This window comes from Podarcis liolepis, assembly GCF_965112155.1.
Source record: "Podarcis liolepis genome assembly, chromosome: 8".
Classification (NCBI taxonomy): Eukaryota; Metazoa; Chordata; class Lepidosauria; order Squamata; family Lacertidae; genus Podarcis; species Podarcis liolepis.
The window spans coordinates 14,026,231-14,314,588 of NC_139560.1; the positions used below are offsets into that span (position 1 = coordinate 14,026,231).

At 44.7% G+C, this 288,358-nt stretch overlaps 6 protein-coding genes and 1 long non-coding RNA gene across 31 annotated transcripts; 4 read left to right on the forward strand and 3 right to left on the reverse strand.

Annotated features, from left to right (window-relative positions):
- Positions 1–1,316: 1,316 nt before the first annotated feature.
- Positions 1,317–150,817, forward strand: MTSS1 (MTSS I-BAR domain containing 1). Of its 21 annotated transcripts, none has more exons than XM_083516680.1 (15): positions 1,341–2,486; positions 23,025–23,086; positions 30,025–30,098; positions 115,533–115,617; positions 116,372–116,463; positions 119,663–119,737; positions 130,605–130,762; positions 131,587–131,694; positions 132,419–132,516; positions 135,174–135,381; positions 140,410–140,532; positions 142,113–142,313; positions 144,921–145,085; positions 146,345–146,516; positions 147,348–150,817. In XM_083516680.1, the coding sequence occupies exons 1-15, from the start codon at positions 2,415–2,417 to the stop codon at positions 148,031–148,033; spliced, it is 2,379 nt and encodes a 792-aa protein (XP_083372806.1). In that variant the 5' UTR covers positions 1,341–2,414; the 3' UTR covers positions 148,034–150,817. The 21 variants fall into 21 exon arrangements, with proteins under 21 accessions (XP_083372812.1, XP_083372801.1, XP_083372806.1 ...); XM_083516683.1 differs by having other exon boundaries at positions 135,255–135,381; XM_083516684.1 differs by having other exon boundaries at positions 135,255–135,381; positions 140,413–140,532.
- Positions 150,818–152,327: 1,510 nt separating this feature from the next.
- On the reverse strand, positions 152,328–159,640 carry NDUFB9 (NADH:ubiquinone oxidoreductase subunit B9). The gene is made up of 5 exons (XM_083517057.1): positions 159,593–159,640; positions 158,601–158,770; positions 155,102–155,294; positions 153,051–153,164; positions 152,328–152,583 (listed from the first exon to the last, which is right to left on the reverse strand). The coding sequence occupies exons 1-5, from the start codon at positions 159,623–159,625 to the stop codon at positions 152,452–152,454; spliced, it is 642 nt and encodes a 213-aa protein (XP_083373183.1). The 5' UTR covers positions 159,626–159,640; the 3' UTR covers positions 152,328–152,451.
- LOC310713280 lies at positions 157,232–158,586 on the reverse strand. Its single transcript, XR_014529181.1, has 2 exons — positions 157,945–158,586; positions 157,232–157,606 (listed from the first exon to the last, which is right to left on the reverse strand). It is a non-coding gene; the product is annotated as an uncharacterized lncRNA (long non-coding RNA).
- Positions 159,641–160,913: 1,273 nt separating the features above from the next.
- Positions 160,914–174,020, forward strand: TATDN1 (TatD DNase domain containing 1). 3 transcript variants are annotated; one of them, XM_083517007.1, is made up of 12 exons: positions 160,914–161,041; positions 162,292–162,357; positions 163,570–163,619; positions 163,772–163,835; positions 164,554–164,697; positions 164,785–164,827; positions 168,251–168,336; positions 168,431–168,471; positions 170,142–170,218; positions 171,007–171,077; positions 171,768–171,894; positions 173,849–174,020. In XM_083517007.1, the coding sequence occupies exons 1-12, from the start codon at positions 161,020–161,022 to the stop codon at positions 173,949–173,951; spliced, it is 894 nt and encodes a 297-aa protein (XP_083373133.1). In that variant the 5' UTR covers positions 160,914–161,019; the 3' UTR covers positions 173,952–174,020. The 3 variants fall into 3 exon arrangements, with proteins under 3 accessions (XP_083373133.1, XP_083373134.1, XP_083373135.1); XM_083517008.1 differs by lacking the exon at positions 160,914–161,041 and adding an exon at positions 161,072–162,184; XM_083517009.1 differs by lacking the exons at positions 160,914–161,041; positions 162,292–162,357; positions 163,570–163,619; positions 163,772–163,835; positions 164,554–164,697 and adding an exon at positions 166,390–166,453.
- Positions 174,021–174,598: 578 nt separating this feature from the next.
- RNF139 (ring finger protein 139) lies at positions 174,599–190,775 on the reverse strand. Its single transcript, XM_083516728.1, has 2 exons — positions 190,319–190,775; positions 174,599–176,688 (listed from the first exon to the last, which is right to left on the reverse strand). The coding sequence occupies exons 1-2, from the start codon at positions 190,500–190,502 to the stop codon at positions 174,866–174,868; spliced, it is 2,007 nt and encodes a 668-aa protein (XP_083372854.1). The 5' UTR covers positions 190,503–190,775; the 3' UTR covers positions 174,599–174,865.
- LOC310713221 (uncharacterized protein) lies at positions 190,574–201,396 on the forward strand (the record flags this gene model as incomplete). Its single annotated transcript, XM_083517111.1, has 2 exons — positions 190,574–190,978; positions 199,829–201,396. One exon carries the CDS (start codon positions 190,574–190,576, stop codon positions 190,934–190,936), a length of 363 nt encoding a protein of 120 aa, XP_083373237.1. The 3' UTR covers positions 190,937–190,978; positions 199,829–201,396.
- An 11,140-nt stretch (positions 201,397–212,536) lies between these two features.
- Positions 212,537–236,763, forward strand: TMEM65 (transmembrane protein 65). 3 transcript variants are annotated; one of them, XM_083517010.1, is made up of 8 exons: positions 212,538–213,390; positions 220,751–220,831; positions 229,280–229,324; positions 229,987–230,054; positions 230,368–230,422; positions 232,766–232,808; positions 233,436–233,541; positions 234,158–236,763. In XM_083517010.1, exons 1-8 carry the CDS (start codon positions 213,003–213,005, stop codon positions 234,254–234,256), a joined length of 885 nt encoding a protein of 294 aa, XP_083373136.1. In that variant the 5' UTR covers positions 212,538–213,002; the 3' UTR covers positions 234,257–236,763. The 3 variants fall into 3 exon arrangements, with proteins under 3 accessions (XP_083373138.1, XP_083373136.1, XP_083373137.1); XM_083517011.1 differs by lacking the exon at positions 220,751–220,831 and adding an exon at positions 228,249–228,269 and having other exon boundaries at positions 212,539–213,390; XM_083517012.1 differs by lacking the exon at positions 220,751–220,831 and having other exon boundaries at positions 212,537–213,390.
- Positions 236,764–288,358: the final 51,595 nt, after the last annotated feature.

The window sequence follows — 288,358 nt, forward strand, 5'->3', positions numbered from 1 at the left end:
CGCTGCTCTGGTTCGCCAGAAGCGGCTTAGTCATGCTGGCCACATGACCTGTACGCCGGCTCGCTTGGCCAATAAAGTGAGATGAGCGCCGCAACCCCAGAGTCGGCCACGACTGGACCTAATGGTCAGGGGTCCCTTTACCTTTTTACTTCCTACATAGGGAATATGAGAATACCAGACTATCTATTTATCTATATGTACACACACACATCCCCTTCATGGATCACTGCCTTGTCTTGGCGAAGGGGCTTGAATAACTCAGAGAAACTATGAGCTATGCCATACAGGGCCACCCAAGATGGACAGGTCATAGCCGAGAGTTTAGACTAAATGTGATCCACCTGGAGAAGGAGCTGGCAAACCGCTCCAGTATTTTGCCAAGAAAACTCCATGGACATAAAAAAGGAGAAGCTTTGAGAAGAGTTTCCAAGGCATGCTCTGGTTCATGGGGTCACGGAGAGTCGAACACGACTGAGATGACTAAACAACGAGTACACACACATACACCAGACCCTCCAAGCGCCCATATTTTCCAGGGACAGTACCGGATTTAAAGAAGCCATCCTGGTCTCTGATTTGATCATGGAATGTCTGGGTTTCCTAAGGACATCCCTATTTTCATCAGGGAAATGTTGGAGGGTAAGGAGTTATGGGCTGCCAAGCCAAGGAGATAAGTAGCTATACACCCTGAAGACATCTGAAGGCAGCCCTGTAAAGGGAAGCATTTTAATGTGTAATTTTTTATTCTGTTAAATATACATATATATGTTAGAAGCTGTCAGGATTGGCTGGGGCAACCCAGTCAGATAGATGGAGTATACATAAAATATTTTTTTTAAAAAATGGAATAGGTCATAGCTATTTTCATTGGAGAAATGTTGGGTGGTATGTATGCATACATACACATATGTAGTGTATGCCTCTGTTATGCTATGTTCATAGCTGCCAACTTCTCCTTTTTCTTGCGAGGAATCCTATTTGGAATAAGCGGATTTCCCTTAAAAAAAGGGAAACTTTGACAGCTATGGTTATGTTATATGTATATGTTAAGTCTAATTACCTGAAATATTTTTAAACGCTTTTTTATTGAGTTAATGAAAATCTGAGCGGAAAGCGTTTTTAAAAATACTATTTACAGTATTGCAGAAACTCCTTAGGAGGTTTGGCACTGCAGAGACGGGCCCCGGAGCTGCCACGGACCAGCGCGCGACCCTAAGGCGGCGCTAGAGAGGCAGCGAGAGAGCGCCTTAACCCTTCCCCGCCCGCTCCTTCCCCTCTTCGGCCAATCAGCGGCCGAGGCCCGGGCATTCTGCGCTCGTGACGCGCCTTCCCGGGGAAGCAAGGTTCCAAGGGCTCTGCGCTGAGGCTCGAGCCGCCGCTGGAGCGCGCGCCTGGGTGCAGCCTTGCCGCGGTGTGGGGAGCACGGCCAGGGGACGGAGAGAGAGAGAGAGCCCGGTCGTCGTCGGAGGCAGGGAGGCTGGGTGGATTTTTATTTTTATTTTTTTTGCAAGCCGAGGAATCGGCACGCGGCTAGGCATTTGGGAAGGGGGCTTTTCTTTGTTTTGATTCGCTAGCTGCCGCAGATTCCGACCTTTATTATTATTATTATTTGCGTTTAATCCAAAACGCAGCAGCAGCAGCTCTGGTGCCTGCGAATACCAGCGCCGGTGTTCCCTTCCCTCTCTTTCTATTGATGCATTCCATGCAATAAATAGGCTTTTTTTTAGGCGGGGTTGTTTAATTCTGAATTTCGCAGGGTTTTTGAACGGCGTTTACTTTTTTTTTTGAAAAGCAGATTTAGTGGTTTTCTTAAAAAAAAAATTCTTTTTTGCATCACCCCCCCCGCAAAATCGGGTCTGCAGCTGTTCCAAGAGTACTTGCTTGCGAGGGAGGGGGTCTGTTGTCGGAGGCAGCTGAGTGAAGCCTCCTTTGCTGCAGCCGAGGCATTTTGCAAGCCGCCAGCTGCCCGGCTTTGCTCCTCTCCCCAGCCTCCATCGCGCAACCTACCTACTTGTTGTGTGGGGGGCATGAGCAAGAATGGAGAACGATGGACCTTGTTGCTATCTTTGTGTGCGGGGGATAGAGATGTCTTGATTTCGTCCAGCCGTGGGACTTTTTTCTCCAGGGCAGGGTTGCTGTAGGCGCTGCAAGAGACAAACCGAATAACATTGGTGGGCAGCGTTAGAGAAAAGCTCAGAAGCGAAAGAGAAGTGGCTCCGCTGCTTTTGAGATTGAAGTCTTTATTTTTATTTTATTTGCATGCAGAGAAATCTCTGATTTTGACTGCTCCCTCCCCGAAGGGTAGGAATTGAAATAAGTAGGGGTGGGTCGCGTGTGTGCTTTTTTATTTTTTGGGGGGTTTGCGAAACCGCAGCAGTTTCTTCGGCGTCCACCTTGATCCGGGCGAGGAAAAAATGGAGGCTGTGATAGAAAAGGAATGTAGCGCGCTCGGAGGACTCTTCCAGACCACCATCAGTGACATGAAGGTAAGGGAGCCTCGAGTATTGGGGGCGCAAGGTGCAAAAACCACCCCCCCGACGCCCCCCCAATAAAAGCCCCGCCACGTTTGACAAATCCCTCGCCTGAGCATTGCTGCTCCCTTGTATTGCATTCATTGCCACCTGCATTGAAAAACAGGGTGGTTGTGGAAGGAAAGCTTGCCTCAGCGAGGACACCCCCTTCCATGCAGATGGAGGAGCTCTGCCTAGTATTGACAGCATTCTCCCCCCCTCCAAAAAAAACCGAATTGCTGCTTGCTTTTACTATGGAGGCAGAAAAAACGCTCTGCAAGACGCTGAGTTGTGCATTGCTAGCCTCCTTTTCTGAGATTTCCCAGAGTCCCCTGGGAATTCTTCTAATTAAGACGAAATGGAACCATTTAATTACAATAATAACGCTGGAAAAGAGAGGGAGCCTCGCGCTGTGCGGAGCCCCAAACTGCGCAGCGGAAAGCCTCCCCAAGGTGGGGTTCAAATGCCAATGGGGAGCATATGTGTATAGACTGTGATGATGATAAACTGGGACCATTAATGCTCCCTTTGTTGAGTTCTGCACCTTCTCTCCAGCGCTGCGTGTTCTGAAGGCCCAGGGGAGGTTATCAAGCAGATATGGTTCACAGAACACCATGGTTTGCTCTTATTTATCCCTTCTGCTTGGGAAAGGAGAAAGAGCGTTTTTACCTTTGAATATTGGGTGTTTGGGACAAGCTGCAAAAAGGCCGTACCAGCTCAATGTGTCTCTCCTAATCTCCCAGAGGCATTGAGCAGCTGTTGGGAAACAAGAAACTAGATCAGGTGGATCTCAGTGTGATCCATTAAATGAGGCCCGAAGTTCAATAAGTCAGCAGTTTTCTGTACTTGGTGTTTCATATAGCCGTTTTGTGTATATACAGCCTGTAGACTTTCAAACCATCTTGTTATTTTTACACTAGTGGAAACAAGATTCTTAGCAGGCTGGTAAAGAAATATGCTGCCTTCTGCCACGAGGGCTGGCAAAGGAGGATTATATCTTTCCCATCTCTCCTCTTGAGTCTGTTGCTCTTCCAGGGCTGGCCAGAGGGAAGGGGTTGTGTTTTCTTTGTACCACTAGCAAGCAGTGTTCTGTTTTTTTCTTGCAGCAAAGCTTATGGTCAAGATCTGTGTGTATAATATAAATTCCAAAATGGGAAGGGTTGTAACTCTGTGGTTTGAGCGTGCACATTCCCTCTGGAAGCGGACCCAGGTTCAATTCTCCACTTCACGGGATCTCTTGGGTAGGGTGGCTGGAATGGATCCCATGTCTGTCCCTTTGCAGAGCTGCTGCCTGTCAGAATTGACACTGCTGGGCTAGATGGGCACTTGGGGAGCAGCCCTGTAGCCAGATCTTCCGGAATGAGCAGGTTAGGATCCAGCAGATCTCTGGGTGAGCTGGGAGTGTCCCGGGGCAGCCAGGCTATGCCATGCAAACTCTTTAACTATCATATCAGCCAGAGATAGGCCCATGTGTCTCCCTCGTCGTGGTGGATCTGAAAAGGGGGCATTTTGGAGGGGGCAGCTGCTGCGGGCAGGACCAGAGGGAGGACTTGGGTAGGATCCTATGCCTGCTCAGCTCAGTCATGGCCTGGCATGAGATAACCCAACAACAGGGTGGTGTACCTCAAAACACTGTCTTAAAAGCTTGTCTTAACCTCTGCCATGCTTAGGCCAGCCATAGCCCCACCAAGTTTGAGCCTGGTGTAACTTCACTCCAGCTTAATTTACGCCAGCCTTCTTTACGTCCGTGTTTGCGCTTGTCCCATGTTTCCTAGGCATGGATCTGAGAAGATTTTCTCTTGCTCCACTGCATTCCACGGGAAAACACGCCGTTTATCGCTGGATCGGAACAAGTGTAAATCAGGGGTTCTGCGGATTGACTTTCTTCTGATCCCAACAGCGGGTTTTCCCGGGGAATGCAGTGGGGTGAGAGGAAATCCTCTTGGACCCATGCCTAGGAGGCCTAGGACCAGCGGATGAAGATGTGGGATAAGCGGAAGTGTGGATGAGAGTTCAGTAATATTGTTTTATGTGTGTGCCTGTGCATGATTGCGCCTATTCAGTGGAATATGACGCTCCCTTTGATGCACAAATCTCTGAGGCTCGAAGGATGGCTCACAACATTTTCTCCTCCAGTGTTTGAACCACTGGTCTCTGTTGTTGTTGTTGTTGACGCAAGTAATCTCTAGTCACTTCAGCCATGTTGGTGTCCCTGTTGGTGGACGAGGTTGTTCCTGGAGAAGATTGCAGCATTCTCTTTCAGAAGAGGGCAGAACGTCTTTTTGAAATTCAGCTGGCGGTGGTGTTTTGTGCGCTCTCAGATATATGTACAAGAGGCTTCGCTGCATCTCTTAATAGCATGCAATTTCCCCATCCCCTTCCCTCCAAAGAAATGGGGAAGGAAGAGTACTTAAATCTGAAAGACTTGAGATTTGGGGAGTGGTAGGCGACCACAAGGAACTGTCAATGAAGGTTTGCTGAATGGCGACTTAAGCCAATGGCTTGGGTTGAGGCTTGCTCCTTTGTTTCCTTAAAAAAAAAATAATAATACAGTAGTGCCTCGGGTTACATACGCTTCAGGTTACATACGCTTCAGGTTACAGACTCCGCTAACCCAGAAATATTACCTCAGGTTAAGAACATTGCTTCAGGATGAGAACAGAAATCATGCTCCGGTGGTGCAGCAGCAGCAGGAGGCCCCATTAGCTAAAGTGGTGCTTCAGGTTAAGAACAGTTTCAGGTTAAGAACGGACCTCCAGAACGAATTAAGTTCTTAACCCGAGGTACCACTGTATATTAAAAGTGAAGCTTGTTTAGACGTGGGTGAGAGGAGCGTTGTGCGTCAACTTTGTCATAATGAACTCTTTTGTGATGTGATTGGGTTCCCGATCTTCCTTTGCCAAGTCTCTCGGGAGGGAATGAGCAGGGGTCCGAAACAAAACCTGCAATCATTTTCATCAAGTCCACTTCAGCAGTGTGAATATTTTAGCAGATGTTTTCTTCCGCCAGATGGAATGTTGATGTGAATTGTTAGAAGCAGGGGCGGAATGGGGGGGTGGGCGGGTGGCCTCTATCCTTCAGTTCTCTCCAACAGGAAGCAGATAAACCTTGAAAAACTATGCCGGGCTGATACCTGCAGCTGAAAGAGTGCTCATCTGGAACACACCAAAGCTTTATGGGACCGGGCAAAGCTGCGGCTGTGTTTTAAAGGAAATGATCCTTCCTTTGGAGTAGTGGAAACAAGATTTTTTTATAGTGAACACTGCAGAGCAACATGGTGGAAAAAGGAGTGGGGAATCCATCAATTTTGCATTTTACCTGGTTCAGTGAGCCAAAACTTTGCTGACAAATGCCAGAGGGAGGTGTGTTTTAAGCTGTTAACAGCAAACACAATGAAGAGCGCTGTAGCATCTTAAAAGGCTAACAGATTTGTTGTGGCTTATGCCTTTGTGGCTAGGAGCTGGGGATTTGTCAATTTCATTTTCTTGGGAGTTCCTCATTTTTCACCTCTTCAGTTCTCCACATTAGCGCATGTGTTTGCAGACATATATTTTTTCCAAGTCCTCATGAAAATGCACCAGCATTTTAGTGTGAATTTCTCTTGGTGTATGCAATTTTGCCAAATTCACTTATTTTTGCAGAACAGTTTTCCCCAATACAGTGGTACCTCGGGTTACATACGCTTCAGGTTACAGACTCCGCTAACCCAGAAATAGTGCTTCAGGTTAAGAACTTTGCTTCAGGATGAGAACAGAAATCGTGCTCCAGTGGCGCGGCGGCAGCAGGAGGCCCCATAGGCTAAAGTGGTGCTTCGGGTTAAGAACAGTTTCAGGTTAAGTATGGACCTCTGGAACGAATTAAGTGCCGTATTTTTCGCTCTATAACACGCACCCGACCATAACACGCACGTAGTTTCCATGACCTCCTCCTCCCATCTCTTGTATCTTGATTAATAATTGTCACAGCAAATCCTTTCCATAATTCATAATATTCTGTCATTACATTACCTTACTCTGTTTTCATCTTATCTTATAAAAAACCTTAAATCTTAAGACTTAAATCTTATTTTTACCAACTTCTCATAACCATAACCTTTTTACCTAATGTACTATGCATTTTCTATGGTGTTTTCACTAACGTATGCAGTTATAGGTACAATTTTCCCCAGGATTTGCATTTTTGTATGTTACTTGGCTGGAAAACAGCATTGCAGAATTTGGAGAACTGAGAATTTTGAAGGTTGTGTTTCAGTTTCCTTATTGTTCCAGAAAGTGCAAATTAGCTAGGTTCATCTTCACATGCAAATTTAACCAGGTTTCTCCTGCATGCCTGGAGTCCACTTCACCCGATAACTGAACTTGTTTGACTCAACTTGCTGCATCCAAAGTCCGTGCCTGACCCCCTAAATGAAAGTTGCTGCTGTTAATCAATGCCAGTTTAAGCTGTAATCCTTTGCATACATGAGAGCTACCATATTTTTTGCCCTATAGGACGCACCGGCCCATAGGACACACCTAGTTTTTTTTGGGGGGGGGGGAAATAAAGGGGAAAAATTATTCCCCCCCCCCAGGCACGGGGCTGGGGCGGGGGAAACCCGAGCTTCCCCAGCCCCCAGAATGGGTCCGAGAGCGAGGGCGAAGCTGTGCGCAGCTTTGGCCTCGCTCTGGGAGCTTGCCGGGCTGGGGGGATAGCTTCCTGAAACCTGGAGAGCAAGAGGGGTCGGTGCGCACCGACCCCTCTTGCTCTCCAGGCTTCAGCGAAAGCCTGCATTCGCCCCATAGGACGCACACACATTTCCCCTTCATTTTTGGAGGGGAAAAAGTGAGTCCTATAGGGCGAAAAATACGGTAAGTGCTATTGAATTCAGTGGGGCTTCCTTCTAAGTAAATGTGTCACTAGACCGGCTTGATTTCACTTTTCATATAACAGCTTCTTTTGACAAAAACTTGCAAATAGGAGCATGTTTTGAACATGCATACAGATAGCCAGAGAGGGACGCGGGTGGCGCTGTGGGTTAAACCACAGAGCCTAGGACATGCCGATCATAAGGTCGGCGGGTCGAATCCCCGCCACAGGATGAGCTCCCATTGCTCGGTCCCAGCTCCTGCCAACCTAGCAGTTCGAAAGCACTTCAAAGTGCAAGTAGATAAATAGGTACCACTCCGGAGGGAAGGTAAACGGCGTTTCCGTGCGCTGCTCTGGTTTGCCAGAAGCGGCTTTGTCATGCTGGCCACATGACCCGGAAGCTGTACGCCGACTCCCTCGGTCAATAAAGCGAGATAAGCGCCGCAACCCCAGAATTGTCCATGACTGGACTGGTCCCTTTACCTTTACAGATAGCCAACCAGGGTAGTTTAAGCAAAATTATAAAAGTATCACTAAGATTGCAGTCCCCTGTAGGCCAGAGTAAACCCCATGAAAGCAGTGGGACTAAATATCCTCAAAAACAGTGGATTTAAAACACTTGGAAACTTTCTTTGTGGAATTAAAGAAGCAAAAATGCATTCCACCCTAAGGGTCGAAGGAAGACAACATAATCAAAAGATGCAGACTTTTAAAAAAGTTTTCTTAAAAATCCAGCATATAAACATTTTGTCTTATCGGTAGATAACTGGAGATTATCTGCCAATCACCCATTCCCACCACCCTTCTGAGTAATACCCCTCCCCACCTTCTCACTATATAGAAGGATCTGGCAACTTCTGTTTCAGTGTATCTGAAGAAGGGTGCATGCACACGAAAGCTCATACCAAGAACTAACTTAGTTGGTCTTTAAGGTGCTACTGGAAGGAATTTTTTTATTTTGGAGGAGTGGAGTTTAACTTGTAAAAAAAACCACCTGGGAAATATGCTGGAAATTGCTCTTGCAAACTCAACTTAAGGGAAGGTTTTAAAATCATTGCTATTGCTAGCACCTATATAAATATTTCTGTGTTTAGCAGATGTCCTGGAGGGAAGACCACGTGTTCCCGTTTTTATTTGCTGGCTTTTAAAGGAAGCTTAATTGGTTTTCTGCACCCTTGGACTGTGTACTCCTTTTTCCTTTTGATTATCTGGATTGTGGGCCCCCATCCAAAGCCACAGCAAAGAGGTTTTCCTTCCCCCAAAGCACATCTACTTGGCTTGTTGTGTTCCTGCAGCGGGTGGAGCAGGGGCACTGTAGAGACACATGGGGCGTAGTTCTAAACATGTTAAGAGAGTTTTGGTTTTGTGGGGACGAAGTTCCGGATGACGAATTTAGAAACCCCCAAATAAGTTACAGGATTACACGCCTCGGGTGTTGGCTGTGGGCGTATCTCTGACTTCTGGTTCAGCTGCAGGCTTTGAAGCAAGGGCAAATCCTATTGAACGGCTCGTCCTTTTTTTTCCACGCTTCTTGGACACGGTTTTCAAATTGCTCCGGTTTATCCGCCACCTGTTTGCTTCTTGGGAAATAATGGGCAACTTTGCTTTTGTGCAATCGACGTTTCCAGGGCTTTGGGCAACCCATGTGTCAAGAGAGTCCCGGACAGCTTGAACTGCCCATTTGTTGCAATGGCATGTTAAGTCGGGACATTAAGGATCTCAAGATCCTAAAAAAAAGGGGGGGCTGACGTTGTTAACCTGTCACTCCCAAGTTGGAACATTGATTTGCTAATCTCAGAAAACCCCTTGTGTTTTCCCAGATGCCACTGCCCACCAGCTGTCCAAAGCATTGGCCTTCTGTGGCTGCTTTTGGCGCTAAATCTTAAACGTCACCAAATTGCAATTTCAGACATAAGCTAGGGTGGGTCTGCGTTCTGCACCTTAATTCCCTCCTCCCCTGAAATAGTGACATCTGTTGTTCTGTATGCAGGTGTGATATTAAAAGGGGGGGGAGAGACAAAACCAAGGAGCCCCCCCCCCAAGCCTTTCCCGGTCTGGTTCCCGTCTGCTGTTTTGGACTACAGCTCCCATCAGCCCCCGTCAGTGTTAGCTGGGGCTGATGGGAGTTGTAGTCCAGAACGGCAGAAGGGAACGAGCCCGCCTTCAAACAAAGTCCGGAAGCCGTAGTTCTCCTTTTAATGGGCTCGGTATGATTTAAATGCAGTAGTCCTGCTCATTTTAAATTACAGTGGTACCTCGGGTTACATACGCTTCAGGTTACTTACGCTTCAGGTTACAGACTCCGCTAACCCAGAAATAGTACCTCGGGTTAATAACTTTGCTTCAGGATGAGAACAGAAATCGTGCTCCTGCGGCGCGGCGACAGCAGGAGGCCCCATTAGCTAATGTGGTGCTTCAGGTTAAGAACAGTTTCAGGTTAAGTACAGACCTCCGGAACGAATTAAGTACTTAACCCGAGGTGCCACTGTACAGTGGTACCTCTGGATACAAACGGGATCCGTTCCGGAGCTCCGTTCGCATCCAGAAGCAAACGTAACTAGCGATGGCACGTCTGCGCACGCATGCGTCACTTTTCGCTGCTCCTGCTCCTGCGCGTGATGTCATTTTGAGCGTGTGCGCATGCGCAGGCAGTGAAACCTGGAAGTAACCCGCTCCGTTACTTCCGGGTTGCCGCAGAGCGCAACTCGAATGCACTCAACGTGAGGCATATTCAACCCGAGGTATGATTGTAGAGGTTAGCTGTTTTTTCCTGGGGAATCGTGATGGCTGCGCGTTCTCCTAGGCTCTGGGGCAGCTTTTTTTTACTTCATTTGTTTCATAAACATTTCTATACTGATTGATTGTTTTAAAAAAACAAAAACACCTCAAAGCGCACCATTGGATACCAGTTTTGGGGGAACAAGAGCAGGAGAGGAGCTCTTGTCCTCATGCCAAAATTCCATTCCCAGAGGAATTTTGTTGTGGAATCGGGATACTGGACTAGATAAGACCTTTCTTCTGATCCAGCAGGGCTCTTCTTTGTGTTCTTTTGCCTGTTAATAATAATAATAATAATAATAATAATAATAATAATAATAATAGGTGAAATGTTAGTAGAAGTTCCTGGAGAATCCCAGCCCACAGGAAGCGAAGTTTCTGTAGATTGCGTCAAGGGTGGCGCATGACTGACGGATGTCCGTCAGGCTCCCTGGTGGGTCCATGCACAGGGAGTTGTGTGTGTGTGTGCTTATTTGTGAAATGGAGCAAATAACTGCTCCTTTTTTCTTTTTGCAAAGTTGACATTGGCTCCGAGTAAGGAAAGCCCGTCACTTGCAAAAATCACTGAACAGGGGAAGTTAGCTGCTTGATGTGCTGTAACAATCCTTTTGTTTAGTAGGCGTTTTCCTTTCTCCCAAAGGATGTTTAAAGGGCGGAGAGATGATTTTAAGATGAAGGTGTGGCTGCTAATCCAGGATAAGGCTCTGATAAGCATAGGTTTGCGAGCGTATTTTGTAAGGATGAATGAGCGAGGCAGAGAAAGCCACACTCTGCTTAATTGCGTGTGGGCGAAAGAGCAGTTCAAAAGTGTGTTGGCAACAAGTCATTTGCTTAAAACGATTTTGGGGGAGGACCCCAGGATTGTAGTAGTGCTGACTCCGTCCTGAGTGTTTGTGGCTTCATACTCGCTCTTAAATACTGTGGTACCTCGGAAGTCGAATGGAATCCGTTCTGGAACTCTGTTCGACTTCTAAAAGTTTCAAAACCAAGGTGCAGCTTCCGATTGGCTGCAGGAAGCTCCTGCAGCCAATTGGAAGCCGCAGAAGCTGCGTCGGATGTTCGGGTTCCAAAGAGTGTTTGCAAACTGGAACACTCACTTCCGAGTTTGCAGTGTTGGGGAGCCAAAATGTTTGACTTGCAAGGCGTTCAGGATCCAAGGTACAACTGTATTGTTCCTATCTAAAGATGCTTGCTAGGGACGCGGGTGGCACTGTGGGTTAAACCACAGAGCCTAGGACTTGCCGATCAGAAGATCGGTGGTTCGAACCCCCGCGACAGGGTGAGCTCCTGTTGCTTGGTTCCTGCTCCTCCTGCCAACCTAGCAGTTTGAAAGCAGGTCAAAGTGCAAGTAGATAAATAGGTACTGCTCCGGCGGGAAGGTGAATGGCGTTTCCATGCGCTGCTCTGGTTTGCCAGAAGCGGCTTAGTCATGCTGGCCACATGACCCAGAAGCTGTACGCCGGCTCTCTCGGCCTATAGAACGAGATGAGCACGCAACCCCAGAGTCGGTTACGACTGGACCTAGTGGTCAGGGATCCCTTTACCTTTACCTTAAAGATGCTTGCAATTCTGGTGCATGTAGATAGACTATATGGCTATTGAGAGGGGAGTGGGCCAGTAACAATGGAAGTGTGTTCCTCCCAGGGTTGGAGAGTTACAGCACCTGTTGTGGCTGTAGAGACCAATATGGGAGAGAGACATGTTTTGCTGCAGCTGGGGCAGATGAAGGCATCCGGAGTTGGCCACAGGTGAATCTTGTCCCAGAATTGGAACCTTTCAACCTTGATGAGTGGGTTTTTGTTTTCCTTGTACTGTACTGCTAACCGGCCTTTGCGCATGCTGGTTGCAATGGTATGGAGCCTCTCTGTATTAGACCACCTCTTGCAAGTGTGCAGCGAAATGTGAATCTTGCTCTTAGGTTGGCTCTGATCATTGAAAGTTTTCACGAATACTAAGTAGAACTAGAGCAAGAGCAAGTATTCTGCACGAGTATTTATCCACTCTGCAGTTCCTTCCTTTCCCCCCTCCTCTCTCTCTCTCTCTCTCCCTTCCACATGCTTTTTAAGTAGAAGATATTTTTGCCAGCGCATTGTGTTGAGCCCAAATACAGCTGATTGTTCACTTGTTTGAAGACCAACTGGTCTTCTTTGCTCTGCTGTTCTTTGCCATTACAAACAGCTGCACTGTGTTCCTTCTCGGACTTGCAAAGAGGGGAGGTGGGGGAAGAAAGAAAGAAAGAAAAACCCCTCCTGATTTTTATCCTCTGATCTTGAGTGTTGATCTTGGAAACAATCAACCCAGCAGCTGTCAGCACATTGGGGTTTCTTTAAACCTATGGCAGGACTGTGTAAATGGGTAGCTATTTTTAGATTTTAAAGCAGTTGCTCTGAAGGTGGGAGGCAGGCTCCCTAAGGAGGGGGAGACAGCTTCCAGGGGCTGATCTCCACCCCCCACCCCTTCACACACTCTTACTGGCCATTTGCATGATCCAGGAGTGTTCCCTTGTGTTCATCCTTAGAGGTATGGACCAGGAGACAGCTGTTGGGGAACTTTGTACCCCTCAAAGTTTTTGCTCTGATACCTTTTGAAGGTAACGCTTAAAAGAACATGTCACCATCCTCCAGTCTCGGAGACAAGTTCACAAAATCCTTTTGCTACCTGGCACATGAATTGAGCTGTGAGGTGCTGATGATCTGCAAAAGGGACAAAGGGAACAGGAAAGACAGAGAATACAATAATCGGTAGGTTTTCTCTGCTGGTTACCTGGAGGTCACCTTGACTGCAAGGAAAGTGGTTAACTGCAAGCCATTTTGTTTATTTGTCTCAACCAATGGCTTGCTGAGTCTCCCATTGAATCTCTCTCTTCCTGGTGTCTCTCCTATCTGCTGCTCTTGTAGTACCTGCAGTTTTCCCTTTACCTGACCATGTCTGCTACTTCCCCGTTTCCAACCACCCTGTTTTCTTACGGTGAAGCAGCTCTGTGAATCTCCTCCAGGTAACCAGGTGTGTCCCCAACTGAGCTTACATGTGCCCAGGCACCTGAGTGCTGCCTTTTGATGGGACTTGTCATCCAAAAGAGTTGGAGGCTGCCAGGGTCCCATCTGCACTATATGTTTACGATATCTTTATTGTCATTGTCCCATGCAGAACAATGAAATTGAAACACTACATAAAACATTCAAAACCCCCTAAAAACTCTGAAACCCCATTTTAAAACACACTATACTATAGAGACCCCTTATGCTGCGTTTAGAACCAGAATTGCATTTGCGTAGAAACTGTTTCTCAGGCGGCTAGTCCTGGCCTTTATAACCCTATACCTTCTTCCAGAAGGCAGAAGCTGAAAGAGATAATTTCCGGGGTGCGTACTATCTTGTGCTATCTCTGCCGCTATCTTATGGTACCTGACAGCATAGATACTGCTCTAAACATCTATGGCTTCTCCTAAAGAATGCTGGGAAGTGTAGTTCGCTAACAGCACTGGGGGTTGTTGGGAGACCGGTACAGTCATACCTCGAGTTGAATGCGCTTCGGGTTGAGCGTGTTCGAGTTGCGCTCCGCGGCAACCTGGAAGTAACGGAGCGTGTTACTTCCGGGTTTTGCCGCTCACGCATGTGCAGACGCTCAAAATTACGTCACGCGCATGCACGGAAGCAGCGAAACGCGACCTGCACACACACAGACATGACGGTGTGTCTTGCGTTCTGTTCGGGATGCGAATAGGGCTCCGGAACGGATCCCGTTCGCATCCCGAGGTACCACTGTATTTCTCTCAAGGAACCACACTTCCAGAGTTGGGTTAACGGTCGGTCTCTCTTCCCAAGGAATTATGGGAATTCTAGCGCTGTGAGGAGAATCGGGGCCTCCTAACAATTTTCAGCACCCTTAGCAAACCACAGTTCCCAGGATTCTTTGCAGGAGACTGGCATGAGCATGTTTTAACCGTACGGTGCAGATTGGAACTCAGCTGGGCGAAGACGGCTGTGAAATTAGGGTGGAGGCCTTCTGAATCCCTGGAGCTGAGGTGTTGAGTTTGCGCAATATGGCTCGGCTCCTAGAACCAGTCAGGCCCTCAAGATAGCTTCATTGCAAGGGTCATGCAGGGCGACACTATGGGAGATGGTGTAAAGGAGGAGCAATACAGCAGGTTACCCGTTGCTTAGTAGCTGTGTGCAAGAGTCTGACAGCAGACCTATGGAGCTGCCTTAGACCATTAGACATCGTCAATATAGGACCTCCCTACTGCAGACTTGCAGGAGCAGACCCTGGTCTCATGCAGTGGTCTTTCTTGGCCCTGAAATCCTTTTAACTGGAGATTTTGGGGGTTGCCTGCAGCTTTCCTTAGGTGGCGCATGTGCTATGGGCCCTTGCATTTGCCACATGCTTACGCTCAGTGTCGCGAGAGCACATGGCATCAGAACTTAGGAGCCGTGGTGAGTGGCAGGTGTGCAGCGCAGGTGGCAGATCAAGGGGTGGTCTGGCACGCCCAACAATGAGAACCCAGAGCACACATGACACAGCCTTGGAAAGTCACATTGTCATTTGGGAGCCTGTTTGGGCAGTGCTGTTTTAAAAGCTTCCCCCTCTTTCCAGTCAGGCGTGACGCCACAGGTATCGCAGAAAGGTTTTGCGGCGGCGTAGCTCAGCAGGAAATTTGTGCATCGCCGCGGAACAACATTACCAGCTGAGTCAATGTTTAAGGACGAAATGTGTGTATAATTGTGCACTGAATACCATGTAATACAGAACATGCGTTCTTCATTCAGTTCACTCATTCTTCAACTCATTTCTTAGGACGTGGTGCTTCGGAGTAATAAAACCAACAGTGCAAAATAGGCTTGTGTATATAAAAAAAAAATCCTATCTGTTAATTGCAAGTTGGCTGTTGCAAAACGATAGAAACCTTTTGGGCATTTCACAAGTTGGAAAAGTGAACTGAGTGTTCAGATATTAATGAAATAATGGTCTAGCCATTTTAAAGTATTCACTTTATTGCTAGAACCACCCAGGACGTTGGCTTTCCTTGACTTTTCATTATTTAGGCTGCAGTCCTGTGCACACATACCGGGGGTGTAAGTTGCATTGAACACAGCAAGGTTTACTTCTGAGTTAATTATGTATAGAATTGCACCATTAGTGTCTTGCTCACAGCAGTATTCGGGTTTTTAAAATACCTCCGACTGTTTCTTTATGTTACTTTCACAGCCATTCCTTTTCTAGACCCGTCTAATCCCAACAGGAGCTTCACAGAGCAGACAACCAGATTATAGGGCAGAGAACTTCCTGATTCCTGCCGCCAACAAGAAATCTTCATGGGCATTCCTAGGACATGGCTGTCGCAGCTGATGTCTGCTTTGTGTTCATGTTCTATGGTTGCCTTCCATTACAGCAGGTGGCTGGTGGGACAGGAGAGCTTTGCTGTGCTCCAAACTCCTTGCTGGCAAACGACACCACCATGAATTAAAAGCAGTAAGTGGACACCTGCCTAGTGACTTTCTTGGCTGCATGGAACATCTGGCGATTCACTCATGGCCAGTTAATACAAAACAGTGAATGCAACTACCTTTTGGTCCACGTAAACTTGCCTTCAACTTGCCATTTGGAACCTGGAATTTGAGTGGTTGTCCCCACGACTGCTGCACTCGAAGAGTCTTCTCTTGGACATAGGAGGGTTCCATGTGAGATTTGATTCTTAAAGAAGGTCACAAGCAGTTCCTCCAGAGCCACAGCCCAGTGTAAAAGGTAAAGGGACCCCTGACCATTAGGTCCAGTCGTGGCTGACTCTGGGGTTGCAGCTCTCATCTCGCTTTATTGGCCGAGGGAGCTGGCATACAGCTTCCGGGTCATGTGGCCAGCGTGACTAAGCCGCTTCTGGCGAACCAGAGCAGCGCACAGAAACGCCGTTTACCTTCCCGCTGGAGCGGTACCTATTTATCTACTTGCACTTTGATGTGCTTTCGAACTGCTAGGTGGGCAGGAGCAGGGACCGAGCAACGGGAGCTCACCCCGTCACGGGGATTCGAACCGCCGACCTTCTGATCGGCAAGTCCTAGGCTCTGTGGGTTAACCCACAGCGCCACCCGCGTCCCTTACAGCCCAGTGTGCAACCCACTTAGTATGCAGAAGGTCCTAAGTTCAATTGCTGGTGTCTCCAGGTTGGGCTGGTTCTCTGCCTGACACCTTGGAGAGCTTCTCCCTGCCAGAGTCATCATTTCTGAGCTAGGTGGATCATTGGTCTGACTCAGTTTAACGCCGTTCCTTGTGTTCTTTTTTGGGGGGTAATTTTTAGGTGATGCACTCTTCCCTGAGATTGTCCTAGTTGGCCGTGGTATCTTTATTTACACCCAACCTTTCTTCCAGCATGGAACTCTTGGTGGTATACACCAGGCAATTTCTTATCCAGACACTGACTAAACTCACACTTGCTTAGCAAGGTAGCTGCATTGTATATCCCTCAGACCATGGCTTATGCCGTCCGCTGGCAAGGTTAAGTGGAAAGGATGCACCTTGGATTTTCTGAAAACAGGTGTTTAATGAGTATAGTTGGGGTTGGGACATCAGAAATGACTTTCTCATAGCTCTTGCATCCAGTAGAACCTAGGTACAGTGGTACCTCGGGTTAAATACTTAATTCGTTCCGGAGGTCCATTCTTAACCTGAAGCACCACTTTAGCTAATGGGGCCTCCTGCTGCTCCTGCAAGATTTCTGTTCTCATCCTGAAGCAAAGTTCTTAACCCGAGGTACTATTTCTGGGTTAGCAGAGTCTGTAATCTGAAGTGTATGTAACCTGAAGTGTATGTAACCCGAGGTACCACTGTACTTGAGCTGAAATTCAAATTTATTTCAGGCACGCGACCCTGTGCATGTTTACTCAGAAGCAACTGTGCTCAGTGGGGCTTATTCCAAACATTAAGAATACAGCTTAGATTTAGGATCTGAATCTTTCTCAAATTACTCTCTCTGTGTTTTCAGCTGTGGTTATCTCCCTGGAAAAGGCAGATGCGATTTTCGCATTGAACTGCTCATCCAAGAGAAAGGAACATAGTGTTTTGCAAGGGTTGTGGGTTGTGTGCTCAGAGCTGCAGCTCTTTCTACAGATTGGGCAGGGGAATGCTGTGGCGTTTGCCCTTTGTAGCTGCGGACCTCTGGCTTGCCAACTGGCCTTTCCCCTTATCGACTGAAATGTTTGTGCAACAGATGTCACTCTGGTTCATTGAACCATCCTGTTGGCCACTGGAGCGGAGCATACCCTGACATGTCACTGGTCAAGGTTCCTTCTTAGCACATCATTCAGGTTATGCTGCCGATGGGCCCATGAGTTTCAGTTTTGTGCAGCAGAATTTCGCATCTGATCAGTGCGCTTGGGCAGTACAGCTGGAAACTGAATCCTGGAAGTTTGGCTGCAAATAACAAATGAATGCCCCAAAAGGGCATTTGTGAAGAGTGAGGATGGTACAGAGAGAAGCATTGCTAATTAGCCAGATCTTAACGATCTAGACTTGTGCCCTTTGGTTACTTTCCTGACTTGGAGGATGCAAAGTCAAAAAATAAATAAACTCACTGGGTTTGATCACATGCATGCTAGTGAAGACCTTGTAGTGCGTATGGGTGTGAATGGAACCACATGTGCTTCTTAAAAGGGGGTTCACAGCCATAAATGGTGCTGTTTCGCAGGATGCACATTCATTGAGATGATATAAATATGTTGATATTGCAGCTGCTGCAGAGAGTTATCCAGCTGAGGGTGGAGTCTCAGTCTCTTTCCTCCTTCGGTTGTGTACCACCTGTTAGCTTTGCTGCGAGGGTGTGATGCTCTGTTGACAACCCAATGGGGCAGAGGAGTCTTAGTAGACCACAGGCTTAACACAAGTCCACAGTGCGATACGGCAGCTAATAAAAGCTAATGCTATTCTAGGCTGCATCAACAGAAGTATAGTGTCCCAAGTAATAGTCCCACTGTGTTCCGCCTTGGTCAAACCACACCTGGAATACTGTGTCCAGTTCTGGACCCAACAATTTAAGAAGGGTGTTAAAAACCTTGAACGTGTGCAGAGGAAGGCAACCAAGATAAGGAGACCAAAGGGTTGGAAACCAAGTCTTACGAGGAATGGGTTGGATATGTTTAACCTGAAGAAGAGGAGTTATGATAGCCATCTTCAAATATCGCTTGGAAGTGACTCCAAGTTCTAAGTAGGGAGATTCCAACTGAACATCAGGAAGAACTTATGGATAGTAAGAGCTGTTCGACAGTGGAATGGTCTCCCTTGGCAGGTTGTGGACTCTCCTCCTTTGGAGGTTTTTAAGCAGAGGTTGGATGGCCATCAGCCATGGATGCTTCAGTTGAGATGACAGCATTGCTGGGGGTTGAGGTGAAAGACACTTGGGGTCCCTTCCAACTTTTAAGATTCTATGAACTCTGTATGGGCCCTGTGTTCGTGTGTGTATATGTATCCGTAAGGGAGGCACATAAAAAACTTTGTTCTATGAAGGTAACCAGATAGACAGGAAATCTGAGGATGACTGAATGAATTGCTGTTTTGTTTGGATGCTATGTTATAAGAGGTGGGGTAGAGGCTGGGAGCGAAGTCTCTTGCGACTTGCATACTTCATTGGCATTGCAAAATCATCAAGAGTTGACAGATCTCTTGCTGAGCCTGGAGCTTTCTTGGACCAGTTTCACGATCACCTAAATGTGATTGGTCTTTGACAAAATGGTGTCTGTTTTAATAGGTCCCCGGGCTGGCGTCTCTTGGGAAGTGTGGAGTGATGCAAATTGCCCCAGAGCACTCTATAAGTGGTTTACAAAAAGAAAGAAACAATAAAATTATTAGTCTAAAAAAACCCAGGGGAAAACAAGTATTAAAAACATTCAGCAATACTAAAGGTAAGCTAAAATAGGCTAAAAAAACCAGATGAAAAATGCAATTCGGCATTCTGTGTGTTTCGGTAGGCTGTGAGGCAGTGTGGTGTAGTGGTTAGAGTGCCTACCTCACAGGGTTCTTGTGAGGATAAAACGTAGAGGTGGCACTCCTTGGAGGAAAGGTGCGAGGTAAATGAAATAATAAAAATATAATAATGGTGGCAGGGAGTTTTGAATTGTGGGTGCAGCCTGCCACACTAAAAGAGAGATTTATTTATTTTTTAAAAGTGCAGAATGAGTGTTAAACCATGCCAGTTCCACATACCAAAGTTGTTTTGGGTAAGGCAATCTTTCAAATTAACTGGTTGATAATCCCACACAGGCCTCTTCCTTTACGTAAAAAACTGTACTAAGGGTCCTTTCCATGTGGTTTTCAAACTTGGAGGTGACATTCTCACCAGTAGGCTAATGGTTTGTGAACTTCATTAGTGCAAAGGTGACAAAAGCACAGCTTCAGCTAGCCAAAATTAAATTAAATAATGGGACACTCTGCTGCTGGGGCAGTTCGTCCAGTCACAGCGAGTACCAGAAAGCAGCGTCTGGGTGCTCTTGACAAAACGAGCACATTTAATTCCGACTTAAAATGACATGTCTGTACAGGGCAGTGTTCAGCGGCTGCACCCCATCAGTGCAGAGATCTCGGCTTGCACAGTACAAATTTTCCCTCTCTTCCTTCCCCACCCTGTGTGTATCCCACGCTCTCTGCAAATCTGCTCTAGGGGGTTGGGAGAACCCCTAAAAACGGGGGGGGGGTGCATGGCGTGAGGAGCAGGGAAGAGTGTTCCATTGCATAAGTGGGAAATACTTGCGCCGATGGAATGAGAGACTTGGTGCTACGTTGAAACCCACCCATGGTATCAGCCTCCCATCTTAAAATGCTCTTTCTCAGACAGGTGAACTAAGGCTTTAGTCTACACTCCTTACCTGGGAGCAAATCCTGTTGAACTGAAATGGGGGTTGCATCTGAGTAGACACTTTCTGATGGTGAGGGCTCTTTGAACTGTGGAACGGACTCCCTTGGTCAGCTCTCCTTCCGGGGGGGGGGGGGTTTGAAGCAGAGGTTGGATGGACACCTGTCAGAGATACTTTAGTTGAGATTCCTGCATTGCATGGGGTTGTTAATCCTTGTGGTCCCTTCCAACTCCACGTTTCTGTGCACACGATTGCACTGTGACGCATCTTCAGAGCAGCAGCCGGGTTTTGTTTTTACATTTCAAAGTACAGTCATGCTTCGGGTTACAGACGCTTCGGGTTGTGTGATTTCGGGTTGCGCACCGCGCTGAACCCGGAAGTACCGGAACGGGTTACTACTGGGTTTCGGCACATCTGCAGAAGCACCAAATTGCACTTTGCGCATGCGCAGAAGTGCCGAATCGCGACCCACGCGTGTGCCTCCCGCACGGATCACGTTCACAACTCGAACGTCCACTGTATCTAATACTTCGCTTTCCTACAAAATATTGGCTCCCGAAGCAGCTTAAAAGTACCAGTGGCCTGTGTTGCACCCAGCGGTGGGCAGGCTGAGAGAGAATCCTACCTGCCTCTTACTCTGCCTTTCTCAGCAATGGCAAAAGGGATTTAAAAAAATAAGAATTATTATTGCATGATATGCTCAGTCTCGGTTGCCTTGCGTTTGGCAGCGTGATTTCCCCCAGCCGAAATGGATCACGTCATCGGCAGTAGCCCTGCATTTGAACGCATGCATGAGAGCATTTGAACGATGATATATCTGCTTCACAAGCTGGGATTTGAATGAGTCTTTTGCCTGTGCACTCACAGCTCCCTTTGTGCGAGTCAGCAAGCCAACCAGGAAGTCTTCAGGTAACTCTAGTTCCTGTTCCATCCAAACCAGGAAGCTATGGTTAGCAGGCTTTGCAAGAAGCCAGGGTAGTGTTCCTAAGCTGTTCATCATATTTTTTTGCAGTTCAGTTCTATTTCGTCCAAAGCTACGGAAGACTTCCTGGTGGATTTGCCCCTTCGCATAAAGGTGCCAAAGACTGGTTCATACCTCTGCTCATTAAGCAGGGAGCAGATAATCTGCGTGTATGATGCTGCCACAGCGGTGGGCAATGTGCGGCCCTCTGCATAAGTTTACGCGGCCCTTGGCTTCTTTGGCCCCGCCCATTTCGGATCCTGGCCCTGCCCTCGACTGGCTTCAACCTTGGCCTGCGGTTAACTGAGGCTGTGTAGGTCTGGATAGGTTTGGGGGCCTGGGGAATCACCTCATGTAGGCCGCCTTGGGTTTCATGACGGAAGAAAGGAAACGAATAAAGCGAAATAGCTGCGGCCTTCAACAAATTACCCTCGAGGGAAGGTGGCCCTCAACCAAAAATCACCCCCCTGTCCTGAACTATATAGCCAATGTTATGAAAATCTTGGCCTATACAAATGGACTGAAACCACTGTATTGCCCTTTGGTATGTACAGTGGGACCTCTGGTTGTGAACGGGATCCGTTCCGGAGCCCCATTCGCATCGCGAACAGAACGCAAGACGCGCCATCGCATCTGTGCGTGCGCGGGTTGCGGGTCGCCGCTTCTGCACATGCGCGTGACATCATTTTGCATGTCTGCGCATGTGCGAGTGGCGAAACCCGGAAGTAACCCTTTCCAGTACTTCCGGGTCGTCGACCTGAAGAAATGTAACATGAAGCAAACGTAACATGAGGTATTTGAGCTCTCTTGTGGAAAATTCCATGGCTGAAATGATTCCTGTTAATCAGTAACTGTTATTTATGTTGTTGAGAAATCAGCTACTTTTCCATTCCAGCCAGTCAAGAGTTTTTTATGCTGCTTGGAAGTTTTTATTTTTAAAACTGCCATCACCTGGTGCGATGTGGGCCGCCAGTGGCGACTTATTTCTCCCATTTGACCAACCTGAATCAACACAGGGTGCAGTGTTAGAAATTAGCCAGGTGCCAGGTGCGTTTTTCTACTAGCGTGGGTGCAGTTGCAGCTACATGGAGATGACTGGGTGCAGGGTTGGCGGCCGCAGTTTAAAAACCTCCGCCTTAGTAAAGGTAAAGGGACCCCTGACCATTAGGTCCAGTTATGACCGACTCTAGAGTTGCGGCGCTCATCTCGCTTTATTGGCCGAGGGAGCCGGCATACAGCTGCCTTAGTCCATAGTTAATACCATTTCCATTTCCGCTGTGTGTGTTTCTCCTCCTTGCATGCTGGGACCAGTGAATTGTTGTTAGAGCAAGCAACAGTCGATCATAGAATCGCGGAATTGTAGCGTTGGAAGGGAACCCCAAGGGTCATCTAGTCCAACCCCCTGGCGAATAGACATTCCGTCGTGGCGACCGTAAACCTAGGTTTAAGGTGCCACTTGGCACCTAGCTTATACATGCTAGCGAGACTGAATGTCCTACGGGGAGATCGTAGAAAAGACAAAACGGTATCTGAATTTTGCTGAGTGATTTTATTGCACCAAACCTTACTGGAATTGTGTCTGTATGCCAATAAGGGTTTGAGAATTGAGAATACTGCCGTCACCGTAGTTGAACCTTAAAGTCTTTGTGTGAGCACAGAGCTCGTTTTCACTAAGCACCTTGCGACATTATGAGAAATGGTGTGTTTTTTAAAGGATTGCTTAGCTCGCAAACCAGCCCTAGGTTTGAATTAGAACCAGCATGGGGCTGTTGGTTTACTCTCTCCTGCCTTCCATTCCCAAGGGCTCTGAGGAATTTACATTGCAAAACTTCTGAAGACCTCACTGAGGTTCCTGTCTGATGCCAAATGGGCAATGGCACTTTGTTTTCACTGCAACTCTGTGCTTTCCCTTGTTGACAGCTGCATTGAGTCTTTGCGAGGAGGAGGGGGGGTATAAATGTTTTAAATAAATGCATGGTTAAGAGTGTGGCTGAGCTTGTAGCTTCTGCCACACCCAATTAGCTTTTTACAAAGCTTTTAAAAAACCTGATCAAATTGAAGTTATTTCATTCTGCATTTTTGTTTTCTCTCTTCCAGGGAAGCTATCCGGTTTGGGAAGATTTCATAAACAAAGCTGGGAAGTTGCAGTCTCAGCTTAGGTAAGCTAAACCCTCGTTCCTCTCTTTCTGTTAGAGTTGCTCCTTTAATCTACTAAGATGTCTGCACTTCAAATAAGCTTGGACTTGGAGTGCAGATAGTTTGCTGGCTCTCTGCAAATGATGGTTTGCAAATCTGGAGACAGTTCCCATAACACACACTCATTTCCCCCTTTCTCCTCCCCATTTGCCGAGCAAATTCCCCTTGCCTTGTTCCGTAATTTGGAGTCAAACCTTCAGAGCCTTGGACCATGAATGAAAATTTGAACCCTTGGTTTGATGTAAATTAGGAAGCGATAGTTACTCGGGAAGCTTGTGTTAACCGTGGTAAATATTGTGCACAAGAGAGAGGAACCTGCGGCTCTCCAGGGGGTGTTGGACTCCAACTCCTATCAGCCCCAACCAGCATGGCCAATGGTCTGGGAAGATGGGAGTTGGAGTCCCAGCAACATTTGTAGGACCACGGCTTCCCCAGCCCTGATGTACAATTTTGAACCATGGGCATAGGCAAAGTGAAAGGAGAGTTCGCCTGAGATCGTAAATGGGGAAGTAACATCCATTCCCATGGCTAGCTTTATGATTTGCAAACTGTTGTTTCCAGAGAACCAGTGTGAAGTCTGCAATGTGCACATAGCAATTAGAATCATAGAATCATAGAGCTGGAAGAGACCACAAGGGCCATCGAGTCCAACCCCCTGCCAAGCAGGAAACACCATCAGAGCACTCCTGACATATGGTTGTCAAGCCTCTGCTTAAAGACCTCCAAAGTAGGAGACTCCACCACACTCCTTGGCAGCAAATCCCACTGTCAAACAGCTCTTACTGTCAGGAAGTTCTTCCTAATGTTTAGGTGGAATCTTCTTTCTTGTAGTTTGGATCCATTGCTCCGTGTCCGCTTCTCTGGAGCAGCAGAAAACAACCTTTCTCCCTCCTCTATGTGACATCCTTTTATATATTTGAACATGGCTATCATATCACCCCTTAACCTCCTCTTCTCCAGGCTAAACATGCCCAGCTCCCTTAGCCGTTCCTCATAAGGCATCGTTTCCAGGCCTTTGACCATTTTGGTTGCCCTCCTCTGGACACGTTCCAGTTTGTCAGTGTCCTTCTTGAACTGTGGTGCCCAGAACTGGACACAGTACTCCAGGTGAGGTCTGACCAGAGCAGAATACAGTGGCACTATTACTTCCCTTGATCTAGATGCTATACTCCTATTGATGCAGCCCAGAATTGCATTGGCTTTTTTAGCTGCCGCGTCACACTGTTGGCTCATGTCAAGTTTGTGGTCAACCAAGACTCCTAGATCCTTTTCACATGTACTGCTCTCAAGCCAGGTGTTAGATTCATTTCAGTATTCTAGAGTCACTGTGCACGGCCCTCCCTGTGCCACAGCAAATGCTCTCCAAAATACAGATGTCATCTGGGTGTGGTCTTTTCAGAAACCCAGTCCTCCCATTGTCTGTTAGTATAATTTGGAGGAAATGTCAAGCAGACATTTCAAACTCTTCTTACTGGCAGGTACTAAAAGTGAGTAGCATATTCCTCTTATTCTGCACTTCCTTCCTCCAGTGGCTTTGCTTCAGGCCCCACCCTCGATCTGGATTTTGCATTTTTGATCTGGATATTATTTATTTATTTATTTATTTTTATTTTTTTGCAAATCCTCATCTAGACATTTTCTCCATAGCCTGCTTGGAAGAGAGGAAACCGAAAGCATTTTGCAGAGACGGTGCAGGTAGACCCCGCAAATTGGTGCTTGCATTCTGTTTGCAAGTTGGTGCAGCAGTTCAGGTTTAGTAAAGCTGTCCTTATTTACATGCAGATTTGTTGAAGTTTCCGCAGGGAGGAACAGTGTTGTTCTGTTCTGTTCTTGTTTGATACAGGAAGCTTAGATTGGGCAGTTTATCTTTGACAATAAAATTACTCAGGAGCTCAGCTTTCTACTTGCTCGTGTCTCTGCAAAGTTGGGAGTGCGGTTAGCCTAAGAATCGGCCGAATTCTGTTTATTTAACAAGTGAATAACAATCTGGTTTGTCTTGTTTTCTGCTTCGCCGTTGTTGATAATGCCTAAATAACCAGAAATGAGTATGCTAAATCTAGAGGGTATTTGGTTAACTGACTTCATTCCGCACATCTCACTTAGCCTTTCTTGAAGCAGAAGGATAGTGTTGACATTCATTCTTCTCTCTTTCCCTTTGTTAAGGGCTCCCATCTCTGTACGGTTCATACCTATACTATTGATCAGCTGCTGGAGGAGAAGATGGGGAGGGGGCTGCAGTTTCCTTGCAGCTGAGCTGCACTCTGTCCTTTTATACCCTTGTTTCTTCGGCAGTGTGCCGTGAACAGTGGATGAAAACCTTCCCCACGAGAGCAACTTGCTTGGCATTCCGAGTCCTCTCTTGCTGTGAACCATTTTCCCTACAGCAGATCTTGGCTAACGATTTCTTGATTCTCCAGTGGCTGCAAACGGAGGGGGTTTTATGTGTGTCTTAAAAGTCTTCAGCTGACCTATGAAACACTGTGCATCTTAACCTTTCTATGTGGCTGTTTAGTGCCCAGGAGTGCTGGTGGTCTGAGGCTGTAACTTTGCTTTTAGTAGTAAATAAGAGATTTTTCATCCCTGCGATTCTCTGCTGCGCAAAGTGATTTTGGAAGGAGGGAGGGGGTGTTTTTGCAGGGGAGAAACAACAGGCAGGGCAGGAGGTGCTTAACCCTTGGTCGTCGCCCCTGCTGCTTTCCCCCGCGCAACACCTTTTCCTGGCTGTGTTTTGTCTTTAGGGTGGGATTCTGGGGTGTGTTTGCAAGCTCTGGGGGGAAATTGTGTGTGCATACGTGTGGAAGGGGCAGAAATTGCAACAGAAAACTCCTGGATAGAGAAGACCTTCCCTTCTGCAGGTTGATTCTCCATTGCAGATGTCAAGGCCTCTACACCATTAACTGATGTTGGCAAGCATGGGGTTGCCCGCCACAGACAGGTTCCATCTTGAAGAATTCTTCATTTTGAACCTGTGTTTAGTTCATTTCTCTCCTGCTGCTGTGCCCTTGTTTTTAGTTTCTCCCCAAAGTCATGTCCCAGATTCCTTTTTAAAATTTAAATCTGAATATGCAATTAATTTAGAGAAGGAAGCACTTCAGCACAAGTTTTTGAGGTGAGCAGGGTCCTTAAGACCTACTTATTCATGAAGTGCCGGCTATATTTAGGAAGCTCGGATTTACATTTTGTTTCTTGCTGAGAGTAAGAATCTGGGGACCTGCTGCTACTGGATGCATGCTTGGAAAAGGGAATAAAAAGGCCATTGTGTTTGCAAGCCAAGGCAGCTTCCTAGGCGTTTTGTGTGGAAGGAATGCTTGGCCAAGCTACATCATCCTCAGACTTCTGTGATGAATCTGTACATCTTAAGACTGAAAGTGATGGGGGTGTGTGACTGTTTGAATGCTCCTCCAGCTGTTGTCCCTGTGCATTGAACTATCATGTCAGGCTAGAACATTCTCCCCAGGCTAGTTATGAATATATATAACGAGGGAGTCATATTTTTTGAGCAGGCTTCCTCAACCTCTGCCCTCCAGATGTTTTTGGCCTACAACTCCCATGACCCCTAGCTAGCAGGACCAGTGGTCAGGGATGATGGGAATTGTAGTCTCAAAACATCTGGAGGGCCGAGGTTGAGGAAGCCTGTTTTTGAGGGTTATCTTATCTGAATTTTGAAGTGGTCCAGCCCAGCAACAGATGTATCCTTGTGTGATACTGCTGATCGTGTTTTTTTGGTTAGAAGAACCACTGATACGACATGCCCTTTTTTTAAAAAAAAAAAAAGCAGGGAGGAGAGGAAGTCCAGCTGAACTCTCTTCCCCCTTCCATTTTTTAGTTGGAACATTCAAAGCTAAGCCTGCATTATTTTCCAGTGTGGTGTAGTGGTTAAGAGCGGTAGACTCGTAATCTGGTGAACCGGGTTCGCGTCTCCGCTCCTCCACATGCAGCTGCTGGGTGACCTTGGGCCAGTCTCACTTCTTTGAAGTCTCTCAGCCCCACTCACCTCACAGAGTGTTTGTTGTGGGGGAGGAAGGGAAAGGAGAATGTTGGCCGCTTTGAGACTCCTTAAAGGGAGTGAAAGGCGGGATATCAAATCCAAACTCCTTCTTCTTCTTCTTCTTCCCTGTTGAGGTGCACATGGTCTCCGAATGCAAACACACGCACATCAGCTTCTTAGAAGTGTAGAGTTGGAAGGGACACCCAGGGTAATTAGTCCAAACCCCTGAAATGCAGGAACGGAGAAACTGTGTGCAGGCCATCCAGTGTCGGGTGATCTAGGGTGGACTCAAGCTATACTTGTGCTCTTACGAAATGGTGCCCTTCTAGAGATGTGGAGAGGTGGTGAATCCATAGGAAAAAATGGGAGAAAAGGACCCTCAAAAATATTTTCCCCACAGGCCTTCACATCTCTCGTACCCCCCTCCTCCTGCAAATTAATATGAGTGCAATAAAGCAGGAAGTTTCCCAGTGCAAGCACCATTGAAGGCTTGTGCATTTCTTCCAACAGGGCTTGCATTGGAGAATGACCTTGCAGGTGGCATTGCATGGGCTAGAATGCTCTGGCATTCCATGTTGATGCGCCCAGATTCACCTGCATGAAGCAGCTGTTGCCCCTTGCCCCATGGTAGGGCCACCTCCTGGGATACTCTAAATGTAAAGTGGAGGCCCTATAAGCTTTAGAATACCTGAAGCCGGTCTATAGGGATGCGGGTGGCGCTGTGGGTTAAACCACAGAGCCTAGGACTTGCCGATCAGAAGGTCGGCGGTTCGAATCCCCGTGACGGGGTGAGCTCCCGTTGCTCGGTCCCTGCTCCTGCCAACCTAGCAGTTCGAAAGCACGTGAAAGTGCAAGTAGATAAATAGGTACCGCTCCGGCGGGAAGGTAAAGGGCGTTTCCATGCACTACTCTGGTTCACCAGAAGCAGCTTAGTCATGCTGGCCACATGACCCAGAAGCTGTATGCCGGCTCCCTTGGCCAATAAAGCGAGATGAGCGCCGCAGCCCCAGAGTTGGCCACGACTCGACCTAATGGTCAGGGGTCCCTTTACCTGAAGCCGCTCTGCAGTGTGAGCAAACAGATCTTTCCCTGCCAGGGATTTGCGCCAGGCTCATAGGCTCCTGAAGGGCTAGTCTGCTCCCTGTCTGTACCCAGCACTGTGCCACTGCTTTGCCTGACGTGAGACTAGTGGGCTTTTGCATACATTTTGCTAGATACCGCTTCACCTGTGGTGTGAGAGATAAGCCAGCATTGATCAAACGAGTACTGGGCCCATTGTGCAGGAGTCTGGTCAGAATGCTGCCCTTTCCTGTTGTTGTATTGCTTAATGCACAGCACTCAGCTTGTTCTTTTTATCCTCAGAAGAGATCTACGAGGTCTAAGCCTTATCCTCAAAGGCTGTTTTTTCCAGCTTTGCTAGACTGACCATTTATTTCTGGGAGTAGTAGTGTCAATAGCCTTCCTTTCTGTTTTAAGAGACAGAAACTTGCTCCGTAACTTTGCGCCTGGAACATCCATAGATGGCCGAGAAGCAGGTGCTGGAGATAGTATAGTAATTTCGCCTTTAGGTCAGGAATTTACGAACCAACAGCATTGGGAGAGGATCGCGTTGAGTCTTCAGGGTACAGCTTAAAGCAGTGCCTAGCCATTGCGGTGCCTCCTGCACAATGTTGAACTACAGTTCCCAGCACCAGCACCCTGCTGACTGATGGGAGTTGGAGTCAGGCAACATCTGGAGGGCACAGGTTGGCTATCTATGGCTCCAAGTATCATTTACAGTAACCCCTTCCCTGCACCATTTAAAAGCTTGAGAATTGTTTCTCTCCCTCTGTGTATTAAAGCACACATTCAAACATGATAAAATATGGTTTAGTTGTCAAACATGCCACTCAAATCCAGTAATTGCTTGGATTTGTAATTCTGTGTTCTTCCTTCTCTCTTCTGTCCAACGACTGTTTCATACTCTACATGAGTTTTTTAATTCAAGTGTAGACTTGGCTGGAAGTTGGGCTGATGTCGCCGCAAAACTCACATGATTCTTGCATTCATGCCAAGATTTTAGGTGCTGCTCTTCTTAGATGTACACCTCCCAAAAACTAACATGTGCAGAGGATGCTGTTGATAATAGTTCTTCACTGCATATCAGAATAATTATTTACCTTCCTTCATTCTTCAGAGCAGAAACGTTGAACCTGTAGCCCTCTAGATTTGTTCTTGGATTCCGAACTCTCCACCAGCTCCTGACAAGATGGCCGGTGTTCAGGGATGATGGGAGACTGCCTTTCCAGATGAACTACATATCCCATCATCCCTGCCCATTGGCTGTGCTGGCTGGGATGAATAGGAGATGTAGTTCAGCAACAGATTAGAAGGTTTAGAGGTCCTCCCTCTCTCCTTTAGAAGCACCACGTGTCTTTTTGTTGTTGTTCAAGTAAACTCTGTAAGAAAATAGGAGAAAAGCAAGTTTTCTGTGGTGCCATCAAAAGCAAGAAAGTGATTTAGGGTACAGTCATACCTCATGTTACCTTTTTTTCAGGTTGCGTCCCGTGGTGACCCGGAAGTAACGGAAAGGGTTACTTCCGGTTTTCGCTGCTCGCACATGTGCAATAGTGCTAAATCGCGCTTGGCGCTTGCGCACAAGCGCCAAATCACGCTGTGCACCTGCGCAGATATGCCACTTCAGGTTGCAGGCTTTTCATGTTGCGAACGGGCCTCCGGAACGGATCCTGCTCACAACCAGAGGTACCACTGTGAGCTGTGAGAGTCCTTTTTGTATTTTGTAGGAGCTCAAATGAGGAGGTTGTTTTTCTTTTCTCTTTGCAATGCTAATGCATTTTCCTTCTCGGTGCGCAGAGTTCTAAATAAGCTGTGTCTTGCGGTTTCTAACATCACATTATCTGCCTTGTATTTTAGGACAACGGTGGTAGCAGCAGCGGCGTTCTTAGATGCCTTTCAGAAAGTGGCCGACATGGCGACCAACACCCGTGGTAAGCCGATGTTTCTCTTAACAGCCTTTGCTAACCTGATGCCCTCCAAATGTTTTCGGCTATGGCTAGTGGGCGCCAGATTGTCAAAGGAAGTTTGGCGAAGGCTGAGTTGCATTTTATTCTGTTGAGCGAAATATTATGTGATTTTAACATTAGCAGGCTCTCCCTGTCTCTCTCTCTCTCTCTCTCTCTCTCTCTCTCTCTCTCTCTCTCTCTCTCTGAAACCCTGCCAACAGCCAAATCTGTTAGACATCTGTGAAATAGTCCCCCGTTCCCTCGAAAGTGTGAATATGTACTACATGAGCAGAAATAATAAATAAATAAAATTAATAGACGGCTTGGAAAAAAGCCGAAAAGCCAGAAACCTGTCATTGAAGTTTGACTGGTGTAAATAACAGGCACGCTGCTGTATTTCGCCATCTGAACGGTATCTCAGTCCAAAATGAAAAGAGTGGGTTAGTTCCCCCCCCCAAAAAAACGGTGGATTTACTGAAATATATTGGAGCGTGTTATGAGAGCTGAATGCAAATGTGTTTTGCAGCTTTGCGAGGTAAGTCTGCGATTCATTTTACTCAGCTATGCTGCTCACGACCACCTGAAAGGAGGAGTAAAATACTGTTTCCAGTTTACAAAGACTTCCGTGCCCAGAGCTAATTACTTACTCACCATAGACGAGCAGCATCTTAGAAGCCTGGTGTTTTTGGCAGTCTCACACTTGAAAACCGAAGCCAATTCTGTATAGTTTGGCAAAGGTGACAGTCTTCCAGGGACCTTTCCTTTCCAGTTTGCCGTCTTTACTTATACTGTGAGGCTTCTGCTGTGTATGTATTCTGAATTTGCTCCAGAGGAATATATCTTGGCTCTGTTAGAATCATGAAATTGATAGCCCAGTCTGTGGAGGAAGAGACTCTTAATCACAAGGTCAGGGGTTCGAGCGCCACATTGGGCAAAAGATATCCCTTCATTGCAGGGGGTAGGTAGGCGTAGATGGCCCTCACGGTCCTTTCCAACTCTGATTCTCGTATTCGAAAGGTCTAGTTCAATCTCCTGCAGTGCTGCGCGGATTTTCATCATCATTTGATTACGCCAGTGTCTGTTTCCTGCTTTTCAGTGGGTAGGTAATATCCCCGATTTGGGGTGCCCGGCGCAGTGCTACAGAAGGCCACTTGGGAAAAATTATAGATTCCGCATCCCCTGCGTTAAGCGTCTTAAAAAAATGTATGTGTCAGCCATGCGTAATTATTGGCAACGCAACTTTCTGCTATTCTAATATTCCTAACTAAGTGACATGTGTGGCTGTGGCTGCAAAAGTGTGTAAAAAATAAATTTATTTTGCCCGCCACAATACCTCAAGGAGTAGGGCCCTTCCTGATGTTATTGGACTACAATTCCCATCATCCCTGACCATTTCTCTGTCTCAGAGCTATGGGTGATATTGCAGCGCCATGCCTCCAGAGGTGGGAAAGGGACGTTGCGATGTCCAAAGGCATTTCGTGGTGATCAAAGTGGTGGTTGCCGGTGCTGCCTTAATGTCGCATCTTGGTGGGGCCGTCAGAAGAAGGGGCTGGAGGTGGAGGAGAGATAGACGGGCCTCGCTGCTTGCTCTCTTGCACATGTTTCTGCCTCATGGTGTGTCCTGAGCAGTCAAGTTTAGCAAGGCCCCTGGAGTACCCTGGGCAAAGTAGCCCCTGCCAAATCATGCCTCAGGTTCGCTGTTGTGGCCTGACACTGTGCTTTTCTGCTTACATTTGGGAACAATATCCGCTGGACAGTGTTTTGGTGCTTTGCTGTAGAGTAATCCCAACAGATTTAGTGCATGTATTCCAAAGCTGGTGGCTTGGGACCAGGCATAGGCAAACTCGGCCCTCCAGACTTTTTGGGACTACAGCTCCCATCACCCCTGACCACTGGTCCTGTTAGCTGGGGATGATGGGTGCTGTAGTCCCAAAACATCTGGAGGGCCGAGTTTGCCTATGCCTGCTTTAGACTTCCTACTACATTACCTGTTTCCCCACCTTAACTTGTAAGATGCCCTCTTGCCAAAAGGTGCCCTTTAGAGATTTGGCAGGCATCTCTCCCTCCACCCCCGAGAGCCAGTGTGGTGTAGTGGTTAAGAGTGGTAGTCTCGTAATCTGGGGAACCGGGTTCGCGTCTCCGCTCCTCCACATGCAGCTGCTGGGTGACCTTGGGCTAGTCACACTTCTTTGAAGTCTCTCAGCCCCACTCACCTCACAGAGTGTTTGTTGTGGGGGAGGAAGGGAAAGGAGAATGCTAGCCGCTTTGAGACTCCTTCGGATAGTGATAAAGCGGGATATCAAATCCAAACTCTTCTTCTCTTCTTCTACGCTGCCCCCAAACAAACCAGACTGGGGAAGGGGAGTCCAGGCACACTCCTAGAACAAAATACAAAAGCATATTCTGGGCAAACCCTCAGAATGCAAAGTTTCTGGTTTATTGTCGTCTACAAAATACTGGTTTCTAGGAAGCAGCCTTTGCTGCTGTGTTGTTCTCGGAATAAACTTAACACCTGCGGGGGTGGAAGAGGGGCGAGGATCCTTGAATTAGGCCTTCATTTAGCCTCTGCATAAAATGGGTGAAATACGCCCTTCTTGTGATCTGAAAAGGCCCCATTTGGCGCTGCGACTTGCTTTCAAAGTCTAGCGAACGCTGGGTAAAAATAGAGCAATTAATTAAGAGCCGAGTTATTTAATACTGCTCTAATGGTTGAGCCAGCTGTTCGGTTGTAGCGCTGATGAGGAGAACTGCTATTTTAAAAGCATGTAGTATCGCACAGCCAATGTTCACATGCAGCAGAATTGTGTGATGCGGATGGGGGTTTGTGTATGCACGTTTGTGTGCACTGCAGGTGAAAGGAATCCATATTGGAATGTTTTCCAACACACAAAGTAAATAACTTTCTACTTGCAGAAGAGTAGCTCATCTGAAAAGCAGCTAGTTTAGAATCTTTCTCTACGATACGCTAGCTCAAGGGCAGCCAACACAGCTGTTTCAAACTATAAATCTCACGAGCCCCATCCAGCATGGCCAAGGGTTCAATGCTAATTGTAGGCTACAACATCTGCAGGGCACCACATTGGTTTCCCTTGTACTAAGCTGATATTTGTGGAGAAGCACCCTGGTGTATAGAGGAGTAGCTGGAAAAAAACCCCAAATCTGCCAACTACTTTGGTTTAAGTTGATAGTACATAGGTCAGGCATCCCCAAACTCGGCCCTCCAGATGCTATGGGACTACAATTCCCATCATCCCTGACCACTGGCCCTGTTAGCTAGGGATGATGGGAGTTGTAGTCCCAAAACAACTGGAGGGCTGAGTTCGTAGATGCCTGACATAGGCAGACGCGTTTATGAAGCCTGGGACACAAATTTTCACGGCCCTCTAGTGCCTATGGTGACTCATTTACCGTAAATAATGTATTTAGCATCAATTCTGGAAGTGTGAACTCAATTTTGGCCAAACTTAAGCCTCTGGGAGAATCGAGTGTACAATTTTAACTACTTCACATCTCAGTGGAACCAGAACTTTGAATAATGGCTCCAGATAGCTCTGTGCTCCGGCTGTTAGTGTGTGTCTGATTCCACATGTCTGTAGTTCTCTGGCGAATCTCTCACTCAGAAAGGATTGCTTCACACGCAGGTAGCTGGGCTCGGTGATTCTCTGCACATTGGTGTCTTGCTGGGTGCAAATTGCTTCCCTGAAGCGGTACTTAGCATGAGGTTGCAATAGTGCTAAGGTGATGAGGATGCCCTGAGTGGACATAGACCACATGCTGCTTTTATTTCAAACTGACTCCCAATTTACCCAGCACGTACATCTGCCTTCAGGCAGGGCTATTCCCCAGGTTGCATGCTCTGCATGCGTGTGGTAACGTGCTACCTTAACGTATGCGTTGCTCCTATTCGCCTCCCTTCCCATTCTTGCGTAGCATAAAGGAAAATGTAACGGCCCAGCAAGTGTATCATAGGAACCTAGGAAGCTGCCTCATACAGAGTGAAACCTCTAGTCCATTTGGGTCAGTATTGCCTGCACGGACTGGCAGTTGCTCTTCCAAGATTTTAGATGGGATCTTCTCTAGCAGGATATATTGGGGACCATCTTCAAGCAGAGCAGATACCTTACCACTGTTCTGTGGCCCTTCCAGCGGGGAAGAGGAAATGCGCCGGTGTGCGCGCATGTACGGCTGTGTTAAAAGTGTCTTGTTTCGTGGCACAACGCAAAATGCTGACTCGTGTGCCTAATTGCAGAAAAGGAAGGGAGGGGGCTTTCTTTTTAAATAATTTTTAACAAACCTAATGGAAAACTGCCTGGCTAAAATGTTTAATGCCTCACAGCATTATTGTTTACGGGAAGTTTGCAATCTATTTTAAGGCCTGGCCATTCTAGCTGAGGGAAGCATTTTATCCCTGTCAGTCCGCAGCAGCCCTCGTCAGCCTCCTTTTTATCAGTGCTCACTTTGCAGGAAGAAAACTGCTTCGTGTATAATACTTCCATGTACACATACTGTATTATTAAAAAGGTAACACGCCTAAATGGAAAGCTAGAGTTACTTTCAGTGTCCTGTGGCCTTTGTCTACTCTTGTCTTTCCCTCCTGCCCCTCTTCCAAGTGCATACAGTATTAGTATGAAGCAGAATGCTCCTATTCAACAGGAATTATAAGCTTTATCTTGTTGCCGCTTCAACATTTAACCAAAACAGAGACTGTCTTAGATAAACGGAAGCCTGTTGAGTTCCTTGGTCAACATGTGACTTTGCTTTGTGTGCGTATATCAGCTACAGCTTTGTGAAATGATGAGTGTTTGGAAGATTTTATCCCTCCCAGTTCTACAATCCAGTGATCCTGTGATTTATTTCTTGATTTATTGACTGCCTTTTAGAACACAGTTGCCCCTCCAAGGTGGTGTACGAGTCGTCATAAAAATTCAGCGATCCTCCTCATTAAACATAATGCAATCTTCAATTAAAATCACATTAAGCCTCTTAAAAATAGAGCAGTAGCGAGGTTGCATTTTGCTTTTGTGTGCCTTGCGTTCCCCCCGCCTGCCCTATATGCTTGCCTTGTTCTTACATCACTACCTGAAAAGCATTGTTTGTCTTTAAAATAAGAAATTATGGGATTGTTGGGTAGAATCCCACCCAGTGCTGAGACAGTTGTCCTTCCAGCGCAAGGTTCTCTGCTTGCGCAGTGGAACATTCTCCCCTCGCACGCCCCCTAAGTCTGTTCTCGGGGTTCCCTCAAACCTCTGGAGTAGATTTTGGGAAGATATGGGGCACATATAGCAAAGAGGGATGGCAAACCTTGCGCTGGCAGGACATGTTAGTACAGGGGTAGGCAAACTAAGGCCCGGGGGGCCGGATGCGGCCCAATCGCCTTCTCAATCCAGCTCGTGGATGGTCCAGGAATCAGCATGTTTTTATATGAGTAGAATGTGCCCTTTTATTTAAAATGCATCTCTGGGTTATTTGTAGGGCCTGCCTGGTATGTTTACATGAGTAGAATGTGTGCTTTTATTTAAAATGTATCTCTGGGTTATTTGTGGGGCATAGGAATTCATTCATTCCCCCCCCCCAAAAAAAAATATAGTCCAGCCCACCACATGGTCTGAGGGACGGTGGACCGGCCCATGGCTGAAAAAGGTTGCTGACCTCTGTGTTAGTACCATCCTTCCACAGGTGGGTCTAGCGCAGGGGTCTGCAACCTTTAAGACAAAAAGAGCCACTTGGACCCGTTTCTGAAGAAAAAAAAACTGGGAGCCGCAAAACTCGTCATTATAAAAATAACTTTTTTGTCACTTTTTTATTATTTCTTTGTTTGACCCCTCAGAATTACTCCTCCTCATAGAAATAAACGTTAAACTAACAAGTTACCTTTTTGTGTGTGCATGTGTTCTTCACTCCCCTTCAAAACAGTGACCAGCGCACATGCCCCTTACAATGTAGCGGGCGGGCGGGCGGGAAGGTGACGTTGGGACGGTGCGTGACTAACACATGCACCGGCCCCATGCAACGTCACAGCCAGTACAGCGCCCGTCACAGTGGGGAGTGTCAGGGCGCACAATGCGCCTCCTCCCCTCGCTAGTATCCGCCCCGGAGCCGCGGCAAAGGTGTAAAAGAGCCACATGCGGCTCCGGAGCCGCGGGTTGCAGACCCCTGGTCTAGCGCCACCGTTGCATGCTTTTTGTTAGTAGCTCAAGAAGATTCACATGCTTTGGTTGGAATGATGTTGTAAGAACTGGTCACCCCTGCAGAGAAAGTAGAAAGTGAATGCATTTTGATGGCTTAATTGCAATGTTGTTTTATTGCATTGAGTGGTTGTACCCCTGCCCTGGGAGCCTAGGATGAAGGGGTGGGTAAGAAATGTATGTAATTATTATTTTTTTTAAAAAAAATGTTTTGCACATCTTTTTTAAAGAGGGGCTGCATGCAGTAGGTGGTGATGCTTAATCCCCTGCGGTTGTTGCAATGCTTTGCTTCCATGTGTACTGCATTCTGATTCCTCATTGTCTTAAAGGGGGTCCTGTACCACTGAATTTAAGAAGACCTGATAAAATTGTCTTCCCTCCCCTCCCAAAAAAGGGGAGAGATATCATGTTGACTCATTGTTTGGGAGCTCCTGAGATAAAGTTGGCGTTCTTTCAACGGACTGCATTAAACATTCATAGGGGAGCCTGAGAAGAGTATTAAATAGCATTGCCTCTTCTTTATGCTTCCTCTCCCCCTTCCTTTCTTGCATTTTCAGGTATCTAAATTTAGGAGATATATAGAATTATAATTTGAGAGCTGCTGCTTACCCTGGAGCAAACAATTGATCTTCAAAGTACAATTGTTAACGAACCTTTCAACACCCCCTTTAGTATTTTGATTTTTTTTCATTTCCTCTTTTCAATTGAAGTAGGTCTTTAAACCCCCCCTTCCTTTTTATATGTGTGCCGCTGATTGATAAGCATAGAATTAGAATGGTCCTTAATCACACAGTGAATCACAAAGCACAATGCCTGGGTGGGCAGTCACCAGGCGATGAGTAAGTGGGCTTCCTTCTTGTTGACATGCCTTCAAGAAGCTCTCCTGCTTCTTGCCTACAACCACCCTTGAATCCTTTAGCACAGTGGTGTCCAAACTTTTTTCAAAGAGGGCCAGATTTGATGAAGTGAAGGGCCGTAAGGGCCGGCCAAAGTTGTCAACCTTTTTTTAGGTTTGAAGTTTTTTTGGGATTGAAGTTGTTGAGGTTTTTCTTGGGATTTTACACCAGGAAATAAACTGCTGCAGGGGCCAAATTGGGCCCCTGAAACAGACTTTGGACATGCCTGCTTTAGCAGATGTCAGGCTTTGAACCAGGCATAGGTCAAAGGCCCAGGAGATGTAAACAAGATGTAGTGATTGCCGTCAACTTCATTGGCTTTCAAAGATGATCAGAGGCTTCATGGAGGAGGACTATCAATTGGTACTAGTCACGGTGGCTGCATTCTTCCACCAATGGCGGGAAACAGTGTGCCTCTGAAGACCAGCTGCTGGAAACCACAGGAGGAGAGAATTGTTGTTGAGCTCATGTCTCGCTTGCAGGCTTCCCACAATCATCTGGTTGGCATTATTTGAAATTAACAACCAAGTGAAGATGTCCTGGGCACCAGGATGGTGCCTGAGATCTCCACCATCTGAAGGTGCATGCCTGAGGATCACTGGATCTTGACTGTTTTCACAGATTTAATACCCCACCCTGTTAGAATTTTATCAGTTATATTTTATCTGCACAATCAGAATGATGTTCTGGAACCAGATTACTTTTTCTGTGCAGGAGCAGTGGCCATTAAGAAAAAGAGGTCGTAATAGGCCAATATACATGTGGACTGTTCATGGATCTTGTTGAAGTTCTCAAAGTTCTTAACCTAGGTCAAGATCATCATCTGAACTAGCCAGATGTTAAACTGAGAATCAGTCAAAGTCAGCCCATCATTTGTAAAAGAAGACTTCAGTCTTGCTCAAAAATGGCAACTAGACATTCCGTTTTGGCGACTGCAATCCTGCCTTAAGGAGCCATTTGGCACCTAGCTTATACTGTATATCTGAGTTTCCAACATGGCTGGTTGGCCACTGTAGGACCAGGATGCCAGACTAGGTGGGCCACTGGCTTGATCCAGAAATGTTCTTCGGTGTTCTCTCTCTCTTCTGCAGGCATTTGAAGGCCAAACTCTGTATCACTGCCAGGATACAGTGTGCTTCTGAATGCTGTGGAAACAAAGAGCTATTGCTCTCATGCCTTGCATATGGGCTTCCTATAATTGCGGGAATCGGGATGTTGGAACAGCCACAGAAGTGTGTTGGCAGAGACTTTGCCCTTTCTGTGCACCTTGGTTTGCCCTGTCGTATGGCAAGTGAGCACCTGAGAATTGTAGGGGAAGAACCTTAGCTGCAGCCCTCTTCTGCCTCAGGAGAAAACAATTTGTCCAAGCGAGTACTTGAGGCCCATAATAAATTGGATGGGTATGCGGTGACAGGTGAATCTTTAGGGCTGGGCTGAGTCTCTGGGCTTCAGTTGCCTATCCCTACAAGGCCAAAGTGAAGCCTTTGATTGGGATTGACCAACTTGGCAACCGGGAAAGTCTCCTATGCTTAGTCCTGTGACAGTTATGGTTCTCCTAGTCACTCCTGTGTCATGGTGTCACGCATCTCCTGTGTGACTGCTTACTAATAACTGGAATACTGAAATAGATTTTAAAGATGCATATAGCTGAAGTGGGAGGAATTGTTAGTATTCCGGGGTGTTGCTGTTTAATCCAGAGCTGAGTTGCTTATAACCTGCAGCCTGCTTTTGCGGTTTGTCAATCCTCCCCCCCCCCCCCCGTTTCATTTTGTGGTGGTGTTTTTACAGCCGTGTTTGCTTATTCCCTTTTAAATTAGAATTCTCTACAGAGCGGAGAAAGCTTAAGAATGAAAGGAAACTGGGGTGTTTTATTTTAAACCGAGACTCTCAGGGAAAACTGAGAAACTGAATTCTGGTATATTTATATCTTCTTGGCTAAGAGATGGCAGTGTTGTGTGTATTAAACATAATTAGCGTGGGAAGAGGCAACTGACAAAGGCACAGGCCTATACTTTCTCAGTGATGCTTGTGTTGTGTTTTGCTTAAGAATTAATATAGTTCCAATGGGAATTAATACAGTTCCAATTACCGCTGCTGTGGAGTCCTTTTTCTGTGGAGGTATTTCTAGCTTGGTAGATAGAATTGCTATGGCAACCAACATGGCTGCTGTGGTGCATGGGCCTTGTAAAATACTGTATGTAGGCTGCGCATGGTCGTCGTTTGCCTTTGTCTTGTACATACATTTTGCGGAAAGGAACTATTAACTGAAGTTCTGTTGTGTTCAGATTACGGGAAAGAGGAAGTCAGATGAATTTGTTGTTGTGGGAATTCACTAGTCTGAAACACATATAGAGGAACCTGCCTTGAGACAGGTGATACCATTGGTTCATCTAGCAGTATGTGCATATGGTGATGGGGTCAGATGCGTTCCCACCAGTGATCAGCTGGTTGGCACATCTGACAAAGGGCAGATGGATGCGGCTTGGGGAAAACAAGCCCAATTAAACCCCCGGGTTGGAGGTTCCCCACAGTTGATGTAATGTGTTATCCGGGGTAGAGGGCCTTGATCGCAACGGCTCAAAAAAGGTCACTGTTATTGCAGTGCATTTTCTGGAATGGTGTCTAGTGTCTAGTGCTCAAGCGTCTCTCATTTGGAGTAGAATGTGTGAAGAATTGAAAATGGTTGTCACTTTCTGCTTGCACCCAATACCTGGTAATTGCATTAGGTAATTGCTTTTTTGGTGTCTGGTGAAGGCCCTAAAGCTTCCAGAACCTTCCCACGGGCAGATATTTTAAAAAACTTATGTGGCTGCCTTCGTTGACTGTTTGTAAGGCTTCTCAGCTAGGCTAATTTCCTGGTTCCATAAAACTAGCTGTATCAAGGGATGAAAATGGACGTTCAAAGTGGGGGTAGATTCGACTTTTTTGAAGGTACGAAATTGCTACCTATTTCAAACATTTACTCTCTTCATTTTAGAAGATGGGGTGAGGGGGGACTGTAATGGTGAAATCTTTATCATCAGAGCTTTTCCTTGTTAGAAAGCAGGGCATCCTCAAGCCTATTTTCAGTGTTGATTATTTTTTCCTGTTAGAAGCCAGGTAATTGATGCTATGGCAACAGCAGTGGAGTAACCAAAACATCAGAGGGTTTTCTTTTCACGAATCTGACGCACTGGGTAGCAACCGTTTCCAAAGACACACGTCGTCTGCTATTTATTGATACGCATCAATCAATATTTGTTCTGATTTACTTCATTTCCCACAAGACGCGAGGGAGAAGAGGAATGAAAAAGTCTTAGGGGGGGTATAGTAGGCACCCCGGAATTGGTCCTACAACATCCTTCCCCAACCCGGTGCCCTCCACATGTTGTTGCTCTACAATACCCATCATGTCTGATGGTTGGGCTTGCTGGTTAGTGAATCCAATGACATCTGGAGGGCTTTTGGTTAGAGTAGGGCAGGCATAGGCAAACTCCGGCCCTTCAGATGTTTGGGACTACAATTCCCATCACCCCAGCTAACAGGACCAGTGGTCAGGGATGATGGGAATTGTGGTCCCAAACATCTGGAGGGCCAGAGTTTGCCTGTGCTGGGAGTAGGGTGTCATTTCAAGATTGGGAATATTATGGGACTCTCAGGCTGTTCGAGGGGGCAGCATCTAGGTTGGCTTCCAGGAGAAGGTGCTTTGGAGGTGAACAAAACCAGGGGAGTAGCAGTATTTGCAGGAGGATTACGACTCGGGAAGATGATCAGGGTAGCAGATTGGTAAGGGGAGCACATCCCAAGTGGAAGCAGTAGCTATTTAGAGGGAAGTAGTGGGAAAAGCCACAAAGGTAGCTTGGTGGGGAACGGGCTGAAGTTGGGTAGGAGGATTGTGTTTGGGGAGGGGGGGGAGGAGACTTGCTGTGGCTTCTGCTGTCCACGTAGTTGCATTGGGTGCTTAGGAGTTGTTTTGGACATTAAGTGATTTGGTGTGAAACAGGAAGCACAACCGCCATTGCCTCCTCCTTCGTTGCCCCTCTACTATCTGAAATGGAATTTAGCATCTCCTCCTACCTGCAGGAGATTTGCAAGCAAAAAAAGCTCTGCAGTTGGGTCTCAATAGAATACCTGCTCTGTTCTCTTCCCATTGTTGCTTTCCTCCTCCTTTATCAGCACCTTTTAAAAATTTAATAATGCACTGAATGTGTGCCTTTGTATTCGTTTTCCCATTCACCGTAGGCATCTTTCTAATTTTATCTGCTGAATGTGTGTGTGTGTGAGAGAGGGGGGGGGGCAGCTTTGATTTGCTTTTAGCAGAAAATCATCCCATCTTCTTTACAATCCCATCTCCAGGCATTCTTCTTTTCCTCCCCCCTCCTTTCTCTCTTGCACCCTGCATCCGTTTTGTTGTTGTGGTGAGCAAGGATGCAGGACTGTACATTCAGCATTGTTTTAGAGGGGAAGTAAAATCCCTGAGCCCACAATTCCGTGAGGCCGAAGGCGGCATGTTGAGGCAACCTGCAGAGATTTAGTATTGAAAGACAGCAAAGGCCACAACAAAAAGAAGCGCAGTGGAGTCTTAATTCAGTTTTTAAAATGTTCAAAATAATATTTTATTTTATTTTTGTGCCCTGTTGGGTCAGATTTTGTGTAATAAAGCAAAATGGTTCACTTCAACACAGATTCTTGATATATCCTTTGGTTTGCAGAGTAAAGGTACTAGGATTTAATTTGACAGGCAAAACCCACTGAGGAGGTGGGTGGAGGGGAAAGAGAGCGAGGCAGAGGCAAGGTCAAGGACGCAGACAGCCATGAGATTATAATGACTTTTGGGGACCTCACTTGCACATCAAAACAGAGCTCTGTTTAATCCTTAAACACAATGGCCGGTGGCGTTTTGCGTTCCTGCTTAGGCATTTCCCTCCTCTTGTGATGGACTCTTCCTCCCAGAGAGATCCCTGAGCTGCACGATCTGATATTCCAATTATCCCTGGAGGCTGAAGCTCTTCTGTGTTGCCTCTCTGAACACATTGCAGAAGTGTTTTCTGGCTCATTAGCACAGCTCTCACTCCTGCATGCAAGGCCAGAGGTTTTTGGTTGTTGTTTTTTTGTCGCTGTGGAGCGGTTTAGTCAGGGTTGTCACAATACCCCTTAGTGGTGTACATTTTGTTCGACTGTTTTATGTGCTCTAGCTGTGACGGTAAGTCAACTCCATTTTTCCGTTCAGCGGAATCTGTGATGCATGTTCAAAAGAAGTCTGGCCCTCACTTCTTCCATATTTTTTTTTTAAATGGATGGTTGTCCTGTCTCTATAAAGCAATTTCCAAATGCCAATATTGGTTAATAAAATGGTTAATTAATGGTTAATGGAAAATGGTTAATGGAAAAGACTCTGTTCCCAAGAACTGAGGGAGGTAAGCAAATGCCATTATTTCTGCTGTTCCATACAACAACCTGATAAGATAGGTAAGTATTGTTAGGATCTTCAAATATCTTTAGATATCTGAAGGGCTGTCACATGGATGATGGAGCAAGCTTGTAGGTAGGCCTGAACCAGAGGATGAGAAAGGAGATTTTGACTAAACATTAAGAACTTTCAGACAGTAAGAGCTGTTCGACTGTGGGACGGTCTCCCTCTGAAGGTGGTGAATTCTCCTTCATTGGAGGTTTTTAAGCAGAGGTTGGGTGTAGGGTTGGGCTTTACAATGGTACCTCGGGTTAAGTACTTAATTTGTTCTGGAGGTCCGTTTTTAACCTGAAACTGTTCTTAACCTGAAGCACCACTTTAGCTAATGGGGCCTCCCGCTGCTGCCGCACCACCGGAGCACGATTTCTGTTTTCATCCTGAAGCAAAGTTCTTAACCCGAGGTACTATTTTCTGGGTTAGCGGAGTTTGTAACCTGAGGCGTATGTAACCTGAAGTGTATGTAACCCGAGGTACCACTGTACCTGGTTTTCAACATTGTGATGGATCAGCAGCTGAATATCACAATATGCTGATATATCACGATGTCTGGAACGTATCTCGGCTGCGTCTTCCTCTCCACCGTAGCGAAGGAAGAGGTAGCCAAGATACATCGACCAGTATGAGGAAGCCCCCATACTTTCCTGGCTCGTGTGAGCTGGAAGGGGGCACAGGGGCTTCCTCAAAGGGGCTTCTGGGCGAGCACCTTCTTGGCCTGCTGGCCTGCGCCTTTGCCGTTTGTAGGCAGTTTGAGCTGGGAGTACATCATGGTTCCCTGGCCACCGTGATTTATTGCCAGCTCAAAATGTCTGAAATCGGTATCCTGATCTGAACGCCATACCGGTTTCAGACGATTTACCAATATATCACCCAGCTCTAGTTGATGTCTGTTTTTTCAGGAATTCTTTTGCTATGATTCTTGCACTGCAGGGGGTTGGTTGGACCAGATGGACCTTGGTTTCCCTTCCAACACTACAGTTCTATAAATCTGAGTCAAAGATGCATGGAAAACCCCAAAGCTTTTAGAAAAACCGTGCTGGATCAGACCGGTAGCATATCTAGTCCATTATCCTGTTCTCACATTGGCCAACCAGATGTCTCTGGGAAGCCCCAAAGCAGAACTGGAGAGCAACAGCACTCTCCCCTCCTATGGTTTCCAGTAGCAAGCATTTGTGGTGATTTCAGGGCTATATCTGAGCAGAATATTAAGCCAAAGTCATGCACGTTAAAGTCTTGAAACTCTACACATGGATTATTATGTTTGTCTTAAACATTTGCCTTGGGCAAATGTTTGTTCCTTAAACAGTCTCGTTAAGGACTTGTCTACAAAACTATTTACCATCCAAGGTAACAAATAGCACCAGTGGCCCCTCTTCCCACTGAATAGTTAACTTAAAATCGAAGTACTAGTTATAACTTCAGTTGAGTTGCATTTGAGCAGTTTTGCATGGTAAACTCAGTACTGTATAAACATTGCAGCCTTCCATGTGGAGCGTGACCACATAACCACATTTTTTGGTGACCTCTACCTTGGCCAAGTGGCAGAAATGGACTTCCAGTTAGCCTACCATTGGTAGTTCATTGCCTGTGGTGTAAGGCACTGGTTTTGGGCTTCTTCCTTACAGGAATCCATATTTTTCACAGCGTTAAATACCCCAAACCTGAGAGCTGAACTGCATGATCAGTACATCAACACAGTGTATTTCTTGGCCGGACTGTACAGCTGAGTACCAATGTTGTTTCGGACTGGAAACATGCTTATTAACTCTGCCAAATTTAGAAGAAAAGCATTCTCGTAACTTTCTAGGCTAGAATTCTCCCTGATTTGGTATATGTTGAGGAAGTGGTTCTTTCTTTCTTTTTTTAATTTGGGAAAGAGGAACCAATCCTCTTTCTGCTGCTTAAAGCATTACACAGCAGCAACAGATGCACATTTACGTCTGACTATAGAAGCCCATTTATTTAGGTTAACAGCAAGTCCATCAACCCTGAATTTCCTTCTTACGGGAACCAGAGCATGTGGGGTGTGTTGTGTTATTATTTTAAAAATGCAATTAATCAGCTAACGCCTATCGAAGGCAGTGCATGCCTTCAACTTGTACAGCCAACACCCTTTAAAAAATAAATGAAAGGGCACTAATCTGCAGCCAGTTGGCATCGCCTTGGGTAATTGGCAAAGGGCAGGAGGAGAAGTATCTCTCCGCAACGCTGGTGTTTGGAATGGTTTCACACTGCTCCTCTCGCAGCATTTACTTCTAAGCAAAATTGAAAAAAATTTGCATTATTCCCTGCTGTGAGTGCCAGGGCTTAGGGACCGGTTACTATAGAAACTAATATGAAGGGAGCTGCCTGGGAGTTTGGCGCTGGAGCTGCCCGGGCTTATTTCACAGTACGGCGCAATCCAGTGTGCAAGTAATCTCCCCCCCCCCGCCCTCCCCGCTTTTCCTCCAAGAAGGGAACGCAACACAATTTTCTCTGCAGAGGCTCTGCATGCGCCTCCTCAGAAACAGGCAGAGAGTCTGTTTGGGGGAGTGAGTTGGCAGCAGAAAACCGCGCAAATGTGCCCGTCGCGATAGCTGTACGTTTGGGAGGGGGGCATGAAGCGCAATGGTGCAAACTCCCCCCCCCCCCAAATACAAAGATGCCTTTCTGAAATCTTTCTGGCACGAATTGAAATGCAAGTCCAGAGAACGGGTGCTCCCCTCGCCATATAACACAAAAGGACGGCAGATGGATTGCAAAGGCAGTATTCCCAGTTGGCAGCGGGTTTCAGGTTCCCTCTTGTTTTACCAAACCGCCCCCCCCCCCAGTGCTGCCAATAGAGTAGCAGTTGGAGGGGCCCGAATTCTTCCCTCTGCCCACAACGATCTCAATAAACAGTGCGGGGTCTGAGAGGGAGAGATCAGAATAGAGTGAACTGTCAGTTCTCCCTCTAAAAAAGGAAGTAATATCTGACCCAGACAATGCTGTCATTGATATCTGTGTGCTGGATATCTTGCTTATCTGTGTCTCTTGTAATAGCACAAAAAAGTCAGTGTCTTGTCTCTGCTCAGCTTAGAGGCCCTGGGCTGTAGCACGGTGTCGTTTTTCCAAAGGTTATTTTTACATAACTTCACTCGCTGGTAGCTTATGAATGAACTATAAATAAATTAAAGCATTAAAAGATGCAATTGGCTCCGTAAAAAAAATATGAGTTAGTTAGGGGGATCTCGGCATTTAATTTTTTGGACGCTCCGTTTATCTGCCCAAAATTGGCTTGGAGTGCAACAAATCATCTCCCTGTTCACGCACTCGCATTCTGGTGCGGCTCGGGCTTAATCCGCGAGCAGCGATGGAAACCCACACTGATTTTAAAGTTGAAGAGTTCATGCATTTGTCTTCCCCCAGCTGCTGCTGTTCAGTTGGGAGTTTTGGGTAGTAACCTAGTTATGGGAATGTGTGCGCTGCTGCGAACGTTTCCGAAAGGTGGTTGTGATACTTGCAAGCTAAAATAAAATGCAGAAGGTGTGATACTAGTTTCTGATTGGCGTAGTAGAAGACAATCAGTCGGTTTTCCAGTTCGTTCAGTCTTCACCGATCGGTTTTTGCATTTAGACTTGTCTGCCCAGAAAACTGAACATCTACTGCAGAACACAGTCAGTTGCAGAGGCTTCTGGGGTGCAAACGTGGTCCGTGTGAGGCTCTCTGTTGGCCCCATGGGTATCACCTTTGATGTGTGAGGATGCATTCTGAAAACACCACGCAGAGGCCACAGGCAAGAGAGCACACACGAAGCAGGTGCACACCTGGTTGAGCTGACAACATCTGTGATGGCCGGGTGCAGGTTAAGGGTGGATTTTCCAGCTGCACATTTTAGGTAGCACTTCGAAGGGGTCTCATGTTAAAAATGCGCCAACAGGGCTGCTGTCAGTTATGATATTAATGTGGTGGTCCTTTCAGAAGTGGTTGGGTGAAAGGGCAAGGTGGGATCATCACCCACTGTTCAGGGTGGTGCTTCCAGAAGCAAGCTCTGCTCTTATTTCCATGCACCTTTGCTTTATAAGATGTCCCAAAGCATTGACATCTTGTGTTGCTATAACCAGCCCATACTTTAATTGGGTCTTGATGCTAAGAGCCCTGTTTGTCCACAGGGCAGGTAGTTGTGGCCTGTGAAAGGTTTGGTGGGTGGTATATGATGCCTGGTCCTTCCATCTTCCCCCATTTTGACATGAAGATTGGCATACAGTGGTACCTTGGTACTCAAACGCCTTGGTTCTCAAATGCCGAAAACCCGGAAGCAAGTGTTCCGGTTTTTGAACATTTTTCGTAAGCCGAATGTTGGCTATTGTTTCCAGGGCACCTGCACCAATCAGAAGCTGTGCCTTAGTTTTCAGACATTTCAGAAGTCAAACGGACTTCCGGAATGGATTAGGCTTGGCGCCATTGTTTTTGCTATTTATTTTGTGTTTTGGAGGCTTTTTCGGTTAATTTGTTTTTGTGACTGTGTGGAACTCAGTTCAGCCACTGATTGATTGATTGATTGTGTGACTGTGGAAATGGAGAAAAGCCCCCCATCCAAACAATGGCTATCATCAGTGCAGGGAAGAAAAAATAATTATTTTACACCTACAATACTGTCTTATTTATTTTATAGTACAGTGCATTGATTATTGCTTTCATTTTATGGATCAATAGTCTCGTTAGATAGTACAGTTCATGTTAAATTGCTGTTTTGGGGGTTGTTTTTAAAAGTCTGGAACTGATTAATCCGTTTTGCATTATTTTCTATGGGAAAGTGCCCCTTGGTTTTGGAACGCTTTGGTTTTGGAACAGACTTCCGGAACGGATTAAGTTTGAGAACCAAGATACCACTGTAATTTCTTAGGTTCACTTCATGCACGGGCTCCTTAATGCGACCCTGCGGGGAAATGCCCAATAAGGTTTTGCCGAGATGGGATAGCTCAGTTGGTAGAGTATGAGACTCTTAATCGATCCCCATGCTGGGCAGAAGATTGCTGCATTGCAATTTACTATTCTGTTGGACTCTACTATTCTGTGATAACTTGACTATTGCTGTATGGAGAGCATTACAAGGACTCCTAGTCTGGGATGAGGTTCTGCGTTGGGTTTCTGCATGACAGAGGCAGGCTGTGATAGCCGATGCTTCATAGCATATGAAGAGCCTTACTGGGCCAGTCTAAAGACTTACCAGTGGGAGCCAGTGTGGTGTAGTGGTTAAGAGCGATAGACCCGTAATCTGGGGAACCGGGTTCGCGTCTCCGCTCCTCCACATGCAGCTGCTGGGTGACCTTGGGCTAGTCACACTTCTTTGAAGTCTCTCAGCCCCACTCACCTCACAGAGTGTTTGTTGTGGGGAAGGAAGGGAAAGGAGATTGTTAGCCGCTTCGAGACTCCTTCGGGTAGTGATAAAGCGGGATATAAAATCCAGACTCTTCTTCCCATATTTTTCTTACCATATTTCAAGACGCTCCCGACCATAAGATGCACCTAGTTTTAGAGGAGGAGAACAAGAAAAAAAAATGTTCTCTCCCTCTCTGCACAGCGCCTCTTCAGCGAAGCGAAGTCAGAACAGCAAGAGGGATCGCTGTGCAGCGAAAGCAGTGATCCCTCTTGCTGTTCTGGCTTCTGGGATAGCTTCTTCAGGGCAGGGGGAGCGTTCCTCCCGTTGCCCTGAAGAAGCTTCGCGCAGCTCTCGCTGAAGCCAGGAGAGCGAGAGGGATCGGTGCGCACCGATCCTTCTCGCTCTCCTGGCTTCAGCGATAGCTGCGCAGCCTGCATTCGCGCCATAAGACGCACACACGTTTCCCCTTACTTTTTAGGAGGGGGAAAGTGTGTCTTACAGAGCGAAAAATACAGTATATAGCATCCTGTTTCAAACAGCAGCCAACCAATTGCCTGTAAGAAGCCACCAAGCAGGACATGAGAGCAGTAGCGTGCACCCTGCTTTTAGCAACTGGAGAGTGTGTGTAAGAGAGATGGGGAACTTACGGCCCTACAAATGTGGTTGGAAGGCAGTTCCCATCATCGCTAACCACTGGTCACACTGACTAGCACTGATGGGAATGGGAGTCAGCAACATCTTGCAGACCACAGTTTCCTTACCCCGGCTTTACAAGTGTGCAGTGCTCTCCTCTTAAACTTTTTCCTTTCTTTCTTTAAAAAAAGCTGCGTAAGTGTGACAAGGAGATTTTCTTAAACTCTTGCAGCTTGGGTCCACCTCACCGTTTCTCCATCTCCCAGTCAATATATATGTGCTGCAGCTTGTTCTCCGGCGGGGCTATTAAGGGAAAGGAATTGTGATTTGTTGTACTTTCCCCTCCAATAAATGTGGCTAAAGTGAAGCAAAAATGGAAGAGCAGTATTGATGTCAACTGTCAGGAGACGTGAATTTCGAAATACATTGTAAATAAAGGATGACTTGCTTTTAAGGGAGGGCAGGGCAGCGCTGATGAGAAAATTGCTTTATCAAGCAGTAGTCTGCTTGGGCATATAAGGGTTGGGTTCTTTTTGCTTATAACTGCTTTTCTACCTGCAAGTCTCTTGGTCTCTTGGAGAGAGAGAGTAGATACGATCTTCTTAATGGGGCGATGATGGTATGGAAATGCTGAAGGATGAGAACTACTGGGGAACCACATTTCCCCAAAGGGACAGCTAGTTCTGGTGCCACCATATTTGCCTTGATGAACACATAGATCCTTAACTCGCCGTTTCCCAAACTTGGGTCTCCAGCTGTTCTTGGACTACAATGCCCATCATCTGTAGCTGGCAGGACCAGCAGTCGGGGATGATGGAAACTGTAGTCCCCAAACAGCCTTTCCATGCATTCAAGGGATAAGGTATAGAACAGGCTTCCCTCAACCTGGTATTCTCCCGATATTTTGTATGGCAACTCCAGACATGCCTAGCCAGCAAGGCTGATAATCAGAGGTGATGGGAGTTGTAGTCCAGCAACATCTGGAGGGTGCCAGTTTCAGGATGGCTGGTGTATTTGCAACTCCATCTCAGGAGCCTGTGAATGCTGTCTCTGAGTGGGGCAGGCGCAGTGTTTTTGAGTCAGTAGGGGTCAACTTCTCTGGCTCTCCCAGTGGCGTCTGTCCCCCCTTCCTTGCTATGAAAGAAGAGGTGGTTTCTGTTTGGCACGAAGTTTCGGTTGAGCTCATATCTCCCACCAGCCATCTGCTCTGCTTTCCTCTTCGCTTGCAAAAATGGCGCGTTGGCAGCAGGGCAAATTCACTCCTGTCCCTGCCAGCCGCGCAGGGGCAGGCAGTCGGTTGTTATTTAATGATGCCTGTCGGATGAAGCCATCTCAGCGTTGAAATGGTAAGGTGTAGGGGTAGGATTCTGCCCATCCTTGGAAGTGCCCATTTTGGGACAGTTTACCTTGCCCGAAGTTTGCGAACAGTGCTTTCATTTAACTACATTTCACTTCTTAAAAATACAAGATTTTGCATGATGATTCCTGAGATCAAGGAACAGGTTTTCGTGTGTGTTTGGATGCAGTTGGATGCCACCTTGAATCAAGATGGCAGAGGGAACCTTGCAAAACTGCACTGATGGTAACCACTGATTTGAAAACTTCAATGATTTTGGGATTTCTTAGAATTCTCAGACAACGCTGGGTATGAGGTTTCTGACACATAGAAGGAGCCAGTATTTGATAGGGTCTCTTATTGAGGTTAATTACCCCTCTGCATCCCGGATAAATTCTAGCTTTCCAACTCATACCTCAAAACTGTGCAAGTGGATACAGTGGTGCCTCGCAAGACGAAAATAATTCGTTCCGCGAGTCTTTTCGTCTTGCGATGTTTTTCGTCTTGCGAAGCAAGCCCATAGGGAAATCCGTCTGGCGAAGCAACGCAAAACCGAAAAACCCTTTCGTCTAGCCAGTTTTTCATCTTGCGAAGCATTCGTCTTGCGGGGCACCACTGTATAACATTTGATTTAAGTAGGGCAGGATCCTACCCCCTGCCTTCCTCCCTGGCCCCCACCCTCTCGTTTTACAAGCCTGGACTTAGGATGTTAGAACTCCCAACTGGGGGCAACATTATTGTTTTAAATACGGCTTCCTACCCATGGGGGGGGGGAAGAATGCTTCTAATAAATTATCTCTAGCAGGTGGAATGTTCCTCTTAATTTTTTAAATTATTTCTCCCCCTATAAAGTGCCCTTCCACGTTGAAAGCTTTCCCTTAGCAACAGGGAAGAAACATTAAACATTAACGGAGTGTTTCTAAGTCGGATGGCATGAAATGGGAGCAAGTCAGTTCGGTTTACCTTTGATTCACTGCATCTCAGAGAACTGTAAAAGGGAAAGGTTGAAAGGACAGCAGGTGAATACCAACCATTTCCCTGTCCTACTTCTCTTTTTTCAGTCGTGGCTTCCAGATAACTTGCCTTGCGGCATCGAAGCACATTCCAGGCATGACTTCTCTGTTCCTGGATTATTATTTTTTTATTTAAAGTGTGCATGCAACACGATGCTACAGATGTACGCGATTGCAGTTCTGGTTCACAAAGGATGGCTTATTGGACCTGATGCATTTTGACTTTTTCCCTCCGGGGCAATTTGAGAGCTGTACTGGATCAGGCCAAAGAGACCATTGAGTCCATCTTTCTGCTCTCACAGTAGCCAGCCAGATGCCCTCGTGAAGTCCGTAAGCACAACTGGAGTGCAACCAGTACGTTTCCGAGCACAATTCAAAGTGTTGGTGTTGACCTTTAAAGCCCTAAATGACCTTGGTCCAGTAGACCTGAAGGAGCGTCTCCACCCCCATCATTCTACCCAGACACTGAGGTCCAGCGCCAAGGGCCTTCTGGCGGTTCCCTCATTGCAAAGCTACAGGGAACCAGGCAGAGGGCCTTCTCGGTAGTGGCACCCACCCTGTGGAACGCCCTCCCATCAGATGTCAAAGACAACAACTACTACCAGACTTTTAGAAGACATCTGAAGGCAGCCCTGTTCAGGGAAGTTTTTAGTATATAACATATTAGTGTATTTTTGGTATTTGTGGAAGCCGCCCAGAGTGGCTGGGGAAACCCAGCCAGATGGGCGGGATACAAATAATAATAATGATGATAATAATAATTTTTTATTATTATTATTATTATTATTATTATTATTATTATTATTATTATTATTACTACTACTACTACTACTACTACTACTACTATTATTATTATTACAGTGCTCTCTCCGCTGTTGGTTTCCTGCAGTTTGTATTCAGAGGCATTTTTGAAAACTTTGGTGATCTAAACTGCCCCTTTGCAACACCTATTCAGTCAAGTCCCTTGTTCAATTTACCACTGCATGATGATGATGATGATGATAATAATAATAATTTTATTTATATCCCACTCTCCCCAGCCGAAGCGGGGCTCAGAGCGGCTAACAACAATAAAAGTAACACAGCATTCTAAAATCACTTCAAAATCAAATTAATGGCAACCATTGGGCTAGAGTTCTGTGAGGATTACCAAAGGAAAGGGTCAGGCTGTGCCTTGGCCAAAGGCCTGGCGGAACAGCTCTGTCTTGCAGGCCCTGCGGAAGGATGTCAAGTCCTCAGTTTTGGAGAAATGGTCTAGTCTGTAAGGTTTTGTGGTGATTTTGAATGTTTTAGCGGATACTTAATAGGAAGAGCCAAAATTGCAATAAGTCATCTTTTCATCTCTGCTCCCCTGTGAAACTTTCTGTTCTGAACAAATCTTTTTTTTTCTGATGAGAAGATAAAAAGAAAGCTCTCAGAACTGCCATAGTACTACATCATTCACTAGCTTCTTGTAACCAGGTTTTTAAAAAATTATTATTATAAAAACCCCCACTGTGTTATTAACTGGTTTTTGGCAATTATTCTTGGATTTTTGTGTAATCTTTTTCTCTGATAATGTCCTTTTTAGTACTCTGGTTGCTGAAACAAAACCTGAAAATATAAACTAATGATATCCTTAATTAAATACTTTGTTAAATATGGGAAAACAAAAGCCCTTTAACTTCTCCAGCAGGTAGGTTGCATAAGAGATTTTGCTTGTTTGTTAAATTCTCTTATTACATTAGTATTAAAACTCCTTTTGTTTTATGAATCCTGGGCCTGAGGACAGTGGCTTATTGAGGCAGGAGCTGGACATGAGAGCCACTTCTGCTTAAATGCTTTAGGCAGGCATGCTTCATGTTCTTCTATTAATTAAGCCTATGCCTTGGCAGGCCTTGATGGAAATGGAAAGAGAAATAATTCGATTATCTGAATATCAGTGGCCGCTAATTCATTCCTAAATGACGGCGGCAAGGATCTGGGCCCGGGATTGCTGCTTTGCGGAATGCTGCCTAAGCCATCTTCCCGTGTGAATATTCTGCAGTCCTGTGGATGAAGTCATGGTGTAGCTGTAATGCGCTCAATAAGTGCAGAAGGGGCAAGCAGCTTTAGTGATCTTGAGGCATAGACATTCACGTAGCGGCAGAAATACTGCACCTGGATCCCAGGTGCTAACGAATTTTATGCTGGCATCCAGGGGCAATCTAGTCCACTTTGAGAACCCCCACCATCTGCCAGGGACTGGTTGGACGCAGAAGGAACCAGCTGGGGAACCCCCAAGGGAAGACGGCTCACAGCCCGGGGAGTGGTGATGGGATGACGACGACGAGTGGTCAGAGGGAGAAGCCTGGGAGGTGTTGGAAACTGAAGATGTAACAAGGCTTAGTGAGCAGGGAGAGTCTGTGGCAGAGAGAAGTTCAGAATCGGGCAGAAGCCGAAGTAGGAGAGTGGGATGAGGGAGGCCAAGAGGCACAGATGAGTCCGACTGGTGAAGAGGCACGGGTGTCTCCCCCTCCTGCTGTGACAAGCTTCCTTCCTCCTGGTCTCCCAGAATCAGTAGAGGCATGAAGAGGGTGGAGGAGATGTTAGCTTCACACAGGCGCAGTCTCAGATTGCTTGGGTAATACCCTGGAGAGGAGGGGACTTAGGCAGCTATGCGGAGGTGTGGACCTTCAGTCTCTGCAACTGCTTCATAGGGGCAAGCCCTACTGAAGATTTGCTGTGCTCATTAGGCCTGACACTCCTGCGCAGATCGGGTTCTTGCTAACAGAGAGCTAAGTCCAACTTGCTTGGCGCAATTCACCCCTGTTTCTTTTTCTGATAGAGAGTTAATTCTACTTACTTCCCACGAATAATGCTAGAACTCTCCTGTCAGGTTTCAAGAAGGGATGTAGAACTTCTGTATGTTGCTAGATTGCAACTCCCTTCCGTACAAGCCAGTGATGATGGGGAGCAGGTTCCCCAACCATTGTGTGTTAGTATATATGGTGATGATTCTATTGCTAGGATGTGTACTGTTTGGAAGAACTGTTGGGGGCTGTCATCTAAAACACTTCTGAAGGGCAGCTAACGGGGTAAGACTCCTTTAAGCCATGCACTTAACCACTGCTCTACACTGTCTTAAAAAAAGGAAAAAAGAACATGCGGTGAGTGCCGAGAACTGAGCAGTATTTTTTGTGTAACTATAGTATTGAGATTCTGTGTATGCTTAAAATTAATTTGAGCCCTACCCCTTAAGGTACAGAACAAGCTGCACACTTGAGTAGAACGTCACCACTACTTTGCATTGTAATATGCAGTTGGAAGATGCCCTCAAACCCTTACTGCTTATAATCCAAACTCTGCCGAGACTTGACTATCAGCTTGATCTGGCTCAGCCAGAATAACCTAATTTTCTCAAATTGCAATTTTTTTCCTTCATAGGACTTGAATTTGCTGGGCACGGGGTATGCAGAACACCTTTGTGTTGAAAGGGCATGGGCACTATAGGAGTGCAATCCTATAGGTGCTTACTGAGAAGATGGAAGTCATAGAATTGTAGTGTTGGAAGGGAAACCAAAGGCCATCTAGTCCAAACCCCTCCCAGGTTACTGGGTATTTGACTTAGTTTTGCTTGGGCCTGGATTGCCACCAACTCCCTGTTGTAAGACAAGGGACTCAGACGGCACTGTGGGTTAAACCACAGAGCCTAGGACTTGCCGATCAGAAGGTCGGTGGTTCGAATCCCCACAATGGGGTGAGCTCCCGTTGCTCGGTCCCTGCTCCTGCCAACCTAGCAGTTCGAAAACACGTCAAAGTGCAAGTAGATAAATAGGTACCACTCCGGCGGGAAGGTAAACTGCGTTTCCATGTGCTTCTCTGGTTCGCCAGAAGCGGCTTAGTCATGCTGGCCACATGACCTGGAAGCTGTACGTCGGCTCCCTTGGCCAGTAAAGCGAGATGAGCGTCGCAACCCCAGAGTCGGCCATGACTGGACCTAATGGTCAGGGGTCCCTTTACCTTTACCCTGTGGTAAGACACTCTCTTCCCATGACTCTTCCATTGCTACCGGGCTGGGCAGATGGTGGGTGATACTCTTGAATATGTTCACCCATATAATGGTCCCATCTTGTTTCTGCATTTTTTTAAAAAAAAAGCATGCAAATTTGCGCGTGTGTGCGCACACACACCTGCTCTCTGCTCATTTTGAGCTGAGAATTGTGTTGGGAAATGTGAAGCGTTTGAAAAGCCGTGGATAATTCAGATTTGCATATTAGGCCAGGATGTGTGGCTCAGGGCGGAATTGGCGAACGCCAGATTCCTCACGCATCCCTTGGCATTCAGCACGTCTTTGCCTAGGAGAGAGAAAACAAACAAAGATGTTAACTGCACCACCCATATTAATTGAAAAATATTTACTCAATAGCATTTCGCTGTGCAAACAAATGCAACATACATAGAGGATACCCCATACCCCATCCTCGCTGAAAATACAATTGTCGTATAATATGCCAACAAGGTTGCCTTACTTGGCTTTTTAATTTTGATGCATTTATTTCATTTCATTTAATGTAAAACGGTGCAGAATTGGGCCCTCTGGGCAGTTTACAAACCTTTGACCTTTAATGTAGTCTTGGCTACTAGTTGGATGAGATATGGCTTCCTCGATGCCATTCATCTCCTCCAGGAAGTCCCAGAAGGATTAACAGATCATTTGGCCACAAGCACCTGGCAACTTGTAATAAGTTATTTCAAATGTCAACATAGAACATGGAACGTGTCCACCATATGGCTTCAATAGTCCCTCTGTTGTCAGTTTCTGGAACGCTGAACATAGATCAAGCTGTAGAAGACGGGGAACAGGCTTATAGCAGCTGAGAGCTGAAAAGCAATGTGGTTGTGATTTGTGAACGAAAACAGTAAGTGGAATGGGTGTGCATGTTGTGTGTGACCAGCCATGCTTCTTTCATGTCACCTTGAGTTCAAACCGTCCACCGTCTCCTGGCTTTATGTGATCTGTGGGTCAATGTAAAGCTAACCTCTCTTATTTTCATTTTCAGACAGTGAGCCAATTCTTTATATATCCAAAATGGCAACCCACGGTTTGCAGAAGCTAAAAAAAGATGGGTTAGAACAGGCATTCCCAGCCTACGGCCCTCCAGATGTTTTGGCCTACAACTCCCACGATCCCTAGCTAACAGGACCAGTGGTCAGGGATGATGGGACTTGTAGTCCAAAACATCTGGAGGGCTGAAGGTTGGGGATGCTTGGGTTAGAACCTCAAAATCAAGCCAGTGACAGCTAAGCACGCTGTCTATCAGTTGACTCATAGAAGTGTAGAGTTGGGAGAGACCCCAAGAGTCATCTGCTCTAACCCCCTGCAATGCAGGAAACTGAACTAGCTCATAATGGATAACCAAGCGGGATGGAATGGAGTGTCGGGAATCTGGAACAGGAATACTCCACACGGCAACATTTAGTTGCAGGTACCACTTGTAGGTAGGGACACGGGTGGCGCTGTGGGTTAAACCACAGAGCCTAGGACTTGCCAATCAGAAGGTCGGCGGTTCGAATCCCCGCAACGGGGTGAGCTCCCGTCGCTCGGTCCCTGCTCCTGCCCACCTAGCAGTTCGAAAGCACCACTTTATAGCGGGAAGGTAAACGGCGTTTCCGTGCACTGCGCTGATGCTGGCTCGCCAGAGCAGCTTCGGACAGTGCTGGCCCCTGGCCTCTTAAGTGAGATGGGCGCGCAACCCCAGAGTCGGTCACGACTGGACCTAATGGTCAGGGGTCCCTTTACCTTTACCACTTGTAGGTGGTGTTCTTAGTGTATGGAACTCAAACAGTCCTTATGAAAAGGATAGAATGATTATTCTGAAATGTTAGGAGGTTTTTTTGTGTGTGTGCATCTAAGCAGCTAGGCTTTAAATGCATTACTATTTCATGAAACATGGTCCATTCCTCCTTAGCTTCCGGGAGGTGTTCTTTGGATTCCACCGTTCTCCAGATGGGGAGGCAGCTGGTTGTCAGACAGGCCTAGACTCCCACACCCCTCCACTGGTGCAGGCTTGAGACCTGTCTATGATAATTGGGGATAAACCTGTGGTAGGGGCACATGGGAAAGAGCAGGCTGTGCAAATAAGACACGGTGCAAGCAACTACAAGCAGCAGAGCTAGCATCTATTCCCTGGGACTAAAGATGCTGCCTTCAATATCGCTTGCCTAATTTGCAGCAGGAAAAAATATATACAGTACATATCTTTATTTCTAAGCAGTGACTAGCCTTGGTGAAATCAAGCTGTTGCTTATTAGGCAGATGACTACATTTCTTAAAAGTGTGGCCGTAAAACTGTTAGGGAATATTTATGGAAATGCCATACAAGTTGAATCACTGACTCTGCGCTCCTGTTGCTAGAAGGGGGAATATTGGGAAACACACGTTTATGTGTGTTCTTGGTTCCTTTTTACAGCATCATCTGTGAATCTGAGAACTAAGACTTGCTGCTGCTGCTGCTGCTGCTGCTGCAGTATAGCTGCTTGTCTCTATAAGAAATCAATTCTTGTTGTCCCTTGAACCCAGGATTTTGGCAATCCGTGCTCTTTTTTACGTATACGCTTTGAGCATATTTTTGAGAAACCGCCGTTGAACCTCGCCCCAGCCCTCCTTATTTTTAGTGCTGCAAAGCTCTTGGCTGAAAAGGAGCTCTCCAAATAGAACTACTATTCTGGCATTTGGCTCAGGGTTGTTTTTCTGTTGCGGCGTCGTAAAACCTCTTAATTAACTACCCACTTGAAGAAGTCTGACATGGCTTGGCCTGTGCCATTTTCCTGGCTTTAGGTGCCTGTGTGCAGAATGTCTTGCAGTGTATTTAACACTTCAGATGCAATCAGTTTGGTATGAATTAAACTGCTGTGCCTTCCCTGGGAACTGAGTGCCGATGCTGAGACCTCACTGTTGGAAGGTTCCTAGCCTCCCTTGCAAAATTGCAGAGTTTGCTGGGGTTCCTTTGGAGAAACTGTTTGAAAGCCTGCAGCATATATGTACCCTTATAATTACAGTGTTACCTTGGTTCTCAAAACTTAATCCATTCCGGAAGTCCGTTCCAAAACCAAAGCGTTCCAAAACTGAGGTGTGCTTTCCCATAGAAAGTAATGCAAAATGGATTAATCCGTTCCCGTCTTTTAAAAACAACCCCTAAAACAGCAATTTAACATGAATTTTACTATCTAACAAGACTATTGCTCCATAAAATGAAAGCAATAATCAAAATAAAAATGACAGTATTGTAGATGATAAAAATGAAAAGAAAAAAAATATTCTTCCCTGCACTGATGATAGTCATTGTTTGGATGGGGGGGGGGGGCTTTTATCCATTTCCACAGCCACACAGTCAATCAAGTCAATCAATCAGTAGCTGAACTGGGTTCCACACAGTCACAAAAACAAATTAACTGAAAAAGCCTCAAAGGCAAAAATGCAAAATAAATAGCAAAAACAAAAGCACCAAACTTAACCCATTCCAGAAGTCCGTTTGACTTCCAAAATGTTCGAAAACCAAGGCGCAGCTTCTGATTGGTGCAGGTGCCCCGGAAACAATAGCCGACAACCGCATCGGACGTTCAGCTTCCAAAAATTGTTCGAAAACCGGAACACTTGCTTCCGGGTTTTTGGAGTTTGAGGACCAAGGTACCACTGTATTTATTTATAAAATGTATATTCTGCTTAATACAAAAATAAATTGCTGGCTGCCAGTTGGCTGCTGGCCCATGTTCAAGATCTTTTTGTTACTATACAAGGGACCAGGTGTGACCTGAAAAGTTGCTCGCCCCTGTGTAGAATTGTAAGATCACTTGGATCTTCTGGGGGAAATCTACTCATGGCCCTGCTCACTACAGAATAGGGTGATGATCTGAAAATGGGCATTTTCTGCTTTCCCCCTATACTATGGAACACCCTTTGCTCTGTCATATGTGAAGCATCCATCAGCATCATTTTTGCCCAGGATTGCTCTGAAACCATAAGACAAGACCCTGTTTTTATATGAATTTCCCAAATTCTTGTTTTCGTACATTTCTGTACTGCTATATTTACTAATCATATGTTGCATTTATATGTTGATGATACTGTTCTTACGTTCTGCCCCGTTCAGAGATTGTTTAAAAATATCAAGTGGTTTGTAAATGCTTTTCAATCCGTACGTAAAGTTATAACCAAGGGGAGAAAGCCCATCCAACATGAATTCATCTGAAAAGACAACTTCCATATCAAAATAAGAAACTTAGTCAAATCCATATAGCAGCTTTTGCCAACTTGGCATGCCCCAGACGTTGAGCTACAACTCACATCAGAGGCCTGTTGGAGTTTTAGTTCAGCATTTGGCAGGTGCCAGCTTGGCAAAACCTGCTATATGCCATAGATAAAACTGAGCAGTGCACAAAAAGAAAACAAATAGGAAGTGGTGTCCAGGAAAACTTGGTTAAATATATATGTCTTTAAGAGGTGTTTTTAAGCTGGCTACTGTCTTCACCACTCAGAGTATCTGGGGAAGAGCACTCCAAATTAAAACTGCTAGCTTCAGTTTAATACTAGTGTCGCAGGTCAGTTGCACGTGTCCGTAGATGTGCGGGGTTTTTATTTATTTACTTCTTTAAGTCACGGTTCTGCTTTCTGGGATACTTTTAAAGCAGGGTGTTCCAGCAAGGGGGGGGGTGTCTTCAGCAGCAAAAAGCTGTGGTTCCTGCAGCCTCAGAGCGCAGAAGAAATAACAGCTTTTAAAGACAGGGTCTAGTTATTGATATTCTGCTAATAGAAACCAATAAACCTACCTGCATTCTTGAATACTTTTGAGCAAGCAAGCATGAAGCTTGTTAAAAGAGAAATGATGGAGATGCTGAAAATGGTTTAACTGGGGGTGGGGTGCATGGAGAGTCCTTTCTGTGCCAAAACCATTAGCTCTGGTGAAGCTGTTCTGCAATCAGCTGGAATGTACCGTATTTTTCGCTCCATAAGACACACTTTTTTCCCTCCTAAAAAGTAAGGGGAAATGTGAGTGCATCTTATGGAGCGAATGGCGCTGCGCAGAGAGGGAGAGCTGTGCAGCGCCCCTTCAGCGACGTGCCAGTCCTGAAAAGTGGGAGGAGGAACAGAAGGGGCTCCTTCTGTTCCTCCTCCTGCTTCGCAGGAGAGGCGCTGCGCAGAGCCCCTTCAGCGAAGCGCCTCTCCTGGCTTCTGCCTTAGTCGCGCGCAGCCTCTTTGGGCAGGGGGAGCCTTCATCCCGCTGCCCTGAAGAGGCTTGGCGCGGCTGTCCCAGAAGCCAGAACAGCCAGAGGCTATCCCAGAAGCCAGATCCCTCTTGCTGTTCTGGCTTCTGGGATTCAGAATATTTTTTTTTCTTGTTTTCCTCCTCCAAAAACTAGGTGCGCCTTATGGTCTGGTGCATCTTATAGAGTGAAAAATACGGTAATCCTGGAATTCGCTTTCGAATCTCACAGTGCCCATTCCTGAAACAAGGGCAAGAATAGTTACTGAACTAAGACGACAGCCTTACAGTGAGGTCCTAAGGATTGCTGCCTGCCACCCCAATCTCAGTGCAATATTCCAGGGGTTCAGGACAGTTCCCCGGGGTCTGTGTTCCCTTTTTGGAAATGAGGCACATCTTCATTGGTATCCCTCTTGTTATACCAGTGAGGGTTTATTTACACATATATGCAACCTCACCTATGATGGAGGGGATTTCACAAAAGGGTCTTATTTCTCCCATAGTTGTGTGCTGCAGATTTCAAACAAAAACAGAAGAAGCGAGAACAAAAAAAATGGCTGCCGATCTCTTATTTGTCCCATGATTGGAGCAGAAATCAATCCAGTGCAATCAGTATTTGCTATTGCTTTCTGTCTGCAAATGATAGGCAATTGATTACCCTCCCCACATTTGCATTACATTTCTTCTTTGTTGAAATGAATGGGATGGAATAGAGTAATGACAACGCCATTTACGTACCGTATTTTTTGCTCTATAAGGCTCACCTTTTCCCTCCTAAAAAGTAAGGGGAAATGTGTGTGCGTCTTATGGAGCCAATGCAGGCTGCGCAGCTATCCCAGAAGCTAAAAGAGCAAGAGGGATTGCTGTTTTCACTGCACAGCGATCCCTCTTGCTGTTCTGGCTTCTGAGATTCAGAATATTTTTTTTCTTGTTTTCCTCCTCCAAAAACTAGGTGCGTCTTGTGGTCTGGTGCGTTTTATAGAGCAAAAAATACGGTACGTAATTCGTTACATAAGTTGCATAATTTTGCCCGAGCGGACAGCAAAATGAATGAAGTAACTTTGGGCAGGAGACAATTGCAGCGGAATGGAAACAGTGCTGCGTGCCTTCCTGCTCCCCTAGTTGTGTGTGATCTTCAGACCAACCCCAGCCTTTTCCCTTTCAATTTTTTTGTTCCGCGCAGATGGCATTAGTGGCATCAATACGTAGCCAGCTGCCAGGTCCCATTGAGTCTTGTCTAATTTCAAGCCTGCAATAAAGAAAAGGGGAGGGAAAACTCCCAGAAATTTCCCTGCCAACTTCTGCATCTCGAGTGTGAAGGTCATGTGTATCTTCTCTACTTCCTTTGTATCCCTTTCCCATTAGCTGTGCAGTCCGGACTCCCTGACAGTCTGTTCTGCCGTGTTTCCCAGGCAACAATTGCCAAATCCTTTGCCAAATCACATTTTTATTCCTAGTGCAATTAGGGAAATGCCATCCTCTTCTGTTGACAGTGTGCCTGTTAACAATTCTCTTTCATTTATTTAGTTTATATATTGTTGACTCTGAGTAGCTTCACATCAACTGAATATTAATATTAAAACCAGGTTTTATATTGACCTTGTTAGGATCGAAATATGGTCACCAAATCCACAAGCGGAAGACAGTGTGTCTAGTGGTGCTTTTTTCGTCCTTGGTTTGCAAGTGGCTTGTAAACTGGATAAAAAGGAGCAGGTGGTGGGCATTCAGCAGTCTTAAACTAGGTTAATAGTCATAACTATTATGAGACTAAGGGATGCGGGTGGCGCTGTGGGTTAAACCACAGAGCCTAGGCCTTGCCGATCAGAAGGTCGGCGATTTGAATCCCCGTGATGGGTTGAGCTCCCGTTGCTCTGTCCCTGCTTCTGCCAACCTAGCAGTTCGAAAGCATGTCAAAGTGCAAGTAGATAAATAGGTACCACTCCGGCGGGAAGGTAAACAGCGTTTCCATGCACTGCTCTGGTTCACCAGAAGCGGCTTAGTCATGCTGGCCACATGACCTGGAAGCTGTACGCTGGTTCCCTCGGCCAATTAAGCGAGATGAGCACCGCAATCCCAGAGTCGGTCCCGACTGGACCTAATGGTCAGGGGTGCCTTTACCTTTTATTATGAGACTGGCTTTTGCAATCAGCCTTGTGTCTGTCATAAGGGCTGCTGGGGAGTTACATCCTATGACTCCCAGGAAGAACATAATGGCAAGAGGGATACCAAATTAGCCAAAGAAAGAGAAGCTGCAGGAAAACTTGATTTCCCCACCAGAAAAAAAAGTCAAAACTAAGTGCCAGTGTTTGCTTTTACCCTCTTCCCTCCTAATCCCTTTTCCTTTTGTGTCGTGTCTTTTAGATTGTAAGCCTAAAGACAAGCACCGTCTTATTACTGATCATTGTATGCCACGTTTTAAGGGAGGCTTAAAAAAACAAAACAAAACTGAAGCATGGTGCAAAAAAAATACTTAAAACTATTATTTATGAGAAAGTGGCTAGCTTCTCTAATAGTGAATTGCCCGCATCAGCAACAAATGAATTTCTGAGATCCTTTGAGCTGTGGCGGTTATGCCAGTTTTCAGTGTGAGCATGTTCTGCGCGTACACCTTTGAGAGGCAGAAGTATACTCTGTAAGCATTATTAAGACTACCGTCACTGCCTGTTGGTTGCTCTGGTCATGTATAATGCTGGAAAAAAATGCAGAAAGCAGTTCCTGAAGCAAGAAGGCACCACATTTTGCATGTCATTTGCACAACCTTCTCTCAGGCTAGGGTGTGCTCCTCAAACTGACCTTGCTATCCCGCCCCCCCCCCCTTTGTCTGCTCTGCACAATATTCGGGGAAACTGCTTGGGGCGTGTCGGGTTTTCCTGAGAGACTAAAGTTGTTGCATATGGATAAACTCAGGGTTGCCAGTGAGGTAGCCAGATGTTGTTGGATTAGACCTCACATCAGCCCCAGTCATCATGGCCAAAGGTCAGAAAGTTGTGGACCAAGAAAAACAGAGGACAGCACATTGGTCAGCCTGTCATCCACTCTGACTAGCAATCATTTTGGGGACAGAGTTATTCCCTGGTCCTAATATTCTGTTAACTGCATGTTGCCCTTAGCTGGGCCCTTGTGTTTGTACTAAAGCACAGCTGGCCTCTTTCTAAAGTATACTTTTAGGTTAAGTGGAATGCCTCTGCTGCATTTGAAGGAACCATAAAGACTGCGCTTAACTAATAATTCACCTGTCATAATAAATTGTAGGTGGTGGATGGTTTTTGGAAAATGACAGGGAGAGAAAAAATGGGTAATCCTTTGTTTTAATTCACGTTCCGTATTGTTCAGATGAATAGGTTCATGTAGCAAGATGAAACTGTAATTAGTGCTCTGAAGTGAGCCTTGTGCTCTTGGAAGTGTCTCCAGCGTAGTCTGGGGAAGGAGCAGTAATGAAAAAGTGAGTGCTGGCGTTGCAAGACTAGATTAGAGTGAATAACTGGTCTGGTGTGTGTGGGTTGTGTTTGTTTTTTTAAAAAAGAATTACATGCAGAGCAGTAAAACCCAAGAACCAGATTTCTCTCTGGTTTTCTTCCACAGATAAACTGAACTGTGATCTGTTTTTCTCAAAGCAGCCTTAATCAAGAGTTTCACGTGCCGAGTGAGCTCGTCTCTGGGCAATTCCCATCAGCTTCCCTTTTGTTTTTTCTCCATGCAATCAGCCTTAATCTGAATGTACGATTGATTAGGTCAAGAACAAATAGCACGAGGACTGCACCCAAGCTGAATTTAATGCAGTTTTGAAATCTGCCTGCCTTTACATCCTCATTCTGCAGAAGGAAGGAAGGGCATGTAAAAAAAGTCTGAGCGTCAGTGGTAGATTGTGACCTTCCAGGCACTGATCAGATTTACAGTTTTATCTTCAAGATTGGAATCCTCCTGACAATCTCATGTGAGAGCCTATCAAGGGTTGAGTGTTCATTCTGTGTTCACCCAGCACAACTATCTCGTTTCTGTTTATGGATGTGCCACAATGCTGTTTCTAGAAAGAATTAAGGTTTTGTTATGAGAGAGAGAGAGAAGGAGAAAGAGATACATTTAATAAGTCTGCCTGTTTGTTTTAAAATATCCCCATTCCTTTAATGCTTGGAATTCCTTGGGGATGACAGAAGTATAATCTATACTTGTTGCAGCGAGTTTGGGGTGCCGTTTTGGAGAAGGGCAAACAGCTGTTGCATAGTGTGACAAATAGCAGCTGGAGGGAGCACTGTCAACCCTCTGGTCTCAGTGCTCTTGTATCTGCTTTGGTATTTGATGAACCGTGGTGTTAGAGCATTAGTTTTGCATGGAAAAAGGTCCCCGGTTGGGCTGGGATTTTCCCCTGCCTGAAACCCTGGATAGCAGCTGTCAGTCCTTGCAGGCAATACTAGCTAGATCAGGGTTTCCCAAACTTGGGTCTGCAGCTGTTTTTTGGACTACAACTCCCATCGTCTTTAGCTAGTAGGACCAGTGGTCAGAGATGATGGGAATTGTAGTCCAGAAACAGCTGTTGTTTTTTAGTCGTTTAGTCATGTCTGACTCTTCGTGACCCCATGGACCAGAGCACGCCAGGCACTCCTGTCTTCCACTGCCTCCCACAGTTTGCTCAGACTTATGTTGGTAGCTTTGAGAACATCTCATCCTCTGTCGTCCCCTTCTCCTTGTGCTCTCAATCTTTCCCAACATCAGGGTCTTTTCCAGGTAGTCTTTTCATCTCATGAGGTGGCCAAAGTATTGGAGCCTCAGCTTCAGGATCTGTTCTTCCAGTGAGCACTCAGGGCTGATTTTCTTCAGAATGGAGAGGTTTGATCTTCTTGCAGTCCATGGGACTCTCAAGAGTCTCCTCCAGCACCATAATTCAAAAGCATCCATTCTTCGGCGATCAGCCTTTTTTATGGTCCAGCTCTCACTTCCGTACATCACTACTAGGAACAGCTGCAGACCAGTAACAGCTACAGACCCAAGTTTGGGAAACCCTGAGCTAGATAGAACAGTGGTCTCACATGGTGCAAGGTTCCTGCGTTCTGCTACAGGCGCTAACTGCCTGTGTGGTGGTAAGTGGCCTTTAGAGTAGCAAAGATGTTATAAAGCAGCCCCATCTTTCTCTGCCCTGGATACTCAAGCGTTCCCTTTTAGCTGCTGGACAGACATAAGCTCCTGTGGGCGGTGGCAGGCAAGCCAACACTTGCCTGTTTACCCGTGCACTGACTTCCTTATTATTACTAATACCGTGGATCAGAAAGGAAAACTCAAGTTGCAAGAAGCTATTCCTTGCATGTTAGGAATTTGTGGGCTGCTTCTCGATCATCTTTCTGTGCTGGCTGCGAGGTATGGGAGCCATCAGGAGGCACCACCTCCAGAAATAGTTGCCTCCCACCCCATTCCTGATGCTGCCTGGGACACTGTCTCCCCTCACTGCCCCCCCCCCCCCACAGTGGAGGCTGTCGTTTGGGTGCTAGTCATGATTTCTGTGTGTCTCAGGATCAGAGACTTCATGGCCAGTCTCCATCGCTTAGCCTAACCTAACTCGCAAGGTTGTTTAGAGGATGAAATGGGGAGGAGAACTGTGTAGACCACTTTGAGCTCCTAGGAAGATAAAGGTGGTCTGTAAATGTAAGTGGGACATGGGTGGCGCTGTGGTCTAAACCACTGAGCCTAGGGCGGTTCGAATCCCCGCGACAGGGTGAGCTCCCATTGCTCGGACCCAGCTCCTGCCAACCTAGCAGTTCAAAAGCACGTCAAAGTGCAAGTAGATAAATAGGTACCGCTCCAGCGGGAATGTAAACGCTGTTTCCGTGCGCTGCTCTGGTTTCGCCAGAAGCGGCTTAGTCATGCTGGCCACATGACCCGGAAGCTGTACACCGGCTCCCTCGGCCACTAAAGCGAGATGAGCGCCGCAACCCCAGAATCGTTCGCGACTGGACTTCACAGTCAGGGGTCCTTTACCTTTTAAATGTAGTAAGTCAAATGTGCACAAGATGCCCGTTTACAACTTCATGAAGAAGCACTTCCTGGTTTTGCTTGTTTTCTAGCAGAAATGCCGCCAGTCCCCCTTTGGAACTTCCTGTGGGTATATCAAGGGCTACCAGGTCAGAGATGCCCCCATCTCTCATCTGTCAGTGAAGGGACATCCCTGCCCTTTCCAGCCACAAAACTGGAGTGGGGAGCTTAGTATTGCTTTGTACCATTTTGAGGGCACAGGTATTCCTGCACCAGAGTCTACTTTAATGAAATGTTTGAAGTGTAGTCTTAAAATGGAAGGCAAGGAGACACACACATTTTGTGTGTTTGTGTGCACATGTGTACACATATCTACACATGGTGGACATCATGAAGAGAGAGGAAAGATAAAAACATAATGCGCAGGAAAAAAAAGGGCAGGCAGTGATAATGATGTAAAAGCAAATTAGTTACTGTGGCAATTAGCAAGGTTGTGCTGATGAATCCAAACATCTCTGCATTGGCAAGCTCATTAACATAGGCAGTGTGATAAAGAAACCTGTCTCAATTCAGACCGCAGGTGATGGAGTTGAATTTCCTGATAAAAAATGCAATTCAGCAGTTTCATGCTGGAGCCTCCCTTTGTTTGAGGAAAGGCACGTTTTAAAATCACTTGCATAGGAACCTGCTGTGTTGTAATGCTGTACTTTCCAGTTCCTGGATTTTGCTTTTTCTGATGTGTGAACCTGCACGATTCAACTTGAAATATTTAGGTTTGCATAGTGACGCCTTCTGGTGATGAGTCAACCGAAGGAAGGACTGGGGATGAAGATGCAGACTTGCCCTCCCAGACTGCAGCATAAGACTTCCTCCAAAAGCTCATTGTTCCCCACTGGTTATAAATCTGTTTCTGTTCAACAACGAGCCTCTGACTTAGTCTGCCAGTTTGCCTCTTGGGTTTCCTGCCTCGTTGACCCAACCAACTTCTCTAGTATGGACTCCTTGCCTGCAATTGACCTCTGAGTGCTGGTTGCCTTGGGCTGGAAGTGGCAGAAATCAGACCTGAATCCAGGCCTTCCAGAGATCATATCACTATCTCCTAGGCTGCACTGAAGGCTCTCTCAAAGTTATTTAACAGCCAATTATGTGAGCAGGACATTTTTCCAGTGCTTTGCTCTTCCGCAGAAAATTTTCTGTTCTGTAAGTAGCAATGAATGGATGCCAATGCGAAATTGGGCAGACTTGACATCTTCGAAGCTTTTAAGCTTTCTTTACCAGATGCAAGTAAAACAAACATACTAAATCATATCACGTTCTTGGGCATCAGAGAATTTTCCAATGCAAACTGGAAACATTTTCCATGGAAATTGCCCTCTGCAAATTACCCTCAATTGCATGGGGGAAAATTTTTCCACTTCAAAATGTCTGGAAAACCTATTGTTAATAACCGGCTATAACAGAGGAAGATCTGTTCTGCCTTGTTCCTGCGCCTCCATTTTGAATCCTCTCATGTCGGTCTTAAAGAACTGGCGCATTGGCCTTGCGCTTAAAGGCACCTGGTCTCATCCCTGGAGGTCGTGAGCAGATCATGTCAGATTTGTTTCAGCCAAAAGCTCTCGGGGAATTGGGCTAATTGGGGATTAAAGGGATCCCGTTGCACAGTTGACAGCCAGTAGATCGTATGCTCCATTTGGGTTACATGAGTTTATCTGAATGTTAAGTGGCTCCTTAAACATCAATAGTTTTTTTCTGGATATGTACCTTAAGATCACATGTGGTTTTGGTCAGTCCCAGCTGCTTTCCTGTGCCTTTCTGTACATTCCTTTATTAAAAGTGAGGAAATAGGTCTTTAGAACCTTACTAGACTTTGATCCTTCCGTCTTGAGTTTGCTCAGAGAGAGATTTGACCGTTCTGTGGTTCTTCCGTGCTTGCAAGAAATTATATAAACAGCTGTTCACCACTTGTACATAATCACTTCTCGCCGTAACTAAGAGCAGCTTTGTGCTTGGAGACTGGGCATGCCTTCTATTAGCATGGTCTTGAAATCTACGGTGGTTATTAAAAGTGTGAGGCAAGCACTAATTAAGGATATGGGTCACATGTATTTGATATAAGTTGTTTGTTTTAAAGCTGTGTTTTCATTACAACTTTTTTGTAATTGGATCAGGTTGCTATAAGGGGTTATATATTTGCTGTATATTTTGTTGTCATAAACCATGTTGCGTAGAGTCATAAAGAATGGCGGTATACAAGTTAAAAGTGAAGTGAAAAATGAAATTGGGGTTGTGGTCCTCCTTGGCACAAATCCCCTCATCCCCTAGTATATTGATTCTCCCGATAAATGGGTTACATTAGAGCCTACCACTGGGACATTTTATTGACTCATGATGGTTATTTAAGGAGTTGCCTTTCTAACAAGAGATTGGGAACCTGTGGTCATCAAAGTGATGATAGACTACAGCTCCCAACATCTCTGGCCAGCATCTTTGCTAGCTGGAGCTGATGGAAGTTTGAGTGCAACAACATCTGGAGGTCCACAGGTTTTCCACAGCTATTCTAAAAGAAAAGGATGCAGTGGGGGAGAGAGAGAAGGAAGAAAACCAGGAAGATGGACATCCACTCTTCATCTTTTCAAGTTGGTTGGTTGGTTGGTTGATGGCATTTTATCCTACTTTCCTCCCAAAAAGCACAGGGCCCGAACATGCTCTTCCCCCCAGCTATGAACAACTTGTCAACCTCTTCCAAGAAGAGTTTTTGTGATGAGAGGAGAGATGGTGAGTTGTACAAGCTTGTCCGGCACCTTTTGTGGCTGAGCAGGGATTTGACCTTGTGTTCCTCAGTCCTTTTCTGACACACTAATTGCTATACTACGCTGGTGGTCAATGTTTGGGGGTCAAAGGTGGACTGAGATTTTCAGAAGACTGCCATCCTAGAACAGTCTTACCCTGCTGATGCCCTCCAGGTCGTGTCGGATTCCAGTATCCATCAGGCCAGGAATGACGGGTGTTGGTAGTCCAATGTTATCTTGAGGGCACCTGATTGGTGAAGGCTAGAGGTATAGATGCAGATATTTTAACTGGGTTGGAAAATAAAGTGAATGAGTACAGTTACAAGTTACTGCTTGCTTTCTGTGTTGCTAACCCACCCCCCAAGAACACATGCAGTGGGGATATAATCCCCATTGTAAAGAAACCACAGGAGATTATCATATTTTTTTTTGGGGGGGGGTGTCCTATTAGCAGAAGGACTCTTTTGAGTTCTCAATGTACTGATAAGTATTCACAAAGGCCTCCATTTTCTTTGCTGTGAGAAGGTTCAAAGCGAAACCATGCAACAGACTAAATCAATCTTGAACGTTTCCTCAATCCTCACCCCGTCAGAAGGGATTTAATTGGCCGAGCAGAAGTGCTGCCGTCAGGAAATGCCGTTCTCTTTGGTATTGCTGAATATGGGTTCTTGTTAACTCCTGCTAAGCATAAAACTGCAGATGGTATGGGAATAATTTGTAATTCCAAAGGAGAAGTTCCTGAGAGGAACTCGGAGTGCATTACAATCCACTGAGCACCTTAACAATCCTGTACATGTTAACCCTGTTAAGCCAAGCTCCCGAATAAAGTCTTCATGGCACCTGAGTGCTATAACACCCTTTGCCCTTGTGCAGTGGCCTTTAAATCTACAACTCCTGGGTGATAATCCATTTGATGTCTGCCGGCCAAAATGATCAAGAGAATGGAGCAATTTCTCTCCCTCCCCCAAGAACAGGTTTCAACATTTGGGGGCTTTTTAGTTTCGAGAAAAAAGCAAGTAAGAGCAGTTTGACATGCCAGATGTGTTGAAAATTATATGTGGTGTGGAGAAACTGAATACAGTGGTACCTCGGGGTACAAACACCTCAGGTCCCAAACACTTTGGGTTACAGACTTTGTTAACCTGGAAGTAGTACCTCGGGTTAAGAACTTTACCTCAGGATGAGAACAGAAATTGTGCGGCGCAGCGGCAGTGGGAGGCCCCATTAGTTAAAGTGGTACCTCAGGTTCAGAATGGTTTCAGGTTAAGAACGGACCTCTGGAACGAATTAAGTTCGTAACCAGAGGTACCACTGTAGAGAAACGCTGTTCTCCCTCTTTCATAGCAGTAGAACTCGGGGACCGTCTGATGACGTTGAACCTTGGAAGATTCAAGACAAATAAAAGAAATTTCTACTTCACACAACGCTTAGCTAAATTATGGAATTCACCCCCACCCCCAATGAATAGTGAGCACAAGATGGCTTTTTAAAAGAAAGGATTAGACAAATTAATGGAGGATAAGGCTAACAGTTGCAACTAAGGTAAGGTAAAGGGTAAAGGACCCCTGGACAGTTAAGTCCAGTCAAAGGTGACTATGGGGTGGCGGCGCTCATCTTGTTTTCAGTTTGAGTGAGCCAGCGTTTGTCCACAGATAGCTTTCTGGGTCATGTGGCCAGCATGACTAAACCGCTTCTGGTGCAGTGCAACACTGTGACGGAAACCAGAGCGCAAGGAAACGCCGTTTACCTTCCTGCCACAGTGGTACCTATTTATCTGCTTGCACTGGCGTGCTTTCGAAATGCTAGGTTGGCAGGAGCTGGGACAGAGCAACAGGAGCTCACCCCATCATGGGGATTCGAACCACCGACCTTCTGATTGGCAAGCCCAGGAGTCTCAGTGGTTTAGACCACAGTGCCACCCACTGGATAAATCAGTTGGTTAGGAGTGTGCTGCTGATAACACCAAGGTTGCCGGTTCGATCCCCATATGGCACAGCTGCATATTCCTGCATTGCAGAGGGTTGGACTAGATAATCTGCAGGATCTCTTCCAACTCTACAATTCTGTGATTTTATGACTGTGTTTTCCTGCACTGTTGGTGGCAGCAATTAATCCAGGGGTGCCTCTCTATTGCTGGAGAATAAACTGTGTCCAGGGCAGAGGAGCTCCAGTTTTGTAGATGTTCTGGCAGTTTGTTCAGGACACACTGTGATACCCAACCTTAATCAGCAGCCCCACTCACTTCAGTGAAGGAAGCACACAGCAATAAAACTGTGTGGCAAAGCTAAGCAGGGTCTGGTATGGTTTCAAATTGGATTGGGGGGGGGGCTCATATTGAGATTCCTGCATTGCAAGGGGTTGGGTTCTGTGATAGGGAAAAGGTGGCTGCAATTTGGATTGCCCAAGTACAGTATGTGCAAGAGTCACCAATATTTGAGTTTCATCAACGCATTGGCTCCATTTCTGACTTTTGCCGGAATATCTTCCCATTCTCAAGAATCTGTTTCCCATGCAAAATGCTGCATGTGCTGTTGAATAACCTAAAAATTGCAGTTTAATGGACCATGTCAACCTTTCATTCGCTGATGTTAACTTTACCCTGAGCTGCTTCAGAGAAAAAGTGATCAATTGAATGTCCTGGCCTTTATGATATGAAATGGACCCTGCTGTGGATATCGGAAACTCATTTGCTTTCATAATTGAATAGGTCATCACGAGCTATTGAACGCTCATTGCCAAGCTCCTGTTTTTTTAAACCTGGAAGTGGTTGGCTTCAGTCTTTGTTGAACGCTTTGTTTAGCTACATAAGTTACAGAACAATTTAACGCACACAAAATCGGTGTTCACATCTGTTTGTTACATGCAGACACAGCTTTTTGAAAAACAAATTAAGCCAATACTTCCTAAACCCAGTTTAGATGGAATAACAACCATTATCCCTGTCAGTGTTTGTAAAATGCAAAAAGGGAAAGGGTTCTGACCTCCCTTTGTCTCCTCAGGCTGGTCCTCAGACCCTTGTTGGCATAAAAGAGTCCACAAGAATATCCTTGCAGAGTGCTTTCTGCTTTTATTCTTAAAAGACTTTGTGCAAAAGCGACTGACCAACTGTACACACCAACACTACCAGCTTTCACTAACCAACCAACAACAAACTAACACTTCTCACTCTATATATACAACCCAGTGCAGGCCACTGACTCATGCTGACCCAGCTTTTTTAAGCAGTAAAGAAACAGCGGCCATTTTAGCCGTGACAATCCCTACCATCTTGACCTTTTGGGTTTTTTGACGAATTGTGGTGCTCCGTGGATGTGGTTCCAGGCCCTCTCTGTATTTGTTCCCTGTAGGAAGGAGTGCCACAGCTCAAAGGGAGAGCACCCAGAAGGTTCCAGGTTCAATCCTTAGCATCTCCAGGTAGGGCTAGAAGAGACCTGGTCTGAAACCCAGGAGAGCTGCTGCCAGTCAGTGTAGTCAGTACTAAGGTGGATGGACCAATGGGTCTGGTTCACTAAGCCAGCTTCCAGCGCTCCTACACTAGTGGCCAAAATTGACTCTCTAAACACTCCGGCTCATTGGCTACATTCAAATGAAGGAAAGCGACTGCATATCAACCTAAGCAAGTTGTGCTTCCTTTTTCTGGTTATTTGGCTAGAACTTTTGATAGAATACAGATAATTGAACAAACTTTGTTGCATTACATTCTTCATTAAATTATCTTTCTCTTGGTATATAATTTTATCTGAAAAAAGTGGTGTTATGAGCCATCAAACCTCAGAAACACACTTTCCCCAAAAGGTTTCCACAATTTTGGGTACTAGTGTACGTATGTGCTTTGAGAATGTGAAAAAGTCTGTTGGGCTACCAGGTTTACTTGACATGGTTTCTTAGCTATCTTGGATTACCATTTATTTTTATTTGGGGATTTGCAGTAGCACTAACATTAGGCCACAGATACATCCATGGATCAGGTGCACTGGAGTATTTTTCAGTTTTTAAAAGACTTCCTTTACCAGATCTACTTGCATGCAGGAAAGGAGAGGAATGGGATCCTCAAACTCTCCTTCATGGTCGCGTAACCTGTTTAGTCACACTGGGATTACCAGTAATCCTGTGGGCCATATTATTGCTGTTCCCTATCATGGAAGTTGCATGCTCTAGTATCCCCCCCCCCCCCCCGTTAAGAAAATTGCTTGTGGACGGAACCTAGAAAACGACTGCAGTGCAGTTTGCCCCCTATAAACAGTATTTGATTCTCTAGTTCAGCTTTCTGTGGCTTGTTGCCTTCTAGAAATTTTGGAGTTCAGCCCCCCATCCGCTGCAGGGTCTCCGGCAAAGAGGTCTTTCCAAGGTGCCCTTTTATGCATTGGGGGAGTGTCTGCCCAAAATGCGCACACCTGGTGCATACTTTCAAAAATTATCCCGAGAACATAATTTTGTTTAAGCAAGTAATTAATTTGCATTTAAATAGACTGCAGTACTTTTTTACACTTCTGCTACTTTGCATGGCTGATTATGCGCGCATGCACACACAAACATCAACCCACACCCCCGCTGCGAAACAACCCTTAGCTCTCCACCACCGAACAGCTTTTGACTATGAGATGGGAACAGACACACTGTCTTTGAGGCTAGTCTTTCCCCCCATTAGCTACAATGAGAACGTATCAAGGGCACTGGTTATCTCTTATTTTAAAATTTTAAATTAAGGGGGGGAATCGCTCCTTCATGAAAATATAAGTTGAAGTATGCCCTTAATTAATTTGCAGCAAAGGCTTTTCACTGGGAAGAAGGGGGAGGAATTCATTAATAAGAATGAGATGCATGTTCCTGCCGTTCCAGGGTCCAACTCCCAAACTTGGGTTTTCGTTGTCGGTTAGCATTGTGTGTGTGTGTTTAAAAACTAATGAATCTTTGGTAACAAGCACCAGAGATCTCTCCTTTCCAAGCAGTCACAGTATTATTAAGCATCTTGAAAGTTGCCCTTAAAAATAGCTCTGGGTCCTATTCTGATCAGTGTGGCTTTTCATGCAGTGCCCTTTGAGATTCATTCTCTATTATCAAGAAATGTGGGAATTTTAAAAAGGGGAATCTCTGATGCAGAAGTTTGGAGATGGTTGCAACCACTGCACTAAATATTTGCATTGATTTTGTCACCTCTCTATTGCTTCTTTTGTTTCTTATATTTTGCTTCATTTCACAGTTAGAATTCTATGAAACAGAATATATAAGAAATAAAAGAAGCAATAGAAATACAGTCAAAAAACAATACAGCGCCTTCTGCAGCGCATCACAACTGCTACAGCTGCCATTAAAATCGTGAAATGATCTGCCAAGACCCCCAGCAATTTTCAGGTGGTCTGTAGGGGGGTCCTTAGAAGATTTCAGTTCACAAACAAGGTGGTTTTATGGAGACCAAAGAGTTCCCAATACTCTACATTGGGTATAGGCAGTGTGGCATAGAGTGTCGGACTAGGACTTGGGAGATCCGGGTTCAAATCCCCACTCGGTCATGAAGCTCACTGGGTGTCCTTGGGACAGTCACTATCTCTCAGCCTAACCTACCTCCTAGGGATGTTTGGCAGGAATTAAATGTGGAGAAGGAGAACCACGTAGGCCACCTTGAGCTCCTTGGGGTGGGGTGGGGGCGAAGGCAGGATGTAAATAAATAAATTGTGCCCTCCAGATGTTGTTGTTGTTTAGTCGTGTCCGACTCTTCGTGATCCCATGGACCAGAGCACGCGAGGCACTCCTGTCTTCCACTGCCTCCCGCAGTTTGGTCAAACTCAAGCTGGTAGCTTCGAGAACACTGTCCAACCATCTCACCTCTGTTGTCCCCTTCTCCTTGTGCCCGCCATCTTTCCCAACATCAGGGTCTTTTCCAGGGAGTCTTCTTTTCTCATGAGGTGGCCAAAGTACAGGAGCCTCAGCTTCAGGATCTGTCCTTCCAGTGAGCACTCAGGGCTGATTTCCTTCAGAATGGATAGGTTTGATCTTCTTGCAGTCCATGGGACTCTCAAGAGTCTCCTCCAGCACCATAATTCAAAAGCATCAATTCTTCGGCGATCAGCCTTCTTTATTGTCCAGCTCTCACTTCCACACATCACTACTGGGAAAACCATAGCTTTAACTATAAGGACCTTTGTTGGCAAGGTGATGTCTCTGCTTTCTGCTTTTTAACCACAACTCCCATCATCCCTGGCCATCAGCCATGTTGCCTGGGGCTGATGGGACTTCATACAGAGAGCACAACTTTATGGAAAGAAGCACCATTTACCCCACTAACATAATTTTGAAAGTGGTTAGTTCTGGAAGGGAGAGAAATAAGGATGTCCTCTCCATTTGAAGGGTCCCTCTTTATTTTTTTACATGCTTCAAATTTGGGTCCATCGCTTGCATCCCATGTGCTTGGATAGCCCCCCTGCTGTAGCCCCCTCCTGCCACAATCCATAACTACATTGGAAGTGTCCTCTGTTTACCTCATTAAAAAAAAGGAACTGTCCCTGAAATGTGCTGACATTGCCATTGCTCCCTCAATTTCTATTCGCCATGCATTTTCTCACTGAAAGGCTTCCTCTAATCTATTTTTTGTTCTACTGTAAATGGCCAGTTCTCCTCCTGAAAGGCTCCGGTTTGGGGGAGGCTGGAGTTTTGGGTTCTATTTTTGGCCAGGCCACAAGGCTCCTTTGTTACCACGGGCCAATGTTCATGGGGGCATGATAGAAAGCCCACTGAAATAGATAAGATGCTTCCTTTCTTCTCCTTTAATGGGCAGGATCTGAATACCGAGCCCATAATCTGAAATAGTTTTCTTTCTCTCCCCCTCAGATGGCTAATATCTACTTTGCAAAGGCTCATTAGTGCTTTTAGACCTTGGAAGTCCTGAATGAGAAACAGGATAAATGTGCCATCAAAGGGGGGAAAACTGGGCTTGTTAAAACAAGGATTCTGCAAAGGTTTTCTCCCCCCCCCCCACGTTGTTTTCCTGTGTCCAATTTTTAGTTTGCAAGCTCTTTGAGCTTGGGACTTGTCCTCTGTGAAGTGTCATGCACGCTGATCGCACTGTATAAACGATAAATAATAATAAAGTAAAAACCATTGGCCAAATGTACTGGCTATTATAGTTTGAAGAAGCTTTCCTGATCATTAACCTAGAAGGCAGGGAAGAAACTTGTTTCACTTAATTCACACTTCGCAAAACAATACGCACACCAGAATCCTGTGAAGTTTATACTTCCCAGAAGATCCACCAGTTAGGAAGAAGTGTGCAAAAAGAAAAAGCCTGCCTTAGTGAAAATGACAGATTCACCCATTCCCTGCCTAGCAGTGACCCTTTTTCGCCATGTGTGAACAGCAAATGACCATTACAGACCTGTTCACATAGAATTTATAAGGGGCCGTCAAACAACTTCTGGCTCTGTTGCTCAGCAGCCCGTTTTGTTTTTCTCATCGACTTTCCTACTGCTGAAGAGAGTAGCATCTGTTCATCTTAAGGCATCACCTTGTCTCTTTAGCAACAGGGTCAGAACTGAAGAAGACAAAAGGTCCGGCTGTGCATGTGTCCTCTGTTTCGTGTGTCCGTCTCTTTTCCAGTTTCTACCCAATGTGAGGGTAAGGTTGGGCTTAGTTTGCTCTTATCCACACAGACTCCTCCACCAGAGACACGTTCCTCGCTTTCTGACCCTGTTCAGACATAAATAGACTCCAACTCTCGTTGGTGCAAAGAGTCGTCTTCCCGTGTGTTTGTGTGTTTATACAGCCATACCTCTTGTTACGTTTGCTTCAGGTTAAATCTTTTCAGGTTGCGTACCGCAGCAACCTGGAAGTACAGTGGTACCTCGGGTTACATACACTTCAGGTTACATACGCGTCAGGTTACAGACTCCGCTAACCCAGAAATAACCTCAGGTTAAGAACTTAGCTTCAGGATGAGAACAGAAATCATGCGGCGGCGCAGAGGCAGTAGGAGGCCCCATTAGCTAAAGTGGTGCTTCAGGTTAAGAACAGTTTCAGGTTAAGAACGGCCCTCCGGAACGAATTAAGTACGTAACCAGGGGTACCACTGTACCGGAAAGGGTTACTTCCAGGTTTTGCTGTTTGCGCATGCGCAGACGCTCAAAATGACATGCGCAGAAGCTGCGAATCGTGACCCAGAGATGCGGGTTGCATTCTGCTCATGTTGCCAATGGGGCTCCAGAACGGATCCCGTTCACAACCAGAGGTACCACACTAGTTTTATAAGAACTTTAAAAGAGTCTTTTCCAGTTTATTTGGGTCTCTTTCTGTTTGTGCCAAACCTGTAGAGAGAAGAAGAGGAAATTCTAAAGGAAGAACTGAAAACTGCTTGCTTGGTACAGCAGTCTGGCTTGCGTGATGTGCTCTAGAAAAGGCACACTAGCCTGCAAGGCAATTGCATAGTTACCGAAATATCCGTCAACATTAATATCTGCCTCTTGCTTTTCCTGCTGCTGCTTGTTAGCATCCTCGATTTTTCCCCCTCTCAGATGAAAGCCTATCCTACAGTTGCATGCTATCTGGGTTTTTTTTTTTTTCTTGTTGGAGAAAGACAGATGTAAAGGGCGGTAGATGGAATTCTCATCTGCAGTGTTTGTTTGACTTCTAACCTTCCTGTTCTCCTTTGTCTTAAAGAGCACTGGGCTCAACCAAACTTCATCCTGTGAGCATAATATCCTTTCAAAATTAAAACTAGTCTCCATCTGAACAGAAGTCCAGCATTCAGTGGCTGGTTTGCAGTACCTTAAATAAAAGGTACTGTCTTTTTCTGAAGATGCATTTATGTCACCAATATAAATTTGTTCCCAGTCAGACCACAGCATAACAGGCATTCTACCGATTTCTGGCAAGGATATACTTTTGGTACACCTTCACCTTAGAAGGATTGCTTTGTTGTGGTTGGTTTTCATTCCCTCTTCCACATTTGAACTTGGATCTGAGGGCAGCTTTGATGCTCGGCTGAAAGAACCCGTGGACAAACTTCCCATAGAAATAAGTTTGGCTCGAGAGGAGGAATGATGTCATTTCAAAGGAAAAAGAGTTATAACAAAAAACTGCTTTCTTCCTGACATTTGACAACCTCTGGGGGAAGGTCAGGGGTAGAGCATCTGATTGGCATCATCATGATCATCATCATTCCTATACCGCATGCAGAAAGTTCCAGGTTCAATCACTGATGTTTCCAGGAAATATAAACTGCCCTGAGTCCCTGCAGCCCTGTTGCCAGTCAGAGTAGACAAAGTCAGCAGACCTGATCACCAGACCTTTTTTTGCCACGCCATCCATTTGGTGACCTCGTTGCTTTAAAAGTCTTGAAGTTCTTGGTCAGCTGCTCTTTCTTGGGGTCGGAAAATCGCATAGGAGCTGTAGCACAAAAGGCAGCATTAACTTGGGTTGTTTTCACAACCAAATTGGCCTCAAGTTGCTCCTTGTTTCATAGCAGAAAATATAAAAATAACAGTCTTTCCTCCAGTGCCACAACCCGATTCTCTCTATTGCCACCCCCGCCATAGCTGCTTTGGCACTGTTTTGAAAACAGCTCAGGGATTTCTGTTTACCCGTCTTCCATGTCCACATTGCTGGGCCTTTATCCTCCCCAGAACAAAGTGTACAGAAGTTCCCAGCATATTGACAACTCAGTAGGGTGGGAAGTTCATCAGGCAACACCCATTCTTTTACCTGGTTCCCACATAATGCTAAGCCAAACTATGCTGCTTTGTTGTTGTTTAGTCGTTTAGTCGTGTCCGACTCTTCGTGACCCCATGGACCAGAGCATGCCAGGCACTCCTGTCTCCCACAGTTTGCTCAAACTCATGCTGGTAGCTTCGAGAACACTGTCCAACCATCTCGTCCTCTGTCGTCCCCTTCTCCCTGTGCCCTCCATCTTTCCCAACATCAGGGTCTTTTCCAGGGAGTCTTCTCTTCTCATGAGGTGGCCAAAGTATTGGAGCCTCAGCTTCAGGATCTGTCCTTCCAGTGAGCACTCAGGGCTTATTTCCTTCAGAATGGAGAGGTTTGATCTTCTTGCAGTCCATGGGACTCTCAAGAGTCTCCTCCAGCACCATAATTCAAAAGCATCAATTCTTTGGCGATCAGCCTTCATGGATCACTGCCTTGCCGTGGCGAAGGGGCTTGAATAACTCAGAGAAGCTATGAGCTATGCTGTGCAGGGCCACCCAAGATGGACAGGTCATAGTGGAGAGTTTTTACCAAACGTGATCCACCTGGAGGAGGAACCGGCAAGCCACTCCAGTATCCCTGCCAAGAAAACTCCATGGACAAACTATGCTTTAGCACATAGTTTCTCCTCCCCTGGCCCTCCTGCAACTGCACTGCTGTGAGGGTCGTCCAAGCCCAACCTCATGGCTTGTCTCGTTCCAGCCCCAAGCCATGTGCCGTAACGGAGAGGTAGTCTTGCGCTAGGTTATGGTTTCACTTAGCGTTACACGCTAGCTGCATCTTTAAATCAGCAGCTGCATCTGAAGGAAATGGGAGAGTGTCAGAAAAAGAGTATATTTTAACACCCATGTGGAAAGGATGATTTCAAACACCACAGTGCCATGTCAACAGTGGACGCAAGCTGATGCTCACATATATTGCATCGCTGTGTTTGGGCGCCTCACACGTCAGACAAACCCACTGTGAAATGAAGATCGGGGCAGTGGTACCACTAGTAGCACCTTAAAGGGACCCCTGACCATTTGGTCCAGTCACGGACGACTCTGGGGTTGCGGCGCTCATCTCGCTTTATTGGCCGAGGGAGCCGGTGTACAGCTTCCAGGTCATGTGGCCAGCATGACTAAGCCGCTTCTGGTGAACCAGAGCAGCGCACGGAAATGCCGTTTACCTTCCCGCCGGAGCGGTACCTATTTATCTACTTGCACTTTGACAGGCTCTTGAACTGCTAGGTTGGCAGGAGCAGGGACCAAGCAATGGGAGCTCACCCCGTCATGGGGATTTGAACCGCCAACCTTCTGATCGGCAAGCCCTAGGCTCTGTAGTTTAACCCACAGCGCCACCCAACGTAAGTTTGTTATTGGTATGAGCTTTCGTGTGCATGCACACTTCTTCAGCTAAGTATGCATGCACACGAAAGCTCATACCAATATCAAACTTAGTTGGTCTCTAAGGTGCTACTGGAAGGATTTTTTTTATTTTGTTTTGACTATGGCAGACCAACACGGCTACCTACCTGTAGGTGGTACCATTAGGCAGAGCAAAGCTGTTTGTGTGCCATGAGGTCTGATCAATAGTGTTACGATGAGGTCCAACTGCTAACCTGATCAGATAGCAAAACGCTTTTCTCCCTCTCTTATGCGGTGATCTTCTTTTATTTTAATTTTAAAGAAAACCCAGTTACCAGTATCTTGCATCACGTCCTTTATTGTTTGTTTTGGTTACGGCTGGCTTTGAATTACTGCATTTTAATATAACTTTGTATTACGCCCCCCAGGGAATATTTCTTGGTAGCCGGGTACATGAATTAAATAGTAAGAAGTCTGCTTTGTCCCGTTTCTGGGACTGGTTTGAGACTCTCTGGACTCTTGTTATAATTGCCGTAATGCAAGGATGCTTCAGATACTTTTGAGCAAATGAGAGTGGAACCTTCCTTAATGGCCGGGGCAGAGAATTGGCTGCAGTATAGAGTGTTTACTGGGCACAAGAAACAAACAATAAAAATGCACAATGAAAAGTGCTGTTTACCCCCCCCTCCCTCTTTCTTTCCTCTGTGTGCACACACAATCGCAATTTGGCATCTTCATAGGCTGTTTTCTTTGGAATGGTTTTCCTTTGATGCTGTTCGATTTCAGTCCCTGGGTACGTGTATGCATGAATTCTTGTGCAAGAATCTTTCTTTTTATTTGATGAGCTGGAGGGCATAGTGTTCGCCAGTTCGCTTTCCCATCCCATCTTTATGCGTGTGAAGCAGAGTTAGGCCAGATGTTGCGAAGCACGTATCTTTGCTTAAACTTGCCTCCCCCCCTCCCACTCTTTGACAAATTGTGTGGAGCGTGAGGACTAATGGACAGGAATGAGCTTGCACTCAAAACTTAATTCTCATCCCTGACATAGATGCCCAGAGCTTTTTCATAGAGTTGTAGAGTTGGAAGAGGCTTTGGGGATCCAGTATACCTGAAGGAGCGTCTCCACCTCCATCGTTCTGCCCGGACACTGAGGTCCAGCGCCGAGGGCCTTCTGGCGGTTTCCTCGCTGCGAGAAGCCAAGTTACAGGGAACAGGGCAGAGGGCCTTCTCGGTAGTGGCACCTGCCCTGTGGAACGCCCTCCCACCAGATGTCAAAGAGAAAACTAACTACCAAACTTTTAGAACACATCTGAAGGCAGCCCTGTTTAGGGAAGCTTTTAATGTTTAGTAGATTGTTGTATTTTAGTGTTTTGTTGGAAGCCTCCCAGAGTGGCTAGGGAAACCCAGCCAGAAGGGCGGGGTATAAATAAATAAATAAATAAATAAATAAATAATAATAATAATAATAATAATAATAATAATATTACAGTGGTACTTCTGGATACGAACGGGATCCGTTCCGGAGCTCCGTTCGTATCTAGAAGCAAACGTAACTAGCGACAACACGTCTGCGCATGCATGCGTCGCTTTTTGCCGCTTCTGTGCATCCGCGTGACATTTTGAGCGTCTGCGCATGCGCAAGCGGCGAAACCCAGAAGTAGCGCGCTCCGTTACTTCTGGGTTGCCACGGAGCGCAACTCGGAACGCGCTGAACCTGAAGCGCATTCAACCTGAGGTATAACTGTATTATTATTATTATTATTATTATTATTTATTAATTTTATTTTATTCTCATTCTCATCATCTAGTCCAACCTCCTGCAATGCAGGGAATCTTCTGCCCAATGTGGGGCTCGAACCCTCAAACCTGAGGCTCCATAGCTCAGCCGACTGAACTATGGACTTGATTTTTTCGTGGGGGGAGGGGGGGAGAGGGTGGGGTGGAAAGGAGTCTTTGTTTCTGTACAACTGCAGGGATTTCCTGGTCACCTTTGGTGACCAGCTGAGTTGTTGGGTTCACTCCCACACTGTGCTCCTACGGGGTCTCCCGCGAGAAGCAGCTGATCTGTGTTAAAAATAAAACAAAAGTTTTGTGTGCACCTTAAGAGGATGTCGAGTTTTGCAGGGAAAGAACCTTCCAGCTTGCAAGTACCCTAAACTGCTTCTTCTTCACCACAAATGGAATCCCAAGGCTGATTAGGTTTGACCTTCGGGCACAAAGAATTCAAAATTTCAAATAGGATATTTACTTTTGATCCGGTCGTGTCATCTGATATTGCAGCGGTCTTGTTTGATTGTGTGTGTCTCTCAGATTGCTTGACTGCATCCAGCTGACTGAGACATTCTAAGGATCCGAAGGTGTTCTTTGCCCACCCCCTCTTCCTTTTTATTTATTTATTTTTTTTAAAAAAAGAAATCCTATGAAAGAATTTCATGGATATTTTGACTTCACGCTTCAACAGTGATAATTAGATATGTGACCCACTTTCATTCTGCTGGCTCATAGGGATAGTGCAACCTCATTACAAACACAGAGATTAAGGGAGGAAAGGTTTTGGATTTTGCACTATAAAATGTTCCTTTAGAAGATGCCGCAAAGAGCTCTGAGCTGCCTTGGCCACTGTGAGCGTGCCTTGCGTCCTTAAGCGACTGTTACAGGAAGAGCTTCCTTGGAATAAAATCTATTTACATGCATCTAAAAGCCCTTTAATGTACATGGAAGGAAACAAAAGCTGCCTGTGTAGAAGTTGCTCGAATTCTACAGTCTGGGTTTATTTTGTAACTCGTCTCAGTTGCTTTCCTTGGGAGGAAACTGCGGCACAGAGATGGGAGTCCAGGCATTTGCATTCATAAGGCCCTGGGTTCAATTTCCACCTCTTTTATAAGCGGATCTGAAAAGTTATGGGCAGATTTTATTTGTGATTTTAGCGGGCACTGGAAGGGATTTTGCAGGTCAAGGGATTACTTTCATGTATGTACCGTATTTTCCGACGTATTAGACGACTGGGCGTATAAGACGACCCCCCAACTTTTCCAGTTAAAATACAGAGTTTGGGATATACTCACCGTATAAGACTACCCCTCTTCCAACGCACATCAAATAAAAATTTAAAAAACCAGTCTCCAGTCCGGCTCGGGAATCCGCTCCACTTCCCAGTGGCCAGGGGCTTCTGGGGCCAATTTTCAAGCGTATTTCTGCTTCATCTGGAGAGCTTGGTGTCCTGATTTAATTTGCTGTCGTTTTATCCTTTGGTGGGGAGTTGCTGCAGGAGCTTCTGTAGCCGGCGTATAAGACGACCCCCGACTTTTGAGAAGATTTTCCTGGGTTAAAAAGTAGTCTTATACTCCAGAAAATACAGTAGTTGGTTTTACTTTACGAATAGTTATATACACTGTAGAACTTTCTGTATACAATACATATACATAGATTGGGGGCGGATAATAAAACCCAACACTGAAGGCAGAAAAGCTGTATTTATACTTTTTTACCCCAATCTGATTTAACACAGGAGAAACAGGAATCGGAATAGATTTGTGCTTCTTGTTCTATGTTGCTTCTGTAAGGCTCCGAATGCAACTTGGACATGTTTGCTGTGTTGACGTTGCTGTTATTTTGGCATCACATAAAGATGTATCTGTTTTCTCCGGCTTTTGCGTTTTTTAAAAAGAGTGATAACTCCAAGGTTGCAGGTTTGACAGCTGCGTATTCCTGCAGTGTAGGGAGTTGGACTAGATCAGGGGTAGGCAACCTAAGGCCCATGGGCCAATCGCCTTCTCAATCTGGTCCACGGACGGTCCGAGAATCAGTGTGTTTTTACATGAGTAGAATGTGTCATTTTATTTAAAATGCATCTCTGGGTTATTTGTGGGGCCTGCCTGGTGTCTTTACATGAATAGAATGTGTGCTTTTATTTAAAATGCATCTCTGAGTTATTTGTGGGGCATAGGAATTCGTTCATTCCCATATATATATATATATATATATATATATATATATATATATATGCTTTCGTAGATTTTCACGGGTACAGGAATGCAGGTTTTGGTGTCTTCGGGTGTCTTCCCGTGTAAGAGTTGGGGTGTCTAGGCGACGTTTCGACGAGGTCTCACTCGTCATCTTCAGGCTGGTGCTTTCGGCTTCTTGTTACTGGAACAGAGCAGGATCTCAGTGTTTGAGTTCCTATAAATACTGTTGAGGGGGTGTGGTGTATAGCCTATACACCACACCCCCTCAACAGTATTTATAGGAACTCAAACACTGAGATCCTGCTCTGTTCCAGTAACAAGAAGCCGAAAGCACCAGCCTGAAGATGATGAGTGAGACCTCGTCGAAACGTCGCCTAGACACCCCAACTCTTACACGGGAAGACACCCGAAGACACCAAAACCTGCATATATATATATATATGTGTGTGTGTGTGTGTGTGTGTGTGTGTATATATATATGTATGTGTGTGTGTGTGTGTGTGTGTGTGTGTGTGTGTGTATATATATATATATATATATATATATATGCAGGTTTTGGTGTCCTCGGGTGTCTTCCCGTGTAAAAGTTGGGGTGTCTAGGCGACGTTTCGACGAGGTCTCACTCGTCATCTTCAGGCTGGTGCTTTCGGCTTCTTGTTACTGGAACAGAGCGGGATCTCAGTGTTTGAGTTCCTATAAATACTGTAGAGGGGTGTGGTGTATTGCCTCAAAAGTTCTGGGCAGAGGGGAAGTTCCCAGGCTAGTGTTCTTTTCTTCTTTTGTTCCTTAATTACTTGAGGGATATCTTGAGTGATTTCTTGAGTGATATTCTGAGTACCACTTAGGTGGGTCATTAGGTGTGGATTAGTTGCTAAAGCCTTCGTGTCTTGACCTCTTGAATTTGTGAAGAGTTTTTCTGGGAAGATGGCTGTACTGCACTTAGTTGTGCTTTGGCTTGGCTTCGTGTATAGGGGCGAGCTGTGGTTTTGTGCCCTGTGCCAGCCAGATCTGTGTAGGGATTGCAGGGGGGTGCAGCATCCGGAGTTGCCACTATGGTTTGGTTACTGGATGGTGTCTGTAATTTATCTGTGGAGAGGGTCTGGGTTTGGGTCTGGTGTGGTTGATTGGTGGTGGCGTTCTGTGTGCCTCTGGATCTGGTGTCGGTTTTTGTGGGGAGGGCTAATTTCCAGATGTCTGGCAGGCGGGACGTGTCGTCACGCTTGTTCATGTTGTGAGGGTGTTTCTCTATCTCGATGGCTTCCATGATTATTCTCTTGTGGTGATGTTCCATGTTAAAGAGCAATTTGGAATCTGCAAAATTAATTTCGTGTCCTGTTTCTTTCATGTGTTGGAAAAGAGAGGAAGATTTTTCTTCTTTTTTGACGGCATTCTTGTGTTCTGCGATACGTGCATTTATTCGTCTGTTTGTTTGTCCAATGTACGTGGCTGGGCAGACTTTGCAGGGTATTTCATAGACCCCTTGGTTTTCCAACTGGATTTTATCTTTGGGGTTTCTGAGGATATTGGCTATTTTTTGGTTGGTGCAAAAGGCTGTTTTGATATTGTGTTTATGGAGGATTTTGCTAATTTTATCTGTAGTGCCCTTGATATAAGGAAGGATATATATCAAGGGCACTACAGATAAAATTAGCAAAATCCTCCATAAACACAATATCAAAACAGCCTTTTGCACCAACCAAAAAATAGCCAATATCCTCAGAAACCCCAAAGATAAAATCCAGTTGGAAAACCAAGGGGTCTATGAAATACCCTGCAAAGTCTGCCCAGCCACGTACATTGGACAAACAAACAGACGAATAAATGCACGTATCGCAGAACACAAGAATGCCGTCAAAAAAGAAGAAAAATCTTCCTCTCTTTTCCAACACATGAAAGAAACAGGACACGAAATTAATTTTGCAGATTCCAAATTGCTCTTTAACATGGAACATCACCACAAGAGAATAATCATGGAAGCCATCGAGATAGAGAAACACCCTCACAACATGAACAAGCGTGACGACACGTCCCGCCTGCCAGACATCTGGAAATTAGCCCTCCCCACAAAAACCGACACCAGATCCAGAGGCACACAGAACGCCACCACCAATCAACCACACCAGACCCAAACCCAGACCCTCTCCACAGATAAATTACAGACACCATCCAGTAACCAAACCATAGTGGCAACTCCGGATGCTGCACCCCCCTGCAATCCCTACACAGATCTGGCTGGCACAGGGCACAAAACCACAGCTCGCCCCTATACACGAAGCCAAGCCAAAGCACAACTAAGTGCAGTACAGCCATCTTCCCAGAAAAACTCTTCACAAATTCAAGAGGTCAAGACACGAAGGCTTTAGCAACTAATCCACACCTAATGACCCACCTAAGTGGTACTCAGAATATCACTCAAGAAATCACTCAAGATATCCCTCAAGTAATTAAGGAACAAAAGAAGAAAAGAACACTAGCCTGGGAACTTCCCCTCTGCCCAGAACTTTTGAGGCAATACACCACACCCCTCTACAGTATTTATAGGAACTCAAACACTGAGATCCCGCTCTGTTCCAGTAACAAGAAGCCGAAAGCACCAGCCTGAAGATGACGAGTGAGACCTCGTCGAAACGTCGCCTAGACACCCCAACTTTTACACGGGAAGACACCCGAGGACACCAAAACCTGCATTCCTGTACCCGTGAAAATCTACGAAAACAAATATATATATATATATATATATTTGCTTTCGTAGATTTTCACGGGTACAGGAATGCAGGTTTTGGTGTCTTCGGGTGTCTTCCCGTGTAAGAGTTGGGGTGTCTAGGCGACGTTTCGACGAGGTCTCACTCGTCATCTTCAGGCTGGTGCTTTCGGCTTCTTGTTACTGGAACGGGAAGACACCCGAAGACACCAAAACCTGCATATATATATATATATATATATATATATGGTCTGAGAGATGGTGGACCGCCCCCCTGCTGAAAAAGGTCGCTGACCCCTGGACTAGATGATCCTCAGGATCCCTTCAAATTCTTCCAATTCTGAGATTTTTATTCCTCTTTTCCATGTAGCTGTTTTCAGTTGTCTTTGTTTGCCGGTGCTTTTAAGAATGGTTTTTCTGTTTTGTAAAAAAAATATATTTTTTTAAAAAAGTTTCATTTTACATTGTGCTGTCTTCCCATTTCAGTAACTGAAATGAGGGCTGCAAATATTTTTAAAATTAAAAATAAATAAAGGTGTGCAAGCTTTTCCCACAGCAAGAGCTCACACAGGTATGCAAATTACATTTTGGATGTTGCTAAGAAGCATGAAGGGAGAGCACAATGTAGAAAGTTCACCTGCTCTTCCTGTTCCACCTGTATCGTGCTCAAAGCCACTCTTTTGTCTTCCAGAACATGTGAATGAATAACAGAGGATAAATGAGCCCACGCAGCATAGAGTCTGTTGAGTGGGATAAACAATCAGTGCAAGGTTATAAACAGTGGAGTTCCTTTAGGTGGGCCATTGGTCATGTGCTCAACCAGCAAGTTTTTGGAATTTTTCTTTTCTCATCTCTAGAAGAGCACTAATTCTTTTTTTGCTGTACAGTGGACGTTCGGGTTGCGAAACTGATCTGTACGAGATGCACATTCGCAACCCGCAGCATTCACAACCCGCGTCTGCACACGCGCAGGTTGCAATTCGGTGCTTATGCGCAAAGCACAATTTAGCACCTCTGCGTATGCACAGCCGCCAAAACCCGGAAGTAACCCATTCTGGTACTTCCGGGTTTCGGCGGTCCGCAACCCGAAATAACGCAACCTGAAGCAGCTGTAACCCAAGGTATGAGTGTATTGCAAACCCAAGTTTCAAAAAAGTTTGCCATAGTGTTTGTGGGTTGCCCCTCCATTGCACACATGGAAGAGTCATGCTTGGATTGTGAACAAGGGATTAGAAGCCCTGTTGCATATAGAAATAAACCCTTGCATTATTGATCTCGGTAGGCTTAAGCAATAAAAAGAATACCATCCACCTATACAAACTGGTCAGCCTTGTGCAAAGAGGTTTGAGGTTTTTTCACGGTTTTAGGTAGGTGACGAATGGGCAGAGGATCCTCAGTTGGGTAGGCAATGGAGTCTTCTCACCCAGCGTTCCTTCTCAGATGGTAATTGACTTTCTACTTTTCTACTTAGGCCACTCTTGGGGAGAGAGGATACAAAATGCCTGAAATAGTTCGTGTTGTATTCTTACAACCCTAAGAGTTGTTGACGACACTTTTTTTTTTACGTGAATACTCATGAATAGTTAAACAATTCATTGTGTTCTTTTGAGGCTACCCGTAAGGTCTTGTTGGTCAGTGAAATGGCTTTGCAAAACAGATTGCTTCCCAGCTATTCTGAAGTGCTTGAATTAATGCTTTTGAATGCACAACATTGTAGGTGTGCATCTGACATCTGTGTTTGTTCTAAATGCAGGAAGTGCCCTGTCTGATGCCAAGTCGACTGCCCCAGAGGCTGGCTTGCAAAACCACATTTTTAGGTGGAGCTTTTGTTGATCTAAGCCAGTAATTTTTGGTGCTGTGTTTGCTACTGGGGTGTGTGTGTGTGGATAGAGAGACTTGTTCACATTTGTCTCTGACGTGGCATTCTCTGCTGAGTTCAGGCTTGCATTCATTTCTCTGATCCCCACAGCTCTCTATATACGTTTGCGTCTGATGTGCATTCAGTAGATGACAGAGGCTAACCTTTTGTGAGATTTGGAATGGAAGAAGAACAACCTTTTCAAACTCTATATACCACTGGAACCAGCAAATCATTAAAAAAATAAATCTGAAAAGAAGGGTGGATAGGACAGTATACGTGGAGAGCTTTTGCAAAACAATTTGATACATAGACTGCCTGGATAGCTCAGTTGGTTAGAGCATGAGTAGGCAAACTAAGGCCCGGGGGCTGGATCTGGCCCAATCGCCTTCAAAATCCAGCCCGCAGACGGTCCGGGAATCAGTGTGTTTTTACATGAATAGATCTCTGGGTTATTTGTGGGGCCTGCCTGGTGTTTTTACATGAGTAGAATGTGTGCTTTTATTTTAAATGCATCTCTGGTTTATCTTGGGGCATAGGAATTCATTCATATTTTTTTCAAAATATAGTCTGAGGGACAGTGGACTGAAAAAATTTGCTGACCCCTAGCTTAGAGCATGGTGCTGATAATCCAGGGTTGCAGGTTCAATCCCCATCTGGGATAGCTGACCTGAAGGGATAGCTCTGTCGGTAGAGATATCCCTTACTCTTAATCTCACGGTTGTGGGTTCGAGCCCCACATGAGCAAAAGATTCCTGCTTTGCAGGGGGCTGGACTGGATAACACTTGTGGTCTCTTTCAGCTCTACAATCTTTGATTCTATGATTTATTCCTGCATTTCAGGGGGTTGGACTAGATGATCCTTAGGGCCCCTTCCAACTCTATAATTCCAGGAATCTACGATAACGTTCTTAGTTTTGTTTAATTAGGGTTAAACCACTGGCTTTGAGGCCACAAAACTGTGCAGCCCTCCCTTCTGGATAGTGAATTCCAGTTTCCCTAGCTTAGCTCTGGTTGCGTCACTTGCCATATTAACAATGGTCGAGGCAAGTCAATGCACAGAAGTTGTTGGGCCATCTGTCTCTGCAGTATATATTGGAAGCTTGAAAGAAAATGGGCACATGAGAGTGAGTGGAGAGAGGAGAATGTGCTGTCTTCCAGTTTTGCAGATGTTTCATTGCCTGGCCACCTGGGGGAATCCTTACTCGCCTTAGGTCAGTAGTCATTTGCTAGCCTGTCTCCAAGCGAGCCAGGGCTCTGTTTCAGAAGCGAGATCACAGGCTATGTGCCAGTTGTCTGCAGGTCATCAGCTCTCTGCCTCAAGCCACAACTTAATGAGAAGCAGCAAAAGGATTTGCCAGCTAGTTTTAGCTGATTTGGAAAACTCCAATTGCTCGCAACATTCTCACATATTCATAAGGATAGGTGCTTCCTAATACTTGCAATGCTTTTTCTTCTGAGATGAGGGTTTAAGGCCCGGAAAGCGTTAACCGTGTCCAAATGCAGTGAAAGTTGTTTTCAAGGAAAGGGTAAAAGAGGTCAAACTTCATAAAACTTGCTGACCAGAGGAATGTTACTTGAGGTCAACTTGCGAAAGTTGAAATGCCAGAATGTGTCTTGCATTTCATTTAAGGAAGCGGAATTTGGAGGCTCTTCCCAGAAGTGGGAGGAGGAGGGAACATAAACCACCTGTTTGGAGAGGCCACAAGTCTGAAACAGCAAATGGTGCCTGAAGTGTTTGAAAACCCCCCAGCTGCATACGTTTTGCAGTGTAGTTCATCCTTGGTATTCGCTTGGCTGTGAAGACAAATAATGTTGATAAGGGCTTATTTATTTTCTTCCAAGGAGCTTGGAAGTGGCCTGCATGGTTCTCTTCCTCCCCATTTGATCCTTGCAACAACCCTGTGAAGTAGACTGATAGATAAGTGACTATTCCAAGGTCACTCAATGAGTTTCATGACTGTGCAGGGACTTGAACCCTAGTCGCCCTTGTGCTAGTACAACACTCTAACCCAGGCTTCCTCAACCACTTGCCCTCCAGATGTTTTTGGCCTACAACTCCCATGATCCCTAGCTAGCAGGACCAGTGGTCAGGGATCATGGGAATTGTAGTCTCAAAACATCTGGAGGGGCTGAGGTTGAGGAAGGCTGCTCTAACCACTACAACCAGACTGGCTCTCAGGTGCCTTGAGGAATCCTTTTCTAGTTTACACCGCTTTCGTTTCGGCTCTCCATGTTCTGCCTCTGCTCCAAGGTGCCCAGAACTACTGTTGTTGTTGTTTAGTCGTTTAGTCGTGTCCGACTCTTCGTGACCCCATGGACCAGAGCACGCCAGGCATCCTTGTCTTCCGCATTTTGGTCAAACTCATGCTGGTAGCTTCGAGAACACTGTCCAACCATCTCGTCCTCTGTCGTCCCCGATCACTGCCTTGTCTTGGCGAAGGGGCTTGAATAACTCAGAGAAGCTATGAGCTATGCCGTACAGGGCCACCCAAGATAGACAGGTCATAGTGGAGAGTTTAGACCAAACGTGATCCACCTGGAGGAGGAACCAGCAAGCCACTCCAGTATCCCTGCCAAGAAAACCCCATGGACAAAGACAGCAGGCCCAGAACTACTACGACTATTCTAAAAATTTTCTAGGCACCTTACAAAGACGAGTGGGTGACGCTGGAGTAGAACTCCCAACAACCCATGTTGGATGTGGAGTCCTAGCACATCTGGAAGTCTGGAGATTCGCCAGTCCTGCTCTAGAGCTTAGCTCTGAGTCATGTTTTCAGACCCAGCACACTCTGCTGTGGGTTAACTTTTGCTTCCTGGGCTGTGTGCTACTTGCAGAAATTGGTCCTCCCCCCAGCGTCGTCCCACAACATAGTGCTGTTGTTAATTCTTCAGAGCGGCGTCCTGCAGCAGGGGTGGATAGATAATTCAAAGCATTAAAAAAGGCCTTTAGGAGTGCATGAAAGCGAGATTTTTCAAAGCACCTGAGGGCGGTGTTAATGTACACGAATCCGCCTGCTCCTCTTGATGTGGTAATGGAGGAGCAATTTAAATATGTTGATGCATACAGGGTGGGTCTTATTGTTGCTGGATGGGTGCGTTCTTTCCCCAAAGTGGGGGGGGGGGATCATGATGCGCCCGTAATTGTAGCTAAACGAACATGGCTGGCTGGCTGGCTCTTGGGCAGACTGAACCTAATTTGTCACAGCTGTCAGGATGATCATGTCATGTTGGATGCCTTTGGGGGAGGACTTGCAGACTGGAAACTCTGCTAGCATTTATTGAGATGGAACTGGGAAGTAATATGGAATATATGCTGACCTTAGGATTCGTGTAGGGGTTTGCCCTCCCCTTTCTCCCCCAACCCCACTTTAATCACTCACTGTGTCCTTATAAGTGACAGCTGATTTAATGAACTGTAGCTGCATGGGACTGGAACTTGATAGCCTGAGATGATAGCTGGTCTACCGCAAAAGCCTCTTCCATTTCCATAGAGATTTAGATGGTCTGCATAAAGCAGCCAGCTTGCTTTGTTTATACCTTATACTTAGAGAAAATCTGAAAATATGTTAGTCTCTCCCTGCCCCTTTGTTTAATGCCCCTTAATTAGTAGGCATTAAAACCGAGGTGGGGATCCTATGACCACCCAGATGTTACTGAACTACGATTTTCATCATCCCCGGCCGTTACCCATGCTGGCTGGAGCTGATAGGAGCTGGCACCCAACAGCAGATAGAGGACCAGTCTTTGCTTAGAGATTACTTTATGACTAGCCAATGGGTATCAAACCCTTAATGACTAAGTGTCTTCCCCTGCATGTGTAGGCAGGCTCTGGCCGATTGAGTGTGCGAGACCAAAAGGTGGGTCCAGGGTCAGTGAGGGGCAGATGGGGCTCATCAACCTGGGAAGGTAGCCCATCTGGGAGAAGGAAAACTCTGATCCTAAACCTCCGCTGCCTTGCGGGATATTTTCTGAAGAAAAGGCAAGGAGGAGTGGAAAATGAGGATCACTTGGAGAGGGACCCAGGCGGAGAGGTGGATTTCAGGACCATGGTTAGCGATCCACAGCTGAGATTGATAATACAAGTTGTCTCAGCAGTGTCCTGGAACAAATGGGCTGTATTTAACGAAATGTTATACAGAGTACACCCATTTAAAATAATGGATCTAATTTAGTCATGGTCATTAATTTTTAGTGGGTGTACTCATATGACTACAACCCATTGGCAGGTCTCTACAGCCTGGGCTAGGTATCTGGATCTGGTCAGTTAGAGGGGCTGTTGCCTTCTTCTGCATACACTTGACTTATTTTAGGCCCTGGGGTTTCAAGCTATGGGAATATCTGCTCTTGAGCTTTTCTGATTCTCTAAGGAGTTTGTGGACCAATCATCTGTGTGGTGGAAGAGGGGTCTCTGTGCTACTGAGGGAGGAGATGAGGGCCCCAATGACCGTGGCTCCCCATGGGAAGCACCAGGGAGTAGACCCACCTCCCCCTAAGTCAGAGAAATATCTTGCCTCTGTGTGTTCTTGTTCTGGAGCCTTAATATCCCAAAGACTCTTTTCATCTTCAAAAGGATTCAGCCTGCTCAAAGAAGTGAAGCTAAATTTCATAATAACAGACAGGCAGGTTCACTTTCATCATTCCTTGTTTAACTGAGGGTCCAGCAGACAAGAGCAGCACAACAATGCTATAGTCCATTAGACACGGATGCATGTTAGTTGTGTCTGCGGTACAAAGATTATTTCATCAATAGGCAATCTTATCTGCAAAAAAGCTATTTTTAAATCAGAAGCAACAGAAATCTGATTCCTGTCAGTACTGAGATGAGTAAATGGAAGAGATAGCGCTGTGGTCTTATCGGGTGCTGCCAAAAGGAAAGGAAAGATCTTGCGCTTAAATAGGGCACCATCTGCCTTAAAAAGCCCACATCCAGTTAAGATCAATTATGCAAACGTTTTTAGAGTGTGGTGTTTTATTTATTCCAAAGTTGCTTCTCACTCTTCCTCCTAGGGAGTCCTATGCGAGGGCACAGGGGAAGTAGTTCATTTTGTCCTCGCTATAAGCTTGTGAAGTCGGTCTAGCTGGGACAATCATGACTTGCTCAAGGCCACCGTCTCAGCTTCATGGCTGAGCATGGGGCCTTGTATTGAGTTGGTTCTCCAGCATCACTCTGCATCCATCTCAACCATTCAAATTTTCTTGTATACGGTTCTCTAACCTGTCATGTATTATATGAGCACAATACCATTTCCGTTATCCAGGGTGCAGTAGTTCGCCACGATAAATAAGTAAGAGTTTGGCGAGACCAAAGTATCTACTGTGCTGCTGCCCAAATTTTCTTTCCTTGTTCTGCTCAGAAAAATTGACAGCGTTGTTGTTCTCAATGTGACTTAGCCAGATATCTCATTGTCTATTCCTGCTTTTCCAATTGGGATGCCAGAACAGCAACTCACTCAGAGGCACAGCGAGTTTGTTCCATTCTTTGACCTGCACATTCCTTAAAGACAGGTGGGGAACCTTGTAACCCATAGAAGTTGTTGGATATGAGCTCCCTTCGGCTCTAGCCAGCCTGGCTAAACTTTGGGGGGGATGATGGGAGTTGTAGTCCGGCAGCCTAAAACTTTTTGGGTTGCAGAGCGAAGTGTGCCCTGTGCTTCTGTGCTGTTTGAAACAGAAGAGTTTTTCCTTAAGGGTGATGAGAGGCAAAATGATTGTGGGCTTGGAATTCCCTTGACTGCCTTTTTCATCTGCTCAACCAGCAGCAATTGCTATCTGCTTATGGGCTCGTTGGGATGGTGACTTAGCAATTCAAAATAGGACTTGTCTCAGCTTCAAAGATAACTGCCCAGCTTTTAAGCACATAATTATATCAAAATAAAACTTGCTTCCTGCAAAACCAGTACCATGAGTCCTCCCTTTTTGAGGCTTCTGGGGGTATAGGACCATTTTTCTTTAAATGGCAACTTAAGAGTTTCTATTGGATAAGCTTGGTGAATGAAAGAAAGAAAGAAAGAAAGAAAGAAAGAAAGAAAGTGTTTTTCAGCATATGAAGGGAAAGGCTGTAGCTGAGCACCACATGGTCCCAGATTCAATCCCTGACATCTCTTGGTAGGGCTGGGAATGTCCCTTGTCTGAAACCCTGGAGAGCTTCTGCCAGTCAGAGTGGACAATATTGAGCTGATGGACCCAATGCTCTTTATCAGTATAAGGCAGCTTCCTATATTCCCAAGTTTAAACTAGTTCCCCACCCAGAAGACTGGTTAAAAATCAACTGGTCAAATCAATTTTATTTGTACGCCACCTTTCCAAAGTTAAAACCATGTCCAAGGCGGCTTACAACATATTTTTTTAAAAATCACATAACTACAAACATAGCCAACATAGCTCAGTCGGTAGAGCATGAGACTCTTCATCTCAAGGTTGAGGGTTCGAGATTCGTGGTGGGCCAAAGATTCTGGCATTGCAGAGGGTTGGACTAAGTGACCCTCGTGGCCCCGTCCAACTCTACAATTCTGCGAGTCCGTAGCAAAAGTAGTCATAAACAAAATTGATCAGTTTCAACACAAATCATAAGATCCAGAGCTAAAGATACCAAAAATTAACATCAACAACAGGGACAACCCCCGAAACAATTCCTCAACTCAAGAGTCTGCTCAGCAGCCTCAGCTTTTTGTAGCTGGAGTCAGTCCCCAGCCAGGTGGGAAAAGGCCTGTATGGCAGGGAACCAGGTCTTCCAGAACTCACAGCCAAGATGGTCTCTGGAGTTGGTAGTTTTGATGAGGGTGCCAAAACTCCAGATATTTTTCTCACTTGCTTCCTGAAAGATCAGCGTGGGGGGATTTTAATCTTAGATTAAAGCTTCAGTTGATTAACTGGTGAGATGCATCGATTTTCAAAGCTTGCCCTTTATTTTCAGGATTAATGCCTCTAGGCTTAATATTCCCCTGTAACCTGCTTTGAGGCTTAATTTCCCTTGGGGATGTGCGCATCACTCCTGTTGAAAACTCTGTGTGTAAACCCATCAGTGCTATTGCGAATACAACAGCTCTGCTGGGACCTTTTTTCCTGCCGTTATTTATTACCTGTGTTCCCACCAGCGGATTCTAATGGGCTGTTAAAAGAAGCTTCTCAGTTTACACAACAATGTAATATATTTCTTAATGGAGATTCTACCCTCATGGAGTTGAAGCCCTTTATTCCCTTTCTTGAATCAGCTCTCTTTTCCACAGTTAGATAAATGAGAACGAGGAGACTTCCGGTGGCCCTAGATGGCCTTAATTAGTAAGGAGGAGAGCTTTCTGGAATTTGAGAGTGTGTACATGAGTTGCAGGGAGGGGGAGTCAGAATTTGTTGGGCATAAGTTGTTGAAACAGAGCAGAGCTCTTCAACATGGTGGGGCCTCCAGTTATTGCTAGACTGTCACTTCCATTGTACCAAACTCTCATACCCTCCAACATTTATCCGATGAAAATAGGGATGTCCTTAGATTATACTGAATTGGCCAGATTAACCGAGACAATTAGGGGACAACCTAGACCAGAATTCCAAAAAGAATGGGGGAAATGCAGAGAATACTTTACCAAACAGTGCCCCAAAGTATACACCTGGACTTGTTTCGATTAATTTCTATAGGAGACTTCGTGGGGGTTTTAAAGTCATAATTAGGAAAAATTGTAATAATCACATATAACAGAAACTGTACACAAGAAGTAAATAAGGAGGCCATTTACAGGATAAAGGAAGTCTTGTATTTTTATGTTATGTGTTCTTTGTGTAAGGGGATAGGAGTTTAATTTTGATAATTAAATTGTCAATGGTGGTGGGTTTGTTTGTTTGCTTGTTTGTTTGTGTGTATGTATGTATGAGTTGTTGTGGACTATGTTGTAAATAAAATTTGAAAAATTTAAAAAGAAAGAAAGTAAATAAAATAGGGAAGCCCTATTCCACAATAATAGTAATCAGACTGGGTTGCCCCAGCCACTCTAGGCGGCGCTCTCTCTCTCTCTCTCTCTCTCTCTCTCTCTCTCTCTCTCTCTCTCAAATTTAGACGCTTCCCTATACAGGGCTGCCTTCAGGTGTCTTCAAAGGGTTGTATAGTTACTTAACTCTTTGGCTCGGGAGTTGCATAACTCCATACTCTCCAACATTTCTCCAGTGAAAATAGGGACATCCAAAGGAAAAGCGGAGGGACGCGGGTGGCGCTGTGGGTTAAACCACAGAGCCTAGGACTTGCTGATCAGAAGGTCGGCGGTTTGAATCCCCACGACGGGGTGAGCTCCTGTTTCTCGGTCCCTGCTCCTGCCAACCTAGCAGTTCGAAAGCACGTCAAAGTGCAAGTTGATAAATAGCTACCGCTCCGGCGCGAAGGTAAACGGCGTTTCCGTGCGCTGCTCTGGTTTGCCAGAAGCAGCTTAGTCATGCTGGCCACATGACCCGGAAGCTGTACGCTGGCTCCCTCGGCCAATAAAGCGAGATGAGCGCCGCAACCCCAGAGTCGTCCGCGACTGGACCTAATGGTCAGGGGTCCCTTTACCTTTTTAAGGAAAAGCGGGATATTCCGGGATCAGAACAGAAACCGGGATGGCTTCTGTAAATCCTGGACTGTCCCTGGAAAAGAGAGATGCTTGGACTGTCTGAATTCTTGACAGTGCTAGTGGGGGCACATTGGATTTGGGGGTCCAACAACCACTGGATGGTACCTTTTTGGCTATCGCTCCACTAGAGGATTGTTCCATGGTGTATGTAACTGTGTCTTGTTGGCACCTGCCATTAGGTGGAAGGAAATAATACGGAACTGTTGGTAATGGCAGGAACCAAGTTGTGAAAACTTCCTCCCTTCCCCCAGATTTTTTTTTAAATAATCTTAGCATCTTAGCTCATGTTTTAAACATAATTTACTTGTGTTTCTGATCGACAGGGAATGAAACTTGCTAGCCTTTTAAATTTTGTCTGGCTTGCTGCAATTGGTTTTGTTATAGCTGTTTCTTATTATGATGGATGCTTTACAATTTATATTGCATGTCACCCAGAGACTGTGGCATAAGGTGGCTGATAAATTCAATCCATAACATATTAATAATAAAATTACATTAGGAAGAGGGGGAGTTGGAGAACTAGACGCAGAACTGCCCGTCTTTCATAATGTCTGGTTCTACCACTGGGAGGTTCTGGTAATAATAAAATATAGTGGCTTCTACTGTTGTTGTTTTATTGGCAATTCAATTAGACATACTTGCATAGAAGGTAAACACTGTTCGTTGGTGAAGTGTGTTCAGGCCTGTCTTTTTTACTTCTTAGGAGGCAGGATGATAGAGTATCCTAGGCTGAAAAACATTCCCTGCTTTATTATATATCTGATGGAGAGTTGCTGTGATTCCTCTATCATGGCCTCTTCTGCCTTCCTGTCGTTCCAAGATTTGTGAATGGGCTGGGAGAGAACGGGTGTGTTTGCCCATGAAACTTTGTACTGGTAAGGAAAGAAACTTGTTTCCAGATGTTCTAATCACAAACAGAAACCTGACTCTTTAATATCCTCTCCTCAAATCCTCCTGGGGCATCAGCTGTGCTACTACTGAGAATGACTGCTCACGCACAGCCAAGTCCTCGGTTGACTTCAATCTTAGAGTCACGGCTTGTCTTCTCCAAGGCAAGGAATGACCTTAGCTCAGTTTTAGGGAATATCCTTTGCATGCACAGGGTCCCAGGATTGCTCCCCGACATCTCAAGGTAGGGCTGGGAAAGATCCCTGCCCAAAACCTTGCAGTCACTATTGGCAGTACTGTAACAAACTAGGTTAGTGTTTCTCAAACTTGGGTCTCCAGCTGTTGTTAAGACTACAACTCCCATAATCCATAGCTATAGTCCAACAGCAGCAGCTGGAGACCCATGTTTGACAACCACATGAACTAGATGGACCAAGATGGTCTAACTTGGCATAGAATCATAGAACTGTAGAATTGGAAGGGACCACGGAGTTCATCTTGCCCAACCTCTTGCAATGCAGGAATCTTGTGCCCAGTGTGTGGCTCTAACCCATGACCCTGAAATTAAGAGTCTCCTGCTGTACTAACTGAGCTATCTATGAAGAAGCTTCCTCTTCTTCTGGGGTGTGGGATATTGGCCGTGAAACTGTATACCCTAGAGCAGTGGCGTTCCACTCTTGTCCCTCAAAGGAACTCTTTCTGCATTGACCTATCTATATTGCATTGTAGGAGATTTGGGAAGCATATTTTAGGGCGCACAGATGTTTCACAGCAGGACATTAGCCAGACCTCTCAGACCTCACCATTGTGGGTATTCTTCCTGTGAATTGCACAGTAGTGGTGAGCAGAATAGCTTCTGGACAAGCACACGTTAAGTCATGTTTTCATGAGCGGAATTCAGGATAAGTTCCCAAGGGGTCCCAGGGTTCCTCTGAATGGGGCCAGAGCAAGACATTCTGCTGTTTTGAGCAGGAATAGACGAAGGGAAGCAAAGCATTGTGTTTTTTCCAGTTGCCTGAGTCCTGTTCTCGACGACTTCAGCTTTATCTTTTTTGGGTGGGGTGGGGTGTCGGAGATATCTGGTGTTGCTTCCTGCTGACCTTTTAGGCTGCTTGGACAAAGCAGAGGAAGCGTTTGGGGTTATGTGTATAGTCTTTCCTGGTTGAATTGTGAAAGGCTTCTGTTGGGTTGGGAAGCAGCTGTTTTGACAAGTCGGTGCTGCAGCAATTCCTGGGCAGGAAATTAATCACCCTTCTGACGAAACTGCTGGGTGGATTTAGACGTGGCTTTGAATGCAAGACCCGGACCCAAAGCTGTTCATGTTCCTTCCTCTGCAAAAAAAAATCCAGAGAAATTCCTTGAACCAAAAGATGCTCAGGATCTGGGTTTTTTCTTCTTCTGTCCTTTGCATTGCTTTTCAGGCCTCGAGGCTGAGTCACGGTAGAATCACTCCCCTTCTCTTCTTCCCCAAACTGTGAATGGAGCACAGTTTGACTTAGCCCCCGTTTATCACTTACGGAACTGTCCGCTGCCTCCCCGGTCTTCTTCAGACAAAGTCTCCCGTCTCACCCTGATCCGGCCTGACCCTGCTAAGCTTTGCAAGGTGAAATGAGACTGCAGCCAGCGGGAGTGTGGTCGCAGTAAACAAAATGGGAGGATGCTAAAAGCATCTAATTGAATTACCGTCCTTTGACGATGATGCGGTGACTCAGAGTGAGGCAAGTCACCTGCTGCTGTGTCTTCCGCTTTCTGCTACCTATAGCGGGTTCGCGGTTAAAAACATTTCAAAGGTCATTGTTATGAAGATTGCTGGAGTCCCATTGTTTTGCCTTTAAAGGTATCCTAAGGTGCATGCAAATAAGGTTGGAGCAATAGCACTGTACAAAGGAAGGTGCAAATAGACTTCTTGTGCTACTCTTTAAGGCTAGTCTGTTGAAATGCTTTATTTACAAGTCTACAGGTGGAGCATATATAGAACCAAACGGTGTGGCACATCCACTAGGTAGATCCCCATAAGAGATATACCTTCAGAGGGTGTCTTCAGCCTTCAGCTAACTCTGCACAGGCTCTCTGCATCTGCCCCCAAAAATCATTTTCTTTTTCTTTCACACGTGCACATACCATTTTCTCTCCACGTAGCAAGAATTCACCTTTCGCAGGCTCTGGAAACTTTTCCGTGTATCAAGGAACTATCTCTGAGCAAATTTAGTTTTAATAAAGAGAGACCCACTGACCATACCCTGATTTCAACCCGTAATTTGCTAAACCAGAGGCATCTGATAGGCTAGCCTACCTCTGCTGCAAGCCAGCTATCACAGTGTTCCAGCTTTGCTCTTGTATGGCTGTGTATTTTAATTTGGCACAAATGTGATAACCTTTGAGGATTTGCTTGTGTGCTTCGGCAGAGTAAGATTTCTTTTACCCTGTGGCTCTCTTTCTCAAGTGTGCATGGTGGCAGTACACTGAGATGGAGAATGCTCCCTTTTGGCTCTGTGCAGACAGTACTTTAAAAAAAAATATTTATTGGAGATGTCTACTGGCTTAGGTCATTCTTTCTCGGCCAGCGTTAGTGTGTGCTTCTCCATAAGTGTAGGATGTTCCAAGAAAATAATATAGTATTTTCTGGTCCTTGGAGGGGTTGCCAAAGGAAATGCTTCCTTCTGTAAACAAAGGAGCTTATTTTTTTAACAAATGTGGGTCAGTGAATGGGTAAGTCCTGGAGGTTTCCTTTTGATGTCACCGCCCTGGTGTTGAGTCAGCTCAAAGTTGGCTCTCTGAGAACGTTGCAAATTTGGCTGTTCCTTTTAATAACTTGCCATGGACGGGATTAAGAGTCAGTCTCGGAGACTGCATGCCGTGTAAACAGTTGACATACCCTCTTGATGTTGCTTTCGGTAGGGAGCAATTTGCATTTAGTCACTCGAGGAATAAATCCAAGCGTTGATTTGGAGCACATGTCGTCATGCAAGGTCCTGGGATCGCAAGCTGCCTGCTCTCCAAGGCTAAAGGGCTTGTGGGCAGCGCCAGCCTGGCAACTGCTGTTTGGAGAGATGGAAAGGCAGTCACGGCCAGGGAGGACAGAAAGAAGAATGAGAAAGGAATAGCTGAGGGCTCCTCAAAACCATGTCTGATCCGTAACACATTTTCTCCCTAGTTCATGGACAGGGTTTCTGCTCAGTTTGATGGAGGTGGTTCAAGACCAGCTCCCTCTTTCTAGAGAACTCTCTCGCCCACATCACAATATCGAAATGGGCAGAACTTTTCACTCGTGGTGGGCTGAGGCCAGTCAGATACCACCACCTGCAGCTTATGGCTAGGACTGCAATATTGCCATCACAGAGGCTGCTAGAATCATAGAATCTAGTCCAACACCCTTGTCATCCTATGTGCAGCCCTCTGTTAGAGCACATGCTTCCCATGCAAAAGGTTCCAGGATCAGTCCCCAGCATCTCCAGGTAGAGTGAAGGCAGACTCCTTCCTGTCTGAAACCCTGGAGAGCAGCTGCCAGCCAGTGCAGGCCTGGCTGATACGACTTGGTTATAAGCTAGGCTCCCTGTCCACAAATAGTTTTAGCCTTTGCATTTTGGTACTGAAGGATGTTTCCAAATACCTTCGTGCCACAGCAGAGGTCGGAAAATTAATTGAACCTCGAGCAACTGACCAAGGGGTGGTGATTAAGGCTCCTAAAAACGTGATGCTCTTGCCTAGGTGTCTGGAGAAAAACTTTGCTTCCATTTTGCCATCTTGCCTTTGCTGCAGCGCATCATATCATCTCCACAAATATTTCTTGAAGAGGCAATACAATGAGATTAAAATGCTTAATCAAGTAGGCTTTCTCGCACTATAAAACGGGTGCCTCCGTTGGTTATTTTATCTTTTGCTGTAGTTTTTAAGGGACCGTCTTGCCTTTGTAATTGAGTCGTTTGTTTTAACGTGTACAGTTTGCTGCAGTTTTAGTGCTGTATTAAACAGCAGATGGATGGATTGAGTGCACCAATTATTTTGTTAAGAATGTGCCTCTGCGTTCTGCGCAGAAGAAATGACATCTCTGCTGATTCGTAAGACAAAATCTTGAGCACTGGGAAGATGTCATTGTTGCCACGGTGGTGTTATGATTCTGTAATCCTGCGCAGTTAATTGGGAGAAGCCCCATTAAACACAGCGGGACATTTCTGAGTGATCATGCTTAGGATTGGACTGGAAATGTATGTTCAGCTCATTCAAAAATACAGTCATATCTTGGGTTACAGACGCTTCAGGTTGTGTTTTTTTGGGTTGCGGACTGCTGAAACCTGGGAAGTACCGGAACGGGTTACTTCCAGGTTTCGGCGGTCGCGCGTGCGCAGAAGCGCTAAATCACACTTTGCGCATGCACTGAATCGCAACGTGCGCATGCGCAGACGCGGGTTGTGAACGCTGAGGGTTCTGAACGTGCACCTCGCACGGATCACGTTCGCAACCCGTGCGTCCCCTGTATACATGCTTATTAAAGTGAACAGGACTTCTTCCTGAGTGCACAGTGTGCTATAAAAATAATAATGAACACTTTTATTCCTTGCCATTCACCCTTCCTCTCCCATATGTCTTTGTTTTTTTTTTAAAAAAAAAATTTATTTAGAGAACTTGTATATCACTTAACATTTTCGGGGGCGGGGGAGAAACCCTCTTAAGCTGTTTACAAGTATCATAAAATATTACCAAACCAGGAAATGACAAATACATAATAAAAAACCAATGCATTCAGCAGCTGAACAGGACAACCCTCTTAAACACCAGACAAGACCTGAGTAAGCAGGTAGGTCAGAGATGGGGGACATGTGGCGCTTCAGAAGTTCCCAGCAGGCCCCTCCAGCATGACCAGTAATCAAAGACGATGGGAATTGTAGTCCAGCAACAGCTAGAGAGTCACAGCTTCCCCACACCTGAATTAGGCTTTTAACAGAGTTCCTTACATGTCTAGAAGCAAAGTCCTGCCCAACGGCTCACAGTGACTCTAGATTGCCACCCCCTGCTGAAGGCTCTTTATTTCAATGTAATCACCTATGTCTTAGGCATGTTAGACAGAATATGAGTGACAAATAGCTGTCTGCCTTAAAATAATTTAAAATATAAAGGTGCTACACCCACAAGTGTACCTGATTGGAGCCAGTCCAGAAATCAGCCTTGATAAAGGTCTGACCCAGTTCTTGAGAGATGCTGTAGAAATGGCACGTTTCCAAGCAGACAGAATTTTGTCGGCTTGGCATAGACATTCCACGTACTCTCTTCTGTCTGAACATGTGGTATTAATAAAATGCTGTTCTAAGAATATGATGGGAAGTGGCCACGTCAGGTGCACTGGTAAAGAGTAGAGGTGGTTCCATGAATGTTATTTAACTTGCCTTAATTCTGGGGGACAAAGATATTAAACTACTGCGAAAGGGAGCTAGGGCTGTGCTTAAAAGATTTCCCAGTGCTCTTCCACCCTTGATAAATGTCAATTGAAACTTCCAAGAATCTAGGTAAATAGTTACTTGTCTGATCCGCCATTATTCTCAGTGTGTTTCATTGTAATATGCACACAGCCATCTAGGAAAAGAGTTCCCAGATTGTGGTCTGTGGACCATCAGTGGTCCACGAGCTTCGTTCAGGTGGTCCATGCTGTGTCTGTGGATTTGTGGTTGAAGATGGGCAATGCCACATTTATCACGTTGAATATTCACATGGGGTTTTTAAAAATTGTATTTTATTGCTTCTTTTGTTTCTTATGTTGTATTTTATTGCATTACAATGAATTCTGTGGAATTGCAGTTTCTATAGCAGGCAGAAAAAATCAGTACGACTATCAGGAATTTTCAAGTGGTGGGGGGAAATTCTGACCTAATTGGAGAGCATCTTATTTATTATCTGCCCTTAACTTAAAATCCCAGGGCAGGTCACCACATTAAAAGCCATTTAAAGCAATCCACAACTTGACTTCTCATGAAGGAGGCAGGGTCAAATTGGAGGATTCCTGCATGCACAGAGCAGATAGAAAAATGGGGTGGGGGTGGGGCCCAGGCATCTTAATATCAGCAAGCCCATTGTTAGTGTGGGAACCTGGCACTGTAGCAGCAAATCAAAGAGTTCCCTTTGGGAATAGTTAATTAATTTCAAACAGCAGGTGAATCTTCCAAAGCAGTTTCCTCTAAAGCTGTAATCTATATTCCGAGTGTCTGTAGCTGAGACCTTAGTGTCAAGGTCAAAAGCCCCTCAGCCCTAACCTGCCGATTTCCTGTTTGTCTTATTAATAGACAATTTAACAGCAATAGGCCATAAAACCAGCTGTGCTTTCCCCAGCAAAAAATGAATAAAATGTTTTTTTAAATAAAATGGTTGATGAGGTCTGTTGAGCAGAAATAGCAAGCGACTGGAGATGTCTGCGTTGTTGTGTGTTTAACGTCTTCCTGTGATGAATTTAGCTCACTCGCTTCCCCTTAACAGTGGTCCCAAGCTGTTCACTGGTACAAATTTAACACCCGTTGGCTGTGGTTAACCACTGTTGCGACGCTCAGAAAAATAATGACATCTGCATTTGCTGTTCGGAGGTGGGCTTAGCAGTTAAGGTTGGCGCTTACCAACTGCATAACTGCAGGTGCAAGGAAGGTGCATGTGTTTCCAAGGCTGGCTGCTGACTGGGAAACCATGGTTAGCTGAGAACCAGCCTCCTGTAGCCTCACTGAAACATTAACCTGCACTGTTTGTACGAATAAAGCTGTGAATTGCACATAGGTAAAGGTAAAGGGACCCCTGACCATTAGGTCCAGTCGTGACCGACTCTGGGGTTGAGGTGCTCATCTCGCTTTATTGGCCGAGGGAGCCAATAGACAGTTTCCGGGTCATGTGGCCAGCATGACTAAGCCACTTCTGGTGAACCAGAGCAGCGCAGGGAAACGCCATTTACCTTCCTGCCGGAGCAGTACCTATTTATCTACTTGCACTTTGACGTGCTTTCGAACTGCTAGGTTGGCAGGATTGCACATAGGGAGGTTTAATGTATTAGCACCCTGATTCCCATGATAGAGTTCAAGGTGACGTACACAGGGTGCTTGGGGGCCACCAATCCCCCACCCTGTAGAATTCTATCAGCTAAATTTTATTTGCACCATTGGGGTGAATTTCAGGAACCAAATTGCTTTTTCTGTGCAGCCTGGGCAGAAGCAGTCACCATTAAGAAAAAAGAGGTCAGAATGGGCCAAATATATATGTGGACTGTCACTGGATCCAGTGAATTTTCTTCTTTCGGTTCTCAAAGTTCTTAACCTGGCTCAAGGTTGTCATCTGACCTAGCCAGATGTTTAACTGAGAATCAGTCGCAGTCAATCCACCATTTGTAAAATAACTTTAGAGCCGTCTTGCTCAAAAATGGCAACTAGGCATTCTGTTTTGGCGACTGTAACCTTGGTTTAAGGAGCCATTTGGTGCCATTTCTGAATTTTCTAACACTGGCTGGGAACATCCTTTGTCGGCAGCCTTGGAGACCAGCTAGATGAACTGATGTTCTGACTTGCTGTAAGGCAGCTTACAGTGGTACCTCAGGTTAAGAACTTAATTCGTTCTGGAGGTCCGTTCTTAACCTGAAACTGTTCTTAACCTGAGGTACCACTTTAGCTAATGGGGCCTCCCACTGCCGCTACGTGATTTCTGTTCTCATCCTGAAGCAAAGTTCTTAACCCGAGGTACTATTTCTGGGTTAGTGGAGTTTGTAACCTGAAGCGTCTGTAACCTGAAGTGTCTGTAACCTGAGGTACCACTGTACTAGGCTTCTTACAATTCATTCCATGTATCCACCAGCCTTAGATCTGGAGACAGAAAACGTCATCTTAAAGGGTATAAGTGTCAATGCATCTCTGATGGGATTTTTCTAGCGGGCTTCAATAGTCCCAGTTGGCCCAAGTAGTAAATACCGGTATATGTTTGCTTACTTTCTGCAGAGTTTTGGGTGTGTGTATGTGTGTGTTGTTTTCAGCAAATGCTTGCCCCCGTCCTTGTTTTCTTTTCTTTTTTTGCAACAGGTGGCCTCTTGCTGCTTTCCCATTGATGTCAGACGTGTACCAAATTCTTGGGCTTATGAGGCTTAAGGACCCAGCTGCTCCTCTGCGGGTGGGGGCGAGGGGGAAGGATGGGCAATGCTGTAACAAAATTAGTAAAGTTGATGTTCAGCCTGGCTGCAGCGAATATGGGTTGATGTTTCCTCCCATGGCCAACGGACAAGAGTCGGCTAATAATGACCTTGCATAGGACAATTTTGCCTTTCAGCATTTGTTGGAACTGCTAGTGCTGCTGTTAGAATGCCTCCCTCTCCAACTCGGGTCTGAGTAGATGCTACGGCAGACAGGCACTGTGCAGCTACAATCTAGCTTCGTAGTTAAGAGAGCTGCAGCCATAAAGGGTGGCCTACAAATCAAACATACCTTTCTTTCCATGCTACTGCATTCCATGGGGACGTGGGTTGTGCTGTGGGTTAAACTACAGAGCCTAGGACTTGCTGATCAGAAGGTCGGCGGTTCGAATCCCTGCGACGGGGTGAGCTCCCATTGCTCGGTCCCTGCTCCTGCCAACCTAGCAGTTCAAAAGCACGTCAAAGTGCAAGTAGATAAATAGGTACCACTCCGGCGGGAAGGTAAATGGCATTTCCGTGCGCTGCTCTGGTTCGCCAGAAGCGGCTTAGTCATGCTGGCCACATGACCCAGAAGCTGTACGCCGGCTGCCTCGGCCAATAAAGCGAGATGAGCGCCGCAACCCCAGAGTCAGTCACGACTGGACCTAATGGTAAGGGGTCCCTTTACCTTTTACAAATCAAACATACCTTTCTTTCCATGCTACTGGACTCTGGTTGGTACGCAGTCCTTGCTCACTAGCCCTTGCGGATATTGAAACAGTGATGTTATTTTTCCATGTTAATTTGGTGCATGCATGAGCCATCAAGGAAAGACAGCTTGCTTCTGAATGCCAGTTCCTGGAAATGGCTGCACGGGGAGATTGCTCTCAGGTGCTGTTTGCAGGCTGGTCCAGAGGCATCACGTTGGCTGGTGTGAGAACAGGATTCTGGGCAAAATAGGCCATTGCCCTCACCTAGCAGGTCTGTTCTTGCATTATTGTGAGTTGTCTATATGCCTCCCTGATCTGTGTCTTATATTCCATCTTCCACACCGCACTGCAATTTGCTTTTGTATACCACGGAATATATTACACTTAATTCTCCATTGTAGTAGACGTGAGAGGAAATCTGTGGTACTGCAAAGGGGGAGGGCCCTGTCAAATACAATGTGATTTCTGTAATTGGGTTAACGTGCTAAAAATGGTGCTTGACAAAATGCCTTTCTATTTCAGCAGGCGTCTTAAAGAAATTCTCTGCTTTTGTGATAAATTTTAATTGACTCTATCCACCGCGTCCTTTCTGTAAGTGTTAGGAGGCATGCACCTTAAAGATTCGGGCAATTAAGCAGCATAAAGTAAAGCAGTGAACATGCGTTGTTAATGAAACAATTTATTTTGATAGTTGGGCCATCCTAGCTGAAGATGCCCTGATATCTACAGAGGAAGAACGGTATACAAATTCAATTAATATGAATCAGAATAATAGGAGCAATTTAAGAGCAAAAGTCCCCTCCTCTGCACTTAGATAAATGTGGGGAGAAAGATAGCACATGGAAGGTGGGTGAGATAAAACAAAATCCTTGTATTACACCCTCAAAAAACAGAAATGTCAAGAGGCTAGAATATTTTTGGGAGTCAAGTAATATTGTAAGTGCAAGGGGAGGCAGCTGGTGTCCACCATAATCCTCGCCCCCCCTCGCCATGTCTGCATGTCTTCAGATGGTATTTATCTGTATTGTCTGCCTCCTTTTTATTCTTTCCATCTGTTGCGCACATTTTTGTTCCTTGGCTTGGAAGGTGGAGGCAGGGAAGGAGGAGGAAGAGAAGTGTTGCTCCTTCTCTCACAGAACCTGGGGAGAATAAGCAAATCAGTCTCTTAAGCCAAGAAATGGTATTCTCTATGAAATTGAATATCAATATACGTATCAAGGCTTTGAGATTAGACCACTGAAGAAGTCTGGAAAACTACCTGGGGAGTGTGCTACCTGCAAGCCCCAGTAAAAGAGCCCCATCGGGGGCAAACAGGGGTCTCTTGATTACTTGGACCGCCAGGGCGAAACAGGTGCAAAATGGCACCCTCTCGGGTGGCGCTGTGGGTTAAACCACAGCGCCTAGGACTTGCCAATCAGAAGGTTGGTGGTTCGAATCCCCGTGGCGGGGTAAGCTCCCATTCCTCGGTCCCTGCTCCTGCCAACCTAGCAGTTCGAAAGCATGTCAAAGTGCAAGTAGATAAATAGGTACTGCTCCAGCGGGAAGGTAAACGGTGTTTCCGTGCGCTGCTCTGGTTCACCAGAAGCGGCTTAGTCATGCTGGCCACATGACCTGGAAGCTGTACGCCGGCTCCCTCAGCCAATAAAGCGAGATGAGCGCCACAACCCCAGAGTTGTCCGCGACTGGACCTAATGGTCAGGGGTCCCTTTACCTTTACAACTTCATTAGCATCTCTCGGTATTGTGAATAACACCGAACTTACCTTTTGTTGGTATCTTCATGAACTTGCCTAAAAAGATAAAGAAAACAAAAGACTGAGTTAAGCACTTGAAAAATCCATTGAAATGAGACATTATAAGTTCACCTTAGGTTGGGTAGTTTGCAAGTCTCTGTGGCTTTGCATAAGGTTTTGTATTTTTCTCTGTAGTTAAACTACGGCATTCGCTGATGGTTGGCCACCACCTTTGATAACTTTAAAAGGGGGCTGGGCAGATTCACAGGGGGCAAAACAGCCGATAGCTACTAGCCATGACGGCTGTGTTCAGCCTTGCCTGTTGGAGGCAGTATGTCTCTGAACACTATTTGCTGGGAATTGCAGATGAGGAGAATGCTGCGATGTGCTTTGCAGGCTTCCCTGGGCCATCTGGTTGGCCACTGTGGGAACAGGATCCTGGGTTAGATCTAGTCACCTGATCTAGTAGGGCAGTACTTAAGGTGGATGGAGGAATGCATGGAGAGTATGAGGTAGATGTGTCCTCCTTAGGTGTGGAGTTTTATTGCTGGCCCTTGTGGTAAGGGTTTAGGCCTGGATAGCTCAGTTGGTTAGAGCGCGGTGCTGATAATGCCAAGGTTGCAGGTTCAATCCCCCCTCTGGGACAGCTGAATCCTCCTGCATTTCAGGGGTTTGGAGTTGATGATCCTCAGGGTCCCTTCCAACTCTAAAACTCTGTGATTCTATTTTTCTAATCTTAAGGTATCCAGATCAGCAAAGTGGGTAAACTCCTGGCCGTTTAACTCTGGAAATGCCAGAGATTGGACCACGGACCCTGCTGCATACAGATAATGGTCTCTGCTGCTGATATCATGGCTCTTCCCCTTCCAGTTTCTAGGAGCCAGTAGCTAGTAGCAAATAACATGAACCCATGTCTATTGAGATTTGTCTTTAAAAAGGGGGGAAAGTACGCACGTTTGCACAACTTGCAACGCACCCCGTGAATCAAGTATTTAGGCCTGGCCAGGTGCCTCTTCCTGCATCTTTTCAGTTGCATGCAGGCAGTGAAAAGCAGCAGATTCCGCATTTTATGGCTGGTGGCCTGTGTTCAGCGGTCAACCCAAAAGTAGTGCAGGATCAGTTTCGATTGTGTGGTGCTCACATCAGATGTTTAGCAGCCTGGTCAACCAGTTTGCTGGGATTCTTCCAACCCAACTATAAAACTCTATGCACGTCATGCATTATAAAAAAAATTGTCATTCTGCTGATCTCTGGAAGGTCAGATTATCCTGCTGGATCTGGCCAAAGGCTGACCCGATACCTATGGGAAGCCAGCAAGGTTATGAAGACGCACGACTGAAAAATGTCTGGGACCTTGCCCTGAACACGAGAAAGAGAAGAGTCCTGTTTTCCTGCAGGATGCTTGAGTCTCTTGAAGGGCCTTGAAGTTGCTCCCTAAACGAGCGTGCCGTTTGTTTAGCTGTGTTTTCTTCGTGGTGCCATGACGGCGTTGTAATAGGAAAGATAAAGGACTGGCTGTGTTCTGTTTTCAAGGAAGATAATCGCAGAAGGCCTTGCGAACGCACACCTGCCCCGTTGCCCAGGACACAGATAGATGGGGAAGGACGCGCAGCTTGAATCTAATCTGTCTGCCTTGAGATGGTCTGTCTGCTTCCTTCTGCAGGAAACAAATGGGGGCCCGAAAGAGAGGCTTGTTAGAGCAGTGGTGTCCAACTGTCTTGGCAAGAGTGGCACAAATCAAGGCCTCCCGTGTGCTCAGAGCTACTTGTGTCACATAGTGGGTCAAGGCATAATTCTGCCTTCAGTCTACTTTGCCAGAAAACGGGCAGCAGTGTGCAAGAGAAAGAGAGACAGATGTAAGAGAAAGAGAGAGATATATAAGCAAGCATACAGTCCTGTTTCTAAGTCCTTGCCAGGCTTGTGTGTCATCATCATCATCATCATCATCATATTTTTATACCCTGTCCTTCCCGGCCAGAACCAGGCTCAGGGCAGCTAACACCAGTAAAATTACAGTAAAATCTTAATAGGGGGGGAAAAACAAATTTAAAATACAGGTTAAAATGCAATTTAAAATGCAACCTCATTTTAAAAGTAGCCCATAGATCAAAACCATAAGGGGAGGGGAAACATAAGGGTCAGACTTGAGTCCACACCAAAGGCCAGGCAGAACAGCTCTGTCTTGCAGGCCCTGCGGAAAGATGTCAAGTCTCCCAGGGCCCTAGTCTCTTGTGACAGAGCGTTCCACCAAGTCGGGGCCAGTACTGAAAAGGCCCTGGCCCTAGTTGCGACCAATCTAACCACCTTGCGACTTGGGACCTCCAAAATGTTGTCATTTGTGGACCATAGCTTTGGCTATGCCACCTGGAATTGATGGGCATGAGGAGTCCCAACAACATCCGAACGCCCACAGATGTAGGGTCTGTCCCCAGCTCTCCATGCCACCTCCTCTCCCAATTTCACCACAGCTCCATACTTCCAGACCTCCAATGGACAAGGCAGCCAAGCTGTAACCCCTTTCCCTCTCTTCGGACACTGAACTTGAAATCACGTTAAGATTGTTACAGTGGTGCCTCGCAAGACGAAAATAATTCGTTCCGCGAGTCTTTTCGTCTTGCGATGTTTTTCGTCTTGCGAAGTACGGTCCGTCGCAACTGCGCCTCTTCAAGCGGCTTTAAGAAAAAAGCGCAAGACGTTTTCGTCTTGCAAAGCAAGCCCATAGGAAAATTTGTCTAGTGAAGCAACGCAAAACCGAAAAACCCTTTCGTCTAGCGAGTTTTACGTCTTGTGAGGCGTTCGTCTTGCGGGGCACCACTGTATTTGTGAGTGTCTCCTCCTTCCTCCTCCTCCCCTCCAGCGTCTTAATTAGGTGCTTGACAACATTAACTTTCAAATGGATGCAAAGCCTCTCTGTTGCAGCAAATACGCTTTGACAAAAGAATTAGGCTTTCCCCTCCTTCCGGCTCCCCTGTTTTGAGCTGCGGCAGATGCCTGCTCATTTGGAACAGGCTATTCAGGGTGAGCACGTACAAGCACTGCTATCCCCCTTCAGTGGGTCGCCTGCCCGTGTGCCCATTAATGCCCCACTGTGTTTCAAGATGGCAGCAACCTCCCGAACGCGGAGGAGGCTGTAGAAGGGCAAAGCTGCTCCCCCTCTAATGAGTTTTGCCTCTGTTTGACGCTTCCCAGAGTCTTGTGTCCCGGATTAAGCCACGCTGGTCCTTTTTATAATGGAGAATAATAGATCTGGAGCCAGCACCTCTTTTCTCACCCAGAGCGCACTTTTCTGGCACCTCTCGGGTGGGCGCCATTGCAGGCTGGTGCCCCCCTGCCCGCTTCTGGTCTTTACATAATTCTGAGAAGCCCAAAACGAACATTTTGAGTCAAAATGGAAGGTTGGCCACCATGTGCGAGTCTACACTTTTTTAGGTCTACAACTCCTCCTAGCCGCCATTGGTCAAGTAAATGGGTGGGGCCAATCGCATTTCCTTTTCTTCAGTCCCTCTCTTGTGTAGTGGCAATGGGCTTTAAGCTTTCCAGCCAGGCCTCTACCATTGCACACATGCACGTTTGCACGAGGACCCCTCTGAGCTGCCCTAGCCAAATGCCTGAATCTAAGGGAACGAGGGAGGCGGGGACACATTTATTTGACCTGCACCAGAATCAGGGGTGACCCCTGAACCAGCTAGGGAGACAGCTTGCCATAGTTTTCAGCAGTGAACACGGCGCGGTTTCATTTCATTTCACTTTTGGTTTGTATACCACCTTTGTATATGACTACATTCAAGGCGTTTTACAAGCTGAGGAAACAGCGGAATAGACAGCAAAGACCACGCAAATAATAACAATCTGACCCCGATACAAAACAAAAGTCATAATAAAGGCGTAACTTTAAAATAAACAACTTGAATCAAATAAAGCAATATTCAATAATCCCTTGTTAAACCGGCATCTTTTCTGGGCTGCCCCAAGTTGCCCAACTTCATTGTGAGTTCCAGCACCTATTTTTCTTGGTGTTCATGCCAGAAGCATGACCTAAGTGCGCATTAATTATGTCAGGAGTGGAATTCGGGTAGCGGGCCGTGACTTTGTTTTATCTTGTTTTATTTGTGTGTGTGTCTCACGCACAGAATCTCCATTTACCACAGCAGCCTCGAAAACACCTCATGGGGGGGTTTTTGGTCATATGTTTTTTGGGTTCCTAACATTGAATGAGAACATTTAATATACAGGGGTACCTTGAGTTACATACGCTTCAGGTTACATACGCTTCAGGTTACAGACTCCGCTAACCCAGAAATATTACCTCAGGTTAAGAACTTTGCTTCAGGATGAGAACAGAAATCATGCTCCGGCGGCGTGGCGGCAGCAGGAGGCCCCATTAGCTAAAGTGGTGCTTCAGGTTAAGAACAGTTTGAGGTTAAGAATGGACATCCGGAACGAATTAAGTACTTAACCCGAGGTACCACTGTATTATATCAGGTGCCTTGTCTCATCTGTGGAGGTATGTGAACTTCACCAGTTGGGTTTCCACCCCGGAATCACATGCAATAGCCCCCCAAGCGCTCTATCTGAGCCCGTATGCCTCTGAATCCCAGTTGCTAGGTATTGCAGGTTGCAATGGCATGGCTGTGCTCATGTCTTGCTCACGGGCTTCCCATGGGTATCTGGCCTGCCCCTGTGAGAGCATGATGCTTGGCTTCAATAGGCCTCTGCTCTGATCCAGTACTGTGGCTCTTCTTATGTCCCTGGCATAGCTGGCTTCTAAAGAGGACAAGGCAAATTCATGGACGAAAGGGTTAGGTCAATGACCACCGGCCGCAGTAGCTGCTGATGGGATCTCCGAACTTCAGAGGCCATGCTTTGCTCAATTATCAGATGCAAAGGGCAAACAAGAAGGAATGGCTCGTCTTCGCAGCTCCCTGAGTTTTCCCCAAGGACATCTGGCCTTTTCACTGTCGGGAACGGGAGTGCTGGGTTTGATGGGTTGCAACTGTGATCCAACCAGGCGGTTCTCAAGTTGTGTTAGCACCATCTACTGGGGAGTCGAATGTTCTGTGGAAACCGATTCACAGGTTTCGTGGTACAGAACTTGGCTGCGTCACCAAATTGTCAAGGGCTCAAGTTTTTTGGTGGGCACTTAGAAAGCAGTCCTGTGTGCCTCCTTCCCAACCACAAATCACTGGTTGCCACGGCTAGCCAAATTTAGTGGACCACTGTGGAGGTGGGCATCTCTGGCAACCAACACTTAGCGTGGAACCTTTTGCAGTTCCCTTGCAGCAGGAATCGACATTGGACATCTCTGTCTTTGAGCAGAGATACAATATCTACTAGTGGGCTGGAGCATCCATTATCCTTTGACCCCTGGCAAATCCAAAATACGCTTTGCCTTTTATTCTTGCAAGGTGGGGGGAAACCTGCAGTGTTTTGCTCTTCTTTAGTCTTCAGTGAAAGGTAATAAGTGAGTTGCCTGGTATTGGTTGAAAAAGCAGTAGTGTGGGTTCACGAAGTCAGAGACTAGGATATGTGTTGTTTTTTCTTTTTTTGCAAGATCCTGCGCAAGATCTAGAGTGTCTAGCCTTATCACATAATGTCCAAGCTAAGTTGCCTGTGTTCCCAGGCTCCTTTGTTTCTCTCCTTTGCGCTGAAAAGCAGAGCAGTGTGCTATTGTTCACCCTAGACAACCACTGAATGACAGTCGCCAATTGAGGGCACCCTTATAAATTGATAGCTTGCGGTTCAGTTCTTTGAGGCTATTGATACGGCGTCACAGTTGTGGAACACATTTCCTGGGGAGTATTGCCTGGCTATTTATTTCTCCCTTTAATTTTAGGGAACACTCTTGGTTCTGGCAGGTTGTTTCCATTGAGTCTCCGAAGAATGAGTTGCTCTCTCTTTTTTTAAAGCTTGATGACTCCTTTTAGTCATTTTATCATTTCATGGGTTCTCATTTCTTTTATTGCTTGTGCCACTCGTGTCAAACTAAAACCATCCCTGCACAACAGACGCCCCAGGGGCCAGGCTATAATTTTTTTTAAACGAAAGAGTAAGTTCTGCCCAAGTTTGCCCCAGAGCTGTCAATTCTGTAAGCATCAGGAAAACTTTCTGACAGTAAGAGCTGTTTGACAGTGGAATGGTCTCCCTTGGGAAGTGGTGAACTCTCCTTCCTTGGAGGTTTTTAAGCACAGGTTGGATGGCCATCTGTCATGGATGCTTTAGCTGAGATTCCTGCATTGCAGGGGGCTGGACTAGATGACCCTCGAGGTCCCTTCCAAATCTACGATTCTATGATTTGCCCTAGGTATAGGGAGCCTCCAACCTGCCAGATGGTGCTGAACTGCAGCTCCCATCAGCCCAAACAAGCATGGCCAGTGGCCAGGAATGATGGTAGTTCAGCAATGTCTGGAGGGCCAAAGATTCCCCACAGGTGATTTAGACACTGGCATTCAGGTCAGGCCACTGTTGAAGAATCTTCATGTCCCATTCATTCTTTTTTACTTTGATGCTGGTGGAACCTTTCAGGAACTTTGCATTGCACGTTGCAGTATTCTGGTTTTCAGTTGATTTTGTCCATTTGTATTATATCTTTGTTAAATTGCTTTGAGACTTTTTTTTCTTGTTGTTGCATAAATCGGTGGGGAAAAATGTAATAAATAATAACAATCGATTTCCTAGGCATGGTTCAGAAATTTGTATCAAGACACCACAGATGGCCTTAGAACTCCCAAAGGACCTGAGAAGACCTCTAGCCTTGGTTTAATCTGTGTTTGAAATACTGGGTGGTTTTCCTCAAAATAGACCCATTGAAATTATTGAACATGGCTAAATTAGGCCCATTAATTTCAGTGGGTCCATTCTGAAACCCATTGCTTTTATTATTTCCATGCACCACTTGGGAATACTGTGTGTGTGTGTGTGTGTGTGTGTGTGTGTGTGTGTGTGTCAAATACCTTTCTTGCCTGGTTTTTCTAAATAAGACCGCTTTCTTCTTTCAGGTGCTACAAGAGAAATTGGCTCTGCTCTGACCAGAATGTGCATGAGGCACAGAAGCATAGAGTCCAAACTCAGGCAGTTCTCAAGGTGAGTTAATGCATGCCAGTGAGCTGACACAAATCGGAAAGAGCCCTTCATTATTAGCTCCTGGACTTTGGTCAAGATGTAATTGCTACACAGCCCCTTTCATTCAGGACCACATTAAGTTGTTTGCTGGGGCTGGCTTCCAGCTAACCTCTGACTTTCGGTTGCTGGGAACACCCTTTCCTTTTCTCCCATCAAACAAACCGGTCTTTGTGGGAGAGGAAGAGTTTACTGCCCACCCCGAGAAAAAAAACAGAGGCTTGCTGGCACAACCCTCTTTGCACACCAGGAATTCCTAGTCATGGCATTAAGTGTAACTCAGCAGTGAATGAGGGACGCCAAAGGGGGATCGGTTCCAAAGCTGAGAACTTGGGAAATTGCTGCAAAAGCAAACTATTTTATTGGGCCTTCTCCAGTATCTGGTAACTCTCTCTCTCGGGAGTCTGAGAGCTACAGTTGCGCTGGGAGATTTAGCTATGAAATGGAGAGTCCCACCGCCCAACCCCTCTGATCTAGACACTCTTTGGCCAGCCCTACTTCTCATGCCAGCTGCAGTATGGACGCAATAATGCACAGCCTAACGTGATGGGCTGTTGAGAACACTTCAAAATAATTTTATGAATGGGTTAGCGCAGCTCATAGATATTGAGGGGGTTTCTGAGCAGTCGGTGGGTCTGGCTTAGGGTAGATTCAGGTTGATTCCCCCCGCCCCCTTTGCAGGATTTGATTCCTCTTTGTGTTTTCTCAACCAAATTAGTGCTTTAATAGACTGTCTGATAAACCCACTTCAAGAGCAGATGGAAGAATGGAAGAAAGTAGCCAATCAACTGGATAAAGACCATGCAAAAGGTAGTTATATGGAGAAGGAGCCGTGGACAAGATGTGGCTGAACGATACAGGTTTTAAAATATAACTGTGCAAATGTTTACTTTTTGTGCTGTGTTTTCGAGAACCTGGTCACACAAGGTGGCGATGGCCGCTTATGGGATGACGCAGGTACAACCAGGGTTATGCATGAGCCAGCGCTAAGAAATCAGGAATGGGCTGTGAGAATCGCCTGCTCCTTTGCTGCATCTCCTTCCGTCCCTTAAGCAAACCCCCCTTTCCTTCTGCAACCACGTTTAAGCGTCATGTTAGCTCCAGTGTTATAAACATGGTTAGGTTTAACCACAGTTTCCGTTTTTAATAGGGGTTTGGAACCATGGTTTAATGGAGTTGGCTTTCAAGTCCTGGTTGAGTAGGTGCCAAGGGTAGCTTTAATACTGTCACTTAACGCTGTTAAAGTAATGCAGGTGGCTTGCCGTTTTTTCCTAAGCTGGAAAGGACTTCAGGCGAAGGATCACGCAGCTCTGCACCTGGTGCTCAGTCTCTTAACCATGGATAAAGAGGTACCAGGATCCACCTCTGAAGATTTGATAGAACCCGCCACTTCTAAAAAAAAGAGTGATGTGTTCATTTTATGCAGAGATTTCAGGCCATACGGCTAAGCATTGCTTGCAACCGCTTTAATGTTTTGTGTGTGCTTAAATGCACCCTCAAAAAGGGACGCGGCTGGCGCTGTGGGTTAAACTACAGAGCCTAGGACTTGCAGATCAGAAGGTTGGCGGTTCAAATCCCCGCGACAGGGTGAGCTCCCATTGCTCAGTCCCAGCTCCTGCCAACCTAGCAGTTTGAAAGCACGTCAAAGTGCAAGTAGATAAATAGGTACCGCTCCGGCGGGAAAGTAAACGGCGTTTCCGTGCGCTGCTCTGGTTCGCCGGAAGCGGCTTAGTCATGCTGGCCACATGACCCAGAAGCTGTACGCAGGCTTCCTTGGCCAATAAACTGAGATGAGCGGCGCAACCCCAGAGTCGGCCACGACTGGACCTAATGGCCAGGGGCCCCTTTACCTTTACCTTTAAATGCACCCTCAAGTGCTGAGAAGAAAGTACAGTGGATGCTCAGGTTGCGAACATGATCTGTGCAGGATGCACGTTCGCAACCCGTGTCTGTGCATGCGCGGGTTGCGATTTGGCGCTTCTGCGCATGTGCAAATTGTGATTTAGCGCTTCTGCACATGCGCGACCGCCGAAACCTGGAAGTAACTCTTTCCGGTACTTCCGGATTTTGGCGGTCCACAACCTGAAAAAAATGCAACTTGAAGCGTCTGTAACCCAAGGTATGACTGTACAACCAGAATCTGTGACTTTGCGAAGCCCCAGTGGCTAGAACCCGCGGTTCTGCCCTGTTAACTGCAGAGGGGTGCATTTGTAGTAGTCTTAACCACAGGAAGCCACGGTTTCTTAAAATAAAATGAAAGAACAATAAAAGACAGGTTACCACTAAAACCTGATGCTCTCTAAGAACATCCTGTCTGGCTGTTTTGAACAATTGCTGCTTCTCAAATAGGACAGGTGAACCGGTGGTTAGGCTGTGCCAGAGCAGGTAGATTTAGGGGTGGAGCTGCTACCTTTTCTTCATCCCTGCTAGCTTGTGTTGGCCGGGGCATTTCATTTTCATTTGTATACCACCTTTCTATATTGCTATATGGACAAGGCGGTTTACAAAGCTGAAGAAACAACAAAACAGATGGCAAAGTTCACCCACCTAATAGCAGTATGATCCAATACAAGAAAGTCATAATAAAAGCATAGCTTCAAAATAAACAACTTAACTGTATATCAAAATAAAGCAACGTTCAACAATCCCATTGGAATATAATAGTAAGCAGTAAAATTAAATACCAGCAGATAATAATAAAACAGTTTACACTTGAAAATTGCAGTAAAGAATGACTAAACTGTAATCAATAAAAATAACATTAAGTCATAATGCATAAAATAGCACAAAGCATACAAAACCAGAAAGTGGGGAGCTGTGGTTCTCCCCCCTTTATTTTATTTTGTTCCTTCCCATTGCCTTCACTGGAAAGGGAGTAACCGTGCTATCTCGTAAGCTGGTTAAGATTCTGCCTCTGGTTTGGGGGAGGAGGTGAGGGGGTATCAGGGGAAAAGGAACCTAGGATCGTACATGTTCTCAGCTGTCCCCCACATGTTTCCAGGCTGCCCACAGAAAGGGAAGTCAGAAATATTGTGCATGCCCCTCCAAGTGGCCCTAGTTTTGCAGTTTTAACCATGCTTGTGTTGCATATTTTACATTCTAAACTGCAGGGGTGTTGAAGGGCATTTGAGGTGCAGGTTAAGTAGGGCCACCAGCAGATTCTGACTCGGCCCACACCTCCTCCTCCTTCTCACGAGTAATCAGATGAGTACATGGCTTATATTGAGGCCCCCTTGGGGTTACTTGTTGTGACATCACTCATCACCAGGTGACTCACTGGGGCAAGATGGTTTGAGCATGTGATGCCACTCCTGGCTCATTGATTTCCGGGCCCAGTTATAAAGCCTTAAATGGCTGAGGACTGCAATACCTCAAGGACCGCCTCTTTCCATATGAACCTACCCAGATCCCGAGATCATTTTCTGAGGGCCTTCTTTGTGTGCCTGCTTTACAAGAGGTCTGGAGGATGGCAACACGAGAACGGGGCCTTCTCTGCAGTGGCCCCCCATCTGTAGAATGCTCTACCCAGGAAGGCTTGCCTGGCACCTTCATTACACACCTTTAGACTCCAGATGAAATGTTTTCTCTTTAACCAGGCATTTGGCTGATTAACATGGGCTTTTAAATGTGCTTGTGTGGGGGAGTGTTATTGGTTTGTTTCTGTTTTATTGTGTATTTTGTATTCTCAATTTGTATTTTTCTGTTGTGAACTGCCCTGGGATCTTTGGATGAAGGCCAATATACAAATTTAATAAATAATATTAATATTTTCCTGCTCTTCTTTCCCTTTTACATACTGCTTTTGTGCTAAATATTAGTGGAATGCATTAGGGTGCATCAACAGAGAAAAGTAGCTTAAATTGCTTTCTCAAACACTGCATGCCATTCTCTCGACTCCTAGCATCATCAGGCGTAGCCAGATCTATTTATTTATTTTTACAAAGCATGCCATAGCATAGATGTCAAATGTGTTGATATTCAGACTGTGTTTCCCGTTTTCTCTCTCTAGAATACAAGAAAGCCCGCCAGGAGATTAAAAAGAAATCTTCAGACACACTGAAACTACAGAAGAAAGCAAAGAAAGGTAAATTTCTCCCTGAGGTTTTCCTTACTTGCTTGGTGTGTGGCTGCTCTGAATTTCCTGTTTGTTTTTTTATTGCAGCAAAAAGCTGTGTTTCTGTGACTGTGCATATATAATAATTTGGATGTATTGATTTGTTTTTGCCAAACACACACACACACACCTCCAATTTAGGGTGGAATTAAACGTTGTGGTCTTCTGGCCATTTCATCTGCACAAGCATGTCATTTAGATAGATGGAATAGTCTCCCACCCTCTCCTCCCCCTTTGCACTGTTCTGGGGGATTCTTCTGACACGCGCCCCACAAGCCAATTTCAAGGGTGCGATGTCGGGGGGGGACGACGAAGCCCCATTGCAGAAGCAAAAAGCCTTGCACAGGGCTTCCATTGACTGGGCCGGATAGGCGAATCCCAATCAGAGTCTCCATCCATCCCACACTTAACTGCTGTCGTGTTGACTGTTGTGATACACATTTATTTGTGCTGAGTAGGAGGAAGGACTACTCCCTGAGTAGGACTACTCCCTCCTACCGATGCATTTCTGTAAGTGTAAGCTGCTGCTGCTGCATTTTAATCACTGTATAAGTGCATTGGCCTTCGCACTGAAATAATTTCAATATTTGTTCAGAGTTCTGGTGCGAGTATGTGTTTATGGGTGGGTGTGTCTACCTATCCAACACCATGACCCCTTCATCCTGTAAAATCAGTCCCCCTATAATGTCTTGTGCTCCCAGCCAATTCTGTTTGTTTTTTTAATAAAGTTTTTATTGGTTTTTCACAGTTTTTATAAACACAAACAATACACAATACAAACAAAGAAACACACAAACAAACATGTATAATTTCACATCCCTTTTTCTTAAACCTTACTTCGCCGACTTCCCCATACCTCCCCTTTCTACATCCCAATTTCCAAAATTATTTCAGCCAATTCTGGAGTCACAGCAGGAATAGAGAAGAGAATTACTTTCATAACGCTTACAGTCAGGAGTCAGCAAACTTTTTTCAGCAGGGAGCTGGTCCACTGCCCCTCAGACCTTGTGGGGGGCCGGACTATATTTTGAAGTGTGGGGGGGGGTGAACGAATTCCTAGGCCCCACAAATGACTCAGAGATGCATTTTAAATAAAAGCACACATTCTACTCATGTAAAAACACGCTGATTCCCGGACTGTCTGCAGGCTGGATTTAGAAGGCAATTGGGCCAGATCTGGCCTTAGTTTGCCTACCCATGGCTTAAACACTGTTCTGAACAGTCTCTTTCAAATGCTAAGTCCACCCCAGGGTTGGTGTGCGTCACTGAGAGCAGGATAGCTGCTCTTGGCCATCAAGGTTGGCCTGTCTGTCTGTCTAAGGAGACAATGGAGGAGTGTGCCTTTCGGGGTGAAGTCAAACGGTTGGAAGATTACAGCACCTGCTGTGGCTGTGGAGACTGGTATGGGACAGACATGTTTTCGTTGAGGATTGGATCAGACAAAGGCGTCCAGTTGTTCTGTTGTAGGTGCACCGTGGTGTTTCTTCTCTCTGCGCTCCATCCTAGCAGTCATTCCTCCTCTGGTCGCTGCCATGGATGCAAGACCTACCTGTCTCCAGGCCTTCAGTCTTCTGCAGGGGATTCCCACACGATGAGGTTGATGTCGCCAGCCTTCATGTCCCGTTTGCGGACCTCTTTGCAGTGCAGAGTTGGTCTGCCAACTGGCCTGGAGCCAGCTCCCCATAGAGCACATCCTTGGGGAACTTGCCATCTTCTGTTCTGTGGACCTTAGGATGATGGGATGGGCTTTGGGAAGGAGGCAGAAGGCGTTAATACTCTAATGTACCGGAAACATGTAGGGTACTAGCCTTGTCCCCCTAATCCACTGACGACACACCACGTGTCTTGTGCTGTCGAGATGTAACCTTGACAAAATTTGGTAACTACATTTTCTTCTTTGTCCAGCTATCTCTTGTTTCTTGTAGTCTCTGTCTGGCATATCTGTACACGCACGGTGGCTCCTTTAGAGTGGAAATCTGTCCCTTCTGTTTGTCCATCCACGTGTATGGAAAATATGCAAGGGGGGAATTTATATAGTGGTCCACACACAAGCTGTTTTAACTTGGTTTTGTGATGTGACCCAGGTTCCTTTAGGGCAAGCTCTCCCAACGCAGCTTACGATAAAGATGTTAGAAACAAAACAAAACGAGAGGCACACTGCTGAAACTCCCTGTTTTATTAGAGTGAAGGTGCAATGTCAGTACTTTTACATTTTTATAATGGTAAAACAGCCCAAAGCCATACTGGAAAATGGTTTGGATTGTAGGTGCTTCCTTTATTGTGGGTTCTGTTGTTCACGTGTGCATCAAAATTTAATCCCATATTCCCATTTTATCTCCATTTACTGTTTCCGCTGAAAATCCATTAATTTTTTTTAAAACAAACAAACAAACAAACGGAAATTGTAAATCTGGATGGCGGAAAAAAATGGGTGGCGGTTAGATGATTACAAGATTGTGTGGACATTTCGGAAAACTTGCATGCAGTAGCATCACCAAGTTCCACAATAAACTGTTGAGTGGAAGTGTCCTTGGATGTTAAAGGTATCGATAGCCCTTGAGAGTAAAGCTTGATTGCATCACTTCATTTTAAAAATTATGTTGGATTTGTTTGATGTATTCTCTCTGTTTTTCAGTTCAGTAAAATGTTTTTGGGTGTGCAGGCATTTCAGATTTTAATTTTGCTGCCCGCTTAAAAATTAAGATTACATGAAAGCTGATGAGATTTATGTACCTAGGATTCTGAACTGGGTGTATGAAATGTGATAGGCTTGGTGGTGCCTTTTTCTTAAGAAAAGCGAATTTCCCATTACAGATTGGGAATTTATTACAGTTCACCATGGTCTATTGCACTATATTGTATTTGTGTCTATTTTGATACTTGTTTTCAAACAGCTCAGCAAGCCTTTCAGTCGCCTTGGGCCTGTATCTATAGCTAAATACCATTTCTAGTTAGAAAACAATGTGTCCGTTAGTTTAACCATTTTCTTGAATCTTTTATTTTATTTTATGCAACCATTTTTGCAAATGTGTAACGTAACATTGGCTTATTAACAGATTGCTAGCCCAACCCATCAATAAATGGTATATTTAAAAAAATGGCAAACCACTTTCAGCAGCAAAAGGTAATCCTGAAATTCACATGATAATTTTTGCACTCTCTGGACCTTAGAATAAGATGGGTTGTCACTGTGTCTCCCCATTTTTTGATTGTTGGTCTCTAGATATTTCTGTTCTGTAGGCAATTTTTGGGGCAGTTTTTCCACTTATCTCAAAGACAACTATTTCATCCAACATATTTTAGCATTAAAACATTCTGTTCTGAAAAATATTGTTTGTTAGCTGTTTATATATCCATTTAAAAGAACAACTAGGAGGAGCTTGAGGGATGTTTTACAGAGGGACTGCAGCTCCTGTGGGGCGCAGAATTAAATTAGGAGATTTCAGCACGTTTGGGGAATTCATCTGCTACATTGGAAATGTTTGAGATTACTTGTATGTCGCAAGTATCTACAGATGTCACACACCTCTGTGTCACGCTGCTGGAGTGTGGATCTTCTGTAGCGCATACGTCTTTTTAAGGTCACAATAATGTGCTTTGCATAATGTTATGCCTAGTGTATATATGGAGAAAGATACGTAGAATGGCATCTATAGCGAATTCTGCTCAAGAAAATTTCAGGGTTGGAGAGGAGAACCCGTGGGTGTGTTTACCAGTCTTTGCTTTAAAATATGTGATGATTTCATTAGTCATGCAGTGATTTTTATTACTCTGATTTCATATTTTTCTTAAGTAACCTACACAGAAACACACACACTTGTCTAAAGATGAAAATTGTGCAGCGATTTAAACTAAACGGATGTATGCAAATTTGCATAAGACATTCCAGTTGCATAATTTGAGTTTTGTGCTTACAGTAAACACACCCTTCCCTGTCTTAACATGTGCACAGAAGGGTGTGGGAGCTCCTTAAGTGGTGTAAAAAGGGTCAATTGAGATTATCCTCCAAACAATGATTTGGAGGAACGGTAGTGTTTTAGGTACAAATGTCCTTTCCTATACACCAGTTTTCTCTTGTTTTCAGTTTTCTTCTAATCGTATTGTGCCCTGACGCCTGAATTGGGCAAACTATGGTTAGCACCTAACCTCCAACTTACGATTTGAAACCATAGTCTTCAAAACCACTTCAAACCTTGCTTTCCAAATGACAGTTTAGATGCTAGTGCTAGCCATAGTTGGCCTGATTTGTTTGTTACAGGAAACCGTGGCATAGAGTGGGCTGAACCCGGAAGTGGAGAAATGAAGTCAGGATCAGGCAACTCCTGATACTCCAAACAGGGGGTGCCCTATTTCACTAGATCTCACAAATGTAACCTTTTCCCTGGTTTCCCGTTGAATTCATCAAGTTGCATTGTGCAAATCTTCGAAGGACCAGCTGCTGAGATGAAAGAAACTGGAAGTTCTAACAAAGCTAAATAAATTAGAACCAGCTTGAGTACAGCAGGATTTTGTTTGGGTGGAAATTAGCACTTTGACCCTAGCAACTTTGGAATGTGAAAGAAGGAAAGAAACCTTTGGCGTGAACGGGATCATTTTGCTTCTCTTCAATCTGCTAATGATGTATATAAACACTAGGAAATTTAGAACATTGGTTTTGACTTATTTTATTTTCCTTCTCCTGTGTCAATTTTTGTATCCTGCTCACCTTCTCGACAGCTGAGGCGCTGGGTAAGTCTGAGCTGCACTGCATCTCTGGTGGCTGGTTGGTATACTTCTTTGCTGTAGCCTCTTATGGTTGTCTGGTCTCATACTAGCTGCCTAGACTTTAATTTCGAATTTAAAACTCCTACATCTTTTGGCCTCGACACCCGAGAGCAGGTGTCTTCTCAGCCAGATGCTACATGAAATCCATAGTGATGCACTAGGTTTGGAAAATATTAGGTTGGCGGTTCGAATCCCTGCAACGGGGTGAGCTCCCGTTGCTCGGTCCCTGCTCCTGCCAGCCTAGCAGTTCGAAAGCACGAAGGGCAAGTAGATAAATAGGTATGGCTCTGGCGGGAAGGTAAAAGGCGTTTCCGTGCGCTGCTCTGGTTTGCCAGAAGCGGCTTAGTCATGCTGGCCACATGACCCAGAAGCTGTACGCCGGCTCCCTCAGCCAATAAAGCGAGATGAGCGCCACAACCCCAGAGTCGGTCACAACTGGACCTAATGGTCAGGGGTCCCTTTACCTTTACCTTTACTGGCATTAAATTATTTAAGTACGAGCTGTGCCCTCAAACACTTCTCAGGGTTCTGGGCATCATGATGATATGTGGCCAAGTTATTTTCTAGACCTGACTTGAAGCATTCAGCTCTCCCATTTTACTACCTTTTCCGGAGTATGCAGGAAAATTAGCTTCACATCTTAATAGCCTAGGAAAAAGCTGGAATACTTGACTCGAAATCACAGCTCAATTCTTACTACCAGATGGATGTCACCAAATTATAAGCAAATTGATGTAAAGGAGTTGAGCAGTATTTATTTTATAAGATTTTTTTTACCCACCCATCACCATAAGGTCCTGGGGCAGTTTGCAGCTGTAGAAAATACAACGGAAATAAAAACAGATGAAACCATTACAAAAGGAGCAGAGCGATACAAATTCAGCCAAAGAGGTGGGAAGCCAAACACATTCATTTTCAATGGCTGAGGTACGTCTTCACCATAAGGTGAAAGCTGTACAACTTAAGATGAAAGACACACCTCTCTGCGGAGGGAGTTCCACAGTTTAGGTGCTCCTGGGCCACCATCCTTGACTCCTTTGAGGGGGGTGGAACTGAGTAGACTTATCCAAGTGTGCTGGGCTTAGCTGTCCAAGAGACCTGCGGTTAGAATGGCGACACCATCAAATTTATTCCATTTTCGAAAACTTGCTTGCGATCTCTCAACAGGATGATTTCGAATATATGTGCCTATTCAAAACATCTTTTTAAAGTCTAGAGCCTAAATTCCCATGTTTGTAACCCCTTGACCCTAAAACATACCCTTTAAAAAAAAAATCACTTGCATGTTATGCCCTGATTGATAACAAATATATGAGTTTGGTGTGTTGAGAATGGGTAGAAATACGTGGTTCCGAAATGAGGTTTTCAGTTAGAGATAACTGACAAGTCAGGCTGTTGGGAGTAGAAAATGACTTTTGTTTTATCCTCGAATGTTGTGATCTTCAGTACGTTTGCATCAGGGAAATCCCATAGTCCCTGGCCATTGGTCCATGCTGGTTGGGGTTGATAGATGATGGAGTACAGCAAACATCAAGGAGGATTACCTGTCTAAATTTTAATAGTGGGAAAGACAATAGGGGGAGGTGAAGGAGAGATAAATGTAAGCAACGGATGAAGGGGGAGCAAGTGCCCCTATATCTTCTTAGACTTGGATATACTGTATTTTTCGCCCTATAGGGTGCACTGGCCCATAGGACGCACCTCGTTTTCTCGGGGGGGGGGATGAATAAAAAAATTTTATCCCCCCCCCCCAGCCGCAGGGCTGGGGTGCCCCAGCCCCCAGAACAGGCTTGCAGACACCTGCAAGAAGCACGAGGCGTCCTCCGGACGGCGCCCCATGCTTCAGGCTGCCGCCCGCAAGCCTTGCGAGCCCGCGGGAACCCCTCCCGGGCGCCCAAGGCTTGTGGACACCTGCGCGAAGCACAGGGCGTCCTCCAGAGGGTGCCCCGTTCTTCGGGTTGCAGGCTGCTGGCCTTGTGAGCCCGCGGGAGCTCCCGCCGGGCTTGCAAGGCTTGCGTATAGCTTCCTGAAGCCTGGAGAGCGAGAGGGGTCAGTGCGCACCGACGCCTCTCGCTCTTCAGGCTTCAGCGAAAGCCTGCATTCACCCCATAGGACGCACACACATTTCCCCTTCATTTTTGGAGGGGGAAAAGTGCGTCCTATAGGGCGAAAAATACGGTAGGTTGCCAATTGGCCCTGAGGATTAAGGGGTTACACCCAAGCTTCCAAGGAAAATGTGAGTTTGAGGAGGGAGGAGGCTGTGGTCGTGGTTGTGTTTTGTTTTTTTAATGGAATGAGATTCATGCAGTGCTGTGTGCACGCACTGATGAAGCAACCTTTCTGTGAAACTCACAGTGTGAATGTGTTTGAGAGAGAGGCTGTTTCTGTTCTCGTCTTTATACCGTAACAACACAACAGGGAAGGTGGTGATAGCATAGCGAAATGCAGTGTGACAAAAGATAGTGTCACCAGGGCAACCGTTAGACACTTATAAATCTAAACAACCACGAAAATAACAGGAGTCATTTTTTTCTGAATGAACATTCATATATTTGAATAGAAGGAAGAATCCACTCATAAATCAGAGTTGCTCAACATTCAGATGTAGTTCCGGTCTACATCACATTTCCTCCCCCCCAAAGGCCCTAATCACCGAGCTAACAAAATTAAATAAAACAAGATTCCAGTCAACGTCTATTTCCATATGAGGTAAACAAAATGCGAAGAGAACGCACGCATGCAACATTACCTGTGTAGTAAAATGTAGGTAGTGTGCAATTATACTACTAATAATTTATGAGTGGATTGTTCCCCGATCGAGATTCAAATATATGAATGTTCATTCAGAAAAAGATGACTCCTGTTATTTTCATGGTCTTCATACTGTGGCAGAAGAGTAAAGAGAAAGTCTAAGACAGGGGTTAGCAACCTAACGCCCACGGGCCACAAGTGGCCCACGGGGAGCTGCCCCCAAACCGAGCTGCCCAGGGACTTGCTTCTGCGGCGCCGGAAATCGTGTCTGCACAGATGCCGGAAATTGCAGGCGCGCATGGAGGGATCTCCGCTGGAGTGAACTGGCCCAGGCAAGGTAACCCTTGCTGACCCCCCTGGTCTAAGACTTGCGCTACCAAGGGGCGTTGCAGAGCAAGGTTTGAGAGCACCCCAATATGTAGCTACTGGGATGATATTGAGGCTGGTATCTTCCTAGCATGCCTCCTATATAGCAGAGGGCTGAGGTAGACCATAGGTTTTAGCTTTCTGCTTCAGTGAGATCCTAGCTGCACTCATATGGCACCTCTCAGCTCTTACAGAAGTCTGTCCAAGGCGCTTAATTCCGATTTAGTGTCTGAATTACGAACACAAAAGCTTCTGCCATGCACAGTTGCACTTGAGTAGCCAGACACTTAACAGGCAACACACTGGAGTCTGAGCTCTTTAATTTCTTCCTGCAGTTAAAATAATGGCCGGTATGTCCTTGTGACGCACAGCTCCGATCCTGCTAGTAGCCTTCAGTGGGGCGGAGGTTAAAAATGTGTTCATGAAGAGGGGATATTCGCAGCATAAACTCTGCCTGCCTCCCGTTGGGATGAAGCCATGTAAATGGTCATTCTTGAAGAGGAGATGGAGGCATGGTTGGCGGCAAACCTAGAGGAACCTGGGCAGCACTCTTGCATCACACATGGGATTGAAGACCATGAGTGCCATCTCAGACCTTAATGGATCTAGCGCTGGCTGAGAGCCAAGACGGCAGGGTTGGCCCCATATTACATCTTTTCCCAACTAATGCCCTCAAATTTTGTTGGAATGCAACTCGCGTCAACCTTGACCATTGGCCATTCTGGCTGGGGCTTATGGGAGTTGGAGGGGCCAGCAAGATCTGCTTAGCAGTGCCAGCTGTTGAGGTGATTTGTGTCCTGTGAGTCTTGGTCTCACAAAGACTACTAGTCTGTAACTGAATTTCTGCTGTACCTGTTAACACTTCCATTTTTTGCAGTAGCATTTTCTACGCACATGTTATTTGCTACAGAATAAGCTTTTTGTGTGTAGAATTGGCTGTGAGCAGCCACATTTAAGTCAAGGTGGGGGGTATAAACTAGTGTCTTACCTTAGTAAGCTTTCTGGGCAAGCCCCCAGGCTGTTGGTTTTCTTTTCTTTGCAATACATATACTTTGATGTTCCGACAAAGTCCCCAAACCCTGAAAGCAAATAAATGTACTGCTTCTGTCAGCTGCAGTCTCATGCCAGCTTCAGTTTTATGGGTGCCTTTTTGTGGTCACTTTTGCCAATGAAGCACATCAACGTGGATACCAGGCTGTACCTTAACGGTTCAATATTTTTCTGGGGAATTTTTAAAATATACTTAAGATTGTGGGGGGCGGATGCACAATATGGTGGTGAGTTTGGCAGGAGATGAGAGCTGTGCATACATTTGAACGCCAGTATCCTTGTTTGTTTGTAACCCAGTGGCTTGAATTGAAGCAAGTTCCCTATTTCCCTTGTGAAACTGATTTCCTCCCTGATACCTTTACGTGAAAAGTTTGTATATACACACACCAACTCCTGTTACCCCCTTTAACTTTTGCTTGTGAAACTGGATTGGCTTTAAACTGGGGTGGGTAAGTAACCTCTTCTGCTTCTCCTGGACCTGACATCCTTCACTAAACTTTGGTGGGACCCAGCCAGGTTCTTACCGAACTGGCGAGTCCTGGGAGTCCCGGGACAAGGGAGTTGGTGTTGCACAACCGTCGATCTGTCCTCTAAACCCGCCTTCCTACCTTTTTACGGAACCATTTTCAGTTTGCTGGCCAAGAGAACACCTGTCCCCTAAACTCCTTCAGGGGATGTTCTAAGCTGCATGGCCGTATATATAACCTTGGCGTCTCCAGTTGAACAGATGAGAAAGCAGGCGGTGAGAAAGACATCTGTCAAATGAGTCGCTGCCGGTCAAAACAGGCAATACTGCAAATACAGCGAGCTGGTGTGAGGCAGCTTTCTGCATCCCATGCAGCGCATTGGGCAGGCCTTGCGGGGCTCATTGTTCCTCTGTATAAACGAATAGTGCCCTAGGTAATGCATATTATACGAGGAGATTGGTAATCGGTAGGCAAGCCGTCGTCATCAGAAGACCCTTGCTGGGTCAGACCAAAGGCTCACCTAATCTCGTGTCCTCTCCACCACAGTAGCCTTGGGAGGCCCATAAGCAGGGCATGCGCTCAACAACAGTGTCCCATTTGTGTTGCCCCAGCAAGTGGTACTCTGAGACAGGCTGCCTCTGTTCCTGAAAGTAGCATGCACCCCCCATGACTACTGGCCCACTGATAGGCAAATTCATAGAGGGCAGTTGGAAGCCATCTTTGTTGGTGGCCTTTGCTACGCCATTCTGTAAGTGAATTCCATAAACTGGCAGTGCACTATGCGGAAAAAATGCTTCTTTTAGTCTTTCCTGAATCTCCCACTGTTGTTTCATTGGACGGCTCCAGGTTCTAGACTTGTATCAGAGGGAGAAAAAGCTTCCTCCAGCCACTTTCTCCATGCATAATTCTATAAATCTGTTATGGCGCCAGATATGTTTGTCTACCATTACTGATCTTCTTGTTAAAGGAACCCCAAATAAGCTGCTAATGATTCCCAGGGTATCCTGAAAAAAAGTGGGGCAGACCACCAGTCTGTGTCAATGTAGCTTGAATTGTTCCATCTTCTGTTATGTATTTGATGAAATACAACAGTTGACCGCTCTGTGAAAGCTTAACCTCTTCTCCTTATGTGTGTAGCCTGTTCTTAATACTGTAAAATATAAGAACTGTATTTTCTTTGTTAAATTAATATTCCCTCCCCTTTGTCCCAAAGGAGGTGTGCAAGGCTCCTTGATTTAAGCCGCAAATTCAGTTTATTCAAGGCAGATTCACTCCCATTGAGATGGATCGACAAGGGAGTTGACGGCATGTAGTGACTAGCCGTGTGAACACACTTGACGTGAGCCCAGATATAGCCAAAGCCGTACAAATGTTTATGGGCTTCCTTGGGAGTAGCTTCAGCCTATAACCACCTTTGCTTTTTCTCCGTTGTGAATTAGGTAGAGGAGACATCCAACCTCAGCTAGACAGCGCCTTACAGGACGTGAACGATAAATACCTACTTCTTGAAGAAACAGAGAAACAGGCCGTTAGGAAGGCCCTGATTGAGGAACGCGGCAGATTCTGCTCATTCATCTCCATGCTGCGGCCTGTGATTGTGAGTTTCGTTTTGAACCTTTTCCCCATTGCTTCCACAAAGCATGTTTTGAGTCTGAAATTCCCAGGTGTGAGAAAAGGTTATTTATGTATGCCACTACTGCGGCCCGTGTTTTGTTAGCCCCAAAATGGAAAACGAGCAAGGTCCCAACTAAAGAAGAATGGCAACTTAAGCTGACAGACTTAACATATAGAATAAGAGAACAAGAAGAACATATGTTTAGAGAAGATTGCAAAACGTTTATTGAATATACGGGGGGAGGGAACTGTGTACACTTGAAAATGTTGGCAGCATTAAGATCAATTCAACAGTGTAAATAAGTTTTGAAGGGTGCAATAATGGAATAATGAATGTACTGCATTCTTGTTCTTGTAAAATATGCAGGGATTTATGATAGGCAAAATAAACCATGGAAAGAGAAGAAGGGAAGTCATTGATATTTTAGGGATGTTTAAATGAGTATTTTAAATCGTAAAACAGAAAATGTAATAAAAATTATTATATAAAAAAAGAAAGTGATGTGGCAAGAACTAAGAAGGATTTTTTCTTTAATGATTTAAGAATGAAGGAATGTTGACATCTTGCTTGCAAGCCTGACCTTTTCTGTAGCTTCAGTCATAAATATCTAATCCTTTTTTTTTAACCTTTACAAATTGTTTTGTACAAATTGTGTGTTTAAAGAAGTGAGTGGTGCTTATGCCTTGACTTAGTAAGATGAAGCAGCTAGTTTGTTGATGTTGACCGAAATTGCATATGTAATAGAACTCAGTAACACGGGCAGTTCTGATTTTCTGCTTCGTTTCTATGTTTTTTTAATCTTCCAGGAAGAAGAAATCTCAATGCTGGGAGAAATAACTCACCTGCAGACCATCTCAGAAGATCTGAAAAGCCTCACTATGGACCCTCACAAGCTGCCGCCATCAAGTGAGCAGGTTAGTTTGACTGAGGAAGGGCTAATCTGTTCGGTTTACTGTGTTGACTCAACTCCCAAATGGTAGAATTCCATATATGTGCAAAAGCTTAGGACAATGACACATTGAAAAGTCTTCCCCATGCAAGCACTATTGATATGATTGGCAGCTGCCCAAGAACATGGTAACATCCTTGCCTAGCTCCTCTTGAGGTGGCCAGCTGTGGGGGCTTCAGGAGGAGAACTTTCCAGTAGACTGTGCCCTTGACCTTCATCTATGTCAGTATTTTCTCAGCCTGGTGCCCTCTAGATGTTGTTGGACTACAACTCCCATCATCCATGACTGTTGGTCGTACAGGCCGGGGATGTTGGGAGTTGTAGTCCCAACAAAATCTGGAGGGCACTGGGTTGAGGAAGTGACAGTGTAGCTTCACTAGATTTCAGCAAGCAGCACTTGGAATATGGTTGGCAGAATCTTGAATAAAACTGGTTGTGTTTTGTAAAGATTTTTCTGGTCTGGAGGGCTCTGAGAGACGTGTGTTTCAAGAAAGAGAAAGAGACTGAAGGACCATGATAATAACAAGTCCGTAATGTTAGAAATAAGTGTGCTGCGGTGTTAGTAGGATATGCTTAACTTGATGCCCTGATAGGATTGCTTGACCTGACAGCAGCTAGCTAGTTTCAAGCTACCAATGACCAATTCACTGGTGTAAATAACCGTGCATGGCTATTTCCTGATTCTCCAGGTAATTCTAGATTTGAAAGGCTCTGATTATGGCTGGTCCTATCAGACTCCTCCATCATCTCCCAGTACCACCATGTCAAGAAAATCCAGTGTGTGCAGGTAAGCAGAAAAGGCACATGATCTGTTTCTATGGGAACCCAATATTTTACGCTAATAAATGCCCTTTATTTATTTATATGCTTGGATCCTGCTCTTTCCTCTAGGATGTTTGAAGCACCTAGGAAGGACCACTCAGTGTTCATCCAGGCACTGATGAGATCCAACACCTTTTGAGGGCTCAGCCACATGTGCCATTTATCCCGTGATTTCTAAACATGTTTTTCTTTTGTCCTGCCGCTTTCCCCAGGAAAACCTGTGGTTTACTGCTGAATCGGAACAAATGTTAATTAGGTTTTCTGCAGATTGATGTTTGTTCCGATTCAGCGGCAAGCAGTCAAAAGCAGCGGGACAAAAGAAGAACCTCTCAGACCCTTGTCTAGAAATCACAATCTTCTCCATGCTGCGACAAAATGTTCTCCCCAACCCATTCATGGGCAATGAGCTTTTTAGTCTTGACTCACATCAAAATAATGGTGCTTTAAGATGGTTGAATCTGGGGGTACGTCTGAATTTTGTAAAATAATAATTTGTCTACTGTTTTGTGGTCCTCTCCTTCTTGAGATGCTATTGATAGAGTGAAATAGAATTGTTGAGCGTTGTTATGACAGCCATACAAAGAGGCTCTGGAAAAAAACCTTTAAGGAAAACCGGCCACTGACCATCCAGTTGTCGATTCGGGGTCTGGTATTCTTTGCCACTGTCTCATGAACCCACATACATTGTAAATGTTTATACAATTGTTCAATCGTACAGCAGGCTTAATTTCTCAGTGGCATAAACTGCTTGGATGCCTCCCGTTTCTCTTCCAACTTCTTTGAGTAAAATCCTTTACTGAAAATTATTCGGTAGTACTTTACTGTTCAGTACTGATGAAATGCAGTTCAGAAAAAAAGAGTTAATTTTTTTATTTTTGCGTGTTTTGAGCATCTAGATCCCCCTTTGACCTCTTCCATGAAAACTGTTTTCTCTCTGCTAAAACAGTTTGGCAGCATGCTTCTTCTCCTCCTCCTCCCTCACTCCTTGCCAGGCACACCGGTGTCTAATTCTCTCCTTTTCTCCACCAAAAGGAAGACGTTCTGCTGTATGTTCCTTGCCCCTGCATTTCTTTTTAGCCTTAAATGCTATTATTATTATTATTGTCATTATTTTTAACAAATTTGCCTTCCGAATCACATGGATTGGAGAGCTGAAGCACCCTACGGCATGGTAGACCAAGATGCCCCTTGCATTTCCCTGCGTAGCGAGCTGTCTGTGCATGCGTACATACAGTATCTATAGACAGGAGAGCTATAGATATTTCTATTGACAGCGGTAAGCCCAGGCTTTTCAAAATGCAATATCCTTAACAAGGAAAATGGCTGGCCGTACAATCCCAGCAGGTAAACTAGGCAAGATGGTGGGAGATTCACGTGACCATCATCTCCACAGGCGATGGGACCGTATAGCCTCTTGTCTCCCGCAAAGCAGATTGCCAGCTCTATTTATTGCTTAAAGGGAATCCTCAGGAGACCCCCATCAAAGATCTCCTGCTGTCTTCATGTGGTTGAGCCCAACAGTTGATAGTATTATGTAAATAGAAGCTTAAAGGAGAAAGTAGCCAGCCCTCTTGGGTTAGCAGTGAAACCCCTCCTCTGCCTTAAAATTTTAAAATTCTGCAGACTTTTAACCCCAAGGGAGGGTGCCTTTTCTGGCGATAGGGCGTGCTATGAGAGGAAGGGACACGACAAACTCAGGAGCAGAGTGAGGCCCCTGCTTGCACCAGCAGAATTAAGAGGCAAGGCAGGTCCAGTCCACGGTGCATAGTCTGCCAGAAGTCTCTCCTATTCTAGTCCCACTGAGTACCGGGATCTGTACCCGAGTGCAGTAGTGGTTTTGCTACCACTCCCATTCACTTGCACAGGGAATCTCTCAGTAGAACGTTCCACATGCTGGTTAGCTTTTTGTTTGGGTGCTGATGGGATTTCTTACCTCGGGCGCCTTGAGGCAGCCCTAATCGGTATCCAGTGCAGCATTTCAAATATACCCCTAGCCTACAAAGGAATTGTGTCCAGCAGAGTCAGTGCTCTTGCAGACCTTCCATTCACACAGTGGAACTTCCTCTTCCTCCTCCTGTGCTCCTACCCCTTCAGATCGGCTCTGAGGTTGCCCCTAGCCCTCTGCAGCAGATTGGGGTGGCGTGAGAGGAGAAAGGGAAGTTTTGTTGCATGAGCAGAAGTCGTTCCACTCGTGCAACAAACGTTCAATTTGACCCAAGCTATCCCAGCTTCCTCCCCAGTTGTCAGCCGTTTCGTTCCATGCTGGTAGCCTGGGGTGGGGTGGGGAACCAGCTCCCTCCCGCTTTCCTGCCTGGTCTGCTGGAGGAACTTCTTCCTTTGCAGAAACAGCCCCTGACTTGTTCATAGTACCACTCGATGCTGTCGATTTGCCATTTTCCATCCGATTCCTAAGGATACTGCAGTTCCTTGCGACTCTTACCAGTTTCCTTCCGCTAGTTGTGCCATTTATTTATTTTTTATTCTTTGTGCTGCATGCCCTGCTGGAGAACCATGGAATGTTAATTGTCCTGTGCGGTCTCTTCCCCCTCCCCCCTTTTTTTTGTTTCTCTTCCCCCCTCCCCCTCCGCCCTCGTCTCTCTTCCTTTTTGTATCTCACAGCAGTCTGAACAGTGTAAACAGTAGTGACTCACGGTCAAGCGGCTCACACTCTCACTCACCCAGTTCACACTATCGCTACCGCAGCTCCAACCTGCCCCAGCAAGCGCCGATGAGGCTGTCCAGCGTGTCCTCGCACGACTCCGGCTTCATGTCCCAGGACGCTTTCCAGTCCAAGTCGCCATCCCCCATGCCGCCAGAGGCCCTCAACCAGGTATGCCTAGGGAACAGCGGCTGCCCCCGCATGTAGCACCTTCCGTTTCTCCCCCAAGATCTCCAAGGGCAGGGCTTCTGTGCTCATTGTGCTTTTTGTGGCTTCTGCTTCGGGTTATTTGGTTGTCTGCCTGCTGCATTACTCTACTGCAGGAGTGGGGAATATTTTTCCAGCCCAAGGGCCGCTATGCCTTCTGAGGGACTTAATGGGGGCCATGTGTCAGTGCTGGGTGGGGCGAGAGGCCAAAGTGGGTTGAGTATTGGATGTAATCATTTCCATTGTATGCTAGTCAGACATGACTAAACAACAACAACAGGTAGGCTACACGATTACAGACCTCTTCTCTCTCATCCATTCAGGAAAAGCAAGAGGTCAAGGGTACCTTCTAGCCAGGCACAAAACACACAAGGAGGGTGTGAAATAGGACCAGTGAAGGGGATGGCAAGGAGTGTGACCTGGATAGAGTCTAATGTGCTGGATAGAGAGTTCTGGGAGGTCACATTTGGCCCCCAGGCCTGAGATTCCCCACTCCTGCTTTATTGGGCAGACTACTGCTACTTTCTAATTCTCACCCATTGCAAATCATGTCTTAAGCCTGGCTTGCAGCTGCCAAGAGGTAAACCCAGCAATTGCCTCCTGCCGCTGCGGCCAAAGGCTAAAACGCGGGGCCCTTTCACAGATTACAGGAAAGATGTTTGCATCTTCCCGTCTTGTCTTTCACATTGAGTTGATCGCAAGAGAAATGCACATGCGAGCTGTCAGGGTATGTTCTCCCTAGCACTCCCTCTCGCCAGTCTCCTTCCCGCCTGATGCGCTCCAGATATCTGGGGGCTGCAAACAGGGTGGTGGTGCCGTGTTAATTTTACCTGTGGTTGACGATAACAAGAGAAACTATAAACAACTGCTTCCAGTGATGCAAATTTTAATCAGTATCCCATGGATTCTGCCATCCTGCAACTCAAGCTTAGAACCTTCCTCCCATTTGCTATGCGAATTCTTGCAGTCAATGTTCAGTGATCTGACAGCTGCCTCCTGGTGGCTCAGCCATAATTAATCCCCTATTTTGTACCACCCCATCCCAAGCTATTTGATGCCCCAAAGCTTACCCCAGAAAAGTTTCCCTTCCTTCCATTAAATTTCAAGCTCTACAAAAGAGGTGTACAGCAACTTAAGTTGAAGTGAAAATAGTAAAAAAACAAAACATACACAAAAAACCCCTGGGTAATAATTCTGTATTTACAGGATATGAGAGCACTTCTGAGAGCAGATCTCATATGTTCAGGAAGTAGAATGTGGCGTTGCTGTAGATACCTGACAGAAACAGCTTGTTTTGAGACCACGACCACGCTTAGGGCTTGTTGTAAAATCTCTTGGTGCAAAGTTAGCAGGGACGGGAAAAGGCTAGGCTGGAAGCCTTCTCCCTGAACAGCTGCCTTTGCGTGTGATGCTGGGATATTTAACAAAAGTGTTGCATTCAGACATGCAATTTTCCCTGCATGCTCAGTGAACCAAAATGCTTCAGGGAACACTATGCCACACACCCCTTGGAAAAGACTTGGAACTATTCCAACTAGGAGTTCTTTAGTTACAGGGTCCACAGGTCCACATTCAGCCCACATTAAAGAGCATTCCACATGCTGACGTGTTTAGTGTACACCTTAAGCCAAGATCTAAAATGAATGTGAACGCAAATCAGGTATGTTTGCAAACATCTGTATCGCACAGCGACACCTGTATCGCACAGGTACACTAATCAGTGATTAGCCAAAGCTGAGTCTGTTGCCAGCAGCGTAACTGGCATGGACTTTGCGTAATGTGTGAAATGGCCCAGACCATCAGTTGTCTTACTGTGCAATGCATTGTTTCTTTTGCAAGGTGGGTTCTGCATGGCATTAGCTTTTATGAAGAGATCCAGCACACATTTGGGTTTTGGTCCACCACAGTTGTAAGCGATCCAGGTTTCTGAGTCCCTAAATTCTTGGAACTATGATGTGTTTTGGAGCTGGTCACAAGTTGGACCTCTCCATGTAACCTTAGCTCCATGTGGATTTCGGAACATAAAGAAACTGTTGCCCAGTGGGGAGAAATTGGCGTTCTGAATGTGCTAATGAATAGAGGAACCCCCCACTGCTGATCTAAAGAGAGAGAAAGAGAGAGATGTCCATAGCATCATTTCAGCGTGAGGATAAAAGGGATCATTTTTATGCCCTGGGTATTTCAGACTTGCTTGAATGTCCTGCTACTCATGCAGGCAGAACCCAGAAAACCGTTTAATGTGTTGTGTGTTTTAACCAACTGACGGGCTTTCATCTTGGAGTTTTTATTCGCAAGACAGAGAAAATAACCTCGCGCTGCCGCGTGTCATCGTTTGAAAGCAGGATGTTGATTCTTGCGATAAAGCCATAGATGAAAGTGGTGTTCTGCTTTCTCTGTTGATGCTTTTTATGTGTTTTTAGCGGCCCGTTTTGTGTGAGTTCCGTTCTCTGTTGCTGAGGGACAAAAGAACGCAATGGGCAGTTGTTGCAACTTCTCGCGCCATGGAATTGTAGGGGATTGGGTGAAAGGAGGCAATTTGGCTTGGTGCGTATCCAAATTACCCCATAGCATAGTCAGATAGTCAGTTGGGAGGCTTAAACTAGCAAGAAAGACAGAGGAGGGTTTTTTCCACAGGGAGAGTCAGAAATAGTCTTGCCTGTATGTCTTATAAAAAGGTCAGTAAGGCTTGCGCCTTGGTGTGTAAAAGTTTTGCAGGCAGTGGGTTTAAGCCCTCATGTACAAGCCTGTAGTATGAATTGCATCTCTTAAAATCACCTCCATGAGTAGGACTTGCTTTTGCAATCCGTCCACCCTTATTTTGTTACGTATGGGTGGGAGAAACAGGGCCTGCTTTGTGTAGGCCCTGGTTTATATGAGCGTTTCTTTCAGCCCTGCACCTCTCCGCATGTGCAACCTATAAACAAGGGTGACTGATCTAGGTCTGTCCATTTCAAAAATCTAGCCTGCGTTCCAAAGTACAGTGGTACCTCGGGTTACAAACACTTTGGGTTACAAACTCCCTTAACCTAGAAGTAGTACCTCGGGTTAAGAACTTTACCTCAGGATGAGAACAGAAATCGCACAACGGCAGCGGGAGGCCCCATTAGCTAAAGTAGTACCTCAGGTTAAGAACGGTTTCAGGTTAAGAACGGACCTCTGGAACGAATTAAGTTCGTAACCCGAGGTACCACTGTAAGGGGCAACGTCCCCCTGTAGAAGCGCAGATATTGTGCACCCGTACAAAGCAAAGAGTCTCCGTTCTGGGTGAAGAAACCTCAAATTCTGTGCTTGGAATATGTAGAGCAGATTGTTGTACTTGCATATGCTTAATAGGGTTGTTGTCTCGATTCTTTGCTGAAGGCTTGCCTTGCATGCCTACACCTTCCATGGGGGTGCATGCCTTTTGCTCCTGTTGTATACATTTTTAGCCCGCTGCTATCTCATTGATGGGGGTCACTCTGTAGCAGGGCTGGGGAAGGGGGAACCTGTGGCCCTCTAGGTGAGGTGGAGCCCCAGTTCCCATCAGCCAGTGGCCCAGGAATGATGGGAGCTGTAGTCCAGCAACATCTGGAGGGCCACAGGTTTCCCACTCTGCTCCTCATAGAATTGTAGAGTTGGAAGGGACCCTGAGAATCATCTAGTTCCAGCCCCCTGCAATGCAGACAAAGGATCGGACCTCACTTTATCAGCACCACACTATGGCCAACAGAGCTATCCGGGCCAAACTAAAAGCACTGGAATGTGTGGTTTGTAGGTTTGTGCTGAAGAGCAGAGAATCCCAGGAAAAGATTGGATTTAGGTGATCTATGGCACAACAGGAAGAGCGTCAATTTGTTATTTCAATGTTGAGATTCTCACAACTCTCCAGATGTCTCAACACGAATTTGGGGAGGACAGTACAGACATACGGACAGCACAGGGAGACTGAGGGCAGAAACCCTAGTAATAGTAATTTATTATTTGTTCCCCGCCCATCTGGCTGGGTTTCCCCAGCCGCTCTGGGCGGCTTCCAATAAAGATTAAAAATACATTAAAATGTCACACATTAAAAACTTCCCTGAACAGGGCTGCCTTCAGATGTCTTCTAAATGTCAGGTAGTTGTTTATCTCTTTGACATCTGATGGGAGGAAGTTCCATAGGGCGGGCGCCACTACTGAGAAGGCCCTCTGCCTGGTTCCCTGTAGCTTATCTTCTCGCAATGAGGGAACCGCAAGAAGGCCCTCGGCGCTGGACCTCAGGGTCCGGGCAGAACGATGGGGGTGGAGACGCTCCTTCAGGTATACTAGGCCGAGGACTCTCTGTGAGTGGACTCTCTGACCACCAGCACCCCTCACATAAGGCCGTATGGAAACATTGGGGTAGCTTCGAACAACTTCCCATGAAGGAATCCACATGGAAAATGTCTGCCTGGTAAATATGGATTTACTTTCTCAAGAAAGTTTTGTGCGCAGCAGCTGGTCTCCCGCTGCTGGCCCAGTTCTTGAGAAATCTGTGTGGGGTTTCCAGATACAGGCTTTTCCCTAGGTACCCCTGCCTAGATTTTCCCAACTACCAGCCTCCAAAGGCAAGGCACGGCTGGAGGGCCTTTGCGTTGTGGTGCTGCAGCTGTGGCTTCAGCGCTCCGCTGATCTGCTCCGAGGCGGTTCTGAAGGCGCCATTGCCTCAGCCCTTTCGATTGAAACTGAAATCTCAGCGGGGAGTTGGCACGTGGCGTCATAGATGTTTGCTTCTTTTTAGAAAGCAGCAAAGGCTCTGCCATTTAGGACCCTGTTGCTTTTGTCCCTCTTGCAGCGTTGAAGGCTTTCGGCTACGTTCATAACGATCGAATTTTTGCTCTGATCTCCTAACACTCTGCTTCTCTCCTCTTCCTCCTCCTGTGAATGTATTCGTTCCTCTGTGCTTTGTTGGGTTTTTGTTCTCCTGTTGGCTTGTCTTTCCTCTCCTTTGCTGTTCCTTGCCGTGTCATGGTTGCCGCTATTTTTTTAACCCAGCAGAATTCGTCCAGCTCTGCCTCCTCGGAAGCCTCTGAAACCTGCCAGTCAGTCAGCGAGTGCAGCTCCCCCACGTCAGTCAGCTCAGGCTCTACCATGGGGGCTTGGGCCTCCACAGAGAAGGTGAAAAAGGCTTCGTCTCTAAGACATGTTCTTTGATCCTCCCCGGGCTCTGAGACACACAGGCCTGAAATAGTTCTCATGAGTGCAAATGAGAGGATGAGAATGGAAACCCGTAGCAGGCATGTCCAAAGTCCGTTTCGGGGGCCTAAACAGGCCCGCAGGGGCTGGTTCAATAGGGCCCCTGCGGCAATTTCTTAGTTTATTTCCTATTTCCTGGGGTAAAATCCTAAAAAAACCTCAACAACTTCAATCCTAAAAAAAGGTTGGTCAGCCCTCACGGCCCTCACTTCATCAAATCTGACGTTAGGTGCTTTGAAGGCCCTAAAAAGTTTGGACGCCACCACGGCATAAAGGATCGAATTTGGGTACGGGGAACTCTTTGGACCTCCAGCTGTTGCTCTGAACTACATCGTTCATCACCCTTAGTCATTGGCCATGCTTGTGGGTGACGGGGAGTTGTAGCTTCGCAACATCTAGAGAGCTGAAAGTTCCCCGCACATGATCCAAATGAATGAGTTGAATGCAGCAGGAAAACCTGCCTCATGCTTCCAGCCACACAGTTGCTTTTAACGCACAGTTGCCACCTCTTTGGGTGCAGTAACTGGTTTTGTGAGTCCCTGCCTGCCACGTTCTGGAAGTGGAGATTGTTCAGCAGTGATGGTAACGCAAGTTGGAGCATTCACAAAACCATTTGCCAGGCATTTTGCGGTGCAGTCTGTGGCATGTCGTGGCTGTGTTCATAACCGTTAGCCCACGACAGAACCACTTTGGTCAATGCAATGGAATTGGCTCTCAGGAGCTTTTCTAATAATGCGAAGCCAAAATCTTCATGTGGTCTACTCATCACCTCCAATCATGCACAATCTCAGATTCTCTTTTTAAAATCAGATGCCCCCTGGCATGCGTAAATCTTACTGGCATTTTCAAGTAAAATAATAATTTGGGGATAATTTCCGATCTCCACCGGAGCGAGTGATTTTAAATTGGGGTCCATTCTCATCTGGAAACGCCCCCAATTCCTTCCATCCCCTTTCATTATGTTGTTCCTAGAACATGTCATTTTCTGAGGCTGAGCTGCTGCTGCTGCTGCTGCTGCTTCTCACTTGAACGCGCTGTGAAAATACTAACCCAGGAGGCGTATTAACAGCTTTGGAAAGATTGCACCCCATTGCTTTCAGAATCTGAACGAAACTTGCGATTGTCCCTCAAGGAACGAGAGCATCCAAACTCCGTATTGTGTTTATCCGGCATGCATAACACTGGCCAACGCTGGGAGGTTAACTTCCCGTCCCCCCAAAATGGCTGCCTCTCTAACAGAGCACCCTAAAGCTGTTCAGCCCCTGAAAATGATGTTTTGGTTTTTGAACGGCGATGCATATTTGAGTAACATTAACAAAGCATGATCCAGCACTGTATGGGGTGTTGAGTTGCGAACAGTTCTCAAATCTCCATGGGGTATTTCCCCTTGACTTCCCAGCAATGCATGCCTGATTCGCCTTGTACCCCCCCCCCCATATTTTGTCCTATTTATATTAATTTCTCTCCTCTTTTTTCCCCTTTTTGTTTTGTTTTGTTTCCAGTTGTCTAATGGGTATTATCACTGTAGTTTGTCCAGTGGCCCATCTTTAGCTTCCGTTGGTGCAGGCCCTTCCCCTCATTTCCCGCCTGTCTCCCACGCATGGACCCGGGCTTCCTCTTCCACCACCCTCCTTCCAGACTGCGCTCATTATTACACCATTGGGCCAGGCATGTTACCATCATCTAAGATCCCTAGCTGGAAGGTTTGTGTTCTTTTTTTTTTGTTTCTGTCACCCATTCTCCTTTCCATTTCCCACTCCCCAACTCTACTGCAAGTTGTTGCTTCTGGAATCTCATTTAATTCTCCGCCCCACCCCAGCTCGTAATACTATTCCGAATCCTGTGATCTGACGAGGGAGTCTCCCTTAGCTCCTACTCCCGTAAATCAAGAACTTCAAAAGAAAGAAATCGGTATTATCTGAACAAGCATTTCAACAGCTTTCCGAACTGTGCAGCACACTGAGACTTTGGGATGGTTCTAGGTTAACCGTTGGTGCTCTCTGGATAACAGCTTGATAGGACCTAATTGAGGGTGTGCCTCTTATTAATAAAGTTAAGAAGTAGGGAATCTCTTTCGTTTAACAGGCCCTGATCCTCATCAGGATTGGACTCAAGGGCCAAATTTGACAGGTGGCCAGGGTTGCCAACTTGTCAATCAACTGACCTCACAATGACATTGGGTGTCAGGTGCTTTGAAGGCCCAAAGTTGCGACTTCAAAGCACCTAATAAAGTACTGCTAAAACAAAAGGGTTTTTCCTCCTTTTAGCAGGGCTTTCCGTGCAAACCCCTTCCTTAGGAAGCTGACCCTGCAGGCCAGGATTGGCCCATAGACTGGAGGTTCCCTAACCCTATGTTAAAATTAACACTAAAGTTGCTCATGGTATCTTTTCCAGGGGAGATCCCTTGAACAGGGCCTTGCATTTCCTGTTGGCTCTCATTCACAGCTTCACCCCTGGAAAAACTTGCTGGGACAATCACTCCCTAGTGTAACTTACGTTATTCTTTTTACCATGTGCACACACATGAAGTCTTCCTGCTTGAAGACTCCATCAGTTAACATTTGCCTAATGTACAGTTGGTGTCAAATGAGTCAATTTACTAGGTTTCTAGATTGCTTTGAAAGGAGCACATTTGTTGGGAAGGAAGAAGGGGAGAAATGTATCTGCAGTGCCCCGGGCAACCCATTATTTGTCTGTCTGGCCTGAGAATCTGTTGGGAACGAGGGTGCAGATACGAGTCCCAGACACTTGCATGCTATTTTGGTTTTGAAAGGTGCCTACCTGTGTACTTCCCTTTCTGAAATACACACCAGGAGTTGACCAAAGCAGGAGTGTTTCTGCTTATTTTAAAGGGGTACGTGGCCAATTAACACCCAGGTCACCTTTCAGAAATGGTGTGCTTTTGGATTTGGGTATCCTTACCTGGGTTCAAAACATGGCATGAGAAACTGCCCTCATCTAGACGACGTAACAATGCACTGGGCTGAGTTTACATTTGAACTTAAAGTACTTTCGTCTTATTAAATGAATATTCACTGACAAAGTGATTTTTAAAAGGCCTTCATATGAAGCGGCACCCCCACCTACCCGCTAATATTTACTTTGTGTGAATAAGTCGGAGCTCCATGCTATTTACAGAAGCAGGGTATTTACTGGATTGGAGGAAGGCTGGGGAGGTTCAGCTCTTGCTAATAGATCTCCAGACCTGCATAGAAGTAAAAACTTGAGAGAGAGAAAGAGCCTGCCAGTTTATTCTCTCCCTTACATCTTAAGGGAGCTTAATATATCAGTCCTGCTTTGTCTCCAAACAAGATCTGGTTGCAAGGCTGATACCCATAGCAAGGACTCTTCCCTTTAGTGCAAATCCCTGGCACTTTTCAGATGTTTAAAGTTCCTCACATATTTATCTCAGTAATGCTTACAACTGCCTTGCCAGGGACATTTGTATTAGAACATCCCCCTTACTTCAAATTAGGGTCAAGGAGGTTTGATCTTGCCCTTAACAAATAAGCCTGAACATTATCTATTTATGGGGAAATGGTGATGGTTTGTTACCTGGGGTAGCTTTTGAAGTTACACATTTGTGGGGAGGGGGACAGGAAGCACAGATGTTTCATTCTTCCAGTTCTCTGCAGCGTTTTTAATGTCTGTTGCCTCTCCGTTGAACAGCTGTGCATTCCTATCCTGTCCCCCAAACCCTCCCACCCATTGGCCCAATCACATTAAAATGACGCCATGTTTCTGGCGCTTTATTTTTATCAGTGTGGCTGTAAAATAATTTTTTTAAAAAAAAACCCAATTATTTCCTCCTTCAGCCATTTGGAAAGGGCCTTTGTGTGTTGGCAGCTTATTCCTCAAAATGGAGATTTCCCCAGCTATATATTAAAATAGGCTTAGGAAAACCAAGGTTTTATGAAATCCTAGCAATTGGAGCCAACAAAGTTGACTTCCTTTCGCTGCATTTCCTCCCCTGTCTGCTCTAGAGGGTTGGGAGAAACCCCAGAACAGATCAAGGGGTTTTTTTTGGGGGGGGGGGGGAGAGAGGGACTCTCATCCTCAGCTTCCTAAGCCATCACTTAGGAAGCTGAGATCATTACACCAGTCACTGACTCACTGCTGTGCTGTTGCTCCTGCAATGGAGTCAACCTGGCCTGTGCCTTGCTTTGAAGGCAAAGCTGTACATGAGTTCAGAAAAACAACATCTTAAGACTGGTGACTTTCCTTTAATAAAAAGCAGAGAGCCCAGCACGTATCTTTGCGGAGAATATGCAATCTGCGTAAACTTTTGACTAATGGGTTTTTTTCTCTAGGATTGGGCTAAGCCAGGTCCTTATGACCAGCCCTTGGTAAATACTTTGCAACGCCGGAAGGAAAAACGAGAAGGAGACCCCGCCGGGGGAGCACAGAGTGGACCGGCTCTGGCAACCGAGGAAGCTCAGAGACCTCGGAGCATGACTGTGTCGGCTGCCCCAAGGGTGAGACTCGGTTGTTCTTTGTTGTGTCCCCAGTAGACCTGTTCATCCAGTACCAAATGGGCCCAACTGAGCCCCAATGGTCTTCTGAGTTGCACAAACATTTGCTGCTTATCATAGAATCATAGAGTTGGAAGGGTCCCAAAGGTCATCCACTCCAGCCCTCTGCAATCTTGGAATCTTGGCTAAAGCATCCGTGACAGATGGCCATCCAACCTCTGCTTAAAACAAGGAAGGAAGGAGCCCACATCCTCCTGAGAGAGCCCGCTCCACTGTCGGCCAGCTCTTACTGTTGCGCTTACTTACAGAGCTTGAACACTTACCGTATTTTTCGCCCCATAAGATGCACCTGACCATAACACGCACCTAGTTTTTAGAGCAGGAAAACAACAAGAAAAATATTCTGAACGAAACAGTGGATGTATGATTTTTGTGGTTCATGCTGTGGCCACAGACATGTGATCTGATGGTGAGTTTGGGGTAGCCCAATGCAAAAATCCTGCGAATCCATGTGGATCCATGCTTTGTAACCACAGTTTTGCACCATTGCAGCCTCAGGAAACAGTGGATACATGATTTTTTTGGTGCAGGGTGTACCCATGGACATGCTATGTGATCTAATGGTGACCCAGTGTAAAAATCCTGAGGATCCATGGGCTTTTACCTTCCCCCTCCCAGGAAGCCTCCGCTAGCGTCCCTCATCTCTCTCCTGATCCCACCGATCAGCTGTTTCCTTTCAACACTCCCTTCCCTCTTGTTTGCCGTAGTGTCTTTTCCTTACCTGGAGCAGTTTTCTGCTCCTCCTTTTCTTCTAATTTCTCTCCTTATTGCTTTAGTCTTCCTGTCCCCCCCCCCCCCTTTGCAAGTTTGCTGTCTTTACCTCTAGCGTCCCTTATCTCTCCCCCCGATCGGCAAACGATCAGCGGCTTTGTTTCAACACCCACCTCCCTCTTTCAAAAAAGAAGAAGAAAAAGAAGCATGATCTGCTTTTTGCCCCTGGGTAATTTGGCTCCAGGGACCACACATTCGCTCCATAAGATGCACAGACATTTTCCCTTACTTTTTAGGAAGGAAAAAATGTGTCTTATGGAGCGAAAAATACAGTACTTTGTGACATTTTGGTTGGTCTGATCATCTAACGGGAATAATTTTGTAATAATCTGCTTTGTGCGGAAGGGGTCGTCACAGCAAGAGACCCTTGGGGATCATCCTAGCTATCCCTGTTCCGCAATCCTAACAAGAGGCCTCTCTTGTCCTTTTAGCAAGGAGAGGAGATGGAGGCCTGCGAAGAGCTAGCTCTGGCTCTGACTCGAGGGCTGCAGCTGGACACCCAGAGGAGCAGCCGGGATTCCCTGCAGTGTTCCAGCGGCTACAGCACCCAAACGACCACACCTTGCTGCTCAGAGGACACCATCCCCTCGCAAGGTAAGCAATGTGCGTGTCCATTTTTTGCTTCTTTGGAACGGCCAAGCCAAGAAAGTTGCTGCACCTCTCAAGCCTTCTGCATGCTGCAGACTTTGTGCATTTTACAAAGGCTCATCATGCGTTGAAGAGATGGTAGTAAGGAGAGCTGAAAAGAACGTTGTTATTTCACATCTGACAACCAATATGTCCCTTTGGTTTCAGATAGGACATGGGTAGAAGAGTCTAAAAGCCCAGGACACGAAATTTCATATCCCTCTAGCAGTTACGGTGGCTCATTTGCCAGGAGTAATGTATTTAGCATTAACTCTGGAAAAGTTACATAAACCTTGGTTCTCGAATGGCTTGGCTCCCGAACGCCACAAACCCAGAATTATGTGTTCCGGTTTGTGAACGTTTTTTGGAAGCTGAACTTCCGACGCAGCTTACACTTGACTGCAGGAAGCCACTGTAGCCAATCAGAAGCTGCGCCTTGGTTTCCGAACGGTTCCCGGAGTTGAACGGACTCCTGGAATGGATTAAGTTTGACAACCGAAGTACCGCTGTACAGTGGTACCTCGGGTTAAGAACTTAATTCGTTCTGGAGGTCTGTTCTTAACCTGAAACTGTTCTTAACCTGAGGTAACACTTTAGCTAATGGGGCCTCCCGCTGCCGCTGGAGCACGATTTCTGTTCTCATCCTGAAGCAAAGTTCTTAACACGAGGTACCACTGTACTCAATTCTGAGCAGACCAAGCCTCCTGTGTAAATTTTGCTCATCCTGCTGCAGCTAGCGGCAGTGAAATAAAAGCTTGCAGCAGTTGAAGAGTCGTAGTTTCCTGACTTGCCTTTTTCCACCCCCAGTTTCGGACTACGACTATTTCTCCGTCAGCGGGGACCAAGAGCCGGAGCAGCAGGAATTTGACAAGTCTTCAACTATTCCGAGAAACAGCGACATCAGCCAGTCGTACCGCCGCATGTTTCACGCCAAGCGCCCTGCGTCCACCGCAGGCCTCCCCACCACCCTTGGGCCTGTGCTGGTGACTCCCGGCGTGGCGACCATCCGGCGGACCCCTTCCACCAAACCGACGGTCCGGCGTGGGACCATAGGGGCAGGGCCGATACCCATCAAGACGCCCGTGATTCCGGTCAAGACGCCAACCGTCCCAGACATGCCGGGGGGGCTGCCCAGTGTGCCAAGCGGGGCTGAAGAAAGCCCTGAGCAAAGCCCGGAGGCCGGAGGCGGCAATTCGGTTGGAGTCGGTGCAGCCTTGCCGTGGAGCGGTCAGGCACCCGCCAACCCTCCCGCTGTGAGCCAGAAGCCGAGTGCCGGAGAGGAGCAGAGACAGGGTGCCGGGGAAAGGGAAGGAGAGCCCGGAGAAAGGGAGAGCCCCAACATGACTGCTCCCCCATGCCAGCCGGTGCCCCAGTTGGGGGACCAGAATATCGGAGAAGCCCCGCAAGGCGAAGACATGCTCAATGCGATTCGCCGGGGCGTGAAGCTGAAGAAGACCACCACAAATGACCGCTCAGCGCCCCGCATTTCCTAGACGCTGGACCACTGCCAGTTGACCAGCTTAACAGAGACTACCTGATGAAACCGACTGTCTGTCCATTCCACTGTACAATCAGAATTTGCAGGATGCTCATTAGCAAAGCAGCTGGAAACGTTCTTTAAAATGGAGGGCAGCGGGGGTGGGAGGAGGGAGGGAACCTGCAAACTAAAACGCTTAAGGCACAGCCTCTTTCTGATATTTTTATTTTTAAATTTTTTTGTAAATACTGCTGATTATTATTTTTTTCCTGCACATTTTTAACCTGAGTTTCCCTTTTGATTTTTTTCCCCCTGAAGGTGCCAAATCCTGTGTAACTTTTTTATAAACACTTTGTACAAAACAAAAGGAAAAAAAAGTTTTACATGCGTGCAAAGAAGATCAAGTAGCTTAAACTTCGGCATGGAGAGAGTGGTAGTAATGCATTCTCGCTCTCCCCGGGAATTTTTATTTTTTATTTTTTTTTGCAAAGCACCTTGTCATGAGAAGGATGCGAAAACCAGCTTTTGTTTTTTAACGTACGAAGGACGTGGCAAGAAACAGGTCCTCGCTGAAGTACAGTGACTTTTTTTTATGTTTGAAAGGCAGGAAACAGCAGCTGATTGATTAAAGCAATATATAGTGGAAGAGAGAGAGGGGGAGAGCCTGTAATTGGTTAGTATTTAGGGGATAGGAGAAGGGGAGGGACTTTACTGTTGCACAAAAGTAGCTTAGCGGTAGCTTCAAGATACATGCGTCCCAATAAGCCATATTGGATTGCAGTGTTTGTTTATGTAGGAAGTATATGGGCGCTTTACACTAGGAACACCTCCTGTGTTTAGCCTCTCCCATTAAAAATTGTCAAGGCTCCATAAGATCTCCTGCCTAAGAAGAGCCTCTGTGGACTATTCCTTTTAATAATCATAATTTGTATTATTCCACCCCACCCTTGTCTTCAGGACTGCACAAGCAACAACTTTTGTCAAGTCATGCCATCTTAAGCCAGGTTAGACTTAAGAACCTTTTTTTTGTTTTCTCCCTTCACGTTGTCTCGTTTTTTTTTCCTTTTTTCTTTTGTTAGGGGACAGTAACGAAGAAGTGGAGAGAAAGAAATGCGTAGACTTGAAAAGGGTTGTGGTGGGGAGATTTACCAGGGAGTTCTTAGTTAAAAACTTCTCATTAAACTGGCTATGCTCAGCAGGCTGGGCAGCTTAACAAACAAACAGCAAACACCCCACTAGTTTTGAGGAAACAACTTGATCTGATGGGGAACCAGCTGAGAATTCTGATGAAATGAGAAACGTTTATCGCAAGGGGCCTGTTTTTCCTTCTCTTAAGTGACATTTTGGGTTGGCTTTTTTCATAAATGCTAAAAGCTTTGGGGGAATGCGGGAGGGAACGTGCACACAGCTTTGCTTTTTTTATTTATTACAGGGGTTACGGGGGGGTTGAACTTTTTTTTTTTAAAGAGACTTCTTAGCAACAAATTTTAGGAAAGCTGTTAATAAATTTATAGATGGGGTTTTTTTTCCTTCTCTTTTCTTAACATGAAAATTGCTGTGATTATAATCCATTTCATGGGGTCGGTAGAAAACGTGCATCACTCGTGCACCACGGGTGTGCTGCAGTTTTGTGGGTTGTGTCTTTTTCTTTTAAAGCATTCTGCAGTCTAAACGAATACCGTCTGCCTTATCTCTATATGGGCAACGCAAGCGGAATTAACGGATCAACAGACCTGCGTGTTGGTGGTTGCAGAGAAGTAGCCCCTACAGCGGGAGGAGCTCATTTGGGCGTATGCTCACACATCTCCTCCTCCACGGACATTCTTGAGACTCCTATTGGCTGCCATCTTGCCTACATAACCTCTTATGCTTTAAATACATAACTGCATTGGATGTGAGACGTATTGTAAAACTGTTATAGTCACTGTGTTCTATATACATTTACACTGCTGTGGTTGCTTAACACTTTTTTAAGTTATGGCTTCAGAAGCAAAACAAAAAACACAAGACAAAAAAAGCATGATCTTTAATTGATAAACCTCTCCCTTGATGAAAAACAAGCTCCTTATTACTTCGAAACATACATTAAAACAAGTAGTGCCTCTGGTATAATTAAGCCCACCCAATCTTGATGAAATAGCGGATGCGTTCTGCAAATGATGCTTCAAGATCTTTTCCCCATCACTAAACTGAGGTGGGGCGGGGAAAACAATAATTGGACTAAAATGGATGCAGGGGGTCACGATCATCTCCTGGCAAGCTTCATGTTGAAATCAGCTGGCATTTCACAAGGGCTCAGCAGTACTCTTGTATAATTCCCGTTAGTTTTTGTGGGGCTTGGGCAGGAGAAATTCCTGATGGATTGGATCCAAAAGGTATACAAAACATTTTTCTTTTTTAAAATCCAGCTGTACTCAAGAAGTGCAGCTCCTCTTTAGTTCTTTAAACACTAGGATTTACTCTTGGTTTAAAATTTTATTATCAAAACTGTTGCCAAAATTCAATGTTTAGGGTGTAACAAACCACTTTGATTCATTCTGTTGGGTTTAATTTTTTTTTGGTGTGTGTTCCTTGCCTATTGTAAAAGCAGTGTCACCGTTTTTTAAAGGAAAAGATGTTTCTAATGGTAAGTTATTGTGGTTTAGTTGCTAGTTTGTACTGAGAGTTGACCTCTCCCCTCATGCTTTTTTGTTCTGAATTGCTATAAATAAAAAATTGCTGTTAACTGTGTTACCCTTCTACATTGTAATGATTGCTTCAGCCTATATTACAAATAAAGACCTGCTACTAAACCTCCTCATATTTTAGTTGCCTAATCTTACTCCATGACCCCCATTTCAATAAAAGGTATTGCCACTATGCCTTTTAAAACACCAGCGTATTATATAGCAAAGTATGAACTGGGCGTTAACCACAAAACTGACACACAGAAAAAAAGGAACATTTCATTGCAGGTAAGAGAAGTGTGTTTGAATATTCCATATACCTTCCAGTGTAGTGTATTCACCTGATATTGCAGCCTTCCATTTGCAGCCACAAGAATAAAATTCTATGTCTTTTTCCCCTGCCTTCCCATCAAAGCATGCCCAAGGCAGCCAACAAAGCAGCGTGACCCACATTTTGTGGACTTCCCAGTACAAAGTGGATGGTATAACATAGCTGCATCTCACTGTACTTGGTTTTAAAGAGGGTCCAATTGCACAGCTTGATGATTGAAGAAAATATGAACTGTAGCAGTACAAGAACTTAGGCTTGCATATCAAGACATCCTCTTTCACCCCTTGCCTACCTTCCCCACCCTGATTGTAGGAAATCATTGTGCTAATAGGATGACTTTGTTTGATACAACCCTATCAAAATAAGTTTATCTTCATCAACAAGGGCTTCATACATTGAATGCTTTCTCATAGGTTTAGTGTGAAATGGCTATTGAACTATATAAAAACAGAGTCTGAATTCTGGAGGTGACCTGGGCATGGTATGTAGAGGCTATTTGCTCTGGAACAAGGATGGGGAAACTCCAGATGTTGAGGTCCTACAGCTTCCATTATCATTTGCCATAGCAGCTGAGGCTGATGGCTGCCACAACATCCTCTGTAAAGACAAAAGGTTCACCACCCCTCTTTTAGAGCAATAATATAATCTTGAGTGGCAGTCCATGGCCCAGGTCTGTTGCGTTTCATATCCACTACTGCTCCCATAAGGCAATTCCTAACCTATACAGAGAACCAGACTGCTTAAGAAGGGCAGAGTGCCAACACACTCATCGTTCCCCACCAATATCTGGAGGATAAGGACTCCCAAGAATACAATAACTGGGCAATGGGGCGGCTGTTTTAAACAGGGTGTCCCTACTTTGGGAGAAACTGTTTTGTGCGTTGGGTTGTCATGCCAACTATGCGATTCAAACTCGCCCAAGCGTTAATCTGCTCAACTTCTGGAAGCAGCATAAGAGGAAGACATTAGAAACAGTTCCAGGTAGGGGGTTCCATAATTAAAGAGCTACTCTTCTCCCTGCATATACCGATACTAAAACAACATACAGTGGTACCTCGGGTTAAGTACTTAATTCGTTCTGGAGGTCTGTTCTTAACCTGAAACTGTTCTTAACCGGAAGCACCACTTTAGCTAATGGGGCCTCCCGCTGCTGCTACGCCACTGCTGCGCGATTTCTGTTCTCATCCGGAAGCAAAGTTCTTAACCCGAGGTACTATTTCTGGGTTAGCGGAGTCGGTAACCTGAGGTACCACTGTACTGAGGAAGATGAGGTGCCACCATAGTCCACACTTAAATGTTCACACGAACGCCACTGATTGACACTGAACTTTATTTTATTGGGTACATGTACCACAGTAATGCATGCAGACATTCTTTTTACTGGTAGGGCTTCATCTCCTCTTGGAGAAGTGTTTTTGTACATGGAAAGTTGATTTTTTATGCTGGACGCTCCCGTGGCCTAGTGACATACTGCCACCACAGGGGAGGCAGGTGTCCCTCCTTCCGCGCTGGAGGCAGGGCTTCCGTCTTGGGCCCATCTGCTGGGGTTTCTTCTTGAAGCTGCTGAACCTAGAGAGTGAAACCAAGTCAGTAGCCACCAAGAGTACATCTCCAAGAATTTATTTATATAGAGTTGCCCACTTCAAGCTTGGTGCCCATACATTTCCACAGGAGACTATAGCAATGCATGCTTGTGTCCTGCTGGACTGAACATGTATCAGAAAGTTTCCCATGCCAAGATAAGATGGAAGTACTAACTGGTATCCTGAGCGGGGAGAGAAGAAGCAATCCAGATTAGCCACTTAATTTGGGATGGGCAACATGCCACTGAAATGCAGTGCTGTGCATTTGCAAAGTCAGAATGAGCTTTCAAAGATGATAATGAGGTATCTAGGCCTCATGGTAATGACGACATTTGAAGACAGGTTGTTAGGAAACAAGCAGAATGTTTAAATATATGCGACTGCCATTTTTTTTCTTTCTCAACACACAGAAATCTACACTGCAGTACATGTAGTAGAAGCAGCAAGACAAACCTCTTTCTCCCAGCTTTCCATCCTCAGCTTCTTCCACTGCTCTCTCTTGGCAAAGTAGTCAGGATACATTGCCTTCTCTGAAGGATGCCATAAATCTAGGAACCATTCGGGTGCCTGTCAGATTGGAAACCAGACCATGACTTAAAACACTGCAATAACAATGTAGGCAAAGATTGCTTGTCTCTTAGAAGGCACAATGTTTCTCCTGTAATGCTTCAATGTGCTCCTTTGTTTAAGAGGCTAGTTTAATAAAGACCCAGTAGACTAGTTTAATAAAGACCTAGCAATTTTTAGGCTTGAATTGCTGCAATGTGCAGTTTAAACCAAATTGAGAAGAAAGAATTACAAGGTGTGCACCCCATTGCGGGGCTTCATTTCTATGAGTCAACTTGTGCCACACAACTACTCTTCAGTCAGAAGATCCTACAATAAAATACTGGACTATAGTCAGGAGAGCCAATAGAATAAGTATCATCTCTCCACCTTCCAAAAGACTCTCAGTGAGCCTAAACGAAGAGGGAAGAGGCCATAGCTTGCCGGAGCTCAGTGCGAGAGCTTTCTTTGTATGCAAAAGGTCCCTGTTCAGTCCCCACCATCTCCATGTTGGAGCGAGCAGCATGGCTGGTAAGACACAGGACAGGTCTACATCTGACTACAAGACAGCTTCACATACCCAATGAAAAATATTATACATTTCCTTATGGGCTCCTATGGCAGCATACTGAGCAGCTACTAGAAAAGAAGAAATTTCGCCATCCAACTCATTTGGTAGAGGTATGGGCAGAACTACCTCACTTTCCACATGAATGGTTGGTTGCCAGGGACCATTTGGGCATGCACTACCTGAAGGAGCGTCTCCACCCCCATCGTTCTACCCGGACACTGAGGTCCAGCACAGAGGGCCTTCTGGCGGTTCCCTCACTGGGAGAAGCCAAGTTACAGGGAACCAGGCAGAGGGCCTTCTCGGTAGTGGCACCCACCCTGTGGAACGCCCTCCCACCAGATGTCAAAGAGAACAACAATTACCAGGCTTTTAGAAGACATCTGAAGGCAGCCCTGTTTAGGGAAGCTTTTAATGTTTGATGTATTACAGTATTTTAATATTCTTTTGGAAGCCGCCCAGAGTGGCTGGGGAAGCCCAGCCAGATGGGCGGGGTATAAATAATAAATTATTATTATTATTATTAGTAGTAGTAGTAGTAGTAGTAGTAGTAGTAGTAGGGTTCCAGTGACCCGCAATCACTCCCACCCGTTAAAATGATGGATCTTCTGGATACAGTGGTACCTCGGGTTAACTACTTAATTCGTTCTGGAGGTCCGTTCTTAAACTGAAACTGTTCTTAACCTGAAGCACCGCTTTAGCTAATGGGGTCTCCCGCTGCCGCTGCACGATTTCTGTTCTCATCCTGAAGCAAAGTTCTTAACCTGAAGCACAATTCCTGGGTTAGTGGAGTCTGTAACCTGAAGCGTATGTAACCACAGGTACCACTGTAATATGGTGGTTCTGCTGCTTCTGAAGCCGATAATGTGAGCTATTTAAAGGATGCACATCTAACCCTCCAGCTTGTACTCCTCTTCAGCATGGATGAGAGTGACAGTAGGATCAATGCAGCAGGTATTTGTATAATGGCAGAAGCAGCGCTGCTCAGTGCATCCATCTTCTTGCTTTTAGGAGGCACATAGGTTCCCCCTTTTGATAATACTTTATTGGAAGACAACTTCTGTGTTCTAGCAAAAATTTGGTCTCCCTACCTCTCCATGACTCTTTGTTATGCCCAAGACCTGATACTTTTCTCGCTTACATTTTCCCATGTCTGAAGTATACTCCTGGAACTCAACGATTTCATTTTCTTTGGGAAAAGAAAACACATCAGCCCTTTCTTTTTCCCTTCTGACTGCTCAAAGGGTGGTGCGCCCCCCCCAATTTAGTGTACTTCTTGTACTAATCAATACTCTCTGTTGAAACTATGATAACTATCCCAAGCATGTGCACAGTGCTGTTTGCAACGGATTACGGAGGTTAGTTGCAAGTTGCCTTGTAATGTACTGACCTTGTAGCACTCGTATCTCTCATAAGATGTGCCTCCTGGAGCATCAGGAAAGATGTAAGGCTCAGAGTGTTTATTTTCCCAAAATTCTTGTTCACCAGCCAGCAACAACTTGGATGCTTTCACCATATCTTTTTCATCCTTATGTTCATCAAACCGTGCTCTCAGCAGGCAGGCGAAGAATCGATACCTGTCCCTGAGAATGCAAGGAAAAAGAAAAAGATAACCATCGTGAAATTACAGGTCCCCGATATAGGCCAATGAAGATATAATGCTGCCTGATCTCCCAATCACAGTTACTAGAGGGCTCCTCTGCTCCTTTCCGCTTCTCAAACACAAATCCCTTTCCCCTTTTTAGAGCTAACCATGGTTATTATTTTTTTATGAACCATTTTTTTAAAAATCCAGTCTGCATTTCGGTCATTTTATGACGCTGTTTTAACAATAGCTTTCTCTGATGTTGCTAACTTTTAATGTCAGTTTTACTATTTTATCACCATTTTAACAACTGTTCTCTGTAATGCATTTTATAATCTAAACTGAAAAGGTGTGTAACTATTGTAGTGACAGAAGTAGCCCTGTTTGTACGATTCTGCAGTCACTGAGAGTTAACGCACTGTCAGATAGCTACACACAGATTCCTCCATGGATAAAATGTCATGGGGCACCGTGTTCATAGGACACCCTGTAAAATCCACAACCACTTACCCAATTTTCCCAATGCACTAGATAAGAATTCTACTTAAGACTGTTATAATAGAACCATTTCTATGGAATGGCCACTAGAGGGATCTAGTGTGTAGATAATGTTTCACAAAATTAGAATTTTAGGCATAAAGCCCTAAACATTATCTAAGATTCTAAACATTAAAGCCCTAAACATTATCTAAGATTCTAAGTAGCTGTTATTTTGGCTCTTAAATACAGCTGTGCAGGGCTGTGAGGGGATTTACAGCCATGGATCACATTTTAAGCACAACTGAGCGTGCTAGACACTCCTGAAGACCTAAATATTCCCTGTATAGAAGGGAATTTAGCCCCATATTATTCTCGTCCCCTTTGGCAGCTTTTTCAGCTCTATAATATCGATTTTGAGATACAGACAGCAGAATTGTATACAAGTGTGTTCACACCACAGATTTGAATGACAGCTTTGGCTTTCCTAACAATCCCTAGAATAGAACTGGTCCTTTTTTACAAAGGTGCTGCACGGTGGCTTGACATTTTCACTGAGCTACACAACACTACCCCAATATCTAATTTCCTCGTTTGTCTACATGTGAAGATACGATTGATTTGTCCCCATGTATATCACTTGAAACTTACTTTCAACCTCATCTGTCATTTTGTTGCCCATTCACCCAGTCTGGAGCGATTCTTTTGCAGCTCTTTCCCGTCTGCTTTATTTTTCAACATCTTGAATAATACGGTATCATCTGCAACCTGGTCACCTCACTGCTCAGCCCTTTACTTTAAAAACATAGGTGCTCCTGAGGAATAGGGTGGTCAGGAAGCACAGTAAGGGGTAAACAATAATTAACACGGGAGCAAAGACAACAAGACCCGTGAGCTCATCTTAACCCTTGTTAAAATGATTTCAGGGAAATGCTCAAACCTCACCTGATCCCCTCAGCCCACCCACCAGCAAACATCAACAAATAACAGAAAAATCACAAAATGGGTGAGGAGAAAAGAAAGAGAAGGGGGGTGGGGGAACATTAGTACCAGAAATATTAAAAGGTAAAATTTTGCCATGTCAGAAAGCTTGACATACAAGGGATGTTGGCAAATGCATCATGTTTCTATGTGAAACACAATAGTAAAAAGTGTAATTAGAACTTTAGAGTGTTGGACTACAACTAGTCATCCCCAGGGTCAAAATCCTATTAGCTATGAAGCTCACAGTGACCTTGGGCCAATCACCATCTCTGAGCCTAGCTTTCCTAACAGGATTCACAGAAGGGCAATACCTTGATTAGGAATGTCTAGAAATTGTTCAGTTTGGTTGTGTATTATTTCATGTTTTATTTATTGCTTAGAATCACTTTTGTATGTTGTAGTTATGCATTTTTTCATATTATAAGCCACCTCCGGCATGGTTTGAACTGTGGAAAGGCAGAATACAAATAAAAGTATGTACGTATTTATTTATGTATGTATGTATAAATTAATACTATTAAGTCTTACCATGCTCTTTTTTGGAACAATGAAGCTCCCTTTTTACTTTTGGTCCTGCTATTACAGTACAGTGGTTCGCAGTACCACCCTGGTGTGGCAGCAAGATTCAAGGACAATCAATATTATTCACGTTCTTATGTAGCTGCATTATTTTATACTTTCTGGATGTCCTATTATAAATCAAGCATGGCTAGGAGTGGTTTCTTTTTGTTTCCCTTTTTAAAAAAATAAAATTTATTAAGGTTTATAGGGAAAAAATACAAAACTTGAAATATTTTCCCTTTTTTACCAAACCAAGACTTTCATACAGATACAATAAAAAAAAGAAAGCTTTGACTAGATGACCCTTGGGTCCCTTCCAACTCTAAGATTCTATGAAAAATTTAAAAATCGGAGAGTAAAGAACTTCCAATTCTTCATCCGTCCGCTATATAAAAACAATATTCACTGTTTTCCAAGGCATGTCTCATGAATTAAAAATCTTGTGTGTCGTGGGGAAAATTTTTTTCTGAAAGAATGGTCCTGAGAAAAAAGTTTGAGGACCACAGTCCGTGGGTCTACTTAATTTTAGATCACTGTTCACTACATCTGTTTGCGGACCACTTCAGCAGCGTTGGAAGTCATAAAACAAAGCTTTACAGCTTGTTTTCACCAGGTAAGAATCTGACCCATTGCTTCTTTCAGAGACTTGCATAGCCCACAAAAACTTTCAGAGACCTATAAGACTTATGTTTGTTTGGTTCTATGTTTTCAAGAGAATCCATCTTTTGGTTCTATGTTTTCAAGAGAATCCACATTTTGTGACTTTTAGAGATTTAGAAGATTTATGTTTATTTGGTTTTGCAGAGAGTGCATATTTCATATATTTCGTATTGTTCTATAAAGATTATATAGAGTTTATATTGACATCTCATTGTTGCACTTGGTCATCGTGTTGCCTTTGGATATTACTAGCTTTTGATTAAGCAGACCTGACTTACTATGCTCTTTTTTCCTTACCCCCCCTTTTTTTTTGGTTCAACGGGGCTCCCTTTTCCCCTTCTGGCCCTGCCTCGCAGGGTTGTTGTTGTTGTCCTGGCGAAATGGGAGGGCCGCGAGGAAGAGACACAGAAGCAACCACGAGAGAAGCTGCCCGGCCCCCCGAGAAGAAAGACAGGAAAGAGGCGGAATAAACGAAGGAGGTCTGAGCGAGGCCCTGTCACGGAGAAGGACAGAGGCCCTCCTTCTCCCTCGGACCCCGGCAGATAACGGGAGAGGGCGGCCAAAGAGAGGGGAGGGTCCCGAAAAGAGGGTGCCGGGGAGCAGCCCCCCCCCCGTCTCTCACCGGAAGATGCACCAGGACTCGAGGTGCCGCAGCGCCCGCTTGTAGAGACGCAGCACTTTCTGCTGGTGGGTCAGGTACGCCGCCATCTTGGCTGGGCCGCCAGCTTCTTCACCTTGCCAAGGAGGGCTCGCCGCAAGGGATCGTGGGAGGGTGACGTCAGAGGAAGCGGCCTATCCGGGCCGCCGTAGAGGCAGGGGGCTGGGGAATATAGAGATAGGAAAGAAGAATGTAGAGATAGGAAAGGGAAAGGGTAGAGTGGGGCGAAGACGCAGATAGAGATAAGGAATTTAGAGAAACGCACAGGTTAATTGGCAAAAAGCAGATGAGAGATACGGAGGCGCAGGTTACAGCAACAGCCAAGGCGACATTTTCCCACCTTCGCGGCATCAAGCAGTTGGTCCCTTACTTTTCCCGCCCCGACCATTTATTCACTCAAACTTCTTCCTAGGTCGTAGAAATGACTTGGTTTGACATTGTGGAGGCTTGCCGAAGGTTCCTGCAGAAGTAGACTGAAGTTGATGTTTGTGTGTGCTTTATTTTACAGTATTAAAAATGCCTAGCTTCGGATTATTTAGGTCAATCAGGACGTAGGACGTCAATGTATGTGACTAGTTGTCTTTTTCATCTTGCCAATACCACTGCTTCAGGTTTCCTCAGAGGCAAATATTCCCGCAAAAGCAAACAAGCAAAACCCACCCCAAGCTGCTCATTTGAAATTCATGAGTACTTCAAGTCCCAACTCCAAAGTTTAAAGGGGGGGCCGGCTGTTTCTGTGGTTCACTAATAGGCAAAATGCAGTGTTGTGTAGGAAAAGAAGCATTTGCTAATAGCTTTTATTCTTAAATAGACAGCCGCTCAACTTTGCTCTAAAACTAATTTGTTAGATGGTCAAACATGAAGGCTATGCAGACCTCTGCTTGCATTGTCCCATGAGGAATCTGAGGGAAGTATATTTTATTAAATACAGACATTGTATTTAATATTGTACTTACCTTTCCCGCCCCGACCTGGCCACAGTGATCCATGCGACGGTCACCTCCAGGCTTGATTATTGTAACTCACTCTACGCAGGGCTGCCCTTGAAGCTGTCCCAGAAACTCCAGCGGGTGCAGAATGCTGCAGCGAGGCTCCTCACAGGGTCTCTGCCATGGGAGCATATTCATCCAGTGCTTTTCCAGCTGCACTGGCTCCTGGTGGAGTACAGGCTCAGATTTAAGGTGCTGGTTTTGACCTTTAAAGCCCTTCACAGCCAGGACCCTCATACCTATGGGACCGCCTCTCCCGGTATGCCCCATGGAGAACCTTAAGGTCCATAAATAGCAACACCCTAGTGGTTCCGGGCCCTAAGGAAGTTAGATTAGCTTCAACCAGAACCAGGGCCTTTTCAACACTGGCTCCAGCCTGGTGGAACGCTCTGCCTCATGAGACCAGGGCCCTGAAGGATCTGATTTCTTTCCGCAGGGCCTGTAAGACAGCTGTTCCACCTGACCTTTGGCTTGGAGTCAATCTGATTCCCTCCCCCTCTTTTTTCCCCTTTCTCCTCCTGTGATGAGGCTGCATTTTAATGTTTTAATGTTGTATTTTAATCTTGTTTTAAAGTTGTATTCATTCAACTTGTTTTTATTATTGGTTGTTAGCTGCTCCCTTGGCTAAGGAGGGCGGGGTATAAATAAATGATGATAATGATGATGATGAAACTGGAGAAAGGCACAGGCCAATTGGCCAAAGGCAGATAGAGAAAAGGAATCAAGACAAATGCAGAGGCCAATGGGCAAAAAGCCAATGCTTCCCTTCAGGCTGCCCTGGGGGCTTTTGAAGTTGGCTCCACGATGTGAATTAGAAAATGTCACCACTGTAATTTATATCCCCATGAGCAAGCTGGGTGACCTTGGGGCCAGTCCCCTGCTATCCACCAGCCAGGATAAAACAGGGGCAGCAGGGTGGTGGAGGGAAACTATGTGCATTGGTAGCACCAAATGCGGCGAATTAATCAAATACATTAAATCAATAAAGTTAAGGGTTTTGTTTTTTTGCTTTATTACATTTCCATGCGGCTTGCCAACATTAAATTAACGAGAACATGCTAGGAGATAATGGAACACCACAAATGCAGCATAAATCATATTTGAAAATTAACAATGATATAACGCTGCATTATATATAATGTTCAGTATAATTTAAATGCGATGGATAATAATACAGAAGAGGAATCGAGAGAAGGAACCATAGAGATAAATTTCTAACAGTGGCGGATAGAGCGGCACCCGCCTCTATGGTCCATTCGGCCTTTTTACGCACCTACCCAGCATACGGCTAGCGCTCAAAGGGAAACCGGACGTGACGTTGGCGCTTCTGCAGTCTATGGGAGGAGAGAGAGAAGGAGAGAGAGAGAGGCGCGCGGGCCTCAGTCGCCGTCGTCATGAGCCGCTTCAAGTTCATTGGTGAGGACGGTTGCCTGGGCAACTGGGGGGGTGTTCCTTTGCGTCCGCAAAGAGGGCGCCGGGCCTAGTCGCTGAGGGGCAGCCCTTCGAGGTGGGGGGCGGCTGCGGAACCGGCCGAAGGGACCCCTCCTCCAGGGCACCATCCCAGGCGCGCTTACTCCGGAGCAAGCCCCGTCGTTGTCAGTGGAGCTTGCTCCCGGGTAGATGCGAGGTTCGGGATCGCAGCCTCGCTCCCCTGAGGGGAACCTGCGCGGAGTTGCAGGTGCGCGCAGGGCGATCCTGTGCTCGTTGGCTGGGGAGCAAGCCCCCCCCCGTCACAATTCCGGTTCTGCGCATGCTTACTCAGAAGCAGGGCCCGTCGATTTCATCCATTCATTTCTTATTTGTGTTATATGGGGCTTGCTTCTGGGTACCCCGGCGTGCAAAGCCGGAGCCGTAACGGGGTAGCTCCTTCTCAGCTTTGCTTGTATCTCACAAATGCACACAAGAGACCTTTTGTTTTTGCTGCAAGCAGTCAGATTTCTGCAGAGATCTAATCCGTTTGCGGTATTTGGCTACAAATGGACACAGGAGACAGTTCCAACCCTTTCCCTCACATCCTGCAGCGATTCCCCTGCAGCCATTGCCAGATGAGAATCTGTATTTAGTGGCTTCTCTTGGGGGGTTAGTGCCTGCATGCATTTGACTCTCCCTGTCATTTGCTGATTTGGCAGGTGTATTGTGTATACTGACTCCACTGAAAGAGCATTGCACATGAGGTGGCCTGAAAGTTCTGGCCTTGGTGTTTGCATGAATGAGTCACTGCAGATTATACAAGCTGTCACCTGATGCATGTTGCCAGTGTATTATTATTAGCATTATTATTTTAATTTTATTTCTATACCATTTTATATGTTTAAGAAAAACTTCAAAGGGGCTTACAACACATTAAAACATCAAATAAAACAACCCAGAATGAAACATAGCAGGTACATGCAAGACAGCCCTCGTTCCATAAGAAAGGTTTTGCAGGCTTTTTAAAGGGATCCTCTCCTAGTACAGACTCCAGCCCCTAACAGCAACCAGTATATATCTAAAGCATAGGGTCATAGTTTCATCACATGTTGGGGACCCATCAGATCTTCTGACATCTTGAAACTGCAGGTGAGGAGCCTTTCAGATGATGATGGACTCCAACTCCCATCATCCCCAGGCAGCATAGACAATGACCCAAGTTGAGGATACTAATTTATTTCTCTCTCTCTCTCTAGATATCGGTGTTAATTTAACTGATCCTATGTTCAAAGGCATATACAGAGGTACTCAAAAGCATCAAGGTAAATATTCTGTCTGTTTCTTTAATGGCTCCTTCTGTGGTACTCGTATCCCCAGATATTCACGGTTTGCATCTGCAAGGGACATTTTCTTTCAGGTTACACTTTTTGGGGTCCCCCCATTCCCAGAGAGTGACATTATTTATTAATAATAATAATAATAATAATAATAATAATAATAATAATGGAATTTATTAAAATTCGACTTTCATCCTGCTCTTGTCTCCCACCCATCCATTTTGAGAGAAAAACCCCACTAGAGTGGTAATTCAATGCAGTTTTACTCAGAGTACACCCTTTAAAATTATTGAACATGACTAATTGATATGGGTCTGCCCTGAGGATACAATCTTTTGCATATCTTACTTGGGAGGAAGTCAATTTCAGTTCAGTATGGCTTCTAAGTAGACGTGTGTAAAATTGTGCTGTAAAGCCACAATCCTTAACACTCTTAGCTGGGAGTAAGCCTCAGTTAACACAATGGGACTCTCTTCTAAGCATGCATGCATAGGATTGTGCTGTAAGGCTGCAATTCTGTTAATACTTTCTTGGGAGTACGCTGCATTAGACTCAGTATTTTTGAATAAGCATGCCTTTGAAGTGTGCTATCTGACCATCATACTGAGAGTACACTCACTGAAAACTAAAACTACTTGTGATGTAACTTTGGTGTGAGTCTTTTCTCAGTATGAATTAGTCACATTGTGCCACCCTAAGACTTAAGTTTCAGCAAGTCTCCAGATGGAGAGTACAGTATTCAGTTGCTGAAGGGAAACTATCAAAAACGCCTTGCTGCATGACCAAGAAGTTCAAATGATGCACAGATGATTAAGAAGTCAATTTCTGGCAGTTGGTGGAGCATACATGTGGTGATGATCACTTATATATGTTGAATATGTTCCTAGGGAAAATATTTATCAAGGAAAACTTGATGAATCACAATCCTAAAATCACTTGAGTGTGGTACTGCTTGTGGAGGAAATTACTTTCAATGATATTCAAAGAATCTGAGCTATAGTCCTTCCTAGTCAATAAGGATATTTATACTGCTTGATGGAGATAGCACAACTTGATCGTCCATTACTGCTGTAAAGTTGCAGGAAAAGAAAAGGAAATGTAGGAGCTGCTACATACCTGAAGCTGTTAAAGTTTCCAGAACTAGACTGGGCCATACGGATGCTTTAAATTAAGGGTTTCACTTCTGTCTTTTTGCAGATGACTTCTTGGATGTGGTGGCTAGAGCGGTCAAAACTGGTGTTAAAAAGGTACATTTGTTCTTCAAAGGTTTTGGGTGGTGTGTTTTGTGTTGAATTTCAGTTGTTTCTGTTGGCTTTTGATATCTGTGTTTTTCAAGATAAGAATTAATCCTAACATTTAGAAACTAGCACTATAAGTAAACTTTCTTTTTTTATTACAGTTCATGATTACAGGTGGAAGTTTGCAAGATAGCAAAGATGCACTTCAGCTGGCACAGACAAATGGTATTTGCCTCTTTATGTTATTTGCTTTCAATGGAATGCTTTAATTATCCTGTATTTAACATTTAAAATGACCAAAGCCAATATGCACCAGTTCAGTCCAAAGAATTATGAGCAGAAGGAAAGGAATGCTTCTCATACACCATTCCTTTGGGGCGGTTTGCTGTGTCGACCCAACTCACTGCTGCTAGGGCTGATGTCTTGTCAAGTGAACCCTGCATAGAGTCACACACAGAAGGGGAGATGATGAGTCAGGTGATCACTTGCTTTGTGGTCTTTGCAGAGTGTATGTAACCACCTGCTCACAATCTTAGCTGCTATGCTGTGTGTCTCAAGTGACACTGTGCCATTCCAAGGCTGATTTCAAGACCACAGGAACTACCTGATTCAAAAGTGAATAAGTTAATTTAAAAGTTGAGTTAAAGAAAGCTTTGTACCGATGTACAGAATTTTACGTTGTCTTCCAAATCTATATAGTGCCTCCCTGCTCCATGAAGCCCTTGCTTCTTGAGTTCCCAAATTTTCACTCCCAGGTCCTAAGTACATGTAACAGCATATCCTTGCATTCAGCCTCTGTTACCATTGCATCGGCACACCATCAGGCTTTAGGATGCAAGTTCTTTCGGGGCTGGAGACTGGAACGCTTATGCGGTGATGCACCCTGCACTTTGACAAGCATTCTAGCAATAATAACCCACACGTTCATGTCGTTTGTTTTCAGACATGTTTTATAGTACTGTTGGCTGCCACCCCACCCGCTGTGGAGAGTTTGAACAGAGCAACCCTGAGCAGTACTTAGCAGAGCTACAAGGTCTAGCTGAGAAAAATAAAGGGAAGGTCATAGCAATTGGAGAGTGTGGCTTGGGTAAGTAGCAACCAAGTGGCTTGGCAGTGATGTTTCCTTCCTGGCAAGTCAAAAGCCAGTTAATTCTTTGTCAATTCTCTCTTCCAGATTTTGACAGATTAGAATTCTGCACTAAGGACACTCAACTCAAGTAAGAGAGATTTACTTAACACATAAGAGAAACTGCATCCTTCATACTTTTGAACAGTGTTGCTTTTATTATCAAGGATTTTCTCCCAGTGACAGCCATTGGAAGCCAAGGAACAGTTGCTCTTCCACCCTACCACCCCAAATGGATATAATAACCAAGAAGAAACAGTCACCACTTCCCTGTTCTTCCCTAAATGGCCTACAGGTCACACCAGACCCCTGACTGCTTCTTCACGTGGCTGAACCATACCATTACTTCCACCACATCATTCATTGGAACATGCAGTGGCTGGCCAGTGCTTTGATTCCATGGGCGGTGTTTTTGCAGTCCACAAATCATCATAAAGCATGATGGCATGGCCCAGAACACCAGCCCTTGAGTAGAAGTTGTGCATGCCAGATGACCAGAGAATGGGAAGTTGCAGTGCTGAGTTAAATCAAACAGCAGCGTCCTATTCCACTTTTTTGGTATCTGCACTGGGTGGAGGGGGTCACTGGATGCTATCGCTATTGAGTGCACAAGGCACTGGTTGCTGTAATGTTAATCTTGGGAACAGTTTGACCACAGAAAAACACTGACGTGAAAATGGAAAGGGAATGAACCAGGCGCAAAAGCCAAGGAATTTAACATGAAACAACACATGCCAATAAAACCTAGTTGTTTTTATTGTGCATTGTAGGGATGGGGGGGCGCTGTGGGTTAAACCACAGAGCCTAGGACTTGCCAATCAGAAGGTCGGCAGTTTGAATCCCTGTGACAGGGTGAGCTCCCATTGCTCGGCCCCAGCTCCTGCCAACCTAGCAGTTTGAAAGCACGTCAAAGTGCAAGTAGATAAATAGGTACCGCTCCGGCGGGAAGGTAAACGGTATTTCCGTGCACTGCTCTGGTTCGCCAGAAGCGGCTTAGTCATGCTGGCCACATGATCCGGAAGCTGTATGCCGGCTCTCTCGGCCAATAAAGCGAGATGAGCGCCGCAACCCCAGAGTCGGTCATCACTGGACCTAATGGTCAGGCGTCCCTTTACCTTTACCTTGGGGATGGGGGAAGCTGTGATCCATCAGTTGCTGCTGGACTCAGACACCCATCAGCCTCAGCCAGTATCATGGTCAAAGATGATGGTATCTGTAATGCAGAAACAGCTTGGGAGGGCCAAGACTCCCAGTCTCTGGTGTAATAAGCTTAAGAATGTGAGGTTTGGCTGGCAGGATTAAAATGCTGAATCTAGCATTCCAACAGTCAAACAGATGGCTCTGGATGTCCATAAGCAGGGCAGAGGTGTGGTAGCCATCTCTTTAATTGCCCCCAGAACCTGGTTACCAAGATGCATAACTGCATATGAACATGGAGGCTTCCATTTTCTGCATTGCAGGGGGTTGGACTAGATGACCCTTGGGGTCCCTTCCAATTCTATGATTCCATGGTTTCGCTCTCCTTTCTAAATCGTTCCACAAATGTTTCTGAAAATCCCAAGTATTTGCTGCCACTGCGTTTTTGATGGCAGCTCATAAGACAGTGCTGACAACCAACAGTCATCTGTGTGATATTTATGCTCTTCTGCATAGGGGGAGACCCAGCATCAGTCATGGCAGCACAGTTGGTTAGCTAGGATTCTTTCACAATTCAAAGGTAAACTATGATTGTGTAATGTTTGGTCTGACACTTGCACATCACACGATGCAAATACAACCTCCTGTTGTAAGGTTGTACAGTCATACCTCAGAAGTCGAACACCTTGCGAGCTGAATTTTTTGGCTCCCTAGTGCCACAAACCCAGAGGTGAGTGTTCCAGTTTACGAACGTTCTTTGGAACCCAAACATCCGATGCGGGTTCCGATTGGCTGCAGGAGCTTCCTGCAGCCAATCAGAAGCCACACCTTGGTTTCCAAATGTTTTGGAAGTTGAACAGACTTGCGGAATGTATTCCGTTCGACTTCCGAGGTACGACTGTATTTTAACAGCATTGCTTTTCTGGCAACATCCATACAAGCCCTGGCTTTTTACCATTCCTCGCTTAGGCTTGTATCCTGATCTAATGGCTTTGAAACATAATTTTGCTGCTGTTATAAAGGAGGCATGGCCCTCCCAAATCCCCCCACCCCACCCAAGCACTTCTTTAAGTCTCCTTCTGGCCTTAATGAAATATCAGCCACTGGAAATGTATGTGTTGTGGCTGTAACATAAGGAAGCCACTTTCTAGATCACCCCAGAAGGCCACTGTAAATGTGCAGTCCTAGCCGGTATGGGCAGAGGTGGTGAGAGAAATGCTGCCTTCTTCTTGTGGAAGAACATGCTGGTTTTAGCACTATGGTACTTGACACTCTACGGGACGCGGGTGGTGCTGTGGGTTAAACCACAGAGCCTAGGACTTGCCAATCAGAAGGTCAGCGGTTCGAATCCCCGCGACTGGGTGAGATCCCGTTGCTCGGTCCCTGCTGCTGCCAACCTAGCAGTTCGAAAGCACGTCAAAGTGCAAGTAGATAAATAGGTACCGCTCCGGTGGGAAGGTAAACGGCGTTTCCGTGCGCTGCTCTGGTTTGCCAGAAGCGGCTTAGTCATGCTAGCCACATGACCCAGAGGCTGTACGCCGGCTCCCTCAGCCAATAAAGCGAGATGAGCACCGCAAGCCCAGAGTCGGCCACGACTGGACCTAATGGTCAGGGGTCCCTTTACCTTTACCTGACACTCTAAGATCGGGAGAAAAGATCCCTCTTGAGATGCTCTCCAAAGAGCAGGGAGGGGGATCTTTTGTCTCCCGATCTTAGCACTAAACATCAGTGTTGCTAGACACCCTCACCCTGCCACTCGAGTGGGAAAGACAGGAAATGATTTGCGTGTGTCTCTGCGTCTCCAGGTGAGTTTGTGGGGAAGAGTGTGAGTGCATGTATATATGTGTGAGCCTGGGAGAATGCTCTGTGCTTTCATATATGTTGGGTGTATGTGCTGTATGTGGGTTGAATGTGCATGTCTGATGAATATATATGCATGTGGTCCGTCCGTGTGTGTGTGTGTGTGTGTACAGTTGCTTATAAATTGACAATACCCACCACAGGCATGTGTCCCTTGAATGGGTGGCTGATTGTCAGTGGGGCCTTCAAGCCGCGAAAACTTAGCCACTCCTGCTTTACACAGTCTAGAACCACTTTTCTTACTGAGAAATCACACAAAACCTGGCATGATGTGGCCAATATGAAACATTTTCAAATCCTATTGAGTTTAAGCTAAGCACATGCTTAACCTTCCCATAGAACTAAATGGGACTTAAAAGTGTTTCCTGCTGGCAGGATTATGTCTGCACAATAATAATAATAATAATAATAATAATAATAATAATAATTCCATTTTTTCTAACGCCTTGAACCATTTAGATAATCTATAGCTGAGATTTCATTAAATGTAGGGACACTTCTGTTTATTTCTTTTCAGGTATTTTGAAAAACAATTCGATTTATCTGAGCAAACAAAATTACCGATGTTTCTGCACTGTAGGAATTCGCATCCAGAATTTGTAGGTAGGTTTTGCAAAAGAAAACTTTTTTAAAAATGTAGAAGTTGAATGAAGAAATCTCTGGGCTTTTTAATTTAAAATATTATCCTTTCACACAGATATAATGAGGCGAAACAGAGAGAGGTGTGTGGGAGGAGTGGTAAGTGCCTGATGTTCAGTTGCGTTTCTTTTCAGCATCAACCTCTTTGTGATACAAGTTTATTTTATAAGCAGATATCTCACTTTTCATGCGTTTCAAAGTAGCTGAAGACTAAAACATGCGATGCTTTCTAGTTGCCCTCGGTAAAATAATCCCGTGAGCAAGCACTTTAAGGTGGGGACTAGTCTGAAATTTACAGGTAGACTCGTTTTGTAAACCAGATGACTAGTTCTACTTCAAAATAAAAAAAATCCTTCCAGTAGCACCTTAAAGACCAACTAAGTTAGTTCTTGGTATGAGCTTTCGTGTGCATGCACACTTCTTCAGATACCTGGTATCTGAAGAAGTGTGCATGCACACGAAAGCTCATACCAAGAACTAACTTAGTTGGTCTTTAAGGTGCTACTGGAAGGAATTTTTTTATTTTGACTATGGCAGACCAACACGGCTACCTATCTGTAACTAGTTCTACTTCATTACTCTGAAATCCATTCTTTTAAGTGTTGTGAGTGTGATTGTCACCTTTTTCCTACAGACACATTGAACAAGGAAGGGCCGCCCCCTGTTGAGTATGCACTGTGTGAAACCCAAGTTTGCCTTTGCATAGTGTGCAAAACAACCTGTACAGATTTAGTTCAGCTGGGCTTATTCCTAAATAAGTGGGCATAGTCTTGCAGCCTTTGAAATGAACAGTGCATTCACATTATCTCAGGATGGAATAATGGTGGTTGTGTGACATAGCTGTGAAATAGGGCGGGGTTTCCCAAACCAGGGTCTGCAGCTGTTTTTGGACTACAACCCCCATCATACCTGACCCCTGGGTCCTGCTAGCTAGGGATGAAGGGCGTGACCTGTACCACTTTTTCCCACTCCTGAAGAATTGATGTTTTTGAATTATGGTGCTGGAGGAGACTCTTGAGAGTCCCATGGACTGCAAGATCAAACCTATCCATTCTTAAGGAAATTAGCCCTGAGTGTTCACTGGAAGGACAGATCCTGAAGCTGAGGCTCCAAGACTTTGGCCACCTCATGAGAAGAGAAGACTCCCTGGAAAAGCCCCTGATGTTGGGAAAGATGGAGGGCACAAGGAGAAGGGGACGACAGAGGACGAGATGGTTGCACAGTGTTCTCGAAGCTACTGATTTGAGTTTGACCAAACTGCGGGAGGCAGTGGAAGACAGGAGTGCCTGGTGTGCTCTGGTCCATGGGGTCACGAAGAGTTGGACACGACTAAACAACAAGAAGTACCACCACATACTCAAGCAATGGGCCTGTCCTGACAGCTAAGCTACAGTGCCTTTTGCATCAGAGGCAAGGTAGGAGGGCTGTCTTTCAGCCTCCTTGAATTGGGCTGCTGGTCTCGTTGCCTTCTACTCATTAGATTAAATCAAAGGTCTTTAATTTAACTGAATTCCTGACCAGTCCACAGAAGGTTCTGCCCCATAGCATGGACTTTGTTGATCGGCTCTTATCAAGTTAAGGGCTCCATACATACACTTGCTCATTTTGGGTGGCAAAAATTATCAGAGCTTGTGTGCACACGGCTAGCAAATGCTATTCAGAAATAGCAACTGGCTTTGGAAGAATGCAAGAAAATGGAAAGCTTGTGTACTTAAGTTGGAAAAATCTCAATGCACCTTCAGATGATAAAGATGTATCTTTGTTTACAGGTACACTCTTTTGATGGCACCAAAGAGGAGGCAGCAGCTATAATAGAGTTAGATCTCTACATAGGAATAAATGGCTGGTAAGTTATTTTAGACATCTAATGGCTGAGGTGAAAGGGTTCCTTTTTATTTTGGGATGGATGCTTTAAAGCACACCTGTGCGGCTTGTGGCTCATCAAGGTGACTGCACCTCAGCCACCATGTATTGTGCCCTCCCAGGTAATTCAGACACTTCAGTCCCAGATAGGCAGTAAGAACAGCCCACCTATGATGCACCTGCCATAGCGGTGGGCTATATATAATTTACAGTCCTACTTCACATATTCTTAAGTGCAGAAATGGGCTGCCTACTGAACTTGAATCGGACTATAAATGCAAGTACCAACCACTCTTGTGTGACACTGCCAGAATCTCAGTCCCCATTAGCCTTGGCTTGGAATTGTGTACATAGCTAGAGCAACAGCTGCCAGCCAACAGAGGTGAGCTGGGTGCATGGGGGACATTTTAAACGAAAAGACAAATAGGCAAGAAGAATTAAGGGGAACCTATGGAAAGAATGGGGGAAGAGTCCTCCCAAGGCTGCTTCTGGTTTAAGAAAAAAAATCAGGAAACGTAGGGAAGTTTCACACAACTGCCTGTAAATCTGGTTTCAGCCTTAGCCTAAGATAGCAATTCCGTGTGCACTTTCATGAGAGTAAGCCAAACTAAATTTTGCAGGAGTGACTAAACATACTTTTTGGGGTGATTGTGCCCAGCAGCTTGGATCTGGGCAGACAAGTTGCTCCTTGAATCTTGTGAGAACTTCCTTCTATTTGGACTAAAGAATTTCAACAAATCATAGTGATTTTCATATTCATATTATTTCCAGTTCCCTGAAAACAGAAGCTAACTTAGAAGCAGTGAGGTCAATTCCCAGTGAAAGATTAATGCTAGAAACAGGTAAGTTGTTTTATTTAATACTGTTTAACATTTTAGTTCCACCAATATACCCCTTTCAAAACTGTTTCAGATCTGGGATATATTTTGTTTGTAATCTTCTGTCTCAGTGTGCCATTTTAAGATTACTACCGAAATATATCCCAGATCGGAAACAGTGTTGACTGGGTACATGCTTACTCAGCATGGCTTAGAAAAAAAGAAAAAGGTTCCTAACCTAAAGAGTAATGTCTTTTTATAGCATGGTACCTAATTCATTAGCAGTGCAGTTAGAAAGGAAAACTCCCTGTAAATTCTATATTTAACAGCTCTCTTGGTCACACTATCAGTGTAAACTTGCAAGACCCTTGGAATTATGTTAACACAAGAGTAAGACTGCGGTCCTAAGTATTGCTTACTAAAGTCATCAGTTCCAACTTTCTGTTGTGAAAGTATGTGGTATATTGGTGTGGGACCCTATCTCTGGGAATAATTTTACTACTTACGTTTTTTGTGCATGTTAAGAACAGATCTGACAGCAACTTTGCTTCGATTTATAGCCTGTGTTAAGAATAAAACACCCCCCCCCCAAAAAAAAGAAGTATTGGGGAAATGGACAAAAAGAAATGGCTGAGGTGGTTATGAGTTACAGAAAGCTGATAGATTATGTAACCACCGGTATGTTATTCTAAACTGTTCCATAAATCACACTAGATGCTCCCTGGTGTGGAGTGAAAAATACCCATGCTGGTTCAAAATATGTAAAAACCACATTTCCTACCAAAAAAAAGTGGGAAGAAGGACACTGCCTGAAGGACAGAAATGAACCTTGTCATATAATGTAAGTATATAATTTAATATATTTCATATATTTCAAGGCTCCAATTCGGCTTAATTTAGTTATGACTAAGTCTGTCTGAAACCAGTGGAATTAGTCATGAGAAACTTATGTCCCATGGCTTTCAGAGGGGCTTGATCATGACTGACCTTTAGCTGGGCTGGAGCCCAAGGGGTTTAATGACATATAAAGAGTGACACCTAACAGGCAGAGCAATTGTAACCACCACCAACCAGCTGGTTCGGAGGGATGTAGCAGAGATTTCCCTCTGCCAATACATGCGGCATCCGTCAACAACACCGGCTGTTAAAAGGCTACTGGTAGCAGTAATTGATTTAAGGCCCTGAAATGGGGATGGGGCAAGACTTAACTACAGAGCCACTGGATCCTAAACTTGTCCAGCAGCCAGAGGAGTTTGAGCCTGCAGCTGGTGCAGCAATAATTAGGTATAATAACATAATAATAATAAACAACTCTGCCCATCTGGCTGGGTTGCCCCAAACCATTCTGTCTAGATGTACTCTCTGAGCTTCCCACACAGGTCAAAACTCCTGATTTTCCAGTAATTAGCAAGCTAAGATTTGCTTTGCTGGGTTACAACTGAGAGGCAGTCTTGTCTGCATTCTGTTTTCTGCAATAGCTAGTCAGGTGCCTTTGGGAAGGTTACTAGCAGGGCATGAGGGCAACAGCCCTCTCCCCTGTTGATTGTCATCACCTGGTACTCTTGAGGTTCTGCAGTCCAGAGAGAGGATATACATACCATCCTGTGTGCCTATTGAAGGAAAAGCAGTTCTGTGCATTGCTGTAAGGAATACTTGAGATAATACCACAGGGAGCAAGAATGCAACCTCATCCTCTGTATCACTCTGAGAAGGGGGGTTCTCACTTGCTCAGCAAGGCTCAAAGGGGAGAGAATACAGTGGGGGGTGGGAAATACATATTATATTTCAGTTGTCTAAATCAATGCCCTTTTGCCCTCATGAATTACTATAGCAATGTGTTTGCCTACAACTTATTAGATGCCACTGGTGGTTTTTAGCTACAGGTAGCAACAGTACTGAACACTACACAAATTAGAAATAAGCCCCGTTGGAAAGGTCAATGCCAAATAGATGAAAATGGCCTCAAATGCCAAAATACGCAGATTTCAGAACTTGTGTTTGTCATGAAATCTAAAACCACCAATTTACTTATAAAGCATGGTAGGGACTATAGTTTTCTGGTAGAACATACCTTTGGCACATGTAAATGTCGAAAGTTCAATCCCTGGCACCTCCAGTTAAAAAGGATCACATAGCAGGTGAAAGAAAGCCAAGTGCTCCAAAACCTTGAAGAGCTACTGCCAGTCAAACAGAGACAACACTGATCTAGGTGGACGAAGTCTAACCAGATTAAAGACAGCTTTTTATGTTCTGAGATGCGAGTTACCTGTCCGCAATATTGCATACAGTTCGGCATTTAGATTGCAGCATTTCCTTCATTACTTTTAGAATAAAATAAACTCAACACTGCAAACTTGTGCACATTTGCTACAGAGCAAGTCTTACTGAATTCAATAAAATTTCCTTCTATGCAGTGTTATCCATAGACCTATTGAAAGGCATAGTCATGACTAACTTAGTCATGAACCAATGTGCCTAGGATTCCAACACACAACTGGTGTAAACATAGGAAGCAGATGTTGCTGCTTGTGTAACCTGCTTCACCATTGCTGTGGAGATGGGAATCTGCCTTCCCCTATAAATTTCAAGATAGATGAATAAGTGCATCACACTTTCCTTTATCTGAAACTTGTATATGCTGTTATTTGGATGTTTTTGTGTGACATAAAAAAAAATTGGAATCCTAAATGCTATTTCTGTAAACTTTAACCACCCTTGAACAAGTAATGTTCACAGTGAACATAACCACAGTGATGTGATTTTGCCTAAAGTGCTTCCCTTTTGCTTTGCTTTAGTCAAATACTGGAAATACTAGCAGCAGTACGTGAAGAAGATCCACTAGAACTGGCCAACACTACATATAACAACAGCATTAAAATCTTCTTTCCAGATATGTAAAGCATTTTATGTATTATGATAAAAACTGGTAATCCTGTCCATGTAATAAAGATTTGACTCCTCTCTGCATCAGATCTGAAACCATTATTTAGAAACAGGCATGCTGTAAAGGTTTGATTAAACATGTAAGTAGAAAGCTTTCGCCCCCACCCCGTGAAATATTTTCCTGGTTGTTGTTTTTTGCCAAGCATTTATTTCAATTTATTTTACTATCCAGTTGACTCTGTTATATGGAATATAAAGTCTTACTATTCTTATAGAACTGAAAATGGCACAAGGCCCTCTGACCACCTATCTTCCAAGAGAAATGCAACCCTTAGCAAAAACAACAGTTTCTTCATCCCCAACATTTCTCTTTCCCATAAACATAAAAACAGTAGCAAGAATGGTAACAGTTATGCAAACCTAAAATTTTAATTTTTGCTGTCAAGTTGGAAACGATGCTTTGATAGGATTTTTAAATAACTGACATCTGTTAACCCTTATCCAATATTTTAATTGGTTTAAAGGGTGACTCCTTGAGACACTGGCTTGTTTTTAATATATCCAAAAACCATGGGCTTAAGTTTACCAAAGTGCGGGAACTTTTTGACACAACTTGCACACTATAATTTTTTGATCAATTAAGAAGTGTTTTGTTCCAACTGTTTTAAAAAATATGCGAAAACACTTTATTCCATGTACAATAATGTACATAAAGTTTAAGGTGGTCGCAAAAGAGACCAGCAGTAATTAAGAGGTATATTTACAATCGCACATCACAGTAAATTGACAACCCCATTCACAGATTCAACATTTTGAGATATTGTTCTTGTGCTTAGTTACACACTGATGAAGTGAAGCTTTTATTCCATAGTTGAACTCCACTATTAACACCCACCCACAGTGTTCAGTACATGACATTTTAAGCCAAGTCAGGTTCCCTGTTCTGAGTGTTCTTCGGGCAGTGTGACAGACCGACTTGAATTCTCAGTCTCTGCTTCCTCCTCACTCTCAGAACTGTCATTATCTTCATTTAGTTCATTTTCCATATCAGCAGCTGCATCTTCTCCTTGCAAAGGATTTTCATCAGGTTCATTTTCATCGAGTGCAACAAAGCCATTGTTATTTGAGATATTGAGATTCTCCTTCTCCTCAGTATAAACTTTTTGATGGCACATTGGACAAGTGTCTTGAATGTAGAGCCATTTCCGAAGGCAAAGTGCATGGAAGTAATGGTTACATGGAGTAATACGAGCAGATGTAGTAAACTCGTGGTAGCAGATTGCACACACGTCATCGATTTCACGCAATCGTTCTCCTTTGACTTCAGGAAGTGAGTTGATTTTCTCAACAGCTGTCCTGCGATTGATAAAGGTTTTCCAGCCATTCTTTGCCTGCAGGTAGATGTTGAAGTAGGCATGCAGACACATCATACAAGCCCGGATTTTGCTTCCTGATTCAAACACCATGGTGTAAGCACCATTCCCAAACATTATTACTCCAAATATAAACTCAATTATATTGCCCGTCGATCGAACATAGTAGACATAATCATCAAGCTTTTCCCATAGGACATTATAGTAGCCATCAATCATAAAGAGTACATACACAGTGATAGAAACAATAACCTTCAGGCAGAGTTCCACGCAGAATGCCGTAACAGCAAACAGCCATGTATTTAGTGCATAGTGGTGCCAAAGCATGTAACTGAGCAAAATTGGAAGAACAAAGAGGCAAGCTGAGACGAAGAGCACAGGAAAGTGTCTGCGAAATGAGGACACATGGGAGGCACTCAGAGACATTAGGACAGGGTCTGTCATTCCGTGGATAAAATGCAGGACTGCGGTCAGCAAAAGGCACATGTTTCGACTCAAGCGAACTAGTCTCTCTTCTGGCTTAAGCCCACTTAAACCAGTCTGCAGGGCCAAAATAAAAAATAAAACTGGTGCCACAAAACCAAGCCTTTTGTCGTCTTCATCAGTAGATCCAATAAAGGCCAAGATACCAAGCCCCAGGTAGTGAGCTATAGATGAAATTACAGCACTCATGCCTAATACAGTTAAAGTAGAATCACACCCGCTGACAATAAGGCTGCAAAATAACTCCCAAAAACTGTCCCAAGAAATCATGTAAAATTTAATGCCTGGATCAGCTTCTGCCATTTTGATGAAGAATGTTAATACAACAGCTTGAGCTGCCAGCCTCGTTAGCCAAAAGACCCGCAAAACTGATGGAAAACGAATCCTTTTCCATGTATCTTCCAGCAACAGTTGTAATCCATAAATGCGATACATGTGCCTTATAAGAAGATAGACATACCGTGAAGAGTAGTAGAACCGTTTAATTTTATAAACTAAAACGCCCAGGGTGTATACTGTCAAAATGAAGCCTGAGGTAAAGACTAAAATCTGCCTGATGTGTAATGGCAATTCAACGATCAAGCCTACAAGAGGAATCAATAAATCCAGTATGATTAGCTGAGAATATATGGACTGGATATTTAACAGTGCAACGTAGCCAATTCCAAAGGCAAGCTGAAGGACAGAGAGTGCCATCCCTAAGGAAGGTCCTTTATGAGGAAGGAGCTGAACTCCAAAAGGTGTTGTATAAGAGGCACTGTGGAAGTTTATGTGCAAAAAAGCGTAATAGTTCACCATCACTGATGTTGCGGCTAGCAGGAGAGCGGAGCTGATCGTATAAAACTTGAAAAGTGATCTTTGTGACAGAATCAGAACAACACTGGATACAAAGACACCTAAAAGGAGGAGGAAAGGAGAGTTAGTTGTCTGCACACTCTAAAATGACAATTGCTCAATGACTAAAGCACATGCACTTTGAACAAGTGTGACTGTTTGTTAAGTTTTCAGCCCTCTCTGTAAATTCAATCTACAGTTCAATTTTATAGAAGCTGTACTCCAATTAATCCAATCGTAGTAAATACTAAGTTCCACAAAGCCCAGAATATCAACTCTTGAACAGGCATACCTCACTTTATTGCACTTCACAGATATTGTTCCTTACGAGGCTGCTTCCAGAGGAAGGAAGCCCGCCCCGCTTCTGGTCTGGAGCTAGGTTTCCCCCTTTCACCCCTGCAGCCAGGGGGGTCTGGCTTAATAGACTACAGTATAGCCTAAACATCACTTTTATATGTACTGGGAAACAAAAAAACCTGTGTAACTTGCTTTACTGCAATATTCGCTTATTGCGGTGGTCTGGAATCGAACTCGCAATAATCTCTGAGGTATGCCTGTATATTCACTTGCTCCAAACTACTGAGGACAAATAAGCACAATGGAAATGAGGGCAAACTAATCACATGTTTGATAGCATCAATTAGGCCACTATTTCTACATCCATTGCTGTTCCTCTGTGGCAGCTGAGACCTCCTACCAGCAAGTAGGAGATCATCAACAGAGAGCAATATATACCAAAGTCATGCTTGACCGGGGCTAGAGGGGGCCTTTTTAGTGATCACACCCAGACTGTCGGATCTGGTGCTCAGAAAGGTTCTTCACCCCTTCCCTGAGGGTCTTTTGCAATAAGAGACCTTCCTTTTTAAGAAGGCCTTGGTTGCTAGATGGGCTTTTAGTCTTTTATGGCTTAAATACTTAGAAAAAACAGCAGTAAAAACTAGATGATAGCGTTTAGTATTTATTTGTATCTTGATTTCATGCATTCTATTTCCCCTCTGCATATAGGTTGTGTTGTTTGTTTGTGTTTTTGGTAGGCATCCTGAACTTTTTCTAAATACAGACGGTATTCACATATATCATGTAAACAACAGGAATATAACAGGGGCTGCCAACCTTTGTGGGCCCATGAGCAACTTGGAGAACTGAAACTGTTATGAGCATCATGCACACACTGTGACCCCAACACCCCACAACCTTTTTTACTGGCTACAATGAAATGCTCTTTTAAGCCTAATTTCAGTAGGGGAACTGAACCCTTTGGGTGCAAGGAAAGGCCTCTGGAGGTACATCTTTATCTGAAGGTGCCACATTGGCAATCAGCGTTTTAAAATTACATTGTATGAAGGTAAGAAATGGTCTAGGGAAATAAAACAACCATTTATGGATGAGTGAACAGCACTGTAACTGTACTTAACAACACAGCCTGTTACTGCCTGTTATACCCATCACTGATTTATATACTGGTTACGCTTACACAAACACTGAAAACACTTGTTTTTCCAACCCCACAGAAGTATGTTCTTATACAATAAGAGTGCAAACCAGGCATTTCTTGCGGTGTTTTAATACAAAACCTGCAGGTGTGTCAATGACAGGGTTAACAAGCAATATGGCCAACAGCCAAGCCCCATTATCATGCAGTTTCACTCTACCATCTGGGTGCTGCTTTTTGCTAAGTTGGTTTATGTAGCCAAAAACACCTTGGGCTTAAGGTTCTCCACAAGACTTCCTGTCAGTTTTTGCCAAAACGGGGAGAGAAAGAACCATGTACACCACCTGGAGCTTCTTGGAAGAAAAGGTGGTATACGAATTTAATAAATAAAATAAAACCCATAAATATTTGCAGGTTGGGGCTCCTAATAGATTTTTGTGCCCTACCAATTAAGTATTTGAGGTTTGCTGATGAATACTGCTTGCCTAATATGATGACAAGAAGGCTCATGACTGGAAGAGATCAGTGATTAATTAAATGATTAGAGCAGGCATGGCCAATGTCCAAAGTCTGACCCCTGTGGCAGTTTATTTCCTGGGGTAAAATCCTAAAAAAAAAACCCTCAACAACTTCAACCCTAAAGAAAGGTCAACAACTTTGGCTGGCCCTTACAGCCCTTCACTTCATCAAATCTGGCCCTCTTTGAAAAAAGTTTGGACACTACTGGTTTAGAGACTGTTTGAGCATATTACACAGATCCTGGTCTGAATGCACTGGTTACCAATTCATTTCCAGGCCCAATTCAAAGTGCTGGTTTTAACCTATAAAGCCTTAAATGGCTCAGGACCGCATTACATTCAAGGACCGCCTCTTTTCACATGAACCTACCCAGAAGAGTTTGGATTTGATATCCCGCCTTTCACTCCCTTTAAGGAGTCTCAAAGCGGCTAACATTCTCCTTTCCCTTCCTCCCCCACAACAAACACTCTGTGAGGTGAGTGGGGCTGAGAGACTTCACAGAAGTGTGACTGGCCCAAGGTCACCCAGCAGCTGCATGTGGAGGAGCGGAGACACGAACCCGGTTCCCCAGATTACGTGACTACCGCTCTTAACCACTACACCATACTGGCTCTCAGATCCCGAGATCATCTTCTGAGGCCCTTCTTTGTGTACCTCCTCCTCGAGAGGTCTGGAGGGTGGCAACATGAGAACGGGCCTTCTCTACAGTGGCTCACTGTCTGTGGAACGCTCTCCCCAGGGAAGTTCGCCTGATACCTTCATTATACATTTTTAGGCGCTAGGCAAAAACCAGGTTTGATTGACATTCTATGGCCTATTAAAATGTTGTGGGGTTTTTTGGGGGGGGATATTGGGTTGTTGGTTTTATTTTGATTATGTATTTTGTGGTTTTATTTTGATTTTATTCTGTGAACCGCCCTAAGACCTGCAGGTATAGGAATGTAGTGGAAATGCGAAAGACAATTGTATTTCAATGAGTTAGGTGGCATGTCCCTTTCCCTTTAACAGCCCCAGGTGGGGTCTGCTGGATTCTTGTGTTTCACACACCTGTCAGGAGTTTATTGGGTTCTTCTGTGTTGCAAGTGCTGGCTGGATGCCGGCTGCAGGTAGTGGGAGACTCTAAGCCGCTCTGTATTAATCATGAGTAATGCCTGGTGCACTTGATTACATCAAGGCAGGCTAAAAAAGCCATAGGTGGGAGGGGCCTGGTGAGCTTCTGCCCCGATCAAAGGACCTGATGCCGGGAGACCGGCAGTCGGGGTCTTTCTCCTGCTGTTCTACCTGGGGCTCCGGACAGATGAATGGGAAATTGGGTAGCCCCTGTCGGGTATGTTTAATTTTATGCTTTGCATGCCTGCTGTTTATTTGTTAATGAAACTGTTTTGGCTCCCCTTCCACCTCCTCATTCCTTTTGTCCGGATATCCTTGGAAAGAACTGTATTTGGCAGAACAAGGGTGGTATATAAATTCAATAAATAAAAAATAAATAAAATGTAAGTATCAGGCAGACAGCACAAGATGGATTTTAACATACAGTGGTACCTCGGTTTACGAACTTAATCCATTCTGGAAGTCCGTTCTTAAAGCAAAACTGTTCTTAAACCGAGGTGTGTGCTTTCCCTAATGAGGCCAACCGCCGCCGGTGCCCTTCCACCATTCAGCTTCCATTCTTAGACTGAGGTAAAGTTCACAAACTGGGACACTATTACCAGTTTTGTGGAGTTCTTAAACCATATAGTTTGTAAACAGGGCTGTTCTTAAACCGAGGTACCACTGTACTTGCTTTTACCTATGAATGAAATGGTTCCTGAAGCCCTCAAATTTGGGCCAGTTACACAGTATCTGAGAGTTGACAACTTTCTACTGAATTTCAGGAAAAGGCATATCTAAGATGCCAGAGAATTATTTGTATTATTCAAAACACTAGTCAATATAATCTGAAACACCGCATTTAGCATTGGTATTTCAAGCTAAAACAGATTTGCTTGCACAATTTATGACACAGCCTAGCAGCCATTTGTCGGCAGGTGCTTGACAGCGCTCCTTTTTCTACTGTCCCAAGCAGCCATGAAAACAGATCCATGAGCAAGTCTTTTATTTAACCACTCGCCTAGTCATCACTGGCAACCAGGAATTCCAGTGTGTGAGAAATTCCAACTAAACATCAGGAAGAACTTTCTGACAGTAAGAGCTGTTCAACAGTAGAATGGACTCCCTTGGGAGGTGGCGGACTTTCCTTCCTTGGAGGTTTCTAAGCAGAGGTTGGATTGCCATCTGTCATGGATGCTTTAGTTCAGTGTTTCCCAACCGGTGTTCCGCGGCACACTAGTGTGCCGCGAGACGTTGTCTGGTGTGCCGTGGGTGGGAGGCGGGCGAGTCGGGCGGCGAGAGGCGGGGCGGCGGCGGCGAGAGGCGGGGCGGCGGCGGCGAGGAGAGGCCGCCCAGCGCGGGGCTCTCGCCGTCTGCCTGCCTGGCTGCCTGCGTGGCGCTGACGTCACGGGGCTGTAACGTGCCCCACATAGGCACACGCGGGGCGGCGAGCGAGCTCCTTCCCACATCCCATCGCCGCTCGCTTCGGCCGGCCTACTGGGCTGTCGCAGGCGGAAGGCCTGCGCATGCGCGAGGTTTTCGCGCCTTCGGGATTCCCTTCACGCCTTCCTCCTCCCGGGTCCTTGAGAGCGCGGGAAGCGGCAGCGCGAGATCGGCGTTGAGCCTGGTAGGTATTGCGCTTGCCAAGGCAGTCATTTGGGAAATGAAAACTTGCAAAGCAAGCAACCAGTTCAATCTGAAGTACGTGTATGCTTAATATCCTGTATCTGAAACCTGTTCTGCCCCCTCCCCCACACTTGGTGCCATTTTCATCTACACATGCAGCAGAGTAAGTTGACCCAGAATAGTACCAATTCAGATGGCAGATGGGAGAATGACAGTGCTGAATGCTTTCCCATGTAGAACAGTCCCTGCAAATAAAAACCTAGCATATTTGGAAGAGGGATGCTAGCCTAACCATTACCTTCTATGCTGTTACTATTTTTTTATTTTTTTTTACATAAGTAAAAAGTGACCTTTCCCCATCTGGCATGGTGGTGTGCCTAGAGATTTTTTTCATGAAACAAGTGTGCCTTTGCCCAAAAAAGGTTGGAAACACTGCTTTGTTGAGATTCCTGCCTTGTAGGGGGTTGGACTAGATGACCCTTGGGACCCTTCCAACTCTACAATTCTATGAAATTATCTCCAGGTCAGTGAGTAGGCTGGAGAAGAAGGGGCAGAATGCTATTTTCGCTACAGCAGCTCACTCTGTTTTTGTACTGGTCACAAAGAAAAGGGTTTTACTGCCTCCACAGCCCCTGTTTGAACCTGAAATCCCCCATCCTGTCTTTTTACTCATAAGCATTGGTGTGGTGGGCAGCATTGCCTCCTTTCTTTCTTTCTTTCTTTCTTTCTTTCTTTCTTTCTTTCTTTCTTTCTTTCTTATTTATTTATTTTACTTGCATACTGCCCTTCATGTGAATATCACAGGGCAGTTCACAACAAAAATACAAAATGAAAACACATAATAAAAATGAAAGCAAACAAAACAACACACACACCCCTTACAGGCAGAATTAAAAGGTCACAGAATATTAATCAATACAATAAATTCCACAAAGCCAGGAAAGGTAATCTTGCCACCTCAATAGTAGGATGGGGCTGTCAGCACGCCAGATTTCCCCACCTCTCCTGCAAGACAGTAAGCTTTCCCCAGCTCGTATATTAGGAACATGCTGGGAACAACATAGCCTGTGTCTCTAAGAAATGGAACCTGAGTGAACGGTAGGTTTTCAGAGAGTCAAGCAGGAGGAAGGTCAGAACTGCAACTCCCTTTATGAGTAAACAGCACACAAGTAAAAATGCTTCCAGGGTGGTAACTTTGGGGGGCTTACTAACAGGATTGCCTTCAGCCCTGTGGGACTATATTTGGCTGGATGGGTCACAAGTTATTCAGGCCTCACTTAAAGGACCATTACAATCAATCTGGAAAACAAGCAGCAGCGACCAGAATGATCAGAGGCTGCTGAACGCAGATTAAGAGCTTGGTCATGCCTTACAATAATTATTATTGGAGAGGTACATGAGTTATTAGTGCACTGAACTGAAGTTAACTCATAAGGAAAATTAACAAATCTGTTTATAATCTAATAGTGATTATTATTTCTTGAATCCTCTTTAGCTGAGAGGCAATATGATTGTACTCCAGAAAACATTGGTGGTGGCACTGGCAGGGGGAATAGCGCTACTAGTTAAAAGAACCAAAGTTTTTCCATTATGGGTTTTTTTTTAAAAAAACATTTAGAGCCACTAATTAGCCATAAGAGCAAAGAACCTGGTTTCAAAACAACAAGATAACTTCAGATAGAGTATTCATTGGGTTTCAACTATTGCCCAATGGGCCAGAAAGATTTCCCTGTCATGTGACGTGGGATGAAGCAGTGGATCTACTAAGATTCTTTGCTGCACTCAAGGCAAATGGGTAAAAAGTGCTCGAGTGTTATAGTAGTTAGTGTCTCCTCTTCTGGCTTAAAATAACTTGTTTATAACAGTGACCTTTCACTCATACTAGATGGCAAACCTATATTCCTCCCAGAGGAAAGTAGTGAGGCGCTACTTCTATTCTTTCCAAATTGGATTGAGGGAATAAACTTATTTGGACGGATTGACTAGGACAACATTTATTCAACGTTCCTTTAAGGCTTGGCGGAAACAAGGATTTGGATCAAAATATAGTCCCTGGAAAACAAAGGAAAAGTCAAGTGAAGCTTGTCTTTTAACTGTTTTACTGAGAAAATAAAAAAGTTCCTTCCAGTAGCACCTTAAAGACCAACTAAGTTAGTTCTTGGTATGAGCTTTCGTGTGCATGCACACTTCTTCAGATACACTGTTGGTCTTTAAGGTGCTACTGGAAGGAACTTTTTTATTTTGACTATGGCAGACCAACACGGCTACCTATCTGTAACTGTTTTACTGAGGTGAGAGTAGCCAGAGTATGCAAATGTGTTGTAAATGTTAACATTCTTTATACCAGTGTTTGAAACTACCATTGTTCAAGGTGCATTTTGTGACAAGGAATTTCATTAGTGTGAGCAGTTTCTGAGCTCTGGGCACAGTTCTGCGCCTAAGATTTCAGATTAAAACTGCAGAGTGGAAATAAAGGAAGACTTTCTTCTGCCTCCCCACTTCTACCCACTCTCTGAAGACTGGAGAAGAGACCCTCTTAACAATATTAGTGGGTGGGCAGGGGAAGGACTAGACCATGTAGAAAATGAACATAATATTTTAGCTGCAGTTCATTCATTTTCAGCTTTGTATTCTTGTTATTAAAAAAGTGCGCCTAGACATTCCGTTGTTGCGCCCATAACCTAGGTTTAAGGTGCCATTTAGCTCCTAGCTTTCATATCTCCGTTTCTAACATGGCTTTACACACTGTATATTTGTATTTGGACATGAAATTACTGCAAAGCGTTCTGAATAATGTGTAATTGGACATGCAATTCTGACTTCACAATAAAAGGGGGGAAAGCTGATGTTGGCTTCTAAATCAAAAGTTTTTCAATGAAAAATACAAGAACCACTATCCTAGTAATTAAAGCAAGGGGAAATAACCTTTTAGATGTATATCAACTGCATGATTATTCAATGTGTTTTCTAAGGGGAAAGGTTATAGGACTGCCAAATGATCTCTGGCTGAGATATTAACTGCTAAATATTATATCTCTCAGGAAATTGTCTTTTCTATCTGTAATCTTATTGTACCAGCTACAGTTCCCACATGGGCCAGCAAATAAGGAGCTCTCTTAGCTATAGCCATATACTTGAGTAAGGGAATATGCCAGTATAAATTTAAACCATTCAAGATATATCCAGAGTAGGACTGGGCAATATTATCAATATGTGGACGCAGACCACAATGACAGCTTCACTCAGCCAGCGCTATATCGCTGGTGAAACTGCTGCCGCTTGAGTCCCTAAGCTTCCAGGGCGCTAATGGGGAAACAAACTAGCTGGGAGCTGGAGGCAGAGGGACTCAAGGTGGCAGTTTTACCAGCGATATACCACAGGTGAAACCACCATCACACTCTGCCCCAGCAGAGAGAATCAAGCTGAATCAGCGACGAGCGTGCTGCTGCCCTCACCTCAGCCATGCAGTTTTAAGGAGCCCCTGACCCGCAAAAGCCAACAACGGGATGGATGCTCCATTAAAGTGCTCCCCCTTCCCAGCTGAGAGAGCTCCGATTCTGCTCCTGGCTTGCACAGGAGTAGAAGTGGGAGCAGGGCTGCTCAGGTGGGGAGCGTGAAGCCGACTGGATATGGAGAGAACTGTACATTTTAGGATATTCATAAATTCATACGTGAGTGCAGATTATGTAAAACCACCTGTATCTCCAACATACAACTGCTCTATATAATTACAAAAAATATTCTCAGTATCTCAACAAACCCAACAAAAATCTAACTCCTTGAAGATAATCTACCATAGCATTCTGAAAATCAAACTCTACCATTCTCTCTCCAAAATTATATAAATCGGTGTCATTTTGTTTGAGGAGTATCTGAAGTAATTCTGGTCTCTTGATAATCTTCTCCGTAATTGAAATAACACATACTCTAAGTAATCAGGTTTTCACTTCTGGGATTTCATCATCCTTCCAAAGTCTAGCCAAAACATTTTAGCTAGAACTGGATACAGTCATACCTCATGTTATGTTTGCTTTCTGTTACGTTCTTTCAGGTTACGTCCCGCAGCAACCCGGAAGTATCGGAAAGGGTTACTTCTGGGTTTCGCCGCTCGTGCATGCGCAAAAATGCTAAGCCGCGCATGCGCACAAGTGCCAAATTGCGCTGTGTACCTGCACAGATACAGCGCTTCAGGTTGCGCTCTTTACATGTTGCAAACGGGCCTCCGGAACAGATCCCGTCGCAACCAGAGGTACCACTGTATTGGATATGAGACATGGTCAAAAATATGCAATAGAAATGAATTCTAAGAATTCTCTGCAAATGAATAAATGCTATGACCTATCATAATACAGCAATTCCTTAAAATTTCTGTCCAGTAAATCACTCACATATATTTCCACTATCCTTTGACTAGAGTTATGGCCCTGAACCAAAATTGCAACTAGATATGAGGAAAACATATTAGACAACCCAGGGCTTATCTGGACATGACCCATGAATCACAGTATCTGAACACCCTATTGATTCCTAGAAGCAGCAAACGTACATCCAAATGTTAAAGTTCAAGTTTAAGACTTATTATGAAAGCTCAATGATACACAACCTTCTCCCTGACTATGAAATACCCGGAAGTCAAATTGTAATGTACTAGGGACAATCGGCTTCTATCTCTTACCACAAGCAAAGCTTCCCACAATTAGCTTAGCAGACCATGGTCCCAATCCAGAGAAGTCACATTCCAAAAATCCCCCTGAAATTAACGGGATGTGCCTAATGCAGGTAAATGGTACTAGTTTCAGCAGAATTAAGCACAACTAACAGTCTCAATTGGTGCCCCAAATTAATTCATAGTTCAACACTTTCCAATAAATTATGCTGCAATGTTATGCGCACCTGCTATTAAGTCCCATGGAAAAGAATATATCTGCGTAGCCATGCATAAGATTGTCTCAACTTCCTTAAAAATCTTAAGAAAAGTGTTAGTTTAAGTCTTTCTGAAACACAAGGTCCCACAATATTTATAGGAGGAAGAACGGGGAACAATACAAATCTCTAAAACATAAAGGGCTTTTATAATGTGGCTACTCTTTTTAAATCAAGGCTTTTAAATTGAAGAAAAAAGAGCCCCTATACAAGCTGCATCCATTTTTTAGACTACATTGATCCAGATTTTTATTTTTTATTTATGCAATTTGTATACCACCCTTTATCTGAAAATCCCAGGGCGAGCCAGATGAACAAGATGAATGTGGTTTATGTAAAATTTGAAATAAAGAAGGAATACAATTCTAAATACAAGGGCTTCCATTCTAGACTCTCCTCATCTCCTAATCCTTTCAAGAAAGGATAGTTATCAAATGGCCCTAATCACTTAATCTTATCATTTTACCCTTAGCAGAGATCATCCAGTAACTGACCTGATAGATCTCATTTATATAAGATTAGCTTCAAAGCACTCAATTTTGATGCATCTTCACAATGGAATGATAATAGACATGTTTAATTACATGTTTACAACTTTACCACCCCCTCGGCATTATCACACAAACTATGACCATGGAAACTGAAGCACGCAGCACTTAAAAGCCTCACCCCGCTATGGGGGGAGGGAATTCCACCTCTTTTATTATTAGTGTTTCTATAGTAAGGGATGAGTCACCAGTTGAGGTTACACCCCCTGAGCATTATGCTCTGCAACACCCTTTCAGCTGTTATTCCAATGTACTACAATGTACCTATTATTCTGGCTTTAATGCCTATCAGGCCACGTTCCAGACACAAATATCAAGCTTGCAGAACAGAACTAGGGTTTACCCAGTAACACTTTCACAACTGTCATAGTTTAATCTTCAAACCAAAGTACTGTATATGGCAACGGGGAGGAAAGCAGGGGCAAAAACCAATTCCACATTTGCATACTGCATTGATGTCTAGTTCAGAGATCAGACATCACAGACTGCTCAGAACTTGTTTATACAGATCAACAATTTATATTATTATATTATTTATCTTCTAAAACTCTTTCTGCTTTGTAAGATTATAAAACTCTCATGAATGGGAATAACATCTCAGAAGGTATGGAGAAATCCAAGAATGATTTGAAGCACCAAGGGTTGTAATATGCAATATACAGTGGTACCTCGCAAGACGAATGCCTCGCAAGACAAAAAACTCGCTAGACGAAAGGGTTTTTTGTTTTTTGAGCTGCTTCGCAAGACGATTTTCCCTATGGGCTTGCTTCGCGAGACGGAAACGTCTTGCAAGTTTGTTTCCTTTTTCTTAACACCGCTAATACAGTTACGACTTGACTTCGAGGAGCAACTCATAGAACGCGGTGTGGTAGCCTTTTTTGAGGTTTTTAAAGACTTTGGTGATTTTTGAAGCTTTTCCAAAACTTTCCCGACACCGTGCATCGCAAGACGAAAAAAATCGCAAGGCGACAAAACTCGCGGAACGAATTAATTTCGTCTTGCGAGGCACCACTGTAGGTTTCTATACACCCTGTATGGTACGCTCTCCTAGTGTCTTCTGGTCATATGATGGAACTTCACTTTCCCCCTAGTAGTTCTCCATATGACCTTTAATTCTTCTCTGCAGAGCTGGTAGATCCTCTGGAGCAGATTTTTAACAGAGAAAGGTGAAATCCCACTACACAAACAGAAGTCTGCTAAGGCAATGCCATACAACTTAGGCTCATTTAGGAAATGTGATGTCAAGTTTCATAAAAGAAAAGTCCATCCGTCCCCACCACCACCACAGTATAAATGTGCTCTAAGCAAATCAGCGGATCTCGTCAGGCTAATAGTTATGGTAAAACTCAATTATGTAAAAGCTTTTATAGAGCTCTGTGCTAAATTAAATTGGAGCTGACAGGTAAATTCATTAGAATGTAATTTGGAATGCAACATAAAGATGAAAGAATGAGGAAGATAGGAAGAGCTGTTTAGCATTTAGGAGCTATCTACTGTAAGTAGTTTTGCTAAAAAGCTATTATAAATGAGTTGTTAACAGGCAATATCCTCTACCAGATAGTAGTTCACAAATACATGTGCCATTCTTATTATTATCAGCTGCTTTTCTTCACAAAGTTACCCAAAGCACATGTTACTTGTGGCATATAAAAACCACTTGAAAGTGGGGGAAAGAGAAGCAAACTTTGTTCTACAGTATTTACAACTGCACATTTATCTGATCATTTAGGGGAGATTTTTATCACATGCAAGCAGATAAATGACTGTTTTCAAGTCTGGTTTCCACACCATTTCATGTGACATTTCTTGCACGAATAGCACTTCTGTGCAGGAAAAAGCAAGCCAACTGTTTTATCATATACAAAAACCATGCATACATATTTTGTGGCCTGTATGTGATTAGTTATCTGAATAATATTGTTCTAAACAGACAATTGCTATCTAGGTAAGAATCATAGAATTGTAGAGTTGGAAGGGACGCCGAGGGTCATTTAGTCCTCCTGCAATGAAGGAATCTTTGGCCCAACGTGGGGCTTCAACCCACGACCCTGCGATTAAGAGTCTCATGTTCTACTCACTGAGCTACCCCAGCACAAATTGGAAACTGGTTCTGCTTGAACCAAGATATGATGACCAAATTACCAGCAGGCCTATTGCAAAAAAGCAGAAGGCATTGAAACACTAGAGGTTATAGTTAACAGTTGGGCAACCTTAGCCCAACACAAGATCATAAAAGGTCATTTTACAGTCAACAAGCTGTCCCTGGCAAATGTTTAGCAAACTAGGCTCTTATAAAACTTCCAGTGCTTGGGACTAGCTTTCACTACTCTTAATTTTAGGGGGGGGGGGACCTATACTGTAGTTATTTTGACTGAAATTTAAAGGATTGTAGCTTAGCTAACAATCCAAGGGAAGCAGGAAGTCTGACCCAGGTGTCAGCATTAAATAAACTAGGGGTTTCCCAAACTGTAGTCTGTGTGCCAACAGTGATCCACAAATTTCATATTGATCCTTAAGTGTATTTTTATTGTGTTTATGTGGGAATACAATCTGAATCATACCATGCAATGCAAACTGTGATATAATAAAAGTTAGAAAAGAAGCAATTAAAAAACAATTAAAAATAGACAGCATCTAGCACAGTGTGTCACAACTGTGACAACAGGTAGAAAAATCATTAAATGGTGCACTAAGACCAAGTGGTCTGCGGGTTTGGGAAGCCATGACAAAAAGAAAGTGGACACATCTCACTGGAAATCTGGGTGTGAGGAAAGCAGAGCTAGGAAAAAGAGATGCATTCACTGTGCAAAAGACTACAGTAAACGTTTAGCCTATTCCAGCCAGATCAATAAACGTACATTTTCACCCTTTAGCATCCTTCAAAAGTGCCCTTCACACCCCTAACTCTAAATGGCTGAAGATGTGCTGCTGTTTCAACACTTACTTATGGGTCAACCGGGGATTAGCAAACATCCTTTTTACAAGGACAACAACCACAACCACCAACCCGGTGCAGTTTTGATGCTCTCAAGGGGAAAGGAGGAGGTGGTTTAGGGAGGATTCACGCCCGAGAAAAACAGGTAGGCGATCGCCCTCTTCTCTCCCTAACGCCAATGAAAAGTAAGAGTGCAGGAAAGTTGCCGCACAAGGAAGCGCGGAGAAGGCACGGCGACCGTTCACCACAGAAGCTTCTTCCGGGGTGGCGGAAAAAAGGGTTGGAGATGTATTCCCCCCCCCCTTACATAAAAACCCTTCCTCTCCACCTCCTGAGTAGCCTATAGGAAGGGAAGGGGATGACAGAATTGCATCACAGAACTGTAGAGTGGGAAGGGCTACCGGGGGGTCATCTAGTCCAACCCCCTGCAATACAGGAACCGTTTGCCCCACGTGGTGCTCGAACCCGCGACCCTGAGGTCTCGTGATCTATACCTACTGAGGTAAAATTGGGACGGAGGTGGGGGTGGAAGGCCCACCCACCCCTTTCTCTCCCCCCACCCCCCCAGCGATAGGCATTTAAATGGGGTGCTCGTGAGGGGTGGGGGAAGGGTCTCTCACCCATCAGCCGCAGCAGCCCCCCCAGGAGGCCGGCCCACAGGGAGTCTCCGGGGAACACCGGGGACGAGTTGAAGATGGCGTCGATGAGGAAAAGGCTGGGTACCCGCAGCGCCACCTCCGCGCCGGCCCGCAGCCACGGGCCCAGCCGCTGAGGCGGCGGTTCAAGGGGGCCCGGGGCCGCCATCCCCGAGACCCCGCCGCCTCCTGTCCGTCTCTGGGCGGGCGGCGGGGGGAAGGCAGAGAAAGGGCACGGCGATGACGGCGGCCGCCAGTTACCGCCGGGCTCTCGCCGCCCGGGACCCCGGACGCAGGGACGTTGCCGACGCCGCCGACACCAGCGCTCGCGAGGAGGCCGCCGCCATCATGTCCGCGATGCCTGCCTGCCTCTTCCTCCCTCCTCCTCATCCGCCGCCCGCCAGCCAGCCGGCGCGCGCCGCCGCCTCCTCCTGCAGCAGCAGCAGCAGCGACGTAGCCGCCGCGGCCCTCTCAGAAACGACGCGACGGGCGGGGGAGGAGGGGAATGGGCGGGGCCACGGCGTCCTCCCCGTCACAATGCCCCGCCCCGCCAATAGGCAGCCGGTGCTGGCGGCGGCGGCGGGGTTGGTGGGTGGAGTTTAGGACTGGGGAAAAAAACCACCTCACCCATCACCACCATCAAAGGTAACTGTCGAATGAGCGGCGCGAGCGCACCTCGCACCCGCCAATCCGGAACCGCCACCGCCGTCGCCGCGCACGCGCTCGGAGGTTGGTTTTTTTTTCCCTCCTCAGGCGAGTCGTTGGTCGCAGTTGTCGTAGGTCTGACCTTAGTGCCTTCTCGCTGAGGAGAGGGAGCGTGTGAGGGAATCTCAGCTCCGAACGGATTCTTCCTCAGCAGCGTTTCGAATTATTTATCTGATAAAATTTATACAGTTGATTGTAAAAAACAAACAAACCACACACAGACAGACCTCAAAGGACTTTGCAAAAAGATGAGGCAATAAAATCGAAGGGGAATTCACAGCCCTGCTTTGAGACATACTAAAGTTTAACATACTAAAGCAGGTTAAAGTTCATCTCAACTTTAAGCTTCTGAGTAGGCTTGTCTAAAAGAGGATGTTTTTTTAGCAGGCGCTGAAAAGAATAAAAGGCGCCTACTTTTAAACAGCATATTTATACGCAGTGCCTGATTTACGTATAAGCTAAACAAGCTATTGCTTAGGGCCGCGCACTTGGGGGCGGCGGCAAAAAATTAAAGGAAAAAAACCGATGTACATTTCCAAAATATAAGATAAAAAAACAAAATAAAACCTACAATTATTATTTCATGTTATAGCAAGTTTCTAGAGACTAAATTATGAGTCTTTGTAAATTGTGTTTCTAAAGGAACTTTTGTTATTGCCAAATGCCAATGTGTTTGCATTAAGTTTGTTATGAATAAAAAGTCATTTTAAGTTAGAGCTTAATAATTATTTCACTAATAATATACTTCTTAATTGTATTTCAGTGCAACAGTTACTTTGATAAAATACATATTTTGTTGTGTGCAAATGGCTTTAGATACCTATTAGGTCCTAAATTACCATTTGGCATATATTCAGCACACAAAAAAGCGACAATTTGTTGCTGAAAAAGGACAGCTGGACATATAAAGGGTCCCATTACCTTCAGTAGCTTAGGGCCTCATCAAACCTAAATCCAGCTCTTTTTATACCCCGCCTTTTTCCCTGTCAGGGACTCAAGGCATCTTACAGATGAATAGAACAGCCAAAAATATAAGGTGTTTTTATCACTGGAATATTGCTGGAAAGGATGCTGCACCTGATGGCTGGCCTGATCCAAAAAGGGCTCTTGTTACTGCGATTGCTTTCATGGCGTGTAATTGCTGGCACACCCAAGTAAATAATTTTAGACATTTTAGCTTTGAAATGGAGTATACATTTTCCTCCCCTCCCCCATCAAAGAAAAACAACCATGTTGTTTCCCCTCTAAAATCCCAAATTTAGATCCCAAACAGTATGTTGTTTTTCAGAATTTCACAACAAAATATATAGGAGCAAAATGGTGGGATGTGGTCCCAAAGCAAGCGAGTGTATTCAAGGGCAACATGAAGCCTGTTTAGTTAGTACGTTCCATTGATTCTGTGGGGCTTACTTCCAAGATAAGTAAGATTACAAGATTACAGCCTAAGGTAGCAGTCGTATACACAAAAAGCTGGCATAAACCAAATTGGCTTAAATTAAGATAGCATTAAGTTGCACCAGATCCAAACTCCGTTCAGCCACAGAGCGACTGATGTCTGAGCCTGCCTAAGCCTATTAGAGGGAGTACAAGCCTTTAGGATAGTGTTTGAGTTATGCCACTATTTTTGCCATCTTCACTTATTCTGACTTGCAAGGTCATGACTAAACTGAACAGGCTTTGGATCCATCCTAACTGCCCCTCTTTGGTCCCATCCCTGGAAAGCCCATTTTTTGCATGGTTTACAACTCACTTAAGATACTCTGGGCTGCCCAGGTGGCTGGGTTCCTGCTGAGCTGGCATGGTGAGATAAGCCACCTTAGCCCCGAAACATTTGAGACAATAAAGACATGCTCTCATGAATCTGCCTGGGCTTTGTGATTGGCCTCTGGAGCTTAATCCTCTGACCTGCTGTCAAGAACCATCAGGCTGGCTGGTACTAGGGCAAAACCTTTTCAGCCTCCACAGCTTTGAAACTTCATCCTACAGGAAGTATGTATGTTCCATTGGTTTTAAGTGAATGTCAGAAAAAGTTTTTATTCCACTTAGTTTTTAATAGCTCAATGCAGGCTTCATGTTTTAACTGTTGCTCTTTTGACGGTTTTAGATCTGGTTTGTTTTAAAATTTGCGATATTGTATTCTTAATTGTTTTGTAAAGCACCCTATGAGAGCTTGCACCTTAAAAGGCAGAATATAAAGAATTTCAATAGAAAAAACCTTTGAATACTACTGACAGAGGATGATAAGCAGACATAACTTTTGCATTGGGGCCAGGCAAATCTTTAGGGCTGAGTCATCATGTATGTATACGCAGAACCACGCAGTCCTAGTACCAAGCCCTCTCATTCGATATCCTCCCCCAAACAACTTGGTGAATGGCTGTGTACAGTATTATATAACTTGCACAATTATATAACTTACTAGTAAATGAAGCTTGCATTCCACAAGCATAACTACACATTCCTGGTTGATACTGAAAGTGCGTATAGCCCCAAACTTAAGCTAGTAGAAGCAACAAAACTCCTACACCCTGACATTCTGTCCAGTATGCGGTTTTGGCTCACTCTCTGTTGCAATGCTCCTGGCCTGTTTTATAAGAAAACCTTTTTGCTTCTGGGATTTACTAGAAGCAAAATACCACATTTTCAATAGCATGTTCTACTTAAGGCATACCTAAGTACAGACAAGAGTGGGGCCATACTTTTAGCCCCGGCCCCGACATTGGGTGATTTTTTAAATATAGCAACCCTGTGTTATGCACAACTGCCTGTATAGAAAGTGTGAGATTTTGTGTGTGTTTAGCAGCTGCCTATAGTTGGGGCGCCTGGCCAACCTGATGTTAAAACTACACAAGTTATTATTTAAATTACATATTTTAGACAAACCCTTAACTAATAACCAAGCAAGTTTTTCCAGCAATGGTAATTTTTAAAATAATGCATTGGAACAATATACATCAATGTTACAACCTTACAAATTCTTTTTCTATATTGTAATTGTATTATTATTTCACTTGGATGAACCAAAAGAAACACAAGGGGTGACGAAGGATTGTTTTGAAACCTGTGGACCTTCTTTTGATCTCAGCAAAGTCAATCTCAGTTCCTCTTGCTTCTGGGCATGAAGTCTCATAAAAGAGCTATGCAATCTTAGGCAATCAATTTCATAATATGGGTGCGCAATACTGTTGCCTAGTCAGACAGATTCAGCAAACAGTGGTTTATTATAAAACAGAAGTGGAGCCAAAAAGAAAAAAGTATGCAAATTGCAAAATATAGATTTTTCTTAGGCAGATACTTTATTTGCTGCATGACTAAGAAAATAATTACTAAGCAGGACCCCCCAAAAGAGATATTTATGGGGGCACTTCATTTTTTAAAACCTTGCCCCTTCATGATTGGGTAATGGGTATCAATCCACTGTTGATAGTACAAACCAATATCTTAAAAGTCAGAGAGTAATCAAGGTAGGGGTTGTAAAAGATCAGGGCAGAGCATGCAAGACATCACACACCCAACTTGTAATTACTGTAGTCTCCCTGGAAGCATGAATAATTACCATGGAGAGAGGCAGGCAAATAATACCCACCAAAATATTGGGGGGGGGGCTCCTGAAAAGACATGGTCAGGAACAGAGAATGACAGATGCCTCCTTGTTTGTGACAGGTGAGAATAAGTGGAGGGAATTTAATTTTGCTGGTTTCCCAAAATGGGAGTGTGGGGCATTGTAAAATGCCATTTACCATGTCAAGGAAATTCAGTACAATAACACACCTGTTACCTATTTTTAAGGAGCGAATGTGATACCGTATTTTTCGCCCTATAGGACACACTTTTTCCCCTCCAAAAATGAAGGGGAAATCTGGGTGTGTCCTATGGGGCGAATGCAGGCTTTTGCTGAAGCTTGGAGAGCGAGAGGGGTCGGTGCGCACCGACCCCTCTCGTTCTCCAGGCTTCAGGAAGACATCTGCAGCCTAGGCAGCCCTGTGGGAGGTCCCGCAGGGCTGTCTATTCTGCGGATAGCAGCCTGCTTCCCGGAGCGCCGGGCGCGCTGAAAGCAGAGCGCCTGGCGCTTCGGGAACACATCCACAGCCTAGGCAACCCTGCGGGAGGTCTCGCAGGGCTGTCTAGGCTGTGGATAGCAGCCTGCCACCCGGCGCGAGGGGCGCCCTGAAGCAGAGTGCCCCTCGTGCCGGGCAGACATCCGCAGCGTGGGGAGCCCTGGAGGAGTTCCCCGCAGGGCTCCCCACGCTGCGGATAGCAGCCTGCCGCCCGGCGGGCAGGGCGCCCTGAAGCAGAGCGCCCCCCGCGCCGGGCAGACATCCGGAGCGTGGGGAGCCTTGCAGGAGTTCCCCGCAGGGCTCCCCATGCTGCAGATAGCAGCCTGCCGCCCGGCGGGCGGGGCGCCCTGAAGCAGCACGCCCCTCGCGCCGGGTAGACATCGGCCAGCCCCACAAGCTTGGGGGACAGCAGAGAGGCGCAGCGCCGCCATCCCGCTGTTCCTCAACCTGGTTTGGTTTCCCCGACCTGCTTTTGGGGGGGACATAAAGGGGAAAAAAATTTCCTTTATTCCCCCCCCCAAAAAAACCTAGGTGCGTCCTATGGGACGGCGCGTCCTATGGGACGAAAAATACGGTATATGCCTTTATTTTAGAAGTTAGTGTGTTGCAGATTATGTACATGCTAAATTTCAGCTTACTGTGTGGCCGGGAAGAACTTGAACCATTCTCTTTCTCCCCACCACCATTTTTTGCCTTGAGAGGCTGGACATATCTGGAATACTGCTATCGGCAGCAGTATTTGCTCCAAAACGGCTTTTTTGTCCGATTTTGCCCAAAAAGCTCAATAACTTTGGCCAAGACTAAAGAAAAATAGGAAGAAACCCAACAACTTTGCCAAAAAAAACCTCAAAAACCTTTCTGTCTGGATTTTCACTGTTTGAAACATGGTACATTTTTAGTCTCTAATTTTGAATGAATTCTAAACAGATCCAGATTTTAGTTTTTTGGTTTGGGGGTGGGGATCTTGGATATTTGGGGCAAATTTCTGAGCACTAGCCCTTTGTGAAACCCAAATACCTCTTCTGTAATTCTGTGTGAGAATCAGTAAGACTCAACTGTGTATACATACTGTAATTATAAGTTTCTGTGTTGCTTCTGTTGCAAAAGCAAAGCTGCTAAGTCATGCTGAAACTAGGAAGAATCATTTTTGAATGACAAATACCCATGAATTTTCAGGACAGATCTGTTATTTGTTCATTTACAGTATTTATAAAAAAAAAAATATTTATATACTGTACTGCTGTATCTTAAAAATATATCACAGTGTTTTGCAACAATATAAACCAGACAATAAAATAATAAAAAAGCTAAAAGCAAGTTAAAAGCAAATGATCCTCAGGGTCCCTTCCTACTCTAGAATTCTATGAGTCTATGAGATTATTGTGGATGATGTACTCTTAAATGACTGGCAGAATAGAAAAGTTTTCAGCAAGTGTTTCAAAGATTGCACAGAGGCAGCCACTGAATCTCTATTGGCAAGGTGTTCCACAGGACTTGGCCGATGACACTCAATGCCTGGTTTCTCATAGCTACCAAATGAGCTTCACCAACTCAGGGAACGACCAGAGATGCTCTTGCAGATGATCTCGGTAATCAAACTGGAATATAAAGTTTCAGGTCAGTGGCAGACTTGGGTACAATGGTGCCCTGTGCGAGGCCAAAATCCCGCCCCCCCAGCCCCCGCACTGCCTTCCCAAAGATGGGCAAGGAGGCACCTACTGTCGCTTTGGAAAGGAAAGGCTTGAGGGCTTTGCCAAAGCCCTGGAGCCCTCCCACCTCCTTCCTAAAGCTGGGAAAGTGCTAACTAGGCTTTGGGAAGGAAGTGGAAGACTCTAGGACCTTGCCAGAGTCTCACACCTCCTTCCCAAAGCCCAGCTCCACACATACAGGTCTTGAGACAGCGCCCTCTTGACTCGGCACCCAGGATTTGCACAGCCCTAAATCCTCCCCTGTTCAGGTGGAGGTATCCTGAACCCAAGTTGTAAAGGGATTTGAAAATCAATACAAGGACCTTGAAGCTGGTTCGGTAGCAGATGAGTACCCAGTGCAGATGCTTTATTAAGAGTGTCCCATCGGCAATCAGGCCACAGCATTCTGCACCAGCTAGAGTTTCCGAACCAGACCCAAGGGCAGCCCCACATACAGCGCATTGCAGTAATCTAGACCCAAGGTTACCAATGCATGGACTGCAGTGGTCAGACTATTCCTGTTCAGAAATGGTGGTAGTTGGTGAGCCAAATGAAGCTGGTAAAAGGCACTCTTAGCCACAGAGGACACTTGGGCCTCCAGGGGCAAATTGGTATCCACGAATAACCCCAAACTATATACTTGCTCCTTCAGAGGGTGTGCAACGCCATCCAGAGCAGGTAACTTGCCAATTTCCTGAACACGGCAACCACCCACCCAAAGAACCTCCATATGCCCATGATTCAAACACAGTTTATGGGCCCTCATCCAGTCCACCACTTCATTCAGACACCTATCCAAAACTTTCACAGCCTCTCTGGATTCAGATGTTATGAAGAAGTAGAGCTGCGTGTCATCCGCATTCTGGTGACACCTAGCTCCAAAACATCTAATGACCACATCCAACGGCTTCATACAGATATTAAACAGCACTGGGGAGAGAATAGTATCCTGCGGAAGCCCATACAGCGGTTCTCAACTTGTGGGTCCCAAGATGTTGTTGGACTACAACTCCCATCATCCCTGAGCTCTGACCTTGCTAGCTAGGGGTGATGGGAGTTGTAGTTCAACAACATCTGGGGAACCACAGATTGAGAAAGGCTGCTACAAATGTTTCCAAGTGTGGAATTGGGGTGGAGGGTGCTTGTCACAAATTATCCACTCAAGTCCTGAAACAAAGTAGCCCAAACATTTTAACTTCACTGGTAAAGCCGGCAATACTAACCTGTATAGCCAATGTTGCTTTAATGGTATCATCATCATCATCAACGTAATAACCTCAGTGCTTGTTCAGCAAAAAAATGTGTGTGTTGGATTTTGATATGATCGCTGCATGCATCTTATGTGAGAGTGATTAATCATGCAAGCAAAGCATTCATCAAAAGTTGAGAAATGGACTAAAACTGAAAAATAGGGTGTTTACAAAAGTGGAACAAATGGCAATGGAGGACACTGGAGAGATGCCACTCACCTGACGCATCAGTTGGTCCAGGATTGGCAATAGCCGGAACACTGCAGTCGAAAGCAGTGTCTGGGTGATCTGCTATGATTAAATGGGCACAAGATGTTGGACATAACATTATGTTTGCTGACTGGGAACAGTTGTGGACCACAGGTATGAAATTTACGGCATGTAATGCCCTAAGAGAGAATATTATGAAAATGATATACAGGTGGTACATGACACCAGTCAAGCTTGCAAAAATCTATCATTTGCCGGATAATAAATGTTGGAAATGTAAAGAAACTGAAGGTACATTCTTTCACCTTTGGTGGACGCGCACAAGGATTAAGGCTTTCTGGGAGATGATTTATAATGAAATGAAAAAAGTATTTAAATATACCTTCCTGAAGAAACCAGAGGCCTTTCTCCTGGGCATGGTCAGCCAATTGATGCCAAAGAAGGATAGAACTTTCTTTATGTATGCCACAACAGCAGCAAGAATACTCATCGCAAAGTACTGGAAGACACAAGATCTACCCACCTTGGAAGAATGGCAGATGAAAGTGATGGATTATATGGAACTGGCAGAAATGACCGGCAGAATCCGAGACCAGGGAGAAGAGTTGGTGGAAGAAGATTGGAAAAAGTTTAAAGATTATTTACAGAAACACTGTAAAATTAATGAATATTAGAATGATGTTGGATAGAAACTAAGTGGTCTTTTGCTGTAATGCTATAAGGGAATATGAGAAAATGGTTATTACTGGGTAAAAAAATATTAATGTTATAATATTTAAAAATTGAAGATTAAGATGAATGAAGAGGGGAGGGATTTGCTGAATTAACAATTGGAACTGGAATACAGAAAAGGAAGGCGTGAGAAGGTCCGGGAAATAAGCAAATGAAAAATATGTGATGGAAAGATTGAACTGTTTTTTAACTATTTTTATTTTGTATTTTTCTTTTTTCTTTTTTCTTTTTCTTTTGTAATTTTTTGAAAATCTTAATAAATATCCTATAAAAAAAAAAGAAAGCAGTGTCTGGGTGGAAATCACAGGAATGTCTGGGAAAATCTGGACGTATGGCAACTTTGGGCATCAATAACTTTTGTGCCCAGATTGTCACTTTTTGAAATATGGCAACCCTACTCAATAGCAACCACAAGAAACGTCCCAGCATCATACTCAGCAACCAACATATCAGCATTGAAACGTTTGTGCAAAAGTGTATAGCATTCCATTCACTCAGCGGTCACACATTTTATACCTCTGTTTTGCCACAAGGTGGTAGGCGTGTTTCACATGAAGAAAAATGGTACTAGAAACTGAAGTGCAATTTAACATAGGCAGTCTCTCAAAAGCAAACATAAAAATGCAAGAGAGAAAAATACATAATAAAAACAGGAACAAAGCAAAAAACACACAAAGAAACAAATCAAAGAAACAACCCCCCCCCAACAACCCACAAACCAAAGAAAATCACTCTTCTCAACGGTCAAAGCCAGAGCTTGGAGCAGAGTTTTGCAGTGTGAGCTAGAAGGTAGCAAGAAAGAGATTTACAGCAACGTCTGAAAGCAGTGTATGATTTCTCTTTTAATCCAAGGCTGTGGCTATGGGAGAAACAAGACCCTTTTGTGGTGTTAATGCTGTGAACCCCTTCAACGAATCATATATCATGGAGAAACCACAGTCTCCGCTGTGCCTCTTTCCCAAAAGAAACACAAACCTTAGTTAAGCTCCTGGAACCCTTGGAATCTCTCACCACTCAGAGAATCAGGTGACATGCAACAATATTTAGGAAATAACATTAACTGCTAATTAGCAGTGTTCCTTCAGACATCACAGTGATTCTACATTGAGAGTAAATGCCATGGGTGATTGGGTGCAATGCATTTGCATTCTAAATAGATGGTGTTTGTGAAGCCATTTGATCAGGAGAGGCAAAATGCACTGTCTGAGCTCATAATTGCTATGGAGAAGCATAGAATTACTATCAGGAGAAGAAATGAGCTTCAGGCTCATTCAGCGCAAGGAGCAGGTGGCGCTGTGATCTAAACCACTGAGCCTCTTGGGTTTGCTAATTGGAAGGTCAGCTGTTCAAATCCACATGATGGGATGAGCTCCCGTTGCTCTGTCCCAGCTTCTGCCAACCTAGCAGTTCGAGAGCACGCCAGTGCAAGTAGATAAATAGGTACCGCTGCGGTGGGAAGGTAAACTGTGTTTCCGTGCTCTCTGGTTTCTGTCACAGTGTTCCATTGCACCGGAAGCGGTTTAGTCATGCCGGCCACATGACCCAGAAAGCTGTCTGTGGACAAACACCGGCTCCCTTGGCCTGAAAGCGAGATGAGCACCACACCCCATAGTCGCCTTTGACTGGACTTCACCGTCCAGGGGTCCTTTTCCTTTACTTTACCCCAGGAAAAGGTTGCCAACTCCTTTTGTATTGGAAGTTAGGAACAGACTAGATCAGTCCCCTGTAGATCTTGTCCATATTTTTGTGCTTCTGTTAAGATTGCATATTTTTAGACCTGGGGAAGAGGAGAGTGTTGCTTTATAGCACTGCTGATTTTCCACGAGGTGTTAAAGAACAGCCAGGTTACATCCATATGGTGCTTCCGACCTACGCTTCCCATATGGCTATGCAAAAGTTTGTTTGGGTAAATGCCCTGCCGCTAAATGATTATCACCACAGGATGAAATTAATCTGCACAGAAGGGTGTGACTACTGTTGCTACTTCAGAAGCTGTTCAAGAAGCAGAGTGTGAAACCACTTCTCTTGAGTTTTATGTGGGGCTCTTCAGCCTTGGCAGTTCTTACGGTGGCTGGAAAAGACACTTGTATGAAGATGAGTGGATTTTGTGACATGAGAATGGCTGTGCCAATTTTAAACCAAGAACCAGGAAGCAGAAACAGGGATTGATTTCCCCAACTGCATCTTGAGACAAACGGGATGCGGGTGGTGCTGTTGGTTAAACCACAGAGCCTAGGACTTGCCGATCAGAAGGTTGGCGGTTTGAATCCCTTTGACGGGGTGAGCTCCCGTTGCTCGGTCTCTGCTCCTGCCAACCTCCAGTTCGAAAGCACGTCAAAGTGCAAGTAGATAAATAGGTACCGCTTCAGCGGGAAGGTAAACGGCGTTTCCGTGCACTGCTCTGGTTTGCCAGAAGCGGCTTAGTCATGCTGGTCACATGACTGGCTCCCTCAGCCAATAAAGCGAGATGAGCGCCGCAACCCCAGAGTCGGTCACGACTGGACCTATTGGTCAGGGGTCCCTTTAGCTTTACCTATCTTGAGACAGAATAAATATACAGTACTGGTGTACCCATTCCTATGTTAAAACATAATAGATGCATCCCTGGTCAATAGCATGGGGTTTTCTGTATAAAAACAAGCCATGAGGACCAGACCTTATAAAACTGTCACACCGTGGTTCATTTCTGCCTGAAGGAAGGCAAGACATAAATGTAACACATTAAAAAGAAAACACTCTGTGAGGAAGACAGATATTACTTTTTGGTTTATTGGCTGCTGTATAGAATGACCTCCCTATGAAATCAGTAGAGAAGTTCATAGATACTTTATGACTTACCCGAAGGCAGTGTTCTCAGTTGGAATTCTTTCTTTTCATCTTTGCTTGCAAATAAAGCCCTCTAGGTGAAGGGAAGAATGGAAACAGCACCAGCTTTCTCAAATTAAGTCATACCAGGAATGTGGGGGCGGGCAATAGAATTTTTTTTTAATTGCCTCTGAATAACTTTTAAAAGCACATCCAGCTCCAAACCATATTCTGCACTTTCTAGGACACTTTGGGTCACAGTTTTTAAGGAGGGAAAATGCTACCCTTCATTTCATCTTTCCCCGTGCTCCTCCAATATACCAGCCAAAGAGAAAGCTCTCATATAAAAACATTTGTCTATTTAATTAATATATATTCCGCTTAATATTTCAACCAAAATCTAACCAAAAGGAAACGATAAGAAAATTACAATGCAAATTCTGCATTCAGAATCAAACAAGAATGATGCTGCTACTCGCAATAGTTCCACATTTTAAGCAAGATAATTAAACAGGGACCCAAGGCAGCTTACAGATAAAAATAAGAACAATTAAAAACACCGGGGAAAACAATCATAGTTAAAACTACACCCACCCACCCATTAAAAGCATACTGATAATTACAATGAAAACAGCATGGTACAAGCCATTTCATTAAAAGCAGTCAGTTCCCAAAAGTGCGCTGGAACAAGATGTCTTCCTTCACCTGCTGGCAGAAGGACAAGGAGGGAGCCAGCGTAACTTCTCTAGGGAGGGAGTTGCAGTGTCGGGGGCAGCCACCAAAAAGGCCCTCTCGGTGTTGCTTCTTGCCATCCACTTGCACAGGAACGAGGAATCTATTGCCCTCCAGAAGCTGTTAAGACTACAACTCCCATAATCCCTGACCACTGGCCATGCTGGATGGGGCTGATGGGAACTGGAGGCCAACTGTATCTGGAAAGCCACACATTCCCAACGCTGCACTAGCATATCCATCATCCTGTGGCATTTTCTGTGTTGACCGTATTTTCTTGCACTCCCAACCCTATGGCAGTTGAGATGCTTTTAAAGATTTCTTAGAAATTTTTGTAATTCAAGCAAATCATTTCTTCTAGATGCTATCTGAACGACTGGCTGATTTTAGGTCTCCCTTCTCCAGCATCTCCCTGTGTCCTGGCTCACATTGTTCAGAAAGGTCCCTGGAGAGGTTTTGTGGGTCACAGATGGCTGCTGTAGAGGGGCGGGGAGAGTAAGGAAAATGAAACTTTCCTTCTATCAACTTCTTTAAGTTAACTTTTTAAAGGAACAAGCCCCTACTTATCTTCTATGCAACCTCACAAAATGTTTGAAAACCAGCCAGGTTACCTCCTTCCACGCCAATCACATTGCTTCATCATTTCAAGATCTTCTATTTGCATCTACAGTATGTAATTTGCTAGTGATGATAGGGAAAATTGCCTTGGTGGAATTTTCGCCTGTCGAAATGAGTATGTCAGTGGGCTGCCAATCTAAAGTGAGCTTGGAAAAGTGCTTGCTACTTTACCCACACAAACCCTAATAGAAGCTATGTGTGGCAGGCAGAAATTCAACAGATGCAACCTTCCCAATCACTGTGTCTCCATGCCAGGAACAGGGTGATGGAATTTTAAATTCTGCACATTAATATCAATGTAATCATCTTGTGCACCTCCTTCTGGCAAATCCTGCAGCCAAGCTGGTGAAAATATATTGCTCTGCTTTCCTTTGGATCACATCAACGAGGCTGGGGCTGTGTGTGTCTTGTCATCTGGGCAGTCCAGGACCTCCATACACGCTGTCCAGGCTTGTGTCCCAGAGAGGTCAGTGCTGCTAATGAAGCAAAAACAAAGCAGGAGGCAGCAGTTATGACTTACTGGTCTCTCCAGCCACAGCAGCCGCTGTGATTCTCCAGTAGTTGGACTTCACCCCCAGAGGCACACTCCATTGTCTTTTGAGATAGAGGGGTGCCAGCAACAGCGGCAAGAGTATTGTTAGCCCAGAAATGGAAGCAAGAAGAAATTCCAATGAAAGAAGAATGGCAGATGAAATTAATGGACTATGCAGAATTGGACAAAATGACAGGAAGGATTCGAAACCTGCGGGACCAGAGATTTACAGAAGATTGGAAGAAGTATATGAATTATTTGAAGAGCAACTGCATTCAACAAATTACACTAGTAGGACTACAAAAAGTTTCGTAAGGAGAAATATACGAAGTGTTACAAAGTAGAAAAAGATAGAGATATTGGTTATGAGTTTGAAATGTAATAGGGAAAAAAAGAAATGCATACTAAGAGATTAGATTTGAAAATTTTCAGACAGGACTGATAGAAGTCAAAAAAACTGAATAAGATGTAAAAGTATGTTTAATTACAGTGGTACCTCGGCTTAAGTATTTAATTCGTTCTGGAGATCTGTTCTTAACCTGAAGCACCACTTTAGGTAATGGGGCTTCCCGCTGCTGCTGGAGTTCTTATCCTGAAGCACTGTTCTTATCCTGAAGCAAAGTTCTTAACCTGAAGCACTATTTCTGGGTTAGCAGAGTCTGTAACCTGAAGTGTATGTAACCTGAAGTGAATGTAGGAAATATAATACGTATTGTCTCGTGAAACAAGGAGGGGCATCTATTTTGCTGCATGCGCTCAGGCTACACTTGGTGAGGGCCCTTTCACAGCCAGAGGGCTGCATTTTCCCTCGGGAGGCTGTGGACTTTTCTTCCATGGAGGTTTTTAAGCAGAAGTTGGATGGCCACCTGTCAGGGATGCTTTAGTTGAGATTCCTGCATTGCAGGGGGCTGGACTAGATGACCCAGGAGTCCCTTCCAACTCTACAATTCTACCAGAAGCCATATGGGTTTCTGATTTGATTTGATTTGGCCCCCTAGGTCTGAGTTTCCCAATCCTTGGGCTGCAATATTCCAGCTTGCACTGTGCAGTGGAACCTCTATTTACAACCATAATCCATTCTGGAGGTCCACTCATAACTAGAAACGTACATAAGTAGAGGCACACTTTTCCGTAGAAAGTAATGGAAAAGTGAATTGATCCGTTCCAGATGACGAAAAACACCCCCTAAAACAGCAGTTTAACATAATTTCACTGCCTAAAGAGACCATAGATCCATAAAATGAAGTCAATAATGTGTTGTTGTAGTTGTTTAGTTGTTTAGTCGTGTCCGACTCTTCATGACCCCATGGACCGGAGCACGCCAGGCACTCCTGTCTTCCACTGCCTCCCACAGCTTGGTCAAACTCATGTTCGTAGCTTTGAACATAATCAATGTACTGTACAGTGGTACCTCGGGTTAAGTACTTAATTTGTTCCAGAGGTTCGTTCTTAACCTGAAACTGTTCTTAACCTGAAGCACCACTTTAGCTAATGGGGCCTCCTGCTGCTGCCGCACCGCCGGAGCACGATTTCTGTTCTCATCCTGAAGCAAAGTTCTTAACCCAAGGTACTATTTCTGGGTTAGCGGAGTCTGTAACCTGAAGCGTATGTAACCCGAGGTACCACTGTACTATAAAATAAATAAGACAGTATTGTAGATGAAAAAAAAGCAACATTTTTTTCCCTTATGTGCACTGAGGGTGGGTGGGCATACCTGGCTACAAGCTGGGGGTGGGGTCCGTAAAGAGCTGATTCACTTTGGCCAGGGTCACTTTTCCCCCCTGCCAGGCCAGGTTCTTCTCTGGACTTCCTCAGGTTAGTTCCTCGGCAGGGTTTGGGGCTGCAGTGCGCCCTGCTGTGCCTCTTGCATGTGGCACCTCTTCCACAGCTTCGGGGGAGGGATGGGGGCCCTCTCCCTGGCAGCAGAGGCCTCAGCGCTGCTCTGCAGCCGGCGGGGTGACGTCCGGCAAACCAGAGGCCTCTCCCCAGTGGCGGAGGCCCCAGTGCTGCCCGCAGCCGGCCAGGCGAACTCCAAGCTGCTGGCACGGCCTCTGTTCGTATCTAGAGGAAAGTTCATAAGTTGAAGTGCCTACTGAAGGTCATAGCTGGAATCATACGTAAGTAGAGCCGTATGTAAGTCGAGGTTCCACTGTACAGTGGTACCTCTGGATGCGAACGGGATCTGTTCCGGAGCCCCGTTCGCATTCTGAAGAGAACGCAACCTGTGTCTCTGCGCGTGTGGGTCACGATTTGCCGCTTCTGCGCATGATGTCATCTTGAGCATCTGCGCATGTGCAAGCGGTGAAACCCGGAAGTAACGCATTCTGTTACTTCCGGATCACCACGGAGCACAACCTGAAAACGCTCAACCTGAAGCAACTTTAACCCGAGGTATGACTGTATAGCAAAACAGACTGGTGTCGTCTGAGGCTATGTACGTATTGGCAGCTTGAAATTCAGCATGTTTGCTTCCCCCTGCTGTGTTGCAAGTCACATTTGCACATTACTCTGCACATCAGAGAAGCAGGGGGATGTCTTCACCCAATGTACATTACCTGGCTTGGTTGCCTTGCCCCTGCAACCTCCCCAACCTTCCATCGCGAAACTGTATCACCTGCAGATGTGTCATCATTTGCGCATGTGCAAAGGCTGCCTCAAATGTGCGCACCTCAGCTTAACTGCGAAATGAACGTGGCTTTCTTTTTCAAATTGAATCGAAGTTTGGTTTGAGGAAAGACACATCAAACGGCAGTATTCCTCAAGAAGCTGCAGGATTGGTAGGAATTATTGCTAACGTCATGTGTACACAGCTTGCAATACCGGCAGGGGGAGCGCCCCGGAACCAGAGAAAAAAGAGCACACTGGAAAGCTGAAAGGCATCTATCTCATCAAAACCTTCAATGTCATGGACTGAGAATCAGAGTAGAAAGAATGGATTAAAGAGGCGTACGATAAAATGTCATTTTAAAACCCCATTCAAGTACCTGACCTAAACTTGTTTGAACTAAAAATACCAGAGGGCCGGATCAACACCCACTTTTCCCTTTTTTCATTCTTTTGCTTTCTCCCCTGAAGGCTGAACAAATTACAAAGCATTCACTTTAAAATAAAGAGTGCTCGTGACATCTGTAACTGAGAACTCAGCATTAATTCACTGCAGCTGTTGTACTTGAAAGGAAAAAATATGTGCCTTTGCAGCATCAAAAGCCGTGCTTTTCAGCCGATGGCTGAGCCGAATGAAAGATGTAACACCACGTATGGTCACCAGAAAAGCAGCAGGAAGATGCCATCTGGATGGTCCGAGTTCTCCCAAGACACTTCCTTTCCAGGAAAAAGAGCTCCAGAATAAAAAAATAAAATTTCGCGATGTATAAAAATAGGTTGTCCAGATGCTTAGAGAATGGCACACAGCTGACACACACAACTGGATTCCATTACATTTATGGATGCCCTGTGCAAGCTGTCTGACAATCAGAGGGAAATTAACACATCCCACCTCTCTGATAGGGCAGCTGTACCCTTTTTACATCACCTCCCATCACCTCCTGGCTTTTGAATTATGGTGCTGGAGGAGACTCTTGAGAGTCCCATGGACTGCAAGAAGATCAAACCTATCGATTCTGAAGGAAATCAGCCCTGAGTGCTCACTGGAAGGACAGATCCTGAAGCTGAGGCTCCAGTACTTTGGCCACCTCATGAGAAGAGAAGACTCCCTGGAAAAGACCCTGATGTTGGGAAAGATGGAGGGCACAAGGAGAAGGGGACGACAGAGGACGAGATGGTTGGACAGTGTTCTCGAAGCTACCAGCATGAGTTTGGCCAAACAGCAGGAGGCAGTGGAAGACAGGAGTGCCTGGCGTGCTCTGGTCCATGGGGTCATGAAGAGTCGGACACGACTAAACGACTAAACAACAACAAAACAAAACCTTTTTACTGTGTGGGCAGACAGCTTCTAGAGCAGGGACATGGCCCTTCAGAGGTTGTTGAACTCCAGCTCCCATTCAGCATGACCAGTGTTTATGACTGCTGGGAGTTGTAGTCCAACAATGTCTGAAAGGCTACACGTTCCCCATCCTTGCTCTAGCATAGCCTTCCCCAACCTGGTGCCCTCCAGATGTTTTGGACTGCCCCTAATTAATGGTATCTGATTTATTTATTTTTTAAAATCAAGCTGCTGTTCACTACCATTAGCTCCAAAGCAGGGTACGATGTCACTAAAAGAGGAGTAAAATGCATAGTAATATAGCAACAAAACACACCATTGTAAACAGTCTTTGGCATCAGTTTGTCTCGGGAGACAATGGAGGAGCGAGCCTTTGCGGGTGAAGTCAAACTGTTGGAAGATTACAGCACCTGCTGTGGCTGTAGAGACCATGTTGGAGACACATGTTCGTTGCAGCTGGAGAAGATGAAGGCATCCAGATGTGCTGCTGCAGATGCACGAAGGCGTTTCTTCTCTCTGCACTCCCCCCAGCGGACATCCCTCTTCTGGTCATTGCTATCGATGCATGACCTGACTGTCTGTCTCCAGGCACTGTGGTCGTCTGCAAGGGATTCCCATATGGCACGGGTGATGTTGCCAGCCTTCACGTCATGTCTGCAGACATCTATTGGCAAAACCTATTGGTGTTTTGCAACTTTCTGACTAGTTGCAGGACCTTAGCCAGACCTAGCAGAGTAAACGCAGAGTTCACGAAAGCGATTGGCAACTTGGCTGCAGACAGGATGGACGAAGCAGGAACCAGGAACTTGTAGTTAGGTGTTTATTATACACAGTGGACTATTTACAGGAACAGAACAGAACACGGATCTTTAGCTAGCTCTCTCATACACGACTCACAACTCTCAACCTCCAACTCCTACACTAACACTCGTACTAGTTAGTAGGCCATTAATCATTATTCCCTTGAGAGAGCTTGACCAATCATGGAGCTGTCTCCATGCCTCTGTATCACCAGGCAGACTTACTCCTTCACATTGCCTTTTGGCTGTCTGCCAAACCTTAATTGACTCTGTGTGAGTAGCTGCACGTGTTCAGATTCCCAACAACATCTTTGTAACACAGCTGGTCTGCCAACAAGCCTGGTGCCTGAAGCCAGCTCCCCATAGAGCACGTCCATGGGGATCCTGCCATCTTTCATTCTGTGGAGGTGACCAAGCCAGTGTAGAGGTTGCTGAGAAAGGAGTGACACACCCATTTAACCATATGGTTAACAGAATTAACATACCTATTTAACTACAACGCAACCCAAGACTGGGTGAACAAGTGAGTCTTTAGTTTGTGCTGAAAGCTTGAGCCCAAGCACATCTGAGTTATGAGTTATGTTGATCATTAAATGATGATTGTCATGGGAGGATTACACATTGAACAGCGGGCTACAAGTTGAAATAAATAAATAAATAAATAACCCAAAATAAAGAAATGAAATGAGTAGCACACCCTTCCAAGGTCATATATTTAAGAGCTTCCAAGAATAGGATCCAAAAGCAGAAACAATAATTATAGGCAACAGGCAATTAATTGTTAAGAATTGCCTAATAGCCCTTTTAACAAAGGGAAGAAGTACTTGATGAATCATATTTGCCGTGTACCATCCGTCTGGGAAGCGTACATATTTAAGTCTAACCTCACCACACCTTTCTTTTATCTTTCATCTTTATAAAACAGGTTAGTCTTCTACAGGGCAGAATGTCATGACTCTGTTAGAAGAGGAGACTCATTTCTTTCCTTTTGTGTACGTAACCACATAAATTTGCTTTTGCGTACACATCTGCATAATTGTCTCAAATTATAACAAAAAGTAATTTGCATGACTGCCCACAAATCCTGACAATGTGCATGGTATCAAGTTGCCAGCTTTTGAACGGCCTTCTGTAGCTGTCCATTTATTAGCCGTTTGATCTCCAGCAATGAGGACGGCCTCCACTAGCATGGTGTCGGCCAGATGTTTTGTACTATAATTCCCATCAGCTCCTGCTGATACAAGGCCGTAGCCTTGTAGACATAATCTTCTGCAAATCCTTGGCCATATGCTAGGGCCCTATTAGCTTGTTGGGTAATCTACCCCTGGTCAAAAACAGCTTTGATCTCAAGTGTCAGTAAAATCAATCAAGAGGAGGGACTTTTACAGATGTTCTGACTATTCTGAACTTATTCACAGATGCTCTGAATGAAGCTTGTGGACCAACGGATCACAGCTTGAGGACTCCACTATACATAGTGCTATGGGCTTTTTTTAAAGCTGAATGTCTTTCCCCTGCCTTCTAATTCTTTGAACAGCCAGGCAAGCTTCCTGGTAAGGTTATGGGCTGTTAAGGGAACAAAGGAAAAGGATCTGTGTTAGATAGCAAATCCCACCCCCCAACCTCAACTCAAGTGTAGTTAGAAAGAAAAAGCCAGAACTGAGAGCAAAGAGTTGGAGCGATGTGAGCTAGAAGCAAAGTAGCAAGCAAGGAAGAGAGATAAACAGCAATGTTTGATTTCTGTTTGAATCCAAGGCTTCAGCTATGGGAGAAGCAATGCCCTGAGAACCTCTTAATGAGGTGGCCTGTAAATATTGTAATTAAACAAATAAATATAAGTCCACCAATGTGAATTCACTGTGTTATCTGTTGGTATCAGTGGGAAGGGGGAATGCAAGGAAGAAGGGCTGGCTGATTGGGACACTGACCCACAGCACTGCATAATACAACATTTTGTGATTTACTGCTTCTCCTGAAAAGGTTATTAAGGCTTGCATTGACTTTATACATAGCAATTAAGAAGCAAAACAGTGACTAACAAACTGTAAGCAAAACAACTCCCCAAAGGATGTTGAATTGGCTGCTGCAGTTACATAGGCCTTCATGCTCCTGCTTTCTCCGATAACCTTGGTGAAAGGTAACAGCTACAACAGCTGACGAAGATAATTCCGCTGGGTGAAGGGCCTGATAAGAGAGCTGCTGTTCCCTGAGGCTTGCCGCAAGGGAGGTTTCCATCAGAGAATTGAGTGGGTTGAGTGAGGCAGGAGCACTGGAGGGTTCTGGGAGATTGGTGTTTTGCATACGAGGCTGAATTTGTGTGAGGGCTGCATCGAGTATCTGGGAACTCAGCCAGGGATCCTCTTTGCAATTGTCATGGCGCCGGTGAGTGGTTGATGACGTTTGCAAGAATGCCTCTGAGCATTTTCAAAGTGCCTGTCTTTCCTCACACTGTTGAGCAGCTACAGTACCCTATGCAGAAAGTACTGCTTCCAGTAAGCTTGAGCTTCAGCACTAAGCAGGGTTGAGCTTTTTAGAACTGATAGGCTGATTCCATGAACAGCCAATGCATCTTGTTGCAACTGCACCCCTTAGATATTGCCTAACCTTTATAAGAGTTACAGGTAGGTAGCCGTGTTGGTCTGCCATAGTCAAAATAAAAAAATTCCTTCCAGTAGCACCTTAAAGACCAACTAAGTAATACCAAGAACTAACTTAGTTGGTCTTTAAGGTTCTATTGGAAGGATTTTTTTTTATTTTTATAAGAGTGACGCGGGTGGCGCTGTGGGTTAAACCACAGAGCCTAGGACTTGCCAGTCAGAAGGTCGGCGGTTCAAATCCCTGCGATGGGGTGAGCTCCCATTGCACAGTCCCTGCTCCTGCCAACCTAGCAGTTCGAAAGCACCTCAAAGTGCAAGTAGATAAATAGGTACCACTCTGGTGGGAAGGTAAATGGCGTTTCTGTGCGCTGCTCTGGTTCGCCAGAAGCGGCTTAGTCATGCTGGCCACATGACCCAGAAGCTGTACGCCAGCTCCCTCAGCCAATAAAGCGAGATGAGCACCGTAACCCCAGAGTTGGTCACAACTGGACCTAATGGTCAGGGGTCCCTTTACCCTTTACCTAACTTTATAAAGGCCAAAGTCATTTGAGGCAACACTTACTTTCCCTGGAATCTTTGTCCCTTAATCCTAGAGGGGTGTGAAATATACTCGGAGTCGAGAGTGGATTTCATGCTCTTTATTCAGATCATAGTGGTGAGGAGAAATGGAAGTTTTCCTCACAGTATCTGCTTTATATACATTATTTACACAATGGGCTGCACATGATTGGCTAATTCCGGGATTCTCCTGTAGGCCAATCAGGTTGTGGATTCACTTCCACCTGGAGCTGGATTGGGTGGCTCCTGCGGACCAATCATACTGCAGCATTGTTCTAGGACCAATCAGACTGCTGCATTTTGGATCCTATTGTTCTAGGACCAATCAGACTGCTGCATTTTGGATCCTATTCAACTCAGTACATATCAGATGTGACCTACTTTTGAAAATCGTTATTTCTTTAGGCAGGATTCCACTCTGGACATGCTCAGGGGCAATTCCCTCTTCTTCCTCCAGCATGATGCAGAAGGCTGACCCTCAGCAGCCATTTCATCCTAACTGACTCTGAAATCGAGCCCTTGCTTTATAAAAAAAAACAGCAGTCTGTGAAACACTCACCCAACAAGAGGCACGAGAAACAGAAGTGGGGAATTTGACTCCAACTCCCATCAGCCCCGGCCACTGTGGCCGAAAGCCCGGGGCTGATGGGAGCTGTAGTCCATCCACATCTTGCACGAAGGGCAGGAGGGTGATCTGTTGAGGGTGGGGAGAGGCGGAGCCCCTGCCAGACCCTGTCCCTTTGATTGGTTACCGAGACCAGTTTTAGCCGCCGTATTGGTGGAGAGGGAGCGGCCGGGGTCTGTCAAGGGGCATGGCGCGGCACGCCAGTCTTGTCACTCAGACAACGTTCGTTAATCGGCGGGCGGTTGGGAGCGAGGGGGGGAACGCCTCCTCGCTCTTCCCATAGGCTGGACGGAGGTGTGGGCGGGGACGGAGCGAGAGAAAAAACATGGAGAGCGCCGCCTCCTCGCTCTTCCCACAGGACGGACGGAGTCGAGAGGACGAGAAGGCGGTCCATTCAACCGAGCCGACCGGCGCCTGCGCAGAACCGCCCTGCCTCATTCTCTCCTCACGCACAGACGCGCGCGCGCGGTCTGCTGTGCAGCGCTGCCGCTGCTGCGCTTCTTTGCCCCCCCCCGACCCCTTTTACCTCAGCGCCGCCTGACCAGTCTCTGAGGCGAGCCGTGGAAGCCCGCCCCGCTCTGGGAGGAGGAGGAGGGAAAGATGCCCGGAGCCTCCTCGAGGCGGCGCAGGGAGCTGCTGCCGCCGCTGTGACTCGAACCCCTTCCCGAGCCAGCGAAGGGAGCGGCCGCGAGAAAGAGAGAAAGCGTCTCCCATGAGCAGCGCCTCCCCCTCGCCAGGGCAGCGCCGCCCTTCGCCTCCCCAGCGCCGGTAGCGAGAGAGAGCGGGCGGGCCCCGCTCCGAGGCGGTCGGCGAGGCATGCCGTCGACGTGGCTGAGCTGCCGCCTGGCGCTGCGCTTGGGCTCCGGGTGGCCCGGCGGCTCCTCGCCCTCCGCGCTGCTTTCTCGCCTCAGCCTCCGGGCTCCGCAGCCGAGGGGCCTCCGCTGCTGCTGCTGCCGCCGCTGCCTCCTGCCTCTGCCGGGCCAGCGCCGCTGCCTCAGCACCTTCCGAGGAAGGACGGTGGCTCCCGCTGCCCCGGCCTCGGCGGGCTCCGCCCGGTCTCTGGGCACGCACCCGAAGAAGGAGCCCATCGAGGCTCTCAACACGGCGCAAGGGGCGCGGGACTTCATCTACAGCCTCCACTCCACCGAGAGGAGCTGCCTGCTGAGGGAGCTGCACCGCTTCGAGTCCATCGCTATCGCGCAAGGTAAGCAAAAGGGACCGCCGGGAAAAGGGCTCCTGTAAAAGGTGCTTCTTCTGCCCGACTCGGGATTCGAACCCACGACCCTGATAGATCCCGGGGTTCGCGAGCTTGGCTGGGCTTTGCTGCTTTGCGCGACTTTCCCGCCCCAGGCAAGCATTCGGAATGGAGAGCGAGAAGAAGAGCCAGGAAGAAGAAGAAGAAGCAGCAGCAGCGAAACTTTCCTACTTGGCGCATCGACCGAGGACCTCGTTGCCCCCGTTTCTCCCCTTCCGTATCTATAGCGCGCTTACCCGGAGTTCAGCGAGGCTTAACTCCCAAGTAAAGCCTTGCCCGCCGCTTAAAGAATGCAGCCGGCGCTTGGCGTGAACTTGGGCAGCGGCCGCCGTTCTCCACCCGGCTTCGTCGTGCGATAATATCGCCCTGGAATGCACAAGATACAAGGATAATGCCCCCGAGCACATTCAGAGTGGCTTTCCTGGGATGCTGTTTAGCCATAACCAGCCACTGTAACTGGGGGGTTAAGGGGGAGGGTGTGGCTGTCAAGCAGGTTTGAGGCCTGGGTCTGGTACTGCTTTTGTGTGGAACGGGACAGGGTTTCAGATGCTTTAGAAATAAATTGTTGAGGCTCCGGCTGTGTGCTTGAAATGAATTCTGACTTGCATGGGGAAAGTGCTTCTCTTTAGTTCATGGACCCACCCATCTGACTTCAGGAGGCAGAGCTTCCAAGTTCACAACCATGTTGTTTAGGGAGCGTTGATTGAGCCTCCAGGCCTAGGCATGGAAACACTGAAGGCATGCATTAACCTGATATAGGGAAAAAAGGATTCACCCTATGTTGGTTTCCTAGCCCATGGCTAGTTGTGTGCAGGTGTGGCTTTTAGCTTGTCATTACAAACGTTGCTTTCCCAGCATTTGGCAAGGTGTGCAGAAAGCTGAATTGCACATGTGATAGCAGTTGTACAGGGGTGACTTCTTACATACTGGGTGATCACATACATGATCTCTCTTGCCACATTTAGGGTTGTGCAAGTGAATTTTTGATTCTTTAATCTCTGTTACATTCCAGTGTTTTGAATCGGTTGTGTCCAATACTCTGGGTCCCATTTGTGGATTGTTGCCAAGAAGATAGTCATGGTGCATTCTTGACATTGGTGTTCCTGTGGGTATACATCATGTACTGTAATCCAAATTTTGCTATCCCATTTTCCTGCAGTGTGTGCCTGGTACTGTCCAGACTGAAGCAGGAAACAGAGCATGGTAACTTGGATGCCTGGGAATACTATTATGATAAATTTAAGATGTGAATATTTTATAAACGGGGCAGTTTTTAAAAAACACCTCTTATATGAAAAGGGAATCAATGAGAGCATACTCTACTGTCTACAGCAGTAGAGAAAAAAGCACGAACATTGATTTGATTGGAGGGCACATGACTAACTAAACTGTTTCATAGTTCTGAGACTGCATGTAGATGGCAGCTTGTTTCACAACACTGAAATGGAAGTACTAAAATTGGAACTATATCTGACCTAAGTGGTACTAACTAGCACTGGGATGGTTTGGAGCTAAAATTGCAGATTTGGAGAACATACCTCTTTTGCTAGCCTTAGTTTCTCTGTTCTAATTGCTTCTAGTGACAGTCTCTGTGAGGGTTTCAGGTGACAGCTGCACTGATTCAGCACATCTTGTCAATGTAAAACTTTTCTAACTGCTTTGAATGCTGCTGTATGGAGACTAAAGTATGGATATTGAACAACCCATTGATTTTGTATATTAATAAAAGAAACAGAAGCAGTGGAATAGGAATAACAGAATATACTTGATTGAGCATCCATCTTCTTTTAGTTAAGATTTTGGAAAAACTAGAGATTTTGCTAAAAGAAGATATTGTACTTCTCAACTTCAGCCTACACCACAGTATATGTATTTTATTTGCTTATCTAGCATAATACTGTATTTTTCTGTCTGTAAGATGCCCCCATGTATAAGACACCCCCTATTTTTGGGGACTCAGATTTAAGAAAATGGGGGGAGATGGCCCAGAGTATAAGATGCCCCCTAATTTTTGACATTATTTTTTAGGGGGAAAACCTACTCTTATACATGGGAAAATACGGTGTTTTGTTTGTCTATATAGCATCATCAATGTATGCAGTACAGAGGTTGAGATGTGAAGCCATGGGAAAAGCTGGATTTTTCCTTGTTTATTTTTTTATTTAAATTTCCTAGCTTTTTTCACAGGACAGGTTCTTATCTAGGGGGCTTACAATCTATAATTCAACACTGAAAGGCAATAGAAGGTGATGGAAGTGGAACGAGGGTTAAACAGGATTTGTTTAGCCAAACTGAAGAGCCACAGAATAGTTGAAGTTGAAGATGCCCTGAAATTTACTGGGCAGGTTTACATAAAAAATAAATCATGGTTCACATGCAACTGTGGTGTGTTCTTTACCTTTACTGTAGTATTGTGTTATGGTAGCATCTTATACCTCCAGCATATTGGATGGCATGTTTTCTTTGAAATCATGAATATTCCAGCATGTATTCTGTCACGTTGAGCTGGCACATCAAATAGCTTGTTTTGGAACATTGCTTAATATAAAAGGCTTGTATCATAGTGTGAATAATGTCCATTCAGCTTTTTCCATAGTGAATAAGAGCAGCTGTTAGGAGTTCCAAAGTGCATGCATGTGACAGCATCAGGTGGAAATGGCTTTAAAGATCATGTAAGGTTATCTTTCACATTGATTTTTCACCTATTTTTCAGTTATATAGCAGGTTCCCAGCTGATAGTCTCCTAGATGAAAGGCTGAAGTGACTGGAGAATTGCAACCTTTAAAGTAGAAAAATGAGCAAATGCTAAATTTAAAGTTCTTCAAGTGTTATAGGTTACTAGCAGCAAGCTTTCTTGGGTAAGGTTTGAGGTTACAATACACATTTAGAAACTAGCTTGCATTTGACTCTGGGCCATGACTTTGGTAAATATGCCCTTGAAAAGGACACTTGGCTGGCCCATAGTTAGGTACTCACAATCTGTTGCATTGGTATTGTTTAGCCTCCGATATATGTTTAATCTTAACCTTATATATAAAAATATAAATCAAAGCTTTAATATTGAGTCTTATAACTCTCAAATAGTTACTTCCTATATTTGTAACTTCAGTTCTGAAACAATCAGAATTTTCCTATATTTTTCAAAATTCTAATTTCAAAATTCTTTCCTGCTTAAATCTTCCAAAAAATAAAAATAATTCTGATTTGAGTGTTGCAATGCAGGCTTATGTGATGCCTACACCACCTCACTCCAGCCTTTGTTTTGCAGAGCTGTAATTAAGGGACGCAGGTGGCGCTGTGGGTTAAACCACAGAGCCTAGGACTTGCCAATCAGAAGGTTGGCGGTTTGAATCCCCACGTCGGGGTGAGCTCCCAGTGCTCGGTCCCTGCTCCTGCCAAGCTAGCAGTTCAAAAGCACATCAAAGTGCAAGTAGATAAATAGGTACCACTCCAGCGGGAAGGTAAATGGCGTTTCTGTGCGCTGCTCTGGTTCGCCAGAAGCTGCTTAGTCATGCTGGCCACGTGACCCGGAAGCTGTACGCCGGCTCCCTCGGCCAATAAAGTGAGATGAGTGCCACAACCCCAGAGTCGGTCACGACTGGACCTAACAGTCAGGGGTCCCTTTACCTTTACCTTTTAACCTGCTAATTGTCTGTGTACAGTGCTTTTTCTCTTGACAGTAGCTTTTAACTTCCTCCCCCCCCCCGGGGGCCTTCCTCAGGCTTTTCTTGCTGGATCCTGGTTGAGAGTCCTAGTGTCATTTTCTTCTAAAGGAAGCTCCTATTTGTCATATTCAGCATTAGTTCTGCACCTCAGAATCTCTGTTGTGTTTCATGGGGACATGCTTAGAATTCTCAGTCTTCAATTTGTTTGGGATCCATAAATGTTGGCTTGACTTACAAGTCAGCCAGTATTTGTGGTCTCCACTAATCCCCTCTCCTGCATCCACTGGTATGGACAGTGCATATAAGAGAGAAATGGTGACATCTCATTCATGTTGGTATGTATGGAGAAGGTACAAAATGTCAAGAGTCTTAGGAGCTTAAATTATAGTGGAAATGAGGCCTCTGAGATAGCAGTTTTGTTGTGCCAATTAGCTTACTCACATGAGGTCTGAGGGGACACAGTCCTGAGGATGTGGCAATTCATTCAGTTGAATTAAGTGAAGCCAAAGTACTGACAGAAGTACCTGCACGCGTGTTAGAATTTCCCCAGGTGCGTTTTGTGACTGGCACAGACCCTATTGCGACCACTTGGAGATTTCTGGAATGCCAGGTTGGCAACTGACAATCTCCATCTGGTTGGCCCCTCCAGCTTTCTTAAGCAAGTAAGCAGAAGAGCTTATTTACTGCATTTATATCCCACCTTTTCCACCAAAGGGTCTATGGTTCACCCCCCAGTAAGTTAGGTTGAGGCGTTGTGACTGGCCCAAGGACACCCAGTGAGCTTCATGACTGACTGGGGATTCGAACCCTTATCTCCCAGGTTCTTGTCTGACACTCTAACCACTACACATGTTGACTTCCTAGAGTACTTCTGCTATGGGGCAGGTATATAAATTAAGTGGGAAAGCAAAATGTCAGAGAAGGATCTGAAATATTTTCCTTGAAGCTTGAATTTGTTTTATTCTGCATTGTTTTATTTGCTGTTTCAATGTGTTGTAAACCACTGAGATTTTTTTATTTAAAATATAAAGTGATATTGATATTATGTTGCAAAAAGGGCCACCTAGGTATTCCATTGTGGCGACTGTAACCTAGGTTTAAGCTGCCATTTGGTGATTAGCTTATATTTGAGTTTCTAACACAGTCATACCTCGTGTTGTGTCCGCTTCATGTTGCGTCTTTTCACGTTACATCCCATGGCAACCTGGAAGTACCGGAATGTGTTACTTCCTGGTTTCGCTGCTCACGCATGTGCAGAAGCACCAGATCACACTGTGCGCCTGTGTATTTCAAGTTCCAGGCGTTTCACGTTACGGGCGGGCCTCCGGAACGGATCCTGTCCATAACACGAGGTACTACTGTACTGCTGCAGTCTTCTGTGACATCATAGTAGCCCATCTAACTTCAGGGAGTGGGGGCTGGGAGGTATCAACATGCATTTGCCTTAGCAGTTGTCTTTCCCTTTAAAAAGTTACTGTGACTCTCTGGTAGATGGTTCTTATGAGCTAAATGTTCTTTGCTCTTATTTAGTGCTGCATTCATATCTCTCTGACCATATTTGCATTGGTGAGATCAAAGTAGAATTTTTAATTACTGCTAGCCAGCATCTGTAAAGCTATACAACTGTTTCTATACAAACATTAATTTTATCTCAAAATGACTAAAGGGTAGCGAAATAGCATTGGTTAAAAGGTCACATGAACTAAAGATTTCTAATTTAGATTAGCTCAGATGACTTAAGTAACACTTGTTCTGGCATGAAAAATTGGAACAGTTACACAGCTTTCATAAAGTTGCGCTATTTTGGGGAATGACATGATGACAATGACTCAGAACTAGATTGGATCACAGAACTAACAAACCTGTTTTTTGTAATAGTGCATTGTCTTCTGTTTTGGCAATAGTATCTCTTTCAAGACTATGTATAATTATTTGTTATTAAAGGGTTACAGAAGTTGCCTTTTTATTGTGAGATCAGTCATGCAGGATTAACAGGAGGTGCTTAAATGCTAAATACAATGCCACTATATACCTGATACTATGACTTTTAATATTTAATTTGAGAGACTATTGTTCACACTCTTTATTCAGATTCATAAAATTCAACACACACTGCACAGACTCCACAATGATGCAAGGTGAAACATTTCCAATGCTTTATTTTTCTATGGAAAATATTATATTTCATAAATTCATTAGAAACAATGAATGGATGTCAGATGCAAAGAAATATTAGGCTAGTGTGACAGTTTCAAAGTTTTAGCTTGGTTTTTCTAAATACTAAGGATGCTAAATTAGATCACTCCCTAGGGTATCAGAAAATAGTCTGCTACAACACGCTAATTTCCAGTAAATATTCCCATTTAAAATATTCTGGAAAACCAGTATCCCTGAGTATCCCATGCATAGATCTTCAAAGTATAGAGCTACCAAGAATTTACCTCCCTTGGTAGCCAGTCATTATCTGTGATGGCCTTAGACCCTTTCCATCTCTGGTAGTTTGTTTATTTTCCTGTTGTATCAGTCATGCACAACTAGCTGTGCAAATGATTGTGAGTAGAAAGGAGGAAAGGGGCAAAGAAATGCTAAAAATAGGTTTATAAATAGCAGCTGTTTTGCTCACCTGTGGTAAAAATGACCTCTAGGTTGTCTGAAACCCAAGTATCTAATGAATAAAATTTAAAGATGCTGGCCAAGTAACTTGTAGATTTGGGCAGGAGCAGTTAATTGATGTGCATGGAGGAAAATAGACAATTCTTCCTTCAAAGGAGCAGTAAGAAGGCAAGCACATAGCTGTGGTCTTGCAAGAGTAGTTCTGCAAGCATCTGTACCAATATGAGAAGCAGTAGTTCAGCTATCAATACATCTGTCATATTTTCTTGATTTATCCTGACTCAGATTATTTTTTTCTGGTTGCACTTGCCCAAATTTATAAATAATCTCATAAGGATTTGACAAGTCTATGTAAACCTAGCAGAGTTTATTTTTTATGTGCAAGATTGGGAAAGAGGACAATATGCCATATTACTTCAATTTCTTCAGGAATAAGGTAAACCTATCCATTTCACACAAGTGTATGTGATAGACCTTGATGGTTTGAAATTCAAAGCAACAGGTTGGTGTGCCTAATTGTTTCCTTGCTCCAAATGTTATACACCACAAGCTGTTCTCCCACCCCGGTGGTGTTCCGTGTGTGTGTGCAAATACTCTTATAAGTAGTATAAAGCACAGCACATAATGCTGGATCAGAATATACCACAATATAGGCATGTGTTGAATCTGCTGCGGAGCAACAAAAAAAGAAAACCAGAATAAACTGGACAGAATGTTGTTGGTGCCTAATTAAACTGAATGTTTCACCTTGCACATTGGGTCACACTTGGAGTAGATGCACTGAAATCAGTGGGCTTTAAGTCCATTGTTTTCAGTGGGCAAGTATGACTAAAATTAGATCTCGGCCATTAAATATACCAGTGGCATAGCAGAAAAATCAGCTAAATATTAGACTTGCTTCTGAGCAAGCATACATAGGATTATGCTGCACAGTTTGTAGTTGGAGTAAGTTCTGAAAACAGGGATTCATGAATATTAAAGGCTTTTAACATTGAAATGTAACTTTATTTCTTACGTTTGAAAAACTTTAGCTTCCAGATTTCCTAAACCACTGGTACCACTTGAGATGCCATTGAAGCAAATAGTACCACCCGAACCAACTAGTACTTGGGGTACAGTAAACTTCTCTACTTGCTACATAAACGTGCATGGTCTAAATAGGTGCTAGGTGAACCATGGTTTTGATATGATGCAAAATAGATGCTGCTGTTTCATTAAATCTACTTACATAAACATGCTATTTTGTTTGTTTTGTGTAACCTGGAATGTTTAACAGAAATGGCCATGGTTGTTTCCATTTGCATTAGCATATGACTATAATGAGTTTCAGGGGTTGCCATTTTTGGGGGGACCATTGGACCATATTTCTATTTTTGAGAGAGCACTGTCGGTGTCAATCACAAAATGATTGTTGTGTCTTAACACACCATAGTTGGGTGAACTTAAGAGTCCTGCTGAATCAAACCAAATATAGATCCTGTGTTCTATTTCTCATAGTGGCCAATTAGTTATCTTAATCAGAGAGCAGCTATTATGTGGCTTGTTCCTTGAACTCATTAATTCTGTCTCTGAATTCAGAAATTCCATTTAGCCATCATGACTCATAGCCATGAAAGACAAATTCATCGTGAGAGGTTCTGAAGTCTTTTACCTTATACCTATCACCACATCTTGTGGCAGTGCTTTCCATAGTTTAGTGATGAATTGTATGAAAAGTACTTTTAACTGTCCCAAACCTTCTGCCAACTAATTTCTTTGGATAGCTCAAATTCTAATATTATGCTTGAAGGAGAAAAGCCTTGCTCTTATGAGGATGAGGGAGTATCTTGGATATACAGCAATCAGAATTTTAAACCATATTCCAAGTGTGGTTATGCTATAAAGAATTAGCGCAGTGTAGTTTAATCATGGTGCTTTGACTAAATCTCCGATTTCCTCATTCTCATACTTGTTCTGCTTAGGTAGGTACTTCACTGTTTGCTATTGGATCCAAACCAGCAATCTATGGCTATGCAAAAATCCAAGCCATAATTGGATATAATAGCAAACTGGTTTGCCACATACACAGGACGAGGAATGTGCAAGGCCAAGACTCAGCCATAGTTCAGTATTTTACTTCTGAACAGTGGCTAAATGTCATTTCTCCTTGTCATGGTATATGAGTCATGAGGAGTATGTGATTCATTTCCCTATTTTTAGGGGGTAAAATGGTCAAAAATTTTCATGTCTTATAAATACTTGTACAGTACTACTTCTACTACCACCTATGTGCAGACTGAATAAGTGACATCTAGAATTGGAAAGATGGTCTTAGTTTCAAAACCATTAATGTAGGCAGTATTGTTTCATACATAAATTTTTATTAGGGTTTATAAAGACAAATACAAAGACTATTATCAATTTTTTTTTGTCTAGACTGAAAGATTAATCTAGAGGCAAAAAAGAGAAAAACAAGAGGAAAAAGAGGAAGGGAGGGAGGGATAGAGAAAAAGGAACAGAAAAAAATGAGAAAAGAAGGAATAGAAAAAGAATTGAAAGAGACAAGAGAAAAAGATAGGCAATATTGTTTGGTGAATCTATGAGAGGTGTTAGCAGAGGTGTTTCCTAAGGATTGTGTTCTAATTATTTTGTTTGTCAAGTTAAACTTTGTATTTAATTCTCTTCTTGACATTTGACTTTTTAAAAAATAACTATTGTTTTCCATAAAGGAAAACAATAAGGAACAATACATTCTATAGCATAGTAGCATAACACTACAAAATCAAACATCGTTACAAGAGCAGAGTAAAATTGTGAAACCATGATTTGAAGTGGATCTGTGCAACAAGAGATATGCATGTGATATAGGCACATACCCCTTTATATGTAGAATTTGGAAATCAAACAAGCAGCCACAAATGCTTTAGTAAAGCATTGGACCATAGCAGATGGTGTGAGACTGGAGGGACGGAAGAACCCTTTGTTGGGTTAATGGGAACCAGGATAACATTTGGATTTAATTCCTCTTACATTTCTGTTGCATTCCATAACTTGCTCAAGCACAGCTAAGTTTTAGACTCTATTCCACCAACTTTTTAAGGTAAAATGGGAGTGAAAGTGTCAATGCTGTGCTAGTTCTAACTGGGCTATTGCTAGTAACTCTGTGATCCTATCTGTATACATTGCATTCTCCAGTGTGCCAGGGAGTATGGAGAGCAACACTAGATCCAGAGAAATTATTTGTTGTGATATTTGAATAATTTAACAGACGTTCAGAGCAAATATCTGTTGTATCTGATTTGTTTTGTCAGACCTTAGTTTTAATACAGAGCTATCTCTTGTGTGTGGGCTTTTAGCTGTCTAAATACTGCTGAGATGCTTGACAAATATGTTGTAATCTCTGTAGGATCCTGCTATGCAAGTTGTATACTCTTGGCATCTATCAATTATGTTGGCAGACATGGCTTTTCTTTTAATCAGGTTCATTTATATTTTCATCAGTTTTTTAGTTGTTTGTAAATTAATGTGTTGCTTAATCTGACACTGCCCCCCCCCCCCCCGTTTTGAGTTCAGACAAGTATTTACGGTTTCATATTGTGAATAGCACTCCTATAATATTTGTAATTAAGTCTGGTTTTTTAAGTTCAGACTAAATATGATTCTTGAAAGGATAGTTTTGAACTCTGAAATGGAAGAACCAAAACACTGGTTATTGGCTTCTCATTAGTAGAGAAGAACTGTATTTGTAGCTACAATTCTATGATCCTATGCACCACTTTATTTTTAGTAATGTAGTGTCAAAAACAGTCCAGTCTGTACCAGTTTAATCATGCAGTGGAAACATTGACTGTGATTGAGGAGAACAAAGAGCAGTTTAAGGACCAGGGTTCTTGAAGGACTGTACATAAAAATCTTGAGTGGAATGCATGTACCATCTGAGGTGATGTGAGTGGCAGTCAAAGAGGGAGCTGCCTTGATTGTGGCACCCAAATTGTAGAATGCTTATTGTCCTTTTAATGACCTTTCCCAAAACTTTCCTGATCCTGCTGACTGTTTTATGCCACTTTTATGATTTTGCGTCTTTTAGCTTGCTTTTTGTATTTACATCTTATTTATTATTTTTGTAAATCACCCCAGGAATATGATTAAAAAGATGGCATAAGAATACTTTTTAAGCTGGCAAGCTAGCCTGGTTACTGGTGTAGATGAAGTATAACCTGAATTTGTGGTCTCAATTTTAAGTTAGATAAAACTGGTATGAACTTGGTAAGTTCACAATGCACTACAGTGGTACCTCGGGTTACAGATGCTTCAGGTTACAGACTCTGCTAACCCAGAAATAGTACCTCGGGTTAATAACTTTGCTTCAGGATTAGAACAGAAATTGCGCAGTGGTAGCGCGGCGGCAGTGGGAGGCCCCATTAGCTAAAGTGGTGCTTCAGGTTAAGAACAGTTTCAGGTTAAAAACAGACCTCCAGAACGAATTATGTTCTTAACCCGAGGTACCACTCTACTTGTGATGCTAAGTGTGGAATTCCCAGCATATTACTGAAGCACTCATTAAGGAAACTTAAGTGTTGCTTACAAAATTTCATTGGAAAAGAAACAACTGGTTTTTGCAGTACCAGAGCAACCAATTCTAGTCTGTTTATAACCTGGTAAAAGCCCGGCAGAAATTTCAAGAGCTCCTTTTTGAACTGATCAGATCAGTTTATTTCCCACCTGAACATTCAGCATCCTTATAAGCTGGGGACATCGTGCTATCTTTGTCTCCAGTTTAAAAGATGAAAGGGGAGCAGTCTTTCAAATTCTGATGTGCAGTTCTCGCATGAATGGGATATGTGGCCTTTCATATTGGTGTGGTGGTAGAACACTAAGAAGATACAATGCTAACAGTTGGTGGAGGTAGACATCAAAGGATCCAAATTCTGTTTTATAGGCCTCCCAAGTGTGTGTATGTAGACTAGGAGCTATCCTTTGCTCACAAATTTGAAGTGAATCTTAAGCCTTTTTTAAAGCTTTTTCTTCCTTTAGGAAAATAGAGCAGTTTGTTCCAAAATGGAACAAAATATGATTTCAATTGACACTAAATATGATTTGATTTGACAGGCTGAAAAACAGCTGTTCATCAGTCTTGACTGGTATTCTGTGCCATAAATCATCTGATAGACCTTTTTCTTCTTGATTAAGCCATTCCCCCCCCTGTTTTCAACTCGAAATGTTACACCTCTTAGTACCGTCATGTGCCTATCTGAAACAAAGGCATCTCTAAGCTTTTATGGTGAACACTTGTGGAAGTTTTCAGAATTACAAGTGCAAGAATTTCATCCTATGATTACCAAATTATTCTGTATACTCCTGCTGTCACTGTGGGTTGTCAAAATTCTTGAGCTTTGAGAAAAATGAAATCTATCTAGATTTATCACTGCAAGATCAGTGTGAGTGAATTATTGGGACCTTTTGTGGGGAAGCAGGGGTGAAGAAAAGGAGGGTTACAGCATCTTTGCACTGCTGATATGTGATACAGTGTGGTTGTGTTGGCACGGAGAGAAGTGGGAGCACGATGGCTCTTCAGAGCCAATCCGCTCCTGCCTGGCCCCTGGGGAGGTGAGGCCAATGAGCAGTTTCTATTGGGCAGGATTCATAGTACAAAATGGGGCACCAGAGACAGAGGTAATTGCCTACACTGCCCTATGAGTTATATACTGGGATGAACTGCTTTTGAGTTTGTACAGATCATCAGGGTTCCTAACAACCGAATTTCAAATTAGAAAGGAAGAACCCTGTTGCTATTGTAGGGTTAGCAATTAGAAACTTTCTGATTTTACTGCAAATCATTCAGTGAACGTTTGGTAAACCCCACTATGCCTTCTTACTTACCATGTTCTTGGGTGCAAGTCTTTGCCCTGAATAAATTGAGCATGCTCCCAACATACCCAGCTGTCCTGTAGCAAAAAGAAATTCTTGGAAAAGTCATTAGTATTGGGCAAGTTGTTTTTGGGATGCGGGTGCTGCTGTGGGTTAAACCACAGAGCCTAGGACTTGCCTAGGTCAGAAGGTCAGCGGTTCGAATCCCCGCGACGGGATGAGCTCCTGTTGCTCGGTCCCTGCTCCTGTCAACCTAGCAGTTCGAAAGCACGTCAAAGTGCAAGTAGATAAATAGGTACCGCTCTGGCGGGGAAGGTAAATGGTGTTTCCGTGTGCTGCTCTGGTTCGCCAGAAGCAGCTTAGTCATGCTGGCCACATGAGCCGGAAGCTGTATGCCGGCTCCCTCGGCCAATAAAGCGATATGAGCGCCACAACCCCAGAGTCGGCCACAACTGGACCTAATGGTCTGGGGTCCCTTTACATTTACCTAAGTTGTTTTTAGGGAAGCTTGTCTGCTGTTACCAGTCGTCTTATTGAAGATCCTCTGATTAGTGTGTAGGTAACCATTCCCTTAAAACAATTTGAAAACCATTGTACTATGTGATTGTACATCTTAGAGGATACCAAAAGGATGACATTGCTAGACTATATATTTCCCATTCTTGAGGAATTAATTTCATGGAAAAGATATTTTTCTTCATGCAGCCGTTATTTATTTTATTTTTATTTATGAACTGCTTAATTGAAAAAAAATCTAAGCAGTGTCCATAAAGTAATATGAAATAATAGTACATGGATAGTCAGCAACATCTTGAAAACAAAGCAAGTATATATGACTAACTTACATGTCTTTGTAGGCATGCTAGAAAAAGTTTTATTATAGTGGGCCTGCAGTTTGGGGGTTGCTTTTGGCAGGAAAAATTGGTACCTGATAAGGAGTTAAATCGATACATTTGTATGAAGCACAATACTAAGAAAAGAGGAAGAAGTTTCTTGTTTCTAAAAATATCAGTGGGGAAAAGCATGTGTTTGAGAATCAATAGATGTTTACTCGATATGAACTGTTTATGTTAACTCCTATAGTGAAACCTAGAAATGAGACTCCCACTGGGCAAACTTTTAAGTAGTTCTCATGCTGTATTTGTAATATTTCAGTTGCTTAAATAAAGTTAAAATTAACTTGATCTGGTTTCTGTGCATCTTATCCACCAGTCCAGATGTCTTCTAGCACATAGTGCCATTTGCTTTTATGGGCTCTTGAATAAAGCTCCTTTTTGACAGACCCAGGGATATATTTTGTTCAGTATGGGGTAATTAAATCTCTCACTGTCCTGATAGTATCTTGGCAAGTGATTTGCTGGCTTTGCCTTGACAGGCAGGTGGAGATATTCTGTGTTCTGAACTGATGGATCTGAGGCACAGAAACTAACTTCAGGTAAGATGATCCTTCAGTCTGTATACGTAGGATACTCTTCCTTAGAGCCAGTTGTCTTTCCAGTGTCTTTGTTTATGAAATAAAGCATACACCCCTTCATAGTTTATTCTTTTGGACTATAAAACAGTTGTATCCTGCCCTTCCTCCATGGAGCTCAGAGGCTCAGGTGGGGTCCTCACAGCAACCCAGCTGCTTTAGGCTGAGACTGGCATCTGGTAAATTTCCCCCCACTAAACACCAACACACTTTATTAACTACACTACACCGAATGTACTGTGTACAGCTATGCACACAATGTGATTTAACCTACTTGTACCATTAATCATGTGGTTGTTTTCATAATTTTTTTTTTGCAAAACACTAACTGTTGTTGCTATAAGAACTGTTAACCCAATTCCTGCTTTTGGATTACCGGTAGATGTTTTCTGTTTTGTTAAGGCTGCAATTTTCTTCCTTACTGAAGGCTTAATTTTTTTTTCTTTACTAACACCCCAGCAGTAGGATATCATTTATATGACCCCCTCAGTCTGATTTCACTTTAATCCAATGTATTTTGAGTTGCAGAGTGTTGCTTAAAAATCAGTAAATGTTAGTGTAACGTTCTTCCTGTGGCAGGAAATTGGGTTCATGCCACTAACCAGTGTTGGAGATTTCTTCTTGTAAGCAATATAACATCTTTTTGTGGTATTGGGTAGTGTTTAAATCTTCAGATAACCGATTTTATCAAGAGCACTTAAGGGTAGTAAGTGGTCTCTATGAAAATATACATTTTAGCCACTTCTTGTTTATGGTAGGGTGCTTAAGAGAGTTAAAGGCCATGGGGTAACTTAAATTGTGAGATTTACCGTATTTTTTGCACCATAACACTCACTTTTTTCCTCCTAAAAAGTAAGGGGAAATGTCTGTGCGTGTTATGGAGGGAATGCCTACGGGTGGCATGCCTACGGATTTTCCTCCTCTAAAAACTATGTGCGTGTTATGGTCGGGTGCGTGTTATAGAGCGAAAAATACGGTATTTAAAAAGTATTTATCATTTCCATTTTTACAGTTGAAACAATAAGAATAATCCAGATGTAAAACACAATTATTTTCATTTTACCTTCTCCCTTTCATGGTTCATTTTATTATTATTATTTTCTGCTACATATTCTATTTCCCCCAATATTTAAATATACTTACATCTATTATACCTAAAAGAAAAGCTTCTGGGCTTTTAACAAATGTCTTTTTCAACATTTTTTTTTCAGTTTATTATATATCATCTCCCAGTAAGTCTTAACCTTTTTGCATGTCTACCACATATGATAAAAAGTACCTTCTTTTTCTTTACATTTCCAACAGATATCTGATTCAGATTTATACATCTTAGCTAGTTTACTCAGTGTCAGATACCACCTGTAAATCATTTCAAATAAAATTTTCCCTCAATGTGTTAAAATTTAAATCTTTTTTCCATAGTTTCTCCCATGCACTCATCTTTATATTATGACCTATATCTCTTGCCCAGTGAATTATAGCTGATTTTACCAATTCCATCTTTTGTTTCCCATTTTAATAGTGACTTGTACATTTTGGAAATCATTTTGGCCTACTCTCTGTGATCTCTCTTTCAAATTGTGAGCTTTGGGTCATAAGACCTCTCCATTTATCCTGTCTAAACAAATCATTTATTTGATGATACTGCAACCAGTCTGTCACAGCCTCTCCAATGTGTCATGTTTTAAAAGTTTTATGTCTTCTTTTGAAAAGTCCAAAAGGTCTCTGTATGTTGCCTAATATCCTTCCATATTCCTAAATTGTGGGATTTTAATAAAGGGGCAACAGCATAATCATGTACCCTATCATATGCTGAGACTAAAGGTTGGATTTTTCAAGATCAATTACGGGAGCAGGGAGAATTCAGTTAGTCAGCAGTTGGGCACCCCTGCACTAGTGACAATGTAATTTGAGTATTTTAGTGTTTCAGATGATCAAGCAAATGAATACACAGTCAATTATTTTGTGAAATGGTGCTTCATTAGAGTGCATAAGAAGTGTATAGTTCGGTTAGCATGCTTTTGTTTAATCAAAGGAGAGCATGGATCTGAAACTCACAGAATACTGCAGTGAGCTGCCAAGCTGCAGTTTTCTGCGCAGTAGCTTGCGAACGCACCATATATGAAGAAAGCTAAATTTTCTATGAAATGAGGATTTCACACTATGCTGTTCAAAGAGAACAGATGTTCAAATATTTGTGGTTATAATGCTTTTCTTTAATCACATTTTTCTACTTATCTAGAGAAGTTGGAAGTTGCGCCACCATCCACTGGACAGCTGAAACATGGTAAATTATGTCTATTTTTGTAGAAGTTTAACTGTGGAGAAAGCCTCTCTAATACTTGCAACATTTCTCTCGAGGCCAGTGCAAGGCATACAGTTGAATACATGAGGGTACATTGGGCTGCTTGAGTCAGAACATTATAGAATTCTAAATCTTGCTTCCCCAAATTATGAGTAACATCATAAATCTGACTATCTTTACAAAAATAATTTTTACTAGTAAGTTTTACCTTTAGCTGTGATGAGAGGAGAGTGTTGTTAGAAGGGACAGAAACGAAATATGACAGAGAGGATGAAGATGTTTCACCCAGATCTTTGCAAATTGTTGATTAATGTTTATTATCATATTTCCCTACCCAACACAACCCTTCCCATATATGACAATTTTCGTTGGGGGGGGGGGGAGGGATGACAACTCCAGATTAACTGGGCCTATAGCAGCTGCATCGATTTTTGTAGTGCACTGTGTATAATGTGCTGGTAGTTGCTGTGTGGTGAGTTATACATAGAAAGAGGCTTCCATATCCCTTTTCTGTGATCTCAAACATCACAGTTCATATGGGAGTTTTTTCAAATTGTAGAAAATGGAGAATTGAACAGTAGTCTGCATGTATGAATTTGCAAGCATTTGAAAGCACTCCTCACACATGTATCTCTTTCTTCTAGTGTTCTTCCACAATGCATTACCTTTTGTAGGGTTTGGATTTTTTGATAATGCAATTATGATTGCTGCGGTAAGTCATGTTGCTCCTTGGTCTCAAGCTTGTTTTGTGCTGGGTTATATTTGATATCCAGTTACCTTGATATGATAACATATGTAACACTAGCTTCAGAAAGACATTATTTTCAGCAATGTTTTAGCATACTGTATTGCTATAATAGATGTAATCTTATGCATGTTGTCTTTCAAAGTTTCCAGGAGAAATGGGTAGCAGAGAGCCTGCTATTCCTAATGTCTTAATTTGGTAAATAAACAACTTCTGTAACCTTGCCTTTGTTAATGAATGTGTAGATTTTAATGAAAGTTTATATTCTCTTTATTTTTAGGGCACACAAATAGAACTGTCCATAGGAATTGTCCTTGGAATTTCTACTATGGCAGGTAAGTAATCTATGCTTGACTGGCTGTCCATGGCAATTTTGCTATAGCTGTCTATTAATCTATGAATATGTCTGTGCACACTAGGTAATTTTTTAAAAACTGCTGATTGATGATTGAACTTTATAGTGCCAGATGGAAATTTGGTTATCAGATAACCTTACAGAAACCCAGTTCTTATGCAGAAACTGCACATTAAAGTTCCATGACTCTTTCTGCCATGATTTTAAAATCCTAAGCAGGCTGTGTATAACCACAAGGAAAGGCAGCTGGGGAGAGGCTGCTTAACTCCTCTCCTCCTGTTTGTACTTCTAAATCACATTCCCTGAGCTCCATTTTCACCTGGGATGGTTAGGGGTCCTTATGGGTGAAAAAGCTGTTTGGGAAGGTGATTGGGGCTGGAAAAGATTTGGGGACAAAAGAGTTAAGCCATGGGTAGGCAAACTAAGGCCTGGGGCCGGATCTGGCCCAATCGCCTTCTCAATCCGGCCCGCGGATGGTCCAGGAATCAGCGTGTTTTTACATGAGTAGAATGTGTCCTTTTATTTAAAATGCACCTCTGGGTTATTTGTGGGGCCTGCCTGGTGTTTTTACATAGGAATTCGTTCACCCCCCCCCCAAATATAGTCCGGCCCCCCACAAGGTCTGAGGGACAGTGGACCGGCCCACCGCTGAAGAACTTTGCTGACCCCTGAGTTAAGCATTTCCTACAGGCTTAAACAGCTCAAGAGGTTGAATCCACGCAGGAAACAGATCTCACATTTGCCTCTTGCATTCCTAGTTTTCTCTTCTTAAATAGTTTTAACTGACACCACGACCATCATCATTACTATTATTATTAGTTTAAAGCCACTTTGAGTGTTTATTGGTATATAAGTTCTATAAATAAATAAGTTCTCACTTTGCAAAATATTCTTTTATTTGCGCTTCCAAACTGTTCCAAGAGAGCAACAAAAAAAGAGTGGCAGCCATATTAAAGTCACAAGTGTGAAGTATTATTGAATAGTCTCCTTTTAAATTTTAGAACTTTTTCATCCAAAAGGATCGACTGGCTAATTCTGAACCTGGAGGCAAATATTCATGATAGATTTTAAATTCAATAATACAAGCAGCTTTCTTAGCAAGATTAACATGCTTATAGAAATAGAAGTTGGTTTTGCAGAAGCGTTGAAATTAGGAACATAGGAAGCTGCTTTATACTGAATCAGATCCAGCTCAGCATTATCTTCACTGACTGACAGCAGCAGTGCTCTAGAGTTTCAGAAAGGGAGTCTTTCTCTGGAGATGCTGGGGATTGAAACTGTGACCTTCTATGTACAAGGCAGATGCTCTGTCACTGAGCTATTGCTGTTTTGTGTATGTGAGAAAGTATGTTTTCACATCCCCCTTAGTACTGTAAATGTGCTGCTTGCTGCACCTTTCAGTCTATTCCTTCCCCTGTAGATTGCCAGTGCTCATGTACACATGGATATAGAACTCCCCACTCACCCCAAAAATCTCAAAGTGGTCAAACATACAATTGCATCCTAGATTCTTACTCTTTTTAGAGTGTGATGCATGGAGAAGCTTATAAGAGCATCGGAGAAACATTTTTTTTTGTTCTGCAGAAAGCACTTTCTATTCAAAGTCACACTGATCAATTGATTCTCTGTGCTTGTAGAGAGCCAGCCTGCACTGCTTGGAAGCCTCCATAATCAGCCAAATGATATGCTTCAGAATGTATTGTAAAGGACAACCACCTTTTGGCTCATCCCTGACTTTATTACCCCACAGGTGCAGGGCAGTACACTGTGACATGGCTTGGCCAAAATGGCCTGGTAATGGGGAGGCCTGGCTTATCCACTTAGGTTCATAGCTTAGAAATTCCCCACTCCTGTATTACCTTGCTCTTGTACCAGCTTTCTTGGTTACCATTTTCTTTCCAACTTCAATTCAAGTTGCTGTTTTTGACCTTTAAAGCCATAAATGGCCCGAAACCAAAATACCAGATTTACCTTCCTCTCTGTGTTACCTGACAATCTCATTCCTCTTCTGAGGCCCTGCTTCCGGTACCCTCATTGTTGGAAATTTCCTGTTTTAATTGTGTAGGTTACCATTCTCAAGCTGTTCTGTTCCTATGGGTTCTTAAAGATTATTGTTTGTATTCTGTACTGATATATATTTGATTGTAAGATCCTTGAATATTTTATAGAAAGGTGCATTATAAAGGGTTTCAAGCAAGCAAATAATATTAGGTATAATTCTGGATTCTGAACCATTAAATGAAATAAAACTGTGGCATTTGTGTAGTGTATTGTTCTTTTATTAGTAGATGCATTACAATGCTTGTGATTCTTTAATATCTAGCTGCTGCCTTGGGAAATCTTGTCTCGGACTTAGCTGGATTGGGGTAAGTCTTAATTATATTTTATAGGCTGTGATCCAGTATCTTGTTCGTACAGTGGTTAACCAAATGCCAATATTTACTTTACCAACAATAGTTCTGGGGCTGTTTAGTGTAGGCTCTACTACCTTGGAGCTGAATGGCTAGCAGTGGCAGAATAGTGGAACTAAGTCTCAGATTTGTCAGTTCACAACCAACCACCCTCCCCCCGCCCCAATTGCAGTAGAAACAAGAAAGCTTTCCAGAAAAACCATCCCAACAAAAGGGCAAAGCATCTGTTACATGCCAGAGTGCCTCTTTAAAAGTCTATCCTTTCTACCCCAAATCTCGCATGGATAACCCATAGGCTTACCTCACCTATACTGCCAAGTTTCAAATCAGTCCTTTAAACTATTTCGCACCCTATAAGCCATAGAACCAACTCCCCTTTGACACAGGGCCACAACTGTTTTATGTATTAGTATTGAAATCGTCCCTCTTAAGCTCTAACAGCTTACCAAAGTGCTGGTTTGGCATATGTTCAGGAGACAGAATTGTTCTCTGCATTTCCACAACCAACAGAAACCGAGCATCCTGTAACTGCTATATTTCATTTTATTGTGCTCAAAATATTTTTGGGTTTCTTTCTCCAAGACTTGCAGGTTATATTGAAGCTATGGCCTCTAGATTGGGCCTCTCCATTCCTGATCTAACGCCCAAACAAGCTGACATGTGGCAAACACGCCTCAGTGCACACGTGGTGAGTCTATGTTGTGTCTGTGTTTTTATACATACAGTTTTGGTTAGTGAGAGACACTGTGTAGTGCCGTAGCACCTTGGATCAGAATTCAAGTCAGCTGGAAAAAGCCAAGTGCTCTCAGAATTTTGAGATCTTAGGGGCATTTAACATGTGGCTTGTTTTGCAGATATAATGACCATAGTAGGCACACTATAGATACAAGTGATAGCTTCCCATTTCTGCATTTATGTGTTTCTGTTAAATCCTTTTATACTTTTTGCCACTCTGGCAACAAGTAGTTTTGGCAAGTACAAGGCAGCTGTAAGGGAAATATGACTAGATGGTCATGAGACTATGAAAAGCAGCAACTCCAGTATTCAGATTATTCCTGAACACTTGAACTTGTGGAGATACAATGTGCATGTTACTCGACTCCCTATTATTGTGAGAATAAGCTCTTTTAAAAATGCACATAGAGGTTCTCAGAATGTAAATTCTGCAGCAAATATTTGGGAACGAGAAGGATAATAGAAATGAGGTTCATTGCTCGTTGCTTCCTGTTCATGTTGTTGGTCCTGAAATCTGATAACCTTCATAACTAAATTGCGAGTGACCCATTTTTCTTTGTGTTTTATAGGGTAAGGCTATTGGAGTGACCATTGGCTGCCTTTTAGGAATGTTTCCATTGTTCTTCTTGGGAGATGAAGAAGAAAAAAAACTGGAAGAAAAAAATTAACCTTTTTACAATGCTTAAGATCTATATAAACTAATGTACCTCAATTATACAACTATGCTGTCAAAATACTTAGCATTTAGCAGACAGTAACAATGTATAGAATGGGGAACAAAACAGCATGCCATTTTATGGAAACACTAACTTATTGTGGCTTTGTTCTAGTACATCTTTTTATAAGGGTTTTTCCTTTTTAAAATGTAAATTGTTGATGTATGTGTGTGTGTGTGTGTGTTTCACTTACACCGGCAGTTGGCGTTTACCATTCTCTCTCCCCCCCCCCCTTTGCCTCTATCTTTTATAAGGATTATTACTTTCAGCGCTTGCCATCAATGTACTGTATGGGGTTGGAGTTTGCATATTTACTTAGCGTTTGCAAACGCATGGCACAAGTTCCCTCTGATGCCCATCATTCTCTCCATTCTGGCCTTTCAGTGAAGCTAGGTGACAGATGGCTTTAGGAGGAATCATGTCTGTCTTTTATTCATCTTGGGTCACCAGTTGCACACTGTATGACTGAATAGCAAGACTTGTTTGAATAATGCAAAATTTGAAATAGGGTGTAGATACTTGCTGAATAATGAGGCAATTAGAGTGAAACACTTAAAGGTCAATTGCAGTTTCAGGTGCTGCCCCTCTCTCAGAACTCCATAGACACTGCTTGGAATATGCATCCTTGATCTTGTCAAATTGGCATATGAGATCAGGAGAGTCCTGAAAATTGGAATCTTAGTAACTTACATGTAACACAGGCTACAGTTAGGAAATGGGGGTTTGCTCAACAGTTGGAGCTGGAAAAATGTGCAAAACAACAATTAATGATAGTGCTCATCAGCACCAGGAGGCCAGTTGTTTGTGTAAGTGTAGCAACAAAATTTTTGAAAATTGGGCTTCATTTCAGTTGGTGTGTGTATGCTGCCCTGCTTCCACGCCTTTTAACCTATCTGAATTTCATCCATCAATTCTAGGTGTCTGGGGAACCCTCAACAAGATAAGGGTCTATTGTTTGCTGAATCATGTGTATTTGTAGAGCACTTTGTGCACTTGGTGTGTGCAGGCCGAGAAAAAGCAGTGCATAGTGCACTTTGATAGGGGGAAAGGGGAGTTCAGATGTGTTTAGAATTAGTGCAAAGTAAGATGAAGCCTTGAAAGGATGTAGCTCTTTAAACTGTGTTGCCTTCAGTGAGAAACAGACTTCAGTGTGCCACTTCTGGAAGTCTCCTGCTTCAGGAATTTGAAAGTAATTTTCACTGTCCTTGTTTCTTTGAATACTAACTGGGGCAGAATGTTACTTTAGATGTGTCTTGGAATGCCTTTTAAATGTCTAGACTTGGTCTGGATGTGTGGATCATGTGTGCAAAGTGTAACTTAAATAAATAAACTTGATCACTTTTCATTAATTAGAAGGGCATAAAGGTTTCTTTCCGTTTTGCCTCACTGGTTCTCTTGTCATACTTAGTGTGCAATTTCCCATGTACCTTTTACTTGTTGGAGTAGAGAATATTAATCTTTGCCATGTTATGAATAATGGATGATAACTTGCACTGAACATCCAACTTCTAAATATACAACCAGCATAAGTAGGAATGAACACGTGGCTGTAGGAAGCTTTTAATGACACTTTGTTTTGAAGTCTTAGTTGTTGCTTTTTTCAAATAGTTTTTATGGAGGCATTATCCTATAAAGTCAAAGCTTGTTTCTAGCTATAAAATGCCATGACTTGCAGCCCTATTACTGAATCCTTGGGAGTTGTCACATGTGAGCTGCCACCGTACCTGGAAGCCCATTGCATTGAAATCAATGGGACTTTCTTCTGAGTAAACATAGTAAGGTTTGAATTTGGTAAGACGATTCAGTAGTAGTTGGCTTTGGAATTTGGCCGCATCCCTCTTGACACTATTGGCACCTAGGGCTATCAACTGAAACTCTGCTACGCCGTGGTCCGGTTTGCTCTTGTGCCTTTAGCAGCAGCTTGACAACTTGTACAAAACCAGTAGATGAAGCTTCTCATAGCATGGAAATGCACTGTCATCTACTCTTGTTCTTCAGGTATCTGAAACCCAGGTATCTGAAGGGCTGCCAACTTCTGCATGAATCCTCCTGTACATTTAGGTACTGTCTTCCAAGACCCTCTACCTTAGGTGGGGTGAGACACTGGGCAAAGGGCCTCTTTGGTTATGCCTCCTCACCTTTTTGAAATATCCTCACCAGGAAGCCTGCCTCTCTTGTCTTTTAAACACCAGTCAAAAACTCTTCTCTCGTATTTTAATTACGTGTTTATAGTTTTAGCTCGCTGCTGTTTGGTATCCTACAGTTGTAAGCTGATTTTATGCTTTCATCTTTTTTAGATTTGTTCACTGCCCTGAGAGCATTTGTGCTTAACCATGGGATTAATTGGGTTAAAAAAGAAAAAAAAAGGTTTGGCAACCCCTAGAATAAGCCATATCTATAAACTGATACACAGCAGTATTTTTAAATGCATTTTTGAATTAATTTTAATGTGGTTTTTTTTGTTACAAAAACTATGAAGAGGTCTGTACTCTTCCTATTCCAAATTTAACGCACATTCTGAGAGAGGAAAGAACTTAAATCAGTCACAAAATCAGGGACCCCTATCTTCTGCTGACCCCTAGCAGTTTAAAACAAATATTCTCTCACAACCATGATTTGAATAAAGCATCCCTTAAGTAACTGCTCTACTAATTTACAGAACCTTATAGCTTAATGTATCTGCTGATATACTGATATTCTGTATATAACATCACTTTAAGGATCAAACCTAGATTATTGGTAGCAGACCAGCATGTAAGAATCCCAAACATAAAAAGTGATGACGGAGAGAGAGAGAGACCTGGAAGGAGAAGCTGTAATCTTTAAACTACCTGCAAGTTGTAGGTGTACATACCCCTCCTCCCCTTCAGTTGTCTTTCCGAATCATGGATTCCCGGATACTTCCCCCCCCCCCCCCGATGGAAATAACAGCTTGGAGAGTTTTATTATAGGAGTTCATTCAGCTGTCACCCTAAAATTGATTCTGCTTGGTTTCAAAAGGATCACATATTAGGTGATAAATGCTGAATGTACAGTTTAATAGGTTTGGCTGCATCTTTCTCTCTGTAACTTGCCGGCAAATATAAATTTGTTTATGACTTTCCTCCAACTTGTCTTACTGTACTGGGTATTATGATATTTGGTGACAAAAGATCAAAGCAATAGTCAACAACTGACAGGCTGACTGGAACAACTAAATTCCCTGAATAGAGCACCAGAACAAAAACCTAGCCAAATGTCTGCTGCTGCAATAGTTTGCATTTTTTAAATAAAAAATTCATTTAGTACTGTTTTTGGGGTTTTTTTGTTTTGGTTTGTGCATGTAAATTGGGTGCATTTTTGTTGATATATGTATGTCAAACTATTGTACTATGACCAATGTTTTTAACAAGAAAATATGAACTAAATCTTATAAAAATGTGTGTGTGTATTGAGAATTCATTGCTGTCAAACTGGTACTCTGGAACTAGATCAGTTATCTTGGACATGTAAGGTAAGTGACTGATAGAATCGAAATGGTGAAATCAATGCCAAGGGAACATTTTCAAATATGAATGTGGAATTAGATTACAAACTTCGAGTACATCAGACCCCACCCCCCCACCCCGTTTCTTGTGTGTGGATGCATTCTGCAACATGTCGCTGATGCAATAATGCTGCATTAGTGATGAACTTAAATTGGAATTACCACATTGTTGCTGTCTGGAAGGGCACTCTTCTGCTACACTGCAAGAAAAGTAAGGCAACCCATAATTATATATATATGATTTGGGGTATGAAAAATTAGACTTTCAATAAGAAGCTATAGGACAAACACCAGGTGGAAATGAAGCAGTATGCCCTTGCCAAAACTTCTGCAGGTGAAACAGAATTGAAAGTGGTATTGTGTATAACCACCTTTCTGTCATAAGGAGCACAAACCACCGCGAATGCAGAATAAAAGTGACATCGAGACGGGGCCCCAGAGTAAACTTAAATGTGACTGGGCATTCAGCCAGCAAGGTAATCTGGCAGCATGGCAGGAAATTCGGCTAGCTTCTTAGTGGCTAATAATGCTTTGGGAGTTCTGCCATTTGCCTCTAATCCTAGGTACCATATTGCAGTCAAATCTTGAATCAAAGAATGGAGAATTGGGGTTCAGTTCTGGAAAGTGAGGGTTCAATGAAACAACCTGCCATTTGAAGGTTTTGGTACACTAAAAGATCAGTGGCCACAGCTGTAAGATGAATAATAATTTAGATGCCACAAGTCACTTGTCTCAAATAAAATCACTGTACATGAATGACACTTGCGCACCTGCAGAATTCACAGATGGTGGTGTGGGTGGTTTATTTTTGCTTATGCTAGAAATGGCCTGATTCTCTTCAGCTCAGGAGATGAAATTGTAACTTTTGTACAGTTGAAATGTCCTTTTCCCTCTTAAAAATCTTAATCCCTGCTACTCATTTCTAAAACATTTGTGCTGATTTCTTTAAAATAATACATAATAATAAATTATTGCAATTGGGTCAAAATGTTGATTAATTAGAAGCATCATTTCACATTTTGAGCCAGTCTATGAAAGAGCAGTGGGCACTCTTTTCAAAGCCATACTTTTCCTGGGATTATTGAATTCCTGTGCTACAACAGTAATTTAATGGCAAGTTCTTGCTTCTCACTGAAGACAAGGGAACCAAGCATTAGGCATTGCCTTATCATGCCAGGATTCACCTTTTTAATGCAATGAATAGTGCAAGTTTTGGAAGTGAAACTTTGTCTAGAACTGCATCTACCAAATCAAGCTTGGAAGAGCTAAAAGGTAAAGGTAAAGGACTCCCGACAGTTAAGTCCAGCTGTGAACAATTTAGGTTACGGCACTCATCTCGCTTTACTGGCCAAAGGAGCCAACGTTTGTCCGCAGACAGTTTTTTCCAGGTCTTGTCAAGCCGCTTCTGGCAAAACCAGAGCAGTGCATGGAAACACCGTTTACCTTCCCACCGGAGCGGTACCTATTTATCTACTTGCACTGGTGTGCTTTCGAACTGCTAGGTTGGCAGGAGCTGGGACCGAGCAACGCGAGCTCACCCTGTTGCGGGGATTCGAACCACCGACCTTCGATCAGCAAGCCCTAGGCTCAGTGGTTTAGACCACAGCGCCACCCGCATCCCTATTTTCAAATAACTATGCCTGGAAGCCTGGAGCATGTTTAGAAGAGACAGCTGTCTATGGCTAACCTGATCCAAAAACACCTACCCACCCCACTCTCACATGAAAACAAAGTTCACCACAGCCAATCACAAACAAGCAACCATACCCTAGGCCAACCCCAAATTCTCTCACCACCAAAGGAACACAAGTGAATAGTAAAGAGAACCTGCACAAGCGACTCTGACACAAAACCCCACACATACATTAAAACAGAAACATTGCCTCCTGGCCCCACCCCCACCCACCATGGCCTCCTCCACCTCTTCCCCCCTTTTCTTCCTAATGTAACCCTAATGTCTCAACAAATGAAATTGACCTATGGAAAATGTAACTTGAAAAAAAGAGGCATTGTGCATACCTTTGTAAACCAAGAAAACTTTAATTAAAAAAAAGGAGAGAGAGCTGTCCAAACTTTTGCAGCCTTTAGAAGTGGCTGATATAATGATGCACTTGAAAAAATTACTACTGGACTAGCATGGAGCAGCTTGTTTTCTGGCAGGTGTGGGGAGCTGCGATGGCATTGCCTGCCAAGCAGGATCCTGGTTCAGTTCAGGATCCTGCTGCTTTTTGCTAGGCAGGAAGAACAGAGCCCAAACCCATCACACACTTTTAACGGTGGACGTTTTCTCTACATTATAAGCTGCTGTGAACATAGGAAAAGGAACAAACATACTTTCCTATTTTGTCTTTCTCAGGTGATCTATAGGCCTGTTCGCACGATCACCCATCTCTGAGGCCAACTCCTCCCGACGTTATTGCAGCTGCTTTGTTTACAATTTCCTCCCGGTTAGCTGGCAATCGTAAATTGCAGCCTGGATTTTCTCTGCCATGGACATTTGAGACTTCTCTAGCACCGTTCCATCACAAGACAAACGGCAGCTGAACATGCCAGTGCTATAGACGTTGAGTCCAGAGTGAGGCAGACACATTAACCACACTGCAACGTGTGTCCCAATAGGTTTGCTGCTAAGCAGCCATCAAGCACGCAGTTCCTGGTGGACAGGAACAATCCTTAGCAAATCCCAGCAGTAACTATTTCCATTTTAGTTTCTAGGAGGATAATACACTTTCCTCCTTGTTCACACACTACAAAACATTTCTCAGTGTGATGGAAGACAAAAACGATGTGATACACACACACAGAGAGAGAGCTGCGGCTGTGTTGTGGGAAGAAATGCAATTGTGTGGATGAACCCTAAGGGATGAAACAGCTTCCATCTCCTGGCCATATTAGACTTCTGGTAAAAATGCACTTCTACAGATGACTAATAAAGGATGGGGACAGCCAAAATAGTCACACCAAGCCCACCATCAGGATTGTACCCATTTGCATCCAACTTGTTTTGCTCTACAGGGACAGAGAATATACAGCCAGCAAGAAGCCAACCCAAGAGAGGATAAATCTTGCATCCTAGGTGTACCTCCTCCCAGGTAATTGTGGAAGATGCTTCATGAGTAAGCGGTGGAGACTGGCCTGTTATGGCAAATATGGTATTGCTCCACATGTCTTGCAAGCAATACCCATAGCTGTTAAAACCCAACTTCCCCTTGAGAATTCAGCTGCTAGATGAACACCAGGAGTGGAAGTGCAAGCAGCCTTTCAAAATACCGTTCCACAGTGTCTGCCACAAGATAAAGGCAGGAAGGACCCTGATGTTTCTTGGAACAGCCATTTTGCCTATCCTGCAGACACACACAATAAAACTCAATTACAACGTCTGGGGAATTGTACATGTTTTATCACCCCTAGCTCTTCTTAGCGTCTTGGGACGTGGGTAAATAAGTAAATAAATAGGTACCGCTGTGGTGGGAAGGTAAACGGCGTTTCTGTTCGCTCTGGCACTCGTCACGGTCCTTCATGCGCCAGTAGCGGTTTATTCATGCTGGGCACATGACCCGAAAAACTTTCTGTGGATAAACGCCGGCTCCTTTGGCTTGAAAGCGAGATGAGTGCCACAACCCCATAGTCGCCTTTGACTGCACTTAACCGTCCAGTGGTCCTTAAGAATTTTTTTTGGGGGGAAATTATTTCATTTACACAAGGCTAAGCCAAAACTTTGATTTCATCTTTAGATTTCAAAATACCTGGACCCTTTGAACTCTCAGCTTTTGCACCTGGTAATTTCTTTTATATAGCTTCATAACCCAATAAAGATATATAGTGCTCTCATCAGCAGTCATAAAAGCTTGGATAAGCATTATCAGCCTTATGTCACCTCAATGCAAGTTTATGGTGATGTATTAGATAATGCTGTGCGTTCTTGAAATTCTGGCCTTTTACCAACATAACAGCACCCATGAATAGGCAAGGAGCTGGTGCTTGTGAGCTGTTGCAGAAGTCCAAAGTTTCCTTCGGGTATCAGTAGTAAGGGAAAGGACCCCTTGATGGTTAAGCCCTGTCAAAGGCGACTATAGGGTGCAGCGCTCATCTCGTTTTTCAGGCTGGGGGAGCCGGCGTTCATCCGCAGACAGCTTTCCGGGTCATGTGGCCAGCATGACTAAACCTCTACTGGCATGCAGAGGACTGTGACGAGTGCCAAAGTGCATGGAAACGCTGGTAGTACTGCACAGAAGGAAGGGCAAGAGAATCCAGTTCAGAGATTGGTGCACACAGTAGCTGACTGCACTTAGCTGTTTCTTTTTCAGAGCTAGCTCAAGATGGTTACAAGTGCACTCTAACGGGCTGAGTCAGTGTGCCCCAATACTGCTCACGTTTGCCACACCATAGCAAGAACCTTCCTTTTTGACAGTGGGTGTGTATCGTTCAGTTTGCTTCATCATCCATTGCCTTAAAACGCATTGTTCTTGGAAGATCTGCCTGAATTGGCTCACCCCTGTCTCTTTTGCACTATTTAAGCAGAGTGATGATCCTAAGCATCTTGGGGATAATAAAAATGGATTGGTTTGAATTGGCTGCATCTCTTCAGCAGAGATGGAGAGAGATGCAATACAGTTCTCATTTAAAGCTTCACCAGCTGAATCCACAAATCTACCTAATTTGAAGTACATACATGAACTGACACATCCTTTGAAATTGGCACTCCTCCAGGTTTTGCAATGCAGTTCTCTGTCCAAGGAATTTGTACAAAACAAAATTTATATCCCATCTGTCCTCCCAGGAATGTGCACCCCGGTGCACAGGAATAAAAAGAAATTCATCTAGGCCCCAGTTCAGTTCTTGTAGCGCTCCACTAGTTTGCAGGAAGGGGGTCATGTTGGAAGAGCTTTATAGCATTACACATATGGAGAGAAAGTGATAATTTTCCTCCCTATTCCATAACACTATCTGTGTTACCCAAATAAATACAGTAGTACCTCGGGTTACATACGCTTCAGATTACATGCACTTCAGGTTACACACTCCGCTAACCCAGAAATAGAATCATAGAATCATAGAGTTGGAAGAGACCACAAGGGCCATCGAGTCCAACCCCCTGCCAAGCAGGAAACACCATCAGAGCACTCCTGACATATGGTTGTCAAGCCTCTGCTTAAAGACCTCCAAAGAAGGAGACTCCACCACACTCCTTGGCAGCAAATTCCACTGTCGAACAGCTCTTACTGTCAGGAAGTTCTTCCTAATGTTTAGGTGGAATCTTCTTTCTTGTAGTTTGGATCCATTGCTCCATGTCCGCTTCTCTGGAGCAGCAGAAAACAACCTTTCTCCCTCCTCTATGTGACATCCTTTTATATATTTGAACATGGCTATCATATCACCCCTTAACCTCCTCTTCTCCAGGCTAAACATGCCCAGCTCCCTTAGCCGTTCCTCATAAGGCATCGTTTCCAGGCCTTTGACCATTTTGGTTGCCCTCCTCTGGACACGTTCCAGTTTGTCAGTGTCCTTCTTGAACTGTGGTGCCCAGAACTGGACACAGTACTCCAGGTGAGGTCTGACCAGAGCAGAATACAGTGGCACTATTACTTCCCTTGATCTAGATGCTATACTCCTATTGATGCAGCCCAGAATTGCATTGGCTTTTTTAGCTGCCGCGTCACACTGTTGGCTCATGTCAAGTTTGTGGTCAACCAAGACTCCTAGATCCTTTTCACATGTACTGCTCTCAAGCCAGGTGTCACCCATCTTGTATTTGTGCCTCTCATTTTTTTTGCCCAAGTGCAATACTTTACATTTCTCCCTGTTAAAATTCATCTTGTTTGTTTTGGCCCAGTTTTCTAATCTGTCAAGGTCGTTTTGAAGTGTGATCCTGTCTTCTGGGGTGATAGCCACCCCTCCCAGTTTGGTGTCATCTGCAAATTTGATCAGGATGCCCTTGAGTCCATCATCCAAGTCGTTGATAAAGATGTTGAATAAGACCGGGCCCAAGACAGAACCCTGTGGCACCCCACTAGTCACTCTTCTCCAGGATGAAGAGGAACCATTGATGAGCACCCTTTGGGTTCGGCCAGTCAGCCAGTTACAAATCCACTGAGTGGTAGCATAGTCAAGACCGCATTTTACCAGCTTCTTTACAAGAATATCATGGGGCACCTTGTCAAATGCCTTACTGAAATCAAGGTAGGCTATATCCACTGAGTTCCCTTCATCTACCAGGCTTGTAATTCTGTCAAAAAACGAGATCAGGTTAGTCTGACATGACTTATTTTTCAGAAATCCATGCTGACTATTGGTGATCACAGCATTCCTTTCTAGGTGCTCACAGACTGTTTTCTTAATGATCTGCTCCAGAATCTTCCCTGGTATTGATGTCAGACTGACTGGGCGATAATTATTTGGATCCTCTCTTTTCCCCTTTTTGAAAATAGGGACAACATTTGCCCTCCTCCAGTCTGCCGGGACTTCGCCTGTTCTCCAGGAATTCTCAAAGATGACTGCCAGTGGTTCTGAGATCACATCTGCCAGTTCTTTTAATACTCTTGGATGCAGGTTAAGAACTTTGCTTCAGAATAAGAACAGAAATTGTGCTCTGGCAGCGCAGCAGCAGCAGCAGGAGGCCCCATTAGCTAAAGTGGTGCTTCAGGTTAAGAACAGTTTCAGGTTAAGAACGGACCTCTGGAACGAATTAAGTACTTAACCTGAGGTATCACTGTACCTCATAACATAATTTGTTCTGGAAAACCATTTGAGTTCCAAAACGTTCGAAAACCAAGGCACAAGGGGCGGTCTGCAAATTTAATAGAGAAAATGGAGAAAAATAACATATACACTCAGCAAAAGCTGTTCGACTTCTGAGTCATGTTCGAAAACGGAAGCATGTACTTCTGGGTTTACGGTGTTCGAAAAGCGAAATGTTCGTCAACAGAGACGTTCGAAAACCGAGGTACCACTGTATTATGTATAGTCAAGAATAGCCAAAAGAAAACATAGAATCATTCTTGGAAGGAACCCCAGGGATCATCTACTCCAACCCCCTGTGATGCAACTTAATAATATTTGGCTCCCATCCAGTCTATTACCATGGGGAGGCTTAGCATTTACATTTTTAGATGACTGAGCATAAAGTGTTAATGCAGCAAGTACACATACCCTATGTGAATGGCAGCAGTTCTTTGATGAGCAAACTTTGAGCGAGATCAGGGGTAGAGGGACGCAGGTGGCACTGTGGGTTAAACCACAGAGCCCAGGACTTGCTGATCAGAAGGTCGGCGGTTCGAATCCCCATGTCGGGGTGAGCTCCCGTTGCTCAGTCCCTGCTCCTGCCAACCTAGCACTTCGAAAGCACGTCAAAGTGCAAGTAGAACAATAGGTACCGCTCCGGCGGGAAGGTAAACAGTGTTTCCGTGTGCTGCTCTGGTTCGCCAGAAGTGGCTTAGTCATGCTGGCCACATGACCCGGAAGCTGTACGCCAGCTCCCTCGGTCAATAAAGTGAGATGAGCGCCGCAACCCCAGAGTTGGTCACGACTGAAACTAGTGGTCAGGGGTCCCTTTACCTTTACCTTTAATGCAGGGGTGGCTAACCTGTAGCCCTGCAGATGTTTCAGGACTGCAGTTCCCATCATTCTGGCCATTAGCCATGCTTGCTGGGGCTGATGGGAGTTGGAGTCCAACAGAATCTGGGAGGCTACATCTCTCATGTGATGTAAAATGTAAGTGAGCTGAACCATACTCTGTGCCTCTGAGATATGAGCCATTCTGTGGTTTGCTGGATTGTCAGCATATGGGAGCAAAGTAAACATTTATACCAACAGAAAGAAAATCTGCTGTAAGTTTTAATGAATGGTGGCGAAGAACCCAAACTAAACAATTCCTCATAACACAATAAATACTGGTAAGCTGTACATTTGTGTAAAACAAAACAATGCAGAAATGCAGAACAGTTTAACTCGGAAAAATAGACATTCTTGCAAATGCTAAATGGATAAAAGCAATCTGTTCAAAACTGGCTGTTCGGCAGAAAAACATTATCCAAATGTTTTTAGGTGTAAACATTTGGATAAGAATAACACTGATTTCTGTAAGATTGCCATTTTCTAAAAACCCTCAGGATAAAGAATAACATGGAAAACATACTGAGGGAAAAATATCAGCTACATTTGGGGGGGGGGAGACACACACAACCCTGATATATCAAATCTCTTACCACCCAACACCAATAAAGTTGAAAGCTATTTATTTATTGGAAAGGGGTGGATTTATGGATAACTAATAAAGAAAGCACAAAATGAGCCGCAATAAAACAGGGCAAAATACAAAGAAAAAAGTTTCCACTGTTACTCAGGAAAGAACAAAGCAATCAAAAGCTTGGCAGGGGGTTGGACTCGATGGCCCTTGTGGTCTCTTCCAACTCTATGATTCTATGATTCTATGATTCTATGAAAAGTGATTTAAATAAATACTTTCTTCATGTTTCAAGCTCAGACAAAAGCCTACTAACCAGGGCCGGCCCAAGGCATTTTAGCACCTGAGGCAAACCACAAAATGCTCCCCATTCATTGGGCAAAGAAGACGGGGTGGAATAAAGAGGGAATAAAAATCTACATTGGGAACAAGGGTGGGAGGACATCAGCAGTGCCTACTATTTGCCAAAAGGCAGCTGTAGAGGCATCATAAAGAGCTGGACCATAAAGAAGGCTGATCGCCGAAGAATTGATGCTTTTGAGTTATGGTGCTGGAGGAGACTCTTGAGAGTTCCATGGACTGCAAGAAGATCAAACATCTCCATTCTGAAGGAAATCAGCCCTGAGTGCTCACTGAAAGGTCAGATCCTGAAGCTGAGACTCCAATACTTTGGCCACCTCATGAGAAGAGAAGACTCCCTGGAAAAGACCCTGATGTTGGGAAAGATGGAGGGCACAAGGAGAAGGGGACGGCAGAGGACGAGATGGTTGGACAGTGTTCTCGAAGATATTAACATGAGTTTGACCAAACTGCGGGAGGCAGTGGAAGACAGGAGTGCCTGGCATGCTCTGGTCCATGGGGTCACGAAGAGTCGGACACGACTAAACAACTAAACAACAACAGAGGCACCACTGGGGGCAGCTGCCAAGGAGGCAGCCTATGCATTCCTTGGAGGCTGGATCTGTCGCCCCTTAGGATCCTGCCGCCTGAGGCAGTCGCCTTACCTTGCCTTCTGGGGGGGCCAGCCCTGCTATTAATGCATCATTACAATTAGCAAAAACCTCTTTCAATCACGCTTCTCAAGTCACCCTCAATAAAAATGAACCTTGATACAATAAAACCTAGCAGGACTGCAGGCTTACAGGCCATTCCTGTGTATTACTTTCCAATAAATTCAGAAGGGTAGTCTGTTGCCCCAAATCAACAAAGGGTATTGTGACACCTTCAAAAATTGAAAATGAAATTAAAATGTTATTATGGCGTAAGCTCCCAAGAATGAGAGTCTGCTTCATCAGATGCAGGATTCCTGATTTGTCAGCGGCTCTCAACTTAAGATGCCAGGAATTGAGACCCAGCAGAACTGTAGCTAGGTGATCTTGCGCCCCTGGCAGAACCATCTAGATTGTGCCTCCTAGCCATGGGCAAATTAGCTCTTCTTTCCGCCTCTCCTCCAACGCCCCCCTCCACCCATTCAATTCCTCACACACTTCACCTTTGGATTTGATATCCCACTTTATCACTACCCGAAGGAGTCTCAAAGTGGTTAACATTCTCCTTTCCCTTCCTCCCCCACAACAGACACTCTGTGAGGTGAGTGGGGCTGAGAGACTTCAGAGAAGTGTGACTAGCCCAAGGTCACCCAGCAGCTGCATGTGGAAGAGCAGGGAATTGAACCTGGTTCACCAGATTACAAGCCCACCGCTCTTAACCACTACACCACACTGGCTCTCAATTTGTAATGAATTCACATAAAATCCCATAGACATATTTATGGACATATTTTTAAGCCAATTTTGTGCCCCTTCTCATCTGCACCCCGGCGGGGGCCTTCCTCACCACCGCCTAGCTACAGCCCTGAGACCGTTGAGATTTCCATTCCACCTTAAGGAGTAGACATGGAACTGTTGCATGTCACATGCCTGTGTATAGCTTTTGATTCTCTCTGCCTCTCTGAGAAGACATGTTTCTTTGTCCTGATTTATGATTAATAAATCCGTAGTTGTAGTATGCTTCCACAAGCCTCACGCCTATTCTGTGTGCTCAGTTTGCTCTGCTGAAATAGTGTACCCTGGCTTTGAAGCCCGGGTCGCTGATTTACGTCAGAGGCCAATGGGTTCCTCGCAGCGGGACGGCTGGAAGGAGACGGCCCAGCTGGGGCTAGCTAGCTGGCCTTGCGACCCTCTGCATGCCGACACTTCCATGGGGCTACTTCCTGTGCCTTGCAGGAAGGCAGATGCCAGGGAGAACATACCCACTGCCCACCTGAAGAGACCGTCAGTGGCCTGAGAGAACAGCTGGGGCAGCTTCACCTTTCTATGTGTCCCGAGTAAAGGCAGAAGGGAAGCCCTGGCCAGGTTGCTAGTGCCATCGGCTACTGAAGTCGGTCAAACAATATTTTGGAACTATTTGGTTGAATTAATATTTTAAAATTGGAAACTGCTCTGGGTGCCTTGGCAGCAAGACAGTGAATCCATGCAGTAAATAGATAGATAAATAATGTCAGTCACAGTTGTAGGTAACTCTCCTCACTTAAACCACCATGTTATACTCTACATTTGAATTCAAACATTAATCATAATCATCAACATTTAGGATTCCCATAATCCTTAGATTTCCCACTACCCCTCCGTGGTTTCCATTATCAAACTTTTTCTGCTGCATCCCATAATTTCTCCAGTCCATTTTTACCTTAGTTTTTAATACATTACAAGCGTTACTCAAATCCTGCCAAAGCTTTTAATTGTTTACAGTGTTCTCTTAGGTAAATTGAATTTTTTTCCCATTCCCTCTTATGATTTCTATCTTCCTGATTTCTGATTTTCCCAGTCATTTTCGCTGTTTCGGCATAGTCCATAGCTGTCAACTTACAGATTTGAAAATAAGGGACCAGCAGCCTTGAAAATAAGGGACCTGCAGCCTCACCTGTTCCACGCACGCCAGTCTTCCTGTCCTCCTGCAGTCTGGTCAAACTCATGCTGGTAGCTTCGAGAACACTGTCCAACCAACTTTGTAACCAGAGGTTCAACTGACTAGAATCTGAATCACATGCACCACAAGGCCTATGCAGCCTCAACTTAAGATGGCTCCCCGGCCTGGCTTTGCGCTGCAAAGTTTGCAGCAGCACATGCAACAAAATGGCATCCAGCATTCAAAAAACCCCTCAGCTTGCATTAACTAGCCACACACAAGGCATGCAAGCTGCACCCCCCAGTCGTTCTTAGACTTTTTATTGGGTGAGCAACACAGCCAAGCAACACAGTTGGAGCCTCCCTCCTCCCTGGCCGGCAGGGAGGGAGGGAGAGGAGCTGCTTCCTTTGAAATTTAAGGGACATCCTTTAAGGGACATTTAAGGGACATCCATCAATAAGGGACAGCAGTGGGACATGGCACTGGAATAAGGGACTGTCCCTTCAAATAAGGGACACTTGACAGCTATGGCATAGTCCATCATCTTCATCAGCCATTCGTCTCTGGTCGAGGCTTTATTTTCTTTCCACTTCTGGGCCAGTAGTATCCGCGCTGCTGTCGTCGCATACATAAATCACCGTTTCTGCTCCTTTGGTATCTCTGCATCTAAGATTCCTAGTAAAAAAAGCTTCTGGTTTAGCCAAGATCTGTATCAACTCCCCGAAGCAATCTTGCTCCTATGATCCCCATTTTTTTTGGGTGACATGGTGCTGAAAGCTGGGTGGAAAGGGAGACCAAAGGACATCATGCCATTTGGATAATGGGCCAATCTACAACTTTCCAGTGATCTTGGGGCTTTCCCTCATGGTTCTACTATGGTTTCGTAATGGTGGAAGCATTTCATCAACTTGCTTAGAGTATCCAGTTTGGTGTTTTAATTCCGCCCCAGCTTTTTGGATGGAAGCTTCGTGCCCCAAAGTCCCAGGATTTTGGATGGAAGCTTTGTGGTCCATCTGATCAGTATGAATGGAACCCAGCCGTGTTACCATGACAACGTTGCAGTTTTTAAATGCAGTTTCTGCCTTCCCCATTGAGACCAAATACCGCTTGAACTGACTCCAGCTATGTAGGTCATCTCAAATGAGCTCCAGCATCACTTTGAATCCTACAGCTTTCCTAGTGAATCGTGTTTAAATTAGTTGCAGCAGAATAACTGCACTTTAAAATAATAGTCATTATATTTATATTATTCATATTATTTAACTAATAGCCATTATATTTTATAAATTATATAATAATAAAAATACAATTATAATAATCTTATTATACAGTTACAAAGGCACAATAAGTATAATTTGCATAATAATTATATGATCAATACACTTCCAGTGGCCCTCCTTTTGCTTGGGGGCATATTGAACACATCCAGTGACTTTTAAGAATCTGAGTATAATGGGGCATTTGAATAGGACTGTTAGTGGTCAGGAGGTGGAATTTCAGCTCCTTGACCCACTCTATTTCTAAAGGAGGGGGACAGGCTCTGCTTGGTGGGTCAGCACCATCTGTCAATCACCTGATGTCATAATGACATCAGGTGACTGACAATCATCAAAGTTCAAAGGAGGCAGTTATAGCAACAGGCAGTTACAGCAGCCTCCTTTGAAGAAACAACGTGTCAATCAGCTGTTTGGCACTGGGAACACACCTTCCAATAGACCAGGCATAGCCAAACTTGGCCTGCCAGCTGTTTTGGGACTACAACTCCCATCATCCCTAGCTAGCAGGACCAGTGGTCAGGGATGATGGGAATTGTAGTCCCAAACATCTGGAGGGCTAAGTTTGGCCATGCCTGCAATGATGTTGTTGTTGTTGTTTAGTCATGTCCGACTCTTCGTGACCCCATGGACCAGAGCACGCCAGGCACTCCTGTCTTCCAGTGCCTCCCGCAGTTTGGTCAAACTCATGCTGGTATCTTCAAGAACACTGTCGAGCCATCTCGTCCTCTGCCGTCCCCTTCTCCCTGTGCCCTCCATCTTTCCCAACATCAGGGTCTTTCCCAGGGAGTCTTCTCTTCTCATGAGGTGGCCAAAGTATTGGAGCCTCAGCTTCAGGATCTGTCCTTCCAGTGAGCACTCAGGGCTGATTTCCTTCAGAATGGATAGGTTTGATCTTCTTGCAGTCCATGGGACTCTCAAGAGTCTCCTCCAGCACCATAATTCAAAAGCATCAATTCTTCGGCGATCAGCCTTCTTTATGGTCCAGCTCTCACTTCCATACATCTATATACATGCCTGCAATAGACTCTTGTAACCACCGATCAGCTGATTGCCAGTTCACAGCAAACCCCTCTGAAGTCTCTGCAGAGGGGGACATGCTCTGAAACATGATCTGTATTCAAAGTGGTTTCTCCAGTGCTTTGAATGCAAGCCGGATCCTCTGGAAATGGGAAGAAACAACAATGGTCTGTTTAAAAATGGAGCATTTTTTTCTTTCTGCACAAATCAGTTTGCATTCAAAGTGCTGGAGGAAGCACTTTGCATCCAACCAGCTTATAGAATCATAGAATCATAGAATCATAGAGTTGGAAGAGACCACAAGGGCCATCGAGTCCAACCCCCTGCCAAGCAGGAAACACCATCAGAGCACTCCTGACATATGGTTGTCAAGCCTCTGCTTAAAGACTTCCAAAGTAGGAGACTCCACCACACTCCTTGGCAGCAAATTCCACTGTCAAACAGCTCTTACTGTCAGGAAGTTCTTCCTAATGTTTAGGTGGAATCTTCTTTCTTGTAGTTTGGATCCATTGCTCCGTGTCCGCTTCTCTGGAGCAGCAGAAAACAACCTTTCTCCCTCCTCTATGTGACATCCTTTTATATATTTGAACATGGCTATTGTATCACCCCTTAACCTCCTCTTCTCCAGGCTAAACATGCCCAGCTCCCTTAGCCATTCCTCATAAGGCATCGTTTCCAGGCCTTTGACCATTTTGGTTGCCCTCCTCTGGACACGTTCCAGTTTGTCAGTGTCCTTCTTGAACTGTGGTGCCCAGAACTGGACACAGTACTCCAGGTGAGGTCTGACCAGAGCAGAATACAGTGGCACTATTACTTCCCTTGATCTAGATGCTATACTCCTATTGATGCAGCCCAGAATTGCATTGGCTTTTTTAGCTGCCGTGTCACACTGTTGGCTCATGTCAAGTTTGTGGTCAACCAAGACTCCTAGATCCTTTTTACATGTACTGCTCTCAAGCCAGGTGTCACCCATCTTGTATTTGTGCCTCTCATTTTTTTGCTTGCTCCAGCCCCCAGGGCTGCGCTAGGGAGGTCCCAAAAGGGAACTCTCTGGTGCACCCAATCCTGTATGATTCAGCTGTGCAAGGCTCTCTTCAAGCACTGACAACCCACTGATCCCTGGAGTCCAACTGATGTACAAGTTATATATTTCTGATTGGTGTTTTAGTCTATATTCTTATCAGGACTCAAAGAAAGTTGGCTTATCCAAGTCCAAGATGTAGGAACTTCACGCTAAGTCATAACTGTATCCTTCACAGATCTTTGTAACGTGTTTCATTAACTCAGCAATCAGAAGGGATACTCTTCTGGTAGTTTTGGTAGGTCTGTGTTGCACACTTAAAGCATTATTCAGAACGCGGTAGCTAGACTGGTGACTGGGAGTGGCCGCCGAGACCATATAACACCAGTCTTGAAAGACCTACATTGGCTCCCAATACATTTCCGAGCACAATTCAAAGTGTTGGTGCTGACCTTTAAAGCCCTAAATGGCCTCGGTCCAGTATATCTGAAGGAACGTCTCCACCCCCATCGTTCTACCCAGATACTGAGGTCCAGCTCCAAGGGCCTTCTGGCGGTTCCCTCACTGCGAGAAGCCAAGTTACAGGGAACCAGGCAGAGGGCCTTCTCGGTAGTGGCACCCACCCTGTGGAACGCCCTCCCACCAGATGTCAAAGAGAACAACAACTACCAGACCTTTAGAAGACATCTGAAGGCAGCCCTGTTTAGGGAAGTTTTTAATGTTTGATGTATTACAGTATTTTAATATTTTTTGGAAGCCCAGCCAGATGGGTGGGGTATAAATAAATTATTATTATTATTATTATTATTATTATTATTATTATTATTATTATTATTATTCTACAGATATTTGGCCCTTCTTCCTCTCTCAGTACTTAAGACCTGAGTCAGATTTTCCCACTTTCTGCAAGTAATTGCTAATGTTCGCATGTTCTTCCTTGGATCCTACACTTCCTTCAGTGCTACCGTGAAGTTGCCCTGAATACCCTCTTTAATAGGAAAGGATGAGCATGCTTTTCCCAAGATTGCGGATAAACTTCTCAGATTTAGTTATCCTAACCTGGATATATCACCCTCCTCCTCTTGCAGTGAGTTTGCCCTTTTGTAGCTTACTATTGATTAAGAGGCAGCAGAATGTCTGCAGAAAGGTAATTACAACTTAGAACAGAAGTCACCCATGGCAATAATTAGTTACTTTTAGCCTTGCAATTAGAATCCATGAGTCATCTGTTTAAAAAGCCCCTTATCTCTTATTCTTTGCGGTTTTGCAACCTTAGACCCAGTTATAATGCACATGAAGTTGACTAATTGCCTCTCACTTTCCCCAGTCATAGTAAAATTTGCAGTGAGGAAAAGAGGGATGTAGGTTTCTGCCTGTTAGGCTTCTCTGGCTGTTTGGTCATATAGCCCCTACAGTGATCAGAATGAAGGGCAGCCTAAGCTCACGGATGTCAAAGGGTTTTAGGCTGCATATGTTTATCATGGCTGTGAGTTCTGGAAGACCTGCTCCCTGCCTTGCAGGCCTTTTCCCACCTGGCCTGAGAGGACGGGGCCTGGACTGACTCCAGCTACAAAAGCTGAGGCTGCTGAACAGACTCTGCTTGGGGTAAGTTTAGGGTTTTTTGTTGTTTTGTTGCCACTTTTGATATTACTATTTTTGCATCTTTAATTTATATTTTATTATGATTTATGTGGAAACCATTCAATTTGTGTAGTTCTTGAAGTTGTATTTATTGTTTGTCATACTACATTAACAGAAATACAACCTCAAGAAGCACACAAATTGCTGTTACTTTGGTTACATTTGTAATAATAATAATAATAATAATAATAATAATAATAATAATAATAATAATAATAATTTATTTGTACCCCACCCAGCTACCCCACCCAGCTACCCACTCTGGGCAGCTTCCAACAAAGATTAAAAATATATCAAAATGTCACATATTAAAAATTTCCCTGAACAGGGCTGCCTTCAGATGTCAGGTAGTTGTTTATCTCTTTGACATCTGATGGGAGGGAGTTCCACAGGCTGGGCGCCACTACCAAGAAGGCCCTCTGCCTGGTTCCCTGTAGCTTTGCTTCTCGCAGTGAGGGAACCGCCCGAAGGCCCTCGGCACTGGACTTCATCGTCCGGGAAGAACGTTGGGGGTGGAGACGCTCCTTCAGGTATGCAAGGCCAAGGCCATTTAGGGCTTCAAAGGTCAACACCAACACTTTGAATTGTATTGTTGTTTATTCACATGCTGTAAGCTGCCTTGAATGTGGATAATGCGCACCCTGTGGTTGCAAACAAAGATTTTTTTAAAAAATCAGTGGGGAGGAGGAGCCAGGATCTCTGGTGGCAATAAGGACAAGCCCTTGAAGCTACCTGAAAAGCCACGAGGGTTGACCCCCCAAAGGTGACAGCCATGGGGGTTGACCCACTCCCCCAAAGGCAATCTGCCCCCTATGATATGGGCTTGAAATGCCACTCCACACATGGAACTAGGCTGATGTTAAAGCTCCAAGGGGTGAGCCTTCTCACTGGTTGATGATGATTGTCCCATGTGGCTCACCCCTGACCTTGACAGTAGCAGCAGTCAGTGGACTTGCTTCTGCACTTCACTGATGGGATATCTGTCCATTGGGCTGGTGTGTGAGCACACACACACCCAGCTTCTTTTTGTTAGAATTCCTGCTCTGTGATTGCAGTCATGGGATTTTTGTCTTTCATATGACGGTGTATGTTTTGACTCCACAGAGTGGGAAGTGACGGAGACCGGATGTTTGTGCTACTGTGTTCCGTGAAGTGGGACTATTGTCCTTTGTTCTTTTCTCTCTTTGCTGCCTGATGCTAGAGAGAGAAGGAGCCATGTTGCAGTGCTCCGTGTGTGTTTATATGTAAATAAAAAGTAGATTAGCCAAAATGCTGAGTTGCTGAGGTCTGTTACGCAAGCTGCGAATACTCTGCGGATCCCTGAGTGTGCCGATGTCTGTTGGCATCCGTCGCTGTGATGTTCGGGCGAAAGCTTATGCAGCTCCCGAACGATCAACCAGGAGGGAGGGAACATGCCAGTTGGGCATGTGTCTCTGCCAGGGTCCTACTCGAGTGTAGGCTGAACTCCTGACACTTTTGAGATGCTATATCACTCAAAGCTGCAGATTGACAGGGCAATGAATGAAGTCTCCACCAAAGGCTTTTGAAAAATTTAGAAGCTGGAGGCAGCGTTATTTAAAACTCATGTTGCTCTATTTAAAAACTAAAAAGGGAGTCCCAGTGGATTGCATTAAGATGACAGTTTAAATGAGATCTGTGGCCTCTGCTCTCATCCCCAGGGGAAGATGGTGAGGCTTGATGGAATGTAACTTTAGCACTGTTTAATGTTCTTGCTGTATGTGTGGTTTGCCTCAACAGAAGCACTGGAGGAAGTGGCAATAAAAGCAGCCAGTTGCTTGATCAACCTTTGCTGACAGCCTGAAGGAAGACTGATTTATTAAAGGAAAGTTACTCCTTTCAGCAATCAAGGGGGCAAGAAATTGAAAGAAAGGTTTTTTAAAGCGAGGAATGTGCTCTATCGCCATAACTAGTGAACAGCAGTATTCTTCTACATGAAGAAAGGAGGAGGATGTATTATCAATTGTTAAAGAAAAAAATTAAAAACATCCAATTAATATATCCAATCATAATCCAATTAAAATAAAAAACTAAAATTAAAAAAAGACCAAATTATAATCCAAATTATAATTATTGCTTTTTCAGAGCTCCCCACAGTCTGGACCTCTGAAGCATATTTCCACATCTCAGTCCTGCCTCTCCTCGTTGCTTCCATATTTTCCACATCTCAATTTTAACTCTTTAAAATTCTCTGTCCCTAGTTCCATGATTCTCAATCATGTCAGACATCATATAGCCTTTCATCCGTCGAATACAGCTTTATTTGTATGTATATATTTTCCCAACTGCCTTTTTACCAGGGCAGCTTCCTCTGACTCCATTCCAATCCGGGATGTTATCCAAGTCTGTTATTTGAAGTTTAATGACGCAGCAACTTCCAGTCTTTAATGGTCCAAACCTTCCTTTTGAGCTTTAATGAACCAGTACCTTCCACGTTAAATTGTTGGGCAAAGCTGTTTGCAATATTGCAATGTAAATAAACTTTCCCCACAAATACCAGTCATTTGGCGATCGATCAGCCTCTGGAGACTGCACACTCCCCCTCCGAGCCCTAGAGGGAGGGCTGGCAGTCAAGCAACATCTGGAGGGTCATTGGGGAGATGGGGAGAACTTTTATTTCATTCACATTGAAAGGCAACCTTGCCCAGCCCACACCTTCTGAAACAATATGCAAACCGAAACACAGCCCTCCTTCAAAATTCACGCATCTCTGAATTTTGTGATGCAGTTCTCCAGCCAGGTAACGTTTACAAAGTGAATACACTGAGGGAAAATGTGCGGAAAATTGCATAGATCAGTAAGAATAACATGCACAGATGCATTATATCAGGGGAAATTGCATATAAAATTGTGTATATTAGGATAAATTTGCATTTAAAAATGCTGATGAATTTTCACAAGGACTTTGAAAAAACCACGAAACCAAGCTAATGTGGAAACAGGGAAAACTGAACTTAAGTTTGGGAAAATGAGAAACCACCCATCCCTAGCTGCCGTGTGCCTTGCATTCTAAGTTATGACACATAGTAAGGCACTTGGTGAAGAAAGATGGAACACCGAACAGGAATATATTCTGGAACCCCTCCATTCTGTCTTGTAGTGGAGATTTGATGCTGAAGTGGAAAAGACAACAAGCCCCCTGCCCACTACCTCATTTGTATGAAGAATGAAATACACCTTGCACTGCCATCAGGTGACTCAAGCCCTGTTCACATGACCCATTGTGTATGTGGCAACTTTTGGACATCATCAGCTTGTCTGTATTCAATCTGAGCCATGCTGATGCTTTAGACCAGGCATGGCCAAACTTGGCCCTCCAGCTGTTGTGGGACTACAACTCCCATCATCCCTAGCTAACAGGTCCAGTGGTCAGGGATGATGGGAATTGTAGTCCCAAAAACATCTGGAGGGCTAAGTTTGGCCATGCCTGCTTTAGACAGATAGGGTCATGTGGTTGGAAGTGGTGCACGTTGGAAGTCAACCTGGATTTGATTTTGGCACTTGATCACAATGACAGGTATTGAAACCACACAATCAAGAATCCACAGCTAATTCATACTAAGCTCAGGATTTCCTGTTGGCAGTCACATGACTCGCTCAGCCTCATAACAGGAGAAAGTTAGCATGGAGCTGGACTGTCCTCAAGGAGTTATGTAAGTGGAGCTTCCCTTTTGGGAAAGAGCCATAGCTCAGTAGTAAATGAGGAGCCAGATGCACCAATTATCCAACTCAGTACAGTGGTACCTCAGGTTAAGTACTTAATTTGTTCCGGAGGTCCGTACTTGACCTGAAACTGTTCTTAACCTGAAGTACCACTTTAGCTAATGGGGCCTCCTGCTGCTGCCGTGCCGCCGGAACACGATTTCTGTTCTCCTCCTGAAGCAAAGTTCTTAACCCGAGGTACTATTTCTGGGTTAGCGGAGTCTGTAACCTGAAGCATTTGTAACCTGAAGCGTCTGTAACCCGAGGTACCACTGTATAAGACAGCTTCCTGTGTATACATAGAGATGAAGAGAGCAGCACTGTGCTAGATGGACCAATTGTCTGACCTCATAACACAGCTTCATGTCTGTACAGGGTCTTTAAAACTAAAAATCAGAGATATTTTGCATTAGACTGAGATAGAGGGTTAGATCCAGACTTTGTCATGCTAAGAGTAGACCAGGTAAAAATACTGGGACTAGTCATGACAAACTCAAGTACCATTGATTTTGAAAGGGTTAGGTTCCAACGCCTCAAATGAAACAGGCTTTTATCCATTAGCACAGTAAATTGTTGAGTCTCTAAGGTGCCATAGCTAGCTTTTGTACTTTTCTTCGTATCCGTTCAGCATTTTCTTAGAGGTGCAACAACTTTAGGTCAAATGTGACGTTGTCAATCCCGCTGAGCAACATTACTATGACACAGAAGTTAGCTCTCTATGGCTGAGCAATCACAGCCCCCAGCAAAACCAAATCTCGTGGTCATATTTATTATGTCCTTGGGTCGCTGCTTCCTTTGAATCTAACCCTGAGCTGGCACCAAATCAGTGTCGTCGAGATCTGCAGTATGCTACTCTTCAGCTTTGAGGTTCTGGAATTGGAGAAGCAAGGAGGGGAAGTTTTGGGTCAGCTGCTTTCAATTTTCACTAGAAAATGAGAACCTGAGAGAAAGTGAAATTGACAGAATCCCACACCCCTAGACCCAGTCACTGCATCATGTCTGATGATGAACACAGTTCACCTATACAGTGGTACCTCAGGTTAAGTACTTAATTCGTTCCGGAGGTCCATTCTTAACCTGAAACTGTTCTTAACCTGAAGCACCACTTTAGCTAATGGGGCCTCTCGCCGCTGCCGCACAATTTCAGTTCTCATCCTGAAGCAAAGTTCCTAACCTGAGGTAATATTTATGGGTTAGCAGAGTCTGTAACCTGAAGCGTATGTAACCTGAAGCATATGTAACCCGAGGTACCACTGCATACCGTATTTTTCGCTCTATAAGACGCACCAGACCATAAGACGCACCTAGTTTTTTGGAGGAGGAAAACAAGAAAAAAATATTTTGAATCCCAGAAGCCAGAATAGCAAGAGGGATTGCTGTGCAGCCTGCATTCATTCCATAAGACGCACACACATTTCCCGTTACTTTTTAGGAGGGAAAAGGTGTGTCTTATAGAGTGAAAATACGGTACATAGCATTTCACACCACTGCAAGAAATCACTCTACCTTAAGGAGCTTAACAAAACTCTCCACCCTCAAGAAATGTTGCCATTCTTATCCAAATCCTTTTAGCATCCTTCTGACTTTCTCAAGTGTTTGGCTCAAGGGTTTACCCTTCCACTGCCTCCTTCGTTTTCTCTTAATTCCCCACAAGTCTCTTCCCTCCGTTAGAATACCAAGGATTTTTGATTGGCTTGAAGCCCACTTAGGGAGAAAGCTTTCGTAGGTGGAAGGGGAGACGTTGGTGGAGAAGGGTTAAGCATTCTCTCCCCCGGCTGCTTCTCTACTACAAATCACCACTGATGCTTTGTTGCACATCTTCACGTTTAGTGTGTTTGTTTGTGGTCCTTATGTTTTTCTGCACCTAGAGATGGGGGTTTATTTATTCCATTTTTAAAATAAAAAATTCTGCTTAATTACAATAATATTTAAGCAGTTTACAATACGGAGAAGTTAAAAGTGAGTTGAAACTATAAAATCAGAGTTCAGTTAAAATGCCTGCTGGAGCAAAGAAGCTTTCAGCAGGTGTCAGAAGATCAACAGAGAGGGGGCAGGGACTAAGACTAGACTTCAGACAAAAGATGAGAAGAAGGAAATGTGGAAAATTACAAGAGAGAGAGAGTTAGGTCAGCATTTTGATCACACTGGCACAAGCTGCCACATTAATTTATTTATTACTCTTAAGAGTGATACATTTAATAAGAGTGATGCAAAGTATATTTCCTTCCTCTATAATCATCCTTCAGACTCTGAATATATTTGTCATATTATCTCAATGTACCATAATTTGAAAACGGCAGCTTCCAGCACACTTTGGCACATTTCTGTGTATGACAGATGCAGTGGAAACAGCCAAGATCCAGTTGTGCTCTGTGGGAAGCAAAGCAAAAAAGATTTGAGAGATCATTGAAAAACATCTGCTGCCGTCTGTTTAGGAAGTTCCTAACAGGGATTAGATCTGTAAAACAAGTGTCTAATTGAAGTTAGAATTAGAATATATTACGTTGTTCCAACATTGCTGGAAGGTTAACCAATCAGGCATCAGGGCCTACCTTGGTAGAACAACCACCATCTGGAGATGTTGGCCCCATGTACCAACCAGCCATTTCATCAGTTACAAAATGCACCAATTATCATCCAGATCTCTTGATGCTGTTGGCGCTACTGAGACCTGACAGATGGATTTTAATTTTGATTAATTGTATGTCTAGGAAAACTCCGAAAGGAGCATGGGGACAAATGAACCTCAAAAGGCTCGACCATCTGCAGAACTTTGTGGTGGTGGTGGATGGTTGGCTTGCAGAGATGCATGATGGTGGCGAGGAAAGCGGATCTTGAGTAGGCGGACCTCACCTTGGCTATGCGTGATCTAGTACATCCAGGCTAGACTTCTGCAGTGCAGTTTATGTGGGCCTGTTATTGAAGACTACTTAGAATCAGCGGCTTGGGTGCTTGCTATGGCTGGGTGAGCAGACCAGATTACATCTATACTGGTTGCCGGTCATGCTGAGCCCACTTCAAAGTGCTCTGTTTGACCTTTAAAGCTCTAAAATGTACAAGCGGCTCACTGGCTGCAGTGGACTGGCTATGCTCACTTTCTGGCAGGTGGGCTTCTGTTGCTTACCAGGAGATGGGGGCAGCTAGGTGGTGGGGAGGTCAGTGCAGTGTAAATGCATAGGCAGAGTCATTCCAGCATTCCTGAGGGTGTGTTTGCACCTCATCCCTCCTTCTCTTGGACATGGGGAACCACAGACTTGGGAGATGATGGGAAATGGGCAGAAAATTAAATCAGGTGGTGGGAGGTCACATGAAAAGAGTCAAGGGGAAGCAAAGGAATCTACTTAAGTACAGTCATACCTCTACTTATGTATCCCTTTGGATACAGAATCTTTGGGTTACGGCCACTGCAAACACTTCTGGGTTTCGCTGCATGCACAGAAGCGTTCAATCTCGCTGTGCGCGTGTGCAGAAGCACGCCTTTGTTAACATTATTTTTGGGGTGCGAACGGACCCCTAGAACGAATTAAGTTCGTATCTGGAGGGTCCACTGTACATCAAGTATCACTGTACCAAATGGTTTTCTGTGAAAAGAGAACACACACCTTGTTTGTTTGTTTGTTTGTTTGTTTGCTTGCTTGTTTCATAGAATCATAGAATCATAGAGTTGGAAGAGACCACAAGGGCCATCGAGTCCAACCCCCTGCCAAGCAGGAAACACCATCAGAGCACTCCTGACATATGGCTGTCAAGCCTCTGCTTAAATACCTCCAAAGAAGGAGACTCCACCACATTCCTTGGCAGCAAATTCCACTGTCGAACAGCTCTTACTGTCAGGAAGTTCTTCCTAATGTTTAGGTGGAATCTTCTTTCTTGTAGTTTGGATCCATTGCTCCGTGTCCGCTTCTCTGGAGCAGCAGAAAACAACCTTTCTCCCTCCTCAATGTGACATCCTTTTATATATTTGAACATGGCTATCATATCACCCCTTAACCTCCTCTTCTCCAGGCTAAACATGCCCAGCTCCCTTAGCCGTTCCTCATAAGGCATCGTTTCCAGGCCTTTGACCATTTTGGTTGCCCTCCTCTGGACATGTTCCAGTTTGTCAGTGTCCTTCTTGAATTGTGGTGCCCAGAACTGGACACAGTACTCCAGGTGAGGTCTGACCAGAGCAGAATACAGTGGCACTATTACTTCCCTTGATCTAGATGCTATACTCCTATTGATGCAGCCCAGAATTGCATTGGCTTTTTTTAGCTGCCGCGTCACACTGTTGGCTCATGTCAAGTTTGTGGTCAACCAAGACTCCCAGATCCTTTTCACATGTACTGCTCTCAAGCCAGGTGTCACCCATCTTGTATTTGTGCCTCTCATTTTTTTTGCCCAAGTGCAATACTTTACATTTCTCCCTGTTAAAATTCATCTTGTTTGTTTTGGCCCAGTTCTCTAATCTGTCAAGGTCGTTTTGAAGTGTGATCCTGTCCTCTGGGGTGTTAGCCACCCCTCCCAGTTTGGTGTCAACTGTAAATTTGATCAGGATGCCCTTGAGTCCATCATCCAAGTCGTTGATAAAGTCGTTGTTTGTTTGACCTCTTACCCACCCCCTTGACTGAAATGTCCCAGAGCATATTACAATATAATATAGAGTTATAAGAACAGATGCAATTATAAAACCAAGTAAATTCAGGAAATGAGGTGGGTCACACCAAACAAAAGAGCTTCACTGTCAAAGACCACAATGTAAGAAGTTTATCTTCATCATACAGCAAAACATATACGACAAAGATGCAAGGTGCGTGGCCGGTGACATCATATTCCAACCATTATTTGCTTCCCTTCCCTTATTACACTTTCTTGCTCTTTCTTCCCCTTCCTCTATTCATGATATAATGTTTTATGAATGACCCTTTCACTCCTGAGAGGTTCTTCTGGCACTGGAGCCCTGCAATATGGAGTTTGTGTTCAGTTGACTGTGTTATTATGTAACACAACTTGCGAATACAAGAGGCATGTGAAATTGATTGAGTAGATTCCCAGTATTCAATTAATTTTCCCCAGTCCTTGATGAACTTTTGACCCTTGATTTGCTTCCCAAAGTCTAAAGGCTATTAAAAATGTGCTTTAGCACTGACAATTGAAGATTTTTTGGGGATAGGCAATGAAACTCCACAAGCCACTGTGGTTACTGGTATCAGAAAACATACATTTGCCAGTACATATTCTGACACCAGCAAAGTGGTTAAGCTGACGAGTTTCAGAACCAGTGATAGATTTCTTTATAGATATTGGGAAGGGTTGCTAGCTTGGCGTTAAGCGAGGATAGGCAATCTTAGAGCAGCTTAGGGAGCAACACTATGCGCAAAAAGTTGGCTTAAAGGAAACCAATGTCAAGGCTGCTGTTACTCTGCCCAAGTGTGGCAAAGGGGAAACTGGCCTTTGGAATAGTGCTGTACTCCAGATTGGCAGGTCTTGTGACCAAGCTGAATATCTTAGGATCTAGCCCAAGTCCCCCTTCGCTGGTGCCACCCCCACCACACTCCCAGAATGTTCTGTTTTTTGGGGACTTACATCTTGCAGTTCCATGTCCAGAGGCCTTAAAAGCTCCTTGTTTGTCTCTCTTCAATGCAGTTCAGTGACAAGACTGTTTAATGTGGACTAAATAGCCAAGATGCCCATGAGGAACGATGTGAGCTGATGCAGGTTAACGTCTCTTTCCATTACTGCTCGATCATAAATCATCTCCTGTGCGGAGATATGACGATGATACGCAGTCTCTCTCACTGTAGAGGGTTCCCCTGGTTAAATGATTGCCAAACACGAAGCTCCATGACAGATGGGAAGGTATACCTTTGGACGTGAGATGTAAGGGCACAACATGTGTTCTAATAATAGCCTGCTTTTGCTGAACATCTTTCCTACCTCAGGAGAGCAAAGGGATTAGCACTATCCCTATCTGTTCCACTTGAATGTAACTCCCAGAGCAGAAACAGAATGTCACTCACACAAACACAAATCTTGGACCCTGCAAATTTGCTGAGGCCATTGTGTTGGCTGGCTCTAATGGACCTCTGAGTATAATTACCATGACCAGAATATAGAAATTATGGATGCACAATAGTTCCAGAGCGAGTCATTAGCTACCATAATTTCAAGTTCTTTCCAATTGCAGAGGATTCTGAATAAGTTCGGAATGGGATGGAAGCTGAACAAAAGTCCTCAGGAGTTCTTATGCAATGCAGGGATAGCCAATGTATTGCCTTCCAGATGTGTTGGGTTCCAGCTGCCATCAACCACACCTAGCATGGCCAATGGCCAGGGATGATGAGTTGTAGTCCAACAACTCATTGTCTATCTCTGATATAAAGTATCTAAACATGAGCTGTACAGACTTAGGTTACAGCAGAGTAATGGACAGCAGAAGGGAAGTGGTTCCAGTCTGTTGCAGCAAGACCTGGAGCCGGTCCCACCATTAGGCAAAGTGAGGCGATTGCCTCAGGCAGCAGTTGCTAAAGAGTGCTGGTGGCAGCCCCCTGGCTGTTCCTCCTGAGCCCCCAAGCTGTTCCCCTCTGTTGAAAGACAGAGCGGTGAGTGCTACATGGTCTGTCCTTGGCCCTGTAGTTTAGCTACTGTCCCAGATGTGGTGGACGATCCAATCTTGTTGCCAGAATTGAGCTAAGATTCAGCTGTTGGCCCTGTCAGCTTCTGTGTATAGAATCGGAGGATGCTATCTTGTCCTTTTTTTTTTTTTAGAATATATTTATTAACTTTTCAGAGGGTATACAAAAAAAAGCAAAAAAACAAAAATAAAAACACATATAATTTCATTCACTTATTTTCTTTTAACTTATTTCACGGACCTCCTCATACCTTCCCTTTTTGTATTCCAATTCAAATTATTCATTCAGCAAATGCTCACCCTTAATTTTCACTTAATTTTACACCTTTCTTTCTTTCCCCCCCCAATTACCTTAATCATCTAATCTTAGCTCTCATCCAAACTTATTCATTGATACTTATTCTTAAAACATTTTCTAAGGTTGACCATAGTTCCCTTCCACGAATTTCCCAATTTTCATACAAATAATAATGCAAAGAAGAAAAGAAAACAAGTTATAATTATATACGCTTTAAATTCCCAATTTCTATTCCACCCGTACCCCCTTCCCGGTTTCAGTCCCCAACAAATGTCTATCAATCTCAATATACAGTCAGCCTGGAGATCTGACGTCCGAGGCTCTTAATTCTCTCTCACTTCCTCTCTGCCGGTTTCTTTGATAGTCCTTAATGTTAAACACCAAATCTCGGAGAAGCTCTGGCCCAACACGATCCATATTTCTTCCGTCCAAACCTCCGTACTTAAAGGTGAAGCCTGTGGGGTGTTCCAAATCTTGTTTCATGTTCCTTTCAAGTCCGTTTATCCCCACAGCTCCAACTGGAGGATGCTATCTTGTCCTTTGCCTCAGGCAGCAAAGTGTCTTGTGTTGACACCCAATAAAGAGACTGGGCAAATGAGCAGGATGAACAGAGCTATGCCTGCACAGCCTTTTGCAGTTCTTGATTTGTTCAAGGAACAGATTCAATCTTATTGTTGCAGCCCACCAATCCCAACAACAGCAAGCTGCAGTGTCACAAAACAGTCCATTTGAATGTGGTTACTGGAGGTATGCTCTGTGTCGATCAAAGCTGCCATAACCAGAAACTTGAATTGTGTAATTTGACTTCTTAATGGCTGCTCAAACAGCCCATCTCATGGGTTGGAAGAACCATCTCTAGAACCTAGAATTAACCATTCTAGGATGATGTCTTAGTCCTAAAGGCATCATTGCTCTTAAGGAGCCTCAAGAAGTGTACAGGTGCAGATATGCCTAAGATGAGTCCTGGAAGAATTCATAACAAACACCTGGGAATTGTTTTTGAAAGGGAGTTGTTTTGAGCCAGCCCAACCATTAGATAGGGTGAAGCGGTTGCTTCAGGCAGCTGGTTTTGGGGAGTCATGAAAAGACAGCAGGTAGTTTTATTCCCTAGGACTAAAAACATAATAGGCAGAGAGATATGTGAGACTTGTTCCTGCTTCAGGTGCCAAAATAACTTGGCCAGCTGTTATGTACTGAATTGAATAGGATCCAAAATGCAGCAGTCTGATTGGTCCTAGAACAATAGGATTCAGAATGCAGCAGTCTGATTGGTCCTAGAACAATGCAGCAGTCTGATTGGTCTACAGGAGCCACCCAATCCAGCTCCAGGTGGAAGTGAATCCACAACCTGATTGGCCTACAGGAAAATCCCGGAATTAGCCAATCACGTGCAGCCCATTGTGTTGGGGGAACTTTCATTCCTCCTCACCATTATGAGGTGAATAAAGAGCATGAAATCCACTCTCGACTCCAAGTATATTTCACCAGCCTTGGATACTATGCAACTTGGCCTGGGAATGTGTGTGTCATTCACTGCAGGGATCAAAGATGTGAAAAGGAAATACTAGAAAATCTACATGCACATGCACACGCACACAAAAGTGTAACAGTTCTGCTGCCATAACCTCATTGCAACACCTGAGCATCAGGTGAGCTACTTTATCCAGCCTGTTAATTAAGTGGAGCAAATAGTGCCCAACTGTGTCGTATTCAAGTGTCTCCCCAACAAAAATCAGTTCACCGCCAGGTATAGCGAGAGACACAGCAGGGGCAAATTAATTAGTTTTGCTGCCTCTGTGTTGGGTAGAGCATCCCTTGGGATGGAATATTGGGGTCAATCCAATGCATTTTGGGAACAAACAGCGAGGTGTAGCCGTTCAGCACATCAGAAAAATAGCTAGCAGCTGCATCTGAAAGCCAAAGCAAGGGATTCCAATATGATGGGGTTGATGTTGGCAGCCTTCATGTCCTGTTTGCAGACACTGTAGTGCAGTGTTGGTCTGCCAGTGGGCCTGGTGCCTGAAGCCAGCTCCCCATAGAGCACATTCTTGGGGATCCTGCCATCTTCCACTCTGTGGACGTGACCAAACCAGTATTGACGTTGTTGAGACAGGAGTGTGAACATGCCAGGAGTGTGGGATTGGGAGAGCACATATTTGCCTGAGACTCTGTCCTGTCATGTGATACCCAAAATCTTCTGGACGCAGCACACGTGGAAGGTGTTGAGGCGTCGCTCCAGATGGTTGTAAGTTGTCCACGACTCACTTCCATAAAGCAGCGTGCTCAACACGCAAGCCTGGTAGACCTTCATCTTGGTATTGGACATTAGCAGCACATTCTCCCATACCGTTTTGGAGAGGCGAGCCATTGCTGTAGCTGCCTTGCCAATATGCTTGTCTAGCTCAGTGACGACAGAGAAGCTGCTGGTTATGGTGGAACCCAGGCAAACAAGGAATCCTCTTCTGCAACCCAGTGGTACCTCGGGTTAAGTACTTAATTGCTTCCGGAGGTCTGTTCTTAACCTGAAATTGTTCTTAACCTGAAGCACCACTTTAGCTACTGGGGCCTCCCGCTGCCGCCGTGCCGCCGGAGCACGATTTCTGTTCTCATCCTGAAGGAAAGTTCTTAACCTGAGGTACCATTTCTGGGTTAGCGGAGTCTGTAACCTGAAGCATCTGTAACCTGAAGTGTATGTACCCCAAGGTACCTCTGTACAATTCTAAGTCTTCATCTGCCTCTTGAGGTTGCATCACTTCCAGGAGGGCTGGGAGTTGTTCTGCCTCTGCAAATCTCTGAGAAAGCGACAAACACAAGGTAAGAATTCAGCGGTGCTTTAACTGAAATGGCTTCCTTTCGTGTGTGTGTGTTTGTGTTTTAAAATATAGATTAAAGAAAGACTGTTAAGGAGGGTTTTTTCTCCCCGGTCTGCTTCAGTACTCTTATACCTTTGCAGACAAACCTGTCTTCAGCAGAGGGTAATAGGCAGGGGAGAACAAACCCCATTGTCGCATCAGAAAAGGCACCGTGTTAGCAACAGTGAGCCCTTGAAAATCCCTGTAGGGGATGCTGGCGCGTGTAACCTGAGCAGTGGGGATCTCAGGCACATCCTCTTCTGGGATGTTCTCCCCTGTGCTTATTGTTTCTCGTTGCCGTCAGGTGGCACAGAAAAGAAACCAGGGAAATGAGCAAAAAATGGGGGAAGGATGTAGCTCAGTGGTAACACACCTGCTTTGCACACAGAAGTTTCCAGGTTCAATCCCCAGCAATTCCAAGTCAAGGCGGGGGAATTTCCCCTTCTGAAACCATGCACAGCCACCACCAGTCACTGCTGACAATACTAAAGTGTGCCTAAGGATCAAGTGGTTGTGGGCCACAATATTAAGCTTTTTAGCCGAGAAGCAGCTCCAGCAAACCACAAATGCATGATATCATTAACCCAATGCAATATTTATATGTCACTTAATATGCAAAATCTCTCAGCAGTTTCCATGAAACACAGTACGATAATTAGGGGAAAATGTATACAGCATTTAAAGCCAAAAATACAAAGATATATGTCGGTAAAAAAACAGAGAAGCGATCAATAAAACACGTCCATATCTTACCAGGAGAAAAGCTGCTGTGTTTTTGCATTAGCCGTTCTTCCTGCACAGTCTACAAGGGCAGCCCCTTGACAGGAGCCAAATTCCTATCAACCGGGGAAGATGCTGCCAGAGACTCAGAGGGAGTTGGTAAAAGTCTATGTAGCAAAAGCCAATAGCCACCTCCTGAGATCCAACCACAAGGTTAGGTCCAAGAGAAACCTGCATTAGGAAGTTTATGGAGTCACTGGGATTAGTCTGAAGTGACCCTGAAGAATGAGGGTTGTAGCTGCAGCTTCTTGTTATCTCAGGATAACAACCTGGCCTAATGGTATAGATTTTCAGTCCCAATAACATCCAACCGAGGCTCAGGTGCCCTTAAGTTGACTGTCATGGTTGTTCTTCCAACAAACACCAATTTCCTTCCCCAAGTTCCTTCCTTGCTCTCCTCGGTGTTGCTCACTTGGTTTAAATAGAGAATTCTCACTCCCCCCCCCCCACATTGCCAGCTTGGGTTATTTTCTGCTTCGCTGCACACTTTCAATCTACATCCTTTATCAGTAAACCAGAAGGTACTTCAGTATATGAGCTTTCCTCCAGACCATACAAGAGAAATATTTCCTTGCTCAGCACAGAAGGATTTCATGAAGGGGTGTGTGCGCGCGCACACACACACACACTCACTCACTCACTCACACACACACACACACACACAAACTGCTCTCCTCTATTTAATTATCCTGTGGGATACTGAATTTTCCAGTTGGCTTTCTGTGCACGTCAACAAATTTAAATATATGCCTGGTAATGAATATACTGAAAAGGATATGAATATAGACTGGGTAATGGAGATTCATTTAGTTGTCAGTAAGGTAAAGAGTCACTCAGCAATCCGTGGATGGTTACCCTTCATTAATGACAAAACTGAATGTAATTCATGAATGTAATGAGTGAGGATTTAGAACATGTGTGGATACTTCAATGCGAAGGTCCCTGCCAAACAGAAGAGAGGCAAAGACGAAGAAGCAGGCAGCAACATCCCTCTGGAAAGCGGCCCCCCAACCAAACAACATCCAAAGACAACCTCCCACAACCTCAATTTAAAAATAAAAATTACAATTGGCAGGGGGGGGCCCTTTGGGATTGCCAAAGGAGTGTCTGGGGATGGTGAGGTACTCAAAGGCACCATGTTGACAACCCCAGATGGTCAGATGGGTGGCATATAAATAATAAAATAATATAACCATAAATATAGTCAGTATGAATTTTGCAGGCCACTCGCAACCCCACTTTTCCAGAATAATGTGCCCTCTTTTTCTACCTTTCTTTTTAATGCTAATATTTATTTAAAATGTTTTCCTCCCCACGCCTTTCACCATCCGAGGTGGCTTTCAAATGTAATTTAAGAATGATACAACCCAACGCTTGAAATAGCTAAAATGCAAACGAAATGTACTTCCCAGCACAACGGAACCAAACACAGAGCCAGATCGTAATTTAAAATCTCACTTCAAGTCCCAAAACAAATGTGTCTTATTATGCCTTCTGAATTTCTGAGCTGATGGAACTTTAAGCGGGGACCCACCAAGCCAGTCTAAGCTGATGAAGGGAAAGACTTCCTCACTTAGCATGTTTTGGTCCATTGACACAGGATGATTAGACAGCTAGTAGTTCAGGTAGCATCTTAAAAAGCAGAGACATCACCTTCCCAACAAAGGCCCATATAGTTAAAGCTATGGTTTTCCCAGTAGTGATGTATGGAAGTGAGAGCTGGAACATAAAGAAGGCTGATCGCCGAAGATTTGATGCTTTTGAATTATGGTGCTGGAGGAGACTCTTGAGAGTCCCATGGACTGCAAGAAGATCAAACCTATCCATTCTGAAGGAAATCAGCCCTGAGTCCTCACTGGAAGGACAGATCCTGAAGCTGAGGCTCCAATACTTTGGCCACCTCATGAGAAGAGAAGACTCCCTGGAAAAGACCCTGATGTTGGGAAAGATGGAGGGCACAAGGAGAAGGGGACGGCAGAGGACGAGATGGTGGGACAGTGTTCTCGAAGCTACCAGCATGAGTTTGACCAAACTGCGGGAGGCAGTGGAAGACAGGAGGGCCTGGCGTGCTCTGGTCCATGGGGTCACGAAGAGTCGGACACGACTAAACGACTAGACAACAACAACAAGTTCAGGTGGCTTTAATAATATGTTAAATTCATTCAACGGATAGGTCCAGCATGAATCACAGAGCTAGGAATGAAGGAAGAGCCAATAGAATTTATTCCGAACCACCAAATTGAGTAGAAAATAACCAAGTTTGCAAATGATCCCCAACCCTGTAAAACAAAAGGATGTAAAAAGAGAAACTTCTCCCCAGCAGTCCTGCAGTTCACCAGAAGGTAAAAAGTTCAAGCTGACCCAGGTTAGAAACTTGTAAGGAATGAACAGTGAGTGATTGAATCCATGTGAGCTAGGTCAGAGTTAGGTAACCCAGGAAGCTAGAGATCCTTGCATGCTAAGCGTGACCAGAGGTTACTGGGAAGCTGACCAATTGAGGCTTCCCACATCATATACAGCTTGTCTTTTGACCAATAAGAGTTTTCCACCTCTTCTCTGTGAGGGAGGGGGAAGAATGACTACAAGCTATAAAAGGACTGGACTGGACTTTATTGCCGAAGAGACTCTTGCTTCAGGAAGGACCTCATCTAGTCCAAGGAGTTGCAGGACGTCCACTGCTACAGATCACAAAGTAAATTGGAGTGAATTCTGGATGGCTGTATAATCAGTTCTAAGACCCTCATTTAGGCATGGGAACTAAAACTGGAGCACCCATATTCGTATGCAATGTGCTTCCTATGGCGAGATACTGGAGACAAACAACTGTGGCATGACCACCACAGTTTTGACTGCCTTGTGAACTTCCCAAGGACAAGTGGCTGACAGGCGCTGCAGACAAGAGTGATGGGCCACAGGTTTCCCACCCCTGGATTTGACATAGCTTTATTCTGATGCAGCAAGGCCATTCTTGTGTTCCTATGAGGGCAAGGCTAATATTGGCAATTTGCTGTCCTTATGGGAGGCTTGTAACGTAACTAATGACACACCAGCAATATGGCGGCACATGCCCTTAGCAAAGGACTGGCATCTGTTGGCGTAACATGCCATCTGGGAAAGGATGTCAGTTAGCGATGCCCCCAGCATTCACCTTCTTTAACTGTGCAATATTTCCCCTCCTGCTAAATGTGCGTAATGGTGCTTGGACAAGCAGAAGAGTGTCAAGAGCTGATACAGCTTTACTGTAGAAGCAATCTTGCGACTTGCAGGGAGACAAAAAGCTGGAGCTACAAAAAGTGCGAGTACAGGAAGGATCCTTAAAAGCTGGGCGACGGTTCTTGCTTATCTGCAAGACCCTCTAACTGTGCAATCCTAACGCGTGATTTTTTTTTTTTGCATAACTGTTTTTAATTGCCTTATATGTAAATTGCCTTAGGAAAGTGGTTTAGAAGGCAATTAATAAATCAGTGCTGTCGATGACGACGCTTGCTCAGAAGTAAACCCCACTGGGTTCACTCCCCGCTGTGTTTAGGATTGCAGCCTCAGTGTTCAAAATGTTTCTCAGCAATTAAGCTAACAGCTTAATTGACTCCACATTTGGTTGCAGGGCATGGTAAAAAAAATATGTAGCAAACAACAAATAAATAAATAAACACTGCAGCTTAAGTATCTGACTCATCCCCTCTGCCAGAGCTAAAGTAGCTGCATTTCCCCCAGCTTCAGAAAGCTCTTCGAAGGTATAGCCAAAAATGCTTTCTGCAAAACCCTTAGGATCTTGGCTCCCGGCTGCAAAAAGCAATATGTATGTAGGGATGGAGAAGAGATTTGATTCAGTTCACATTTAAAGGTGGACCTACAAGAGGCACACTTCTAAAACAGTAAGTAAACTGAAACTCATTCTTTGAAACACATATATCTTTGAAATCTGCACGTGTACGGAAATACACAGACTAGGGCAAAGTGTGCCTAAAATGCATTATTTTAGTGAAAATAACATTGAAGTGCACTATATTAGAGAAAACTGCATTGCAAAAATAAGCAGATTAAGCGAAAAAGGCATATTAAAAAGTATGCGGCATGAGAAACTTGCACTGAAACGGTGATGAGTTTTCATGAAGATTCTCCTGGTTTGTTTTAATGGAAACTGGTGGGTCTGTGGAGAATTGAACTTTAAGATTGGAATAATAAGATACTGAGAGAAATTTGACAGATTTGCCCTATGCCTTTATATGTGTAACACAAGAGTGAGTGGGAAAAGGTTAGACAGGAGGGGAGTGAGATGGAATTAGATAACACGTACTCCTGTAATCAAGTGTGGAGGAGAAAGTTTCTGTTTTTGAAGGAAATTGTGATTTACATGCAAGCTTGTTTATCGAGCTCTCATGTTACATTGCTTCCAGAGTGGCAGTTCTCAAGGACTTTCATTGCAGATCTCTCAGAAAAACGGGCTGCCACTGTCTTTTAAATCAAAGTCCATAGCAGAAGCTGTCAAAACTGCATTCTAGTGAATTTTTATTCCTGCCTCTAAGTCTAGCAAGGAATAGACTGCATTTGGTAAATGGGCTGGTCGTATGGAGACAAGCACACCTGCTGAAATGAAGTGTGAACCGAATGTTTTCTATTTCTTTATGTCTAAAAATATTTATATGCCACTAAAAGCCATTGAGGTTGAGATCTTGAGCCATAAGAGGGGTCTCACCTCCTAGCTTAACTAACAGCCATCATTTTTCCCTCCTCGACAGTGCTTGAAAGACTTTGATATCTGTGAACATTTATCACACAGAACTTCTGGGGGCGAAGCATTTCCCAGCATGCTCATGGTTTCCCAGTGAACTCTTCACCTGATGATTTTCTAAGCCTCTTTCAGCTCTAAAAGGCTCAGAACCCCCTGTTCTTGTCAGCCATAGGTCTCCTGTTCTTTGTAGCGGAAGACTTTAGATCTTGGATGTACAAGGAAAAGTAAGAACGGAAGCTGAATATTCAACAACGAATCCCGTTAGATGTACCAACTTAATACAATGCATTATATGCTATGCTCATTGACCGAAATTGTACACACACACACAAACACACTAAAGGAAGATTATTGTGAAGTATGTATCCCTTCTGCATTTATTGTGCTTGTATTTTCTGCTTTCATTCATCGCGTTTTGGAAATTATGAGACAGCAATAAAAAGCCATATGTATATGTATGACATACCCTTCAACATTTCTCCAATGAAAATAGGGACGTCCTATTCAACAAGAACAGCAGCAGCAGCAGCAGCAGCAGCAACAACAACAACAACGATAATAATTTTTTATTATACCCCACCCATCTGACTGGCTTACCCCAGCCACTCTGGGTGTCTTCCAACATATATAAAAACATAACAAAACATTAAACATTAAAAAAACTTCCCTATACAGGGCTGCCTTCAGATGTCATCTAAAGGCTTTATAGTTACTCATCTCCTTGGCTCAGAGGTCAAATAACTCCATACCCTCCACCATTTCTCCATTGAAAATAGGGACATCCCATGGAAAAGCAGGACATTACACGATCAAATCAGAAACCGGGATGGCTTCTGTAAATCCGGGACTGTCCCTGGAAAATACGGACACTTGGAGGGTCTGGTATGAGTGTGTGAGTGTGTGCATCTATATATATCTATATTCAGTATTCCTGCTAGGAAAAAAAGAAAATCACACTGGTGACTCTACTGGGCATATAGCTTGGGAAGAGGGGAAAGCAATGACATGTTTTACTTGCTTAGCTGCAGCCTTTGCAACAACGTGTGTTTTAAATAATACAGCCAAATGCCAAGGTCACAAATACAGGAACAAGGAAGGTGGTCACATAAAGCTGGATATTTTGGGAGACTCTTGAGTCGTACGGGTCAACATATGAAACACGAGCAGCCACTCTGATGCTTGAGAGAAAGAACTAGCTGGGAAAATATACACTGCCGGGATAAAGACTGAAGACAATTTCTGAAGAACAGGAGCTAAATTAGTGGACTTTGATCAAACTGACAAATTAGACCTTGTTAATGCTCCAAGTTCCTCAGCAAGTCAGAAGCATCTGGGTCCAAGTCAGAGTTGTGACCCAAGTCAAGACGTCACAAGCGCAGAGATATATCATCCAGTATAATATACTCTTTCATATTTCAAGGGAAATTTCTCAGAAGTTTACAAATCCTAATGAAAGGAAACCAGTATAAGAAACGCACTACAAGTTCAGGCCAAACAATACTACTCCCACCGATAGTAATCCTAATAATAACTCCATATTCGAAGTAACATAATTAAATAAATGTATCGAAACAACGGGCATCGAAACTGCCCAAAATCACAGAAACAAACCAGTACACAAGCCATCCAGATATATGCAAGATGCATCAAAATGCAACATAACTACAATATATCATTGAGCTTATAAGTTTATAAGAAGTAATTAAGGAGGCCAGATACAGTATAAAGGAAGTCTTTTATTTGGTTGTTTGTATTGCTGTATGTTATGCTCATTGTATGTTATGTTCACGTTTAATGAGGGTGGATTTCTGTATCGGGGGGTTGGGGGGTTTATGTTATGTTGTAAATAAAATTTCCAATCAAAAATCTCCCTTAAACCCTCTGCGTCATTCCATCCACTCAATTCTCACTTCAGTAAAATGTTGCAGTGTAAATAACTAACCAAAACCATGCCACCCCCTTTCCCCTGTTCCTTGCCACCATTGTGAAAAGTTGTTTTTATTTACTGGGCGTCGTTTTCAGTGCATGGGATATCCCTTTTCTCTCTCCTGTTCTGCCATCCCTTCTCTCCCTTGTCCATTTTTCTGTCTTTCTCCCCAAAGCATCTGTCTGGGCAATGAGAAAAGAAGAGAAGAGGAAGAGTAGTTTGGATTTGATATCCCGCTTTATCACTACCCTGAGGAGTCTCAAAGTGGCTAACATTCTCCTTTCCCTTCCTCCCCCACAACAGACACTCTGTGAGGTGAGTGGGGCTGAGAGACCTCAGAGAAGTGTGACTAGCCCAAGGTCACCCAGCAGCTGCATGTGGAGGAGCGGAAACGCGAACCCAATTCACCAGATTACGAGTCCACCGCTCTTAACCACTACACCACATTGGACGGTCCATTGGACTGATCCAGCAGCCTCTTCTTATGTTCTAATGTTCTCTGCTGCTCTCTTCCCCGCTTTCCTCGCTACCAGGGTGAAATTAGGCAGCTCCTGAGCCACAGGTTCCTCCACAGAACCATCGAACTGTAGAGTTGGAAGGGACCCCAGGGTCATCTAGTCCAACCCCCCTGCAATGCAGGAATCTCAGCTCGATGATACAGGACAGACGGTCATCCAGCCTCTGCTTTCACCCTCTAAGGAAGCAGAGTCCACCAACTCTTGTGGCAGTCTGTTCCACTGTCAAACAGCTCTTACTGTCAGAAAGTTCTTCCTGATGTTTAGTCAGAATCTCCTTGAATCCCTTGGTTTGAGTCCCACCAAGTTTGATTTCATCAGATTGGAGAGAGAGCTTTAAAATAAAAATAAAAATGTATTGCTTTTACTTTGCAGGTGTACGCTGGAGATTTCTGCAGTAAATGTAACTGTATTTTGGTCATGCCCAGCATATTTGGATCGATATCTAGAATCTAATTTATGAAATGATGGATTTTTTTAATGCCAACAAATCCTTAAGATATGCTTATAATGCTTTTTAGAAAAGCTATCGGGCTTACTGGCTTAGAATGAAAAGTTAATTTTTTGAACGGCAGCAAAAATCTGCAGTGCCGCATTATGGAAAGAACCTGCAGCATCTAAAAAATTCTGTTTGTTTAAGGATCTGCAACATTGCATATTTATTCCAAAAGTTATTTCTGAAAACAGACCAACGTGTTTATTGAAAAAAATGGACTTTTAAAATTACCTTCTGGAAGAATACATTCAAGGATAAAGGTTCAACCTTGTGTTATTTTTGTCATAATTATAATTTTGTTTTGTTTATTTTTTTAACCTTTCATGTTCTGGTTTTCATGTTTCTTAATACATAAAATACATACGTAAAATATTGTATGTGCCAGGGCTGGAGTCAGACGCAGGCCAGCAATAAAAGAATCAGATCTCCATTGTCAGTGAAGTTAACTATTTATTTAAGAAAACGAACATGTAAGATGACTTAGTGGTCTCAAGAAAAAAGCACACCAAGAACTCAGGCCAATGTAAGTTTCAATAGTGGGAGTGGTCCCTACTCACAAATCGATAGTCAAGAGTAACAAAAACTAATCCATTCAAAAGTATGTATTCTGACAAGAATTACAAACACAAACAGAGATTACAAACTCAAACTCATAAAGATATGTATAACACAATAATTCGTTACAAAGACTTTCTCTTTTTCACGCGACAATAATGTTGATCCTTATCATTTATCAGCTTGCAGATGGAGACTCAGTTTCAATCACAGAGCAGAAGTCAGAAGTCAATTATGGATTAGAAACCAGGACAGGGCCCTGTTTCGATGTATTCACCTTCATCAGCTGGAAGTATCAAATATTACATGAAAATACATTTAGATTCTAAATTATAAAACAATCATAAGACTTAGGGGTCTCAGCAACATTCTTCAGTAGGTCTTGCCCCTGTGAAAAAGCTGTCAGGATGGAAGGTCCCTGCCTGCTACTCTCTCTAAGGCTCCTCCTCTCCCGGATGTTTCCCAAGCACTCCAAAACTGCATGTGCACACCTCTGGTCTCTGTTCTGCCATTCTGGGGACCAGTGATGAGGGGAGCTTGTCGCATCCAGAGAGCGCTTTGGATTCTTCAGCAGCCTTTTGATCAGGGGTAGGCAACTTAAGGCCCGGAGGCCAGATCTGGCCCAATCGCATTCTAAATCCGGTCCGCGGACAGTCCAGGAATCAGCGTGTTTTTACATGAGTAGAATGTGCCCTTTTATTTAAAATGCATCTCTGGGTTATTTGTGGGGCATAGGAATTCATTCCCCCCCGCCCCAAATATAGTCCGGCCCCCCACATGGTCTGAGGGACGGTAGACCGGCCCATGGCTGAAAAAGGTTGCTGACCCTTGATCCTCTGTTTCAGCCTCGGACTCTGAACTGCTCCCTATCACAGGCTCTTCCTGCTCACTAAAGCCTGTTGCCCCTTCAACACTAGGCACCTCCTCCCAACCTTCTCCCTCTGACCTCTCCTCTGTGTCCCACCACCAGTTCCTTGGCTCTGAGCCTTCCTCCTCTGGGGGTCCCCTTTGGGGTTCCCCAACTGGTGCCTCCCACCACTCCTTTTTGTCCAGCCAGTCCCTGATAGCAGTAAGGTAAAGGGATCCCTAACCATTAGGTGCAGTCGTGACCGACTCTGGGGTTGTGGCGCTCATCTCACTTTATTGGCCGAGGGAGCCGGCGTACAGCTTCCGGGTCATGTGGCCAGCATGACTAAGCCACTTCTGGCGAACCAGAGCAGCGCATGGAAACACCGTGTACCTTCCCGCTGGAGTGGTACCTATTTATCTACTTGCGCTTTGACGTGCTTTCAAACTGCTAGGTTGGCAGGAGCAGGGACTGAGCAACGGGAGCTCACCCCGTCGTGGGGATTCGAACCGCCAACCTTCTGCTTGGCAAGTCATAGGCTCTGTGGTTTAACCCACAGCGCCACCCGCGTCCCTCTGACAGCAGTGCTTTCCCTCTAAAAGTAAAATAAAAAATGTTTATTGGGTGCTCTCATTTCCCTACTCATATTGAAATACTGCTCCTCAATGAGGCCAAACTTAGATTCACAAAATGTTTAGGGGTATGCGTACCCCTGCATACCCCCCCAGGGGAAAAAGCACTGCCTGACAGTATGAGTGAAAGGCAAAGGGTGAAATTCAACTTAATGCTACGGAGATTGTTCCATTTCTGCTTGACCATTGGAACTATCTCTTCTGTCTTCCTCTCACATGCTGTTCTGGGGGTTCTCCCCATCCTCCAGAATGGATTTAGGAAAGGTGGGGGGCACATGGGGGAGGGAAGGAGAGGGGGGAAAGCCCCCTTCTGCTAGCAGGAGTCTTTGCACTTGCTTCTGCTAGCAGAAAGGGGTAGCTGAATCTGGCCCAGAGTGTGTAAGTGCGGGTTTTTGGGGTGGTTGTTGTTTTTTTAATGTCAAAATCTTATCACTTAGGGCTTAGGCTGATGCCCCTGCAGTACCACTAACCCCTCGGCCAGTGTTCAGCATCAAATCTGGGTGGAGTTAAGACCCATATAAAAAACGCTGTGAAAATGCTTTCTAAAAAAACGTTTTGAAAAATATATAGGATTTGCCACAAGCTCACCATCGCCACTTGGTGTCACATTTGAATAATGCACTTAAAACGTTGTATTTGCAGCTGTATTGCTGAGTCTCTGGTTATAGTTACTCGCTGTGACAATTGCTATCGACCGCCCCATCACATTAGGAAAACTGCACGGACTTTGCACATTTCACCAGCATCACACAGTAATTGGTAAAAGGCTTTCGAAAGCAGTAATCAGTCCCTGCAATGGAGTGCTTCTGTAAGCACCAGCGGTATTAGCGCCAAGTTGAGTTAGGTACAAAAACAGCTGGTGCTTATTATTGCATAATTGAGCCAGCAGCCTGGTCCATTAGGATGCTGCGATGTCGAGGCTGCTCTTCTGATGACAGGGCTTTGTAGTTTTGCTTCATCACTGCACTCAAGCCTTATTTACGTCAGCAAGTGCTCTGTACGTCAGTCGTATACACACTTAGCTGAGAGTAAGTCCTACCAACTTAGATGGACTTGCCTCTGAGCAAGGATTTCGATGCAAGTCACATTCGAAAGACTGGATCCCGGTTAGCTTTGTACAGTGGCTGTATTCTATCCTTCTCCTTCCCTCTGTTCTATTTTTAGCATGAGCCAAATTCCATCTATTTGCAGCAGCCTGGTGGGAACTTATTATCACCTTCTATATTTAAGCCCTAGAAGAGGTTTCGAAGCTCCTTTCCACAAAGCCATGACAAATATAGTAGCAAGATTGTAAGTGAATTTCTCTAGCTGCATGCTTAACAGGGCTGCCAATTTATCATCATCATCATCATCATCATCATTTTATTTATTGGCTCTTGTGCTTTTAAGAATAGCTTTAAAGGTAAATGTAAAGGAGATAGATTGAAATTGCAGAGTTTTGAGAAATTAAAAAACAAAGTGCGAGACTGGCTTCATTATTATCAGATAATGGAGACATATAATTTGGATAAGAAAATTGGTTTCCAGGTGGAAAAATCAAAATTAGAAACAGAACTGTTAGAACCTAAAACTAAGATTTTGTCAAAAATGTATAACTTGCTGTTGAAATGGAATACTCAGGATGAAACGGTGAAATCTGCTATGATTAAATGGGCACAAGATGTTGGACATAACATTATGTTTGCTGACTGGGAACAGTTGTGGACTACAGGTATGAAATTTACGGCATGTAATGCCCTAAGAGAGAATATTATGAAAATGATTTACAGGTGGTACATGACTCCAGTCAAGCTTGCAAAAATCTACCATTTGCACGATAATAAATGTTGGAAATGTAAAGAAACTGAAGGTACATTCTTTCACCTTTGGTGGACGTGCCCAAGGATTAAGGCTTTCTGGGAAATGATATATAATGAACTGAAAAAGGTATTTAAATATACCTTCTTGAAGGAACCAGAGGCCTTCCTCCTGGGCATAGTTGGCCAATTGGTGCTAAAGAAGGATAGGATTTTTTTTATGTACGCTACAACAGCAGCAAGAATACTCATTGCAAAGTATTGGAAGACACAAGATTTACCCACTCTGGAAGAATGGCAGATGAAGCTGATGGACTATATGGAACTGGCAGAAATGACTGGCAGAATCCGAGACCAGGGAGAAGAGTCGGTGGAAGACGATTGGAAGAAATTTAAAGACTATCTACAGAAATATTGTAAAATTAATGAATGTTAGAATGATGTTGGATAGAAATTAAGTGGTTTCCAGCTGTAATGCTTTAAGGGAATATGAAAAATGGGTTGTTAATAGGGAAAAATCTAATGTTACTATTTTAAGACCAAAGATTAGGATGGAGTCTGTGGAAGAAGATTGGAAAAAATTTAAAGTATATTTACAAAAATATTGCAAAATTAATGAATGTTAGAAGGATGCTGGAATGAAGCTATATGGTTTTAGCAGAAATGTAATAAAGAATTAAGTAAAAACTGATTGATAATGGGCCAAAATGAAAAAAATTAAGGTTAGACCGTTAAGATAAATTATAGAACAAAAATTGAGAAAGATGGAAAGAATTTGCTGAAATAGTTAATTGAACTAGAATACAAAAAAGGGAGGTGTGAGGAGGTCGATGAAACAAGTAAATGAAAGGTAAAGATATGGAATATTGGATGTGTGTTTTAGTGTTGTTGTTTTTTGTATTGTTGTATTTTTTATGTTTTTCTTTTTATGTATTGTAATGTATGTTCTGTTAAACTTTTTATTGTTATCCTTTTGTCTTTTTTCTGTAATCTTTAAACTTCTAATAAATATCATTTAAAAAAATAAATAAAGGTAAATGTAAATGGACCCCTGGCCATTTGGTCCAGTTGTAGCCAACTCTGAGGTTGCGGTGCTCATCTCGCTTTATTGGCTGAAGGAGCTGGCGTACAGCTTCCGGGCCATGTGGCCAGCATGACTAAGCCGCTTCTGGTGAACCAGAGCAGTGTACTGAAACGCTGTTTACCTTCCCGCCAGAGTGGTACCTATTTATCTACTGCACTTCGACGTGCTTTTGAACTGCTAGGTTGGCAGGAGCAGGGACCAAGCAACGGGAGCTCATCCCATCATGCGGATTCGAACCACTGACCTTCTGATCAGCAACTCCTAGGCTCTGCGATTTAACCAACAGGGTCACCTGCATCCCTAAAATAATAGCTTTACCTGCAGTTATTAGGAGGCAATAATCTCCATGCCTTGAAAAAGAGGGGCAGGGGATGCATAAGCATATATCCTAACTAATTTTGATTGCAAAAACTCAAATTGCCTTATCATTCATCTCCCTTCTCATTATATATGCTTTTGGATTAGGGGTTACCTACAAATCTGATAAACAATAATAAATAACACAGAACCAGTGCTTTCTCTCCATTAAAAAAGATAGGAGCTGCAGGATTAACATCTCTGTGCTTCAGAAACTGCCTCCTGGCACAATGAGACCTTCTGCCTAAACAAAAGTAAAGAACGAGGCTGTCCATGCTCTGGTCCTGTGGAGGATCCCACTGGGCGAGGAGCCAAAGCAGGTTTGTTTATTTCAGCACCAAGGAGAGCTCCTAGTAAGCAACGTGCTCCAATGGAGGGCTTTTGAGCCTCTGCTTCCAGTTCACCTCTACTACGCTCTACACCCTTTTGAAGAACTGGAGAGTCTCATAAAGCGCCACATCTGAATATGGGAACCTCTCCAGTGCTCCACAGCCTCCCATCTAGTGTTCTCCCTGTGCCACTGGACTCATCAGGTAGTGCGAGAAGCATGCTCTTGGGCTCAGAGGAAGGCACCCTCCCTGGGGGTCTTGACTAAAATTCTACAGGCCCTGGTGCAGTGGGATGCAGTTCAGCATCCTGCCAGTCTTGAGTTTGATGGTCCTCTGATCATCAGCATCAGTCGCAGAGCAAGGAACCGTCTGGCTCATTTACTGGGGACACTGTTGTCTCCAGCTTGGAGTAGTGGTAACTACTGCATCCCGGGATCACAAGAATGTAGTGCAATACCCCACCTAGAGTCTTAGAACAGTCAGTGTGAGATACAGTTCTCCACCCTACTTTAACCCCCAGAAAACAAATGCTAGGTGCCCTAGTTTTTTGTTTGTTAAGAGGCTTAAGCCGATCAAGTGCAGCATGTGTTTTCACTGTTTCCAGTTCCGCTTCCCTTTAATCATTAAAATATGATGTTTGTCTTCATTTGCTTTTTGAAGAAATCTATAACCCCCGAATAAAAAAGCTTTGTGAATTGTGAAGGACTAAATTTTAGCGCTTGCCACTTTATTGAATTCCAGAGGCAGAACAAGTAAAATTAATTGTGTTTCTTTTTGGCTACGGACTTTAGTCAGAGTAGTTCTTATCGTAAATTCCATTAGTATGCCATTTGCTGACAAGGCTGACAAAGCAACGGGATTAGCTGGAAGGAGGTAGCGGGTTGTTTCTCTTTGATCAATAGTTCCCACAGCTACAATATCACTTCTGTGCAGTGTTTTTTTAATTCTGCAGAGCTGGGTTCTCTACTTCTAGGAATTTCCACACAGAACCCTCACTTTACTCTGGGAATAGAAAACTTAGGGCCCTTCAGATTTTGATGGACTTCTAACTCGCATCATCCTCGATCACTGGCCACGCTGGCTGGGGCTGATGGAAGTTGAAATCCCACAATATGTGTAGTCCCACAAATCCTGCACCCCAGTCTTATTCCCTGTTATTGTGGCTAGAGTGTTGGACCTGGCAGACCAGGGTACAGGTCCCCACTCAGCCACGAAGCTTACTCCATGACCTGGGGCCAGTCATCATCTCTCAGCCTACTCTACCTCACAGGGTTGTCGTGAGGAAAACACATTAAATATCCTGAATTTTTGTTCAACTTACTTTTACGTGCATTTTTATACAGCTGTTTTATCGGATTCAATTTGTATTTTTGTTGTAATTATTTTGTTTTTGCCAGAGACGATGAGATAAAAAACTGTGAAAGCAACCCAGCTACAAGGATGCAAAAGGTTTGGACTGAGAGCAGATTTCATTCAGTGAAAGAGATGGTGGGGGAGGGGAGCCCATGGTTTGCTTATTTTTCTCTACATTTATGATACGGCAACCCTTCCCGGAATGCAAATTTTATAAAAAATATATCTGCACAAGTGAGGATGGAAAAAATTGGAATATAATGTAATATGGAATTTAACAAAATTGGAACTCTGTGTGTGAGACAAAGGAACTGAGGGGGAAGTGGGGAGGGGAGAAACCCTATGCTTTGAAAATATAGAGCAAAATCTGCCCTAATTTCCATTATTCTCAAAGGAATGTGTTTAAGATAAGGATAAATGGCCATAAATCAGCGGCAGGGAGGAAAGGAGTCTACCAGTTGTGGGAATAGAAGATTATGGATTAACTATTTGCAGTCTGGATTCAGACTGAAAAAAACGACGAAGACGGCTTGTTTACTGGAAGCCGAATCACGAGACCAAGCGATGCAGGGACTTTTGGAAACTGTGAGACAACAGCTTCTCCCAGGACAGGACAGGAACCACCAACACTTGCAGGAATGAAGGATACAACAATATATATGGATGGGGAAACATCATGAAAAAAATTGTGACACGCAGGAAAGAATAAGGATTATGGCTAAAGTTCCTCACTTGAAACTTTATAAATTATCTAATATACCAACACAAATAGAAATCACAAGATTGTAGCTTTTATATAAAGGATTATTATATCTGAATAGAATGAAGTGGGAATTATTAAAAGTTTGGAACGCAGAAAAAATGTAGAAGAACGAACTTATAAACTCTAACATGCGAGGGGGCCAGTTTAATTAAATTGAATTCCCAAAGGAGGGGGTCAGGCTGTGCCTGGGCCAAAGGCCTGGTGGAACAGCTCTGTCTTGCAGGCCCTGTGGAAAGATGTCAAGTCCTGCAGGGCCCTAGTGTCTTGTGACAGAGCATTCCACCAGATCGGAGCCATAGCCGAAAAAGCCCTGGCTCTGGTTGAAGCCAGCCTAACCTCTCTGTGGCCTGGGACCTCCAAGATGTTTTTGTTTGAAGACCGTAAGGTCTTCCGTGGGACGTATCAGGAGAGGCGGTCCCGTAGGTACAAGGGTCCTAGGTCGTATAGGGCTTTAAAGGTTAAAACCAGCACCTTAAACCTGATCCTGTACTCCACCAGGAGCCAGTGCAGCTGGTATAGCACTGGGTGAATGTGATCCCGCAGCAAGGACCCCATAAGAAGTCTCACTGCGGCATTCTGCACCCGCTGGAGTTTCTGGGTCGGTCTCAAGGGCAGCCCCACGTAGAGCGAGTTACAATAATCCAGGCTGGAGGTGACCGTTGCATGGATCACAGTGGCTAGGTCAGGGCGAGAGAGGTAAGGAGCCAACTGTTTAGCTTGGCGGAGATGGAAAAATGCCGCCTTTGTTATAGCTGCAATCTGCACCTCCATGGAAAGGGAGGCGTCGAAGGTTACACCCAAACTCTTAACGGACAGTGCTGGCACTAATTGCGCCCCTGCAAGAAATGGGAGTTGCCCCCCCCATCCCATATTGTCCCGCCCCAGCCAAAGGACCTCTACCTTCGAAGGATTTAACTTCAACCGGCTCCCACGTAACCATTCAGCCACAGCTTCCAAACATCTGATCAGTGTGTCTGGGGCCGAGTCAGGATAGCCATCCATCAACAGATAGAGTTGGGTGTCATCAGCATACTGATGGCAGCCCAACCCAAAACTCTGGACAAGCTGGGCGAGGGGGCACATAAAGATGTTGAAAAGCATCGGGGAGAGTATCTCACCCTGCGGCACTCCACACACCAAGGAGTGGCACGATGACAGTTCCCCCCCAAGCGCCACCCTCTGTCCCCGACCAGAGAGAAACGAGCGCAGCCATTGAAAGACTGTGCCCTGGATTCCCACGTTGGCAAGGCGGTGGTCCAGGAGTTCGTGATCGACCATGTCAAAGGCTGCTGACAGGTTTAAAAGAATCAGCAGCCCTGACCCGCCCCAATCCAGCTGCCTGTAGAGATCATCTGTTAGGGCGACCAAAGCTGTCTCGGTCCCATGACCAGAGCGGAAGCCGGATTGGAATGGATCCAGAGCCGATGTTTCATCCAGAAACCCACCAAGTAGTTCAATTTAAAAAGGTATCCTAGCATAGAAGGATTCTCTTCAACTTGTGGAGGGTGAAAGGGATTTAGAGCACCTGAATAGGATTGTATTCATTTGTAAAATCACTTATTTCTCAGTATTAATCTTCCTGCCTGAGATGAATGTTCTCCTTTGGCTAGATGCCATTCTGCCATGTTTTCCATTATTTCATTGCTGAGTTTTATGTCGATAAATCGATCCCTTAGTGCCTGTTATACTTTGGTGAGTTGCCATGCTGATTTAGAACTGTGATTCTATATAATAATAAAAAAGGTGGGGGGGGGGAGAACAAGCAAGTCATTTCTCCATTCACAGCATGCCAAGATCAATTTATAGAGGGGCTAATTGTGTCATCATTCAGCCATGAAAAACTGTGAATGTAAAGCATCAAGGAATGACAGAAGCCTGCAATACTATAATAACTTGATTTGATATTTTAAATAATGCTATGTTCACTCTCTGAAGGCTGATCGCCGAAGAATTGATGCTTTTGAATTATGGTGCTGGAGGAGACTCTTGAGAGTCCCATGGACTGCAAGAAGATCAAACCTCTCCATTCTGAAGTAAATCAGCCCTGAGTGCTCACTGGAAGGACAGATCCTGAAGCTGAGGCTCCAAGACTTTGGCCACCTCATGAGAAGAGAAGACTCCCTGGAAAAGACCCTGATGTTGGGAAAGATGGAGGGCACAAGGAGAAGGGGACGACAGAGGACGAGATGGTTGGACAGTGTTCTTGAAGCAACCAGCATGAGTTTGACCAAACTGTGGAGGCAGTGGAAGACAGGAGTGCCTGGCATGCTCTGGTCCATGGGGACATGAAGAGTCGGACGCGACTAAACGACTAAACAACAACATTGTCAGGGCTGCCGCCCAGTCCCAGCTCACATAGGACCAAGTCAGCCAGCGTTCAGTTCCAAAGAGTCTTTATTGGATTACAGGTTCCATTTCCAAACTGCAACGTGCAGCCCTACTTCTTCTAGGTCAGAACGACGAAGACCCGTCTGAGTCTCCGCCTCTAGCGCACCAGCTTAATACCCTAGCCTTGCTCCACCTCCTGCGCCTTTCCTTCCGTCTCTGGGTCCTCCTGCCCCCCTGGGTCTCTCCTTTCCTACTCTCTTCTGACGCGGACCCCCCTGACCCTTCCGCCTCCTTGCGGCGGGCTTTGGGACTCGGTTCACTCTCTGGGCTGCTGGCTGCGCCAGCTTCCGTTACATTTGAACTTGGCGCGCGCGCCCAACTCTCCACTTTCCTCTTGATCGTTTCCTCGCTCCCCGAGGTGGGCGTGACTACTCCTGACTCATGCCCTCCCTCCTTCTGAAAGTCTCCGGAGCCCGATATCTGGTCCCCTTTCTCCCCGCTGCTCCCGGCTGGGAACGTGGGTCCCGATCTCCAACTGCTGCTTTCTGATCCCTCTCTGGACCCTTCTTCCTGGGGTGTCCCCCTGCTCTCCCCCCTTGCTCTGGCTGCTGGCGCTCCCTTCTGGGAATCCTCGGACTCGCTAGACAGGCTCGGTGATCTCGGGTCGTCATCCCCACTCATCCTTCCTTCGTATTCCTCCCCCTCGCTCTCTGTCTCCTCCCTTCTCTGCGTCTCTGCTCCTGAACCCCTGACATCCATCCCCCCCTCGAAGCCCCCCCTTCCCCCCTCCCCGCTTTCAAGGGTGGTTGGTGGGTGCTCCGTCATCACGGGAGTGAATGTCGGATACAGTTCGCTCCCCGTTGCTGGCCGCCAACTGAAGACCTCCGAGTCTTCCTCCCCGCGTTCGTCAACAGTGGTCTCCTCCGCCTCCATCTCGGTGCCGCCGTGCTCGAAACCAAGGTCCTCCCCGCAAACGTCCATGTCCGTCTCTGCGTCTGTCGCTGGACCTGGTGTCTCCTGCCACTTCCGGCGCCACTGCTCCTCTGGCCGATCGTCCCACCAATACGAGTTGTCGGACGCCGAACCCTCCGGTGACCCCTCTGGGGAACGTGTGCGCGGTGCGGGTTCCCCTTCCGAGTCGAAGCCATGGAACGTGCTGGAGGAAAGCGTGGGCGTGAACAACCAGTCGTCGAAGAAGCCCGCTGGCATAGGTCTGTGTGGGAAAAGGGCATGAAACTCATCCTTGAGCAGGGGTTCCTCCAAGGCGTAGTCCGGCACCCAGCTATTAGTACTGGCCCGGGTGCCCTCCCTTGCTAGTAGATATTCTACTCCGTCTTCCCCCCATCTGGAGTCCAAAATCTCTGTGACTTCGTTGATGGGGTCCTGCTGTGGCAATCTTCCCACCTCCGTCCGCTCCGGAGACTGACTCGGTGCCGTTCCTGGTTCCTGGAACCTGTGCGGTGCCCTGTAGGGAGTGAGCACCGACCTGTGGAACACCGGATGCATCCTGGAACCCTCTGGTAGCACCAGCCGGAAAGCCACCGGGTTGATCTGCGCTTCGACTCGGTATGGACCGAGTTGCTTGTGCCCTAGCTTCCTCTTGGCTAACGATCGGGTCGGCACCGCGTGGGCTGCCAACCAGACCCAGTCTCCCACTCGGATCTCCTCGCCAACTCGCCTGTGCTTGTCAGCTTGGACCTTGTATGCGTGCTTCGCCAGCTCCAGCTGCCGTCTGAGTTGATCGTGGACCTCTTGCAACTCAGATGCGAAAGCGTCCGCCGTCTGTGGTTCCCCTTCCCCCACTCTGTCCAGTCCCGGGAAGGTTCTGGGATTCCTCCCATTGTTGGCGAAGAACGGCGTCACCCCTGTGGATACGTGTTTCGTGTTGTTGTAGGCGAATTCGGCGAGCGGCAGGTAATCCACCCACGTCGCCGGCTGTTGATTGGCATAGCATCTCAGGTACTGCTGCATGATGGCATTGACCCTCTCCGCTTGCCCGTTGGTCTGCGGGTGCCTTGCCGATGTCAGGTTGATCTTGACGTTCAGGAAGCCCATCAGCTTTTGCCAGAAATTCGAGATGAACTGGCGTCCGCGGTCGGACAGTATAGACCGTGGCAGCCCGTGCACTTTGAACACGTGATCTATGAACAATTTGGCTGTTTGTTCTGCCGTGGCCACCTTCGCACACGGTATGAAATGTGCCATCTTGGTGAACAAGTCCACCACCACTAGTACAGCTGTCTTGCCTCTCGAGCTGGGTAGATCCGTGACAAAGTCCAGGGCCACCCTCTCCCATGGTTCAAACGGCGTTTGCAGCGGTTCCAGCAGTCCCGCCGGTGGTTTGTGCACCGGCTTGGCCCTCTGGCAGGTGTCGCACCTCGCGACGTAGTCCGCGACTTCCCCCCTCAGTCTGGGCCACCAAAAGTCTCTTGCGACCAATTCCACCGTTTTTTCTGTGCCAAAGTGCCCGGCCGTGGGTGCGTCGTGCAGCTGCTGCAGTACCCGG

Coding starts and splice junctions, on each gene's coding strand:
- MTSS1 (XM_083516666.1), top strand. CDS start 2,415: ATGGAGGCTGTGATAGAAAAGGAATGTAGCGCGCTCGGAGGACTCTTC. Junction 130,763..131,586: donor CCATGCTGCGGCCTGTGATT/GTGAGTTTCGTT, acceptor TTAATCTTCCAG/GAAGAAGAAATCTCAATGCT. Junction 131,695..132,418: donor TGCCGCCATCAAGTGAGCAG/GTTAGTTTGACT, acceptor CTGATTCTCCAG/GTAATTCTAGATTTGAAAGG.
- NDUFB9 (XM_083517057.1), bottom strand. CDS start 159,625: ATGGATCACTGTGGCCAGGTCGGGGCGGGAAAG. Junction 158,771..159,592: donor GCCAGGTCGGGGCGGGAAAG/GTAAGTACAATA, acceptor CGGCCCGGATAG/GCCGCTTCCTCTGACGTCAC. Junction 155,295..158,600: donor GAGTCCTGGTGCATCTTCCG/GTGAGAGACGGG, acceptor TTGCATTCTCAG/GGACAGGTATCGATTCTTCG.
- TATDN1 (XM_083517007.1), top strand. CDS start 161,020: ATGAGCCGCTTCAAGTTCATTG. Junction 163,620..163,771: donor TCAAAACTGGTGTTAAAAAG/GTACATTTGTTC, acceptor TTTTTATTACAG/TTCATGATTACAGGTGGAAG. Junction 168,472..170,141: donor AGAGGTGTGTGGGAGGAGTG/GTAAGTGCCTGA, acceptor CTTTGTTTACAG/GTACACTCTTTTGATGGCAC.
- RNF139 (XM_083516728.1), bottom strand. CDS start 190,502: ATGGCGGCCCCGGGCCCCCTTGAACCGCCGCCTCAGCGGCTGGGCCCG. Junction 176,689..190,318: donor GGGGCTGCTGCGGCTGATGG/GTGAGAGACCCT, acceptor TCCTCCTTTTAG/GTGTCTTTGTATCCAGTGTT.
- TMEM65 (XM_083517010.1), top strand. CDS start 213,003: ATGCCGTCGACGTGGCTGAGCTGCCGCCTGGCGCTGCGCTTGGGCTCC. Junction 229,325..229,986: donor CACTGGACAGCTGAAACATG/GTAAATTATGTC, acceptor TCTTTCTTCTAG/TGTTCTTCCACAATGCATTA. Junction 230,423..232,765: donor TGGAATTTCTACTATGGCAG/GTAAGTAATCTA, acceptor TTTAATATCTAG/CTGCTGCCTTGGGAAATCTT.